The sequence below is a fragment of the Drosophila willistoni genome, chromosome 3R (genome assembly GCF_018902025.1).
Source record: "Drosophila willistoni isolate 14030-0811.24 chromosome 3R, UCI_dwil_1.1, whole genome shotgun sequence".
NCBI lineage: Eukaryota > Metazoa > Arthropoda > Insecta > Diptera > Drosophilidae > Drosophila > Drosophila willistoni.
The window spans coordinates 4,607,837-4,887,857 of record NC_061086.1 but is presented as its reverse complement, the minus strand read 5'-3'; the positions used below and the strand labels follow the sequence as shown (position 1 = coordinate 4,887,857).

General features: G+C 37.0%; 35 protein-coding genes, 2 long non-coding RNA genes and 2 pseudogenes across 54 annotated transcripts; 18 read left to right on the top strand and 21 right to left on the bottom strand.

Annotated features, from left to right (window-relative positions):
- The first annotated feature begins 46,611 nt into the window (after positions 1-46,611).
- Positions 46,612-48,367, top strand: LOC124459734 (smoothelin-like protein 1). The gene is made up of 2 exons (XM_047009337.1): positions 46,612-46,888; positions 46,941-48,367. Exons 1-2 carry the CDS (start codon positions 46,636-46,638, stop codon positions 48,302-48,304), a joined length of 1,617 nt encoding a protein of 538 aa, XP_046865293.1. The 5' UTR covers positions 46,612-46,635; the 3' UTR covers positions 48,305-48,367.
- A 223-nt stretch (positions 48,368-48,590) lies between these two features.
- LOC6651623 (V-type proton ATPase subunit e) lies at positions 48,591-48,970 on the bottom strand. Its single transcript, XM_002072863.3, has one exon. The coding sequence runs from the start codon at positions 48,920-48,922 to the stop codon at positions 48,656-48,658; it is 267 nt and encodes an 88-aa protein (XP_002072899.1). The 5' UTR covers positions 48,923-48,970; the 3' UTR covers positions 48,591-48,655.
- Positions 48,971-52,267: 3,297 nt separating this feature from the next.
- Positions 52,268-55,649, bottom strand: LOC6651622 (adenosylhomocysteinase-like 2). Its single transcript, XM_002072862.4, has 9 exons — positions 55,240-55,649; positions 55,075-55,131; positions 54,280-54,349; positions 53,554-54,220; positions 53,177-53,495; positions 52,944-53,111; positions 52,806-52,881; positions 52,630-52,750; positions 52,268-52,557 (listed from the first exon to the last, which is right to left on the bottom strand). The coding sequence occupies exons 2-9, from the start codon at positions 55,123-55,125 to the stop codon at positions 52,551-52,553; spliced, it is 1,479 nt and encodes a 492-aa protein (XP_002072898.3). The 5' UTR covers positions 55,126-55,131; positions 55,240-55,649; the 3' UTR covers positions 52,268-52,550.
- A 1,632-nt stretch (positions 55,650-57,281) lies between these two features.
- LOC124459733 lies at positions 57,282-57,714 on the bottom strand. Its single transcript, XR_006953769.1, has 2 exons — positions 57,685-57,714; positions 57,282-57,568 (listed from the first exon to the last, which is right to left on the bottom strand). It is a non-coding gene; the product is annotated as an uncharacterized LOC124459733 (long non-coding RNA).
- A 1,414-nt stretch (positions 57,715-59,128) lies between these two features.
- LOC6651621 lies at positions 59,129-64,937 on the bottom strand. Of its 2 annotated transcripts, none has more exons than XM_002072861.4 (3): positions 64,716-64,937; positions 60,242-60,282; positions 59,129-59,991 (listed from the first exon to the last, which is right to left on the bottom strand). In XM_002072861.4, the coding sequence occupies exons 2-3, from the start codon at positions 60,252-60,254 to the stop codon at positions 59,720-59,722; spliced, it is 285 nt and encodes a 94-aa protein (XP_002072897.1). In that variant the 5' UTR covers positions 60,255-60,282; positions 64,716-64,937; the 3' UTR covers positions 59,129-59,719. The 2 variants fall into 2 exon arrangements, with proteins under 2 accessions (XP_002072897.1, XP_046865839.1); XM_047009883.1 differs by lacking the exon at positions 64,716-64,937 and adding an exon at positions 60,501-60,617.
- Positions 64,372-66,042, top strand: LOC124459960. Its single transcript, XR_006953917.1, has 3 exons — positions 64,372-64,435; positions 65,540-65,946; positions 66,016-66,042. It is a non-coding gene; the product is annotated as an uncharacterized LOC124459960 (long non-coding RNA).
- Positions 66,043-68,428: 2,386 nt separating this feature from the next.
- Positions 68,429-73,314, top strand: LOC6651620 (peroxidase). 3 transcript variants are annotated; one of them, XM_023180816.1, is made up of 11 exons: positions 68,429-68,693; positions 69,553-69,661; positions 70,669-70,996; positions 71,053-71,224; positions 71,318-71,499; positions 71,556-72,133; positions 72,191-72,335; positions 72,397-72,564; positions 72,627-72,744; positions 72,801-72,963; positions 73,180-73,314. In XM_023180816.1, the coding sequence occupies exons 1-11, from the start codon at positions 68,609-68,611 to the stop codon at positions 73,211-73,213; spliced, it is 2,082 nt and encodes a 693-aa protein (XP_023036584.1). In that variant the 5' UTR covers positions 68,429-68,608; the 3' UTR covers positions 73,214-73,314. The 3 variants fall into 3 exon arrangements, with proteins under 3 accessions (XP_023036584.1, XP_023036583.1, XP_023036582.1); XM_023180815.1 differs by having other exon boundaries at positions 72,188-72,335; XM_023180814.1 differs by having other exon boundaries at positions 72,179-72,335.
- Positions 73,315-75,019: 1,705 nt separating this feature from the next.
- On the top strand, positions 75,020-78,467 carry LOC6651619 (epidermal growth factor receptor kinase substrate 8). Of its 2 annotated transcripts, none has more exons than XM_002072859.4 (6): positions 75,020-75,087; positions 75,852-76,233; positions 76,292-77,218; positions 77,273-77,651; positions 77,720-78,060; positions 78,129-78,467. In XM_002072859.4, the coding sequence occupies exons 2-6, from the start codon at positions 75,853-75,855 to the stop codon at positions 78,222-78,224; spliced, it is 2,124 nt and encodes a 707-aa protein (XP_002072895.1). In that variant the 5' UTR covers positions 75,020-75,087; position 75,852; the 3' UTR covers positions 78,225-78,467. The 2 variants fall into 2 exon arrangements, with proteins under 2 accessions (XP_002072895.1, XP_023035912.1); XM_023180144.2 differs by having other exon boundaries at positions 75,020-75,091.
- Positions 78,468-80,839: 2,372 nt separating this feature from the next.
- LOC6651445 (peroxidase) lies at positions 80,840-99,938 on the top strand. Of its 3 annotated transcripts, none has more exons than XM_047009870.1 (9): positions 80,840-80,903; positions 97,280-97,452; positions 97,511-97,735; positions 97,794-97,954; positions 98,021-98,816; positions 98,882-99,038; positions 99,103-99,472; positions 99,528-99,633; positions 99,702-99,938. In XM_047009870.1, exons 2-9 carry the CDS (start codon positions 97,280-97,282, stop codon positions 99,808-99,810), a joined length of 2,097 nt encoding a protein of 698 aa, XP_046865826.1. In that variant the 5' UTR covers positions 80,840-80,903; the 3' UTR covers positions 99,811-99,938. The 3 variants fall into 3 exon arrangements, with proteins under 3 accessions (XP_046865826.1, XP_046865828.1, XP_002072893.1); XM_047009872.1 differs by lacking the exon at positions 80,840-80,903 and adding an exon at positions 95,495-95,573; XM_002072857.3 differs by lacking the exon at positions 80,840-80,903 and adding an exon at positions 96,353-96,500.
- LOC6651618 (adenylosuccinate lyase) lies at positions 86,225-87,891 on the bottom strand. The gene is made up of 2 exons (XM_002072858.4): positions 87,732-87,891; positions 86,225-87,645 (listed from the first exon to the last, which is right to left on the bottom strand). The coding sequence occupies exons 1-2, from the start codon at positions 87,810-87,812 to the stop codon at positions 86,281-86,283; spliced, it is 1,446 nt and encodes a 481-aa protein (XP_002072894.1). The 5' UTR covers positions 87,813-87,891; the 3' UTR covers positions 86,225-86,280.
- A 3,908-nt stretch (positions 99,939-103,846) lies between the features above and the next one.
- LOC6651444 (collagen alpha-5(IV) chain) lies at positions 103,847-106,561 on the bottom strand. The gene is made up of 4 exons (XM_023180635.1): positions 106,531-106,561; positions 106,235-106,468; positions 105,792-106,178; positions 103,847-105,242 (listed from the first exon to the last, which is right to left on the bottom strand). Exons 1-4 carry the CDS (start codon positions 106,559-106,561, stop codon positions 103,867-103,869), a joined length of 2,028 nt encoding a protein of 675 aa, XP_023036403.1. The 3' UTR covers positions 103,847-103,866.
- A 2,585-nt stretch (positions 106,562-109,146) lies between these two features.
- Positions 109,147-110,688, top strand: LOC124459954 (104 kDa microneme/rhoptry antigen). The gene is made up of 2 exons (XM_047009868.1): positions 109,147-109,425; positions 109,484-110,688. The coding sequence occupies exons 1-2, from the start codon at positions 109,164-109,166 to the stop codon at positions 110,647-110,649; spliced, it is 1,428 nt and encodes a 475-aa protein (XP_046865824.1). The 5' UTR covers positions 109,147-109,163; the 3' UTR covers positions 110,650-110,688.
- A 911-nt stretch (positions 110,689-111,599) lies between these two features.
- On the bottom strand, positions 111,600-114,165 carry LOC6651443 (peroxidase). The gene is made up of 5 exons (XM_002072855.3): positions 112,815-114,165; positions 112,408-112,747; positions 112,149-112,347; positions 111,986-112,091; positions 111,600-111,911 (listed from the first exon to the last, which is right to left on the bottom strand). Exons 1-5 carry the CDS (start codon positions 114,131-114,133, stop codon positions 111,830-111,832), a joined length of 2,046 nt encoding a protein of 681 aa, XP_002072891.1. The 5' UTR covers positions 114,134-114,165; the 3' UTR covers positions 111,600-111,829.
- Positions 114,166-114,499: 334 nt separating this feature from the next.
- LOC6651442 lies at positions 114,500-118,266 on the bottom strand. Its single transcript, XM_047009866.1, has 13 exons — positions 118,090-118,266; positions 117,907-118,042; positions 117,733-117,846; positions 117,503-117,659; positions 117,416-117,439; positions 117,006-117,144; positions 116,585-116,932; positions 115,696-116,511; positions 115,471-115,636; positions 115,244-115,415; positions 115,053-115,178; positions 114,856-114,994; positions 114,500-114,788 (listed from the first exon to the last, which is right to left on the bottom strand). The coding sequence occupies exons 1-13, from the start codon at positions 118,182-118,184 to the stop codon at positions 114,551-114,553; spliced, it is 2,670 nt and encodes an 889-aa protein (XP_046865822.1). The 5' UTR covers positions 118,185-118,266; the 3' UTR covers positions 114,500-114,550.
- Positions 118,267-119,751: 1,485 nt separating this feature from the next.
- LOC6651441 (protein PAT1 homolog 1) lies at positions 119,752-125,491 on the bottom strand. The gene is made up of 5 exons (XM_023180194.2): positions 125,374-125,491; positions 124,257-125,088; positions 122,014-123,713; positions 121,701-121,946; positions 119,752-121,637 (listed from the first exon to the last, which is right to left on the bottom strand). Exons 1-5 carry the CDS (start codon positions 125,410-125,412, stop codon positions 121,359-121,361), a joined length of 3,096 nt encoding a protein of 1,031 aa, XP_023035962.1. The 5' UTR covers positions 125,413-125,491; the 3' UTR covers positions 119,752-121,358.
- A 1,225-nt stretch (positions 125,492-126,716) lies between these two features.
- LOC6651440 lies at positions 126,717-131,743 on the top strand. Of its 3 annotated transcripts, XM_023180023.2 has the most exons (10): positions 126,717-127,058; positions 127,269-127,456; positions 127,563-127,759; positions 128,332-129,308; positions 129,485-129,858; positions 129,912-130,056; positions 130,120-130,595; positions 130,654-130,848; positions 130,910-131,161; positions 131,452-131,743. In XM_023180023.2, the coding sequence occupies exons 1-10, from the start codon at positions 127,034-127,036 to the stop codon at positions 131,512-131,514; spliced, it is 2,892 nt and encodes a 963-aa protein (XP_023035791.1). In that variant the 5' UTR covers positions 126,717-127,033; the 3' UTR covers positions 131,515-131,743. The 3 variants fall into 3 exon arrangements, with proteins under 3 accessions (XP_023035791.1, XP_023035790.1, XP_023035789.1); XM_023180022.2 differs by having other exon boundaries at positions 129,521-129,858; positions 130,910-131,517; XM_023180021.2 differs by having other exon boundaries at positions 130,910-131,517.
- A 576-nt stretch (positions 131,744-132,319) lies between these two features.
- Positions 132,320-133,458, bottom strand: LOC6651439 (general transcription factor IIF subunit 2). Its single transcript, XM_002072851.4, has 2 exons — positions 132,779-133,458; positions 132,320-132,714 (listed from the first exon to the last, which is right to left on the bottom strand). Exons 1-2 carry the CDS (start codon positions 133,373-133,375, stop codon positions 132,412-132,414), a joined length of 900 nt encoding a protein of 299 aa, XP_002072887.2. The 5' UTR covers positions 133,376-133,458; the 3' UTR covers positions 132,320-132,411.
- A 679-nt stretch (positions 133,459-134,137) lies between these two features.
- LOC6651438 (alpha-1,2-mannosyltransferase ALG9) lies at positions 134,138-136,700 on the top strand. The gene is made up of 4 exons (XM_002072850.4): positions 134,138-134,386; positions 134,453-134,812; positions 134,869-135,346; positions 135,406-136,700. Exons 1-4 carry the CDS (start codon positions 134,235-134,237, stop codon positions 136,282-136,284), a joined length of 1,869 nt encoding a protein of 622 aa, XP_002072886.1. The 5' UTR covers positions 134,138-134,234; the 3' UTR covers positions 136,285-136,700.
- A 59-nt stretch (positions 136,701-136,759) lies between these two features.
- Positions 136,760-145,684, bottom strand: LOC6651437 (protocadherin Fat 1). Of its 2 annotated transcripts, none has more exons than XM_047009855.1 (5): positions 145,622-145,684; positions 140,694-140,995; positions 138,036-139,079; positions 137,242-137,965; positions 136,760-137,182 (listed from the first exon to the last, which is right to left on the bottom strand). In XM_047009855.1, exons 1-5 carry the CDS (start codon positions 145,680-145,682, stop codon positions 136,941-136,943), a joined length of 2,373 nt encoding a protein of 790 aa, XP_046865811.1. In that variant the 5' UTR covers positions 145,683-145,684; the 3' UTR covers positions 136,760-136,940. The 2 variants fall into 2 exon arrangements, with proteins under 2 accessions (XP_046865811.1, XP_046865813.1); XM_047009857.1 differs by having other exon boundaries at positions 136,760-137,170.
- Positions 145,685-148,773: 3,089 nt separating this feature from the next.
- Positions 148,774-150,632, bottom strand: LOC6650005 (nucleotide exchange factor Sil1). 3 transcript variants are annotated; one of them, XM_047009851.1, is made up of 3 exons: positions 150,457-150,632; positions 150,198-150,380; positions 148,774-150,127 (listed from the first exon to the last, which is right to left on the bottom strand). In XM_047009851.1, exons 2-3 carry the CDS (start codon positions 150,304-150,306, stop codon positions 148,977-148,979), a joined length of 1,260 nt encoding a protein of 419 aa, XP_046865807.1. In that variant the 5' UTR covers positions 150,307-150,380; positions 150,457-150,632; the 3' UTR covers positions 148,774-148,976. The 3 variants fall into 3 exon arrangements, with proteins under 3 accessions (XP_046865807.1, XP_046865809.1, XP_002072884.2); XM_047009853.1 differs by having other exon boundaries at positions 150,497-150,632; XM_002072848.4 differs by having other exon boundaries at positions 150,198-150,632.
- Positions 150,633-156,936: 6,304 nt separating this feature from the next.
- Positions 156,937-158,034, top strand: LOC6650004 (protein takeout). The gene is made up of 4 exons (XM_002072847.3): positions 156,937-157,003; positions 157,077-157,314; positions 157,384-157,629; positions 157,695-158,034. Exons 1-4 carry the CDS (start codon positions 156,937-156,939, stop codon positions 157,894-157,896), a joined length of 753 nt encoding a protein of 250 aa, XP_002072883.1. The 3' UTR covers positions 157,897-158,034.
- Positions 158,035-161,103: 3,069 nt separating this feature from the next.
- On the top strand, positions 161,104-162,208 carry LOC6650003 (protein takeout). The gene is made up of 4 exons (XM_002072846.3): positions 161,104-161,190; positions 161,252-161,489; positions 161,546-161,685; positions 161,757-162,208. Exons 1-4 carry the CDS (start codon positions 161,121-161,123, stop codon positions 162,056-162,058), a joined length of 750 nt encoding a protein of 249 aa, XP_002072882.2. The 5' UTR covers positions 161,104-161,120; the 3' UTR covers positions 162,059-162,208.
- Positions 162,209-163,482: 1,274 nt separating this feature from the next.
- On the top strand, positions 163,483-164,678 carry LOC6650002 (protein takeout). The gene is made up of 4 exons (XM_002072845.4): positions 163,483-163,666; positions 163,739-163,976; positions 164,043-164,182; positions 164,246-164,678. The coding sequence occupies exons 1-4, from the start codon at positions 163,588-163,590 to the stop codon at positions 164,551-164,553; spliced, it is 765 nt and encodes a 254-aa protein (XP_002072881.3). The 5' UTR covers positions 163,483-163,587; the 3' UTR covers positions 164,554-164,678.
- On the bottom strand, positions 164,629-166,555 carry LOC6650001 (protein bag-of-marbles). 2 transcript variants are annotated; one of them, XM_023180312.2, is made up of 4 exons: positions 166,346-166,555; positions 165,765-166,228; positions 165,325-165,695; positions 164,629-165,261 (listed from the first exon to the last, which is right to left on the bottom strand). In XM_023180312.2, the coding sequence occupies exons 2-4, from the start codon at positions 166,127-166,129 to the stop codon at positions 164,756-164,758; spliced, it is 1,242 nt and encodes a 413-aa protein (XP_023036080.1). In that variant the 5' UTR covers positions 166,130-166,228; positions 166,346-166,555; the 3' UTR covers positions 164,629-164,755. The 2 variants fall into 2 exon arrangements, with proteins under 2 accessions (XP_023036080.1, XP_002072880.1); XM_002072844.3 differs by having other exon boundaries at positions 165,765-166,224.
- Positions 166,556-167,168: 613 nt separating this feature from the next.
- LOC6650000 (ras-like protein 1) lies at positions 167,169-169,185 on the bottom strand. 2 transcript variants are annotated; one of them, XM_002072843.4, is made up of 4 exons: positions 169,112-169,185; positions 168,387-168,632; positions 168,064-168,320; positions 167,169-167,794 (listed from the first exon to the last, which is right to left on the bottom strand). In XM_002072843.4, exons 2-4 carry the CDS (start codon positions 168,523-168,525, stop codon positions 167,621-167,623), a joined length of 570 nt encoding a protein of 189 aa, XP_002072879.1. In that variant the 5' UTR covers positions 168,526-168,632; positions 169,112-169,185; the 3' UTR covers positions 167,169-167,620. The 2 variants fall into 2 exon arrangements, with proteins under 2 accessions (XP_002072879.1, XP_023035870.1); XM_023180102.2 differs by lacking the exon at positions 169,112-169,185 and adding an exon at positions 168,953-168,970.
- Positions 169,186-169,492: 307 nt separating this feature from the next.
- Positions 169,493-170,632, top strand: LOC6649999 (39S ribosomal protein L47, mitochondrial). Its single transcript, XM_002072842.4, has 4 exons — positions 169,493-169,664; positions 169,728-170,001; positions 170,054-170,331; positions 170,438-170,632. The coding sequence occupies exons 1-4, from the start codon at positions 169,561-169,563 to the stop codon at positions 170,586-170,588; spliced, it is 807 nt and encodes a 268-aa protein (XP_002072878.4). The 5' UTR covers positions 169,493-169,560; the 3' UTR covers positions 170,589-170,632.
- On the bottom strand, positions 170,625-171,997 carry LOC6649998 (serum response factor-binding protein 1). Its single transcript, XM_023180631.2, has 2 exons — positions 171,929-171,997; positions 170,625-171,855 (listed from the first exon to the last, which is right to left on the bottom strand). The coding sequence occupies exons 1-2, from the start codon at positions 171,956-171,958 to the stop codon at positions 170,629-170,631; spliced, it is 1,257 nt and encodes a 418-aa protein (XP_023036399.2). The 5' UTR covers positions 171,959-171,997; the 3' UTR covers positions 170,625-170,628.
- Positions 171,998-172,454: 457 nt separating this feature from the next.
- Positions 172,455-184,152, top strand: LOC6650460 (F-BAR domain only protein 2). 3 transcript variants are annotated; one of them, XM_002072839.4, is made up of 13 exons: positions 172,455-172,516; positions 177,929-178,228; positions 178,288-178,854; positions 178,924-179,119; positions 179,175-179,585; positions 180,698-180,985; positions 181,576-181,681; positions 181,749-182,083; positions 182,145-182,317; positions 182,385-183,082; positions 183,153-183,488; positions 183,555-183,784; positions 183,858-184,152. In XM_002072839.4, the coding sequence occupies exons 2-13, from the start codon at positions 178,199-178,201 to the stop codon at positions 183,953-183,955; spliced, it is 3,468 nt and encodes a 1,155-aa protein (XP_002072875.3). In that variant the 5' UTR covers positions 172,455-172,516; positions 177,929-178,198; the 3' UTR covers positions 183,956-184,152. The 3 variants fall into 3 exon arrangements, with proteins under 3 accessions (XP_002072875.3, XP_023036023.1, XP_023036024.1); XM_023180255.2 differs by having other exon boundaries at positions 179,175-179,810; XM_023180256.2 differs by lacking the exon at positions 180,698-180,985 and having other exon boundaries at positions 179,175-179,810.
- On the top strand, positions 172,456-177,339 carry LOC6650461 (lysine-specific demethylase 3B). The gene is made up of 2 exons (XM_002072840.3): positions 172,456-172,516; positions 174,579-177,339. Exon 2 carries the CDS (start codon positions 174,583-174,585, stop codon positions 177,250-177,252), a length of 2,670 nt encoding a protein of 889 aa, XP_002072876.1. The 5' UTR covers positions 172,456-172,516; positions 174,579-174,582; the 3' UTR covers positions 177,253-177,339.
- Positions 184,153-185,743: 1,591 nt separating the features above from the next.
- Positions 185,744-190,549, bottom strand: LOC6650459 (tensin). Its single transcript, XM_002072838.4, has 2 exons — positions 188,286-190,549; positions 185,744-186,615 (listed from the first exon to the last, which is right to left on the bottom strand). The coding sequence occupies exon 1, from the start codon at positions 190,544-190,546 to the stop codon at positions 188,357-188,359; it is 2,190 nt and encodes a 729-aa protein (XP_002072874.1). The 5' UTR covers positions 190,547-190,549; the 3' UTR covers positions 185,744-186,615; positions 188,286-188,356.
- Positions 190,550-193,843: 3,294 nt separating this feature from the next.
- On the bottom strand, positions 193,844-195,328 carry LOC26529192 (ficolin-2). Its single transcript, XM_015176961.3, has 3 exons — positions 195,294-195,328; positions 194,504-195,220; positions 193,844-194,439 (listed from the first exon to the last, which is right to left on the bottom strand). The coding sequence occupies exons 2-3, from the start codon at positions 195,217-195,219 to the stop codon at positions 194,307-194,309; spliced, it is 849 nt and encodes a 282-aa protein (XP_015032447.2). The 5' UTR covers position 195,220; positions 195,294-195,328; the 3' UTR covers positions 193,844-194,306.
- A 1,384-nt stretch (positions 195,329-196,712) lies between these two features.
- On the bottom strand, positions 196,713-199,434 carry LOC111519494 (ficolin-2-like). Of its 2 annotated transcripts, XM_047009816.1 has the most exons (3): positions 199,296-199,434; positions 197,027-198,039; positions 196,713-196,967 (listed from the first exon to the last, which is right to left on the bottom strand). In XM_047009816.1, the coding sequence occupies exons 1-3, from the start codon at positions 199,365-199,367 to the stop codon at positions 196,853-196,855; spliced, it is 1,200 nt and encodes a 399-aa protein (XP_046865772.1). In that variant the 5' UTR covers positions 199,368-199,434; the 3' UTR covers positions 196,713-196,852. The 2 variants fall into 2 exon arrangements, with proteins under 2 accessions (XP_046865772.1, XP_023036449.2); XM_023180681.2 differs by lacking the exon at positions 199,296-199,434 and having other exon boundaries at positions 197,027-198,083.
- A 5,517-nt stretch (positions 199,435-204,951) lies between these two features.
- On the top strand, positions 204,952-206,978 carry LOC6650458 (organic cation transporter-like protein). Its single transcript, XM_002072837.3, has 4 exons — positions 204,952-205,323; positions 205,382-205,640; positions 205,764-206,187; positions 206,259-206,978. Exons 1-4 carry the CDS (start codon positions 204,991-204,993, stop codon positions 206,902-206,904), a joined length of 1,662 nt encoding a protein of 553 aa, XP_002072873.1. The 5' UTR covers positions 204,952-204,990; the 3' UTR covers positions 206,905-206,978.
- A 1,301-nt stretch (positions 206,979-208,279) lies between these two features.
- LOC6650457 (organic cation transporter 1) lies at positions 208,280-210,100 on the top strand. The gene is made up of 4 exons (XM_002072836.2): positions 208,280-208,618; positions 208,678-208,933; positions 208,997-209,405; positions 209,461-210,100. The coding sequence occupies exons 1-4, from the start codon at positions 208,280-208,282 to the stop codon at positions 210,098-210,100; spliced, it is 1,644 nt and encodes a 547-aa protein (XP_002072872.2).
- A 391-nt stretch (positions 210,101-210,491) lies between these two features.
- Positions 210,492-212,321, top strand: LOC6650456 (organic cation transporter 1). The gene is made up of 5 exons (XM_002072835.3): positions 210,492-210,844; positions 210,896-211,151; positions 211,211-211,619; positions 211,682-211,881; positions 211,966-212,321. Exons 1-5 carry the CDS (start codon positions 210,500-210,502, stop codon positions 212,319-212,321), a joined length of 1,566 nt encoding a protein of 521 aa, XP_002072871.2. The 5' UTR covers positions 210,492-210,499.
- A 1,328-nt stretch (positions 212,322-213,649) lies between these two features.
- On the top strand, positions 213,650-216,102 carry LOC6650455 (solute carrier family 22 member 6). The gene is made up of 5 exons (XM_002072834.4): positions 213,650-214,042; positions 214,176-214,434; positions 214,526-214,940; positions 215,014-215,520; positions 215,579-216,102. Exons 1-5 carry the CDS (start codon positions 213,713-213,715, stop codon positions 215,775-215,777), a joined length of 1,710 nt encoding a protein of 569 aa, XP_002072870.1. The 5' UTR covers positions 213,650-213,712; the 3' UTR covers positions 215,778-216,102.
- Positions 216,103-219,052: 2,950 nt separating this feature from the next.
- Positions 219,053-249,395, bottom strand: LOC6650454 (synaptotagmin-like protein 4). 2 transcript variants are annotated; one of them, XM_023180137.2, is made up of 13 exons: positions 249,344-249,395; positions 245,532-245,659; positions 243,354-245,461; positions 243,157-243,292; positions 241,796-241,896; positions 241,545-241,704; positions 225,367-232,911; positions 221,130-221,317; positions 220,876-221,070; positions 220,553-220,807; positions 220,208-220,482; positions 219,927-220,135; positions 219,053-219,866 (listed from the first exon to the last, which is right to left on the bottom strand). In XM_023180137.2, coding segments are annotated over exons 1-13 (11,454 nt in total). In that variant the 5' UTR covers positions 249,346-249,395; the 3' UTR covers positions 219,053-219,714. The 2 variants fall into 2 exon arrangements, with proteins under 2 accessions (XP_023035905.2, XP_046865763.1); XM_047009807.1 differs by lacking the exons at positions 225,367-232,911; positions 241,545-241,704; positions 241,796-241,896; ... (2 more) ...; positions 245,532-245,659; positions 249,344-249,395 and adding an exon at positions 221,798-222,308 and having other exon boundaries at positions 219,059-219,866.
- On the bottom strand, positions 234,052-234,833 carry LOC124459944 (annotated as a pseudogene).
- On the bottom strand, positions 237,814-238,595 carry LOC124459942 (annotated as a pseudogene).
- Positions 249,396-280,021: the final 30,626 nt, after the last annotated feature.

The following is a 280,021-nucleotide window of genomic DNA, read 5'->3' as shown; positions in this document are numbered from 1 at the left end:
GTACCTTCTTGTTAAATTTATATGACTTTGAACCACATAAGTAAAGCCATCACATCATGGAAAGGGCCATTCTACCACCGCAAAAAGGTCTGTCCAAAGAATTGTCAAGGCGAAACTGATTCAAAACTATCCACTATAGGTTACTTTCTTGTTCCTCTGAACAAAAAACAAGCCATGTATATTGGAAATTAGTCAGCAATCGCAAAATATGTATATACTTATGACTAATAATAATGCTTTCAATTGCTATATATGTAGATGTGGTGTATGTATATACAAGTTTCCTTGCCTGAAACTCTTTTTTTATGTGTCGCTGTTAATCGATTGATACATTAATCTTAATAATCCTTCTCAGTGTGTGCTTTCAATTACAGAATTGTGAATCAACCCCAAATTGTTTGTTCAATGTAGATAAATTTCATTGGCCCTGTGTTTGTAAGCCGATAGATTAGGAAAATGTCATGTCAGAGCAACACAAATCAATTAGACAAATGTAAACCATCTCATTCGGGAGGTGGTGAAATGGTTCAATAGATGACTGACTTTACTGATATATGTGAAACATACAGCGTTGAAAACATATGAGTATATATGTACAATTCATACAGTGTATGTGAATATTGCTTAGACAAACAAACAATAACTCGAGCAGTCAGCTGCAAAGGGAAAACTTGCAAAAATATTTGAACTATTCCATTGAAATAACAAAAGTCACTCACCAATGGCGGCCAAACTATAGAAGAATGTTGAAAAATGAAGTTGAAACTGAACCAACAGAGAGAGAGAGAGAGAGAGAGAGAGAGAGAGAGAGAGAGAGAGAGAGAGGGAGATGAGGTACAAGCAGGGGTTGAGTTGGGGAGAAGGGAGGCCAAAAAATTGTAGTTTTCCATCCGTCATAAATAAAATGTTAAGCGCCACGGCTGAGGGAAAAACATGCACGGTCCATTAAGTTTTTGCGGATCACATAGCATAGGAACGAAGGCAACGAGTAGAAAGGTAGAAGAAGGTAGGAACTAGCTAAAGGTTCCTCGTCACCAAAGAGTCTCTACAACAACAAATTCATCAGCACAGTGAGCAGGAAAATGAAAAAGCTAATTCATTAGGAAACATTTTTGGTCTTGTTAATTATTTGTTTTTCTTTTTTTCTACTTTGGCAACCTCGACAACTGCCTTGTACACACTCACACACACACACACACACACTCTCGCTATGTGTGATGAACAAAGGTTAATCTGAGGTTAAGTGGATTTTTGCATTTGGCAAGCCTTTCTGCTCTGACGAGTAATTGCCTTTATTGTTCATATTATTTTAATTATAATTCAACGCTCATATCGCCAGCTGAGGTTTTTTTGTGTTCATTTTTTTATACATATTTTTTTGTTTTGCTTTTGTTTTTTTTCTCTCTCTCCTCTTTCTGTTTTTGCATTTTAATCTTAAGTGCTAATAAAGTTAATTGCGAAGCGATTAAGGGCCTAGAAATTGTGCATTTAGTTACTAAAGCGCAACATCGTAAACCGACTCGAACTCAGACGGCGGCACTTGGCTAAATGGCAACTGAGTAGAGGGAGTCAACGGAGTTGGAGCTGGAGACTATTAAAGGGCTCCATCGTTCGGTCACATAATTATAGGAATATCGAGTGATTATTGGTTTGATTTAGCGGTACATTCAATAGGTTTATATGCATTTTATACACCATTTGAACATAAGGGAATGTTTTATGCCTATTCAAGAAGACCTTTTTATTATATCTATGTTATTTTCTATAATAATAAGGGCTTGCCCTTAATTTATCTGGTGTTGCGGCTAATCTTATCGACTATCCAATTGTTCCAAATATGTAAATGATTTGTTTGTTTTTAGCTCATCTGCCTCTTTTAAATTAGCCTAACACTTATGTATTTGTGTGGATTAAAATACATTCCTTACATATTTTAGAAATTACAAAGTTTATCCGTCAATGTAGTTTTCTTGTCTTCATAGGTTTATTACCTATCAAAATGTCAAATTCTTTTGAAAGCAAAAGAAAATTTTATTCTTTTGATTCTTCTTTGAGGTTATCGGTAAGTCCAAAAATTTTTTAATATCCTGCTCAAATTTCTCTTGTAGTATGTAAATAGATTATTTTTTCATTTATTATTTTGACATCGAACGTGGATCTTACTCACACTTCTTGATTTACCAACTTCAATTCACAATATAATATAATCATTTCGATAAACATTTTTGAATCAATTTGTGTATTTTCAATAAGTGAATACCTAAATAGCGAATTTTGTTACCCAATAACTTACTTAATTTAGCTATGTACATACTTTTATGTACCTCCAATAAAGACAGTATTTTATTTTAATTTGTCTGGGCTTCCAATTGTTCTGCCACCCTTAGATCTGTAAAAAATATCACTTATATATGATGCAATGGGGTAAAAAGTAACTCGACTTGCTTGTAGTTTATGCCGAATTTTCGATATTACTAATTTAATTTTTAACCTCAACTTTAGCTTGATGTTAATACAAATAAGTATCTTAAAAACTAACTGACTAAAAAGTTATACAAAGTGACCTCTTCGTTCTTTTCGAAAATATAGAGTATATAAAATTTCAAATATTTGCAATATTTTTTGGAAATTCTAGTACAGTTCTACTTATCATTGTCATTATCAATAACAAAGTTATCAAATTCGATTCTCAGAAATATGATTTTTATATATAAAACCATTATATTCGATTTTTTCTTCTTCTTCTTTATAACTTGCTGCAGAAGCTGCTGTGACTGCAGTTACTGCGCTGCTTGGCCGCAGTCGTCAATGAAACTCACCATGCACACAGAAGTGAGCAAGCAACTCACCACACACGATCACGAAGCTGACCAATGGCAAACGCCGACAGCCACAGTGATCGCAAAACTGACGAGTGCGAGCGAGAGGCAAGACCAATGGCTGACACATTATGGCGGCAACAAGAAGAAGAAAAGGCAAGGCAACGAATGAATAGTGTATCTGTGTGTGTGTGTGTGTCGTGTATGAAAAAACATAAGACGAAAAAAAAATAGCGCAAAATATAAAAATCATAAAAAAATAATAATAATAATAAAAATAAAAATAAGCGCTTTTTAATTGTTCATCTCTGAGTTGTTGTATTTGTAGTATTTGCTCGATGTGACATATAACAAATCAAAAATGACTTTTGTTTTTATGCCGCCGACCCTTCTCCAGCCAAGCAAAGAGCCCCCCCCCCCCCCTCCACACACACACACACTCACCACCCCTTTATCAAGAAATACAAACGCCCACGCCTTGTGAAATTATTGCTAATATAAAAAATATTTTGTTGGCCCATAAAATCGTCTAGGCCGACAACGAGAATAGGAACGGGAATAGGAACTGCAAGTAGGTGTGACTGACTGCGTGTGTGTGTGTGTGGCAATGTGGGTGGCTGTTGTCGTTGTCTATTGATGTCTTCGTTGTATCCCCCCCCACACCAGCCATTACCATTAGCCAACACCACCCCATCACACACACTCGCACACACACGCCTCATCATCCGTTGTGCTCGCTCTCGGTTTGAATGCCAAAAACGCAAATACAATATTTTAAGGTCTAATTTTTTGACGAGTTTTTAAACGATTGTAAAACTCTTTGCGCCGCTTTTACGAGTGCGAGGGCCATTCATGTGTTTGTGTTTCGGTTTGTGTGTTGGACGAGTGAATTATGGGCCTGGCCCAAGATAGCTACACCCGCTGCTGGTGCTGCTGCTGCTTCTCACGTTGCCATTGCCGTTGCCATTGCCGTTGCCGTTGCTGTGGTTTACGGCCATTCGCCGTCGGTTGGGCCACAGTGAGTCAAAAAAAAAACAACCAGAATGACTGTCACTGTCAGTGTGTGACAAAGCCGGGCAAGAACGTACGTTAAACGTAAACTGCGTGGCGTTTATAACGTTAGTTATGACACCTCAGTTAGCCATTCATTCCGTCAGTCAGTCAGTCAGTCAGTCTGTCACTCATTCAACCTCGGCGTCGGCTCGAGCTTCCAACAGACAAACTATTAACAATGGTAAATTAATTGCAAAACAATAAAAGCCGCACTGAATATTGCATAGAAATGAGGCAGCGGCAGCGAACTATTACCATCGACATAGTCAGGTAGTCCTCGTAAAAATGCCAATTACAAAAATCACAACAAATCATAAAAAAAAGTTTTTAATTGCCCCACAGGCGCTGGCGGCATAGGCCTTTGTTATAAATATTTGGCACGGGCCATCTAGCCCATCAATCAGCCCGCCACCCAAACAGTCGGCCAGAGAAATTCAACGGTGTTTTTTTTTAGTGCCTAATGACAAATAATTGTTGAATCCATTAACTGAGAGCTCTCTATGCCGTGCTAATCATAAATGCAAGTCAATCAAATTGCTTCAATTTGGCCCAATTTTCGATTCGTGTAATCTTGATGGAACATCGTAAACTCATAAATACACTTGTTCTACTACTCCGTCTGTTTGCCTCTTCCCCATCTCTCCTCTATTACCTTCCTTGGCCCCTTGCCTGCCCCTAAACTCACACACGAACATATTGTAAAACAATTATCACCTGTTGCAAATTATTCCCATTTTATGCCCGACGCGTAATATCAGTGGCTGCTACGCTTCAACCTTCTCCAAAGTCCCCACCATTATACCGCCCTCTCTCCCCTTGCTTCATTCACTCACTCGGCCAAAGGAACTCCCTTCACTCATAAATGCTGCAGAGACATCATAAAAATGTTTGAAGCACTGCCGACACCAAACAGGAACAACAGCAACAACAACAACAACAACAACCATAAATCCCGATTATGGTTTCTGGATTTATTGCACGTGGCAACAAGCTGTCCAAAAACAAAACAAAACAACACAAAAACCAACACCGATCGAAGCACTTTTTGGTTGTTTTTTTGTTGCATTTGCATTCGCATTTGAATAGAATAAAAGTGGCCAATATATGAAATTAACAAGGTTAATAGTAATTTTGTTAGGCTCAAGAAGACACAGATTGGCCGTCATTCCATTGCACATATTGACATCTAGATTCAAGTCAACACACTCTGGACTAAGAAACAATTTTAAGTACGATCTGTGACTAAATTTTGAAATTATAACTTCTTTAAGATCATACAAAAAATAAGAATCAACTTACAAATTGTTCACAAAGCGATTCCTTCTTTCTATAACCTTGCAGAGAGTATTATTACTATTATTATTAAAATTAGTCAGATATTTTTAACGCCGTGCAGGAGACGTTTTGCACCCCACATACTATATATATTCTTGATCACTTGATCTGTGATAAAAATATAACTCGATATAGCCTGAGCGTAGTAGTTTCACGACCTCAATTAGAAAGCTAGTGGAATGAAATTTGGTATACAAGTGTTTTATTACCTGATCGAGATTAAGATGGGATATTCGTCGGATCAAACCACTATAACTTATAACTACCATTGAAACCAGCGAATGAAAACTATACTTTATTGAGAAATATCTCATTCGACATATAAAAAACTCTACTTGAAGTAGGCTTAGCAACAATTTTCTCATAGTATCGAAAAATCTTCCAAAAATATTTGGAAATCGCAACTTATTTTTTTAACGAATTAAAGTAATAAATTATATGAAATACGGCGGATCTAATGTTAGCTTCTTTCGCTTAGGATTTAAATCAAAACGTTATTTAAACTTTTATCTCAATGCCTTATAAGTAATGAGAATTCATTATAACTTTTTTTTTTGCTTTCCTAAATTTTTTAAACTTTAGAACATGGCGCATTTCTTGGTCTAAGCTTATATTCAGTTTAAGTTGTATTTAATTCAAATAATGTCTTTACTTTATAGATAATTTATTAAAGAATAAAGTATTATTAACCACGATAAACCATGTATGGAAGATATATCTCTATAAATATGTGAACACTTCATAAGTTCATGCAGTGTCAGCATTTTCTTGTATTTATCTTAAAGATATTTACTAACATGTCAGCCAGAATGATATTACCATAACGCAACGCAGAAGATATTGCATTCATTTTGTAAATAAAGATGGATCGTGTTTATAAAAACATTTCTGGCTACAACAATAAACAAAACGCCACAAACGAACTGAAAATTGAAAATGAGATTTTTCAATTTTTCTTTTGTTTTTGCTCTGTTTATTTGTTAGCACGAGCAAAATTCTTCATTGCAGTTTATTCACCTTCCACAATTGTTGAGAAAAGAATGCCAGAATTATACAAAAAAAAAAAGAAGAAAAAATGAAAAGAACAGAACAGAAAGGCAGATGATATTATTCTATACACATCAATATACAAAAACACTGGGGAGAAGGAGAGGAGTGAGGTGGGCAGAGATGAAATGACAACTGCCGCTCCCCAAATATTCACCAACAAATATTGTGAACCATTTTGTCCAAGGCGAAAACCATTCGGTTTCGGGCCGACTCCAACTGGGACGAAATAAAATGTGACACTTTTATAGGGCACTTTGGAATGCGCTGCAGGCCGCCAGTCTCCAACTACCCACACCAGTTAATACCAGACCTCGCCATGCCACAGTGCCCGTCTATGGAATAGCATAACCAGTTGATGAGGCATTTGCATACGCATGTATGCATAGATACATTCGATTTGAATGCATATGTTGAATTCATCTGTCAGATGCATCTACGTGCCGACTAACGAGTTGTCGGATGCCCGGGTCGAAATGTGAAAAAAACAAACTGCATTTTACGACAACGCCTCTTACAAAAAGTTACAAACGTTGTAGTAGACCCAACGGTCCGATAGTCGACAATGTTCGATGTTCATCCCATAGATGCGTCGACTCTGTGTACATCTTTTAAATTAGGGCATGACTTGCACGCGCAACAAATCAAAATATCGATATGTATATATTTATACAACACAAATGTAAAGTCAAACGAACCTAAACCTGAACCAAGTCAAGCCCCCCCGTCCTGCTGGACTCTATTTGCGTCCAGTTAACTCACCGAGGCCATAAAAGAAAAGCCGTCTGAAATTGCCATACCCGGGGCACGGTCTGAGATTCAAATTTTCCGTTTAGCATTCCCTCTGTCCGTCTGTCCGACTGTCCGCCTGTCTCTCTGTATTCGAAGCCCTTACACAATTCTTTTTATGATTTTATTGCATTTACGCATATTGCCGGACGATGCTCTGATGGCGATGTCGATGCTCAACTGATTTATGGAGGCGACGTTTGAACGCAAAAGAAGAACCCTTTTTTGAGACTTTCGCCCATATACAAATATGTATACAAAATGGAAAGAGGAATGGGACAGGGGCAGGGGCAGGCATATTCTGTAAGCCAAAACAAAAGAGCAAAGAGACCGTGAACAATGAAATTAGAGCAGAGCGATGAGGGTGGCAAAACAAAACAGAATAAAGGATTGTCGGATTGCCAGGACACAGAAGGCAACACTGCTTTCTACTTTTCCATTCTTGGTTTTCCCGCATGTAACGTTCCAAAAATATATTTAATTTAATTCAGTCGCTCAGAGAATGCGATGCAAGTCAAAGGTGAGGCAACTAATCAGTGCATTTAGACCCCAAGAAAATGGAATCTATAGAAAAGCAAAAACAAGATAACAGAAGTTAAAACACAAAAAAAAAAAACACCTCGCTAACTGACTAACTAAGATACCTAAGAAACCAGAACAGAAAAACAGAGGGGAACCAAAGAACTCCAACTCCGACTCCGCCGTCATGCCTATAAATCCATCCAAATAATGGATCGGATAAGAGGCGAGCATTCGGTATAAGATGGACTGTATCATCAAGTGTATAGAAGGAGAAACAGAAAGACAGACAGACACACAGACAGATCGACAGACGGTGCTATGGAGATACAGACCGGTTTTTAGCCTCTTCCTCTACAAGTCCAAAGAGTCGCCAAAAACAAGTCACAGAATGGGGAGCCAGAGTGAGCAGGCTGGTTTGTATCTCATGGATACATTTGGTTCGGTCTGCTTGAAATTGTATAAACATGTGGAAATGCTGCCGCTGCAACGGAAACGGCAAACGACAACAACGCAAAAAAAAAGAAAAAAGTAAAGGCGAATGTTTGCGTATCGAAAGTGGCTTTTAAGCAACCCCCAACTCCATATAGCCTTGAGCCATATGCCGCCATACGGCAGAGAAAAAGCACACCACCACCATTAAGAGAAGCACCACCACCACCACCAACGATTTCAGACTGAAGCCCAACCCCAAAAAGCCGCGGCCTGATCAAAAATTCCAAATACGTTTCAAATTTAATATGTACATTTATCTCGGGCCCCATTTGCAGTTACTCTGACTACACAAACACACGCTATGGCGTAGCAGGAGGTGGAGGGGGGCAAAAGGGATGAAGTAGAATGGTTCGTTTGGTAGTGCAGCCATTTGATATTTTCTTTATGGGGCTTAAATATGTATAACCCCAGAGCTGCGTACGTGTCTCTGTTGTTGTTGTTCTTGTTGTCCCTCATATTTCGACTAAAAATTCACGTCCTGCGTTATTCTATCAACACCTCGGCATTGTTGTTATAGTCGCACAAATCCCATACACCCCCCTTACCCCGCCAAATCTCCTGCCTACTCTTGTCATACCGCCCACCAATGAGCGTGGGCGGACTCTCTGCATACGAAATGAGATTTGTGGCGGCAGCAATGAAGATGAAGATGGAAATGGAGATGGAGATGGAGCTGGATATGGCGTCGGTGGGAAGAGGAATGGCTGGGATTACGCTTAAGTCGCTGCCTAAGCTCACGTGTTGACTGAGCGTATCTATATGGATAATACTTTCATACGTACATATATAAAAACGTGTGCATATATTTATTTATTCATGAGATGTCGGCAAGAGAATGAAATAAACTTTAGATATATATGTAATTATCAAGCGACGAAGCCAAGTACCTATCTACATTGTATATTCTCATCGAAATGGCATTCGTTTTTCATTATAAATATAAACTAATTATCATTTTTCCATTTAAAAAAAAAATGTACAAACTTATATAGCATCCATACCATCTACTTTGTGATTTCAAAGAAAAACATTGTTCATATTCTTAATAAACAGTTTAAATGAATCCGATAACATGTCCCAATCGACAAATACTTTAATCGGTTAAAACATAGTTAATAAGGGTTAATAATCAATTACCTATAAAAAGCATCTATTCAAAAGTTATTGATCATCAAATGTTTTATTACTGCGATTCAAAATCGCAAATTGAACAATATAATATCAAAATTAATATACAAAATGCACTTATAATTTGTGAATTTATGTTTATAATAAAATGTCACAATTAACTTTTATATAATAAGTGTTGATGTCGAAATTTGCATCACAAAAGTATGCCAACCAATTCAAAATTAAAAAGCAATTTAAATAAGTTTATGCACACGCTTAAGCGAAATTGAAAAATAAGATCAACTGCAAATCTCGAATACCTATTGATACCCTGTAAAAAGGGTTATGGAGAGTTCATGTGGGGAAAAACCAAAGCGAGTGAGTATTTTAATTACAATACAACTTACAACAATACATTCAAAGACTTTATCAATTCCAAAATATTGGAATTTTATCATAGCCTTTGAAACGATTTTACAAGTATTTTTTATCCTAAATACGTTGTGATTTATCTTTCCTTTTTTCCCTTTATTCAGTTGCAATTCCCAACTGGTTCCAGCGTTAAAGTGGTGGAATGGTCGTAGAATTCTAGAGTAGTCTGCTGATCTCTAAAAATTGACCTCCAGTCAATTTGCATTGCAGTGATATAAAATATACAAAATGATTGATTAAATTTGATAAAAAAATGGAGATTTAATTCTGATATGGCACTCACTATGATCAAACGTAACAAAACCGAAATGTATCATTGCGAATGCGAATACTTTGGAATGCCTTATCGAAAAGGATACAAATAAATAAATCTGTGTTTTGCTTTTAGGCTAACAACATTATAAGAATGTTCTCTAGTCTTAGGATAATTGGAAATAAACGCTTGAAGGTGCTTAATACATTCCCTTAACCGTTTTTATTGGCGTTTCTAAGTACATTATTTTAAAAAATGCAACAACTTTAAATTCAAACTCTACTACTACAACAACATCTTAGTTTATCCAATGAATATGCAAATGTATCTTTGCCAAATGAATCTTTTCTCATTAGCAATAAAAGAAATACTTTGTAGCTTACAAGTATGAATAAATCTTCTGTAATGATTTTTGCTACTTGAATTTAGAATTGCTAACTGTTTTAAATGTATTTTAAGAGCCACGTTAGTTACAAACTGTTTACATTTCAGTAATAAAAAGCCATTAATAGAAAAATCTTGGACTTATGACTCACTTTTGACATTGGAGAAAAACTAAACTACACAGCGTTTCGAATTCCTCCCACAGCTCGAGATACATTTGTATCTGTAGTCAGACTTTTGCGTGGGTCTAACAACAAACATAAAAGAGTATTTCATTTTCCATTCACCTTCATACAAGTCTTGACAGTTGTTGATTTCAATATTCTTATATGTACATTTTGGATTTGGTTTTTTCTGTTTCTTTTTCTTTTTGGTTTGGCAGCCATTGGCAAATCAAAGTTGACATTTTGAATGCCGCGTGTAGCTGCGGCTTTTGTTTCTCTCAAACAGGAAAAAAAATGGCAAACAAAATACAGAGAATGAAAAAAAACAGAAAAAATTATAGTTCGTGTAATGAAGTTATTACGAGTCTTAATGTTGAAATTTATGCGCGGCCATTAAAAATCGAAAGACACGTTTTTCGAATATTTTAGCTTTAGCCGCCGCCGTCGACGTCGTCGTCGTCGTCAACGTTGTCGCCGTCGGCGTCGTCGCATAAATTAGACGACGTGACTTGCTTGCGGCGTCCGATAACGAAGCGGCGGCTCCTCACCTGATCAAGAGTGAACTTCAGGTGGGAGGAGGGTGAGCGAACAACGGGCAATGGCCATCGACCATCAGCCGATATCGGCCATAACATCGACCAAAAAACAAAAAAAAAACCCAATTTACAATGCAAATTCGTTTGCTCGGACTTAATCGAAGTGAGCGAAACTGAAACTGAACAAAAGCCGCTGCAATGCACTGTCATCCAGAGGGAGCGATAATAATCGGAGTGTAATCTTGCATGGACAGAGCCAGGAGATCAGGTTGCCTGCCTTCTCACTGATCGTCCCTCTGCCGCTTGTGGTTTGCATTTGTTTTTGTTTTATTTTTGTTGTGCAATTGCCAAGCCCAAGACTAATTCTCGTGATGCGATTTGCTCAGGCTTTAAAAACTCATTCCCGGCGAACTTTGTTGCAGGTTGGCGGAACATATTAATTGCATTTTATTGGCCTGCGACCAAGTGGAGCAGGCCAAGGGAGACAGAGAGAGAGCGAACGCTAGAGGCATTGCTTTTGCGGCTGCTTGCAGTTTAATAACGCGCATTAAAATCACAGATTTATAGCTACACGCAATCGGATTTCATGACTGCGATTGTGATGGCGATGTTGGAGTCGATGTCTTGGAAAACCGCATACAAGAATTGCCAACTCAACTCGACTTCAGTTTTAGCTTTAGCTCCAGACCTATAGATATATAGGTATATATGTAGGTATATATGTTTAGACATGGCAGCTGGCAGCTGCAACAACCTGCTAGTTGGCTTTTTGTTGGCGGGTTGCAATGGGGAAAGGGGTTGTGCTTGGCATTCGGGTGGTGAGTGTAGATTGTAGAGTGGCCATTAAACAAACGGCAAGATAATTAAAATATCTTGAAAGCATTTTCCCAAAAATTCCAAACATCAGAAACAGCAACAAAACGGCGTTTTGCCAAAATTTCATTAAACATTTTAATTACCGCCATTTTGTGTAACGGTTGACTTTTGTTTTCCTCCCTCCTAAAAAACAAAAAAAAAGAACAGAAATTATTTGCATTCCGATTGCCGGAAGCAAAAACTCAAAAACCCAAGTGAAATACAATTTTCATTTTGCCTTCTGGACGAAGGAAATAGGAATGTCAGTCGGGGGTAAAAGAGGGAAAAAAGGGTTTCCAGCCCCGTCCGCTTTTCTATTTCTACGTAATCACTTCAGCACGCAAACCCCCCGTCCACCTACCACCTACCACCACCCACTAACCATCCACCCAAAAAGGACACCCATTTCGGTCGATCCCTTTGGCACGCAATTTTAAAACCAACAAGCCTCACGCGTCGTCCAACCACAGCCGCACCCCATGGGTTAGCAGGAGGGGAGAGTGGAGGACGGTTGTGTATTGCGAAATAGCCCAAGGACTTCTAGGACCTCTCCCCAACTTATCTGCACGTTTTGATTTTGTTTTCGCGCTCGGTCCTTTGATTGCGTAACTTTTCAGTTTCAGTTGGTAAAAGCCCAATCCTCCCTTGCCTGCTCCATATCTAGCCATCTCTCTTTCTCTCTCTGTCTCTCTCAGTCTATCTCTGTCTGTCGTTGTATGTATGTAGTTGCTTGCATTGTAAATACGTAATTTCCTGCCAGGCTGTTGTCTCCCTGTTCGCCCTTGGACAAGTTTGGCTTGCCACAACAGCCGTCGCACTCTAAATTTAGTTAATGAACGTTGCCGCTTTTGAGCAGGGCAGAAGCCCGAAAAAAACCAAAAACCAAAAACAAAAAAAAAAGGGAATAGGGAAAGGAACACGGACACGGACAACCCGGGCAACTGCGTGAATGGGTGGGTAAGCAAACAGACACACACACACACACACACACACACTCACACAGATAGAACAACAACAGAAATACACTCACGCACGCACATTTTTGAAAGTAAACAAAATTAGAAATGATTATGTTTGTATGTATCTCGGGGACATAAAATAAATTGGCTCCCAACTAATCCCAGGGTGCACGTGGAATATAGCACATCCAACCAAGTCACCCGGCTATGTATCAGTATTCTCTCTCCAGAGCTTAGAAATGGGGTGGGAGGGGGGCACTCGTTACTCTAATTAAAGAAGAATTTACACAAAAAAAGATAATTTGAAGTTAAATTGTGTATCGTTTAATCAAAAGGAAGATAAATTACAAGCATTTTGTCATTCTTGAGATACTTTTGGGAGCTACTTTAAGCTAGAAACATTAAATTTTGAAGGCAAAATGCGAGGATCTTGGCAATTACAAGTCTAGTAAATAAAAACGATGAGATAACTACTAAAATACTATAAGGTTTTAGGACACTTTAACTTGTTTTCTTTTAGAGAGGAATATGAAAATATACCCCTAGTAATTGGAAAACTATTTTAACCCCCTTGATGAATCCTTTTGTTGTTCAAAAAATTACTCTAAAGGGAGTCGAAATAGACTAAAAGAATTGGACATATGCATCTCAATAAGAGGTCTCGTGGCTAGGATACCATTATGTCCTGAGCCCTTTTTGATTATTAAAAAAGAGGATTTGACAATGATTCGAACATAATCAGAAATTTTACAAAACTCTGAGGTATCTTCTTTTTCTATATCAAAATTAAACTCTATTTTGTTGGTCAACACATATCCCGTGAACAGAGTTATCCGATTCTGTAAATTTTTTTTTGTTGTGGTATCTAAAAACATACATTGAAACTTTAATATAAAATTTAGACATCTTCGAAAAAGTTTTTGAAAGGTTTTTAGTTCTTTACATATTTTTTAAGGGAAGTGATTGCACAAATTAGGTTTATTTTATTATCACTAAGTAAGTAAAGCTTTAGTTTAAATTACTTAAGATAAATAGCATTCCGCTGTTAACTTATAATTATTTTTAAGTGGAAGAAATTGGGTTAAGCAAAACGTATAGAGATAAAGAAATTCTTATAATTTGATTGACTTAGAAGACAGTTGGGAGATTTATTGTTTAACATACAAGAAGAAGGCCTCTCACTTCATCTCAGTGGTACACGAATCAAAATTTGTTAGCATCTTTCTTTTAACACGTCGAAAACTTCAATCTTTTTGCAAAAAAATTTGTTTTGATTAGCTTAAAAATTTCTAAATGTTATGTTTTTTGCATCAAAAATATGACGAAAACTAAAAATACATAGTGCAATTATTTATTTTTCAAGCGATAGGAGGGAAACTTTCAGTAGAAAAGCAAAATTGTTCAGAAGTACAGAGTTCTAAGATGTGACTATCGATGGCCTCTATGGAAATCTTGGGACTCAACTCCTGGTGAAATGAGATGTATAGATTGTCCAATGTATGTAAAATTAAAACAAGGTTTGTTTCTTCATTACAAACTCTGAAATAAACAAAGAGTTCTGACGACTTTGATTAAATAACAACGATCACACTAAAATAGGAAATGTTCCAAAAAGCTTTTAGCATACAATTAAAGAATCATCTTGATTTTTGATGGTTTAAAAAGCATTGACATTTGAAATTTGTATAAAGTTAATTATTTACAGTTACATATGTATTATATCTAATTAAATATTTTTTCTTTTACAAATGTGTAAAACGAACTAATTAGACAGATAATCTTACCGACAAAATATCTTCCCCTAAACGAAAAAAAATGTCAAAATTTAATAAAATTAAAATTATCTACTTAAACATAGATAAACTTTTCTCCATTACAACTGCTCAATTATGTAACTTACCATTGACACAATGGTCTTTGGGATTTAAATTTTACAAGTTTAGAATATAAAACATTAAACGTTGAATAATAAATAAAATAATAAAATCCCATAAATGATATATACAATAAATAAACAGCAATTAAGATGTTTAATAACATTTTGTTAGACAACATTGTAAAAGAAAAACTAGGAGAAATGAATGAAGAACCAGAGGGCCGGGGCTAACTTTGACCGCGTCAAAGTTTGTATACCCTTGCAAGTTTTTTGTGTAAAAGGTCTAATGTTTGCGAAAGAACGGCTTAGGAAATAACGAACATATTGATCAAAGTCACTGTTCACCACCGATTGTTCCTATGGGAGCTATATGATATAGTCGCCCGATCTTAATCAAATTTGGCACAGTCATTAATAGTTATGCTAAACTGAGAAATATAAATTTTTATGACAATTGCTTCAAAAGTAACGAAGTAATTGACAAAAGTCACTGTTTTCGAAAGATCGTTCCTATGGGAGCTATATGATATAGTCACCCGATCTTGATCAAATTTGGCATAGTCGTTTATATGTGTAATTAACTCACCAATATTAAATTTCACGACAATAGCTCAAAAAATAACGAAGTTATTAAGAAAAGTCACTGTTCGTGACTTTGGCGTTTGTATGGGAGCTATATGATATAGTGATCCGATCCGGCTGAATCCGAGATATACAACGCCTGCAGTATATACAAGCCTACATGCAAAATTTCAGCTCTGTAGCTCTTACGGTCTAGGAGGAGTTTGCGTTGATCCAGACGGACGGACGGACGGACGGACGGACGGACGGACGGACGGACGGACGGACGGACGGACGGACGGACGGACATGGCTATTTGAACTCGTCTCGTCGTGCTGATCAAGAATATATATACTTTATATGGTCGGAGATGCTTCCTTCTATGCGTTGCACACTTCTGACCAAAATTAATATACCCTTTTTGCAAGGGTATAATAAAAACACAAATTGCAGTCAAGTGGGTAGCTATCCAGCTATGACTGGGTATGACTCATTGAAAAGTTGATAGACGTGTTACTAATGCATTTATTGCATTTGAATAGCAATTAAAAATACATTCATTTAATTCTGATCAGGAAGCTGGCTATAAACTTTTCATAAAAAGTGTTTAATTAACAGTTTACAACATTTATGATATCAAATCCCAGAGATTGGCAGGCCAAAGACATTCAATTGCATTCAAAATAGCTTTATTAATGTGATTTGAATCTCATGAATCAGAGTTACCATGACTGGGAGTTGTGGGAATTTTTACGAAATATCTAATAGATATCTAACATTAATGGATTTAACGCAAGGTGAAGGCAATTATTAAAAGCACTTTTGGAAAGAACTTCCTTTGGCAGGTAAACATTATTCTCCATTACATGTCAAAAGGAAAACCAAGATGATTTAGACTCAATAATGAAAGCAGGTGATGGCACTGCTTTGTGTGTCCCATCTGTCTGCTTGTCTTTCTGCTTATACATACATATGTACATGTATATGTATATGTCTATGTATATGTATGTACATGTCGACGGAAGTCGATATCGATGCAAATGTGGAGCAATCGCGGGAAGAGTACTCAACTTCTGCGGAACTGCCGCAATTTCCCTGAGAATTCAATTTGCCTGAAATGGAAATGTTAGCGAGCCACGCAACGAAACACAACGAGGCGAGTCGGCTAAGGCTACGCTCGAGAACTTCTTGGAAGACGAAATTCATTTTGTACATATGTACATACAAACGCTACCCATCCCCCCCCAGTCAAGAGCCCAGAACCAGCCGCAGCTACAGCCCCAGACCTATCCCCAGCCCCAGCCCCTTGTATATACATACATACATATGCTACATGCTTGGGTGACGGTGACTCCGGCTTCGTTTCCTCTTGACAATGGCTGTGTGTTCTCAGGACAGACCTAAACTCAATTTGAAAAGACAGAGCCCAAAACATGTCCCGCGGGTACACACGGAATGCCAGAGACCGAAGCACCATGGCACCGTGGCACCGAGGCAAAAGCATCCCAAACTCTTCAAACAATTGTTGGCAAAAGTGTTTAGAGATAAGAATAGAACGGGGTGTGGAGCAGCTAAAATTAGAAACGCCCCTTTTGCATTCAGTCTACTGATGAATAGCTCTGAATGTTTTTCGCTAAATAACTTTTAGAACTGGAAAGGCTTTCCCCACGTCTTGCTCCAGTAGCAAAACAAAATGGTGGAACACAATTTTTTTACTTCGATTTTTTATCATTTTTCATTTAAACTTTTAAATTGCTTTCGAGGTATTCATTATCCAACTGCAAGTCGAAACATGAAGCGGCAAACTAACTGGATATGTCTAACAAACAAATAAATTATCCTCAACAAGCGTTTTGAAAATTGTAAATGGCTATCTTAAAATGTTTAAGTCTAAACAAATACATGGACATGAACATTTTTTGAAACCCCATCAATTTCATTAACCAATAGAAACTTTAAAAAAAAAATTCTGAAAATTAAATCGATCCTCATGTGTAACTGAGAAAAATCAATCAACCGAGACTACCAATTAGCCAATAGTTTCGCCTGGTTTAATGGCCACATGCTTTTCCACAAGTTTTTCCAGACCCTTGTTAACATTCTCAACAGAAAGTGATAAATATAAAAACGATGTAGCTGCTGTTTGTGGAGTGTGCCAAATTGCTAAGAGAAAAGCAAAAAGATTGTCTGTGTATGATGTAAAATTAAACTTTTAAAAGTTAATACAAATCACAGTACCAAGTAACGAACAACACACAGTAAACTTAGCAAACAGGCCTATAATTGGATTCAAACGAGTTAATTTACGGTCTAAAATAGAAAACATACCCAAACATTCGGTCACGACTTAGGCTCAAATTTTGTTTTCATCTCTTGTAGTTATAAATTGACCATGTGTCAATTTCCTTTCACCTTTCAATTTTTAATTTACGTAGTAACGACCAAGAAACGAATAACGTGACATGTAGATGGCGCCTAAGAATGGTGTGGCGCCATCTGTTGCTTAACTCACCAAAATAGGTCTGCCATAACAGAGCACTGTTAACTGATTGTTTGGCCGTTAAAATGTTAACTCTTAAGTAATTAATCTATAACTATAGTATTATACAAATTAATCAGCTCATTAAATTGATAATTTAATTTATCTTAACAATTGTTAAACATTTTAATGTACAAAATAATGATTTTTATGTCGTTTAAGCTTTAATTTTAATATCCATTCCCTCAACATTTTTAAATACCAAATATTCTAAATATATTAATATGTATTCAAATATCAAAGAATCAAAAATAATATATTTTGGAATATGGTATTAATTCATTGCTTTACAAAAATATAATTCAAATTATATGTAAATCTTTCTTCTTGTTTTATAAAGTAAATATTTTGAAACTGATAACTGCCGATTAATCTATTTGAATTTAAATTGGTAGCTCAAACGTATTTGTTGTGGTTATAATACTAAATATTGGGCACAGCTTTAGATATCGGAGCCACGGAGAAAAAATTCCTGACTAAATTGGAAAACATAAAAAACTCATACTCCCGTATATAAAGAATCAGTTATCATTTTACGAATATTAACACATTGCAAGACTTTTTTTCTCCCAGTGTACACACACAGAAACGACTCCCAAAAACAGGTTAGCCTTAGCACAGTGGGCTCGTTTAGGAAATGAACCCTTCAAATTTATCACATTCTATATATTCCGAGTTTAAGTACATATATCTATATTTCAAACTCTTCATCGTGTCTTAGGAAGGGTAAAAATTGTATATAGTGATGTTGGGCTCTTGATATAATATGAAAATCATGACTTGATTTACCTATATGTCTTTGTTTTCAACACTGTATGCTGTATAAGTCCCACTGTACTACGTGATGCTGCGTCCCACTCGCACTCACGCATTACCATGTGTCGTACACACACCCCCTGGCCTAAAGCGAGTCGCATGATGGCTGCCGCTTTGCGTGAGATTGGCCATTATGCCACAGCCAACCACCGACAGACATCGTTTCCCTGAGCGGTTGTACGCATGTCGGTCCCGAAAAATAAACAATACACAAAATATTTGGAAAGCCCTGCCCCCTTGAAGTCAAGCCGTGCTCTTTCTCTCTCTCTCTATCTATGTGCCTGTCTCTTTCTCTTTTGTTTGATGGCAGTTGCTTAAAAACTTCGTTTTCATTGCGTTTTAATCAAGTCGTGCAACTGCAATCAGAGTTTATTACGGGCCCAGATCCAGTGGCAGGGCCAAAACACTAGTCAGCTAGGACCGTAAAAGTTAAGCGACCGCAGTGCGATTAAGAATATTTATGAAATTATTGCGGCAATTACGCCTGACATCGTCCCAAGTCCAGGGCTCAAGACGAAGGACGAAGACAAGGTGCTAGGGGAGAGAGGTGCCAAATGCGAATGCCTCACGCAACTCACAATGAATGGAATGGAATGGATGGATGGATGATGGCTGCCTGATGACTGTGACTGGCGCTAATGACTAATGACTTTAGTACCTCTCATAAATTCATTCAAGCGCGCTAACAGAACACTGGCCCGGCCTGGCCCATGCTATTAAGTGCGCCATCAACTATGGCGCTTGGCGCTCAATTGAAGAGATTCCATTATAAAAATGGGGGAGGAGGGAAAACAACAAAAAACCAAAGCAAGCCAAAGGTCCTTAGCGGGGTCCGCTTTGACTTTGAAAATGCAGTTAACACCTGATCGCCAGAAAGGGGAATGGGCAATGTGTCGTTTAACGATACCATATAGTACTTATATAGTGCTTGTAAATGGTGGCAATAGGTTTCACACTTTTCAGATGTTTTGAAAATTAATTTCCATGTTTATTGAAAACAATTTCATTGAAGACTTTAATCGAGTTTCAAATGTTTTAAACAAATTTGGCATTATTATCTAATGTTTCGTACTAAAACTATAACCAAAAACTCTATCAAAGGTTAAGTGGGTTTCTATTCAAATCTGGAATCCTGAATTTTACGTGTTCAGTTAATGTTCGTCAAAACAATAAAAAATATAGTAAATATTTACAAAAACTACATTTTTCATTATTTGTTTATTATTATCTCAAGACTATAAAAAGAAAAAATTAATATTCAAAATCTTTAGGTTCATATTCTTTGTTAAATTGAAAGAAGACAAATAAAACGTATCTTGATTCCCATTCTTTTGGTTTCGTCTCATTTTTCATTAGTAATACATACAATATGTCTCAAAATCACACAAACTCCAAACCCACTAAACCAAAAACCTACAAGTAAATTTTCAGAGTTTTAATGCAAATTCGAAGATCACTATTCCATGTGAGATTTAAGACATCAATGAGAATCGGTTAAAAACTACCATATGCAGATATAAACAGTAAAGATAATTAACAGTTACGCTTCTTTTTTAAAAATGTATTTGGACCAATTCAAACCAAATTCTTTGATTAATTTACCTTATTTGCTCAGACTGTATTTTGGTAAAGTGATCTAAACAATTTTTATACCGGTCCGAATGCGCTATATGGCTAATCAGCCATGAATTTGTTACTAGTTTTCAACCTTCAATGTAGTAAAAATCAAAATTGTCATTCCTCTTCTCAGTTGTCAATTTGCCGATTAGAATTTGAGATTTTATAGTTAATGTCTTATAAAAACAAGTTTCGTAAAGAAAGTGTTTAAAATTAATCGCTTCACAAGTTACACAGTTCAATTCGAATTCAATGAAAAAGAAAACAGTTTTCTGACTTTTCCATTTCACAGTTTTGTGTTCAACTTCCTGTCAACTACAAACTCCTATTTTTGCCTTTTATGCTCAGGGTAATTATACAATGCACTAATTCAGATTATTGGTTGCAACAACCTTGAAAAGTTAACACGTTAGTAATAATGGCCATGTGAATGGCCTTGAACGTGATCAATTATTCCCAAATGGAGAGACACGTAGAATTGAGCCAAGGATGCACACATTCGATATTATGGGAGTTGAACTTACGTGACAGTTTTATTCGCGGTTAGCTCTTTTTTGCGGTCGCAATGAGTGGAAGCCAAAGTTCCGACGGTTTACAATTTGCGGTTGGCTCCATGGGCCAAAACGGATTTGCTTGTTAAAATTTGTTGCACACACATATTTTGGTTTTATTTTCATACACTGTTAATCACTTTCATGAAGTACATATATATACTGATTTTGTGAGAATTATTCAATTATAATCACGTTTATGGGAAGGACTTGGCCTATTGCTTTCGTATACATGCATATATGTACATATATATACGTGTGGGTACCTAGAATTTTATTTGGTTTTCCACGGCGTTCAATGGGCGATTTCTGATGCAACGTCTCCGTTTTGACGTTGCGCTGCGATCCGCTCTACACTAACAAGAAGTTTATGACCAAATGCCATAAAATTCGTTGTAAAAAGTCGACGAGGCTGGAAAATGTGTTTTCCGTTTGCTGCTGCTGCTAACCCCACATTCGCTTCTCCTGTATCCCCCTTCCCTTGCTCAGTTTCGTCTTGCCCTCCTCTTGCCGTTGACTTTTTCTCCGCTGGCTCTTTGTGGTCGTGTGGTAGTTGCTCCTTCCATCTCCTTCTCTTTCCCTCGGTTTCTTTCCTCTCGTCCTCTCTGTCTCACTCTCTCATACATTCTCTCTCTCTCTCTCTCTCTCGCTATCTCTCACTCTGTCATCAATTCTCTCACCTTCTCGCTCCCACACATGCGCATGCTCTCTCTCTTCTCGCACACCCTATAAGAGCGCCTCTACAATGGGAGACCAGCAGGTCTGCTCTGCTGTGTGTTTGTATCTGTATCTGGCATTTGTATCTTCAGCTTGTATGTATCTCCCAAAAACAGAAATAACGAACAGAAGAGAAGAGAAACAAAGAAGAAAAAACTTCCCTGCTTCTCGGTATCTGTGTCTTGTCTCCCTTCTCCCCACAACCATCCACAGTTTCATTTTCGTGTTTCCCATTCTTATTCGCAGCCATTTTATTTTTATTGTTCTCTCGTTCTGTGTCCTCGTCTTTATCTCCTTTTGTCTCCTTTTTTCCCCATTTCAGATTTCCAGTTCTTTGTGCTAGATACAAGAATCAGTTTTCTGTGGCTCTCTGAATATTGAAATGTTTTGTCCCATATGTATGGACAAGGGCGAGGAATCGAACTTCTATATCCATTTACACATCAATGCTTGATATATAACTTTCTCTTGATGGCAATAGAAACGAAAAACTGAACTTTGACTTAGCGGATAAGTGAAAAGAAATGTACCTTTTAGGTATGCAAAAGCATCCATTACTAAAATTTCTCTGATTTTCGATTTTAAACAAGGATTGCCTTAAAACTTTTAATCACAATCATGTTTTTCATTTTTATATTTTCTTGATTTTACCAATACTATCAAATTCATATGTGTCTATAATAATTTGGGTAAATTAATTTTCAATAAAAACATACGAATGGAGATAAGAATCTTATATATAATTTCTGTGTTTAGAAAATAATAATGAAAACTGCGGTTTATCCCCGCTTGAGGTCAACAAATCTTACTAATTTAAAAGATATTTAATCACATTCAGCACAAAATGTGAGATAGGTTGTCTGTATAGGATTAAGTTATTATAAACAAGTGATTTATGTTTAAATATAATCATATTTTAGGTAGTTCTTAAATTAAGTTGAAGAAATGTATCCCTTGTTTGATTTTCTGTTTGATACTGAGTGCCACATCAAATTTTTATCTGAAAACTTAAAGGTCTGTAAGATTAATACAACATGAACGATGACTCGAACAACAAATGGGGCAATTTTTGGAACAAACAATTTTAAAATTAGTAAAAGTCAAGTTATAAAACTTATGAATCGAAAAGGTTTATGTTAAAACTTGTGTTTCACCTAATTTTTGTTTGCCTGGAGCTAGTATTCTAAATTTATGTTACATATAACTTTCACATTAGTGTGGAGATGTATCTCGTTATTAGAATTAATTGGAGTGGTTTAATGACAAACATTCAAAAGGATTCCAATTAAGCCGTCGTACAGCTCTTGAAACGAAACGAAACCCAAGAAATCTTTTAAGCTGCATATTCAAATACTTTCAATTTTCGTACACAGATAATTCATTTCAAACTTTTTTAAAATTATTCAAGTCTATATCTTTATGTCTAATAAAAATAAAAGCCATGTTCATTCAGTAGTGTTCATTTAATATGTTTGCCTAGTAGAAATTATGGCAATCACGTCTATTAAGTCTTGTGTGAGGAAGCCGAATAATTTTGAATTGACATTGGATGTTACACCTTTCATTGAAGAAATACAAACTACACAAACATGTCCATCAACACGCGCACGTGCGTCGAACATGCCTTCACAGGAACATTATATATACATATATATACATATACATATCTTCTATATGAAGGAATAATGGCGTAACTTTGAGACTTTTTGGGCTGCCGTCTGGGCATGATAGGCAACTTAATTTCCGTAGAATGCTAATGCAGATTCCGTGCCTCACCCACCCCTCATCAGGCTCGACACCCTAAAACCCTACACATGTAGCCGTGTAGCCCTTTGTGTGCTTTTTTGGGGGTTGCGAATTTATGTGAATTTTCCGTTCTTTTTACGAGCGTCCCTTTTGGCCGCCACGGAAGTGAAAGCTGAAACATTTGGGGCTCAACGACTCATTCCTCGTGCCCATGCCCGTCCCCGTTTCAGTCCCAGTCCCAGTCCCAAAACGAAAGCAACCTAACGCAATGCATTTGTTTGCGTATTTTACGAGCTTAATTCGTTTGCCAGCTACCCTTGACGCGTAGGAGGGTGGAAAACAACACCCACACAGAAAGAACGAGTGAGTGAAAGGGAGAGAGAGAGAGAGAGAGAGAGATCCATTATAATTTTACAAAATCCGAAAGTTAATCATACGAAATGCCCAGGCTCGGCTGTAGTAGCGGTAACGGTAATGGGAAACTGCGCATTGCGGCTCCGGCTCATGTTCTCGAGCCATAAAAATCCTGCTACAGCAGCCAACCTTCCACATCTGTAAATTTACCACGACTACGACCCGTTTCACCACCTCCTTTTTGTCTTCATCTCGATGGAAGAAGGCCATGTGGGGACTTTGCCAATGACCACCAGCAGACCACATTCGTTTAATTAACATAGAACTGCGAATCAGTTTGCATTATTTCCAAGGCAATTAAAATTGTGGCTAACGGCCAACAATTCGACTCCATGTTGTCTGCTCTAGTCGCCCAATTGTGCGAGACAGAGAGAGAGAGAGATAGCTACTGAAATGGGTGACCCCGACGATCTTTATGATTGGATTTATCTTTTTATCAATTTACGCGCATTCTGGTTAACTGGACAGTGGTCCATTTGTTTGTATGTTTGTTTGTTGGTTGGCTTGATTGTTTGTTTCAGCGCCTCATTTCGCCTTTCAATTTCAATTTAACGAGTACTTAATTTGAGCAAGTGTTTGCTTGGCTGTAAATATTTATTGCTGACCGTATGTACTCCTCCATACATACATACAACTGAATGAATGTTTGTATGTATGTGTGTATGTGCATATATGTAGGTCTGCATGTCTTCCCATTGAGCGTTTCATAAATTTATTGTTTTATTGCCATTATTATGCATTATTTTTATAGAGATAGTCGTAAATGGCTGCTGCTGCTGTTTCTGCGGCTATTGCCGTTGCTGTGGATAGATCGCCAACAGAGAACCCAACACCCATGTGTAATTAGCCAAACGCGCTTCTTGGCCAGTCTTATTAGTCATTATAGTCGACTCAGAGACAGGGTGGCCACTTGGTCCCTTCTAATTGATCACATTCCAAAGCAATAAAGCAAATTGTTATTATTACAAATTCGTGAAGGCTGTCGCTTTGACACACTTTTATATATCTATATAGTGTTTCTACACTGTAATTGTTGCCTATTGTATATTTTACCCCAACCGAAAGGAAGAGAAATGAGGGAAAGCCACTCTGCATATTTTCCGGGTGGTGGGTAATTAGTTCTTTAATATGCAACAATTAAGAAATGTCTAAATCAAAAGTTTAAATTTGAAGGGTTTATGAATTTTATCAGTGTGTGTGTTTTTATACCATACACCCATAGGGTGAAATGGTATATTAAAGTCGCCAAAATGTATGTAACAGGCAGAAGGAAGCATCTCCGACTCCACAAAGTATATATATTCTTGATCAGGATCAACAACCGAGTCGATCTAGCCATGTCCGTCTGTCCGTCCGTCTGTCCGTCTGTCCGTCCGTCCGTCTGTCCGTATGAACACCTAGATCTCGGAGACTGTAAGAGCTAGAGCCACCAAATTTGGTATGTAGACTCGTGTAGTATGTAGAGTGATCAAGTTTATTTCAAATTTTTGCCACGCCCCTTTCCGCCCCCGCAATTTAAAAAAAGCCTTTATCTCAAAAACTATTCCAGCTAGAGACACCATATTTGGTATGTATATTCGCTTAGTAAATGCACATATTTTGTATGTATTAAAATTTTGCCACGCCCTTTTCCGCCCCCGTAATTTGAAAAACTTGATTATCTCCCGTATTTTTTTACCTTATGCAATCAAATTTGGCACACTTAAATTTAATACTAATATCTAGCAAAAAACCAAATTTGATCAAAATCGGACAAAAAACAGTCGAGTTATGCATATAAACGTTTATCCATAAGGCCGGAGTTGGCCGTTGGCTGGTGGGGGCGCTAGGGTGCTCGTATGATTGAGTGAGCGAGATACTAAGATATGCTTGTAAGAAGCATGTGAAAATGCATTTGTTTAATAAATTTGAAATATTTGCTTTACTGGTGTATGGTATACCTAAGTCGGCGAGACGACTTACTTACTTCATTTTTTTATTAAATGGATAATAAAATGGCATATCAATGATAAATAATTATAATCAAGATAAAAAGACAGTATCATAAATGTCTATATTTTCTCTACACTAGTAAATATAATAAATATTATATTTAAAAGGATAACGGTTTCTTTCCATATCTCGTGGGTTTTTAAAGTTCGGCTGAAGATCTCGAAAGGCTCCGATTGGTATTTTATTTTGTATTAAGTCTAACTATTTATAGACATTTGAATCGTGTACAACAAGTCGCACAATAAGTATCAGAGATATATCAGCCTCGTTTTCTTTGAATTAGTTTACAACATTTTCAAAAAGTACATGATTAGATCCACCAAAAAGTATAAAAAGTGTTGTAAAAGTGTAATAAAATTGTAGTATATTTCAACAAAACCAATTCATATTTTTTGTTAAGTTCCCTTCTCCTTTTTCCCCTAGTCAGATTCCTGTTGAATCATTTTAAAGGACTTTTGAATAATTTCAGTACACACTTCATAGTCACTTATGTCAATACTTGTGATCGATCTGAAGAGGGTAAAGTGCATTTTTTCTTTGCTGGCTTCGCGCCAAATTTAAATATTATCCTATTTAATATATAGCCGGATATAGCCGGCGGAATCAAACACGGGTAACTGGATAATTACTTAAACGGCTAAGCCACTTAGACAACTCAACTAACTAGATCTTCTCTATTTATTTAAATACATTTTTGTTATACAGTATTCGAAAACTTCCAATCCCTTAAAACTTTTCTAAGTAATAATTTTAATGTATGAATTTATGATTCTCCCATAAATCCTCAGAGTTATTTCAATAGTTAATTCTAGATAGCTATAGACATACATAGGTATGTAAATGAGGTAATATAAGAGAAATATTTAAAAATAATTTAGTCATCAAATCTTGTTATCCTAAAAACTATAAATCTGATAAAGCCGGCTTATATCCATGGTTTGAATACATTTTCTTTCATTTCATACATTTCATTTCTTTGTAGAATTGTTGGAATTTTTAATATCAGCCACGGATGTGCAATAAATTTAAATTTGGAACTTTGGACTCAGTGCAGGATAAACCTTTTGAACCTAACTATATGACTGACAATTTTTCTTAAAATCATTATCAGACGATAAATGGTATATTTTATTTTATTTTGTTGCCCATTTTGCGATTTTGGAAAAAGTTTTCAATGTGTACGTTAAAGTCAAACACAGTATGCAGATTACCTTTGTGAAAAACTCAATTAAGTATGAAGATCATAAAGTTGCTATCAATTGAATACATAGTTTTCATTATCACCGAAATTGGTTATAACCATACTTACATTAAGAGGTTAAATTCTGAAGACGAGATAGGTCTTAACTCCAGCAATCTTATAAGATTTGTCTAACCAAAGTATAATTTGTGTTTCTGTTCCTAATAAAATATTTAATGAAGTAAGTAAGTCTTCTCGCCGACTTCGATACCATCCACCAGGTGAACAAATATTTTAAATTTTGAAACCATAATGGATGTCTATTAAATTCGCTTAAATGTCTTACTCGCTCTCGCTCACTCTCAGAAAAACAAACGAGCACTCTAGCGCCCCCACTAGCCTACGGCCAACTCCGCCCTAATGGACCGCCTAGTTTATATGTACATATATTTTCCATGTTTATAGTCCGATTGTAATGAAATTTCCAAATTTGGTGCCTATAGTCTTTGAGAAAATCAGTTTTATGTAATTTGCGGGGGCGTAAGGGAGCGTGGCAAAAATATTGAAACAAAAACTTGAACCCCGTAGGTATTACAGGAGTCTAATACCAAATTTTGTGACTCTAGCTCTAGGAGCGGACGAACGGACATGACTAGATCGACTCGGCTGTTGATCCTGATCAAGAATATATATACTTTATGGGGTCGGAATTATATTATATTTCACCCTATGGGTGTATAATATAAAAATATGAAAGAGGGAAGTATTCTTCAGAGTGCCCGGTCGGCATTTTTACTAAGTCCATCCCTGGGTTGTAAGGGAACTATATACATACATACATATATCAAGTATCATTAGTCTTATGTAATTATGGAATTCCTTTGCATAATTGCATCTAAAATATTTCTTTGTTTTAAAAACGTGTAATATTCCTCATAAACCTTTATCATTTTGTAAGTACGACATTAATTACATTAGGAATGTGTTTTAGAATGAATTAATTCAAAACGATCCCAATAAAATAGCCTTAAAAACGTGCAAATTGTTTTCGGCAATCAAATTGTTATGTTGCTTAAACTCACAAGTGAAAACTCACAAGTGGAATATTTTCTTCGACATTTTTCGAATCATTGGTTCAATTAGAGCAAATCTGTATTACGAGACCGTCGGCAATCTTTAAGTTGGTGGATCTCACTTACCTACTATTAATACTAAGTTACTGATGGTTTTTTCTCTTTATCGATTTTTAGAGCAATGCAGCGTTAGGTTTAATGCGTAGCGCCTTCATTTTTCTTGAATTGAGATTAAATTAAACATAGTCACAATACAAGCACACTGGTGATTGAAAATTATTTATGATGTTTGGTATTATATTATTGTTTTTATTGCACAATTATGTTAACTTTTTGCGGTTTGTTAGTGAGTGAGTTTTTTCTTTAATGATGATGATGACGATGATGATCGGCCGATACTTTAATTATTGCTATTGATAAATGGCCGAACTGCGAACTGCGATTGGTCCAGATTATCTCAAAGTGAGTGTGTGAGAGAGTTGATTCCACTGGTTTATGGCTGACACTCCGCGGTTTTAATTTCGACTTTATGCGGCGATGATGACGACGACAATGACGACTCGCGGTACTAAAACTCCATTGTAAAGTGGTAAATACTCGGGCGGCGCACCGTAAAAAAACGCCAAGCGCCAAAACCAGAACAACAACAATAACAGAGGTGTGTGTGTGTGTGAGGACCAGTATTCTCTGTGTGTATGTGTGTGTGTGTGTATATACAAGAGGCAATTCAAAATCACCACTTTGCGCTGTTCGGCGAGTTGAAATCTCTTTTGCTTTCGTTCCGTTCGCTCTCGCTTAGTCTCCTTCAGCTCGCTCGTGATTGTCATTTCCCCCTTATCCCCCTTTTTCCCCCTCATGTCACCACAATCTGGGCGTATTAAATTGAAAAATTCGAATTTAGCTTAAGTTATATATACCTATACATCTCACAGAGATTATTTCGAAAATCAATGAAGCTTCACAGCATTTTTAGTAAATTTTTCTTAAAGATTTCACTTTGATTCCATTAAAGTCGGAATTGGGTTAGCAAATTTGGATTACGAGCCAATCATTTACGATTCGATTTAGTCAGCTGGAAAATATTTGAGCAATTTTTAGATTGAAATTGTTGTATGGCAATTATTTTGATATTTTTTGGCAAACAAATAAAACTCCCCCCCTCTCTTTGATGATTTGATGTGAGGCATAAACTAACCCTTAGTTCGCCATCTTGAATGGACATTTTTCCGTTTGAATTGTCTGTGGATGGCAAATGGCCGTCGGCAAAAGAAAATAGAGAATGGTGGGATGGGGTGGGGGATGAATATTGGGTATAGGCTACTGTTTCAAGGGAGACGATAAACAGGATTGGAAACGGGGACAGGGACGGCGGCTGCTAATCGCCGAGCAAATGCCATACACATTTAGGAAATTGCAGTCGACATTTTGGCATTCTCGCAGTTTTGCGTGGCGTTTTCTGTTTTTCATCGTCGTTATAGTCGAAGGAGACGAAGACGCAGAAGAAGAAGGAGCGGGTAAGCGTTTTATGACTTATAAATTATCGTTGTTTTTCCTTTAGTTCTGCTGCCGACCACAGGACACCCAGAAGGGCAGGGCAAAGGATGGCCAAACGAGCGCTGGCCGCTGCTGATTGTGGAGGTTTTCTTGGGACATTAAGAGACTGACAGGCACTGACAATTTATGGCCTTTGCAGTTGCTGGCTCAGGCGGTGCCAACAGCTACAACAACAACAAGAACAACTGCTTTCATACAAGGCTTGGCACTCTTTGCCATACGCATTGCCATTCTCCTCGCCTGCCACTTGTATTTATGATATTGAATTAAAAAGTCTTGGGCTTGGTTCTATCCATCATTCGAAATTAATTTTATAATACTGGAAATGTCCTGTTATATGCACATATATATAAATGTGTGTATTTCCATTTAACTAATGAACTGAGTCATTGCTCTTATCCCTATCCCACGGGTTCCCACCAATCGTTGAGATTTGCAAAAACTGTTTGCACTGCTCGTTTCAAAGTGCCACAAGCGTTCGTTGAACGCTTCAATTGAAGCGCGACTCTTTTTGCTTGCCATTGAAAATGGAATTTCTGGGAACGTTTCAGTTCAGTTGGATCATCTAGTGCATACATCTTGCTTATTTCAATCTCGAAAATTCATTAGCTCCCAAATAAATGGAGAGAGAACTGCTCAAAGTCATTCGAAAGTGAACCAAGTAATCGGTCCTACTTATTCCTTCGATTGTCTAAAGTGAACCCAAAAAAAAACACATCTTAATGGATCTATCATCTATATCTTCTACAAAATATATAATTTAACAGTTACTAACTAAAGTAGTTTATTCTTCGTTTTAAATTTTTTGAACTAAATATTTACATACATTTAAATTTCAGGTAACTTTATTTGTGACTTCGCCTTAAATTGAATATTGAAAGCGGCCTAATCCGCCATATTCAACATTTTTTTAGCCTTGAAGTCTTCTCTTCCTATCAAACCATAAAATTTGTTATGCAAATGACATTGTTTTTTTTTTTTGATTTTGTTGTTGGTCTATAAAAAGCATAAGATTTTATTATAATTGGTTTTCTTTCGTTCGTTTGTTCGTTCGCTCGACTTTGAGCAAGTTCTAAAAGCCGTGCAATGCATTTGACATCAGCTGTCCAAAAGGAATTTTAATGTTGCCGAAAAATGTAATTTCCGCTGTCGACATTTTTGCCAAGGCCATTAAATTGATGCACAACTTCATCAGCGTAAAAGTGTCGCTGCGGGGCTCAGACGGAGATGGAGATGGAAATGGAGGAGCATGATGGAAAGACGATGACGACTATGGGGAATGGCAACAAAGACTACAAAATGGAACAGTAAATGGAGCGGAAGCGGCTCAATGCAACACCAAGAACGGGGAGTAATAGAATTAACATATATGTATACCTATCTCTAGGTATATTTATTCTCTGATATTGCGCATACGCCCTGCACGCCATGCTAGACAAAATCCAACTGCAAAGTGTAAGAAATTTATCCATGCTTATATACACGACAATGGCCAATGTCCGTGTAGTTGAGATTTGCCAAGTTTTACTATTTTGTTTAATTGGTCATTACGAGCATTTTACAGTCAGAGAGTCAGAAGTCGTCAAAAGAAGTCATCGGTTGCACCTAGTTTGGGGTCCCCTTTTCAATGCGTGTGTTCTCCGAGTTGTTGTTGGTTCCTTTTATAGAAGTCACTTTGAATTGTACTAATTTGTTGCTGCTTATTCGCACAACGAATTATTTTTGGGCGATTTCAAACTAATTGAGACATAAACTTCATTTGATGGCTGATTCCATGAAAGCGACATTAATTCGTCCAAATCAATGCAACATACATATATACGTATTATTATATTGTGGGAACCTCTCACAAATTGCGTGAGCCGGTGGCAAATTATACCGATTTGCATAACAAAGAATAGTGTAAGTAAATGAAATCGCTTTATGTAAATATCGCTCATAATAAGAGAGGGGCAATCTAAAGAAACGAAAGGTCATAAAACGTTTTTATGCAATTGGTTTATGGCCCCGGATTGAAGCAAAACAAAACAAAAAAAAACAAGCTTCAGGCAGTAGACAGTTAAGACAGAAGAAGTTCCATAAAGACACAAAAATTAGTATAGAAAACGAAAAAGACTCGCGGCTGTACCGTAAATGAATAGTTCTAAGTTCCTTCTGTTTAATTTATTTAAAATCTTTTTTAAATGTTTCCCAAAGGGCATTCTAAAATATTTAACATTCGCGATGATTGCATGAGAAGTAAGTTCTTACACTTAGAGAAGAAATTAAGTAAAAAAAACTTCAACTTTTTTTATTCAACTTAGTATGTTACTCAACTGTTTATCCTTCAATCCTGTTATACCTTCAAGTTCATTTAGATGATTTATAGGGAAAAAGAAATGTACCTTTATATTTATCATAGACAAAAAATTATTGATAATGAATAGCCTATATATAATATTTATTATTTTTGAACCCTTTTTTTATACTGCATAGAGTCAAAAATGATTGATAATCAAGGGGCTGGTAAAATAACTAGAAAAGCGGTTGAAGAAAAATATGGTTTCTTTTTTTTCCTTTCGAAAATGCTTTCCACACTAGATTAGACGTTTAAAGAAAATCGTTATGTAGATTTTAAAAATTTAACTTAAACTTATTATGCATGAATGTGCTAACTATTCCCTCTGATTGGCGATTTCAAAATATGTTAAGTTCTCCAGAAAATTCTATATTTGTAGCGAAGGCTTGTCCATATTTATATTCAGAACCAACTATGATCCTAATCAAGAGATATAATTTATGAAATTTAAAAAAAAGAAAAGTATTTTGATGTAGGGTTTTTTTTAACTTTAAATATGTACGTTCGACACTGAAGAATTGCTTCTATGTATTAAGCAAATTCTTAAATATTATAAAAAACAACAAAATATATGTCTGAACTTGTATTATCGACAGTTTTCTTTTTAGCTTTTGCATTCCAATTTCGAAAGGAATAAGATTAAGAAAAAGAAAAATGTTTCGTCTTAATTTTAGTAGCCATACATGAAGCTAAAGGGGCTCAGACGAAGGCCTAACCTGAGAGGGGGAACAGAGAACAAAGAACTGAAAGCTGTACTTATTATGCTGAGAATGAGCCGACAGATGATAAGTCGAGATACACAAAGAGACTATAATTTATGTAAATGCATCGAGACTGCCGCACCAGCATGACGCTGCTGCTCAGACTGACCATGTTGGCCCCCCGCCCAAAAAAGAAAGAAGAGAAACAGAAGAAGAAACAACCAAAATGGTGGCTTAACATGGACATGTAGCCCTATGGAGTTTAGCCGTTTGCTTTTTGGGGCGCGACTGGGTCCAAGATACTGGCATTTGTTGCCCTCGTCTGAACTGGGAAAAAAAGAGTCGAAAAAGGGGAATGGGCAACGGCAATGGCAACGGCAACCCGCGCCTTTGCGTTCAATTACAAACACATAAATTCTCGTTTCCATTTGACACATGACATCCCATAAAACTTGTTAAAAAGTACAGCAACAAAGGCAAAAGGCAAACCTCCCGGTCAGCATCAGGCTCGTCTCTGGGGCTGCAACAGAGATTGCCTTGCAGGCACAGAAGGAGAGGCAAAGAGGCTGAGAGGCTGCGGCGGTATACACAAAAATACTGTATCCAAAATGGTAAAATCTGCTACACAATCTCGTCGTCTCTGCTCGGGCCATAAAAAGACGAGGGTTCCCTTTAATTTTTTTGGTTTTTTTACGGACTTTGAATGATATCAGATTTCTTTTCATTTCGTTTCAATTCGATGTGGCTCTCGGGCTCCCAGATTGAGGTTCAGGTCCAGAGCCAGCCACAGGGAAAGAATAGGCTAAGCCGCCTCAAACACAGATAGACCATGAGAGAGAGCGAGACAGAGATAAAGTAAAATGGCGGCGGCACATTAAGTGCATGACATTTTATGAAGTCCAGCCAAAGTAGCGCTCATTATATGAATCTCATTGATCCGCCATTAAAAAAATATTTATACTATATGTAGATACTTTAAATGACTGCGGCAAACAAACAACAATGAAACATTCTCAACGTATCACACATAGTTGCCTTCTATTTTTTCTTTTTTGATGTCTCGAGGGTCTATAGCAAGTGAGTTTTGCCTCACAGTCTCACAGTTTGAAATGGATTAGTCTTATGAAAGCAATTTGAAAAAGGGATGTCGACTTAATCTTTGATTAATCATCAGCAACAATGTAAGCAAACCGACAACTAAGAGAAAATGATTGGAGGGAGAGGAAAACTTGAAATCCACTTTGTGACAGCAACTGGCATAAGCTTCTCAAATGCCATTTGATGCCATAAAAGCCAAATTGACATTTTCGTAAAGACCCGAAGTCCGTCTTTGGCAATAAATTGTCTTCTTGGCATCTCCGCATTCGTTTATTTCTACTCATTTCTTTTGGCATTTGGCAGACAAAGCCTGAACGGACATTGTAAGGAAAGAAATCTGAACAACTGGGTGGAGCTGGCAACGATGATGGCGTTGGGGTAATGGCATTCGAGCTGCAGCTTGGGTCACTTTTTCGTTTTTTGTTTTTTTTTTTTCCTTTTGTTAGTTGAAGACAGTGGCCAAACTGGCACAATTTTACGACTTTCACGTACACGCGAGTTGAATGTTTCTCAGACATTTTGGATTTACGAGCGGCGCTCTAACTTCGCTTAGATTCCACAATTGACGGAGCAGAAAAAAGGAATCGCAATACTTACAACGGTCATTACATTCGTTGAATTTCGTACGCATTCGAGTACTTTAAAATAATTCACAAAGAGACTACGAGTCTCCGACCAATCTGCATCTATAGAATAATTTAGTCAAGTCACAAAAAATGTGAAAAGCACTCGAAGCCAACTTTGTAGAACCGTCGGCAATCCATTATCAAATCATCTTTGATTTTCCATTGTTTGCAAGCAACACGAAGTCTCTGGCAACACATGTTGAACACCGCTGAGCTCAAAAGCCGCACTGATCTCCTCGCCGCCAACTATTGCAGTTCCAGGGCTAGGGAAAGGCTCTAAAATGTTGGCCTTGAAGCGGCCACACATCTGCATAATGACGGTTAAGTCTAAACTCTTTTCATATCCACCTACCCTTTTGCATGCCATTCGAAATCAGGTATCTTGACAGAGCGCCCCTTGTTCAAGGACTCGCTCTAGTTTATTCTTACGCAATGTTACGCTTCGGGTCGATTAGGATGCATCGAATGCAAGGTCAATGGCAAATCTCCAAGAAACTCTTTGCTTTCAAATTCTATTACAAAGTAAATAACATTTTTCTCCGGGACCTTGGCAAATAATTGAAAAGAAACTCAGAGCCAAATGAATTTAACACTAAGAATTGACCCAAATTAAAATGCAAAAGGAACCATAGTTGATTCCTTTTATCAACTATAAAGAATCATAAGATCTTGAACAGACAATTATTTGCTCAATTACAATTGCTTAAACATAGTAAAAATTTACTAAAATATTTAATAGCCTTTTTGAATTCTTTATTACTTATATCAAAATAAAATTTCCAATTTCAGTAAATTATTTCGGAAATTTGAATAAACGATCGATTAAAATTTGTTTGTCCAGACTTTAATTTTTTTTAAAAACATCAGTAACCATAAATGAAGGATATTTTTTTTACCAAATAAAAATAGAGACTTTATAATTAAAATTCTTTCAAAACTTAATTTTTTACCACTTTGGAAAGTTAGAAATTAATTAATAGATTGCATGCTCTTTGTAAAACTAACATAGATGTATTTTGATGGTATTGTAAAATTGTATTTTCGGCATAATTTTTTTTAAGTATGGGACGTTTTTTTTTATATTTGTAAAAATTTCTTATAGCTGTTGTAGATATTACTAATTCAAAAGAATGTAAAATTTTATTTTAATAAAAAAAAATATACAAAAAAAAAAATTAAAAAGTTTATTTAAATTTAATCATCTTGAGAGCTTAATTCTAGATTTTTTGTATCAATGTATTTCAATGTCTTTAATATGAAATTATATTCATTTGAACTGCATGTTTTTTTATTATTTTTCCTAAGATCTTATGATTCTGCAAAGAGCCACTCCTCTTGAGTAGCAAGTAGCGTTTCAAAAAGTTTTTAAAGATCTAGATTAAAATCGGGTACAGTTGCTTTCCATTTTATTAAGAAATGGTCTTATTTCATAATTTTAAAGGCACCAAGAGCATCAGGAAAGCGTGTATTGAGTTTTCTTAAACGCGTATTTAATACAACATTTGTTTTTAAGGATTTATTTGGAAATTCATTTCACAAAAAAATAGCTAGGTGTCAGTAAAAGTAGTGAAACCCTGTCAGACAACAGTATTAAATAGTCGGCGAAATATTTGCCCTTTGACTGGCATGCTTTCTAGCTTTCATGTACTCCTGGTTAACAATAAAAAAAATCATAATTATTTCAGTTGGTATAATAAATCACGCTCTGTCTGTAGTATGATTATTACAACTTTATTGATTTAATGGATCGTAACGATACGAATGATTAATAATTTATATTCATTACATTTCATGATGCTCAATTCATCCATCAACATAGTATTTTATTTAAACTGTTTACATTTTGCGCCCAACAAAAGTTCAAGGGCAAGGGGCTAGTTAGGCTAATAATTACTAATAAAATGTTTAATGAAAAAATTTTTAATCTTGAATTAAAAAAAAACTCATTTCTTTCATTGCTTACTGTTTACGAACAATTATCGCAACAATAAAAAATTGTAAATAATCTCTTTTAAGATTATATTCCGATGTTTTTATCCAGAGTAAATTTATTTTAAATGTGCCCGCCCAGCCAAAATGACCACTTCGGCTGAACCTTAGGACTTCCGGCTCAGTTTCTACTCAGACCTTAGGACTTCTGGCTCAGTTTTTACTCAGTCCTTAGCACTTCCGGCTCATTTTTTACTCAGTGGCGCTAAAACGTGAGGCGCTAGTGAGTTGGCGCTAGTGGGTTCTTTTGGCGCCACCGGATGTTACTTTAATACTTAATTTTTTTAAACACTAAATTTTAAGGCAATGAAAAAAAAATTGATTTTTGTTTCAAAATTAAGATGAATGGAAAATTAATATAAGTATATATCATAAAATATGATTTCAAATATTAAAAAAAATGGTAATAAGTTGAGTTATAAATGCTTAGATATGTCGTAAACTAAAATTAAATCTTGTAGCCCTCAGTCAAGATCTATAATATTAAATTTTCAAAATAATATAATTTAAGTTAAATTAAAAAAAATCTTCTAATTTCTCTAATTAAGAACCATTGGACGAAAACCAGAAGCCTAAATTTAGATTCAAATACAATTATGAATTATAGAAATTTCAGATTGGCACACAGATTACAAACATAAATATAATAATAGGGTATACAATTTTCGTCGACTCGTAGAATGTTTTGCTTGTCGGTGTTCAGAATTTTCTTTTATCTGGCAAGGGACGCCATTATTTTCACACAATGCCACGCCCAGAAACACGAAGCAGCAACGACAATAAAAATTCGTATCTATGAGTTCGTTTACGAGCTGCAACAATGTGTGCGCAACACATACGCACAGATACAAATACACACACAAAAGCAGACACAGATAAGATTGGTGGTGGTTGCAACGGTTGACAGAGAGAGAGAAACCCACGGGAATCGACTGAAGCGCGTGGGTTCATTTTGTGGAATTGGATTAAGCGACAGCAACTCTAAGTGCCGCCATTGCATTTGCCATTATAAATATTATTGTTGTTTGTGTGTGTGTGTGTGTGTGTGTGAGTGCATTTATGGCTGTACGTGATCTCGTTTCATAGAGCTGTTCGTGGGAATATGGCCATGCCATTTTCCTTGTCTCTACTCTCCATAAAGGATAAATGGGGGCCGGAAATGGCCTCACGCACGATGGAATAGTGCCATCGACTTAAAAAGCGATAAATGTCTGGTAAAGATAACTTTGTCCTCTTTATGGACCAACTGCAACTGATTGCGATTCTTGCTACTGCCACTGCTCTCAAGTAATTAAATTGTACTTAAACTTTTCAAATATTTTCGTCTTTAAAATACCAATTATATCCATATGCGGTGAAGAATGTAATATTTTACAATGACTGACGCTAAAACTAGCTATCGAAAATCAAGTTTTCTGTTAATGATTTAATGAATCTATATACATAACTTAAACTGAATTTCAAATAATAATTTATAAATTACACGCTGTGCTATCATTTTTTTACCGCTGTCACTTATTTTCGTATTTTAAAGGTGTAGGTAATGAACACAATTGTTTGCACAAAAATTCAAAACAAAAATGTCATTTACAATTCTAATCATTTTAAGCGTTGGATACAAGATATATCTCCCTATCAAATAATATATTCAGAACTTTTGATAGTTTTGATAGCATTTTAAAGCACCAAATCGTAAACTTATTCTCTCCTGTCGAAAGATAAACAGGCTACATCGGTTTTTAAAATGATTTTATTTTTTGTTGAATCCTTAATGTTTTTTGTTTATTTTTTGACACCTAAGAACAAAATTTATTCGTTAATGCATGATCTTTCCAATTTTCCTTTTTTCCATCTTTCAATATTGCCTTATCGTAGAGGAAAGGCCACCTACATCGGGCTCTAATTAGAAAACAACGGTATTAAATGTCACAACAAAGAAAGTTTTGAGTTGATTCAGGTTTTTTTTTAAATCTGCTAGTAAGTGACACAGTAAACTGTCAAACAGTATTATTTACATAACAAAAAGGCAATTAAACAGAATCAGAATTAATACGTAATTTATAAAGGATAACTACTTATGGATAGACGGATGCAGGCCCGACGAGAGGGGGGTGGTAAAGGTGGAATTCCCACCGGGCCCGAAGTTTTTAGCGGGGCCCGGTTTTTGATCGAAATCGGGGGTATCTTCTCGACGGCACTGGACGGATGTATATGGCGATCAAATATGTTTCAAAAGTAATTTATTTTTTTATTTTAAGAATTGAAATTATTTTAAGTATTTTGTTTTAAACGAAGTTATTTTTGGATTCCCCAGTTAAATTTTTGCGTATTCACATTATACAATAGTTTTTTTTAAGGCACACAAATTTAGAAATTCATAACTTTATGATGACTATTGAAAATTAATTCTTGTTTTTTCTACCAACCTAACTTACTCTATTTAAGACATTTTCATTGATTCAACACTGCATTTAAAATCAAAGATTTATGATTTTTTAAAACTGAAACTGAAAACAAGGCCATTGCGAGGAACTTTAACTCCTGAAGCAAAAACCAAATCGACTCTCTTGTCGTAATAATATAAACATTTAAAAATTTTTGCTTCTTGGTCAAAAGAAACTCTTTTGGTAATATAAATTTAATAATCGGAAAAGGTTTTTTATAAATACATTATTTAATAAATTGTTAAGGGATCTTTTACATATGTATATAAATTAGTAAAAAAAATAATACCTTAAGCTTAAAGCCAATAAATATAATTACGAATTTAGACAAGTTAAACACATAGCGATCTAGCAGATTTTACGGTTTGATTCAAAATTAAAATATACATTTCTACCTCATATTATAGTCCAAGTTCCATATGTAATGTCGGTTATTTTTATTTTGGACAAAATACAGTCCTTCTTATAGCTGCAAATGCCTCGTTTAAAAATTTTATAAGGAGGTTTTACTCAAGTATAATTAGATTTTATTTTACACTTTCCAAAACTATTGCTAATATTATTTTTATTTCAGTCAACTGAAAACTAGTTTTGAATTGCTTTAAAGTCCACTTCCGACAAAACAAATGTCAACGTCTAAAAATGATCCCCTAAATAAGATCTAAATTGGAATTGAAGTACATACATATATTGGCAAGCCAAAAACTTTAAAGCATTATGTTTTTTGTTCATTGACCTCGAAAAAAAAGGTTAAATAAATATCAAAGAGATTGCTATATCATCAAATTACAATAATATGTAGCTTTAAGTCATAATTCATTGCAAATTTATTAATAGAAAATCTATTTCAAATATATTCTTTAATGGTTGTTTTGTAGATTTTTCATATCAGAGTAATAATTAGCTTCATTAGTTACAAGTTCATTATTAATTAGAGAGCTGCATGAATGATAGAAAAATCAATTCGAGTTAACAACATTCAAAACCAAATAAATGAATTAAATGACTTTGAAAATCGACTTCAACTAAATGAGTGTGCGTCGTAAAAATCAGTCGCACAACATTCAAACGAAACAAAACGAATTGAATGAGTTAGAAAGTGAGTCAATGAGTTGCTATGATTCGAATGCATTCGAATTCCAATTCTGATTTTAGTATTTAGTATTTATTTGTGTTGTATATTTTTTAACTATATGTGATTACTGTACTACAAAACTAGAGTGGTTAGTGGCTCAGTGGGGACCTACTCAGACTACAATACTGTTGTTATCGGGTTCAAACCCCCTACAGAGATAGAGAAGAATTTTTTTCAACTAGGAAATCTAATTTAAAAAAAATAGATTTTACAAAATTTATCCCAAATTGTCAAATCCAAAACTGTGTCCTTAAGTTTTTGGTGTATAGCATATTTTAATTTTAATAGCCCCCATTTCGCCATTATTTTCCATACATTTTTGATAAAATAATTAGTTTTTGTTGCTTTTAAACATCCCAATAAAAATGAGTCAATTCGAATAATTCTAATGATTCGAGTGCCTTACAATTCGATGTTTTGACACTCAATTCATTGCCTTTCATTAAACAGAGTTACGTATTTTGCGAGATATGACACTCATTCATTACATTGTGTATTTGTCACTCATTTATTTGAATTCAATTCGAATGGATTCATTTGACTTTGACTTTGCTTCCATTCATGCAACTCTCTATTATTAATTAACAACTACTAAATAAAATAGAATGATTTTTGGCAGATGGAACATTTTTATATATCATTACTGTCACTTACCCGATTTTATAATGGAGACATTCTCATTTTCTCTGCCTACGATACACTCACGCACACACTGATATCACGATAGTTTTTGGAAATCGTTGAATTATGGGCACTGAGATTAATGGAAGAGCTTTGGAAGTTTCTCCACTTTTTTGGCCCAATAAATAATATAACTTAACGTTACCAATAATTGACCGATTGTCAATAAAATTGTCAAAATGGTTGCTACCAAAAACGCTTTTATCCCGATACGGGTATTTAATTGGCTATGCACATTCACTCGGGCCGAGCTGAAACGGTAATTGGGTGACAATATTTATGAAAATTGCACATTAAAATTTTCTGGCACAATAATAATAATAATCAATCAGTCAGCCAGTCAGTTGTTACTTTCGTTAGACCGTTAGTTGACGTTGCCTTTTGGCATTTGCCATTTACTCTACTGTTGTCTATTGTTATTGTTGTTGGTTTATTATCTTAACACTTTCGACAAAAGCCCGCGAACATGGAAGTTGGAGCTATGCGATGTGCGGAACGTCATCGAACTGAATGATGTGCGAGTTCTACGCTGGCCTGTGAATAGCTGTTAGTTCCAGGAATCACAGTATCATACACACCGACACCGACACCGACAACAACAACAACCACTCTGACAACGACAACGACGACGTCGAAGTCAACGCCGACGCCAAGAGTCACCAGAGTTTTAGGCATGGCAGCAGGGCCAAAGGGAAGGAACATATTGCACATGGTCTTTGCCTTCGCCTTCGCCTCCTTCGTTTCGGTTTTTGGTATCTCAGTATCGAGCTCATAAATAGTAGATAAACAAATAAATAAGCCAAAACTGTAATGTGAGAGGGGGGTTTGAAGGGAATCCATGAGAGTTATAGATATATGAGGGTTATATATCTTGGCAGGCTACTACGTCTAGGGCTCATTCACCCAAACGCATGGCATGTTCAATACACTTCGATTTTGGAATATCGACAACCCCGTGACTAAGTCTGTTGTGCGTGTGTGTGTTTTCGTTTTCTTTTCTCTTTTTGGGGTTGCTCCAGATACATAAATTCGCCTGACAAGAATTAACCACCGTCCGTGCACACTGACTCGTCGTCACGCCTGTATCTACAACATATACATAGAGATATATACGTATGTATATATACTTTTACATATTCTGTATCTGCGCAGTGCGCAATGTGCAATTCCAGTTTTATTTGAGAGACACACCACATTTTGCGGTGCCAGATACAAGAATCCTTCAAGTACAAGTCAACTTAAGGCTCCTCGTGGAATGTCGAAAATCAATCACATTCGATGGATGCATTTTATTGTGCGCAGACTCCATTTTATGGCAACGACATCCGTTCACTTATATATCTTACCATTGTCTCTATTTACCAGCTTCACAATGAAAAACTGTCAAATTATATTTTCTTGAAAATGAAAGTTAGCCATCAGAGTTGATTATAGATTATAGGTAAAAACTATTTATGATGGTGTCAATTCAGCAATGAAAGATTATATTTACCTATTTATCTACTAATGATTCATTTGCAATTTTCAATTTTAAATAAGGGCAACAGATTCCGATATAGAGATTCGTAATGCGGATTCAAAATGTCCTCCTTATTTGCGGAACTTAAACCGAGTATATTCATCCTTCAATGTCAAATTTTACCATTCAATGTTTTATGTTTATTAATTTTATTCAGATGCTTGACAACAAATATTCACAACGAGGTATTAAAGTTGTTTTATCATGAATTAAGTCCAGTAGAAAGTTTGTGAACAAATTCTTCACCTATAGCTAATAGTAAGTAGTTATATAAGTACTCTATTGCAATTTCAAGTCTTGATTAAAAGCAGTTTAACCGTTTACTGGCAAAACGGCAGTCATTATACAATTCGGTTTATAAAATTCGAGATATTCATAAGGAAACGAATAAATTGACTGAATCGAGTTCGACTGAATGAGTGAGCTGACTTAAAACTCAAAAGCTTCAAATAAAACAAACACGAATGGAATGAGTTTGAAAGAACAAAATTACCATGTTTCGAATGCATTTGAAAGTTTTAGTCTTTATTACTTGTTTATACTATATATTATCTGATTACACATCAAATAATAGAAAGTGCTTGTAAAATATAGTTTACAACTATCCTATTCTTATAATAATAATAATAATAACGAAGGGCGAACGTTGTTGTAAATTGTTGTTACATGACGTCAAAAATTGGGCAAAGAGTTCCCAATGGTTTCTTGGGTTTCTCAATGTCTTTTAGCTCTGGTACCTTCGAATTCGACTTCTCTAAACTCTTCCCTAATGAAAATATTTAAATACATCAAATTCTATATTACCCATTACTCGACATCCATAATATATATTTCCTCTTGGAAACTTGTTTTACGGTACTGACTTTTCTTTAAAATTTTTGTGAACTTGATCCAAATATTACACTTTGGCAATTGTCAAAATAGATTATTATCCGGTCCGCTATTCTATATTAATGTTGCGTCGCATTTTTTACATCTTTTCAAAAAATCCCTTGATCCGATTTAGCAGGTTCCTATGACGGCAATCTTCCTTGCCAAGCCCAAATCCATTGACATTGAATGTGCAGCAGCGTTCCGGTCCGTCTAACTAATCCCAACATGCCCCTTTTTGTCTGTGCCAACAAAGGCCGGGTGCCAGTGCCAGCCGTATTCATCTTATTTGCCCTCTTTGTTAGTTGTGGCGAGAACACTGGGCGAAAACCAAGTCCACTTGCTCTGGGACAAGTGCCGCCAGGCAGACGCAGTGTGTCAGTGCCGACGGTTCGCTGGATATTTACATTTACCTGCGAAATGTGTGGCAAGCTCTGTGTTCGTTCTGTGACCGCGAGGCACATCCATATCCACAGCCACTGGCTGCTAAGTGACTGGGCAAACAACGCGTGCTAGGTCGTACGACAAATCTGAATTACTCAAAGTTGAATTCTAATAACAAACACAAAACTCTATATTTTATGTTGGACTCGCAACCAAATGCAATTAAATAGAGTTAGATGTCGGATTAGCAAACCCCATCAGTATATGCTTATGGTAACAATTAATAAATATTAAAAAAATTATAAAAATGAAGTAAGTAAGTCGTCTCGCCGACTTGGGTATACCATACACCAGGTGAAACAAATATTTAAAATTTCGAAAACCAAATGTATGTCTATTAATTTGTTTTAACATGCCCTCATACCATATGCTATCTTGCTCACTCTACAAACACACGACCACTCTAGCGCCGCCACTAGCCAACGACCAATTCTGCCCTTATGGATCGCGTAGCAAAATACGTTCATACGTATATTTTGTATGTTTCTAGTCCGATTTTAATCAAATTTGGTAGTTTGATAGAAATAGATAAGATTTATTAGTCTGCCAAATTTGATCGCAATGGTCAAAAAATTGAAAGAGCCAATCGGTTTTTTCTAAATTATGGAGGCGGAAGTGGGCGTGGCAACATATTAAAATATATGTATTCTGCGCGCATACCAATATACATACTAAATTTGGTGACTTTAGCTTTGTTAGTTAGAAAATCAGTTTTGTTTAATTTTCGGGGGCGGAAATGGGCGTGGCAAAATTTTTAAATAGTCAATATCTGCGCGTCTATTAAGCTAGCTTACATACCAAATTTAATGTCGGTAGCTTTCATAGTTTTTAAGAAAATCAGAGTTATGTAAATTCCGGGGGCGGAAGGGGGCGTGGCAAAAATTTGAAACAAACTCGATAAGCGTACATACTACACGAGACTGCATACCAAATTTGGTGGCTCTAGCTCTTATAGTCTCCGAGATCTAGGTGTTCATACGGACGGACGGACAGACGGACGGACGGACGGACAGACGGACATGGCTAGATCGACTCGGTTGTTGATCCTGATCAAGAATATATATACTTTGTGGGGTCGGAGATGCTTCCTTCTGCCTGTTACATACATTTTGGCGACTTTAATATACCATTTCACCCTATGGGTGTATGGTATAATTAATAATATGTAAGAATTCATATTTATACGCTTGCAAAAAGGGTATATTAATTTTGGTCAAAAGTGTTCAACGCATAGAAGGAAGCATCTCCGACCATATAAAGTATATATATTCTTGATCAGCACGACGAGACGAGTTCAAATCGCCATGTCCGTCCGTCCGTCCGTCTGGATCAACGCAAACTCCTCCTAGACCGAAAGAGCTACAGAGCTGAAATTTTGCATGTAGGCTTGTATATACTGCAGGCGTTGTATATCTCGGATTCAGCCGGATCGGATCACTATATCATATAGCTAATAACTTCGTTATTCTCTGAGCTATTATCATGAAATTTAATATTGGTGAGTTAATTACACGGGTACATGTCATAACGCCCAGTGTCATAAGGCCCTTGGGCCTTGGGCGACACAATTGAAGAATATTCAATAAAATATTTAAAAAATGTAATTGTTTTGTTTTCTTATTTTTTAAAGCCCTTTAATCGTGTCATAACGCCCATAAAAAAGTGAAATAAAGTCCGGCGTGCTTTATGTCACATTTAAAAGTGTCATTGCGCCCGTGGGCTTTATGTCGCAAAATGTGTGTCATAAGGCCCAAGGGCCTTATGACACTGGGCGTTATGACATGTACCCTAATTACACATATAAACGACTATGCAAAATTTGATCAAGATCGGGTGACTATATCATATAGCTCCCATAGGAACGATCTTTCGAAAACAGTGACTTTTGTCAATAACTTCGTTACTTTTGACGCGATTGCTTTCAAATTAAACATTTGTTAGTTTAATATATCTGTTAATGACTGTGCCAAATTTGATAAGGATCGGGTAGCTATATCATATAGCTCCCATAGGAACGATCGGTGGAAAACAGTGACTTTGATCAATATCTTCGTTATTTCCTATGCTAAGATTGTAGGCCGTTCTTTCGGACACATTTGCCTTTTCAGCTTAAACGTTTTTCCACTTTGATGGCTATAGGTAAGGAAAAAGTTACCAAAAAAGTTGCAAGGGTATACAAACTTTGACGCGGTCGAAGTTAGCCCCGGCCCTCTGGTTTTTATATTGTAAGAATCCAGCAACTTATGCCCACGACCTTGAGTCTATTTGAACAATTTGTTTGCATTTACAATCTGTTTAAATTATTATGACTATTAGTAATTGACCTTATTTTGTTATATGATCCTATACATCTATAAAATTCATTATTATGTATTTCATTTTATAAATTACATATTATAAATAGTAGTGCAGTCTTAAATTTATCTTACAGTTTAATTACTTGCTCTTATGTTGCAAGTAATATTAGCAATGGTTATTAAGGCTGTGATACTTACAGATATGAATAGATTCTGTTTATTTAAGAATGAAGAAAAAACTTATAATTATTATGAGTTTATAATTATACATCACAATGAAACCAAAAAGAAGGACGCGTGAAGAATGACTTTCGTACGACCAATTTTTGAATTGCTATAAATTATTTAATATAAAAATTCGTATGATTTCGTATAACGGTTTTCTTTTAATGACGTTGGGGATAACAGAGCGGAAATCACAACGTTTTAATAAATTCAGAACTTTCTTACATACCTAAATATTTGTAGTAAAGATTCCCTGAAATTTATTTGACGTTTGAGATTGTTTTCCTTCTTTACTTAATTTATTTGAAAGAGAAAGAAATGGGTACGCTCAATCCAGTAAAATATATAATGAAGAGAAAACTTTTTTAAAATGGTTGTAATAAGTAAGGAAAAAGCGACAGTAAAAAAAAACAGACACTTATATTTAATGGGAAGCATTAACAGTATTTATTTAATATTGGTTTATTTTGTGCTCTGCTTCTTGATATTTGTAATATATTTTATAGTTTACTTTGTCTCGAAAATGTCCAAGAAATATTTGACTGCGAATTTTTTTTCAGAATATGTATTTTTTTATTAAATTTTAAGTAAGAGATTTACCGGATTTTCCGTGATGGCTCTGGTACCGACCGTCTCTTCATGAAACTGTCCTAAAACTGAATTCTTATGCTGGTTATTGCATAATTTATGGGGCAAATTCCCACTCATTTCCCAGCCCTAGTAAGAGACTTTAGGAGAACGATTTTCTATCTTCGTATATTTGACTTGTGCTAAGCTAATTGAAGGTAACTAGAATTCCTACAATATAAATTTGGGCTGGTATAGTTTCAATTGATTTCTTTGTCACGTACGTTTCTTTGTACGTTTATTTTAAATACAAAAATGTCAGTTTTTTACGAACAACTATTCGAAATACAGAAACTCCTTTGGTTTTTGCGGGCTTATCCCAACAGTAGTCCAAGGGAGCCAATCTATGCAGATTGGGAGTCAAAATACAGGGACAATGAAGATGATTCTGTGGCTTTGTGTTGTATACGAAAAATAATGCTCCTCATGAGACTGATATCTGCAGATCTTTACAAGGAAAATAACCATAGGAACGACAAACAACAGGTTTCCGAAGCAATAATGAGATGTGAGTAAGCAATGGTCATATTTATATACCAATTTACATTGTTCTTTTGCAGGCTATCAGGAGATTGGAACCTTATTTCAATTCAATGAAAATGAACTGAGCGAAGTGAATAATTTATTGAAACTAGAGAAAATATTCAATGAAGTGTCCAAATGCATCACAGAGAAGCTTATTGTAGCTGAAGATTCAACAAATGTTCCATATGCGTTTTCGCTTGAAACTAATTGTTATGACTTAAATGTGAAACCTATCCAGAAATCTAGACTATGCTGCTTGGTGTCTCTGAAGGGCAGATCTCGGCGATCAGTTAGAGCGATCACTAATAACAGAAAATTGTATAAAAAGTTAACAAAACAAAATTTGCAGCTAGCCAGGAAACTGGAAGAGGTGAAACTACAAAGAGATTTGGAATTAATAAGCCACAAACTGACGATTCTTAAGGAAAAGACTCTAGTCAGTCAGACTATGATGGCCAAGCAAAAGATTGAAGAAACTAACAGGGATCTAAACGATACAGTAGCTAATTTACAAATAGAAAACCTTCAGTTGAAACATGTCAACAATCGCAAATGTATTTGGAATGAAAAAGCTTATAGCGATAATAGAGATCCCAGTAAAACTGCAGAAGTAAAACCGAAAGAGTTGCAAAATGTTAAACCTTTCGAAGGGACCTTTGAAGAAACGCAAGCATTACATACTGAGGCAACTTCTGAGATAGTGGTAGAAACTGACGTTGTTAAATATCCCAAAAACAACGTACAAGAGTCACCAGAAATCAATGGTCCTAAATTAAAATGTTATCGCAAAAGGCGTTCTTCCAAAATACTTATTGGTAAGAGACACATGAAACAATTTGTCAATTGTTTTATGCAAGTTCTGTCCGAGCCGAATGAAAGCATTTTTCCCAAATGCTTCTTCGAGCAGCCGAAACCGTGTGTCGCCCCAAAAGCCAAGGAAAAAAATGGTAATCTACCTGATCTGAAGAAAACAATCTCGAAAAGCATTTTAGCCATTTTGAAGGAAGAAGCAAATCGCAATGCTATAGGCAAAACTTTTGGAGATAGACGAAGTCAACTACTAAAATGGTGTCAAAAGAAAGTCAAGCCTTACGGTATACCAATGTATGAGTTTTCTCTTTCCTGGACAACCGGCCATGCCCTTTGTGCCCTTATACATGCCTATCGTCCCGATATAATGGATGTCAAATATACAACTCATCCAGATCCTAAAACGTCTTTGGAACATGGTATCCGTATAGCTAAATTTTTGGGAATTCAAACTAAATTTGATATATCCGACATATATCAGTCTAAACCAAAGTTTGAGGACGTCTTTAATTATATACAGGACTTGTATTTTTGCTTGGAGTCAACTAAGCTGGATTCCCAAAACGCTAAAAGTCAAGAGACTGCATAATTTTAAGTCTGCAAAAGGTTTTGAAACTTTTGTATTTCCTTTTATTTATATAGTTTCAATAAATCTGTGGATATATTTTGAGTAAAATTTTGTATATAAAGTTTACGGTAGAGAAAGATTTAAACTTGGGAACAATCTAAATATCCAATACGACTATTACAGAATCCATTTGCAATTTCTTTTATTTATATAACCAAAACGGTTTATCAAAAGTTCTTGAAATTTCTTGACTATAAAATTTAATAGATGAAACTCAACGAATATTCAAGAATAAATTGTATATTTGTTTACTTGATATAGTAAATATAAAACTGATTTTTGATGCATGCAAATTCCTGATGCATTTGTTTATCAGGGATCATTCTCGTGGTGAATAAACGAGTTTTCCCAATAGGTCATCATGGCATAGATCACTTTTTGACTTGCTCGTGGTCCAGTTAACGGATTCAATTGCATTAGGAATGTAATTACCCAGATGAGCCAACAACATACACCTGTCAGAAGAAAGCAGCATCTGATCAGACCCTTTTCCTTGAATCTTTTAGCCGCCATCCAGCCAATCAGAATAAATAGAAGCCAGAATATGGTAAATACAAGAAAAGATATAAGTGTGCGCATTTTTGAAAAGTTTTGACTGTGTAGATAGATTTTTTCCTTTTTGACATATTTCTCCCTGGTGCATACTTTTTGCTCATGTGAGTGATGCTCTTTAAAACTGGCTCTTAGGAAACCCATCGGGTGGGATTCCAATGTCGATGTCGATGTCGATGCTTGGCCTGCCTGCCACTCATAAACTTTTATGTTTTTGCGAAAAATTTCAGCATTTTATTGCTGCGGGAGGTGGCTGCTGGAGCGCAATGGAGCGCCAAAAGTTGTAAAAAGAAAAACTGTATACATTTGCCGAGTGCCATTTTCCTATAGGGGATGGGAGCAAACCGACCATAAAACTGCCGCACGCATCCTGACTAAGCGCAAAATCCCATTTACGATAGCTGATGGAGAGCCATGTGGTGGATGCTCGTACCGTATCCTGATGATGCTGCTATGTATAAGTGCCAAGGCGCGGACTCATAAAATGGCGGCTCTGTCCCTGGTCTTAGTCTCCTAGTCCTTCCCCAGCGATTGTAATCGAGTTTTTCCAAAGTAGCAATAAATGTTTATGGCGGCATCGAATTTTCCATTTTCTCGCTATAAGTATCAGAACGGCCGTTGCCACCCTTCCAAACGAACGGAGGAACGGACGAACAGCCAAGCAATCTGGCAGTGGTCCTAGTCATTGTGTGGGGGGGATGGGTGGAGTGGCCATCTTTAATTCCATTATGAGACGGCTAAAACTATCTGCGGGGAATATCTGTAAGCCCCATCCACTTCCTTTACGGCTGAGAAGTTGTGAAGCCAGCGTAATTGGAAACAGTAGCATTATGGGCAATGGCTAGCTTATTCAAAGAGTTTCACACCTCAACTTTCCAACTGAAAATATCTCGAACGAACCTCTCTACACTGAGTGCCATAAATCACGGCTCACAGATTTCCTGAGTCGCAAGCAAATGCAAATCGAGCAACACAAACCCAAAGAAAACACAACAACAAAAATGTGTGACTTTGGCTTTGAACATCGTCGGCGGCGAGGCCCATAGAAGAAGACTCGGCCCACACCCGATTCTAGAGCACTATCTTTTCCGGTGTCAGTTGTCGGTGTTGTTTCTTTGACAGCAGATAGTCAAAACATTTTACTGCTTATCGAAGATTTATGATTACAAAAAAAAAAAATAAAAAGCAGTGTATTGTGGATGATTTCAGTTGAAATTTGGCAATTGGCAAACTGCTATCCACACGTACATATTTGAACACATTTTGTTTTTTGCAATTTGTCACAGAAGATATAAAGGATTAAAACTTAAAATCAGCCAAGAAATAAAATAATATGACTGTGTTTATCAAGGGAGAAAATTAGTGATTTAATTGTGGCTTATTGGACAGTGATAATGGATTATTAATGCATCCTCTAATATGAGATAACTTACAACTAGAAACAATTGGTCCTAGTAAGGAAAATCGACAAGTTTTACAAAATTAACAAATTCAGAAAGTTTCTGGCATAAAATTGCATACATATGGCTCACAAAAAACTATAACTAAATTGATTAAATAGTTGGCCACATTGTCAAATTGAACTTTCATTTCACATGTTTCGTATTGAGCCGATAGTGTTGAGATATGAAGGTCAAAAATGTTCGTATGTCTTCAGTTTCAATATGGTGTAACTTTTTTTAAAGTCTCGAAAACAGCGCAATGCATGAAATTAACATTATGGAAACAGATAGATGGTTAATTTAAATAAATCAGAGAGTGGGAGAAGTTTCTAGTTCTAATGAAAGGATAAATCAGATGTATTGCAATTTTTTTTTTTTTCATGGTGCTATATACACACATACTGTAGATAAAGACGAAATTGACATTATTTTTTGTAGCATCTGTCCGCGTATAATTATCTTTCATACGAAAGACCTCTCAAACAACAATACATACATAACAATACAAGTTGCATCAACTTATGGTATATGGTATTTTCATACCATATTTAACCAAAGGTCCAACTTCTTCAAAGTTCATGGTTTATGCTAGAAATTGTCAAAGAAATTTTAACAAAATTTTGTTCCCTTACATAAGGTATAGAAATATTAATTCAACTATTGTTGTTACGTGGACTAGCGTCTGAATCAAAAACATAAAATACCCAAAAACTCATTTTGTTAATTAAAAGAAAAAATTAGAACTTGGTAGCCACGTGAAAAACTATTATTTTTCCACGAGATATATTTTTTGAGATTTAAACATTTATGTTTTACACAACAAATTGTCTTAACAAAGCGTTCAAAAAAGTTAGTCTTTTGACTAAAAAATATTATAAAAACCAGAGCTCCGAGGGTAACTTTGACCGCGCCGGAGTTTGTATACCCTTGCAATTTTATTGCGTTAATCATTCCTCACCTTAAGCAGTCAAAGTGGAAAATCTTTTATTTAATAAGCCTACTGTTTGTAAAAGCATGTCCTACAATCGTACCATAGGAAATAAAGAAATTATTAATCGAAATCACTGTTTACAATGGATTGTTCCTATGGGAGCTATATGATATAGTCACCCGGTCTTGATAAAATTCAGCAGAGTCATACACGTTTTTTTAAGGAATTTCGAATTTGTTTCTAATTTTATTCGATTGTTGATTTGAAAGGTTACAACATCGCAAACTCTTTGAATACCTTTTTTTAAAAAGGATTGTTATAAAAGGCATGTCTGCTGTACATTTCTAGAACTCTTTATCTGTAGTATTGAGTATTCAGTAAGAGAAGATTAGAAGAAGAGACTTTATTAACGAACAGGAAAACGCATACTGGTACTAACCAGATATATTTAGAAGAGCATTAAGTTTTATTGATCCAGAATTTTGGTATTATCAACAACTTATCTCAACTAAAAAATAATTTGCACATTCTTTTTTTATTTATTATGCGTAAATATTTGGTAATTAAAGGTTCAAATCAGTTTCTTTACAATTAAAAAGGCAGCTCAAAAGTATACGAATGGGACAAAAATTGTAATTTTTTGCAGGATGGACAGAATCAAGGCCCAATCCACAATGTTTATAATATTGAGAGACATGTTTTTTAAGGATTTAGCATTACTCTTTTTGAAAGCTTTGCTTTAACGGAAAGAAAACAAAAAGCCGTAGGAATAGATGTTCTTATAAAAATGATTTTTCGAATTTGTTGCAACACTAATTCAATTTTAATCTGAACTCAAAACACAAAAGTGCACCCAGTGGCGCTTTTAACTATTTTGTCGTAGCGCCAAAGTGCGCAGGCGCCAGTGAGCATCGCATGTGACAAAGTATACCATTTGGCGCCACTGAGATATTAATATATACCCTTCAAAATAACAATATATTTGTTTTTGCAGGATGTTTGTCACAACTTAAATTATTAACTTTATTATTTAAGCTAATAAGTTAAGAAATGTTTAATATATAATGGAAATTAGATATATTTTTTTTAAATATTTCTACATTAAATTTTCTGTATTATATATAATAACATTAAATAAACCGATCGGAGTCGTGCCAGCCGATCTAATATTTTGACATAAACATATTTTTCATAAACATATACACTTAGGTACATAATATTTAAGAGAAAAAAAAACACACAAAACAAATTTAAAACAAAAGAAAGAACAAGCAAATACTGACTAATATCTGTGAAATGAAAATAAGACAAATTTATAGTTATTAAAAACTGTTATAATGACAATATCGTTTGTTAATTACCTATAATAATTGGCTTTAAAAGGCCCGGCCTTATTTAAGCCCATGAACTTGGCTTGCTCGTCTGACAACTCTGTGAGATGGGCATCAAAAGTGGCCAAGTGCAAACTAGCCACATATTCATCTGACAGATATCAAATTTATTAGACAAAAAAATCAAATTGTTCAAAGATACTTACCCATTTTCTTTGGCAGCAGATAGACATCGGACTTGTAACGACCTGGACTTGAGTAGAGTTCTATTAAAGCGAGTGCCTAATGAAAGAAAGTTCATTGGTTAATCCAAAGTTTAAATTGAAAACCACCAAGACTTTTACCTGAGTCGACGATGCCACAGAGACCACAAATGACGATATGGTTGAACAGGAAAGATTGACTAGTCTACCCTCGGCAAGCAGGATAATCATTTTGCCATCTGGCCAAATAATGTGATCTACCTGAGAACGTACTCGTTCCCAGACAAGCTCCGGAGTGTGTAAACTGCTCTGTAAATAAGTAGAAATAAGGTTATTCATGCAGGACTTATATATTCTCATTCCGTTGAGCTCACCACATCGATCTCGGAGCAAGAGTGTCCCATATTGCAGACAACGCAGCCGTTTTTCATCCGATTCATGTGGTCCCTAGTGACGACATTCTTATTGCCCGTGGCAGTGACGACAACATCAACATTACGTATAACCTCACTAAGACGCACCACTCGGAATCCATCCATAGAGGCCTGCAGAGCACATATCGGATCGATTTCTGTGATATAGACAATGCATCCTTGTCCTTTGAGAGATTGGGCACAGCCCTTTCCAACATCCCCGTAGCCGCAAACGACAACCTGTTTGCCTCCAAACATAATGTCCGTCGTGCGTTTCAAGCTGTCGATGAAAGATTTAGTTTGAGATCATTTCAAATTGCCCCTGTTTTCCCACTTACCTATCAAGTATGGAGTCTCGGCATGTGTAGAAGGTATCAAATTTGTTCTTTGTAACCGAATCATTGACATTTATTGCCGGCACTGTAAGTTTACCGGCCTTGGACAACATATAAAGACGATGCACACCCGTAACACTCTCCTCCACAATGCCCTTGATCGACTTGAAGTAGTCTGGATACTTCTTCAGCATCAAATGTGTGGCATCTCCGCCATCGTCCAGAATCATATTGGGCACCCAGCCATCCTTGTGTATGCAACGATCCAGACACCACCAGAACTCCTCCTCGGTCTCACCTCGCCAGGCAAAGATCGGTACGCCGGCTTCGGCCAGAGCAGCAGCCACAGCATTTTGTGTCGAATAGATATTACAAGCTGCCCAACGAACCGAGGCTCCAAGTTGAATCAAGGTCTCAATTAACACCGCCGACTGGGCATTCACATGAGTGCAGCCAACAATGTGGGCATTCTTCAAAGGTTTTTCCGCCTTGGCTCGTTTTCGCAGCATCATTATGCCAGGCATTTCGGATTCAGCAATCTCAATTTCCCGGCGACCGAACCCATTTTTTCCAATATTCTTGACACAGAAATCATAGCTACCATTGGAATTTCGCTGCTTATTGTCCTTGGGTGAGACTTCATCCTCATCGGAGCTGCCAGTGAAGCAGGCTGCAAAAAGGATAACAAAGCTTAATAGTTGTCGAGATTTGTGTTTCTGTTGGACTTACAAGAGCTGAACGAACAGGTGGAAACATCGGAAAATCGACGAGCCTCAATGCTTGGCTTTTTAACCGCAGTCTGCAAATTGAATTAAAAATAATACATTTACCAAAACTCAAATTAAATATACACATTCATTTTAGCATCCGGACAATGGTCTGCACAAATAATTGCCAAGGTGTTTATAGGATCGTACCAGTTCCAGCGAAAGCCAGATTCAGGGGAGCGCCATTGATGGACCTAATTGGCATCGTTTAGCATATCGTTGATAATTCGTTATGCCAATTGATTCCAGAAGATGTGAAGGCATCCCCTCAAAACCCGCCCATAGCCCGGCCCAAGTGTATGTAAACAGACAAATTAATAAATTCTACAAATGTGTATCTTATGCATTTGACTCTATTGCCATGTTCTACGTACCGACATCGTCGTCACTTTGAAATAAATTTCCATGTACACACATTATACTTATATTTGGTTGGTATTGTATTGGAGGTTTTTGTTATTTTTACTTCTTTTTTTTTTTGTTTTTTGACTCGCAACAGTTGCCTGTCGGGCTTTTATTTATTTACCAAGTCGTCACGTGCTAAAAATTTGTTTAATCGCCCAAGATCGACGGCAATCGCAATGCGTTTTGCGTTTATTTACCCTCACATACACCAACACCAACACCTACAAAAAAACCTCCATCATATATGTATATTTATATCAACAGACCAGAAAACCGGGATCAGTTAGCTTGGGCCGCACATTTTATACCCTTTTCAAGCCAAACTTTCCAAACTCTTGATATTTCAACTCACCTTATCAGCCAAACTCAGGTCGGCAAAGGTTGTCTCCGGCATATGACTCATTTCCAGCTGTTGACAAGAATAATATTATTTTGGAATAGACAAACAGTACTAGTTAAATTATGTATTTAAAAGCTCAGCCTCAGCTGTGATCGAGCATAACCTTCGAAAACTTACATTGAGTTTTGTGTTTTTTTATTTTTTCGAAACAGGTTCTATAGTTTTTGTTTGTTTGTTTTTCTTTCCAAAGTGTCAACCTTTTATCGTAGATTTTTGTGCTTTTATTAGCCAGATTCTATGCACTCACGAGACCGGCTCGAAGAGAGAGGGAGTTGCTTTTATTTGGAAGTGGGAGTGATTGTCACGTCAGTTCGATCGGGGAACACACAGCAGACTAAGTCTGGCTTTATGGCTGATCAATCGCACAGCGTTCGAATTCAAACGAGATCTCACGAGATCGTCTCCCAGACGACACTTGGCACTTGTATACCCCGTCTTCGTCTCTGTGTGCCTTCGGCTGGGTTATTATTATTATTCGCTTCGTGTTATGTTCAGTTCGAATACCTTTGAAATAACGTACAATACAAAATACTACGTCCGCAATTGACTGGGGCAAACAACAAACTAAAAACTGATTCACATCCACTGGTTGCTGAGAAAGAGCAGAACAGCAGAACATTGAAAAATTGATCAAATAAAAGAACACCAAAATGCTATGGAAATCTTATCGCACTCCCGCTCTCTCTCTCTCTCGAGGAGTCCTCTCTTTCTCTATCCTCATCAAGTGCTTATCAGAAGTCAAGTTGCCTGTGGGTTTATCTATCGTTTACCCGATTACCCGAATCTTTTTGACATCTGAATTCAAAAGACCCAATGGGTCTATCCATTTAAAGTTTAAGGCACTCCAGAAAACATCCGATAACTTATGTTAAGAAATAAGTTTCCTCATAATTTGACTTTATTTATTACAACTAATAGTATGCAACAACATGGACCCACAATAAATCGTGAAACAATTTATTATTTCACATAAACCATAAGCTTAATGAGTAATAAGTTCATTTTACTTCGTATTTGTATATCTATTAGAGAAGTATTACCCAGAACTTTTCACTGTTTTATAGTTTCACTCTTATCGAAGCAGTTTAAAACAAAACATACACAACATCGGGTTTTACACATATTCTTTTGTTTTTGAATTGATAGCACTTGACTTTTGTTTCGAATCCAAACAAAAAGACTTATCTTTGCATTATCATACACATAAAACACGAATGTTCAGTCATACGAGCACACGGAAGAAACTCAAATTGAAACCGCAACAAAAGAGTTCTCTTCATTGATGATAAATACCTATATGCCACCTGTTAATTTAATTAATTTTAAATAAATTCAATGTACTTGAAAATTAATAATCGCATATGTATCGAGGGGGTCAAAGCTGGAGCAACTCGTTGTCAATGCAAGCGGGATCGGTTAAGCAGCCGTTAAACCAAAAGCTTTACTTAAAGATGTACAGCAAAAAGCTCAATTGAAGCTTTCCAATGGATCGCAGATGTTTAAAATAATATATCATTTAAAGATTAAGAGGTTCTTTAATCAATGCAGTGGAACTTCCCTGTATTGAATATCTTTATAATGCAGTACATCGAAAAATAAATTGATTTTAAACAGAGATTTCGCAACTTCAGTGTTTTTTTATTCATTTATTAAAGTTTTTCTGCCACGATTATAACTAACTTTCTTTAGAGAAACTCCAAAGGAAAAAAAAAAAAAAGAAGAAGAATAAGTTTCATCATTAGAAATTTCTGGCGCGAAATCTTCAGTAATACTGAGTAAATGTTGCGCTGCTTAGAAAAGATATTGTCAAGCAGTTCAGACTTCCTTTTTGAAATATTCTTGAAAGCTGAATAGTCCATAGTCCAAAGACTATAAATTCCCCAGAGTCTAACACAAACATTTACGTATTTTATAATAATATTTTTCAAGCTGGTTGATATTGTCATTAAATCTATAAGTTCTGTCTGATTTTGAATTGATTCTTTTTAGCTCATTCCACTAGTATGTCGTATTCTATTCTTACCTTTATCTTCTTCCACGTCACTAAATAAAGAGATAATAATAAGATAGCTTAAGGCCTAGTAGCTATAGCTAGTAAGAAGATTGGCTTTAATTTACAATCACTGCCCAATCACAGTATAAATAAATAAATAAAATAATAAGATAATAACAACAGGTTGTCATACATTATTTCAACATCCGTCAAAGACTAAACTAGAGTCGATAAACCAATCGAAAGCCCACTTGAAACTATTAATTCTTTCAAGCACTCATAACTTAAATTAAGTTTAGTTGTATACGTGGCATATCCGAAACCAAAAGTTAAACTTCGAACGTTGTATTTCGGTCGGGATACAGATTCATCCACCAAATTCCATACAGGACGAAGTTCTCCAGTGGATCTTTTATGAATGGCAAATCATAAGTTGCACCTATCTGTTTCTTTCTGTTTTGTAAAATAAGAGTTATATGTATTAATGTTCATAAAAATGGCCAAAACGTCCATAAAAGGCGTCAAATTTTGTATACCCTTGCTACTTTTTTTGGTGACTCTTTCCTTACCTCTAGCTATCAAAGTGGGAAAATATTTTAAAAAGGCTAATGTTTGCGAAAGAACGGCTTACAATCTTAGCATAGGAAATAACGAAGATATTGATCAAAGTCACTGTTTTCCACCGATCGTTCCTATGGGAGCTATATGATATAGTAACCCGATATTTATCAAATTTGGCATAGTCGCTTATATGTATAATAAACTCACCAATATTACATTTTACGACAATAGCTCAGAAAATAACGAAGTTATTGAGAAAAGTCACTGTTCATGACTTTGCCGTTTGTATGATATACTGGTCCGATCCGGCTGAATCCGAGATATACAACCCCTGCAGTATATATGTACAAGCCTACATGCAAAATTTCAACGGTAGCTCCAATGCTCTAGGAGGAGTTTGCGTTTATCCAGACGGACATGCCTATATGAACTCGTTTCGTCATGCTAATCAAGAAAATATACACTTTATACGGTCCGAAATGCTTTCTTCTATGCGTCTTCTGAACAAAATGAATATACCCTTTGTTAAACCTTCCGAGACATTTGAAACATGTTGATAATTAAAAGTAAAGTTGTGAATATTCCATTTGTAACATTCGTCACGGAATGTTTGAGGGTAAATTTGAGGGTGGCCCATCAATTTTACAAATCTATTTTTAAAATTGTAAAGTCCCTGAAATATAAATCGTTCCTTTATTTTGTAATATTTCTTCTCGTTACTATGCTGGATACGATAAAAATTAAAACAATTTATGTTTATCTTAAAAGAAAGACCTGTTTAAATATATGTACCTTCTTCACAAGGCGAATAAAACTATTATTAACTTGGCTTGCCCATAGAAATTAAATGGTATTAGGTGACCAAAATTTTATTTTAACATTTGAAGGGCATCTAATTTTAAAATCTCCATGTCACTTAAAACAAATTCAATGCAAACCAAAACCATTTAAATATTTTTTAAAGATCATTTGGTTTAAAAAGAGGTAAAGATAAGGAAGGTAGATATAATAAGTTTTATTATCTGCACCCATATGTATTTATTATTAGGAATGTCGACACTTGGGAATATCAGGCGTATGAAAATTAAAAGGCATTGAAAAATATTCTAGCATTTTGTAATGAAAAATTTAATTTACCAATTTTTATTATAAATATGAAAATTTTAGTAGGGCTAAAAATTTATTAGAGAACACATTAAGCAATAAATATTATATTTTACATATATTTATGGTTCCCAAATTGAAAAATCCTTTTAAATATTAAAGTAAGCCGGTCGAAATACCTAAATATTTTAGTTTATTGTGACGTTCTTTCATTAATCCAGGGGTTGGTAATTAAAATGTTTATATACGTGCCATTCCGCCATTTTAGTCGTCATTGTCCAATGAATAGACTGCAACAAATTTAATTAGATGGCCATTTTCCATTAGCGTGACCATAAAATTAGGGAATTTAATAAAGACACCGAAATGGATAACTCGCCATCATCCATCATCCACAGGGATGCTGTGTTTGTTTGCTGTGTTTCAACCCCCTTGGCGGTGGATGATTACAGGACACAAAATGGCAAGGGACCAAGGGATGAACTGATGAATGCATTGTTGCGGGGTGTTTGAAGATTCTTAAGGTCTAATTGGTTGATTTCCAGTAATACTTTGAATGGAACACTGTAAACATGGTATATTATGTCCCAGCTACTGAGAGGTATCTTCAGACAACTCGGCATCTGTCTTTTGTTATGGTTTTTAGGCAAGAATTAAGTTTATTAAATTATAATTGTGAAACAATGGCTTCACTCAAAATAACATTCAATCAATTTTTCTTTTACAACTAGTTAAAATTGTCACTTAGCTAAAAGATAATTATCAAACATTTTCAGGTATACAAAACCAGTCGTATGTGAGCTCTAGGTCTACAACATATTTACATTGCATTTACACTCTATATGTACAATTAGAGTTATCTATCTTGTAATATTTACACATTAGTTATTCTACTTAATACCTTTAAATAGTTTAACTATTCAGACAAAGCCCGTTTTCCTATATTGAGCCAACCTTCTCCATTAGATACCATGGAAGGAAAACGGAGGCGGCCACAACAGCCACACAAGTGGCACATAGAGCTACAGTCGTGGACAGACTGGTCATTGAGAAATGATCATCGCTGTGGTCCAACTCCTCATGTGGATGCTTCTCAAACTCCAATACCTCGACATCAAATCGAAAACGAACCTTGGATCGTGGTGATTCCTTACGCCAAACTAAATGTCCAGATGACTCTCGACGTTCCAAGCTCCATTTCGGATCGTGCACTGTAAAAATTAACGACAGTAATAATTACCTATATGTATACAACCAAAAATAATTATATATTATTGTCACGCGCTTAGAAATTGACTTTAAGGTAAATTTATGGGGCGTCACTCATAACGCAAATCTTCAAAAAAAAAAAATAAACAAATTTCTCACTTAAACGAATTTTGTTTGCTTAATTAATTAGAGTACGATTGGATTATTTTATGACTCCTATTTTAGTAAGGGAAACCCTTTTTATATATTTACCTGATCCAGTCATTGTGCCCTTTTGTGGACTTCTGTTGTATCTGAAATGACAGAAAAATAGTAAACTCAATAAATTATTGAAGAAAAAATGCTACAGGTGTCGTATTCAGGTGTACTCGCAATTCGAAACGTGAGCTTGCACAATTCGCGCTATATCACCCTGAAAACCCCATCGATAGAAAGGAAGTGCGTCCAACTTGATCAGCATTCATAGCACATGCGATCAAATGAATTTATTTAGCATTAAATAGTATCTGACCCTGTTGTTGTTTATTCCGTTTGCTTGACTATGCCAATGTCTTTACAATTGACTGGAAAAATATTCTAGAACCACCTCATCAATTCTGTTTCGTCTGTTCAATATTTTAACATTTACTACGAAAACCCAAACAAAGCTGAATACTAAAATAATTTGTAAAGACATAAAGAAAAGTCAGTGGACTGGGTTGTCGGGTTGCCTTTGATCGAAAGACTTTTTCCATGGTCAGAAGTGTCCCCAAGTGTTGGTTTAATTCGATATTTGGATTCAATTAGAGATATAAATTAGGTATAAATTTCTCAAGCCATAGTGCATTTTGTTCTAGTTTTAAAATATTTCTATATTTCTCTACAACGAATAAATTTTTAGGTTTCATACAATGAATTTTTTCATAGACTGTTTTCTGTCACGCACATTAACAACACTAAATACCGAATAAAAAAAAATTATATTTAGATTAAACTGAGATTAAGAAATATTAATTGCAACATACTTTGTGGACCTTGAAGCTTTCTAAAAACTTTGAGTAAAGAATCTAATAATATCTTAAAGTTCTTTAATATCGTTTCCAATTTTAAATGATTTTGTCGGAATCGAATTTGAATTTTTTCCATTATTCTTCAATTTGTTGAGAACAATTTTAAGCATGAGTGAATTAATTCAATCCTTTTAATAATTTACAAAAAATATAATTATCAGGCACTCCGAGCAATGAAAGGAAATAACATGTGAAAGCAATCGAAATAGTATCGAACTGCAATCGAAGTCCTTTTTGAAGGACAAAAGTGTTTTGAACAGATGTAGTTTCAAAAACGATTGACATTTTACTCCAACTTGAGAACTACAAGTTCGAAAAAGGTGACGAATTGCTGTCGATTTAATGTAAAATAAATTTTATTGCATACTTTTGTCAATCTTTTAAAGACTATTTAGTATTGTGGTTAAGTACATATGTATATAGATCAGATTTGTGTTTGATTAAGAACTAAGCTTAGTGATTAATGAACTTAAATCAATAGCTGCACCTTAAGCTACAATTCCGAATTTAAAGTATTATCAATTAAAATACTAGAGGAGTGCGCATGTATGTGTGCATTGCCACCCTTTATATGTATGTAGGTGTGTTTTTACAAGTGTTGGAGCAAAATACATTTCTAAAAATACATTTTAAACATTTCTTATCGTATCAGTGAACAAAAACAACAACAACAAGAACAGCAATAGCAATAAATTACTTTGTCCATCGCCATTAGCGTAGATAGCAGACACGTTAAGATAGAATATCTAAAACATTTTAGGTAACAAATTGCAAACATTTGTGAAAAGAATGAAACATTTTCAATTGCACTTGATTAACCATTACTCATATTCCGAAATGCAAAACTGTTTCTTTGTTTTTTTACTAGTTCTGCTATAAATTGCTTTCAATTTACATATATGTATATGTAGCTAGTATGCATCTAGTATATCTTACCAAATTGAAATCTCTAGAGAGGAAGTAATCAGTGTTCGAAGGCAAGAAAACGAAAAATAAAGACACAGATGCCGCATTGACTAAAACAAAAAAACTCAATAATGATGATGTGACGTAAACCGGCATGAACAACAACAACAACAACAACAAAGAAACACCTTCAAGTTGAATGCCGGCACTTTTGCTTTGCATATTTCACAGAATAGTGAGCTACAGATACATATGTGTATCTTTTAAAATGCTCGTTTCGCGCTTTCTGCCCCTCCCATTGCCCCTTTCCGTTGCCGGCTGAAAATGTCAGGTCAGAGGGCCAGACATTTGCATTAACATTTCCACGTACTTGTGGCCTTGAAAGTGAAGAGACTACGTGCAAAATTCTATTTGGGCTTATTGTCGGATATCGAACTGCGAACTTTACACCACGTTGACTAGTCACGACTTACCTACTACTAGCTGAGTGTGTATTCTTTTAGTACTGGCTTGCGTTTAGTTTGTTTTGGTTTTTGTCTTTTCTTTTTTGCGCAAAGCGAATGTCGAATGTTAAACTGATGATGATGACGAACACTTGAATATACTCGCACTCGTATGACCAGCCGAAAGAGAAACGGCCCACGATTCAAATATGATTTGTATATACATTTTAATGTGGACTTTGAACTTTTGTACAATACATTTTATTACAAATACAGTCAGACAAATGTGCATGGTATATGTGTTCATACAGAAGTATCTTAATTAATATAATACATATATATTTTCAAGTATTGTGATTCAATTGCTTTTGTTTATGCCTTTTTGAAATGTACATATTTATAGATTTATGTGTGAATGAACATTGGGACGTTCCTCAAGGAAACATATCAAAAGAATATTAACTTAAAAGAAAAGTGAAACGTATTTACTAATACGTAGATATTTTGTCTTAGTGTTCTACATTTGTATATTTTAAAATGTATAAAAGATCAGACTGTCGAAAAATAAATTCATAAAAAATATTTCAGGTGGTATCAAAATATCGGTCAGTGTCCTGGTGTCTGATTTTATTCATAAAATCCATATAATCTCTCAGTTTTTGAGCCTTTTATCAAGCTTCTGTTTAATGTCTGCAGCTCATTTATCAGAATTGGACATTTACAACATATAGAAAATCAAACGCAAAAAAACGTTCTGACTTTTATACTTGTCAAAGTAAAGACAAAAGTCCTTATTCCCATTATTAAATGTAAATAAAACTTTTATTAGCGTGTATTTTCATTGGTCTGATTATTTGACCTACTTTAATAGACTCCATAGGCGTTGATTCTATCTCAAGTGCCTTAACCAAGGTTGGAAAACGTAAAAAAAAAAATTATTCAAAACATAAAACTTTCCGTTTCCTTTCGATTTTAACAAGAATTTCATATATTTTTTGTATTTATTTATTATACATAAATTTGCCGTTGTTAAGTCTTCTTTTAAGTACGATATGCGGTATTTTCATTTTATTTTAAAGCGAAGATTGAAAATTTCAGTTCAACAGTATTGTATTTCATTCACAATTTTTTAGAAGCCGAATATTATCCAAAGAAAATTTCTGCAATTGCACTTAAAACTTAATCGACGACAAATAAATGTTATATGCCAATTATTCTCGTGCAACTGATGATGATTTTCAATGATTTTTAAGAATAGAGTAGTAAGTAGACGTTTCTGTTATTTTTTTTGACAATGTATACATGTATACATATATATTATTCGAAATTCCGATTTTTGCTTTGAAGCACGGATAATATTGACACTCGAATAATATAAATAAATGGAAATTATATTGTTCATTGGTATTAAAATTTATTAATTAACAAAATATAGTTTCAAATAACCAACTGAATGATAAATTAATTTTCAATACATTACATAATTTTTTTCATTAATCACTTGAAATGCAATTTCATGCCATTTTGCTGTTATTTGTGGACAGGGTAAATTTTTGCTTTCAAATTACTTTTTTACTCTTTGTTTGATTTCTATTCAATTGATTTTGAAACTAGTTTGCAAAAATAGCACACCCTAAAACACTGTACTAGAATACACGCACACGCACACATATATGTATGTACATATATGTACACATAAAATGTACTCATTGTATGTATTGGTGATCTTAATTGGTTCTTTCCTATTTGTTGTTGTTGTTGCTACTGCTTATTCTGATAAGACTCTGGCAAAAGAAAGAATCAGCAAAGTCAGCGCCTGCTTTCAATCAATGAACTCACTCACACCAGCTCCCTCCCACCCCCCTTTTAAAACATCAGCTGAGTTTTCTTTAGTTTATCAACTTTTTTTTTTGTTTTTCGTTACAGTGAATACACATATGGAATGACAGTAGATAAGGTCACGAGGAATCATTTGGTTTAGGGATTCTCCACTGTCAATTAACAGGGTGACAGTGGGCCCACAACAAATCAACTAAAATTCATTGGAGGTAAGCACGCGCCATGACCAAAATAATGATAACAGACTAAAGGTCTTTCATTTAATCAATATTTGTTGTACATGTGTCCATGCCTGATATGGTGATTCTACGACTAAGTATGCTAATCATTGACGGTGTCACCCCATTTAGTGGGAAAAACAGAAAGAAAAAACAAATTGGTTTTCCTTGGATTTGTTATTGCTAAAATTGCATTGCACACACAAACACACACACACTCAGACACATATTTGTTGAAAAAAGTAAACGCTTTTCGTGTTTCTGTTGTTACCGCTTTGATTTGAAAACTCGTCAGCATTGGCGGCCAAACAGCTGGCACTGGCTCACAGGCACACATACAACCACGCACAGACGCATTAACGCGAGGGGAGAGCTATCCAAATGTGGGCGGGTGGGGCGTATCGCGTCTCCAATCCGATCTATTCAAAGCTATAGTACGTTTCGTATACACAACGTTCACGCGAACGAACTATCGAGGTCTAAGCATGAAACCAGACTGCCACTACCTCACTACTGTCGGGGCTCACTACAGCCCCAGCTCTAGCCCCCCAAACAGTAGCACTGCACAGTGGTTCGAGAGCCCATTAAAAATAATGTATACAAAAGCTTTCTTTGCTAAGCAACTGAAAGGGCTTTACATCGAATAAAATTAATTGGCATTACAGCTGACTCTTAGACTTATTGGCCTTTTGTTTAACTTCTTTCCCTTTGTATAAACAACTGAATCAGTGTCAAAAGTAAACATTAAAGTTAATCAAACACACTAGATTGGAGGCTCGCCTCGTAACTATGGAGCTTTTTACACACACACACACACACTCATAAACTCATACACTTTAATAGTTATTTTGTTTCCATCCTCATGCAGTCTCGTTCATGTAACTTATCACAAAACAAGTCTGGAATATTACAATTACTTAACATATTATTAGGCATTTAAATTTATGGCGTAAAGTTATGCACACTGAATTTTTGTGCAAAACGTTTTTATATCATAATTTTGACAAGTCTTGACTACTTTAATTTTAATCACATCAAATTCATGAGAAATAAACTAAAGCTGCAATATCGTTTAATTATTTTATACCCCTGCAGTGTGCCAGATAAACATATCTTTGTAACGCAACAAAGGAGACATTTATAAAGTAATATGTATGTATATGTACGTAGGTATATTTTTGAAATTAAATTTGGTGTTTAAGCTTTTTATTGCCTGATTAAAATACAACATGACAATTGGTCTTAAAATTGGTAGAAACCTTTGATTGCAGAGGATAATTTGCTGATAAATATCAAATAAGGTGGAAATATAGAACAATTCTTAAGAATAATAAATGGATCTCCAGGCAAAAACCCCATGATGATGCACTGGCCATTAAACTGCTGGACACCCACTTGACCTGTCATTTAGAACAGAGATGGACTTGTGATTCCACCCGCATTTCATGGTTACCTCGGACAATATTTGCCTATTATCCACTTAGGATACATTTCCAATAAAGGTAACTATACAAAAAATTATATAAATTTATTATTTTCATTTACCTAACAACGACTTGTTTTAATTTTAGTTAGATGTAACGCACAGAAGGGAGCATCTGCATTAAGAGCATACATATATATTTTTGATCAGCACGACGAGGGGAATTCATTTACCCAGGGTCCTGCATTGCTCCAGCTTGAGTTTTTTGCCCGTTCTTTGTAAGAAATTCGACTTTTTAGAGAAATTGCATTTTTTCGCTATTCTCTGTACTTTTTTTACGAGTAATGGGTGGGTATGCATCCAGCCGTTTTTTCGAGAAAGCCCTGGGGCACTAGCAGAGCAGATCTTTCAGTTTAAAAAGAGTCAGGACATGACTCTGATGTTGTAAAATATTCGCTGGTTTCATTTTGAATTTGTTTAACTGCATTTCAATTTTAAGAGATGCACCGAATACGTTTTCAAGGAATAACCATTTATTCATTTATGTACATATAATCGTTTCCTAAAATAGTTTTGGTGCACGAAGGTCGTCTTCGCTATCAAGAAATAATCTTACAATTAGCAGTATGACTAAATGTTTTGTTTATTTTTTCCCGAGAATTTTCATTTTATTTATTTTTATTTTTTTGATTGATTTCGTGTGGTTTTCCCTCTTCTTTGCAACTTTCATACGGTGTGTTTTCCGTTTTGTTTTTGCTTTGGATAAAGATTTAGGCGACCTTCATGATGACGATGAGTCGGATGCAATGTCATAAACCGCATCAGATCCTTTTGATTTGCTAATTGATTTATGTACCATTATAATTGTGTCCTCGTGTCATGTATGTATATTATTGAAACTATTTATGCTAAATTTTTGTCATTTTCCAGCTCTATTTCTGTTTCTCTCACATGAATTTAGGTCTGGATCTCGTCTTTTTTAATTATGTCATTTTTGACAAAGGGCAACATACTTCTTCGTTATTCTACATAGGTGGTCTATTTATTATTGGTGAGGCTGGTGATCCCGTAGGCATTCTTTTTTATATTTTAAATATTTATTTTCTTGTATTAATGTATTATTTCCATGAATGTTAATTTATTATTTTATAATAAATTTTAAAATATTTGAATACGTCTTTTTTTGAGGTAAATAATAAATAAGAAAAGCCCAGTAAACAAATTATAATTGTTTTCATTTGATTGAGAGATTTTATTTTTTGTTTTTCTTCTTATCAAATTGTGTCCTTGCTAACTTGGTCTAAGCACGTATTTAAGGTTCGTGTCTGCACTTACTGCATATCTCTAAAAATCCCTTTATTTTACTCGCACCCTTAGGACTATTACTCGCACCCTTAGCACTATTACTCACACCCTTAGCACTATTACTCGCACCCTTAGGACTATTACTCGCACCCTTAGCACTATTACTCGCACCTTGCTCGTTACTCATAGGGAGGAGTAACTCACAATATTTAAAATAGGGGGTCTGAAAATAGTGAAAAAAATAGTGGGAGCCCGGCTCCGAGTATTTGACCCACTATTTTTTTCCGATGTTTAGGCGGGGTTATTTGCCTTTTTGAATTTATTAGTATTATCATTTAGTAAAGGTTCCAAATGTAAAACAATATACCTAACTATTTTTTACAGATATTTATCTGAAATGGGCTCCACTTTATTACATTCAAGACCAATGAACAACATTTGGATAGTTGTAAATTATAATTGATAATTAGAAGGAATTTTATTTTAGCGAGTAGTAAAAAAGTAAAATAAAATAAGGATTGAGATGGGAGTAAATTCGTCCCAATTGAGATGGGAGTAAATTGAAAATTATAAAAGGGAGAAAACACAATCAAAAACAAATCTACGATGGCAAACCTCGAATTTAATGTGGAGAGCACCGAAATGTACAATGTACACAAGAACATCTATTATAATAAATTGTGTCCAGAACATGTCCTGCATTTAAATTGTATGGGTCCTTGCCAATTTTAAAGTTTTTGTGGCTTATTAATTCGCATAAGCCCATCACACTGGGCAATTTTATGATTTTAATAAGAGCGTGTAATAATGTAAAAGGAAAGTGGATAAGTATACAGAGATCTTTCTACTCCGCAAAAACTTATAACCTTGTTACGAAAACTGTGATAAGTAATTTATAGATTAGAATGTCAGAAGTGCAGCTCAAGAGACGTTAATTTTGAAATTTTATATCACCAATATTTATATTTATGTTTATGTTTATATTTTTGATGAATTTTTCTAACCTATTTGTGTCCTATTGTTAGCGTGGAGTCGCACTTATATAATGTGTTTGTTTTGTTTTTTGTTAAACGTGACACATGCGAGAATACGAGTGTAAATGTAAATGAATACGCATTCGGATTCACACTCCAATCCGATGATGATGCTATTGTTATTGTGTTTATGATAATGACTGCTCAGCTTCGGGCTTTCGGACTTGATGGCCCGATTTCGTTGAGATTTGCATGTTCTGGCTCTGGCTCAGTTGTTTGTGAGTTGTTGTGAGCCGCTCATCTGTTTTCAGTTGATCGGAGAAGCAACCAAGCGTCGATTTGGGAGGGGAATCACTTCCTTATCAGTCGTACACTACGTGACTGAGTTCTTTCTTTGGGTGCCTGACTTTTGTTTGTTTCCTCAGAGGAATCATTCATTTTCGTGGAACAAAGAACTGTCAAATGTGGAATATTATATGTATTGGCCTGCTGGCTGGCCTAATCCCCCAGCCAAGCTTCAGCACCACTCCATTCGAGTTTCCAGAAGGTAAGTATATATACATAGAACGTATTGTAGAGTGTCCAAAATGTATTACTAGTCCATTTGATTGTGATTAAGTAGTTCAATTAGTATATTGTAAAGTTCAAGTGCACGAGGCCAATTAAATATTACCTAAAGGAAACCTTTGATAGAGACGACAAACGTGTCATCAGCCATTTATTTGTTTACGGATTCGAATTTAATTAAGAAAATACCCCAAGCTTTCGATTGTTTTTAAGACTCTTGAACAATTTTTATTATTTTTGCTATTATTATCAATGTTGCAATCTAAATTCCGATTTGTAATTTCGCTGAAATTTCAAATAAAGGTATTTGTTGGTATAGACAGAAGCTTTCTATATTTAATGCATTCTATTGAAAAGTTAAATTATTTATCGAGTTAAGTTATTAAGTCTTATTTGCATCGCCAAATCATTTTCATTAGTTTCATTTTGTAAAATTTACTATAGATCATCAAGAAAGTTCACAAAATAGTTAATTTCTCACTCAAGTCTTTTCTGTTTTTTTTTGTCACAATTAATTTTAAATTGAAATGATTAAATAAACGATCATTTATTCAACTAGATAAAAGACTTTTATAAACTCTTGCTTAAGTGAATTGTTGACAGTCATTCATTAGTGGAATATTCCGAGGCATACAAATTAGCTACGGCTGTTGTCCGATTCATACGGTAGACTTAGCCACAGTCACAGTAAGGTGGATTATATATTAAGTATAAAGAAAATTTTAAACTATTTCAAACTTAAAATTTCACTTTTTATTAATAAAACTTCTAAAGTTTAAAAGGATTTCATAAGATTTTCTTATAAATTATAAAATTTGAATTTTGATATATTTTCCTAGCCAGCCATGTTTTTAGTCCCAATGTTAAGAGAATCTTAGACGGTCTTTCATTGAATCAATGGCAAGGATTTGTAAATTCTGGACTAGATTCTATCAACAGACAAAAAAGGTATGTATGATTAAATAGATAAATAGATAGATAGATTAAATAATAATTTATAACGTTCAGATTCGATATTGTATTCAGATGTAGAACTGTAAATGTTGTCTTCACAGCGTGTCGCCGTTTTTAATACAAGTGTATTTGGCTTTCAAGCTGGCCAAATATTTATATCGGTTTTGCTTAAATATTACATAATATAATCCTCCCCCTCTTTGTTCATAGTTTTTTGATCTAAACCAAAAACAACAATCCTGCCAATCGGTCAGATAAGAGTTATAGTTGTCTAATATGAATAGAATTCCGCACAGATAGTAATATTATAAATTTAACTTTTAACTTTAAGACAAACAAAAGTCGAGAAAACCCTTACTTTGGCTGCACCGAAGTTTATAATGCGTGTCAAACAAATTGCTTTGAATAAGTTTTGGTTTTTGTGTTTTGTATCGACGAGTCGATATAGACTCGACGTTTTACGCTGATCAAGAATATATAAATACAGTTTTTGAAGTCGAAGATGTCTTCTTTTCTGAGCTAGGAATATCTGACTTAACTGATTATACCCTCTACTTTTAAATATTCTAAATTTAATTTTAAAAAATTTGGGGATTGGGTCAATGATTCATTTTATTTCTGACTTGAAGCCCAAATACAATTTCGTGTCTTCATAATTACTGTCAACCAAAAATGGACACCATTCCTGATGTTGTCATTTCATAAGAACGATAAGTTTGTTGAAACCAAGTTGTTTTCCATATATGACTTTGAAGTATGTAATTGCATTCGTTCTTTTATTGCTTTTGTGAATAAAACGTGTTGTTTGTACTTTTTTTTGGTTTTTTTTTGGATCCATTTACAAGGAAGTCGTACATTCTTACGAGTTTCTGACAAATATGCAATTATGATATTAACAAAAACTTGAAAGTAATTATTTGAGCTCTCATTATGAGTGCGATCCCACACGTCTGTTAAGCCACATTTTGAAAAGTCACTACACATTTTGTTGATTGTTTTAGACTGGAGGAAAATCTGGTAAACTCTGCAATCACGGTCCAAAACGGCAGCGTCTCCCATGCCCAATTGTTGGACACACTACCTAATAAGAAATCCAATGAGGACAGCGATGTGGCTCTGAAAATTCTCAAATCCAGCCTTTTCGTATATAACTCCCAGTGTGCTCCAAATGCAATAAGTGGCGAAGAGTGTCGTCGGTATTTGGAAACGAAGCCATTGCCGCCAGGAAGCCTCAAGGGGCAGTGTGAGAACTTGTTGCAGAGCCGTCGTGACGGTCATTACGCTTTTCGAAGATTGCTCGATCGTCACTACAAGAATGGATTCCATAAGGTGAGAGATGGGAAGAAATAATTCAGTTGCTAAATTTTAACAGAACTACTCTTTAGATGTATGATGACGACGACTTGCCTGGAGCTTGGCCCATTAGTATGGCATTGTATGAACATGTGCCTGGAAGTGTCCCGCCGGAAGATCAAAACGAAAGCCCCAACCTTTGCCTTGTTCAATGGGCACAATTCATTGAGCATGACCTCAGCAAACCAGTCTCACAATCAATGAGTAAGTTTTGCGTTGTGTAAGCCAAACAAAAAGTCATTTCTACTCCATCCGACAATGAGGTGTTTAAATTATACAATTACTTATCTTACACAGCCATCGGATCACCAATAGAGTGTTGTAATAGTGACCAAAATAAGCTACAGCCCAGATACCATCATCCCGTATGTGCGCCAATTTTATCCAAACAAATTGGGAAATTTGGTAGGCCAAATTGTCTTAACTATGTGAGAAGTGCCTTGGCAGTGGATAATTGTAATTTCGGAGCCGCCGAGCAGGTGAGTGTGATAAGTGAATCTCATCAAATGATAATATTCCTCTTTTTAAATTTCAGCTTAATCAAGCCACTGGATATTTGGATCTGTCCCAGTTATATGGCTTTACCATAGCGGCGGAAAGAAAAATGCGTTCCTTCAAATATGGCTTACTAAAGGCCAGATCGAATGGCTCCCATCTTAATGATTTGCTGCCAATGACCGCAGATATCGATAACGATGGACAGAAACATACCTTTTGCACCTGGACTGATAGCGGCAATTCAACATGCTTTGCTGCAGGCGATTCACGTGTCAATAGCAATCCATACTCAATTCTCATATACACGGTCTTTATGAGGAATCATAATCGAATTGCTGCAGAGCTGCGTGCCCGAAATAATGGCTGGAGTGACGAACAGCTCTTCCAAACGGCCAAGGCCATCAATGTGGATATTTATCGACGTGTTGTTATGGATGAGTGGTTGCCAGAAGTTCTGGGTGAGCGTCTTGCCAACGCAGTGAGGGCGGCCCCGCCATTATCCACTCGACAACGGCCACCTGAAGTGTCCAATGAGTTTGCTGTGGCTGCCATTCGTTTCTATTACTCAATGCTCCCCAACGCAGTGCTCAATGTAGCTACTGAAAATGATAATGAGTAGGTTTTTCCCCGGAATCATTAGCTTATCATAATGGCATTTAGTTTTCCCAGTAGTGTTCAGCCACAAACGAATCTATTCGTACTTGAGGATGAAATTTATAAGCCCCAATTGCAATACACTGCCCAAAAACTCGATGAAATACTGCAAAGCCTTCTCAATCAAAGAGCGATGAAAATGGATGCCTCGTATGTGGGTTCTGTAAGTTACTGTGAAAATATTTCCCTCAGGTCGATTCTATAGCTTATACTGTCCATTACAGATTACTTGGCCTGAGAATTCAAAGCCTGGACATGCCGATACGTTGGCTTTTGATATTCAAAGAGGAAGAGATCATGGTCTGCAGCCATATTACAAGTATCTGGAAGTTTGCAGCAATCTAACTCAAGTTACAAGTTGGAATGATTTGGCAGCAGTTATTCCCAAAAACGTACGAGTTGAACAAAAGACCTAACGATGCATTTTTGAATTCCATTTATCTTTTAATTTTAGGTTTTAGTTAAACTGCAAAATGTCTATCAGAGCTGGAGTGATGTGGATCTTATTGTGGGCGGCATTGCTGAGCACACTGTTGAAGGAACGATTGGACCTACCTTTAGTTGCATTCTATGTAAGATAAAAAAGGGCTTTCCCAAGATCATGAAAATAATTCCATGCTTTCTTTAGCTGAACAATTTGCCAAAATACATCAACGCCATCAGCTAGACAGAACCACATTGTACTCCTCACTTCTGGACTCTTATCGCCATATAGATGGCACGAAACTCTTGTGCTTAAATTCGGAACTTAAGTCTGTGCCAAAGAACATCTTCAAGTTACCAACGAAAGGGTAAGTTGATAAACGGAACGAGAAACGGAAGTCACGCGTCTCTGGTTTCTTTCGACATTTACTCACCTGTCCCCGTCCTCGTCAAGTGACAGCGTCATGACAAAGTGTACAATTTGATTTACTTTTAAGATTATCTTAAGCATTTCTTCGATAAGCAAACAGCAATTACAAAAGAGAACTAATAATTGTTTGCTTTTCTTTGTTATTTTATTTCAGAAATCGCCTTGTTGGTTGTGACGGTGTCGTATAATTATTTTACCAAGCGCCTTCTGATATGTGAAGAACACAATTAATGTTTTTAGATTAAGTTCCAAATACCAAAAAATAAATTCGAGAATTTTAACAATATAACTCTCAAATAAACCAGAGGGCCGGGGCTAACTTTGACCGCGTCACGAAAAGTCACAGTTCGTGACTTTGGCATTTGTATGGGAGCTATATGATATAGTGGTCCGATCCGGCTGAATCCGAGATATACAACTCCTGCAGTATACACGAGCCTACATGCAAAATTTCAAGCTCTAACGGTCTAGGAGGAGTTTGCGTTGATCCAGACGGACGGACAGAGAATATATATACTTTATATATATTCTATGAGTTGCACACTTCTGACCAAAATTAATATATCCTTTTTGCAAGGGTATAAAAACAAAGGAACTGGGGGATATTTGAGTTTGTAAATAAACGACTCTCTTCGACAGTTTTCAACTACCTTTGAGAAAGTGCAGTTAATGTTTATAAATAGTTTGTATCCTTACACTTTTTCAATGACAGACTTCTATCTACCAAATTTGTAGTCACTCCACTGGAAGACTCATTAACCAATATTTAATATATAGATGTTGTTTGAGTATATACTAACATGTTGCCTTTAATTCCCAAATATTTCCCAAATTTGCTATATTCATCCACCGATGTAGTTCCTTAAAAAAGAGGCTTTCTTATATATTATTTCAATCATAATTTACTATATTCCTTCATTTGTTAAGGCTTTTATGACAGCCTAAAGATAATATACATATAATTAATTTGAAAACTGTCAAACAGCAAACAAAAAAAGCATATGATTAAATTTTAAACAAAGTAAAAAAAGTTTTCGTTGACAACAATTTTATTTGCAAATTTATGCAAATGTGGCAAAGTTTTTATTAAAATCACGCTTCGATTATTTGTTTTAAAATATTTCCTAACTATTATAGTTATCTGTTATGTCCAAACAAATAAAAGGACAGTTTTGTTTTCTGATTTTTCTGGAATTTATGTTTATCAGTAAGATAACCAAAGATAGCCAAAGTTTATCAGAAAACATAAATTACTAAAAAAAAATAAACTTAGTGATTCCCTTTTAAAAACCCTTCTTTTAGTTGAATTTTTGTAAAATTCCATGGTAGATGCATTTCTATCAATATTTTGCCAAGAAATTGTCCGATTTTATACAATTCTCTCTACCCCATATTGGGCATTATAAATCCATTATAAAAGAAATAAAATTTTTATGGCTAATAAAATCAGAAATTTGTTTATAATTTATGTCTATATTTGTGTCTGGTCAGTAAGTCCTACAAAATGAATCCTATGTCTGTTGGACTTTCAACGTTATCCTTGACTTTGTCCTGTTGCTGAGCCTCTGAACCAATCACCTCGAATAGACAGTTAATGCTGGGGTCTGTTCCTGGCAAAAGAATAAATTGAAGCTAATTTCGCCTCTGTTATTACTGCATTATGTACATCGAGATACGGAATATATACAAATATATGTACAAATGTATGTAATACTATGTATGTATATACCGTATATCAATTCAAAGCGAACTGATAAGATTGCCAATGCTGCCGATACAATACGAAAACAATGCGAGATAAAACAAACTTTTGCTTTTGGACTATTTGCGACCAGATAACATTCAACTGAAACAATTTGAGGCAATCAATTAATAGAGGGCCAGGGAAAGGGACACCATAGAGCGGTGGGTGGTGGGTGGTGGGCAATGGGTTGCGCCAGCTGATATCGCTCCACCATTCGGCTCTGTCATTGCCAGTTATAGTTTGAATTCGATTCGCGTCAGGTCGACCGTGTGATTGCATCGCAAGATCAGAGTACGGAATCGAGTATAGGAAGAAGAAGTAGGTAATGGTAACTTGATTACTCATCACCCAACTAACACCCCAACAGTTTGCCATGTATTACCTCGTAAATTAAGATTCAAGTGATAAAAACTAGAGTTATTCTTTCGTGTTTTTAGTTGGTATCAGCTAAATAATTGCATGTGATGTCATTTGTCAGATTGATTTCTTAATAATGCTTTATACAATATTTCTATTTTTTTGTTTGTTTGGGCATATAACATTAATTGGACTATAATCATTGGCTAAAAATATAATGATTTTCAAATTTCTTGGGTCTTTATGTAATAGTGCGCGGCCTGTTCAATGAAAGATTGCTTCATGGGCCAAGAATTTCCTGGCCAAGTGTGATAACTGACAAACATATAAAAGGCAAAAGCAGTGCTTAATTTTCCTTATCTAATCTAGCCCAGGGTAGCTACTATACAACTTTAACCACATACATACATCTCACAGGTGGAATGATTCCATATAAATATATATATACCTATATATGCAGATATGTATTCCTTTTACATGAGTGTGAATGACTTTTTACCACATACAAATATTTTCTAATAGCTTGGGGGAATTGCTTTGATTTTACATTTCATTAATTTACTTTGAGCTCATGAGACCGGACAATGGTTAAACCAGGCCTCAGAACTTTAAAACATTTCCGAAATGTTTCGGTAATGCTTAGGTAAAATTTTAGCCCCATCATAGGATGATTCGTTGTCTTTTTGCAAATTCCTTATCACTAATAAAAATGTGCTTTTTTATAGCATGCCACGAAACGGCTATGAGAATGGAGTTGTCTCCAATGGAGGCTATGATGAAGTCAAGCCAACTTATGCCCTGGAACACTTGGCCACGTTTAAGCTGAAAAATGAGTCCGAGGCCAGACAGCCCAAGGAGAAGATGAAATTGTTGATAGAGCTTGACAAGACTGGTGGAATTTGGCCACACAAAATGTACATGAGCTTCAATGGCCAATGGCTGGTCATGCTCGACGCCGACATGAAGGAGATTGAGAATTTTCCCGGCAGTCTAGTGACAGAGCCAACAGCTTTTATAAGTGAAGATGCAAATGAGACTTATAACAATATTCTTATATTCTCCGTTCCTGGCATTTCCTTGGGCAATACTGAAATGCACATTTTTCAGGTAAGACCTTGACCTCAATTTATTCCTTCAATTGCATTCTAAGTTCATTGTGTTGTAGGTTGCCGATGTTAGTTCAGTACATTTGGTTGAAGATTTGAGGCAACTAAGCACAGGAGTACCTGTCACAACGGATCGTAACAAGACACCCATTCATTTGCCAAAACCCGATCGATCCAACAATCAACAGGCCAAGGATCAATATGGAATCGCGGCAGCTGCAGCGGGAATCGCTGCTGAGAAAAATGCCCAGGATCGTGAGCAAACTGATCGCGATGTTCAGGTGCTCAATCATTGTTTCGAGGATGTCGAACGTTTTATAGCCCGTCTGCATTATGCTGCAGCAGCTCTCAACGAGTTGGAGTCCAGGAAGGAGCAGCATAATCCGCATGGCGAAGGACTACTAGTGCTTCGTTCGCGTCCTCCAATCGAGAGCGAATTCCACGACATATTTGCCAAAATCAAACTAGCCCTAAACTACTCGGTGAAGCTGCAAAATCATTTCACTAAGAGCTCCGATCCTGTGCACAATATCTTTGTGTCGTTGCAGAGCATTGTCAATGTCTGCAATGATGTCTACGAAGGCGCCCAGTTGCCGGAAAGTGTAGTCAATCCCTTGCTGCGCCGAGAGACTGTTGCGTTCCTTAATGGCACCCTCGACTCGAATGAGAAACAATTGTGGCAAAGCTTGGGCCCCAACTGGACCGTACCCAAGGATCAATTCAAAGACCACAAGGGCTCGTATCATCCCATTTTCTATGATGATTGGTCTCCAGACTGGATTGTCGATGAGGAGGTACAGTATCTGGCTCCAGCATTGAAGAAATCGCCAACTCCCATTACCACTCCGGTGCCCCCAAGCCCAGGTGGCAATCGCACCTGGCTTGCTCGTTTACAGAGTCGCAATGTAAAGATTGCCGAGGTGATTTTCAACAAATCTGGATCCAATGAGAAGGAACTTAATGTAACAAAAGGCGAATACTTGGAGGTAATTTAATTAGATTAGATACTGAGTTTAAATCTAAACAAACATCCTTGACAGGTCATTGACGATTCCCGAAACTGGTGGAAGGCTCGGAATTCGTATGGCAACATCGGTTATGTACCAAATACTGTACTAACACCTTACAACTTTGAGATCGGGGCCCGCGACACTGACTCATTGGCCTCAGTGTCGTTCAAGGATAATGCCGAGTCGCCGGAAGCAAATCCTGCTGCCTATCGCAACACAATGGCTCTATATGCTCCCGCGGATCGTGAATCCCAGCAACCGATATCGGCTGTCAAAAACGTACCCAGATCCTATTCCATGCCCGCTGGCGTACCCATACCCCCTCCAATGCCACCACCAGGCGACAGTCAGCCGCCCACTCCAAGTGGCACACTTAAACGTAATATGGCTGCTAATGGTGCCCTGGCAGGTAATTCATGATCACTTTTAACTACTTTCCTCGAGCTATTAATCACTTGAACACCATCTCCTTGGCAGCTATGCGAGCCCGCAACGACTGCGATGCCGACGATGAAGCCTACTATCTGCAGGACCATGTCAATGATGAGCTACGCGGCATGCTGCAACAGCGTCAACAACGCAAGGACCTCGAAATTTTGAAGACACCCGAAATATTCATCACCCAGAATTCCAAGCCCCGTGAGGTGGAAGAATGGCTGCGAGGCAAGGGGTTCTCGGATAACATCATCAAGCGCCTCCACACGCTAAGTGGCGAGGAAATCTTTGCCCTTAGTCCCCATACAATTGAAAGCTATTTCGGTCAACGCGAGAGTCGTCGTCTCATTTCACAAATTGTGCTGCAAAAGAACTTTTGCGAGGTGAGTGCAGCATGTGAAACTCGTTTTGGCATAGATCTAACTATTCACACATTTATTTCCCATTGCAGTACAAGACAATTCGCTCGTCGGAGCTGTCGGCCAAATTGGCTAGAGCTCGACTAAAGGCTGACCAGGCAAACGGTGATCCCAATGAGGTTTTCTAATCTTTTGACTGTCTATCTGTCGAAAGTGGTCTTTTTCGTTTCCGTGTAAGTTCTGGTTGTAATTATGCCATAAGCTGTTCCCGTTGCTCTGACACCCATTCATGTCTTTGCATAGACAATCGTTGAATCGTGTTTGCCCCCCTCCATTTATTTATTTATACTTACTTTGAAAGCCATATGTTATTTCTTTTTGTGCAATGTACATACAAACAAAATAAAATCAAAACAAAAAAAACCCATAAACTCTCATATCTCGAATACTCATTATGTGAGTTTCCTTGTATTTAATAAGCAGAAATCATTTATTATAATACTTGTAATACCTTGTAGATAACGGGTTAAGTGATTAGAGACTGGTCTAATTCAATTCAACTAACACTCGCTCAGTCTCACCAAGAGGCTTGTCGACTAAACTCCTAAACGATCTATCTCAATGTTTTATTGTAGAATTTATATTTGGAATTTATTGTCGATCGCTGAATGACTCTAATTTTTTGTTTTCAGCACACACAAAAGGCTCAATAGCATACATACATATAGATACATATAAATTTTGAAATACTTACATACTTATATTTAGTCATAAGTAATCATACAGTAATGGCCATAAGTATTTGGACTTACAATTTGTTTGCCTTGGAGTGATATGAAAGCTTTGATACCGTAATTAAAAATAAAGATCATACTATTAGCACGTTGGGGGAGGATGAAATCACATTTAGATTATAAATTAAAACGTATCTAGTATCCAATATCTATTATCGTAGTATCCAAAATATCTGGGTAGTGTGTTCTAAATTCGAAAATCAAATTTTTTGTTTCCAAAAAATGTTCCAAAAACATTGTTTCTCATAGTCTCAGCCTATGACAAAACCTTTTTTCTTAAAGGCAAAAATATCGAACTATCTATCCTTAAGCAAATTATAGATCAGACAAGACCAAAGAAAAGAAATTGATCTCAAAACTTAGAAACCAAAAATCTATTATTTTCAATTCGGCAGAGCAAATTGAATGCAACCCTTTTTCTTAATTATGATCATTCTTATATATACATTTTTTATATCATTATTTACCATCAAAAAGCAGAGTATCAGAAAGAGGTATAAAAGTGAGAAATATATTTAAGAATAAATACTTTTTGCTTTTCATATAAAACTTGTATATGAATGATTGAATGTACAATACATTTTGTAGACTGTGATCGGCATTTTGGACAGCATTTCGAGTTTGTCCAGTCCAGGCAGGGGACATAACTCTGTTTGAACAATTTTGCTTTTATTTCAATTTTTGTCAATTAGAATGGGTTAATTTTTGCAATTAAATACGCGTTTATTGCCAAAATGCGTTAACCTGGTCAACGAACAAAACGTTTAATTTAATCAGTGAAAAAACAAGTCAGCTGGGAATAAGTATAACCAATGTAGCTAGCATATTAAATCTGTAGGCTTGAGCTACATTTCAAAGTATGAATTTTGTTCTCAGTTTTGCAAGTATTGAAAAAATAACAACAATTGTAATGAAAGTGAAATTCATAGACTATGGTCGACTATAAGTCTGTGAAATCAATAAATGTTTAATTAATGAAAACAATTAACCATAACAGCGGTCACGCAGACGCATACAGATATTTTGTAACATTTTCGAAAGAAAAACTTTCTAGGTCACAGCTGGCATTTTGTCACATTCCCCACCCCTTCACATACATGTACACATATACATTTGTCACTAAAGGCAGGGAGTTGAAAAAGATCAGAGGTTGCATGAATGCCCAGTAGCAAGTACCTAAATATGTATGTATCGTTGTACACACATGGCAAAGAGACATACTCACAGATACATTGTATACTGTGTCTCTATATATGATGTGTCTGCGAGTATCTATCCACTTAACAATAACATAAAAGCAATAGCGTTAAGCACATATTGGCAAACATTAGATATGCGAATCCTATCCAAAAACGACAAATGTCTAACATAAATTACATAAAGCATAAAAAAACCTGCGAGTGAGCATTTTCAATAGCGCGCGGTTTGCGCACTGCCACAAGCATATAAATTAGAGCAAAAAAAAAGAGCTAAAACCAAAAAAACTAAGCAAACTTCTTTGATTTAAACACTAACTCAAAAAGTAACTCTGTTGCAGCTCTGCGACTGCGACTGCGACTGCCTTCGCCTTCGCCTACGTCACTCCAGTGCGCTCCAGCTCCAGCTCTCAACCTCAACTGGCTCAGACCGCTGGTTTTTGCTTTTTTTTGCTGCTGCTGTTGCTGCTGCTGTTGATGCGGATTCGTTATAAAAGACCAAAATACCGCGGCAGCCCAGTTAGTTCGCCTTGGGCTTTTCACAGATAACTTAGCAGCCAATCCGACAGTTAGTCCAGATCCAGTCCATTCAGTGGACTTGTGGGCAGGCTTTCGATTTTGTGATCTAGTGCCACTAACTAATTAAGCTGTGAATTTCGTTTTCAAACGCGTTAAAAAAAACCAACATAAATTCATATAATTTGCTCACCTTAGCGTGGAATTTGCGATTGCGCATTCAAAACAAGTGAATTGAAAAATTTTGTGTTTGAACAATAAAAAGTGAAAGACATATACATACATTATTCTCCTGAATAAATAGCCGCGTAATAACTAACTAGCAAGAATCCCAAAATAGAGAAAGGATACAAAGGCTAACGTAAGCAAACTAAACTATGTATAAGTATTTCAGAACTTAAAGTGACTTAGCTACTGACTTCCGTTTGGGTTTAGTCCTTTTAAATAAATGTTGAAAAATCATCCTTGGTTTCTTTTTATCCACTCCGTTTTTAAATGGAAAGACCAAGCTGTCAGCATCTAAAAAATTGGCAGTTAACCCGTTTTTAAACCTTTTCAAATAGCAAACTTAGACAACTTCACATATTCAAAAATATATAATATATCGTAATTGTTTATAGTTTTGAAAAAAAAACTTGCAAGTGCGAAAATCAAGGTTCTTTTTTTACCTTTAGTAAATTAGTTTTATTAGCTTCCAAATTACTTAAAAGAATAATTTCCGTTGAATTTGTTGTTTTATTGAAGTTAATTTTTTTTCAATATTGCTGAATAGGTAAACAATTCAAGCAACATATATATTTTATTTGTTACAAATTTAAATTGACTTTTTTACACCCTAATATGTTTGAATAGAAGTTTCTCTCTAAGTCCCAGTTATTAAGTAACACAAATCTCAAATAAGTAACATGGCTGAAATGGTCCAGACATAAGTTCAATTTGCATGCAGAAGCGAAGAAAAGAAATTAATTTAACTAGCTCAGTCAATTAGAAAATAAATAATTTTAAAAAAAAAACCATTCTAAAATTAAGGGATAAAAACACAACCGAGAACTTTGAGAAGTATCCTCCATTTCGTTTTAAAATATTTTGATTCATGAAAAATGTTAATATTTTCATTTTTTTTATTTTTTGAAATGGTTCAGACATTTTGCAAACTACAAGAGAAATATATAAATGAAAACAAAAACAAAAACTCAACTCATAAATACAATAAACTTGGCCCACAAGAAGCTCACAAGTTTTCTTACATATATGTATGTATGCACATAGTATATATTTGCCATGTCCGAAACGGAATTTCTTGCATGCAATTGTTATTCATATAAAATTGTATAAATTTTAGAATTAACCAATTACTACACTAGATTACATGGTTGAAAACTAAGTATTTTTTTGGTGGGAAGAAAACGGAAATTATATTATAAATAGATAAAGATCCATCTTGGTTGTAACTTGTTTCTGTCTACTTTTATATGACACACTCAATGGGGACAGTACGTTAATTTGGGAATATGTATTTTCTAAAACATTTTAATACTACTTAGTCGTTTGCAAAGTGTCTAGAAAGACTTTACTGAAAGAGCATATATTTAAAATGTAGAATATCATAAACGAACAACTACAAGAAATAGAAGTAAATACATAATTATATTTATTTCATGTCAAAATGCTATTTCAGTTTAACTTAGCGTCTAAATAATATGATCTTTCAATTGTAAATGTAGATATATTTCGAAAGCAAATCATTTCGAGCATTTTGAGTAGAGCAGAAAAAGTTTTGAAAGTTTTGGTTGAAAAAGCTTTAGGTACATTTTTAAACTAGCCCTGAATCAATTGATAAAGGGCAAGGTATACATTGTAAAACGAATAAAAATAAAAACAAAGTTTGCGCAGTTTAATTTACCTTTCAATTTGAGGGCAAAATTTGCTAGCTATGTTAAGAAATGGGGTAATTCAATATTTTGGGTACTATTATTACCTTTTTTATAATTAACATACATAGCTTAAGACAACGAACTTGATTAAGCTAATTTAAATTAGACCAACATTAAGTGCAGTAATTAACAACTTAATATTTACCGGTTTTCTTTTGGGCCACTACTTCAAATTGCGTATTTAAATACAAATAAAAGTCAAATGTTTGTTAAAGACCTCCTCTAACTGTCTCGGTCTGTCTGTCGGTCTGTCTGGCTATGTTTCTCAAAGACCGACCCGCAGCACCAACAATTGTGTTGAAAATTAAAAATTGTTTTCATTATACTCGTAAGTAAGGCAATTATTTTAAGATTTCAAAGCAAATGACCTTCATGAACAGTTGTATTCGCTTTTTCTGTTAATTTGCTGGCCGTTATACTTACATTTGTGTATAAAGCAAGTCGGTCGGTTGGTCGGTTGGTCGCTTGGTCGTCTGATGGCAAGTTACGGTGATCCGTGGTAGAGACTTCGCTACCAATGCAAACCACATGGGTAACCTTCTCACCTCATCGGTCTGAATATGTAGATGTGTGCCTGTACCTGAACTTGTACCCCTGCCCACTTGAATTTGAATGGTTTACTTTGGCATGCGGTCAGCAGTTTACGCCATTTAATTGGACACGCCCCCTATCCTAAGATCAACTCAACATTGATGTCAGATACAAATCAAGAGTCGACACCACCAGCAGCAGTGAGCTGTGAGATCATAAATTATATAGTCGACATAATCGAGTGGAATGAGATATGTGGCAGGTGGTTTTCAGTCTTCAATAGAACCTCGAACGATCGGCAATCGATTTGCCTTCAAGAGTGGGGCAACTAAGCCGCGTTGTTGGCTGTTTTCCCCCCGGTTGGTTTACTTTCTCTCTCACTTGGAATCTTAAGCCAGTTATGCAAACGCAATGGCTAATAGCAACGCACACACACACACGTTTATATCATAAATCCAGTCATACAATTTTACTATCCAATAGTTTGATGACTTGCCATTCACCATTCAGCTTTAAAATTTCAGTTTTACTGTTTGCACTTGTACTCCAAAATAAACCCCCAGCCCAGCTTTATGATCTTTCCGGCTCAAATGGTCCATGTTCATGGAGTCTATATGTAAATGCCTCTAGACAATCATATCTTTACATCCGTATAGCTGAACTCACTCAATCACACATAAAATTAATTTATTATACATATTACTTGTAACTAAAAAGAAACTAAAACTTAATTAGAGCAAAGCCGTCTGAAGTCACGATACATCAGGGAAGTTCACACAACAATTGCAAATTTGAGGTTTTTGGGAAACAAATACCAGTGGGATGTAATTGCAATTACCCAGGAATAATGCCAAATGCCAAAAATTAATTTGCATATAATTGAGAATAATTACTGGTTTCCAATTATATAAACTGAATCTATAAGGACTGCGAATATCTGATGATAATCAATTCGATTCGACACTTGCATATATCTCAGATTCGTTAAATTAGACGTTAATTATTTTTGGCCAACTTCGTGTCTGGTGATTGCCAAGATTGGTTGGTGGGTGGGTGGATAGGGGCTGACAACATGCGATTATCGGAAAAGAGGCGTTTCTAACAAATTGCCCAAGAACTTCGCTAAAAATGCAATTAATTAGTATAAATTGCCTGAGCTCATGAATTAATTACATAATCAATTAGCTAAATAGTTTAGTAAGTAAATAAAGAGGTGGAAAAGCGAAAATAGGTAGAAATAAGTTTGCGTGAGCCAAGTGTTTCTTCAAATTCTTTGAATACATTGAAATTGTCTTCACATGCAATCGAGTTGCAATGAACTGACATGATTTACTGGCAATGTCTCTTCATAACTATATGTATTTCGCTTTGGCAACAGGAAGAAAGCGATGGCCATGATACAGAGCATGTCCAACCAGTTTCTACAATTTCACTCACTGTCATCCACAGCCACTCGCAACGATTTCAAAGTCAAGGTCTAACAGACCACAAACGTACCGAATCTTAATCAAAGCTGAATCCAAAAACAAACAATCAATGGCCAAAGAGTTGCCATAATTGGTGTCGATTACAGCACCAGTTGTGCCTGTTAGTTTTTCCAAGTAACACTTTCAGGTTTCCTCGATGACGATCGAAAACTGATCTCGTCCATCTGAAAATCTGCCTGAGATCAAGGTCGAAACAACCGATGTGTGCAGATTATTCCTGCAGAAGCGAATATAACAGCAAATAAGAGACAAACAAACAAAAGATACTCATTATTTGTCGCTGCGTGTCTTTGCCACTTCCGTTGCCATTGCAATACCCAGTTGGCTCTTTGGGATTTGTTTTGTTGGATTTGCTCTGGTTGGCATTGTCATTGTCGTGACGAATCCGGACGCAGCCAATTGCATTAAGATCATCATCACTTTGATACTTAAAGTTTAATTGTCTGCACTGGAAAAACATGTGAGTTTGTTGTTGTCAATATTCAACGTCACCGTAAACCAGGTAGCATATCATAAAAAAGAAAACCATTGTCTTTTACATGAGCACTGAATGTGTAATTCGTGTTAATTAGACAACCTCCAGTTTATGTACATCATGTAGTGGTTAATAAATTACTTGGAGATGTTTTTTCCACTAAATTCATTATTATATAATGCTTGGATCATAAACCACAAGTAATAGAGATTACTTGATTACCGAAAGACACTTTGCATCAAAAGACAATGGTAAAATTTGGGAGAAGTAAGTAAAAATTGTTGTCCAATCTTTCCATTGGATTCTATAATAGACCGTTCTGGAATATATATGGGGGTACAAAGAGTTAAAAATTGTACATTTATTTTGTTAATCATATCTTTTCCTTAAATATATCTGCAGAGTGATCTATTATAACTTCACTTTGAGGGCTCCACTACGTATACGTGATAAATTTTATGTATCCCATAAGTGTTCCCAATGTTGGAATTTTCAACATGTGCAGCTTAAAATACAACATTATAAATAAACCAGTGTCAGGTACAGCATTTGAATTATATATTTAAGACTATTAGATTCACTTAGAAATGCTTCTAACTGGCAGTTAAATAGCTTAAATTGCACTTTTTGTAAACAAAAATTGATGTCATACTAAAGATTATCCAAAAGGAATGCTGATTGATTTCAATTATTTATGCAAACAGGTTTTCAATTGAAACTTCTTGCTGCTCCAAATTGAATGACAATTTTAACCAAATAGACTCATTAACAATGCATTTCCGAAACGAAGCAATTAATAGCAAACAATGTCAGCAATAAATTCAAATTCTAATTCGGTATGCAACATTTTTCAGAAGCTCCGCTCGGACATGCAATAAAAGTCATGTTATATAATTAAAAGTAAGGCAAAAGAACTGTTTTGGGATTGTCATGGAACAGCATTGGGAGTCGTGATATGTCAGTCGGGGGCTGAGATTGGTTGGCGAAAGGCAATAACAATGTGTACCGCCGCCTTGGGGCAAGAGCGTCAATCCGATAGCCAAGTTTATTGTGACTGTGTGGTTTCTAATTGTAAATAGGAAAAAAACAAAAAAAAAATCAGTGGGGGCCTCAGCTGGCAAAGATCTCGACCCCCAACGATTGCAGCGATAACCGCAAAAGTAAACATTGCATTGGCATTGGTTGCTGCTGTTGCTGGTTCTGTTGTTTTCCCAGATAGACTCTCAAAACTGATTAGAATTGATTTTATTTCACATTTTGTATTTGATTTGAGTTCATTTATTGAACGATAAAAAAATAAAAGTCTAGCTTTCAAATGCTAAGTTGAACATTCTGGACACTCTTGAGGGCATCCGCATAGCGGGCAAGCACTGGATTCACTTCGTCGGCAATAAATTCGACCACCTGGTCACTGGCCCGGCCAGTAAAGGTGCGAGCATCTAAGATGTCGTCCAACTGATCCAGAATGGGTGCGAAGTAGGGATCTTTGCGAACGCGTTCTACCAGATCATTATCCTTGCCATGCTGCTTCACTTGGGCTCCCGCCTCTTGGGACAGCACACGAATCTTCTCGTGACAAACTTGACGATCACCACCAGCCTTCACCATGGCCATAATTATGTTCTCCGTCGACATGAATGGCAACTCTTGGGCGATATGCCTTTCAATTACTTTTGGGTAGACCACCAGACCCTGTGAAATGTTGAGCAAGGTGAGCAAGGATGCGTCGGCAGACAAAAAGGCCTCGGATAGCGTTAACCTCCGGTTAGCAGAGTCGTCAAGAGTCCGCTCCAGCCATTGGGTCGCATGTGTATTGGCAGCATTGCTAAAAAGCGAAATAAGGTGACGTGCCAGAGCACAGCAGCGTTCCGAACGCATGGGATTCCGTTTGTAGGGCATGGCCGATGATCCAATTTGTGTGGTCTCGAAGGGCTCCTCCAACTCCTTGCGCGAGGCCAAAATACGCAAATCGGAACACATCTTGTGTACGGTGGTACCCAAACTGGCCAACGCAGAGACAATCTCGACATCCACTTTGCGAGAGTATGTCTGTCCGGTTACAGCATAGGGTTTGCTGAATCCAGCCAGTTCCGTTACCAGTTTATCCAATTGCTTCACTTTCTCCCCATCGCCATTGAAAAGTTGCAAAAAGGATGCTTGCGTGCCGGTTGTTCCTTTGACACCACGGAAGCGCAAATCCTCCAGGCAACGTCTCAGGGCTCGTTCATCCATTAGAAGATCCTGAATCCACAGGCAGGCCCGCTTTCCCACTGTAGTCAACTGTGCTGGCTGCAAGTGGGTGAATCCCAATGTTGGCTGTCCTCTGTAAGTCTCTGCGAATTGCTTTAAACTCGAAATTAAAGCCGCCACACGAGGCAGCAGCAGCTGCAGTGCATCTCGCAGAACAATCAGATCTGTGTTATCGCCCACATAACATGAAGTGGCCCCCAAATGGATAACTGGCGCACCAATCGGACATTGCTTGGCATAGACATGCACATGGGCCATCACATCGTGCCGGGTGAGCCGCTCCTCTGCCGCTGCCGCATCGAAATCGATATTGTTGATTTCCTTCTCCAGCTCTGCAATCTGCGCTTCACTTATCTCCAGGCCCAGCGATCTCTCCGCCTTAGCCAGCCATACCCACAACCTACGCCAAGTGGAGAATTTGTGCATCTGGAAAACGAGAGATTTGTGGTCCAGGAATTGAACTGTGTTTTGCGGTGGAAATCTAAGCCGGTCTAAAAGGCGGCTACACTTACATCACTGAAGAGGAACTGCATCTCTTTGCTTGCATATCGTGTGCTCAGCGGCGACTTATACCCTTCGTAATTGCTTGCCATTTTGCCAATTTATATTCCGCTTTCCGCTAATCACCTGTTGCTGCTGGAATTAAAATGAAAATTCTTAATTTACAACTCGAACCTCGTGAGTACAACTCGAACATGTCTGCGCACACCAGTGTTGCCAGAAATTTAGAGTCACATAAGCTAGATTTAAGGAAAAAATAAGCTAGAATAAGCTAAATATTTAAAAAATATCAAAGAAACTAACATCGGCTATGTCGAAGTTTATATACCCTTGCAGTCCTTTGTTTTCTGCAACTCAATTCATCAATATACAAACAAAACAATTTTACTCTCTATTTTACAATTTGTTCTTCTTCCCTCATTCCCAAAGCAAAGCAACGCACGCATACACTTACAGTTTATGTAGCGTTGCGTCTGTGTGTGTATGCATGTACTCTGTTGATGACGAAAGACGTAGTAGACAGCAAGCAGCGCTGCCGGCAGAGCTGGGAGCAGAGCCGATTATTATATTGACTGTAACTTGTGTCATATTTATCCGATCACATTTTGGGATCTGGGGTTTTATATCCAATATTATCACATATGTAAATTTCATAGCATACTCTAATTTTTATGAAAATGTTTCTTCTAGAGCTATATGATATAGTGGTCTGATCCTGATGGGTTTTCCCGGGTAATAAAAAACCCGGAAAAAAATTTCAGCCCGATAGCTCTTAAGACGGCTGAGTAAAACGCATACGCACAGACGGACGGACAGACGGACATGGCTATATCAACTCAGCTTCTCATGCTGATCAAGAATATATATACTTTATGAAGTCGGAAACGTCTCCTTCTGTGCGTTACAAACATCTGGACAATTTTATAATACCCTCTGCAAGGGTATAAAAAATCTTTATGTAGAAATTTTTCTAAAGCCGTAATAAGCTTTTTGAATTTTGAAATAAGCTATATTTTAAGATATAAGCATTTTAACTACTTTCCAATCTATTTCATTTTGAAATAATCCAGATCTAGCTTAAAATAAGCCAAAATGGCAACACTGGCGCACACACGCACAAAATACCAAAAAACAAGTGTTGGGTAACCATCGTACAAATTGCGTTTAACAACTCTCATTTTTTGAATTCAAATTTCAAAATGAAAATGAATCTTGAAATGCATCTATGTATAACTTCACAACGACTACACCGATTAATGTTGGTCTTGAATTATTTGTGGTATTCCAGGAAAGATTTAAAAATTGATTTCTATATACTCCCATGATCGGTTTGTATTTTATCAGAGGTATACATTCATCTCCGTGATGCTGTAAATGATGATGACATACATATTTACATATGTAAGTAAGATAAGGATCAGAGTACCAGATGGGCAGCTCATTAATTAGGAACGAAGCCAGTTAACGTTTCGATCTATTATATGGATATGGATGGATTAAATGAAGGGAACGCGGCTTGTCCACCGATGACAACACTAACTGAACTAAATTATATACTCAATAATAGTTATTTGTGAGTATTTAAAGGGATTCAAGAATGGTTTAAAATCACTATTTTGTTTACTTGATGGCAGACAGCGGTTGAATGTACAACTTCACCAATTTCAAAGAATGGGTGGTGAGAGTGAATAATGTGAAAACAAATCAAGTTTGTTAAATTTCTAAGCTATTTGTTAAATTCATTTAGGTACATGAAGTTTTGACTTTTAGGACAAATATTAGACTCTATTGTAAAAATAAACAGTTCTACAAATTTTGGTAATGAAGGTAAAGTTGTTCTTTCAACTTAAAAACGAATCCTAATGATCACTTTTGAATTCGCTTGGAATTTGCTAAAAATATATCTGCAAAAGCAAAACAACACGGTGGTGTATGCTAGTTTATAATAATTGTGGTTTGTTCTAGTTTTAAAATACAAGTAGACAAGCTGGCGGTCAAGTACATTATATGTCGCCTAAAATTTGAGAAACAAGTTCTGCTATTTTCATAACTAATAAGTTTGAATCCATTGCTCAATGTACGCACATAAAAATAAACCACAGCAATTTACATCCGTCCAACTTTTTAAGAAAACGCTTGCAATTACAAAGTATTACTTGAATCTTAGAGAACTGGTTTACCAATTTTGGCACATGACACTTAAGAATCAATTAGTGAATCGTAACTGGCAAATCTAAATTACATTGGCAATGTGTGAAAATATACAAATCTTGAAGTCAACATTTTTTAAGGTTTGACTTCTAAATTGCTGCCAAATTCGCACCCAAAAAGAAATCGATTAGATTGTAAGTCAAATCGAGTTTAAGTTGTCCAACAAGTTCAGCAAAATGTTATGCCTGACTCATGTGACTTCCTTTAGTAACTTGGAACCGGCATCGGCCCACACCTTGCTGAAACCACATGACTTTTGGACGTCAGGAGACTAGTAGACAACGCAACACATTGGGAGCAAATCGATATACATAAAAAGCATCATTGAGTTGCATAAATTTTAATCACAAAAAGTACATATATTTTGTAATTAACGTACAGATCTCAGAAGTCGATAGTCGATCGAAATTGCGACATATATTTTTTGGGAAACCTCAAAAATACCAGAGCAAACAAGACAAGCTGCTTTGATGGCTTCTCATCTACAATTTAAGGTGCTTGGCGCTTTGGACACTTTCATTTTAAATGGCCATTTCAATTAGTATTAGTATGAATTCGATTTGTGTGCACACCACGTCGCAGTTTTTTCATGCCTTTACCTTTTGCCGCTGCATTGGCATCAGCATCGAATTGCAATAATGTTGTATATACCTGAATTCGTTATCTTATATGGCAAGTGGTTGGGACCAGTCTGCCAATAAATCAATCATTTTGTCATCCATTTCTTTTCCATCTATCGTGGACTATTTTACACTTTAATGATCACCAAATGCTTTTGGATATGAATTCGTTTTTAATTAGATGTCGTTAAAGTTGTAAAAAATTTGCTCGCATTTTCCCAATATGTCCATTACGCTGACCAAATCTAACCGGTCTTCCCTAGGGTAAATACTTTATTACTAGACAGTTGTGTATTATATTGATTTACAAATATATTACAAGAATGCCGAAACGCATGTAAACTCAATCATTGCCCAGATGCCCACAGGCACTCCACCTTATACTGAAATGCAAGAGACATTTCTTAAATATTTTAAATAGTAATAATATTAATGCAAAAACTTGTTTTAATATAACATCTGCCCAATAAAGCAACAAATTACAAATTTATTGAAATTATTCCATTTTTATTTCTTCTTTGCCTAATATTTGGCATAAACCTTCTCCCTTAATAATTATTTATAAGTTCACAAGCTGGAAAAAAACAAATTTCAAATACATTTAGTTGTCATTGAATTAAAAACAGTGAAAAAATTAAACTATCTTTAAGCTTTATTGTAAAATTTGCCACACCTTAATGTAAAATGGCGGTTTTAACTATTTTTTTAGTTTCTCAGCAATGGCTGAACATTAAGTGTTTTCATTTTTAAGATCGAAAACAATCTTAAAGAACTAAAATTTTTACTTACATTATATACATAGTTTATACATTCTTGATTTTCGAAAGATGTCTTTTATTTTGGCTATTTCAACATGTTGTTTTTAATAGTCACAAGTTTATTTATTATGTTGAGAATAAAATTGATTTTTTCACGGTTATGTGATTTTGACTTTCACAGTCTAACGCGTATTGAGCAATCTATATATACATATACATACATACATATCAATTGAATTTTTAAAATTTAAATTTTTTATTAATTTTGCTTTCAGCAAAGTCGATTGTTATCAGTGGTTTTCTTTGTTCTATTTATTGTTGGATTGCCATCTAAGGAATTGGGCACAACGTTGATACGTTGTTTATACTGAACTAGTTAATATACATATGTACACACAAATAAGAAAAAAAAACTATATTCATACTTACATAAAAAAAAAACTGATATTTTGGTAGGTATACTTCAACACGGTAATCAACCGCAAGACACAACTCAGTTTTTTTTTCTTTCAATGGAATTTCCTTAGTTTTTTTCTCTTTTTTCACTTAGCATTTCAACGTTTTGTTAGCATTCTGCATATTTTAAATGAAAAAATGAAAGAAATGAACACATCTTTCGTTGTGACGTAGTTGCAATACTCTATTAAATGGTAGACTATATGATAAATCGATTTGTTTTGAGTTCATAACAAAATTTAATATTCAAGTGCTGGCAAATCCTTTAAAAAGTATTATTTTAAATTAACACCATTTTTTGAGAAATAACTTTAGTTAAAAAATTTACATTTTAAATATGTGGAGTTTTAAATAGATTAAGTTGAAATAATTTTACATCAAAATTTTGACAGAATTGATTGAAATTATATGGTTTGCGTTCAAGTCATTCAATGAAAACTTAACAATCAGGCTGTAATCTCACGTGCTTTTCTTTAAAATAGACAATACACCCGTCAAGAAAATGTATTCAGCAAATTTTGAGTCATCTACGACTCACCGATATGTTCAGAATTTTCGAATAACACCATTTAAAGGTTCATCTATCAGTACTATTTCCTTCCACTGTCTTGCAATCATAGAAAAAGGAAAAGAAATACCATTTGAACGCTATTTGGAGAAGTACAATAACATCGAGCAGATGCCTAGTAACCATAAAGTGGTTTGGCCCTCAAGTAAAAATACTTTACTATGCATGGCTATGGTTATTGGATACATTTATGAAAGAACGGAAGTAAGATGAATAAGGAAAATGCTTTAAGCGCCGGTGTTAATCACATCTACTAAGAGATCAAAAAGTCACAAGGCTGATGGCACTATTGGAATGTGGACTTAAGAGGAAAATAAAGGACTTCAAAACTTTAATAAAATAAAATAAAATAATTTAAATTTATATTGATTTATCCGTTTCTATGTGACAGATGTGAAAGCCAGATGTCGGTTAATAACATTGGAATTGTAAAGAAAGTAAACTCCAAACAATTACAACACTGCGCCAAAGGTTTTGCAAAGATATGTTGATAAGACTGGCATCTCGACGGTGATCGATATATTTTTTCCAATAACCAATGGAAAGATGGAAAGACGAAATAGACAACTAAGTCGCAAGCTTTCAAGTGAAAGAAATTGATAAAAGCCGAAGGCTTGAACCTTCTAGACTAGTAGCAGTAGCAACAAACTAGTGGGACCAATAGCATCCACGCAAATAATAAAGGGCAGACAGGATTCTCTCTCATTGTGAAAAACTAAAGTAAACACAATAAATCCAATCCGATGATCCACAACGATCGTTGATCAATTTGATCACAGATCTTTAACGTTAAATTTTGACATGCACATCAAAATATTAGAGTCGGCGCAGTCATGACATGTTGATAGGACTGGCAGCTCAATTGTTATCAATATATGTACATTTTTCTCTGACTAATGTGGAGAAGTTTTAGGTTAACAAACGAAGTAATTGGCAATCGTGCAAACGAAAAATTGCCGAAATTGTTCTGTCACTAGTGAAAAGCTGAAGAAACCACAATTATATTTCTTACTATGCATTACTATTGGTTATTGCATACATTTTTGAAAACATACATTTTTATAAAATATCAAAGAAGCTAACTTCGGCTATGACGAAGTCCTTGGCAATAATATCTTTTCATTTTGAAATTTCTTTCCCTGCAACTCAATTCATCAATACACAAACAAAACATTATTTCTCTTTTTACTAAAATTATTTCTTCTTCTTCCATAGTTCCCTAAGCAAAGCACGGCACGCATACACATACATTTCATGTAGCGTTGCGTCTGTGTGTGTATGTATGTGCTCTGTTGATTTGATGATGACGTACTAGTCCGCAAGCAGCGTTGCCGGCAGCGTTTGAACCGATTTATATTGACTGTAACTTGTATTTATCCGATCGAATTGAAATTTTGAGAAATTTTTGTTTTATATCCAATATTATCACATTAGTAAATTTAATGGGGATACTCCAATTTTTATGAAAATGTTTCTTCTAGAGCTATATGATATAGTGGTCCGATCCTGATAATTTTCATACTTGATCTGCTCTAGATAATAAAAAGCACAGGAAAAAAATGTCAGCCCAATAGCTTTTAAGATGGCTGAGTAAAACGCCCAACTATCTATCTCTCTTTCTTTTGATGCAAAACGCCGTTAAGTAGGTAAAAGGGACAAAAATTCGCCAACAGGCAAGCAATCAGAAGACGTAGTAGGTAAAAAATATTTAAATCTTGAAATAGTTTTTATTGAAAAAAACCCTTTTACCAAAAGAAAGAGAGGGAGATAGTTGGGCTGTTGAAAACACCTCTTTAAGAAAAAAACACCTTTTTTGCAGGGCAACGAAGTCTATCTATTTTTAATCCGATGATGAATAATATCTCATTCGGTTGTTCGGGAAATTTAATTCACTATCTTTCATAGTTCAAGTGTAGTTATACTTTAGTGTGTGTTAGTGGCGTAAAGTGACGTCAAGCAGAGAGACCAAAAAAATACATACAAAATTGAATTTTTTAATTGGCTCAAAAATGGACCCTGGGGCCAAATTGAAAATTTGTAGTTTATCTTAGTTTTACTAGATCTAAAACTTGTTCTTTGAGTCCAAAGGTGTACGATCAATTTTACAAATTTTGAAAATGTGTCTTTTTTTTCCCGGGTCCGAACTTGGGGGCTTTTTATCAAAACCCATTTAAAAAAAAACCATTAGAGATATGGCCACGAAATTTACAGAACATCATCTTAATAGAATAACCAATTGAACGTTATAAATTAACATATCAAAACTTTTCACCAACATTAAGTAACAATCGAATAAAATCAGAATTTAAGGTAAAAAAAAATGAAATTTTTTGCCGCCTGTATGTAGTTCAAAAAATTATTTTTTTTATATATTTCAACCTATTTAAGTCGAAAAAAATTAGGAAAATATTAGAATAAAAAATTAATGAACTTTAATTTGTTTATTAGTTTGGGCTTAGCACTTTCAAAATAAATTTCAAAATTAATTAAATGAGAATCCGGTCTGCGTACTGGCCAGTCTATAATAAGAACAAGCCAGTTTAAATACTAAGGTTCTGTGAATTTTACTGTGTTTTTTGGAGCACTATGCTACTGGTAAAAGAATGTATCATGTCTTAATCTTAAGCACCTCTAATTTTAAAAAAGTTTAATTTGTTGTTCGTGGCGTACTATTGAAGGTTTTTTTTCATGAATATCCAAATTCAATAATATAATATTAAAAATTGTATTTAATTGATCATGATGCATAAACACGCATATATATTAACATACACAAACATAAATAACACAAACAATTGAAATGCGATCAGCCACTTATGTATGTATGTGTGGCCTGACCAGCAACGTGGCATTTTATGCGCTTGGCTTAAATATATGGCCTTAGCATATACATACATACATATGTATGTACAAATATGTATATGTATGTATATATGTACATGGATACTACGCTCTCCCGCTCTGTCGCTGCTCTTAGCGACAGAATTTTATATTCATAATGTATTTAGACTAAACCTACTTCATAATTTGAAATAAAGAATCATTCGATATCAAACCTCGAAACAAAGCAGAAGCTCATATTAGTATTATTATAAAAAATTAAAAAAAAACTATTCACCACAAAATGTTTAAATTTTTAGAGAGGAATTATTAACTTAAAGACGTGAATTTTTTTGATTTTCATTACTTCTGCGACGTTTTACAACATTCTTCCTCTTTTATTGCTAACCATTCGGGAAAGTAATAAATACATATAAAGTTTGCTTAATACATAAAGTTAAAATTAGATTGTTTTAATTTCGTTGTAGGCGATATTTATATTATAAATTTAGTTAATTGTTTGCAACGCAGAAAAAGAGACATTGCCGATCCGATATATATACATATTCTTGATCTGTGTGAATCAACTTCACGATACTGAAATGAAACTGGGTTTTTAACCTTTTTATTGCCAAATTGAGATTAAGTTTGACAATTCGTCGGATCTAATCACTATATGTATATATACATAGTTGCCATAGAAACTATTAATCGTTATGTGTCAATTTGTTTTTGAAAAATGAAACTTATTCAAGGAAATTTATTTAAGCAATTAATGATTTTGAAAGGGCTTCGCATTACAAGGGTGCTTGAGCTTCGGCGCAGCTTTTATTTTGTTGATGTAATTTCTGATCGATATCAATTTTGTTTACAATTCGCCATTGCTCATTAGTCATAACCAGATGAATGGTAGTGACCCTGACATGTTGTGTATTTCTACTGTAAGAATTTGCTATTCCTAATCGTGATTGCTATTTCATTTTAATTGAAATAGTTCGACTAGACTAGACATCGTTTCTTGACCACGTTTGATTAATCTGTTGGCCCGCTTTAGTACTGAACCCTAGAAAGTGTTGCGGTACAGTATGGGACTTATATATAAGTTTATATACAGCAAAAAACAAGAAAAAGAAAAAGACTCATGGCACTTTGACACGAATTTGAATTCGAGTCCGTGTTGCTGTTCGGTCCATTGTTCTGCGAATCATAGCCACAATTAAAACATCGACACAGTTGGCAGACATAGCGAGACTTGGACGGATTGGATTTGCATGCAGCTGGCATTTTTGTGCACAGAGGCAAAGGTCTGAACCAAGTTGGGAATGGTGGCACTCAGTTTTGCGGAAGGTGGGTGGGGGAGCGACTTTTTTGGGGCGGTACTGGGAGCCTAGAGGCTGAGCCATTATGTAAACTCGGCTATTAATGCCGTTGTCGATTCAGTCTGTTTACATAAGTAGCTTGCAAATTGGTCGAATGCCTCCTATGAGATACAACATTTCACGCTTACATTGTAGTCGCTGAGCATGTACATACATACATTGTTTATGAATTAATTTTATTGTGTTCGGAGGTTTTTCGATTTCAAGTCTTGTGACTAAATTCTGTCAGCCTTAGACTGTGCAATAAATATGTTTAAAGCGAAATGTCGCAATAAATAATAATGAATGCACACCAAAATGGTGATGAAACCAGTTGTGACCATAACAAAATTGTAGAAGTTGGAGTTTTAGTTGAAGTCAGATCCAGATCGATCGTCGAACGTTGCCGTTTCCCTGCAAGAGTCTGTAAAACGTTCCACTTGTAGTTCATGTTTGTTGCCGGATTATGCACATACATACATGAAATGTGTCCACAAGAGCTTGCCAACATGCCAACAACTTCACTCCACTTCTCTGACCACGATTATGTAGTCAGTCTGGTCGGTTTAATGGTGCCAAAGCCAAATGTCTGGCATATGCATTTAGATGTGGATTTCTAGGCCAGTGGAGGATAACAAAAAACAAACAAAAAACCTGTAAAAATGCAGTACTGGAGTACCTCTCTGTGTTACCATATAAAGAATTTTGCACATTTTACCAGCTTTAATCAGTTTAAGCACCTTTTTCGCTGTTGTTTTTTGTTTTTAGATGGGCTGCCTACGAGACATCCTCCTACTAGGAATTCTTGGCCTCATCAATAATGCAGTTGGTGTTAAAATTTCCACCGGATATCATATTGTTCACAACGAACCGCATCAACCTTATTCTGGCTATCATGGGTTTCAATATTTAAGTGGCGCTCCTTCTCAGTACATCATTGGGTAATTCTCCAGCCCACCTTACAACTATTTTAGCTAATCTTTTCCATCTATTTTATAGGAATAGTCTATCCCATGGAGCACCGGCTAGTTCACCTGCTATCCAAAATCCGTTCACACAACCAGCTGCTGGCCCTGCACCATCGGCATATGGACACAGTTTTCCCACACCTGGCCAAGTGACATGTGCAAATCCACCTGCCATATGTGAGAAATCCGCATATCGAACTCTAGATGGCTCCTGCAATCACCTGGAGCGTCCTGGTCTTGGTGTGGCAAACACAAAGTGAGACACTTAAACATTTCATTTGGTTTTGTTTAGTTAGCAACTAAATTCTTTATAGATATGGACGACTTTTGACACCCAAATATGCCGATGGATTATCGGCACCGCCGCGTTCCATCAGTGGAGATGAATTGCCCAGCGCTCGCTTAGTTTCTTTGGTAGCCTTTGGCGAGCAGGATGTTCCCGATCCGGAGTTCACACTTCACAACATGCAATGGGGTAACATTGCGGCGAAATGTGGGGTCAATAGAAGTTCATTTTATTCTCTTTTTCTGTTTACTTTAGGACAAATTATGACTCACGATATGAGCATGACGGCCGGAGCTACCCAATCGAAAAAGCATCCCACGCGCTGCTGCACTGATGATGGACGACTGATTGGACTGGACACAGCTCATAAGACATGCTTTGCAATTATTGTGCCACCTCACGATCCAGCTTATGCCCAAGTCGGCACCGAATGCCTCAATTTTGTGCGCACCCTAACAGATCGCGACTCTAGATGTCAATATGCTGGAGGGCCGGCCGAGCAACTTACCGTGGTCACCTCATATTTGGATCTCTCATTAGTATATGGCAATTCGATTCAGCAAAACAGCGATATCCGAGAGTTCCAAGGAGGTCGCATGATAGTGGAGGAACGTAATGGAGGAAAATGGTTGCCATTATCACGTAATGTGACCGGAGATTGCGACGCGATTGACAGCAGTGAAGTCTGTTACCGAGCTGGAGATGTGCGTGTTAATCAGAATCCTGGTCTAGCCATTCTGCAGACAGTCCTATTGCGGGAACACAATCGAATAGCTGATGGTTTGGCTGCATTGAACCCGCACTATGATGACCGCACTTTGTTCCAGGAGGCACGCAAGATCAATATTGCACAGTATCAGCAAATTAACTACTACGAATGGCTGCCCATTTTCTTGGGGGCAGAGAATATGCTGAAGAATCGTTTGATCTACAAAGCCCCAGGTGGCAGTTATGTTAACGACTTTGATCCCAATATTGATCCATCTGTATTAAATGAACATGCAACGGCTGCCTTTAGATATTTCCATTCTCAGATCGAGGGCAGATTAGAGTATGCAAACTTAATTTTTGATGGCCTACATAGTCTTATATTATTTGGTAACCGTTTATTTACAGCCTTTTGTCTGAATTGCGTCAAGTTCTTGGCTCACTAACACTCAGTGATTGGTTCAATCGTCCTGGTATTATTGAAGTTGGTGACAACTTTGATTCCCTTACCCGTGGTCATGCCACGCAACCAGAAGAATTGACTGATATCAACTTTGATAGACAAGTATGGATTTGTTTATATTAAAAATGTTTTAAGCCTTTTAATGATTTACAACTATCTCGTACAGATCAAGCATTTCTTGTTTAGACGAAACATGCCATTCGGTTCCGACTTGCGATCTCTGGATATTCAACGAAACCGCGATCATGGACTTGCATCCTATAATGACATGAGAGAATTCTGTGGCCTGCGCAGAGCCCATTCTTGGGAGGATTTCGGTGACCTGATTAGCCCTCCAATAATTGAAAAGCTGAAATCACTTTATGCTAGCCACGAAGATGTGGACCTAACTGTCGGCGGTTCCCTAGAGGCTCACGTGGCTGGATCATTAGCGGGTCCCACTTTCCTGTGCATTTTAACGGAACAGTTCTACAGAACTCGTGTGGGAGATCGATTCTTCTTCGAAAATGGCGACAAACTCACCGGTTTCACTCCAGGTTAAATGGAATCCCATTCTTAATTGCAAGTGATATTAATGTTTTTGACTTACAGATCAATTGACAGAGTTACGTAAGGCTAGTATGGCACGATTGCTCTGCGATAATGGCAACAGCATTTCCTCAATGCAACCTCAGGCATTTAAAACGGTTTCTGCATCGTAAGTATAGAATAGATTGTTGATGAAAATCGTTGATAGAGAGTTGATAAAATATTTATATTTCTTAGAAACCCAATTGTGCCATGCTCACATATCCCGCAAGTTGATCTTACAAAGTGGATTGATCAAAAGCCATATACTTCTGCAGATCCATCAATACATTATGTAAAGAAGTGATCCAGTTTCATGGCGAAATCGGATTTGTCATTAACTAGTTGAAAATATAATAACTTTTAGCATAATCGTATAAACAATGTAAAAGCGGTACCCATGTATTATATCATCCATAATGTACATAAATAAAACCTTCCATATAACTCCTTTTTTCTACAATACAATGACTCAACTTTCTGAAAAAGCAACTAGATTAAAATGCTAAAACAAGCTAAGACTCTAAATTGTCCACCCACGTGTATTGGATCAGATATCAACAGATATATTTTACGTTAAATCGACTACTATAGAAGTCCCAAAACATAAAAAAACTGTACAAACTAGAATCCGATTGAATCCAGAACAGATGTAATGACGAAGAAAGATTAGTCAGTACGTTTTCCAAAAGTTATTTTATTCTAAAAGTTGAACACATTCTTAGTCTATGGATACACATATATGTATTATAGGGAGAGTAATAGTATACACATTCATACATATACAAGGGATAATAACGTAGAGTTAATAATGTAAAGTTATTTTAAGGGTTAGTAAATTTTAAAGTATATGTATTATTAGTAGAAAGATGTTTTTCTTTTGGTTCATCTGGTCAGACAAATTTTTTTTCTCTTTTTGTTTATTCTTGTCACCTGTTATCCCTATATTATTGTTTTCACGTATTTCTCTTACTATTTATGGTCCTGAATAGTTACTTTCTAGTTTATGATCTGTGGCATTTAATTACATAATTACACACACACACACACACACATTATAAAGAGGGTGAATTATATCTATCCTGTTTTTTTTGCCAAATACTAATTCGTTGGGGCAATACGTCCCAGTCATTTGTATCGACTGTATCGATTGTATCGATATTTGCTTATGCTTAATTTCTGTGTTCTGTTTCAATGTCCGGTATGAACGTTTTTATTGGACCGTGTTTTAGAACTGTTATCTTTTATCTGATATTGGTATAGCAACTAGATATTTTAAAAGGACACAAATTATTGTGACTGAACATTTGTTAGCATTTTCAGATCTACATAGGTAGTAGTGTCGATTATTACTTTATCAAAAGTATGTACTATTCGGTGTGTCTGTATTCGTTATAGTTAAAGTTGTTGACATCTGACATTTTTGCAGCTGACCAGGAACTTGGCTATCAGTTCGTTTATGTCATGGAATTTGCCGTGCTTCATAATATTTTTGACTTGATTATTTACACAATTGTTAGTCAGGGCATGTGTAGCAATTGAAAGTGTATACTTTTTCGCTACTTCAACAGTGATACCATCATGTATAAAGGCCTTCCAGAGATTTGGTAAGCTGTTCTACCTCTTGGGCGTACTGGCTTGCTGTCTTATTTCTCTGTGGCAGATTATGCAATTTGGCAGAAATGGTGGCAACAGATTCTGTTGTTACGTTTTGAGTAAGGCGTTTAATTATGGCTTCTATTGTTTCGTCAGTGGTTATTAAATTTCTAGCGTAGCCTTTAAGTTTTGTTTTGATTAGGCACACTGCCAATTTTTCATGGGCAGTGAATCTACCAAATTCAGTGCGTCAACGAACCTCTGAAGGCTTTCAGCTTTGCCGTCAAACTCCCAGAGTTTGAGGCTAGCATCAAAAAATCTGTAACCGTTTGTGCCATGTTTGTATTTTGATATATTTAATTTTTCGGGTTGTTTGAGATTAATTGGGTTTGTTGGAAATATTCTGAACTTACTCGTGGCTCTTACTGATCTATTGGCGATCTAGATTCATAAGACATTATCTCAGTTGGGTCATCCAGTATTACTGAAGCTTCCAAATTTGGTATTTGTTTGAAAGCAGTGTTATGGCTTTTGAGTACACTTATTGCCCTTGTTCTGTAGTCCTGATAGAACGCGTTTAATACCTGTTTTATGCCCCGCTTTGTTCTAATAGAGCAGTGTCTATTGATCTGCAAATGGTTTGTTATTGCTTTGGAATGATTGGCTACTGATTATTGGGATGGCATTTACAAGAGTTTGGCTAAAATTTCATCACATGTAACCATATTTTTGTTTATGTATTGTTTTTAGTCTGTTTCTATGATGTCATTATCAAGGACCTCAATGATCTCTACGGTATGTTTAATGTGATTGTTTAGACCTCTTTTCTTTTGAACAACTAGGAACATTAAATCCCGTGTGAAGAAGGTCCTTGAGGTTTAATCATGTGGGAAGAAGCTCCTGGAGAAGCTTCCTGTGACGTACTTTCCTCTCCTGGATTTCCTTTTGAATTTCTTTCTGTGTGGTCCCTCGTTTCGACACACCTCAAATACTTTTTTTTAGTAGAGCAGCAATTAGAGCACATCTAGATCCTCTTCTTGGCCCAATTGAAGTCAAACCGGCAAGGTCATTTACCACAGGCGGTTGTTTTTGGGACTTGTGGTTTGTTGTGCGTTTGTTCATTTATTGTTGTGCTTCGTTCATTAGTTTCGTTGAGATTAGTGACTTTGTTCACTTCTAAAAACCTCAATTAATTCACTTAATATCGTCGGTTTTCTGGAGTTAATTTAATAGAAATAATTATCCAATTTGGTCATCTCCTTTGTATTTCTTAATTGGCCACAGACGTCTATTTTTTTTTTTTTTTTTTTTGAATTTGCTTTTTATTTTCGTTTTGCACAACATAAAAAAATCTTTTTGTTACTAGTCCGAAGATAGTCCCTAGTTTGAAATTCAAGAAAAGATTATTTAGACTGGCACGACCGTACTGTTTGAATAGGTTTCGAAAAGTGATTTTATTAAAAGAGTTTGAACCGTTCTTAATCTATGGATACAAGAAAAATTGATAGTAAATACACACATATTTACATACGTATGTACATATGTATGTATATTTGGGCACTTGATGGCCAAAGTGATGGCTCAGCGTTCTCACGGTGGCTTAGCTCGTGCTACGCGTATGCACAAGTACATTGTACATATGTACATATGTATATATGTATGTATATATATATGTAAGATGTGTGCTGGGTTGCTGGTCGTTTTTGTAGCCCTGGCGAATAAGAGAAGAGGCAGAAAGTTGGCGAGAGTCGAGAAGTAGCATCGTCGGTGAAAAGTTGTCTGCGAGTGAAGCCGAAAGTCGTCGGTAAAAATAAGTAGAAAAATCAAGTCGCTTTAAAACGTTGTATTTAATTAAGCCTAATTTCTGAACCCTATTGAGCTAATATGTTTTTGTAAACTGATATAGCATTAAAACTCTCTATTTGTTTTTATACAAATAAAACCATTACATTCCATTACATATGTATATATATTTATATATGTATGTACATATGTATATATTTATATATGTATATTTATATATGTATGTATGTATATAAATATATATATACATATGTATGTATATAAGTTGATACTCTTGTATCATTGTGCATACTTATAATTGTTTGTATTTGCAACAAAGTGTTACAAGTTGAACTATTTGTATTAAGTGTATTTATATACACGACACAGGATGTTCAAATTAATTTTTTTGCCATTGACTTTAGTAGGCGAGTGATATTTTGGGATAAAATACCTCTTACATTAGCTTCGAAAACACTTAAACAAAAGTTTAACTTACCCATATACTTTATGGGGTCATCTGACTAATTTAACACAAAATTATTGGGCTAGGTTTGCCTAGATTTGGTTAAAAGGTTATTAATGTTATTCGTATTTAAAAATATTTATGTGGGCTCAACTAATTGATCACATTTATTTACAACGATTTTGCTTAATATTTCAATCAAAAATTCTAAAAATCTAAAAATCATCTAAAGAAATATAAAAAGTTTCTAATAGTACAAATTTACTGAAAGATTTAACAAGTTTCTTAAACCAGAATTTCGGTATACATACATAGTTGCGTAATCAAAAAGTTGTATATCATGCAATTTTTGTAATCCAAAATATTAATAGGAACTGTATTAGACATTGGTATTATCTACCGCCAGAGCTATCTTTTTGCACTCGTGGTATGGACGAGACATTCCACTAAGAAATTGAACGTAATACGGAACTTTTTAACGATATTAATAAAAAACAGCTTTGCAAATTTCGTGTCTTTTTATTGTCTCAATTGTGTGTCAATAGCATATATGTGAAATGGATTCCGAGGCGTGCCTATGGCCAAAATAAGTGGTCGATTGTTGCTTCGCTCCTCAACCCCATAGCTCTCCATAGTTGGTGTAACTATATCCTCAATAGCATTGTCGGTGTCATTTTGGTCGTCTGTTACCGGTTCCTTTTCCGACTCTGCCTCTTCGTATTCGTCGACCTCCAGATTATTATTCTCAGAGATTACGTTCTCGACATCAGGCAAATCTCCTTCCACGGGATCTAAGCCAATTTCATCAAGCGCATTTTCGATGTTCTCTATCTCGGATTCCACTTCAGCTGGTTCGGGAAAGAAGTTTTCTTCATTTTCGTTTTGTTCCAAGGAATTCTCGTCAAAAAGGTCATCAACTAAATCTATCTCAACATCTGGATCATCTCGTGGACTTGTGCCTTTTTCATTATGATGGCCTTCACCGTGAGGCTTATCGTGAGGCTTATCGTGAGGCTTTTCGTGAGGCTTATCGTGAGGTTTTGCGTGAGGCTTATCGTGAGGTTTTGCGTGAGGCTTATCGTGAGGCTTTTCGTGATGTCCGTCGCCATGGTGCCCACTCGAGTGCGGTTTTTCACCATGATGTCCTTCGCCATGTTGTCCACTCCAGTGCGGTTTTTCACCATGATGCCCGTCGCCATGGTGTCCACTCCAGTGCGGTTTTTCACCATGATGTCCTTCGCCATGTTGTCCACTCCAGTGCGGTTTTTCACCATGATGTCCTTCGCCATGTTGTCCACTCCAGTGCGGCTTTTCACCATGATGTCCGTCGCCATGGTGTCCACTCCAGTGCGGTTTTTCACCATGATGTCCGTCGCCATGGTGTCCACTCCAGTGAGGATTTTCGCCGTGGTTGTGATGACCTCCTCCGCTGTTGTGTCCTCCATTGTTGGATCCTCCGCCGCCGGGGAAAGGGCCACCCGGATAGCCACCCGGATAACCGCCGCCCGGAAAACCTCCTCCCGGAAAACCTCCTCCCGGATAACCTCCCGGATAGCCACCGCCGGGATAACCGCCGCCTGGATAACCGCCGCCTGGATAACCGCCGCCCGGATAACCCGGATAATTGCCGCCTGGATATCCGTGGCCTGGATGATCGCCGCCAGGATACCCATGCCCAGGATAACCGTGGCCTGGATAGCCGTGCCCGCCTTTGTGATCTCCTCCCTTGTGATGTCCTCCTTTATGGTTTCCTCCTTTGTTATGATGATGATCCCCTTTTGAAGGCCATGGCAGAGGGAAGGGTATGGGGATCCATGGAATTTGCGGTGGATACGGAGGAGGCGGTGGCGGTGGCGGCGGATACGGTGGCCGTGGATCTGAAGGACCAGGAGGTCCTAAAAAAATGTAAAATTTATTGATTTAATCTTTAAAACCACAGGAATCGTCCAACTTCAGCCGAAGTTTGTACATTTTTGCACATTTTTATATCTCTCTTGGCTTAATAAACATCGCTGGGAACGATGAAATCTGTACACAATCTTAAGCTCGACGAATAATATAACGGTAATGTCGTCCAATCTTGACAAAACTTGGCATAGCTAAAGATGTTACAGATATTATTGCACAACAAGTTTTCAATTTGCTTGAAAAAGGAAGATCACTGATGGAAGATCTTTAATGAGTAGATGGGAATGGGATCGGTTTCTATTTGTGAAATACTCTACAAGCCAAGAAAGGGAAAGAGTACAATTCTCAATGTCATTCAGTTTGGAAAACAGCCGAACCCTTTGAAGTTAGTATATTTTCCATTTCTAAATTCTTTGATTGTCAAAAAAGATGTATTCCAAAAGGTTAGGATGGAGAAATAAAAGACCTACAAAAATGTTGCCTCTGCCGTTTAAACTTGTCAAGCAGAATAATGATTGAGATTGAATAATTCTTACCTGGAGGTCCAGGTGGCCCTGGTTGACCCTTAGATTCATGATGATGATGTCCCTTGTGCGAGGGAGGACCCGGGATAGGAACAGGATATATAACAGGAGGAAACGGGGGAAAAATTGGGGCAGGAAAGGGTACTCCAGGGGAAGGATGATGATGATGATGGTGATGATCCTTGGGAGGTGGTGGACTTGGTGGAGGCGGTGGACTTGGTGGTGGGTGTGGGTGTGGGTGGTGATGATGATGGTGAGGTGGTGGTGGAGGTGGAACAGGAGCCGGTATGCCGGGTGGACCTGGCAATCCAGGAGGTCCAGGCAATCCTGGATAACCCTTATCACCTTTGTCTCCCTTTTCACCTTTCTCACCCTTCTCACCATTTCGTCCCGGTTCGCCTGAAAAATATATTTTCACTTAGTTCCTGCAACAATTGCTGAAAATATTCGATTACCTGGAAGCCCTGGCAATCCTGGTGGCCCTGGAGGGCAGTTGCAATGCTGTATTGGTGGTGGGGGTGGTTGATGTGGATAATAATGATGAGGTGGTGGTGCTGGGATCTTATATATAACCTTTTGTGGGGGCGCCGGAGCTGGCGCTGGCGTTTGAATCGTTGCCACAAATCTTCCCGTTTCCTGTTCAGCCTTTTTGCCCTGTGCTCTGCCGCTGAGACTGACTACTGTCAGACCTTATAGACGAAAATTAGCCATTATTTAGGATAAAGATAAATGGATTTGCTTTATCGCTTACTCAGACAGAAAATCACTATGGGCAGCTTCATGGTGAAAACGCATCTGATGCCTTTCTTTCGATACTCAATGACATTTATACCAAAAGACGAGACTGCTGGAGAACGATATGCTTTTGAATATTTTAAATAAATCACTTTCAATAATCTACATTCTGGAAAACCGTTATATCATGACCATTGAGAAATCTTGGCAAATCTTATACAAATAAAATCCAAAATTCAACTTGGTCAAAATGATGTTATCTCTCGTTATTATTATTATAACTTATGGAAATCAATGCTAATTCAAAAACTGGACCGTCCATTGACGTATTTGCAATGGCATGTAAAGGGGGTATTCTTTTTGGCCAATGCCACATGATTGTTAGTCGACAGCCAAGAAAGTCCACAAAGAATCAATAAAACATCTTTTTTGTTTTCTAATTGGTTATTTCTATTAACATTTTAACACTTTGAGTCGCGCGCCAAACATCTGATTAACCCGAATAAGCGCCAAGAATGAATACAAAAGACCTCAAAGTCAACGAAAGTGTAAAGGGTCTTTACACTGACATATTATGTAATCATTTGCTTTTAGAAATATTATAATTTGTCTAGTTCAAAATGCATATTGACCCCTTTATTATCGATTGAACTTTCCCAAGCTATGACTAAGCGAAGATATTGTTGATACTTTTTATCGTTTTTCGCATATTGAACCAATGGTTGACCCCTCAAGAAAAAAATAGTTTAAATTAAAAATATTAAAACAAGTTGACTGTTACTGTTGCTCTAACATAAGCAAATAATAATAAATAAATGAAAATCGTCGCTATTTAATCCAGAAAATAGTAGCGAAAGATATATGATGCATACATACATATGTATATAGTTGTCACAGGCACAATCATAATGCAAAATAATTTATTTACAAGTTTTTAGGTAATTTTCGATGTTCAGTAATATATTTTTGGATGTAAGCGCAAAGATTAAGATCAATTTATTTCAGACTGTTAAGTGAATAATTAGCGTTATGATCAGAAACCGTTAAATTTAGTAGTGTTAGCCTTAACGACTAATTTGAATGAACAAGTATACTGAGCCAGTTTTTACTTACTTATTGAATCACTTATTCAGTCAGCTTACTGACTCACTTGTTTATTCTGTACTAACTTTATTGTTTATTTTTGGGGACTCTGATCTGTTTCTATACTCCTTTTGAATGGGATGAATGTAAGTAGTCGACACTTTTTAATGATCAAAGCATCTTTGATCAGAGATAAAGCTTAACAGTTCATATTGTCAATTCAATTATCATAAAATTAAGAATTAATTTAATCAGATATGGCTTTTAGCTTATTTTAATTAGATAAATCATTTTCATAAAAAAAACAAGGAAAAAATCATTGGTATAAACTAAACTACTAGATCAATGAATAACTGAGTCATTGAATCAGTGAGTTACGAAGCCAGTGAATTACTGAATGAACAAGTAAGTGAGTCAAAAAGGAGCATGTTTAGTGAACCTGTTCACTCACTTACTAAAGGGAGAAGATCAATTTTGTTCACTCACTCACCTAACACGAGTGAGTAGATAGAATCCATAAATAGATATCTATTTGCAATGGAGCTACAACAAGTTTACAGGGTATCATTGCAATTGGCTTAGCAAATAAGGAAAGAGCTGATGGTCGATACTATAGAAATATATTTGTTGTATTTGAAATTCTATTCTATTCAAAAAAATGCAACTTTTGTACATATTTTTGGCTTGTAAATTAGTCTGATTCTGATGAAAATAGATAGGCGTATGCGAATACTTATGCATTATTCTCTCTTTCAATTCTATTCATGACTTAGGTAAGAGTTTACTATATGGGTTGTGTTTCTTATGTATCTTAATGTAAAGTAGCCAGCATTCGTCAAAAATAGAACTAATTAATTATACAAAGAATCAGATCAATGCTATAAAAGTCTCGTAAAAAGTTTTTTTTTACTTGTGTTAGAATTACTTGTATAGTAAGTTGAACAGTTTAACAGTCATTTATATGGATTTATGTAAATGGGATTTTGGTTGAAACTGTTCGCTTTCTTATTCGCCATTTAAGCTGTGTTCTATTGTTTAATTTAGAAGAAAAGAATGCCAACAATGGCATGCTAAATGAGCGAAAAAGTGAAATCAAAAAGAGGCCAAAATGTGAACAGAAATCAAAAGTGTCTTGAGTTAAAGCTCTTTGAAAGTTAATCAAAACAAGTAAATACATTCAATTCAATGACCTTGCGCCCTTTAATCCTAGTCAAATTGATAGCCAATGTCAAACACATGCGGCTTTGATTTAAACAGGCATAAAATTACATCATCGAGACTTATATTGGCCTACATCGATTAAGATCCGAGCAGAGCGATTAGAGAAATTTCTGGGAGGAGTTTAAGCTAACTGAGATCAGCGATTTGAATTTTAAGTGTTTCGAATTAACCTATTATTCGTACCGTTTGAAGATTAACACAGTTTCTGGTATATAAGAGCTGTTCTCGATGGCACCGGCCTACACTCGTCATCAGGGATCATTAACATTAACATGAAGCTGCTCTCTGTTCTACTGCTGGCAGGCAAGTCAACGACCTGCTTTTAAAATTATTCTTTATCCATTAATGATATCCGTTGTTCTAACTTTAGTGCTGTGGCCGCTTGTTTATTGTAGCGATTCGTGGCTCTTGAATGCTCGCTTTGTGGGTCTGCAGAGGGAGACAACTCCGGCCCCAAAACCGAAACCTAAACAAAAAGGACTCTCGACCGGAAATAGCGGTTATTATGGCTATAGTTATTTACGAGTGCCACCGCCGCCGCCATCGTTGTACTATACGCCAAAATGCAATTGTTTGCCTGGACCGCCAGGTCCTCCTGGGCCTCCTGGTAAGAGTTTACAGTCTCAGTCATTTGAAAGATGATGTGATATATAATATATTATCAGGTGAACCTGGTAGAAATGGCAAGCAGGGTGAGAAAGGAGAAAGGGGCGATAAAGGAGAACGCGGAAGAAATGGCTATTCCGGTCAAATTGGGCCGATTGGACCGCCTGGTTTGAGAGGAGAACCTTATCCGTATCACAGATATCCGGTTCCAACGTATATTATTTTACCTTCAAACGCAAATCCTGCTGCGCCAAAACCGGAGACCCCAAAACCGGAAACTCCAAAACCGGAAACCCCGAAACCGGACACTGGAAACTCAAACCCAGATACTCCCAAACGGAGAAGACCTCAGACCCATATTCTTCGTTCAAGTTTGAAGTCTAGAGAAGAATCATCTGGAAGTCAGAAATATGGAAACAAAGGTCTCAACAATCGCCGCAAAGTATCACAAAAAAGGCCACTAAATAAAAGAATAATTCAGCAAAATGCGACTAAAACAAAGACAAAACTCAACAAAGCACCAGCGGCAAATGATAAACGTGGGCCTTCTGTAAAAGTGAATCAAAAAGTGAAAATTAAAAACGAAGATATGAATACAAAGACCGTCGATTTGAACGCAACTAAGTTTAACTTAAAGCCAATTATTGAACAAAATGAGCAAAATGGAAAAGGTAATACGACTTATAATACCCACACACGCTTAACAAATTCGCCATCAGAAGAGATGATAATAACATTAAAGCAGAAAGAGGCCCAAGATATTATTCAACCCTTAATATCTGAACAACAGGCTGATTCCAATGAATCAAAACACGAAACTAACCTAACAGTGGCTGAGATCTCACAATTACAGGAGCAAGTAAAACTATTGTTATCATTGGATAAACAAAAAGTCCCAGATAATAAGCTCGGACTGCAAAGTTCTGAAGTTGACAAAAAGGAAAATGAAATCACAACAAGCACCGAAGTTTCAGCCACGAGTAGCATCGTAGTAACGACTGAAAACTCGCCCAGAGATGACATCAGTACGCTGTCGGACAATGATGATGCCACGACATTGTCGCCAGCAATTCCAGATGATACCACTGTCATTCAAGATTTTGATGTGACAACTGAAAACAAACGAGAAATTTTGACTGAAACCACCAAGTTTAATGATTACATTCCAAACACTACGACAGAGTCGGAATCAAATGAAACCACAACAACTACAACTATTCTATGACATTGTAAATCAATAAAGTTACATTTATGTAATTCCGTATTCGCCATCTGGAATGTTTTCTTGTTTATCATATCAATTAGAGAGTGTTCAATTATTGGCGTAGATGCTAAATTTTAGGTTATAATATAAGGTTCAATTGATGGTATAATACTTAATTAAATATCCAAGAGTCAGGTAAGCCACCGCAAGCCAATTTGTTTGATTATGGTAATACACCTTTACCTTACTAAATGATATAGCTTCAAACGAATTAATCAAAAGAAAACCATCAAATTATAATTTATACATTTTCTTCCTATTACACATCCAATTTATTTCAACACGCATAGGACTAAATAGAATTTAAGATACCAGGCAGGAGGAACCGTTTTCGAGGTGATCTACCCAAGTAAATTTGGTGTCTACGTTTTTGCAAAAATTAACAAATCGGGAGATTTTGCGAAATATTTGTTTGCAAATTGCTATGCCGGCTCGAGGTCAAGATTTTCTTTATTGCAATCTATCCTAAATGGTCAATAAACAAATATTTATCATATAAAATCAGAAACTTATTAGTTCGATATATGTACATCTACACATGTTTGATATACATTATCGCCAGAAGTCGTTGAATTGTATTCAAATCTTGAAAACTAATATAAAAATTAAATCAGTGACTTAAGATTTTGAATAATATTTAACATTAAAGTCTTAAAAAATACGGGTTTTCCTTTGGAAGGAATTATACGATGGATATTTAGAAGGGCAGTTTTTTCCTAAATTTCTTTAGGTCTTGACCCTATTTGAATTGAAAGTAATTTTTAGGTAAAAACTTTTGGCTCATTTACATCCGTAATTAAATCTAAAATAAAAATTTAATAGGTAAGAAGCTTTTAACACTTAACTTTCCTTCACCGCGTACTTAACAATCCTCATATATCCTAGTTTCTGTCGATACAAAAAAGGGAGCATTACTTTGTGTGTCTCATATTCATGGTCTTTATATATTTATTTCCCTTTACAAAGAACCACCATGTTATAATGGCCTAAATGCAATTCAGTAAAATGTAATAATAATTTATTTAATTTATAACAAAATGTTTAATTTTATTTCTTTTTTAAACGATATATTTCCTCACTTAGTACTTAGTAAAAGAACTTTATATACTCTTGAAATAACTTGCAATTATTTAGAGATCTGTTAGTTCATAATTTGAGCCCTAAAATCTTGCCATTTGCTAAGATCTACCTGGGGTATATCATTGCAGTTAAGCAAAGAGTTGCTGAAACAAAAAAGAAGAGATGGATGGAATTTAAAAATCAAGCAGAGTTAAGTTTTATAAACATCTACACTTACCGGCCATTCGGGAATACAAATACATTAGCCTGAATATAATGTAAGTAGTGGGCATTGCTACAGAATAGACCAGCCAAACTAGCCTTACGAATTTCCGCCAATTGAGCTGCGTATAAAAATACTTCTTAGCACTAAGAAGTTGGTTAAGAAATCAAACACTTACTGCGCGAGAATCCACTGAGATGATTGTCACGCTCAAAGAAGAAACGATCGCTGCGACGTGAATTCAACAATTGTTTGCCCACAATACACAACATAGTTGGACCGTAAAGAGCCTCCGGAGCATGGAATTCCAGTGAACCACCCACGGTTAGTTCGACGTCATCGGGTGAGGCGTACAATTTACGCAACAATGAGATTTTCTGTATGGCCGAAAACTTTTACTGTAAGTTGGCACAAAAAATATGAGTAAAAAACTTTACCTCGCCAGAAATCTCAGCAGCAAAATCCTCCCAATAGTTGGCGCGACGCAGACCACAGAATTCTCGGACATCGTTGTAGGAAGCCAAACCAAAATCACGACCACGCTGGATATCAAAGGATTTCAGATCGGCACCGTACTCTTGGAACTCCTTACGATTAAAATAGTGTTTAATCTCCACATCGACATTGGCATCGGAACGTTTTTGCAATTGAGTAGCCAGACCGCGTATTAGAGCATCAAAGTTATCGCTGGAAGACAATAATTGGATGGTCTCTGGACGTTCAAAATAGTCACTAAGGCGCAGGGTTTGATTCGAGCTACGATTGGGGGCAACAAGTCTGCAAATAAGCATAATGTAATGATTGGATCTCAAGTGATTAGTGATATACGTGTGTTTGAACGTACGAGAACCATCCTGGAATCTGTGTGTGGGAGTAACGAAAAGCTGCAGCCGAAAACTCAGCATACGCACTGGGATTAACACTCTCATCATAATCATTTACGAACTCATTCGATTCCTCCGGATAGATGAGTCCATTTAATTGCGCGTAGTCGCGTCCTAGGAACAGTGGGACCCAATCGTAGTAGGTAATCTTTTGAAACTGTGCAATATTAATTTTCCGTGCCTCTTGATACAATCTCTCGTCATTGTAGGCCGGATTGAGAAGTGCCAACTGCTCGGCCAATCGATTGTGTTCGCGCAACAGAATCGTATGCAGCAATGCAATTGTTGGGGTGAAGCGATTGCGCCTGTCTGGCATACTATAACATTCACTCTTGCTGCCGCATTCGCCATTCTCATTGTGACTCACTGGTACCCAGTGTTGGCCATTAACATAACTTGTGCGAAGCAGTCCGCCCTTGAATAGGCGCACACGTCGATTCTGGGCCGGAGAATTACCGTACAAAGAAGAGAGATCCAAATACGAGGTCACCACTGAAAGTTTTTCGGAATATGGCAAGTCGCTCTTGGGACAAATGGCATCAGCGTCTGATATGGCACGGGCGAAACTTAGGCATGATTTGCCCGTGTTGTACGCAATCGGACCTCCACGAGGCAGGGCAATGGGCTTACACTGTGGATGCTGGGGCTCGGCACAACAATCTTTGGGAGCTCCCTTGGTTGTCAGCTGGCTGATGTCGTGGGCAACGAATTGACCCCATTGCATAGCCGCCATAGTGCGATAACTATCCGTCTTTGTTGTCTCTCCGTACAACGATAATGAGATTAGACGGGCATTGGGCACTGCCTGAACGTGCTGGTCAACGTATCTGGGTGGAAGCAGTCGTCTATATCTGTTTATTGCGATGCCAAATTCCGGATAGAGTAAATTGTTGCAGGAACCATCTATGCTGCGATAATGTAAATTCAGGGAATCATTAAGACAATTTTGTGGCGGTAAGCCACATTTAATAGGCTCCGATGGCTGCTTCTCAATGCTTGGAAGATCCAGCCAGCCGCTGGTCACAGAGCTGGGATTTACATTATATTTTGGCAGGAAGTCCTTTAGAAACACATCCAAATTTGGCTCATTTACACTTGGTCGCACTTCCAGCTGAAAGGGTTGAGCATTCCTTCTTTCTCTGTCCGAGTGATCTGTATCCAAATTGAAGCCTTCATTTCCGTGACCATATGGGCAGCTGGATAGTAATGCACTTTGCTCTGAAACCACATAGCTGAACAGTTGCAGAAATACACCGAGCACCAGAATATGGAGTCCCATGTTTAACCACGAATAAAACAATAATGCTGACCACCTACGGCGCGACATCATCATTTATAACGATCGTTTCAGTTAAAGATACATTAACTGTTTGGCACGATCTAAATGGCAAGAGACCGTGTCGAAATTCTTGCTAAGATCGTTATGATTGAAGAACGTGCATCCGATTCGTAATCTGCGAGCATAATTCCCAACATTTGCGTTAAAAGAGAGAGAGTACGCGCATCTATGCAGAAATAGCATAAACAAACAGAGGTTAAATGAAACGTGTTTCCATTGCTTAAACAACTTTCGCGTTATCTGCTGTGTGGTGGCGTCTTTTCATTGAAAATTCATATAATCAGTATATCAGTACGATAGAAGCGCTAAATAGTTTCAATAATATGTATTTTCTTATTAATTTGAATATCTTTTTAATTATGATTCATTGCTTTCAATCTTATATAGATAATCTCGCACACTCTGAGGCATAAGGTAGTGTAAATTAATAATTTGCTTCCATTTGCTATAGTTTGTAGATTGTTTCATACAAAATTCAAAAAGATCTTCATCATCAACGAATAACTTCAAATTCTCTTCCTGCCTGTTTAATATAGATTGTGAACTTTCCAGAAGCTTGGTCAAATAAGTTGGTTCTATTTCCGAAGAAATATCTCTGAAAAAAAATATATACTTATAGATATTACACATTTCGCAAATTGTTAAATTTTCGTTCAACTAACATATTTTCAGCGCAATGTTCCATTATGATTTGAATAATATCAAATATTTTTGTACAAATATCTGTTTCGTACAAATAGGAAACTTCCATGTAAATGTAAACCAAACTGAGCAAGACTTCACTAGCATGTTGAACAAATCCTAAGGGAAATAGAAAGGGTCTTGTTAATTCCACTACAATAATTAGATGATTATTTACCTTTTATAGCTAGAAACTTTGCCAACTTAAGGGCACCACGTAAAGGTAAGTCATGTCCTTCTGTAAAATGCTTGCTCAGAAATATATTGTAAGTGCCATACATTAAAGCCAGGTCATGTTCATTATCTGAAATATTATTAAAAACAAATGTAATTGTATGGCATTAATTTGTTACTTGTTTTTGTTTATACCTTGATGTTGCTTTGCCTTTTTTAATATCTCAGACTCAAGATACGAAATATACACAATTTTTTGGTCCAATAGATCATCATAATGCGCACCACATTCCAAACAGCTGTCATTAGCTGGAGAAATTACATTTTCGTTTTCACAAACACCACAAAATAACCCAAGACTAGGATGCTGAAAAATAATTTTTAAGAGGACAAATGCACTAACTATTTATTAAGCTACTCACTTCAGCCCTTAAACAATTTCTTCTTATAAACTTGTCGCCATCGAATAATTCTATTGATAAACTATTGCAGAAGTTCTGATGAGGTGGCCTTAATCCCATAGAAAGCTCTGTTCCAGCATTAACTTTCTTAGTTGTGACTCCGATATATATATCAGAAGCGCAAGATCTGAAAAAAAACCATAATTTATAATCAATTTTACACCTTTGTTATAGGCCTAATTTTACCTGATTTCAACATTTTCCTCTTTGCTAACATTTTGAAATGCATCGAAAGATGCACATAACGATAATTTCTCCTGATGTAAAAATTTTGTTGCATTATTTGGAGAAAAGTACTCATCTAGAAACTGATAAAAATATTTTGCAATGTCGATCATTTTTTCATAACGCTTTGAATTATTTAATTCAATATCGTTTAGGGTCGTATGAGCAATGTTAATCAAAATAGAAGCTGAATCAATTTTTTGGTTCTGTAGACATAAATTAATAAGCTTGTTCATATATTCAGATAATGGACTCCTGTTCTGATATCTGTTTTTAGTCGTAATATATCGTTTTTGCAGGTCACGTTTTAAAAACATGTTTAAACTATCTGCAATTTCGGCAGTAGAATTAATTTTGTAATAGTGAAATGCGTTGATTCTCATGCGTTCAGCCCTTTCACATGACGATAGCTGTTCTTGGTCTTTATCCTGTAATTCGGAAGTCAAACGAGAATTCACCGGGCATAACAATTTCTCTCTTTGGCATTTTAATGTGATATGAGCGTTCAAACGCAATAGAAGTGCTGCCATCACATTTATCATGTCAAATTTTGTTAGCTTTATTAGGCCAAAATATGTTTTGATTATCTCTGTATCGTTATAGACAAAGACCGCTAGACGAAATGCTGTGCCAACCATTTGCTGCCACTTCTCGGACTTTATTTGATCATAGTCAGGTTCGAGTGTCAAAAATTTGTAAATGATGATGTCTGAGCGACAATCATCTCTGGCAGACTCAACAAAGAACTTCCATGCAACCAGAGGATCCGTTATCATTCTGTTCATGAAAAAAATGAAATGAAAGGATTTAAAGTGCTTGCTGCTAATACTAATTATGTATAAGTACATACCCGCCATCTAACAAAAAAAAGAATAATACATCTGCCAAATACTTAGCAGTCTGAACAAATAAACGGAATAGCAAATTCGCTTCAAGCATTTGTATTATGCCAACTTTATAGCCGTAACATTCATCTTTGTGATCTTCGTAATCGAGTTCCAGACATACTTTCGAACAATAGGTTCTGTATCGACAATTTGGGCAGGTGTAAAGCTGTTCCTGAAGGACTCCACACAGTTCACAGTTTAGGAAAGGCGCACTGAACTGAAAATACTTAGGTCTTTCTGCCGCAACGATTTCCCCTTTTTCGATTGACTGGTTAGCAATAATTTTTTCTTGTTGTCCAACTTTTACGTTACTGTATAAAACAAAAAAGAACGTTAAACAATTGAAAAAACATTGTGGTTTTAAGTATTCGCATTATCACTCACAAACACTTTGAATTTTTGGCCAATTCATTTTCAGGATTCCCCTTTCCGTGAATATTTTTAGTGGTAAAACGAAAATTCTTCGAGTCATAGTTGATTACTTTTTCGAATCTTCTCAAAAGTAACAGAAACGCAAATAATTCTGAAATAAATGTGATGGTTTAAGCATCATACGGACTATACGCTATGAATAGATACATATGTAGTTAAATATTGGAGAAACGGAATATTGGCATAGGTAACAAATTGGCAAACAGGGCGATCCCCAAGGATCGAGAAAGAGCATTCGGTCTTTAGGACAAAGAAAGCGACCTTCGTTTTTCTTTAAGACACCACGATACACATAGAAGCGATTTATACTTTATAAGCAAAGGGAATTCTGTTTTATTGATACTAGAGCCTTTGTTAATTACCACTTTTTTCAAGAATGGAGGAATCTAGAATGAAAAAAATGGATATTTAAAACTTAGCTTTTTGGCAAATCTTAGTATTAGTATTACCCATAGCATTCACACGATGTAAAACTTCTTTCGCTGAATAAAGTTCCCTCAAATTAAAAAATGACAAGCACAGCAAAATCTCTGCCAAAAGAATTTCCTCAGGAGACTTGTGACTGGAGTCCAAGCTTCTATACCATATTAAGTCATTGCTTGCCAGCTAAATCATTGCAGAAAATATGGATACACATACATATGTGGCATTTGCATTATCAATAACATTCATTGCTTACTCTATATTTTTGCCTTTGAACAAAGTAGATGCCGCGTGCCAAGAGTGCTCCAGGAAAAACTGGCCCATTGTCGCAGGGAACTCTATAGATCAGTTTATTTAAAAGTGCCAGGCCCTAGATTTAGTGCTTTGACAAGTTACTTAATGTATTCGACCAACGTTCACTTAGTCCTACCTTATTTCTTATATCCAGATCGCTTGATTTGATTTGTTCAATGGCCAAGTCCAGTATATCATTGGATTTTAATAAGAAATTTTTGGAAAATGCTTCAGACTCCTTCTTAATGACCTTGATCAGAAGCTCCGAGTCACTGAAAAAAAATATGTGAATATGTACGAAAAGCCTGTACAAACTTACATCACATTGCGAGGACACATAACTTCCAGCATTGTTTCATATTCTGATCGGCCACAGTACCAGCCTGTAAGCGAATACAAAGCAAATTTGTACATTTTGATCAAATAATATGAAATATTTATGTTTTTTTTTTTTAAATTATGGAGCACAAAGAGTTGCCACTTAAGATCTCTTCGATAAACGACAACACATTGTCGATGTTCGATAACTGCGATCGATAAATGATAACTTATCAATGACACCGGTAATTTTTAATTCAAATTAAGAGCACGAAATAGATCATTGCTTTCATTATACTAGTCTACTAAAATAGATAAACCATCGCAAAAAGGAGGTCTTTACCAATAATCAGAAGTCGAAAAACACCTTTCACCCGAACCGTATTGTCTAGTACAGGGTTAATACTTCACAAAATAGAATAGAGTTGTATTGACCTTTAAAATGATACTTGTTATGTGTAAATCACCTGCAAACTTTAGATGCTGCAACTACAAAATTATGCCATTTCATAGTTTCATTATTTCATTAGATTAACACTGAAAAAAGTGCTGCAGATTGTTTAGGCCACAAATGAAACCAGAGGGCCAGGGCTAACTTCGAAACGTCAAACTTTGTATACCCTTGCAACTTTTTTGGTAACTCTTCCTTACCTATAGCCATCAAAGTGGAAAAACGTTTTATTTAAACAGCCTAATGTTTGCGAAAGAAAGGCCTACAATCTTAGCATAGGAAATAACGAAGTTATTGATCAAAATCACTGTTTTCCACCGATCGTTCCTAGGGGAGCCATATGATATAGTCACCCGATTTTGATCAAACTTAGCACAGTCGTTTATGGGTGGAATAAACTCACCAATATTATATTTTACCACAATAGCTCAGAAAATAACGTTAGTTATTGAGAAAAGTTACTGTTCGCGACTTGTCGTTTGTATGAGAGCTATAGATGTCCGATCCGGCAGAATCCTGATATATACAACCGCTGCAGTATATACAAGCCTTCATGCCAAATTTAAACTTTGTAGCTCCAACGGTCTAGGAGGAGTTTCCGTTGATCGTGACAGACGGGCATGGCTATTTGTACTCGTCTCGTTGTGCTCATCAAGAATACATATACCTAAGTAAAATGGCTATATGTGAAAGCCATTAAAAAGTTTTTTTATTAGCGCATTGTCCTGTTGAAAAGTCCAATCTTCACCATTCGACTGGATACAAAACATACATTTCCTTTAGCACTAAATGCCGCCCATATCATTATAGATCCACCTCCATGATTTCGCTTACAACATGTGACTCTTGTGTGACGTGGATCCCTCCAATATTTATGATGACCGTCAGGACCGTTAAAATTAAATCCTAAAACTTACGTTTTTCATAAAAACTTTATGGCGTTTAGATAAGCGGGGTTTACCGACTTTGTTTTGGTATGTGAGATCTAAATTATTGATAATGCTTCGTTTGATTTAATTAACGTATGCGATTTCTAATTCGTTCTTCTTTTTTTTGTTCATCCTTTGTATATATAGTAATAATTAAACAAATGTTTTTTTCTTTTTGACCAAATGTGGCTGTCAAATAAATGTCATGAAATGTTGTAACAATAAATATCACTACCACCATCAATAAAATTTTGCTTACCCTTTTAACTATAAAGAACTTTTGTCTGTGAAATTTTATGCTTTATTTATTAAACTCTCGGAAATCATATAAATTTTATATCTGTGTTTAATATTCATCAAACATATTTGAAATATAGAAAATATTGAAGTGTTTGCATGTTGTACAGATACATCTACCATAATTATTGCATAGCATTTATCTTCTTAAATAGGTATTCTATTTTCAATGTTTTACTTTGTGTGTGTGTGTCTGTTTTTTTTTTATATTTTTTCTCCCAATTTTATCGTTTCGATTCCAAAAAGCGTACTTTTCAAGTAGTATATATGTTAATACGAATTTATATAAATACAATTATTATAAAGCACATGAAAATAAAATATTTATCGAAAAAAACAACATATAACACACAAGAAGTTAGACAACTTTCAAGAGGGAAAATTATAAGAGACCAGAAAATAAGCATAAAAAGAAAAGATACAATAAAATTAAACCCCTTTCGACAGCGGAATTTACAACAAATATTTATCCGTTAGTTGTTTTTCAAAATATATAGATAAATAGGGGACAAGATGAATGAATTCAAGTACAATTTTTGTCTTACAAAAGTCAAAATTTATCACAATTTTGAACATTGATTTTGTTTTTTGTTATTTTTTTTGTTTTGTTATCTAGTAAACAAATAAATAATGAATGTGCTTGTCTCACAATGCAAATAACATTTATGCTGAATGTCTTCGTCGTGATGAACGCTTTTGATTCAAATAAACCCTATATCATCACTTTAATTTCAATGAAACATTTTACGACCGATATTTACAGATCCAGCAAATTAATTACGTAGTTAGCTATTTTCTATGCTTGTATTTCTGTATCCATGCATCGACTTAATTATGTATATAAACGATATATATGTTTTGCAAAGATGATGAATGCCTGTATGCGTTTTAGGTGCTTTAAAAATGTCTAAACTTAAGTAAACTCTATGCAATTTCCATTGTAATGCTAACAATTAAAATCATATATACGTATACATATAAAAAAAAAAAAAAGGAATTGTAATGAAACAGGGAGGTCGCTCAATTCTATATAAATCTCTATCAAAAGAAAATGCTGGACAAGTTTTCCTTATCAATTACAAAAATGATATATGTACAATGAGCAAAACTTATCATGCCATTAAAAAGAAATTCTTGTTGTTTCTTTTCGTAAAGTGCATATTAATTTGGATAAAAGAAGTATTTTAATTTAACAATTTGTGTTTTTTTCTTTTGCTTTCAAAACCTAGTTATGTATATATAATTCATGAGTACATTTATCAAGTGACTTCAAAATCTACTCCTAGCGAGAGAGATTTCGATATACCCTGATGTTTGCAATCTTTTTTGCTTATTACGACGTGTAGAACGTGTTAAAGTAAACACAGAAATGCATATGTAAGTAATTGATACATAATTCTTACACACAATACATATGCATATACATTGGATCGAATGAACAAAGCGAACTTAGAGTTTTGTTTTTTTGTTTGTTTTGTTTTTGCTTATATAAAAATCGTACAAATTTCGTTAACATACAAAATTGCGCGCGCGAAAAATGAAGACACGATAATAAAAACAAAAAATAAAAACCCCAAAACATACTTCCGTAACTTAATCGATCTGATGTTTGGCCTCGGTTATTAAGGCCAATAGGGCATCTAATTTTAAATCTTTAAATCGCGCAAAATGATCCATTAGCGGTTGGATTGCATCCGATTCAATGGCTGCTGAAATGGTCTGATTTTGTATGGTGCGATTCAAGCAGGATGCAACCTGGGCCAGAAATTCTCGCCACTTTTGTTTATTCTCCTCACCAAATGTTGCATCACTGCCAGACACGTAAATGGCTTGTGCACGTAGAATTAAAGCAACCAGCGACAGTATGCCAAACTATAGGGAGAATACAAATTTATAAAGCGCTAGTTAAAGCAAATTAAATGGCTTTGAACTTACGCGGCTACAAAAGATGCCAGTCAACTTCTTGTCATTGAGTGTCACAGCTGACGAAAGAGTAACCAGCGTTTCGAAATTGGCATCGCCAATGTGTTTCTTAAACTCAGGATAAAGAGCATAGACTATTCCCTCGATATCGTCTCTGTCCTTCTTAACGACATTTTGTAGAGAACAGAATATACCGCTCCAGACAGTCCAGCATACACTCTGACCCGAAATGAATGGCATAATCCGGCGTAAGAGTATCTGAAAAAATGTTTAAGTCCATCTGTAGAATCATCCAAATGTGGACAAGCAGAACCAAAGACCTTACCTTGCCCTTTCTCACATTCATCATGGCGAGAACTTTATCGAATGTTAAGCCCGCCTTTAATTTATTCACCAGCACAGCACTTGGCTCGATTTCATAGTTAAATTTGTTTTTAAGCTGCGGATTCATGGACTGCGGATTCGCAGCCTCGGCGGCACGTTCTTCTGGTGTCTTGTGGGCCATCTCAAGTTGTTCTAGTGCGGCAATGCGTTCGGCTTCCTTCTTCTTTTTCAACACTATAGTCGCCATAACATCTGGATTCTCCAGGTCCTCCAGTTTCAATAGATACCGATAAAGTGTCTCAATGTGCAGCAAAATGTGACGCGATTTACGCATGCTGCTCGGTGTCACCTCACAGCCAGTTCCAGTGCCCGGTAGCAATGGAGTATCTGCATTGGACTTAACATTGGCAGCATTTGTGGTTCTTGATGTGGTCGATCCGGACGATGCGGTACTACCATCTGCCGTTGCATCACTGCCCATAATATCGGCATCAATTATTTTCCTTGGAGCTGTCACACTGCCATATTGCAGTTTGCCCAGGGAATTCTCAAATTTCAATGGGGAGAAAATGTAATTGGGTATATTATTGGTATTACCGCCCACACCACTGCCACTCCCACTATTCGAACCGCCGCCAGTTGAGTGATTGCCACTAGTATTTTCAGAATTGCGACGCTCACGATGCCCATGGCCATTGCGTGATCCATTCTTGTTGCCCAACTGAACAAGAATCAACTGAGCATGGCCCCTGGGCTGGGTCAATGGATGATTCAATTGATTATCCTTGTGCGCCTGACTATGACGCACTTGACCATTTTGCTCGGCCTTGCGCTCCCTGTACACAGTGTAGTAGTAGTCATCAATGTAAGGGGTGTCCGTATTCAATTGGGACAATTGAATTCCGATCAGCCAATGTTTGTCGCGTGTACTCATAAGGTTGGCGTATTCATCGTAATCATTCTGGGGAAGATTACCATTTGCTCCCAAGCCTACGACGCCGCTCGGGTCATTGCGACGATTGATAAGCTGCTGTTGCTGGAGCTGCAATTGAAGCTGTTGCTGTTGCTGCAGCTTCTGGCGATCACTCATCACGGATCCGGCACGATTTTGTTGTTGCTGCTGTTGCTGTTGGCGTGATACTACAGCATTATGCTGAAGCAGTGGATGATTCTGTTGGATTTCCTGCACAAGTCGCATATTAAACATGTTGTACATTGAGTTGGGCGGCTGATTGAGCAGATTGTTTGGGTGCATTTGTTGGGGCGGGATGCGAGGCTGTTGTTGTTGCTGTTGTTGCATAAAAGCCTGCGCCGCTGCCGCTGGATGCATGCCAGAGGCTCGCATTGCATTAAAGCTGGGATGCATGGCAAAGTTGTTGAGTGCTGTGGGCAGATGATGTGGATTTGGCAGTGGTCGCTGATTGACACCAAGCGGAAAGTGCTGCTGGAGTAGTGGATGATGTTGTGGCAGATTTGCCGACATATTTGGTGGATATATAAATCCAGGCGGCGCTCGATTTCCAGGCATTCCGTTTAACTGCTGTTGCTGCTGCGATTGTGGTGTTGGCATTAGGCCAGGACCAGGACCAGGACCTGGCATAGGACCAGGTCCCATTTGTCCCGATCCCGGTAAAGGTTGGAACCCCATGTTCGCCCTTGGTGGAGATGTCTGTTGTTGACCAGCTAGGAATCCAGGGGGAGCTGCAACGTATATATATATTAAGAACATATAAGAACTACAATGCTACGAAAAATAAAGTGAATTTGAAGTTTAAGTGTGTAAGTTTATCTCAAAGTATTAAATCAAATATCGGATTTCGAGCTGTAGAACCATTACAGAAAATTTAAACGAACTGTGGCCCTAAAAGTCTACTTGATATCGTTTTTTATTCCACGAAATGGTTATTATGATGTTATGATGTAATAATTAAATGGAAACAGCTCAAAAAAGAAACGTCTGACTTTAAATCAAAGCAAGCGAGGTAAACATTCACTTTCCAGGTAAAACTTGTTTGTTTCAAATTGATCTTCCTTAGACTTCATAAAGATATCTTTATCTATCAACTCGAAATCTAAGTTAAATCTTGAAATAAAGTTCTAATTGAAAATATGGATTATTAAACCATAAATGAAAAGAAGGATTGGGAAACAGTTGACAGATTGACATTCTCCGAAGTGATAATTACGATTGAGCGGATATGTACTCTAAGTGTTTTTTTTTTGGCTGTTTTTTGTGCTTCTTACCTTTGTGCTGTTGCAGTTGTGGCTGTTGTTGCTGTGGTGGTAGTTGCTGCTGCTGCTGTTGCATATGTTGGGGTAAAGTTGGTGTGGCCGAATGATGCCTATTGGCCAGGTTAAAGTCATCAAAGATCTTACGATCTGAGATTTGCTGTTGTTGTTGTGGTTGCTGCTGCTGTTGTTGTTGTTGTTTCTGTATTGCTTGTTGTATGATCAAGTTGCGTTCAATATCCTCTAGTGTTGAGATTTTAGGAACAGCCGGATGTTGCATTTGCTGTACTCGGACATTGGCATTGGGCTCTGGCATCGGTTTTATTTGTGGCTTAAACGCACTACGTAAATTATCCCGGAACAATGGTTCCGCCCACACAGCAGCATCCAAGTTGACTCGATTACCCACGCTGGCATTGGTATCGCTATCACCAAACGAGGACATGTCAACGTCGTCCAGCTTCATTGTCGACAAGTTGAGCTCTAAGTCATCGGAGCCACCTACATTACGTGGACCGCCAAAGTGCGAGTTGTAAGACAGATTAAATTGTCCCGCCGGCGCCGCTGGTGTGGAGCTGCTTGAGGATGTGGGAGCCGATGAATTCAGGTGGGCATGTTGTTGCCGAAAGTTCAAATCCCCGTTGCCTCCGTGCTCAATAAGATTACCAACTTCTAATCCGTCTCCATCAAGGCGCCTTCTGCGAATTTTCTCGCCACTCCCCCCAAGCCGCACAAGCGATTCGTGGGCTTCCTCCCAATCGCCATTTATGGCAGACCCAAATGTTTCATCGTTCAAGGCATCGTACTCTTCCTCGACCATAGGACCGCCGTCGCCGCCATCGTCATCCTGTGCAACAGAAAGAAGAAAAAATCGAACATGTTGGTTGACTCTTGAATCTCTCTGAAAAAATATTGGTTTCGATGCTTTAGCCGTCGAAGTGGCTCTGGGTCAATGCCATTTCATAAGGGGGCACAGAAAATTAATGGAATCGGTTGAAAAAGCTGAGCTAGATCTTTTTGTCTCCAAATTGGCTTGCAACACGCACAAGTCAATATCAACTGCCGGTCTCAAAGTAGGCATTCTCCAGTTTGTCTTATATATAATTCAGCTCTAGCTAATATTGGGGCTTACCGGTATTGTCGAATCGAATCCGAAAAACGAGTCGTCCATCGTCAAAAAAGAAAAGCGATTCTCTTAAAAAAAATTATCATGACTTTCAAGTGACAAGTTGTCACCAGAGTTGCCACAATTCCATTTGACAACTCTGCTAGTATCGATACTCTTTCTCGATACCTTGTATCGAGTAAATACAAATATTTCCAATAGAGATGGGCATGGGCCGTGCCGTGACTTAAAAAAATTTCTATGCTTGTGCCGGGCCTCAAATAAGGAGGCCCATGCCCATCTCTAATATAGAATTATAGAATTAGGGAATATTCGGCTGATCCGATCAGATTCAATTTTTGGGATCCAAGGTTTTATATCCAATACTATCATATTAGTAAATTTCATGGGGATACTCAAATTTTTATGAAAATGTTTCTTCTATTTGCTATGCTTTATACTTTATCTCACCCGGGTTATAAGTAGCTCAAATTTCAAGTTTCATCCCAATATCTCTTAAGATGGCTGAGTAAAGCGCATACGCACAGACGGACATGGCTATATCAACTCAGCTTCTGCATGCTAATCAAGAATATACATATATACTTTATGGGGTTGGAAATGTCTCCATCTTTGCGTTACAAACATCTAACCAATTTTAAAATACCCTCTGCAAGGGTATAATGAGCTTACCTGCCTATCGATCCTTGTATTCTCCGATATCCTTGACCACAAAGTTGTCCTTTTGATTTTTTTCCTTTTATCACCGGCGCCAAATTTACTTTTTAACTTCACTTAATGAATTCATGAAATTCTTTGAAAATTGTTTTTACAAAAAACCCTCCATTTCTAACGGCGAAATCATGCCCTCGTGACCCGGGGGACAAACACGTTCGGCACCTCTTATGCGTGTAAGCCAAACGGCTGCCGAAATCCCCACACCAAAAAATCAAGAATGTAGGGGTTGATTTAGTGAGTAAATTATTTTTAATGTTACCTACATAGCGTAGCTTATATATAAATAACAAAAAAAGAAAGGTAAAAACAAATGATTACTGCCAGTTCACATGCTCTTCGTTGTAACTCCTTACACACGACCTAAAAAGTACTGTGCCGCACTAAAGTAGAAAACATTTTGGGTTAAATATATAATACTTTATCCAAAACCAAGGTGAACTATTCTACATTTACCAAGTCATGCCAAAAAGAAATGCTTATTGGGTTATGGAATAGAATGCGAGACGCTCATGTTCGTTGGGTTGCAATTAATCGATTTCTATTCGATATGTCTTCAGTTGCGCGCAGAGAGAGAGAAACATAATACATATATATAATTGAGTTGGAATATACATATATATATATATATATATATGTATGTAAAATGTATAAACACCAATAAGATTCGCGCCAAATTCCCTAAATATAACTAAAAATCAAAAACAATTCAATAATTTCTATTAAACGGACAACGCCTAAGATTATTAATGCATCTAGCGCTTCTTTGGGCAACGCCACCACCATTTTGTTTTGGACGGAACGAAAAATATTAAACGCCTCGTGCTCTGTGACTGTATATGTGTTTATGTGTGCGTGTGTATTTATATGTAAAACCATGAACATTTTCCTGTTTAACTATTTATTAAATAAAATCAAAATAACAATTTATCAAATATATTGAAACCAAAACATGGACTCAGCTGAAGATGAAGCAGGTAAGCAAAAAAAAGCCCAAAATACAAAAACACAGCAGCAGCCCCCGGCGTTGGAATTTGTAGTTGATTAAGTCAGCGTCTATTTTCATAACAACAACGACAGAAAAAAAGAAAGACAAACAAATTTTGATTTATGCGACGAATAATAAGAGAATTGTTTTAATTCATTGTATTTGTTGTTGTTGATTTTTTTAACTCTTTACTAAACAGCGCCATCTTCAGAGATCCATTTGAGGAAACTGCTGCTGGAGATAGCGAACAATCGGCCAGGGACAAATGTCGCCAAATCCATACAAAGTTATGATGAGCAACCAGATTTAGCGACATTGGTATTGCTGCTGGAAGAGGTATCCAAAAATACCGATTACTCCACTGATCTGCGGCTCTCTCTTGTCTATGTAAGTTGTATACGTACATATACATACATATGTACATAAAAGGGTATTTATATGAATTCCAATTTGATAAACTTGTTTTTTGCTTTTCCATTTCCATTTCCCACAGTATTTGAATGAATTCCTGCGACATTGCTCCCCTCAGAACAAAAAAGTTTCCCGTCGTTCTGCTATAGTGAATGCAGGCAGTGTCCTGCAATATTGTGGCAAAATCTATGGAGATCGTGTGGAGTATATGTACCAAGTGGTGGAGCATCAAATTGAATCTCTGCTTTCATCGGAGAAAGAGACTCAAAACGAAAATGGGTGAGTGGAGAAACGGGAGAGGAGTTGAAAGAGGAAGTTATGTAGATGACATGTGCTCAACGCCAAGTGACGCGCCATGCTGTCTGTATGTCAAAATATCTGTTGTTCTGTTATTGCTTATCACCATTTCTTTTTCATTATTGTTTTCCCTTATCATAAAAGCCGGCTTAACTCGACGTAGTGCTCTGCCCTCTTCCACCTCCACATCTCTCCTTTGCACAACTCTGAATTTCTTTCATTGATCGCCAAGATACCCCTTGATTTGGCATACAGTAAATGGGGTATATACTTGATAACTTAATATTTTTGTGTTGTCAAATTTGACTTACAGTTAATAAGAACATAGTTTGGTAAATGATAATAATTTAAATACTATTTAAACAATTGCCAGCCAATTGTTAATCCATTCTTTTTAAGTCAAAGTTAGTTTTCATATAATATGCAGTTATAGAGGGTGTCAGCAGGTCGACTTTTCTCGATGTGGTTTAATATTTGTTTGCAAATAAACAGTTTAAATTTTTATGCCTCTCTCTTTTTCTGTCTCGTTTCTCTGTCGCGCTCGCTCTATACAGCAAAGAGGGCGATAAAGCAGTTTCTCCCCCCGAAGCAGCTCCGCAACGAAAACGACGCACCAAGAAGCTAACCCAAAAGGAAGTGGATCCCTATATGCTGAATGTGGAACCAAGGAAATTTAAGAAAATGTCCGAAGAGAAACGTTTCAGTACGGCGGGATTTGTGAAATGCTCACGCAATCGGACAATCGAATATCTTTATCAGGATCATACACCGCCAAATCTGTGGCGCCATGCTCCAATCGTCGATCCGCAAAATCCATTTGAGATCGATGAGAAAAAACATTATAAATTATTTTCGTATCATGTGGAACACCGTTATAATACTCTCCTGCCGGATATACCCTTCGAGCGATTGAATCTTATCAAAGAATATGTCGATTCGAATCAGGTGAACACATCAGAAATGCTAAATGAACATATGACCACAAAGGACTATCTGGATGAATATATTGCATTGGAGAATCAGATGTTAGCCTCACGTTACGGAGCCAAGGCAAGGACGAGAACAACAAATAGACTGGAGAAACGTTTGCTAGAGCAATACGAGGATGAAGGCGCATCGCAGGATAAAAGACCGCGGCTGGACATCGATGAAACAGCGGCGGCGGCGGCAGCGGCAGCGGATGATGGCGGCATAGATGAGGCTGAGCCGATGGAATTGGATGAGTGCGGAGAGGAGTTGAGCAAACAAATCTCTGTGGACTCTGGAATATCTATAGACGCTAGTCAATTGGAAAATTCCATTTTTAATGCCAGCCAAACGGATGCACCACCTTTTAGCAGCACTTTGGCCAACAATGAGTCCAGCATTTTAGATGGCAGTCAGATAGATCTACCGTCCAGAGACTTGTCCACCTCCGACGCCGATGTTAGTGAAGAAAAACAGGTTTCCCACTCCGAGGGGCAGCTTGATTCCGGTATTGGCATGGAGGAAATTAGTGATTTGCATTCTTTTTCGCGTATCTGCGCAACAGGTAAACTAAAAATGCATTTCTCCATTTAAATTGGATTCAATGCGCCAAGTAGTTGTCATCATTATGGGTTAAGTTATTTTGTTAATCCTTGTGCCGTAGAATTTGAAACTCACATTGGTTTTTTATTTTCACTTTTTATTTTTTATGTTGTAAACAACAAACAAATCCTATGGCAGGACGGTCTTTTGATGACGAGGGTGTTGTACTTTCAGATTTAGAGGATCAAAGGATTGGCTCATTGTCGCCCAAAGTGATGGTAAGGGATATACTGCCGGGGGTGCCCAATAAGGATACGATGAGTGTCCATCTAGATGCCGAAATGTTGGCCCTAAGCGGAGTGGACGATAGCGAAGTGCCCCCAAAAGTCATAGAAGAGGGAAATACAGCAGCTGTAGAACCCGAACCTCAACCAGCATGCAAAGAAAATCCGAAACTCTGTTTAGATGTTTGCTATGAAATCAAACTAAATATACTCAATATACCGCAGAAACGATTGCGTGGCACTTGTCTCTTTAAGTTGCCCAAGACATTTGATTTGTTTAAACAATCGGTGAGTAGAATCGATAATAATGAAAGATAAATTTTAATATTTTACATTTAAAGCGTTTGCCTAGCCGACGTGAAGGGGAGACCAAATCGGGAAAAGTTAAGAAAATATCACTCCAAGCCAACACAGGAGAATCTCCTACACCTGAAGATGAAGTTGTATCGAAAACACCTCTTAGCTTGGAGTTTGATCAGGATCAAAGTATGTAGACCCACGAAACGATATTGAAACCATGGCTGAAGTGAAGCTTTTTTTGTATTTTAGATTTTCTGGGTTTTCGACGGCTTACCTATGATTCGGGATTTGACTTTGAGGAGATCCGAGCTGAATCTGCAGTTGAGGAGAAGCCGCCTGCTCTGTTAATGGAAACCCTTGAAACTGAAGCAAATAAAACAATCGATGAGAGCATTGCCATTGTTGATGAAACATGTGAGGCCGATATTAGCGTTCAATTGCCACCCGCTTGTGAAGAACTACCTAATGGACAGTTGAATGAGACAACTGCATCGGCATCGGAAGACATACCACCATTGCCATCAGAGGTAGAAGAAGAAGAAGAAGAAGCGTTGCCAGAGACAATAGCGGACAATAATAATGATGAAGATGCTAACATTGACGCTAATGATGCTCATAATCATAATGACGAACCTATGCCCAGTGCTCGATTGGCAGACGACATCTCAAAGAATCCAGATATGATAGATTTAAATGATCCAATTGAGGTGGATAACAGTGAGGCGGTAAGTACGAAAAATGTTCTCCTATTTACATTAACATTAATTCAATCATTTGTTTTAGATCCAAGAATGGCACAGACGACTGGCACCCGCCCTGGAGGCGGCTCATGCAAGGCAAAATTTTGACATTCAAGCTCTAGGCACTGAAATTTTAAATGTGTGTCAAGCTGAAAATGGTGAAGCGTCTATGGCGAAAGTTATGGAGGATAAGGATCCAACAACGCTTTGCCGCTATATGCTTGCCTCGCTGCTGCTGGTAAATATAATACAATAGGGATTAATATAATCTTTTAAATGATTAATTAATCTTATTACAGACTAACCATGGAAATGTCTCATTAGACTTTGGTCAAAGGAATAAATCAAAGCCCATGGAACTGGACAAGTTCAATATGAAGCTATTGTCCACCCATCGGCAGAAGTTGCATCCCGAGGATGATGTGGGCAACGTTCAATTAGTAAAGGCAAAAACAATTGATAAACGGAATTGCTCGAAGTTGCCTCCAGCCAGTGTACGGGCCAAGCGGAAATCAACAGAGTTGCCTGTTCCAGTGATATGTGCTAAAACGGTGCGATTGATACAACCCATACCCAAGTCTAGTCAGAGTCCAGAGGATACTGATTCTGGCATATCATCGCTGCCTTCCTCTCAAATGTCCACATCGACGTTTAGGAGTAGCCAGCTGTAGTTTACCCCCAACCACCCACCCACTTCCCTTAATCTGTGTTTTGTAGTGTCATTTTCATCGTTTTGAGAGTCTTCTAGTGTGCAATGTCCAGTGTAAAATTTGTTTGGCATATTCGCATTGGTTTTTAAATGGAATTTCTAACATGAATTTCTCTTAATATTTTTTCGCAGTTAAAGAGTCTGCCGCATCCGATATACTTTTCACAGGTGTACTGCAAAATTAAGAGGCTATAGCTATGCCCTAGACATAAAATTATCTCATGCCCATTTATAATCAGAATTTTCATATTTCATTGACGATAATTTTTTTTTTTTTTACATTTTTACATGACTGTACAAAATAATCGTAATTTTATAATTATGCATCGCTTTAAATTTTATTATTTAAGAACGTCTTGACCATTTTAAAGTTAAGTAGAATAGTAAAAACCTCACATATTGAAACAGTATTATTTAAGCTCAATTTCCATGGATTTGTTTAATTCATTTGTTTTCTTTATTATTTAAGTTTTTTTTTCATTTTGAAATTAATTTTTTTTTTATTTTTGTTTACGATTCTCCATTCTATATTTTTCTTTATCTTGAAGCATAATTTTTTTTTCATATTCTTTTGATTCTCGATCTAAATTTTCATTAATTTTTATTTTTTTGATTATTTTTAATAGTTTTTTTTCTTTAGTTTCAGTTTTATTTTCCTATTTTTTGCATGTAAAAAATCAAAACACAGAGTTTGCCATTTTTCATTTTACAAACAAGTCAAAAATATCTTTGGAAGTAAATATGAGCTGATAGTACTGATTATCAAGTACCTGATCTCGATAATTAGTATACAAAATTGACCGAACAAACTTTTTTTTTTTTTTGTATCATTAAGGCTAGCATATAGGAGTATACGGAGAATGTCGTGTGTAATATGGAAATCATGTGTAATTTACATAAATATGTATACCTGAAGAGAAAAGAAATAAAAGTTTATTTACAATTGTGCAACTGGAAATTAAATAAGAATTTGCAAGCCAATTGGAAAAAAGGTGATGAATAAAATGCAGATCAATAAAATCCTTTAATTGTTATTATAACCAATGTAAGTATAAAAAACAATAGTAATTTATGAATGGAGGAATGCTATTATTAGTCCGAATCGCTGCCGGATTTATGTTCCTCGCCGTCTTCTTCCTTTTTCTCTTCAGTCTTGTAATGGCGATATTCTTTTTTCAATTCCCACATATTCTTGTGCGGATTTTTCATATTGTAATCGCAGACATCCTTGAGAATCTCCTTTAAATAGCTTATAGGCTGATTTGTGATCTTGACCAGATCTTTTATATTATAATATTGATGCTTTTCGAATGCATTGAAGAGCATATCCATTACAGCATTCTTGTCATCACGCGCCTTTTTGCCTTCTGCCTTCTTGCGCTCACGGTACTCAATCTGAAAAGTAATGCAAAATTTTAAATAGAGAGTATTCAAAGAATCTTGGGAATAAGTTCCATACATTGTGGGCATGATCCTTGACAGGTTTGTAGTTTTGCACAATCTTATCGATGGGCTGCACCCGCCGCTGTGGCTCGGATGCCTTTCTTATGGACTCCAATTTCAATTTCATGTAACAGGTATCTGCTATGGGACGACACTCCAACTTCTGCACTATCCGACCTTCCATATACAATTTTTCGTTGTCTGTCGGTGCGGCTGACACTTGTGAGGCACTTGTACTATTTTCTGTGCTGTTGCCACCAGCAGCCGCGGCTGCAGCAGCAGCAGCTGCAGCCGCTTCAGCAGGCGCCATGTGGGAGAAAACGCCAAGCGTTTGCTTCGTCACCTGGGACACGTCTAGAACGTGTTCGGTGGGTATTTTCTCTTCAGGATCGAGGGCTAGAACAGCGGGTGTTAGCGACAGCGACACTTGGGCCTTTTGTCCCGGTGTCTTGCTTATACGCAGTTTCCCCACATCCATGTTGGATGGAGCTTTCTCCCATTTCTGGGCTATGTATTTCGGTACTTTGACCAGCCAAACACCACGGCCGGCATTGGACAGATCTAGATCTTTGTCAATGATTTGCACTTTATCCTTAATATCATCTTTAGACATTTTTAAACTATTTAATTATTTCATCAAAAACAGAACAGATAGAGATGGGAGTTTGGTTCGCAAGCGTTACTCACGAACTGGAGACGTTTAAGCCAGTGAACATTCATCGAAATATAATATGTTATTTTATATTTATTATATGTTCGATTTGTATGTTTTATTAACACTGCATGCAAATGTCTAATATATGTACATAATATTAAATTGGGTGAGAAACAGAATGAGTATGAGTAAGTGAGTTATCTCACGCTACACTCAGTCACAACACGTTGAAACGAAATGAATGAGTCGAATGAGTTGACAGATCTCGAATGTATTCGAATGACAAAGCGTTTGTTGTTGTTATTTTTGTTTTGTGCTTACAGAAACCTACATGCAGTCAAGGTAAAAAGTCAACATACAACTCCATAATTCAGCTTTTTGCAATAAAAATGTAAAATGTAGGTAAGTATGTAATAATTTGGAGGACAGAAAGTTAACTCTATGCGAGAAAAAAAATTTCAAACAATTTTAAACAATTGAAGTTATTGTTATTCTTATTATTCTACATACACCGAAATCCCTCCTCTTAATAATATTTAGGGATGTGTTTCGTCCTTTTCTGCCTACTGGTTTTGTTTTCTGAAGGAATTTTGTAAGGTACTCTGAAGAGACATTAAGTGATATTATTATATTTATCATAGTAATTCATTATTTTTTAATTTACCGGCTATCGATATTTTGCCGATACGTTATCGGTTCCCAACTGGAATACAGAAACAGCTGATCAATTAGTAGGGCTGCAAGCTCAATTCCACGCTGGCTGGAAAACAAAATTTATAAATATTAAAGCAAAAAAAAATAATTTATATCTTTGAAAATGGCTCCGCCGGCAGCTCGTCAGCGTTATATTGCGAACAAGGCGGATAATCAGATACTGACCAAGAAGCCACCGAAACGTCTAAGTCTAAATGGCAAAGACAAAATTGCCGGCAGCGCAGCCGGCACTAAAAAGGAGAAGGATAAAAAGCGGTAAGAGTTTATACCGGCTCCAGAATCTCGAGGAAGTTCTTAATAAATCATCTGTTTTGCTTGCAGTAAAACGACCACAGCCCCACCTGAGAAGGGTAATGGAAGTCCCATCATGCCCAGCGTTCACACTGCCTTTAAAACGTTTGTGAGCGCTCGTCTTTGCAGTGCTATTTGGGCTTATATTGCCGATTGCGACGAGACTTTTAATTATTGGGAACCGCTTCACTACATCATCAATGGCCATGGCCTCCAGACCTGGGAATATAGTCCACAATTTGGCCTACGCTCGTACACTTATTTACTCTTGCAGGGTGTTCCCGGCTATTTCTATCAGAAGATATTCAATCCAAGTCCAATATTGATATTCTATATGGTACGTTGTATGCTAGGATTCGCTTGTGCAGTGATGGAACGGTTTATGTACAAGTAAGTAAACTGATTGAAGTTGGGTAAACTCTTTCTCAATTTGATAATAATTACAGATCCATTTGCCAGGAGTTTGGCATACACATCGGACGTCTCTGGTTAATATTCCAGCTATTCAGTGTCGGCATGTTTGTATCCAGTACTGCCCTCTTGCCATCATCGTTCTCCATGTACTTTGGCTGCTCGGCATTGGCAGCCTGGTGGCAGCAACACTATAGCCTGTCAATTTTTTTCACTGCCATATCTGCATTACTCGGTTGGCCATTTGCTGCTCTTATTGGTGTGCCAATGGTATTAGAAATGTTGCTTAGACAGCGAGATTGGAGAACTTTTGTCCAATGGTCCCTGATATCGGGTTTAACAATTTCCTTACCAATGATTGGCATCGACACAAGTTATTTTGGCAAATTGACATTTGCTCCCTTGAACATTGTTTGGTATAATGTCTTTACTAGTCATGGGCCAAATATATTTGGCACTGAACCGCTCAGTTATTACTTAATTAATGGATTCCTTAATTTCAATATCATTTGGGTAAGTTGCATATCAAAAAAAGTATTATGATTAATTTATGATTATATTTTTCTTTGCAGCTTTTAGCACTTCAACTGCCGATCATGCTGGTCATGGATTATCTTATAGTGCCCGCCAAATCAAAGTCTACTTTAAATTTTCCCCACTACATCTCCTTGGCCCCATTTTATCTGTGGCTTTTAGTATTCTTTGCCCAACCGCATAAGGAGGAGCGTTTTCTGTTCCCCGTTTATCCTCTTATCTCTCTGTGCGGTGCCATTACCGTCGATGTCTATCAACGAATATTCTTTCGCATCAAGTCGCTCGCTTTCAAAATCAAATCGAGTGTCCATTATTTGGATCAAAGTATGTTCATAGCCATTCTGGTAATGGTCTTGAGTACGGTTCTGGGTCTATCTCGTGTCTTTTCGCTTTATCGCAACTATCATGCACCCATGGACCTAATGTTGGAATTGAATCAATTTAAGGTCACACCTCAGTACAATCCCAATATGATTTATAACGTTTGCATTGGCAAAGATTGGCATCGTTATCCCGGCAGTTTCTTTTTCCCCGCTCGTAACTTTCGTTTACGTTTCCTGAAATCAGAATTTAAGGGCATGTTGCCGGCTTACTATGCCGATGGGGCAAATGCCACACAGATTGTTCATCCATATTTTAACGATATGAATCAAGAGAACGAATTCATGTACTTTGATTATAATCAATGTCATTTCCTAATCGATTTCGATCACGGCCAGTATACCGAATTGGAGCCAAATTATGCCAAACGATCCAAAGACTGGACAATTATGAAAAGTTTGCCATTCCTTATACCAGAAAAGTCGCATCAACTATTTCGTGCCTTCTATGTGCCATTCCTAACCGACAATCACATTCAGTATGGCGATTTTAATTTACTCAAACGAAAGACAAAACGAAATGGTAATGGCAGTTAGAATTCCTCTTGAAAGAAAGTCAAGAATTCAAATCGATCAGCCAATATATTCGATTGGACGTTAAATCTTTTTCATTGATCAGATAGCAAATTTTCTATGAAAATTTTGTGAATTTACCAAGGCCGAAATGATGTTCTATTTGCACTTTTATTGCTAACAATTCTATAATATATTTCACGTAATTATCAGAAAAGATACTACAACTAATTTATGTTTCCTCCCTCCTATCACTCTGTCCTAATCTGTGAGTCCACCGAGTTTCCTAATTATTTTGTATTAATTTTATCACAGTCATTTGTCAATGCCAAAGTTTTGTACTCAAAAAAAAAAACAAAAAAAAATCGATGAGATAAGCTGAATTCAATTAGATTTTAAGTGCCCAAATTAAAATGCAAACAACGAAATTCTTAATTTAATAATTATTTGGATTTGGATTGTTTTTCTTTTTATCGATTAATTAATTAATAACTGGGAAGCAAAAACTTTACAATTGGAACACACTCCCTTTCGCTTAGGACTAATTGTTTAAATTGTGTGCGGTGAATTTGTTTACAAGGCTAGATATAATATTTGGTCTACTACATGTACATACATAGGATTATAGCTAACTCTAAACTGACTTAGCAGCAAATATTTACAAGTTCCTCCAAAGGCGTCTAAAAGTAGACCGTCAAATTGTTCTCAGAGGAGCCCATGGCATCGGTGGCAGAGAGAAGATTCGAGCCCGGATTGACTGTGCTATTGGTGGCAGCTCCATTGGTGGCTATGGTAGCCACCTTTCGATTATTGTTCTCTGTCGTTGGTGTCGTTGCTGTTTGCAGGGAATCATGCTCGATCTCATCCTCCTCATAGAGCTGCCCATTCGCTGAGGCACGCGAAACAATGCCTGGCAAAAAGACTATTTATAGTGAATGCTTTGAGTACTGGGGGGAATATGAGGGATTAGGATCAACTTACTGCGCACTGTGGCCGCATAGCTCTCCCGTTGCCGTTCACGCTCTCTTTCTCTTTCCCGTTCTCTCTCCAGCAGTGCCACGGATCCGCCTAACGCCATGCTGCTGCTGGCACCACTGGCCACATGATGTAGGCCATTATTCATGGGATTGGCCATAGTTATGTTGCCACCTCCACTGCCTCCTCCATGTTTCATATGCAGCACTGAGACACCGCCACTGGACACGGCTCCATTCTGACCAGACAGCTTCTCGTGGGTCACCAAATTGGCAGAAGAGACACTACTATGGGCCTGACTATGAACCCGATTCCGTCCCAGACTAGGGCTACCTTTGCCCTTATTATTCGAACGGACAATATAGCAACTGAGGGCCAAGATAATGAGCAGAAAGAGGCCCACAATCATGCCAAACATGCCCAGCATGCTGCTACTGTTCCAGGCTGATTGGGCCAAACTCAGACCCTCCATGGTCACGCTCACTGGCACCGAAGTGCTGCGCGGTGGCACTCCCGTATCCGTGGCAATGGCTATCAGATGAACCGTCGACTCATTCAGATTCTGCATTTGCTCGGGTCTCATGTAGATGTTTCCCGTGGCATCAATCTCAAAGAGACCCGCATGTTGACCGCGCAAAGATAGCTCGAGCTTGTCATTTCGATCCCCATCCGCCGCCTCCACTTTGCCAATGAGAACCCCCTCAAAGGAATCTGTACGAGATTGCAGTGACTAATAAAAATAAAAAATACAAATTCAATCAATTGATTGCCTTATGGAAGGTTACGTGATTAGAACTCACACTCTTGGGCACCATAAACTCGTAGTGTGTCTCCCGGAAACGTGGCTCCCAATCATTGACATCGATTACCTCCAGAGTTAGCTCTGCTGTGGTATTCGTCATACCATCAGTGGCCTGCACTTGGAACTCGTGCTTGGTCATCTTCTCATAGTCCAGGGGTTTGGCCAGCACCAACTCACCCAATGATCCCACATTGAAGAACTGTGAATTGATGGGATCTGGTATGGTGTACTTCAAATGTTTGCCCGGTTTATTGGTGGGCAGAGCCAATATACGATTCCCCACCGCCGTATCCTCCCTAATGCGCATCACAAAACGTTTTTGGACAAACGAGAGAGTGCTCAGCTCGGAATGGGTGCCCGGTCGCGTCAATTGCACCGTGGTCAGAGCATAACGATCTGGATTATCTATTTGAGTGGCCTTGACCACCAAGGTGGCGCCATGTGCCACATCGGCATAGCCAATGGGCGTTAATAGAGTTATCACTCCGCTATGTGGATGGATGCGAAAATATTTGGCATCCTGCGATTGCACAATTGTATATTGTATGGGCGCACAGATGCCCTCATCCTGATCCACCGCCTTGAGCGGTTCGGGACGCATACGTAACTCCCCGGGTCGTCCATCGTTGGGCAATTCAGCACTATACGATTCCCGCTGGAATTTCGGATTTTGATCGTCGGCATCGGTTATGACTATGCGAAGTAATGTATCCGAGTGTTTGGGTGGTGTACCCTGATCCTGGGCCCTCAACTGGACAGTGAAATTCTGCAATTGTTCATAGTCCAGTCCCTTCTTTAGAACCAAGGTGCCTTCCAGGGGATTGAGGAATTGCACAAATTCTGCATATGGACCGGGTAATACTTGATACTCCACCGTCGAGAAGGGACCCGGCTGGTCGGCATCTTCAGCCCGTGCACCCTGTAATATCCGAGTTCCGGGTACAGTAACCTCTGATAGTGTCAGTGTATACGGTGTTCCAATCCATTGAGGGGCATTATCATTCACATCCGTCACACGCACATTGACGGGAATGACGAAGCTCTGAAAGAAAGGCAACAAAATGATTCAGTCAGAGCACACAACGATCTCAAAGATGTACAGACACCAAAGTGTTTATACTCTGTTAAAGTTCAACTCCTTTAAATACGTTTAGCTACACTTTCTAAGGGTAAAAAATCGCAAGTGCTTGATTATATGGTCACTGACCTCCATAGAAGAGTTCAAAGCCCAAGACCTCAAACCAACGTCTGCATATATTTGCATGTTTTGAGTTAGGGAGCTAGCTCCAACCCCCAAGACCCCAAAAGCCCACTCCAATCTGCACCCCCAGACGGAAGCTTTAATGGCTAATTTATGGCCACTAAGCTGGGGCTTACCACAAGGCGGTAGAAGTTTAGCTGCGAGTATGTGTGGTAACATTTTGTTGATTCTAAAATTGAAATGGGCGTTCTGTCTGATTGTCTCTAGCGCAAAGTTTTCAATTGTTTATAGAGTAGTACAAACACTTGCATAGGCACATACCCACATAGGTAAGCAGGATAGGTATCCCTGCGGCAACTTAAAGAACTCGAAATTTAACAAGAACACGCACTTGTAAGCCAACGTCCAGTACGTTGGAGGAGGAGTTAAACCAGGGAGCAATATAGGTTAATTGGTTGGCTATTATTACACACGAAATGTGCTTCTGCAGGTGCAGAATGCGGTTTGAGAAAAAAAACACTTAATTCCAAGAAATGGCGGCCAATATAGGCCAATGACCAAAACGAAAGAAATGGTGGTAGACCAACTGAACTCCCCAAATTGTGGTCAATGGGATTCGCTTTTAATTATTCTACAACCCCAAAAATAGTTTACCAACTCTTAGGTTGATTGGAAAGTGTTTGCTCCCCAAAGTATGCTTCGATTTTTGGTTTGTTTTTTTCATTGAAAAATCAAAATCAGAAAGAAACTTTTGTAAGACCACACAAAATATCTTTCGAGAGGCAAAACTCCTTTTTTTGTGAGATTTGTGTAAATACGAAATCTTGGTTTGAAAGACTTTCATCCGATTTCATTATTATACCATGCACCCGTTAGGTGAACTGGTAAATTAAAGTCGTCAAAATAAAGTTAACGGGCAGAAACAAACTGTTCCGACCCCATAAAGTATCACTCTCAATAATCGAGTCGATCTAGTCAACTAGAAGGCCCCTGCGCCTGTAAGAGTGAGCGAGATATCATATGCTTGCAATCAAGCATATTATATAAATTTAATATCAATATAATTGGTCGAATAATTTTCAAACAATTATTTCTCATGGTGCATGGTATGCCGAAGTCGGCGAGACGATTTATTTATTTTATTTGTTATGAATTCGATATAATAGAGCTAATCCTACATAACAATATATTAAAAATTTTCTTAAAGTCAATAAAGAATTCGAATTCGCAATTTTCGATTCAGTGCTAAAAATTTGTCGGCTTTAATGCCGTTTTACAAAATTAGTTTATATTAATACAAAAAGAGTTTTGCTTTTAAAAGGAATATGTCCTGGATTGTGGTCTAGGAGTTTCTGGAGTTCGTTGGTCATGAATCAACTTTCCCTAAGTCTGTGCTAACTCTTGAATCAAGTTTGTGCATATTTGTTAATGTTCCATAATTTACTATGTACTTACTGGATCTGTTGAATGCCTTCGTATGCATATGACATTCACATATATTGATGATGGCCCTTTAATTCCTTCCTTATCCAGCTCAACTGACAGAGCCAATTCTTTAGTGCCTGCTATTATCTCTACTGGGGCATTTTTCTCTCTCAACGAGAGATTTATATCACCAGTGTCCGCATTTGGATTGCCATTAATGCGTAATTTGCCAACAATGGAACCCACAGCTAGATCTTCCGTGGCCAAAAAACTTTCCGCTGAACCGCCACCTTCGAGATAACATCTCGAATCCAGGATAGCCCCAAAAGCAGCTGCAATGAAATAAGAAAAATATATATGCAAAAATTAATGTGAAATTTAGGTTAGAGATTCTCCGCGCAGTCACTCCCTTTCAGGTATAAGCAATTTGCGAATTAAAAGTAAATTGCAACAAGTGAAGGAAGCCACCAGCACAACCACCTGCACCACACAGAGAGTGGTCCGGTCCAGTTGTCCGTTGGGTTAGACATGTTTACTCGTAGTTTGTTTCCGCTCTACTAAGCTTCCGTTTTTCTTTCACTCTTCTTTTTTTTGTTTTTGTTTTTTTTTAGGTTTTTGGTTTGTTTTCTGTTTTGTTTGTTGCTGCTGCTGCAATTTCAGGCCGACCAACCGGCTAGTATTCCATTTAAAAGTAAACTTGGCCTGGCCAAAACTGCATGAATCATGGTGGAAAGACGATGCACTGCAGCTGATTTGCGTTTCCGGACAAGCACCGATACATGGTTAATTGTGTTAGTGTGCAAAAGCCATGGCCATTGTTAATTTAGCGGATTAACTCTCAAAGCAAATTGGTTTAACTTTATAGTAGAAAGTAAAGTTAAACACACATAAATAGTATGGGTAAAAAAAAAGTTGGCTTTAAAGGTAAATTCCTATAACGCAAGCAAATTTGGGTTAAAAAAATGTATATTCTAATTTAATTCTTGAAGTTTAAATTGATTTGCAACGTTGGAAATAATTTGTCTTCTGAAAAACAATCAACTAACTAATTTAATTTTGCAAAAAAAAGTAAAAACTATTCTTAACGAATAATTAAGAGTTATCTCATTGTTAGAAATAAAAAAATTGTAAATTTTACAAGTTAAAATGACATTTAGTGACCCTTGAAAAAAAATACTATTTAACAGTGACCATAAAAGATATATCCTTTATTTCTGAAGCAGATTTATTTCTGTTTTTCGCAATAAACAACTTTTAGTGATTAGAAAACTTTGATTTTTTTTTTCAAGTAAACGAGGTCAAAATTTGGCACTAAAAACGAGTAAGAAGGAATTATGGTATAAAGTATATAAAAGTATAACATTAATATTCTGAACTTATCCCACGGGTAGTATCCAAATTAAATTGGGTTATGAGTGTTTTAACTTCAATGTCTTATTACTCAATTTCAAAAGAAATGATTTCAAAAACTTTCAGTCAAATAAATTCGCTAATCATGTGTAATCCGATTTGTTTTAATTGATACACAAATTAAAATTATATTTGGATTAAACTCTATGCTATTTAACCCAAAATTTTGCAATAGCTGAGGTAATAATTCTGCATTTTTTTTTTTTTCAAAACGAACTACTATATCACTACTATGGACTCTAATAGAAAAAATGTATTAGAAAACAATGTTCTTATGCAAAAAATTATGTCAAAAATTACAGGGTGTTTATTAAATCGAGAGGGTTTAGCTGATTAAATACATAATGAGCAACAGCAACAATCTTAGTCGTGTTGTGGCTTATGTTACAGAGCCATTGGATTTCTATTTTGAATATGCCTTGGAAAATCAGCTTTAAATATTAAAGGGTAAATTTTGGGCAATCAACTTCAGAGGCTCCAAGCTAAAATATATGATCGATCAACAAAAAATATCTTTTGAAGGGCTGCAGGCTCCGATTAGAATCAACAGAAACCAAAAAGGTCCATAAACTTATTCAAATAAATTATTGAAAATGAATAGAATGAAGTTTAATTCATTGATAAACGGAAATACGAGTGTTTACTCCGATTAATTCAAGTTTTCACTTTAAGTAATTCAACAGAATATAAAAGAATGCAAGAATGCAAATGCATTTGGGAAATGTTTATTTAAACAACTTTGAAAATTGTGTTCTTTTTACATTGCCGATTAGAAATTGAGAGCTTAAATACGAATGCACATGGCAAGAATTAGATTAGTTTTTGCTGCGAACTTTTGTTATCTACATATGTATTTATGATGTATTTATGATAATTAATTTGTTTTTCTTGTGTGTGTGTGTGTTTTTTTTTGTATAAGAAATTCTTGACTTGCATAATATCTAGTTTTGTTGCTTGATAACTATGTAAATGTCTTACAAATTAACAAACTGTAGCATGGGAACATGACATAACACCTTTTTGGTAATTACATTTGCCGCATTTGGCCCATTAAAATGTTCCGGTTAAATTCAGAAAACTAAAAAGACAACAAAAACAAGTTCTAAATGCATGTATTACGTTCTGGTAAGCGGTTTCAATTGAAAGAGAGACAAAATACTTATTATTAGACTTGACTTGGTGACCCTCAGATGTCACAGTCACAACGATGGGGGAATTTCTCTTTAGGCCAGCGAAGACTAACTGAGCCAGATGTACATAAGTGAAATCTTCTTCTGTTTAGCGATTTCAAGATCTTTATGGAAAGTGGGTTAATTATTGTGACATTGGGCAATGCATATGAGATGAAAAAATGATGATATGCAAACATATGTATATAAAAGAAGTAGACTTTCATTGACAGTTAAAAAAAAACATTTAAAACATTTTTTAGTTTTTATAACTAAAAGATTCCTGATTAATCACGTACATTTATGCCAGGAAACTTTCTTTAGAAAAATGGAAAGTCTTGACTGTAATTGTTGTTCATTGACTTTATGACAAATTCGTGACTTGAGATAAAAGATTGCCAAAAATTACATAAAATCATTATGATTCAAACTAATTAGTAAGTGTTTATGTAAAACCAAACCCACCCCACCCCCCCTCCCCCCAAAAAAAAAAAAAATACAAGCATAAGCAACTAATTAAAGTCTTTTTAAAAAACAAAGCGACTAACAAAAACTCATCCATAAGGTTCAACTATCTCAAGCGGAAATCCGCGAAAGTACAACACATACCAACTTACTATATCTCTCTATATACGTACTGAATTGTGGTTGATATTAAAATCGAGAGTAAAGAAAAAGGCTATTACATAAATATGTTATTTTTTCTCAAAAGGGTGTAAATGTATCAACAAATGAAAGTGAGTTTGGTGACCTGAACAAATTTGCCAAGCGATGGAGACACACACCCACACACACACCGCACATGTGCTTAAAGAAAAGTTTTTAAAAACACAAAAGTTTTCATTGGGTTTGGGTTTGGTAAAGAAAAAAAAACACACACAACATATTCGTTCAGCTTGATGATTTTCATCACAAAATTCCTCCTCCACTTTGGTTTGGTCTTTGGGTCTATGCCAGTGACTTTGAGGGTTTTGGTTTTTCAGTGTGCTGCAACTTGATGATGATGATGAGGAAGACTATAATGAAGAAGCCAAAAGCCTTAGTTAGAGTCGAAGTTCTGTCTGGTTAAACATCATAAGCATCGCAGATTTTGCAATCAATTTCAGTGTTTTAGTTTTTCTGGCACAGGTCAAGAAGAAGATCATAATAATAATATAATAGAAAGAAGAACAATCTGAAAACCAGTTAGAGAATGCTTTAAACTGTGACAAAGTCATTTCAAAATTTAACCAAATTGACCGAGAAAAAGTACAAATTGAGGCATATGTATATACATATATATATACGATTATAATCACTGAAGTATGACAATGTAATGAACCCAAATTAATGTAGAAACTAGAGCAACTATGTAAATAACTTTAAGAATTTGTTGCTTCAATCGTAAGCAATCCAATATGTCAGCAAACTCCCTTCCCCCTTCCTTTAACACGGCATTTTCAGTAAGTCACGTAAATAGTTTTATCTGCTATAAATCGTTGGACCAGAACCATAATGACGTTTACATCTGCATTGTGTGTGTGTTTAGTCTTGGAATTTCACTATTTTTCAGTTTTTACTTTTACAAAGACTCAGCCAGTGGGAGGAGGTTTACATGCGGCTAATTACTTTGTTTGCTGTCATCAAGTTGTCAAGAGAGTATGTACAAAAAGGGCGGAAGAGTTAAGGAATTCTTCGTACTTGAAAAGGAAATATTGATACATGCAAATAGAAAAAAATTAAAATATTTCTCCCCTTCAACTTTGAGCAGAACTTTAAAATTTTAAAAAGATTTTAAATAAAAAAAATCATTCCCTTTTAATAACATTTGTTTTACTTTATTCTATCCAATTTTGTATGCCAGGTTTGCCTTAATTCCCAGTGGAAAAGCAAGAAAAATAATTCTCTATTTTATATTTGAGCGAATAAATAAAATCCAAGGATTTTTTTTATATCATTATTATAAAACTTTACGTCAATCCAAGTTTTTAATGATTATAGTCCCGGGGCTTATAATGAATACTACTGCTTTTTGAGATTGTTTTTTAGTATCCAAAAATCTATTTTTATTTTTTCTTTAATATTATATATATTTCTTGATAGTTGAAAAAAAAAGTAAGTTAATTAGTTTTGGGGCCAATTAAAGGTCTGAATTTTACTTATAAGTAAGTACTTTTTTCTCGATAAAAAGAAACAAATTGAATCAAATTTTTCGTTGAATAATACATACAATGATAGGAATAAAAATTTAAAAAAGTAATTTGTGCAATTAAGGTATTTAACTCTTCAATACTTCAAGTTGCCTCTTGGAACTAATTCCTTACAAAGATTATATAAAATATACTTAAGTGTATATACAAGATGTTATTGAATTAACAGTTAAATTAATTTTGAACTTACCTTTTTTAAGCCAACACAATGCACAGATGATAAAGCATTTCCAATGAAGTTTTAACCACATTTTGTCTGGTGATTTCTATATAGGTACATATATACTTTTTATTTCAAACACTTTTTTAATCAATTTTTCTTTAGATGTCTTGATGTTTGAATATTACACATAATTTTCTGTAGGTTTTCTGTAGTTTTGAAACTGTTTTTTTCAGAATTTATATAAATCCGTACTTGTTGGTTACTTCTTTTTGTAAACTTTCCGTTTTCATTTTTACTGCCATAAATCAAATGTTTCGTTTCATATCACTGATGTGCCACAAAACGAGGCAGCGGCTTCTTCTCTGATTCTCTCACATGCAATTTATGTGCAACTTTTTCTTCTTTTGTTTTGCCTTGTTCTGTAATTGACCGGATAACTTTAAAATGGGTAATATTACACACCTAAAAGGGGGTGGGGTAGAGTGGGGTTGGGAGAAGTACCACTAGATATATTATTACAAGATTATTAGATAGAGACAAAACGCTTTAGCATAGAAACCAAAGCAACTGGAACATTAGCCGACCTACCACCTCACCTCTTAACCGAGAAAAAACAAAAAACGACAACAATCGAAGTTGAAGAGACAAAAACTTCTTTCTTCAGTTTGTTCTTGCGGCACAAATGTCGCACACATGTCACCTTCTTAGGTCGCAGTTGTTGTTCTTGATGGTTGCCACATTGCCTTAGTTGGCAAAATGTTGGCGGCATTTCACTAACAACAACAAACGAGAGTAGTTTTTTGTTTCCTTGGTTCCGCCAAAGCTAAAGCATTCGATAGCATTATTACCCGCCACTTTCCAAGGAGTCGCTACCAAAGAGCATTTCCTTCTGTCGAGGATTTATGGCATGCCATGGGGTGGCACTTATAAGAGGTGTGTGTGTGTGTGCGTGTTTGCGAAAGGTGTGAGGACGAGACATACAAACATTTGCATAAAAACCCTGCATACCCTGCTTGGCCACTACTGGCCAATGGCCGAAATGAAAACACCATTTGACCGGAAGCTCGCGGAAACTCACAAAAAAGTCATTCACCTGTGTAAAAACTATACGTTTTTTTGTTGTTGTGCTTAGTTTTCCAATAATTTCTTTTGTATAGACAATGAATATGTTTGTTGCTAGCAGGAAAGAGTTTAAAGCGAGGAAGTAAGGTGAAACTGGCAGGGGCATAATACAAATTCTCATAGGATACTATCGGACTATATAGACTTCTATATAAATCTGTTCAACACGTGAAATCGTTTTATTTAATACTTCACAATGGTTTTTAACACTTTTTACTGCAGTAAATATTAAGTTTATAAGGGTTTTGAAACATTTCGTCAAAGTAACTTTTTAACTTGAAAAACGTTCAAAGTGGTTTTAGGAATTCAGACTGCCGAAAAGTTTTTTTTTTATTAATATCAATAGTCTTTTAATATTCAATACTTCACAAAGGCTTTCAAATCCTTTTATTGAAGTAAATATCCAGTTTTTAACGAGTTTTAATTTAAATTTCATCAAAGTAACTTCTTACTTCAAAAACTTACAAAATTGTTTACATTATTTAGACTACAGATGGATTATACTTTTATCTACGATATTTCTCGAAACACACAAGTTATAATAATTTTGGTTAATTTTTTAATTAACTTAATCATTTTTTGTTTTTAAGGTTTTAAAAAATGTTTGGTTTTACATTTGGTATTGATATTTGCTTTCATTCACATTAAATTATTTTACACACTTGATAAAATTTGCTTTAATTCCGCATTTTATTTTGAAATTCTAATTTTTTTTGTCAGAGGTGTTCCGAGTTTATCATGTTACCAATGGACGATTCAAACACAGACTAAACTGATTTTCCATAATGTTGCAAAGACCAGGCCAGGGAATGCCCCCTGACAACGAAGCGATGAGACTCCATGAGCAACAACAGCAACAGCCTGTAAAGCCGGTGTGCGTTCGGTCTTATGCTCAAAACAAAAACCAAAAACAAAAAGTGGTGGATGTGGAAGACTCTCTGTTGGCTTGTGGATATATGACGTCGTCGTCGTCGTAGTCGGAGTCGTCGTTGGCCATCGTCTGACTGTGTGTGTTGAAAATGTTTCCACATCACTCGTCAAGCGTTTCGATTTAAAACACAAAAAAACCTCTTTATAAAGCAGAAACCAACAACAACATAAAGAAAGACATAAAAAAACGGAAAGCAGATACTAGTGACTACCATGACGACTATATGGCCAGAGCGCACGCGCCCCAGCTTTGATATGAAAAGCTTGAAAGAAAAACAGGGAATAGTCTCTCTTACCCGTTCATGGGCCAATAAAAGAAGTCTAGACTAGATTCTTTTACTCAATTTTTGGGTTATTTGTCATGAAGGGAAACGGTTGAAATGTACATATGTATGTATGTATGCATATATAGTTGATTCTAGTTCCTAACCTGTGTGCTTTAGGTTCCGCTCCACTGAGCCGGCTTTTTTCAATTTATCAACCTTCCCTGTTTACCAAAGTTCTCTCTTCCTCTCTGTTTACATATTGCCATTTCTCCTTGACTACCGATTGAGCGTTCAAGGCGCCAGTGCCCGAGTTCCTGTTCCTTCCCGATGGTTGTGCCCACTTGTCGTTCCATGACTCAGTGACATTGCATTTGCATGCATGCCGTTAATTGCTGTAATTTGAGACTGGACGACGACGCTACATAATTGCACTCCCTTCTGTTACCCTTCTTAAGCTAGGGTATATTAGAATAGTTGGTCAGTTCATTGAGGTTCAAACTATCCACTTTGTTATCTTTATAGTCTAAAGAGACTTAGAGAAAACCATTCATACAGTTACTTAGTGGTTTACCTTCTTATTGTAGGGTATCTTCAAGTCGACAATCGCACTTTAGTTTAAAAAGTTTCTCCAAAGAAGGTTTGTAAGTAGTTTGAGTTTGCTTTTCCTGTCCAGTACAGTTTCTCATGTTTCCTTTCAAGTAGTTTTTAGGACATGCTTTCAATTTGTTGTTGTTTTCCTTTTTTTGGCCTACCTTATGACCCGCAAGTGGTCGATTTTGATTATGATTACGTCTTGCTTTATTGGGCCTTAAAATAAAGTTCTTGCTTACCCAATTTCATGAAGCAAATATCAGATATACATATAGGTAAATAACAAGGTTTATTTTAACATTTACGAGGATTTGTGCATCACAAGTACTTGGCAATTAACTTATAGTTTAAATAATGTTTGACATATTTTGGCTTTAAGTTGAATTAAATAACATAATTTAACTTGTAAACTAAAAATTGACTAAAAACTTTCACTGTCTCTCTCTCTCTCTGTGTATTCGTTTCGTTGTTGTCTAAAGTTCGGTATGTTTGGCGGCTTTGTTGAAAAGCTTTTCACAGATTTTAGTTAGTATTTGGGATAATTCTAAACGATATTCATCTTTGCTGTGTACATATCTATTACGAATTGTAAGCAAAGCATGACGTAGGCCAGAACTCTCGGACCAAAGAGGATGACAGATGTTTTCTGTAGTATCCAGAGTCATGGACAACTGTTCCACTATCTCCGGCTGTTCTATTAAATGTAGAAAGTCCTTGGTTAAAACATTGTCCATAGTAGAACAATAGCCATGAGTTTCCAACCAAGATTCAAACTCTAGGAGGACATACTGCGCCATGGCAGAGGTTCCATCCGGTACTTCTTGGCTGCCAGCTGACTCCAACACGGAACGTTTCTCCTGAACCAAGTCACTGATTATGGTTATCACTTTTGCCTTGGTTCTCAGCTCGACTTGGGAACTACGTAAGACCCTAATCAGAGCCTGCGTGCCTGATGTGGATAGGATACGCTGCTGGGCCAAAGGAAATTTACGTAGCAGTGATCCAAAAGCATGTAAAGCTGCCGACAATTCTCCGCTATTAGTCGAGCTCATTAAAATTTGGGCCAGGTGTGAGCCAAAATTCTTCTCGAATACTTTAATCTGCGCCTTGGGATTGTTGCTGGTGACAGAGCCCAGCACTCGCATGGCCGATATACGCAATGGCACATTCGTCTCGTTCACCACAATGGGCAGCAGGACATCATCCAAGCCGGCTTTGTCTATAAAGACTAAAGCATTGTCGATTTGATGCAATAGATATTCCAAGTTCTCCAACGTGTCCATCTTGAGTTTCAATTCTGATTCAATGGGAGTTTTACTAAAATTTCTGTATTGCTTAAGGAGTTCAACAATTAGTTCTCCATCAGTGCGGAAATTCTTTTGAAACTCATTGTAGGCCTTCTTTAGTTCGGCATAGTTCTGTTTCTTCTGTTGCTTTTGTTCCTTCACTTTTCGCAAGGATTCTTCAATAATGTCCGGCTTGTAATCCAGGCCAAGTGACTCGTTCTCATCTTCTCTTTTTTCCTGCAACGAAGTGCCACGTTCATTCTCATCAATTAACTTTGCCTCCTTTAATCCTGTCTGCAAATTAATTCGCACATGCAAACCCTTTGGAATGGCTTGTCCTGAGAGATAGGCATAGAACAGACGGTGGCATAATATTACCAATAGAACACGTATTCCAAATGTACTTACCTTTGGCTATAATCTGCCATTCGTTAGTGGCAATAAATTCTCCAGTTATATTTTCTGTTGCTCCTGCCGACGCCAGCAGTAAGGCTACAACGATTATCCTGATCATCATTCTATCCTTTTTTTATAAAGTCAACTAATTGCTTTGATGTTATTTCACAGAATAAAGTTGTTATTTCGCCAGATCTTTCAAAAATGAAAAGTGGTAAGAAACTATGATGTGGCTTAAATTGTATAAATTCATTCTACTGCTTAAAATTACATGTTGATTGTGGTATGTTTGACAATTGAGGGATCAAAACCTTGATTAGACTTAAAACTAATTTATAGGAGTATTAACACTAGTTTAGTTGAACTATTTTATAATTTATTTATTTAAAATTTTGCCCATTCGCCCTAAAATTTTGTCCATTCGCCGTAAAATTTTGCCCTCTCGCCGTAACTCACGAATGTTTTACTCACGAACAAGTTCCCGCGTCTTACTCACGAACAGTGATGTCAAACAGTAAAAAAAAAGAAATAAGAAAACAGCTTAAAAAAAGCTGAGTCTGCGAGAAAAAAAGTGGAAAAAAGGCTGATTTTTATATATTGTTTTTTCATCTCAGATTGAATGTATTATCCAATAATACTATATTGTCAATATCTTCCTTATCGTTCGAAAAATATTATCTCTATTTTATTGAAGTTCGACAGCTGTTTGGTAGTCAAAACAGCATTTGTTTTGACGGTGCAGTCCATGCCTAAAATTTTAAGTTTCGTATTTTGGATTTAACAAAATTTACTTGGCTAAAGACCCTTTTAACTTCGAAATTTGACTAAGGCAGTGACAGCATTTGCAGACCAACTGAAGCCAATTCATTTAACCGGTCGTTTCGCCCAGAATCCCGGTATTTTAGTATTTCTTTCCAGAACTTCATAGTGACGTCTGCATTTTCCCATTGTACTAAGCTTATTTTATTGTCCTGACGTTCAATTTGAGCAGTATAATATACTCCAGTATTGGAGTGATGATCTTTTTTATTTTCAAAATGTTTTCAATGGAAAAGGCATCAATCTGTTTTAATATTTTAAAATTTTCCGGCAACCTGAAAAAAATATTTCAATTGTTTTTAAATTTTTCCCGCAATCGCATCGAGTACGCAAACAGCCAGATCTGGCTGGAAAAGAGCTGAAATGACATCAGTGCTCACGAACTCGAACTAGTTCGCGCGTTCTCACGATAAACATTATCCACACAGAGTAATTATCGATACTTTTAAAAATTTGAATTTCCAGATATCGATACTTTGCGGTATTGTTCGTGCTAGACGTTACTTATTTAAGACCAGCTTACATAAATATATATTATTTCATTACATACTATACCTATTAATGAATAGATAATCTTGTCCTAGCATTAATATGCAAGTTGTTCTTTTAAGATCCATTTTATATATATAATTTATAGGGGAGAGGGCCCAGTTGTGACTCAGGCCCAGTTGTGACATTCTCAAATATTTTTGAAATGCGGTATTGAATGACAGTTTGAGCCCTGTAAATCATGTTTGTTAGACGTTCTGCAGTTTTTGGACAGACCCCAACCTTAATAATCGTATTGTATATACGCGTACCAAACATCGTGTTGAAAATCTTGCGAAAAAGTTGTTTTCCATTTTTTTCAAAGTACCAAAATTTTGTGAAATCAACAGTGAAAAGGTGAGTGCAATGCATCAAAGTATTGTATTTGCCGTATATTTTGTGATTCTATAAAAATTTATGTGATTATGTAGTGTATATAAAAAATATAGATATAAACTTTAAACTATAAAAAGGCTATGACCGGTTATGACTCAGCTGGGATGCCCAGTTATGTCCCATTTTTTTTTGCACTCGGATTATGTAAAATTATCAAATTCCAACATTTTTGTTGTTGTTTAACAACAAGGAAAGGAAATTTACATATTGAGACCAGTTTGTCCAAGAATATTCTGGAAGATCTCGATCGGAAGTGCGCTAATATGCAAGCAAGTTATTTCGCTTGCAAAAACTGCGAAAGTGACATGGACGACGAGGGCTTAAAATCGTTCTCATTTATGGCCATTTTCTTTTGGGTTTTTCATTGTTTTTGGCTTTGAAGCCCTTCAAAATAAGTAAACCATTAAATCACAACAATTCGTGTGACATTCCTTTCATATTTTCTTATTTTCAGTGAATTTCTTAAGTTGAGTCATAACTGGGCCACTTTTTTTTAAAGTTAAAAAAAGTTATCCAAATTAAATCTGTTCCAAAATTTTTTGAGTAACTCAAATAAACATACATTCTTTGGAAAAAAGCTGCGTTTGGTTAATATTTAAATGTTAAACTTCTTAATTTTTCATTTTCCCGAACTGAAGAAAAAATTTCGAGGTTTTTCAAACCCCGGGTCTCCCCTACTAAATAAGCAGGAATAGTTAAACTCACGAATGTATAGATTCTATACTGATACTATAGAATTGGAATGAATGAATGAATTACAATTAATTGGAAATTTTTATCTAAATAAAAGCAGTTTTTGGTTTTTTTTGGAAATTTTTATCTAAATAAAAACAGTCTTTGGTTAGTTTCCCAAAGCTAATAATATTTTGATGTTAATATTTGTTGTCTCAGCTTCAGACAGCTTTTACAACGAATTTGAGCTGTATAAATTGAGTCAATGGATGCAGACGCTTCAGCCTACGCCTGGAGGTGTTGACGGCCAAATTGTTGTCTAAGGGATTCGGATGAGCTTCGAGGTGGTTTCTATAGCGCGTTTATTTGCGAGGGACAACATGCTGGACCCTCTAAGCATCCAGTCCAGCATTTTGAGTTTTCTGGTACATTTGCTTATTGTTTTTTGAACATATTTTTCTGTCTATCGTGACGCCCAAATATGTGGCATTGCTTGCAGTCGGAATTGTTTCATGTTAGTGCAGGGCAGGTTAATCTTCTGAGGGCAAATGTGGTTTGAATTGACTTGTGGGTCGGATGCACTGGAGAGAATGGCCGTGTCATCAGCATACGTCGCTATCATCATTCCGTTGGTTGTGGACTCGGTAGGAGTTGGGATATCGCCTGTGAACAGTGTGTATGAAACAGAGCCGAGTACGCTACCTTGTGGAACTCCTGCGCAGATGGGTTTTAAGGATGCGAATGCGTCTCTAACAATCACATTAATTTTTTTTCTCGAAGATATGATTCAAAAAGATCATAAAACGGTGGTGGTAAAACTTCTCGTATGCTTTGAAGTAGTCCAGAGAGCCTTACTCGGCTTGTATGGCCTTTGTACTCAAAATGCTTGTTTAACGTCTAAAAAGACAGCAGAGCAATATTTATTTTCTTCGAAAGCGCTAAGGACATGATGAGCAACCCTGTTTACTTGTTAAGGCGTACCATGTTGACTCCTGAAGCCAAATTGGTGATATGGGATGGCTTCTTGGGTACCCAGGTGTGCCAGTACTCTACCAGGAAGTATTCTTTCGAATACTTTGCACAGCACAGGAAGCAGGCTAATTGGCCGGTGGAACCAATTTCGCCCTCATTGCCAGGTTTATCATGACAATCACATCACGCTTCTAGACCGCTGAAAAGTGCCGAATGTGTAATATTTCATTGCACAGGACCACAAAAAAGTCAATAGCTTTGTCTTGTCTATGTCTGCTTGGTCTGCAGTAAGGGCTGGGGAAAACTGCTGCTCTAGATGCCCCGCAAAAGCCTCAGCCTGATCCGTGTCTTCCAGGTCTTCTTATTGTTAGATATATGTATGTATGTACATAATATGTAAGTAGAATTTGGTTTTCTTCCTATTCCAATATGTATGTAAATGTAACATAGCTAAAAAGGTTCACAGACCGGAACTCCAAACAATTTGTAAATTACCAAATCAAATATTACTTTATTACGAAATATAAAACCTTATGTTACTTTCTCAAAGAAATTTCGCTTTTGAATTCCCATGAGATTAAAGCGTAATTTTCTTGCCCACTATTGGAAATATTTAAAATTGGTTACCAAAATCATTCCCCACGTGAATTTCCACAGCATTACAAAAACATGTTTTGTCCTCAACACACATATATGTGTGTATGTATTTCTGCCTAGTCATTTTTTACGTCACTCAATTTTTTTTTTAAATATATACATAATGAATTGATAATACTATATGCAAATGATTCCCATAGAATCGTCTGCCTCTATCATAATTAAAAACGACGCGTGTTCGCGATTGATTTTTCGGGAATTCTGTCTTGTAAACCCCGCAATCTCGTCTAAGAATTTGCTTTGTAAACAAAATTTAAATCAAATTAATATATTCTATGTGAAGTCATCTCTGGCGCCAATTGGTTGGCCAAATAAACAAAGTGCAGGCGATTTCATTTTTTTGAATATTAGAAATATGCTAATTACCGAAAAATCCAGCGATGACGAATGCCAGCAAATGTTGTGATTTGCTTTTGCTTTTGGTTTTGTGTTTGCACATCGCATGCCACTATATGTATGTAGTTGGTCATTAAATTGACAAACTGACTGGTTTTCTATTATTTTTTTTCTTTTGGGGTGGCGGGTACAAGTTTTGCGCTTTTTTTTTTGGCTTGGAGAATATCAATTTGAAACCAGTTTATCGCCCCCTATTGCTTATAATGTCTAATTGGTCTATGTTTCAAATTGAGTTGTTGCCAAAAAGAAAAAGAAAAAACGAAACGAAAACGAAAATCAAAAGTCAACCCGAAAACGTTTTTGTTTGTTCTCTGACGTGACGTGAAAATTATGCAAAACGGAAATTCTTTAAGCAAAATGATTAAATAGCTAATCACCTTGAGAGTTGGATGGACACGCGTTCACTCGTTCATAGAACTATCCGAAATTGATTTAATGTATTTTATTCGAAAATGCGACACTGTGACAACTTAATAAAATCGCAAATAAAATTAAACATTATTTCAAAAACGTTTTTTAAACGCATATGACTAGTTTGTAAATTGTTCATTCCACCTAACCGGAAGACTTTCGCTTGATATAATTTAAATTATGGTTAAAACAATTGAAAAAAGTAAAGTATCTACATTTTAGTGACTAAATGATGCTCCTGAACTTTTGGAATTCTATCAAACTTTTGATATTGCATAATAAAATCAATTATAGAACACATATTGGAAGCCCAAAAAGGGTGATTTTTGAAACTTTTTCGACGGAGAACTATTAAATATTGGTCATTGGAGGCTTATTTTTTTGAAAAGTACACATATTTAATTACGTGTTTAATTATACGCTTACAAAAAGGGTATATTAATTTTGGCCAGAAGTGTGCAACGCATAGAAGGAAGCATCTCCGACCATATAAAGTATATATATTCTTGATCAGCACGATAAGAGATTAAAGTAAAGTAAACACAATTCCAGGTGTAAGTCAGTTGTTGTTTGGAATTTCTTTGATTGATATCACAACTTATATTAATACTTATTATAAAAAACTGTTGCAATAAATTGATTCTAGTTCAAAAGACTAAAAATTTACTACCTTTACTTATTATCCCAATTTTTGAAATCTATATTTTTTCATGTTCACAAAATATTATTTCGATTATATTAATATAGAAATATTTATACTACTTGAGGTGTGTTCAATTCAGAGTTTACGAGTTATCATATTCGTGTTTAATTTATATACAATGTACGTAAGGAATATTTAAAACTATAATCTAAAAATTCAATAATGTATTATTACAGGATTATATACATTTCATACGAATTTTGTTTAAAATACCCAGAAAAGAAGAGGTACGATTATCGCACCTGATCTGCCATTTAACACTTGCAATTAATTCATATTTATTATAGAAATGGAAAAAAAAAATCACTTTTGTTGCTGCTGCTGATCTCAAAACAAATATTAGACAATAATATTTTATAATGGTAATTCACAAAAAGAAAAAAGAAAAATTGTGTTTGCACTTCATAAAATGCCTTGGACAAAGGCATAAAAAAAAATAATTTGCCTGGTTAATGATCAAATGAAATCTTGTCTTATTGTTCCAAGCGAGACTTTTAGATCTATAAAAAGCACAAAAAAGAAATATGAATTCTATTTGTATGTACACATCAATATACTATATATGTATGTACATATGAGTATATCAAAGAGAAACTAAAATAAAGAAAAATATATAGCAAAGTCAAAGAGTTGCCCGAAAATAAAAAAAAAAACTGGCTCTCTGGCCGGGCATTAAAATTTATAGAATCACTTTTGATTTTTGTTGTTCGATCGATGTTTTTGTTGTTGTTATTGTGGTTGTGAAACCGGGCACCTGTTAATAATATTAATTAAAAATATTGTTGTCATTGTCGCCAGAGGGGGAAGACTTAAAGCTTGAAGCGTCGAACTGCGAATTCTTAATATTTATGGTAGCCTATCCAATTTTTTATATGGCAAATGATGATGAGGACAGAACAAAAGAGCAACAACAACAGACAAAGACACAGACAAGAGCAACAGGCAAGACAAGTTAAGAATGAATAAACTATGATAAGTATCTTGTCTCTGGTCTATACCATTGGAGTCTCTCTCTCTCCCTTCCTCTCTCTGTTTGTCTCGAAAAAAAGTTTATAAATGGTTGCGTCTGTCCCGAGCCAATTTACAGTTTAGCATTGAACTTGGTCGGGAGTTCGCCAAAAAAAAAGAAACCAAGAACTAGTCAGGAATATATAGCTTATTTAAAGGCGTCGCGATTTCATAGTTTCGTTGTGAATCATGTTGCTCCTACAATTGTGTTCTATAGCCTTGCTAGTGTGTCTTGGCCATGCTGCCTCGAATTTTCGTGAGTTTAGAAACAGAATGCGAAACGTTAGAGACACTGAGTTTTAATTTCTGTTATCCTTGTATCCTTGCAGCCGCTGAGTTACCCCGTTGTCATTACGGCGATACAAACTGCATCATTAATGTATCGCATACATTAGTCCGACAATATGCTCGGACAGGATATCCTCCGGCTGCTTTTCCTCAAGTGGAACCATTTTTAGTGAAACGTTTCGATATATCCGATGGACGCAGTGGTTCGTTGAGTCTTAAACTCAATTTCAAAGATGTCAATGTGGAAGGATTGTCTGGTGTGAAATTCGACAGGGCTGTGTAAGTAGTAGTACTTGGTCTTAACTTGGTCCAGACCACTCAACTGATTGAGTCCCTTTGTTGCTTCAGTGGTTTTGGTGTCAATCCAGCCAGCAGTAAATTCGAAATGTATGGCTCGTTCCCAAAAATCATCTTACGCGGTAAATACAATGCCGATGGACGTATTTTGATTCTACCCATTCGCGGTGACGGAGATGCCGATATCACTCTCTTCAATCCCAAATTCTCAGTCAAGTTCAAGCCGGGCACCCAAGACCGTAATGGTCGCACTTTCCTATCCGTAGACAAACTCAAAGTGTTGGTCGAACCCCAAAGGTACGTAAAAGAGAGAGAGAAATGTTTTTTTCACATTTAGTAAACCTTTTTCGAAATCCTTATAGAATGAATATCAAATTGGAAAATCTCTTCAATGGAGATCAGGCTCTGGGCACAAATTTAAATCAATTCTTGAATGAAAATTGGGCCGATGTTTGGAGTGAGCTGCAGCCATCGGTGCATGTGGCCATAGCTGAGATTATGAAGAGCATTCTCTCTACTCTATTCAAGCGTTTTGCCTACGAGGATCTCTTCCTGGAGAACTAAATGCAAATGCAATTATCTACACCTAGTTTTTAGCCTTTAAGTGTACGAGTATTTCTTTTCGCCTCATTCTTCGAACCCATGGACTGCTTGCTTCTAAGTTAAGTTAAATAATAAAATAAAAATCGAAAAAAAAACAAACAACTTTGAATTTACTTATGTATGTATGCTGGCTTAGTATTTCCGCATACTATTCTACCAATCCACATTGTTTTAATTGGGCCTCTCACGTGAGCGAAACGAGTCTTATTTGCATGACAAAACATTCAGTTTTCTACTATAGCCAATTTAAACTGTACTCTCCACTATAAGGTGGCCACCTTCAGCTTTGCAATGCCATTTCGAGAGACCTCGAGTGCGAGTCAAGTTCAAGTGTATACAACGGTGTATACAACCTGTTAACCTTGAGATATTGCACAAAAATTTTCCAAGTAATCTACACAAGTCAATCAACTGTATGTACCTACAAACATTCCTCCTTTTTTTCGTTTTTGTTTTTGGTTTTTTAAATCAAGTTTAACTTGTCAATATAAAATTTGTGTTGTTGTGTGTTGCCTTCATTTATTATCATATTCCTTGAAATTATATGTGATTGAAACAAAAAGGAGGCTTGGTAGCATTTTATAGGCCGACTAAGTGGACGCTTGTACATACATACATACATACGTATGAAGGGCCTGATCTTTTATTTGTATATATGTATGTACATATGTATAAAGTGAATTGTCACGATGAATTTGTTGAGTCAAAAACTTGTTCTCACTCTATATTTTTTCTCTGGAGTGGGAGTGGAGTTTTTTTTTATGCTTGTAAAAAAATAGATAGTTTATGGTATTAAGGGGTCATAACCAGAAATACACTTTTGAAGTTTAGTTATAAAACTACATGTTCTAGTTCGTATATATATTTTTGAATGACAGCCTTATAAAGGCAACTAATTGTAGGAATAAGCAGCTTAGTTAAATCTGTAAATGTGTTTTGCTCAACATATTACAAACTCGCTGTCACACTAGCTTAAAGTGATTTTAAAATTAAACTAGGTATTTCTGAATGTATTTACTATGCAATGACTAGGATATTCTCTGTGTCTCGTATATGACGTCATTGCCAATTATATATGAATAAAAATTTATGCACATTTATATACATACCCATAGTTAGGTAACCATAGCAAAATACGCAAAAGAAATCAATCCCGCGCTCCAGAAAGAAAGTATATAACTCCTTTTCCCCTTTGGAGTTATTAAGTTACATTTTGTTGGTCCTTCTATCCAAGGAATGTTCAAAGACTACATTTCTTTCTTCAAATCAGGGAAGTACTAACGTTTAGACAAAAAAAAATGATTCGTTAATCCCCCATCCTGTCCCCGATGGAACTCTCCTTTTTAGTATTGCTTAATAGTGGGAACACGCCACACAAGTCGGTGTTCCAATTCGAGAACAACAGTAAAATAGTATGTGAGGAGGTCTCCACTAAGCCAACGACTAGGTTTGATTCAATAATAATAGCTTTACTGTGATTAGTTTGTATTTCCCCAAAAAGCTGAGATTTTTTTCAGAATTTCCTGAATCCCTCCTCCCTTTTGAAGCTCAGTTAATAAATGTTCTCAAATTTGTTTCGACCGAGTTCTACATATTATAGCTATCCGTTCGGTCCGTTTTGTACAAATTTGAAGCGTGCATTAGATTAGAGTATACAGAGACACTAGATTATATACGTTGTATACATATAGATTGGTATATGTACATATATATAGTATTGCATTAATACATTCATAAAACAAATAACTCTATGAACCCTAAAGTCATATACATTTAATGTGAAACGTGTGCACTAAAACATAGTTCCTGGTTTTTGTTAGTCATACAAAAATAAATTAAATAGAGTTCAACTCCAATCCAATTTGAACTCGAACTCGTGCTGCTGTGGGTTAGCACTTGTCCGAATTATAGCCAAAAGTCGTTCGACTCCGAATCTTGAAGACCTCCTCTTGAAAAATGTCTCACTACAAGTAATTGAAATTCTTACTTTAACTAATTCGAAAGTTATGTAGTCTTTTTGTTGATTAATTCTAATAAATTTCATTTTGCCTTTAATTATTAATTTGCCTGGAGTTTACTAAATAAATAATAGAAAAATAAATCACTTTTATTTTTAATTTTTTTGATTTCACCCTAAAAACCGAATTCGACTATGGCCTTTAATATGCCTTCTGCAAGGATAAAAAAGCATGGTTTTAGCATGTGTGGATCTATGGCTGTAAAATGGGGATAACTTTGCTCCTTAACGTATGCAATAGACTGGAAAAGTTTCCATTGTTTTTGAGATGTTTGCAACTTAAATATTGTCTTGCTTTCTGAATTATTTTTTAGCCACATTAGAAAGGCATTAGAAATTGGCATTATATATTTTAAAAAGCGAGTCCTCGAACTGCTTAATGCACCCTTTGGACAGCAAAGTTTCCCTCCCTGTCCTTATAACTTTCTTATTTTTTGTATTTATTATAGTTTAAATGTAGTCGCAAAATATGATAAAAATGTCCAATATTTTCTTTGATAGAAACCCTTTTTTCAATGATACTTCCTATTAATTGACATAAATGCTTTGATTGAGATCTAGTTTTAAAGGGCAAAAAACATGCAATCACTTTAAAGCCAATTAACCTTTCATATTTACTGTAAATAGGCTTTAATAGGTAAACAGATTTAAATATAATGAAAACAACTGGATTATTTTTTGTATTATTCGTTGTCTTAAAAGTCTTTAAAATGTAGCATGCTAATGATAATCCTAAAGTAATCAATATGAATTTAATGTGGCAAAAGGTAAACAATTGTTAAGCCCTTAATATACAAGGGTTTAACTTATAAAAGATTTACAACTATTAATTAGAATATAGGTACTACAAAACGTATGATCTGACACTCCATAATATGCAAATGTTAATTAATTTCGCTAAGTATTACTACAGATACTAACCTAGGTCAAATGAGACTAATGCAGATGCATATTATTGCATTCGATGTGGATCTGTCACACTTAAACTGGTTTTATGCCTGAGATTGTTGACTAACAGAGTTTTGTAATCAAGAATACATAGAGTATAGAGTTCACTTACTCTAGCCGATTTGTTTGTCATTGCACAGTCCAATTATCTTGGCTAGTATAAATAGCTAACTAAAATTGTAGGCAAGTGTTAGTTCTGACTAAGTTGGCTTAAGTTAACATGTTGCCTCGCTTTATTTGCCTTCCTATTTTGACGCTTGTGCTCTGCCAAGCCGTTCACGCCAAATTCCGTAAGTTCGGAGTCCTGTGACATTAAAGGATAATTCTTATATTTCAATTACAACTCCTTAGCCGATGATCCGAAAGCCTGTAAATATGGCGATGCTGCTTGCATGGTTAAATTCATGAACAATCTTATTAAAGAGAAGGGCATTCAAGGCGATGACGACTTGAATCTACTGAAACTCGATCCTTTTCCCGTGGCCAAAATGAATATTAAACAGGGTGGCGATAGTCCAGTAAATATAGATCTAACGTTTACAAACAATGACATAATTGGTCTAAGCAATCTTAAATTTAAAAAAGCCAAGTAAGTTTTTAAGAATGAAGAAAGTATTCTTCTAATTTTCCTCTTGCCACTTGCAGAGGTTTTGGCAAGGATCTGGCCAAGAAACATGAATTGCTCTTTCATGCCCCAAGTCTTCGCTTAGAGGGTCCCTATGACATCAAGGGCCAGGTTCTAGTCTTACCCATAAGCGGATCGGGAAAGAGTAACATTACTCTAGGTAAGAACAAAAGACAACCTAATCCTTTAAAACAAATTGAAATGGTAACATCTGTCTTCTTTGAATTTCAGTAAAGCCGGATTTTATAGCCAGTTTTGTGGGCAAACCTGTTGTTAAGGATGGCCAGACTTATATGGAAGCCACCAATTTTAAGCTCAACACCAAAGCAGAACGATTATGGTATTTCTTTGGCAATCTATTCAATGGTGACAAGGCTCTCGGTGATAATATGAATGCTTTCCTCAATGACAATTGGCATGCAATTTTTCTAGAATGCCAAGAATCAGTCCAAGCTGCCTTTTCTGAAGTATTCCAGAATATTATCACCACCGTGTTTTCCAAATATCCGTATGAAAAATTCTTTTCCGATTAATGAGTTTCGCTCTCATGTAATATTAATAGGCTGCCCATTTTTCTGTTCTATGGTGTCAATATATGCATGCCTATAGGTGTATTTATATAATTATTTTGTTTTTATTATAGATCCACTTAAGTCCATTAAAAAATGGATATGTTCAGTTGAGTCGTCACGTCTTTCTTACTTTGTATCTCATATAATAGCAATCATTCTAATGACAGCAATAAGTCGAACAAAACAAAATCAAATTGAGGGGATAATAACCATTACAAAACAAAACCAGATCTAGCTGTGTTTTCTATACTCTTGTCAATATTAAAAACACTGCGGTACGTAATCTTAGGTATCTTATGAGAAGTATTTGCTCAAAAATATTGCTAAAAGGATTTCAGCATGCTAAAGCGTTTCCGCAAGATCTGCTCTGAAAAACCCAAATATATCTAATTTTCCTGAAATTTCAGAAGAAAAAAGAAACATCATCCAAAATTTGTGAACAAAATTTCAAACATTTCCCAGAAAGTTATAAGGAAAAACATCAAGTTTCTTATGATCATCAAATGGCCTGACGGTCATTTGCTTGGAATACTAAATTTTCTGTAGTTTTGCTTCGCTTCGCTTTTTCGTGTAATTAGTGTTTCCCTCTTAACTCTATGAACTTATCTTGTCATGCTGATATATGTATATGGTTGAAGTTGATTTAGCAGGCACCTTTTGCCCCCAATCTCATAATATTTTTTAGTCTAGTATACTAAACGCATAGAAAAAAATTTCGTTTTATATACTAGATTCTAGAGGCTAAAAGTATTATAATTAAGTGAAAAGCTACTTGAACTTGAACCCCCTTCCCGTGGCAACAGTATGGGGGATTGATATAAAACTTAAAATGTTAGAAATTGACAACATCTTTCAGCCTGAAAGTATGTGGTTACAAGTATTTTTTTTATTGCTACCAAGATCATTTTATCACACAATTAACCCACTTTATTGAACTCCTGCCATGGTTGGACAATTCTCCAATGTTTGCCCAATTAAAGGATGTCAAAATATAAATCTTAATCAACATTATCATTGACCTCGAAATGTCAGAGTCAAGATCAGAAAGTGTACGATTGTATGAATGAAATGTGTGTCTCAATAAATTTGCATAATAATGTGATATGTCCCGAGACCAGGGCAAAACTCAAACGTGATTTGAAAAGTCATTGGCATGTACACTTAGAACTGGAAGACGGCGCGACAATAAACTAAAGATCAAGTTCACATTGGGAATGCAATAAAGGGAGTCATAATATATTGTTCATTTCACTTTACATCACTTGCAACTGGAAATGATTCAGATATTTGTACGTACATATATACTAACTTATTTCAGTAAGCAAGTCAAAGTCGAATTCACTTGTTCAAGACGCAAATTCACACATAAGTACAATTAAATTCCCACCCCGAAAAAATCCCTATAAAAGTGGGCTCATCTCGAAGCAAATGCACCAGTTGCTAATTGAAATCATCAGTGAAAGGAACTCCCACGAAAAAAGTTGTTTAAAATGATAACAAAGCCAGCCCTGATCTTGCTTATAATTGGATGTTTCTATATCCCAGCCAATGGACACAATTCTGAACTACGTGGGTGAACTGAGTCAAGTTTGTGTTACAAGTCTTTTGTTTATTTGTTGGAGTTTGTCGTTTACATTGTAGCCGGGGGCCTAGAAAGATGTTCCGTCATGGATGACCAATGTGTTGCCAAAGGAGTGAGACATGTTTTAAAAAATTATGCAAAGTCAGGAATTAAGGATTTAGGACTCGTTCCTTTGGATCCACTGCATATTAAGAAGATGAATATGGGCAAGAATGCGAATAGTCCTGTAAGCATCGATCTTAAATTCCATGAAGTCGATTTGGTGGGTCTACAAAATGCGAACATAAAGAGTGTTTCGTAAGTTATTTCTCATCATTTAGAAACGAGTAAGTTAAACTAACATTAATTAACAATATTTTAAAGCGGTTTCTCACGTGATCTGACAAAACCCATTGAGTTGGTTATGGAAGTTCCCGAAATAGCTTTTCAAGGTCCTTATGCTGTCGAGGGAAGGGTCTTAATATTGCCAATAGTTGGCAAGGGTTCATCCAAAATCGTGCTAAGTAAAAGCAAACACTAATTAATCAATTCTTCAAATGAATTCATGTCTATATTTCCTTCTTTAGCGAATTGCCAAATAGTTGGCAAACTGAAATTTAAGGCCGTTTCCAAGGATGAGCATCATACGTTTGCCGATTTGATAGATGTTAAATTATTAATCAATCCTGCACATGTCTCTTATAAACTGGATGGTCTTTTTAATGGTGATAAGGCCTTAAGTGACAACATGCACGTCCTCATCAATGAAAACTGGCAGGATATCTACAATGAGCTCAGAGGGAGCATAAGCGAAGCTTTGTCGTTAATTATAAAAGCAGTGCTAAATAGAGTTTTTAATAAGTTGCCACTTGAAGAACTATTTTTGGACGTTTAGCTCATCGATTGTTAGTTAGATCAATTTTACAGTTAAAGGAAACAAAAACAATTAATTGTATTTCAAATACTTCGCTTAGAACTATAAAATCAAAAATGCAGGAAATACATATATACGATAAACAATCAAAACTAAAATGAAACATTTAATTTCAGAAGATTTATTCTTCTCTTCATTTAAATTTGTATGAATGATTTTCTCATCAACCTCTATATTTCCATGGCTGATGAGCACGAAGATTATGTTTGGGCGGCGATGATGGAGCCTCAAACAGAATCTCTTCATATGCAATCCAATCCTTGTGAGTCAAGTCGTCAGCAAGTGGCTCAGCAATTGCTGATGCTGCTGGTTGATTGGCGGATGGTTCACAGATTGCCAATATTTCAGGTGGGAAGTATAGTTCCGGTGTGTGAAGCAAGGCATTTAGGAAGTCATCATGCTCCGCTGCACATTCAATGACATTCTTCAATTGATACTGCTCAGCAATAAGCAACTCTTCGGCTGTCAGCTGACGTTTCACAGCAGCCTGAGCCTCAGCAGCAGCCACAAGCAAAGCCCTTTCGTTGTTGGCTTGAAGACTTTCAGTCATTGCCTTGGAATAACGATACTGAAGATCCATTTCCCAGTTAAAAGCATGTATCCATAGGTGTGCAGTCTTAAGATATTCTCGCATGTTGTGGAGTAGACGCTCCAATTGTTGAGCATTGGCTATGGAAAGATGGACAATATTTGTTAATGGACTAATAGATTTTCTCTTTTCAAATGTCTTACCCTTGGTGGTGGTGTGTGCAAATTCCCAACTTCTATGACGTAATTCAATACCCGAAAAACGTTTAATTGGTATCAAACAAGACATCGCCTTATTCAGCATATTATCGCATTCTGTGTACTTGTTGTAATCAAAGTGACGATTAGCCTCCAATATGCGACGTTGACTGTTCAGAAAACGATCCAATTTGGTGGACAACACGAAAATCTGATGACGCAGATTCAAAGTCTTCGGCATGGTACATTTCCTTGGCATATCGAATAGATAATCCGAAGGTAAAAAGTTTTCCTGGGTGCATGCTAGATTATTATTCATAATTTCATGCAAAGATTGAAATAGATCCAATAAACGGAAAACATCATTGCGTTCTTGGCTTGATAATAAAAATAAACAAAGAAAAACGATTAATTGTTAATTATTAAATGCTCGAAAGCATACTCACCAATCTCCATTAATGCCGATCAATTGTTCTAAAGTCTGGCCCTGATTCCACATGTTTTCTTCGCGCAGTTGTTGTTGCTTTTGGCGCGAAATGAGAGACTTGCCGGCGCCGCCGCCGCCATTATGCGACCTTGACTTTTTGCGGCTCGAGCCGGCCAGCACTTTTACCACCGATGGATGCCCACGCACCGAATTTTCTTTGGCATCCAAGCGTAGAGCATTGACATTTTTCTCAAGATCCATAAGTACAGCTGCATCAAAAGCGACTTCAACTTTATTATCGCCACCATCCAACATATTGTCAATTTCGGAGTATAATTCGTTCAAATTATTATCCAATTGCAAATCTTCATCCACTGAAGCCATTTTCACTTTTTTTCTTTCTTCGGTTACAAAATAATTCTCGGAAAACACCTGCGTTTTGATCAATTTCTTGGAAATAAAAGCGGGCGCCGCGCTGTCTGGCTTGATGATCAGTGTTGCCAAAAAAAAACAGTGTTGTAATAAAGCTCAGAAACCAAAGATCAGTGTGACCAAAGATCATGGAGTTACACTACACTTTCTTCAACACAAATTGCTTACCTCTCTAATTCGAATCCTGGCCACGCTCTTGCACAAAGAACGAAAAACTTAACACCACTGATCGGTGCACCAACTAAATCAAGAAAATTTTGAACGAATAACCCTGTTCTCTGCGACAATTTGGTGGTCGGTGTCCGTGCGGCCAAGGGAGTTTTCGTCTATAGTAAGTAACAACCCTTTTATTAATTCAGCAAAGTGAAAAACGAAGATTTTCAAAAGTTTGAAATAGTACACACAATTGATTTTATTTCTTTCCCCATTCTTCATCATTCCTGTTTTTCGTTCGTTTTTGTTTTTTTTTTATGTTTTTGTGATATGGCAAAAATGAAAACAAAATGAAAAATTAAATATTACATTGATAGTAATTAATGCTCGTATGTTTTGTGTAATGTATAAAAAGCTTAAAGCAAAAGCATATGGCGATTTCGATTTGTAAGTCGTCTATATAGCAACAACAAATCGAAATTGGCAACTATATGCCCAAAAATATAATATTTGTGTGTGTATTTATAATTGGCTGCTTTTAAAATATTTATTTCTCATATAAATGATAAAATTAAATCCGGGACAAGGAATGAAAATCAATATATTTCATTACTTCTTCACATACAATATTTTTCTTGGATTTGTAGCACCAAAAATTGTCTGTTTGCTTTGTGTGTGAAAAATGAAAATTTTGTGCGAATATTTATTGAAAATACTAATGGAATTATTTTCAAATAAAAAAAGTTCATTTCGTTTTCTTGATGTTTTGGTATTGTTTGTTTAGCACATAACAAACACAATATTAAAAAAGTTTAGTGCTGATTAAAACAAAATATGATTAAATAGCAGCTGAACCAAGGCAGTTACAAAATGTTGTATTCTTAGTATGCATGTAGAAAGATACATATATAAAAATGAATTTTCGTTTTTTCGTCTCGTTTGTTTTGTTAATACTCTTAAATAGGGGCGCGATGCAGCCTTCTTCTTTACTCAAATGTCACGCACAATAAACAAATTTTGCACAAATTAAAATAATAGTAAATAGTAATGAACATTTTGACATAAAAATTAAAAACTTTAGATGCTTACAAATTATTACACTTTCCTTTTTTTCTCTTTTGCAACAAACGGACAACATGCCATTAATTTGATTGGATTTTTCGTTCCGAAAAGTAGTTTTTGTCGATTATTGAAAAAATTGAATTTAAAAGAGAAAAAAATCATAATAATAATCGTAATATATATGTGTATATATAAGAAACCCAATTAAAAAAGTTGCATTAGTCCATCTTAGAGCATTTTGCATTTAAATCTACGATTCGGCTTATTGAGTTTACGTCCCTTCCGTCCTTTGTTGTCCTTATCCTTGCGTATTTCGCGCACCAATGTGTAAAATGCATCATCAACGCCCATGCGCGTCTTGGCGGATGTCTCAATGTATGGAATGCCATATTGTTTGGCCACCTTAATTGGAAAAACAAAGAGATATTACAAATATTGTTGCGATTTCGTTAAGTATAAACTCATGCGTATAACTACAATCACAATCTATCTGCTTTCTATGAAAATATAAGTCCGAGACGGGTTTGTTCTCCTCATCGATATAACTGATTGCTTCTGTCTTCATCTAGTCTTACTACTTATAAAAGTATGTACATATATATCGAAGCGATCGCTAGCTTATTAATCTATGCATATATTCCAAGACAAGACTCAATAATAGTTGGTATTACCTCTCTTGCCTGTTCGTTTTGCACATTCCACGAGGGCAGATCACATTTATTGCCCACAAGCACCATTGGCACCTCTTCGGCATCTTTGACACGTTTGATCTGTTCGCGATATGTGCCAATGTCTTCGAATGATTTTGCACTATTCACAGCGAAAACTAAGAGGAATCCCTCGCCAGTGCGCATATATTGATCACGCATGGCAGAGTATTCTTCTTGTCCGGCGGTATCCAAAATGTCCAGAAGGCAGGTTTCACCATCTACCAAGAATATAAGTTTTCTTCAGAAATATTGTACAACAGATGGATGAGAGTACGGATCCTTACCAATAACCACTTGCTTTCGATACGAGTCCTCAATTGTGGGATCATATTCATCAACAAAATGATTTTGAATTAACTGAATTGTTAATGCCGATTTGCCAACGCCACCGGCACCAACAACAACTAGTTTGTATTCCGTCATTTTGACTGTCTTCTCTTCCTCTTCCTTTCTTTGTGCGTCCTGCCCTCTCTCTCTCTCTCTCTTTCTTTGTAGCTTCCTCTCTGTGTCCGTCACAGCAGTTGCAGTATCTTAAAGTAGAATTAATTAAAAATGATTAAAATGAATTAAAAGAGTGTAATTAGTTAGATACTGAGTCACACACACAAAACAACCAGCGACACAAGAGAAGAGCGCATAAGAAACGAACACAAAAAAAAAAATAAGAAAAAAGAGATCAATGACTCAATTGCAAAAGAGAGACCAGAACCAGACCCATTGTAGTGATAAATCAATGGAATCATTAGCAATGAACTTGACAATTTAAATGGAAAAGAAATCATTGAGCTATACATAACGAGATAAACAAATGTTATGTTTCCCCATTTATCAAGGATAGTTAATACCTTACTTTTTTGCAATAGGCAGAAATAATAATGAATGTGTTTTCAATTCTTTTTTCTCTCTCTCTCTCTCTGGCGTTCGCTCTCGCGTATTTGTGTAGCTCCTCCTTGTTTTAGTGCTACTCTGCGTCTCGGTATCAACGCTGTTGCGTTGGTGCTTTTATTACCTTAGCTTAATGTAAAACAATTACACAATATTTTTTTTCTTTGTTTGTGTTATTAACAGTGCGTATTTGTTTGTTGTTGTTGCACTTAAAATTTATTCGTAATTTTAATTTTAATTTGTCGCCATTTTGGCTGTAGAGTGACCAATGCATAAAATGCTACAAAATACCAAGCAATACATTCTACCGGCTGTCGATAACAATAACTTATCGATGACCGGTTAATTATCCACAAATTTAAAAATCTGAGACCAAACAGTTTAGCTTATCAAATATTATTATTATTTTATATTCCCTTAATAAAATTGTACAATTTAAGACTCTAATACAGTTGGACAACAAACCGATATTTGTTACAGTTACATAAATAGCGAAATCACAGGCATATGTTAAAGCCCTTTTTTAATATAGATTGGTCCCACTGGCCGCCGGCCAAATAAAAATAAAAGAAAATGTCTTCGACTTTAATAAAATGTTTAAATTTTGTGAAAAATGTGAGAACAACAGCATTTCGAGGCTTAGTTTCCACAACTCAAACGCCAGCGATGGCATGGAGGCAAGTTTAAGCTGTGCTTGAAGCCCCAAACCCCAAGAAACTCAAATATTTTTTATATAATAGCGCCTCGGCTACGCTTCAACCCTGCATGAGGGAAATACATTCTAGCTTTGTGCGTCCAGTTTTGATGCAATTTTTCGATGAACCCAAGCATTGGAACGAGAATGAGGTCAAAGTGGGTAGAGCCTGGCGGTTGGATGAACTGCGCATCAAGTCAAATAAAGAGCTGCATCAGCTTTGGTTTATACTGCTCAAGGAACGCAATATGCTGATGACCATGGAGCACGAGTGCAATGATAAAATGGAAATCTTTCCAAGTCCAGAGCGCATTGATAAGGTAATTAAGTCAGCAATTTGTGTAGTATATTTAATTGTATGTTAATTGTTAGGTGAAAATCTCTATGGAGAATTTGGAGACGGTGGTAAGAGAGCGAAACAAGGCTTATCATTTGCTGGAAACGGGGGAAACCGGAGAACGTCCTCGTCGAGAGGTTACCAATGCCTTTGGCCTACGTGGTTATTACAAATCCTGTGAGCACGTTCTGCCCGCCTTCATGAATACCAAATGGATTAAATCACGGCAATTGACCCATGGCGGACGAGCAGTACACAAATTCCTACTTAAATATCGTGAAAAACTTTACAATGCCAAACGCAAGTCTAAAAAGTGGGTTAACAATGATAATGGAAGTCGGCTTCCAAGTGCCAATTTTCCATTTACAATTCTAATTTAATGAGCTTGTTTTAATTACGCCTTATCCTATCCTTTTCAGTCGGTCTCGCAATGAAGTTATGATGATATTGCGTCGGAATCCCAACTTTGACTTGTCTGTTTTGCGTCGCCAGTTCCCCGATGTAGATGTGGATAAACTGGTTAATGAGGACAAAACACGTGGACATTATGTGCCCAAAGTAGACGTTTAAGAACCTAAAAAAGTCAATGGAAATAAAACCAATTTGTTTGTTAATCATCGAATTTAATTTTAGTCCCTTGGAACTCGGCAATTTTGGGTTTCCATTTTTGTTTTGCTATCCACGAGGGATGCATACCCTCAGTGCTGACACTGGGTGCAGAATCTGCTGCTGCTGCTGGACTGAGAGTAGAAGCAGTAGCTGTAACCGTGGCTTCTCCATCATCATTAAATTTAATTTTCTTGCCCTCCCCTTGAGTTGCGGCTGGTCGTTCATATGAGTTTTCATATTTTTGCTTGCGCCAACTATTGGCAGCAGGCACTGGAGTTGGACCTTGACGCGGAGCTTTCTCATCCTCTTCACCATCGGAATTGTCAATAGCTGTCGATAAATATGGCTGCCCAGATTGTGTGATAAAGAATGGGTCAATAACATGGGTGGGACGATCTTTGACTGGCTTCTTCATAGGCTTTTCTTTGAGTTTTGTTGGTTTTTGTTTAGTGGCTTCATTCGCTTTAGTTTCGGGCTTTGTTGATTTTGGCTTTATTGCCGCCTCCGGTTTAGGGTCTGGCTTAAGCTTTTCTTTTTGTTTTGTTAGCTTTTTCTGGTTGGATTCATTAACTTGATTTGGCTTCGTCTTTAGTTCTTCCTTAAGTGTTTTTTCTTTTTCCTTGATTGGTGCCTTCGATGCAGTGTCTTGCGGGATAGATGTCTGTGCGGGCTCGATTTTCTTGATATTGACGTGTTCCTCCTGCTCCTTCTTTACAATCTCTTCTCCGTCTTGAAGCCTTTGTTGATTTTCTTTGAGCCACTCCTCACGTTTTTTGTCATTTGCCTTGATTTCTTTAAGTTCTTTTCGTTTTCGTTTCTTCTCCTCAGTGCGCTTGAATTTTGCCTGCCGTTTGCTTACCTCTAGTATTTCCTCACGCCACTTAACCTTTTCTTTATCGTTGCTCAATTTTAGTTCCTGCCGAAAGTTATTCAACAGTTGGCTCATAATTTTGTTCTCCTCCAACATGGCCATGGCCAATTCCTTGGGGCTCGAGCGTCCATTGGTAAGTACTGCTTTAGTATTGCCGCCACTTTTGGCTAACACCTGCCGCATTAATTCCACAGGTTTTTGGGTCTTCAACTCCGTTATACATTCCGTATATTTTCGTGTCCGATCCTTATCCTTTGGCGTTTCCGCCGTTTTTGTTTTGGTCTTCCGCAGTTTCTGGATTAGCTTAGAAATGGTCTGAACACGTGCTTTTAAAATGAGTTTTTTGTTGGTTATCACCTGTAAAAGAGTGTGGAAATGACATTATACTTGACATTATATTTTTACAGTTTCCTTCAAATTTAATATTTACCAAATTATTTAATTTCAATTTGTCCAGCATGTTTTAAGCTAGAGCTGGGAAACTATCGATGGCACTATCGAGGTATCGAATATTTACGTTTCTGAGCCACCATCGATATTTTTTATCCTGAACTATCGATAGTGAACAAATATATCGCGATGGGTTTTTTCACATCACTTACATACATATTATAATTTTTGTTACTTTTGATATTAAGTATGAAAAAACTGTTTGCAATAAAGCAATATAGTACGTTATTTTTACCAAAGTACTATAATTTTTGTTAGTCTTCATATATACATTAGAAAATGAAACATTTTTATTTTTGAATTCAAATGAAAATAACCGAAATACTTCGATAGTATCGATATATCGAATTTTTTTTGTTAAAAAACGCGTGAGTAAACCGCTCGAACTTGTGAGTAACCCGTTTGCAAGCACTGTTCAATTTGTTTATACGGTCACACATCAGCCTTTGCAGTAGGCTGAAAAATCGAATTTTTATATAAATTTATTTAGTTTTTCCACCCGACAAAGGTGTTAATTAAGTGTTTGCTATTCGAAAGTACTCCCCCCCACGTCATACAGTGAACCAGTGTAAGTTTTATTTGTGGGTGAAAACTCGTATTGATATCAATTAAAACACTTTGTGCCATGGGAACGCCAGTTTTGCCATAGCTGCATATAAGTATGTATGTATGCGAGTCAGTGTATGTGCGTGTGTGTGTGTGTACAGAAATTTAAATTGATAAAAATTCAACAAAGAATACCCAAGCTAAATAGCAATATCTGTTTTACAATATGTGGTTTTGCTTTCTACTAAAAACAACCAATTATAAATTCCACAAATATTTGCAACTATAATAAATTCTCGATGAAAAAAGAACAGGACGAGTCGAAGGAGGGGGCAACGTTCATTGACAAAACAAAACCGAAACTAGAGCGATGTAGTAATATCCAAGCCAGTGTTGTCGTGTTAGAAATGAATGTGGAGTAGGAGTGGGAGTCGTAATAGAAGTAGAAAATGCAGTGAAACTAACAAACAAAAGTGGAGTAGCTGGAGAAGGGGTATCTTAAAGCCATTTCTTAGATATTTTTAGTAGGTGGGAGCACTTTAATTTAATTGAAAGGTCATCGAAAAATTGATTGATTAAATGAAAAAGCAAACCACTGGCTGCCATTTTCCGTCTTTAGTGAGACTTCTTTTTTTACTGTTGTTTAGTATTGCTTTTTGCCGGGCCCTTGCCTACGCCCAAAGTTCATTTTCTCTTTTCCTCTCTCCGTCTCTCTATAGCTTTATTTCTGTCGTTTGGTCGTGCAAGGTTAAATAGTTGTTTTCCCTTTAATTTACTTAAGACTGACATTTTGGTTTCCTCCCCTCTTCGTCCCCTACACTCGTTTAAAACATTATATTTCATTCCCTTCCTCGACACTTGTTGCACTTTTTGCCTCATTTGCCTTCTTTTTATCTCTTAATTATCACATTTTCTCTTAAAAAAACAACAAAAAAAAGTACGTATATATACATACATATATATTTGTTATCGCCTTTTCCGCATTGTGTTATATGAGTTTGTTGTTAGGTTTATCCAGTGGTTCCCTGCGATTTTTTTCTTTCTTACCATCAAACAAAATCGATTGCTTATTACATTTGTATTCTCAAAAAATAAACTACGAAATGCAAATCCAAAAACGCCCATAATAATGTATGTTTAAATATTTAGTATATTTTTGTTATCTTTCAATTTGGGTAATTTGGTTTTAAGCGAACAATTTTATGTAAGATTATTAAACAAATTAAGTAAATATCAACATTTGTTGGAGTAAATTTACTTTAATGAAGGTGAAAAGAAATTGATGGACAACTATTAATCATGAAAGGATATGTATTAGAGTCCTCAAAAAAAGGTTTCCAATCTCAGGAGCCTTAAATTTTATAGGTTCTCTATAGTATGGAAAGTTCTGAACGGTCCGGTTTGTTAAAAAATATAATTGATTGTCCAGTATGTATTTTAGATTTCGTATTACTATTTAACTAATGCTATCAGACAAAATGAATTACTATTGGAATAAAATGGTTCTGAAGGATAGAAATGTGTGAGAAGTATCTTATGGGTCCAATTCTGATTAATTAGATCAACTGGTTGGTTGTAGATTTTAGGGAGTGAAATCGTTAAATTTATAGGGAAATTCAGTCTCATTTCTTCCCCCGAGAATCAGCAGTTGATTAAATTCTATTAATTCTCTGCTACATACTTTAATTAATTTTAATACTATTTATAACAATTTTTCTCTGTGCCCAGGTAATGTGGAGGCAGTGAGTAGTTGTGCTGTTTCTAAATAAAAATCAATCATTACATTAAAAGCTCCAAAAAAAAGGAAAACTAACGAATAGTATGAAGAAATGCGCCAACGAAAGTTGTCAGCCACATTACCAGAAAATTTTGCTAATCATTTTTTTTTAGTTTCGCTTTTAACAAAATCGGTGTTTTATATATAAATAGTGCAACAAGTCTTGGAAAAGATATATGCATAACAATGGAGCCGGAAGCAGCAGAAATACTCACTCTTGCAAAAAGCATTACCGAAAGTACAGAAAAGAACGGAAAAAGAAATGGAGGATATATGAAAATAAATATTTGCATCTTTTCTTCTTCAGAAAAATGGAATTACCAACGCAAGCGCAGCAAGAAATGCTGCAGGCTTCTGAATTTAAACTGAAACGATCGCTAGATTCTGGACAATTGTCTGTATTACGTCCGGAACCGAAATCCATTATAGAAATTCACATCTCGAATGATGACGTAAAGAGGCCCTGCTTAGAGACACAGGTTTCAGAATCAGAGAATTCTCTAGAAGATCATCAAATCATCCATAATCTGCCTCAAGAGGCAGAAAGTGTGCCTAATGAACAAGATGAACATGAAGAAAATGGTAAAGGGGAACCAATACAGGCGACAAGTGAAGTGACTTTAGTTCTGACTGCCGAAGAGCTGAGATTAGATAAAGAATATCGTAAAAGTTGTTTGACCTTTCGTCAGCATTTGCCCTGCTTCAAACTGCAACCACCACCAGCACAAGAATCTAGTGAAGATGATAACACTGCGGTCATTGAACCCATACCCAAATGTCGGGAATGTCGCAGGCGGAGCTTGGCCACAGCCAGCAGTGATGTCTATTGCCGATTCTATGAGTTTCGTCGCTTGCAATATAATGAGAAGGGTCATTTGATTGTGGTTGGATTTCCGAATCCGTATAGCGAACCATCAGCCGTAGATTTGGCCATTTGGCAACCAGATGAACAGACGGAACCAACCAGCGGCTTCATGGATATTCAAGTCTGTCGTTATATCCTTTTACATGCTGGCGATCAATTTTGTTATTTGTGGCGTCAAGAGGCGGAGGCATTGAAGTTGCACGAAAATCCGGATGGAACAATTGCTTGGAAGAAGGCCGTACAGGGTATACGTGAGATTTGCGATGTTTGTGACACGACATTATTCAATTACCACTGGACGTGCAGGAGTTGTGGATTTGGTGTATGCCTCGATTGTTTCAAAGATCGTAAAGAGGGCCAACCACGAGTCGGGGCAAGGCGCAAGAATGCTGGAGGTGGGCAAAAGGGTTGCGATGAGTATCACTGGCTAGTGTGCACCCATCCAAGTGGTGGACCCAACCAGCAGCATGTTCTGGCCGACTTAATGCTCACTCAGATAATTGCTGGCGATGCTCTTAATGTCTTGGGTCGACTAATGCACGAAGTGCGGACGTTGTGGCAAGTGCCACAGGTTTGTGGCTGCTTATTAAGTAAACAAGAGATTAAAGATTCACAATTGGATGATCTCATACAAGATATGATCAAAGAGTCGCAACTGAAGCAGCATACAAGCTTGTCATCATTGGCCAGCGAGCAGAAGTTGCATCAGCAACAGAAATTGGAGGAATTGCATTCAAAGAAACTGGAGTTTGCACGAGAACGTGGCATAGATTATGTCCCTGGGCGGGTTTGGACCAAGGAAACTCTGGGAAAAGATCCGATAACTAGTGCATTTGATAATTTCAAACATATTGACTTTTTGCGCAAGGGTTTGGCTGGTCTCAGAAGGTTTCTACCGCCGCGAGCCATGACTTTGGCCCACTCCACCCAATTGGCTCCGGGTGTGCCACATGAATGGCTATGTGATGGCAAATTGTTACGTCTCACAGATGCCATGCATCCGGATAATCGCGTTCTCTTTCAAGAAGTTTGGAAATGTGGTCAACCTGTCATGATCTCAGAAGTGGCGCGTTCATTGAATCTTTCTCTGTGGCATCCTCAGGCATTCTGTGCGGATTTCGGTGAAAAGCCAAATGATCTCATTAATTGCCTGAGTGGCAATTTGGTACCCAATCAGCCGATGAAACATTTCTGGGAGGGATTCCAGTGTATGAATAAACGCCTGCTCGATGCCAATGGAAAACCTATGCTATTGAAATTGAAAGATTGGCCACCCGGTGATGATTTCGCTGAGATATTGCCAACGCGATTCGCAGATCTCATGAAGGGTTTGCCAATGCCGGAATATACCCTAAGATCGGGTAATTTGAATATTGCCAGTTGTTTGCCCAAAATGTTTGTGCCTCCCGATTTGGGGCCAAAGATGTATAATGCCTATGGATCGGCTCTGCACCCTGATAAGGGGACAACAAACTTACATTTGGATATATCCGATGCTGTTAACATAATGGTTTATGTTGGCATTCCCCAAGATGCCGATAACAAACCCCAATTGGCCGCCACACAAAAGGCCATTGCTCTGGGTGGTTGCGATTATATCACCAGAGCGAGATGTCAAACTTCCGACGTTCTGCCAGGTGCCCTCTGGCATATATTTCCCGCTCGGGATGCCGATAAAATTCGCGATCTACTCAATCGGGTTACTTTGGAGAAGGGCTATCGACTTGAACCAGACCACGATCCCATACACGATCAGAATTGGTATCTAGATGATAAGTTAAGGGCACGCCTATTCACAGAATACGGTGTTGAGGGTCATCCCATTGTCCAGTGTTTGGGTGATGCTGTTTTTATACCCGCCGGTGCACCCCATCAAGTACAGAATCTTCACAATTGCATTAAGGTTGCCGAGGATTTTGTGTCACCCGAGAATATAACACATTGTTATCATTTAACCCACGAGTTTCGTCGTCTCTCCCATTCTCATACCAATCATGAGGATAAATTACAGATCAAAAATATTATCTATCATGCCATCAAGGATTGTTGCACCATTCTGACACGGGCCCTGGACGAGCGCATTGACTTGGAAATGACCAAGCTTAAAGAAGATTAATTTCAACATAACATATCTTACGAAACTTTGTACTTATGCAACAATTTAATTAAACTTTAATAAAACACACGAATACTTATAAAGCTATTTTCTTTTTAAAAATATACATTTCGAGCCAGCTAGTGTTTGGTAGGTAAAGATTTGTGGCCAACGATGTGGCAAGAATACAATGAGGTTGCCTGCAACGCCGCCAGGTTAACATATGATGTGCATCTTGTCCTTGGCTACTATGTTTGCAAACCGGTTCCTTCCAGTGCATTTTCGAAATGATGGACATTAATTTGCTCTCAGGTAGCTAATGCAATAGTGACTTCAACCAGTAAGAAAACATAATTGGCTTCTCAGTATAAGAATATGTATCTTATATTTGCTTGAACGCAAAATCCTTGCAATGTTCCTTTTGTAGATTAACGACTTAAAAATAAACAAAGTCATTTGTGTACTTCATTTTCGTTAAATTCCAGGTCTTAGGAATTTCTGTTAAAAACTTATTTGGACTAAGAAACATTGTGTGTGCGGTGCAAAGTGTTGACCCTCTAACCCATAGAATATTCTTCCCCCCTTTTTTCTCTCGCATTGCCCCATTCTACGTACATAGACTAACTTTTTGAGCTGGTAGGGCTTGATTATTTAATTGAAATCAACGTCAATTTATTCTTGGCTTTTTTATTCTCAGTTACAGACAATCAAGTGAATATAAATATATAGTAAATGCTAATGCATGCTGAATCAGATGCTGAAACTGATGATGAGGAGTGTAGCCAACAGAAATAGCACCAGCATTGCATTGTTGTGCTGCACATGAGTGCAGAAGAGCAATCGAGGAGAAGAGTGGAGGAAACAGAAGTCAAGAGTCAATTAAGAGAAGCCTTCAAGAAGACTGCAGCCATCATAGGGGAAGCGAAAGCATTTTTCTTTAACTTTTTATAATAACATAACAAGCAAAATGACGGTGGATTTCAATGATTACTTTTGGGTAAGTTTATAATTGAGTTAGTATTCTTTTTTCTAATTAAAAAATATCTTTATTTTTAGGGGGAGAAGAACAATGGTTTTGATGTTTTATATCATAATATGAAATTCGGTCTGGTTGCCAGCAAAGAGTTATCCGAGTTCTTACGTGAAAAGTCCAACATTGAGGAGCAGAATTCAAAAATGATGTCAAAATTGGCCCATAAGGCCAGTACGGGTACACTGAATAGTACTTTTGCACCCGTTTGGACCATTTTACGTACCTCGGCGGAAAAACTTTCCACTCTCCACATGCAGATGGTACAGAAGTTGAGTGAATTGGTCAAGGATGTTGCCAAATATGCTGATGAATTGCATAAAAAGCATAAATCTGTCAAAGAGGATGAGTCACAGACTCTTGAGTGTGTTCAGGCCATACAAACATCGACGGTGGCAGTGCAAAAGTTAAGAGATCTCTATGCTAGCAAAGTACAAGAGCTGGAGAAGTTGCGTAAGGATAATGGTTCACATAAGGATGCCGAGAAATTGGAAAGTAAATTAAAAAAAATGCAAGAAGACTATAAATCTTTAATGGATAAGCACAATCCCATTAAAAACGAATTCGAACGGCGCATGACGCAAACCTGCAAGGTAACACTACTTTATTCATTTCTTATAATGCTGAATTATTTATTAAAAATGTGATATAATGTTTTAAAGCGTTTCCAAGAGATCGAAGAAGTGCATTTGCGGCAGATGAAAGAGTTTCTTTCAACATACTTGGAAATGGTGCAAAATAATCATGATATGGTGGGACAGGTGCATTCCGATTTTAAGCGTCAATTTGTTGACATGTCTGTTGATAAACTTCTCGAGCAATTTGTGCTTAACAAGTACACGGGTCTGGAGAAGCCAGGTGAGACTGGAATATGCAAATTGTATTGTCTCTGGATTAATTTATTGTTTCTTAGAAATGCCTGAATTGGAGTTTATTGCTCTCTCAGCTGGAGCACGACTACAGCAGTCTCAGGTATCGGCCAATGCGTCCAATTCGAATTCAGCCACCAGTATTCAGGCAGCCATTCGATCCGGCAGTACATCAGCTGGCGGAGGAATGGGAGCAACAGGTGTAACATCAGTCTCAATGGATCAGCGTGGAGATGCCTTGGCGAGTATCTCTTTGGGCAGTGGAAGTGCGGCAAGTGGCAGCATACCGTATGCAGATGATGCCATTATTGGGGCTCCTGGCATCTCACCACGTCCCACATCGCCGGATATGTTGGGAGCCAATGCTCAACAATCGACCGGATCGAAGGGAGGCTTGCGTAACTGGTTGTGGTCCGGCAATAAGCAACAGCAGCAGCAATCGGCGGCAAATTTCGGTATGACTGGGATCAACAGCACCACCAATACAACCACTTCCACCAACAACAATACCACCATTACAGCAACAACAATTGCCACTAATTCAGCAAACCCAACAACAGCAATCAACAGCAATAGCCACAGTTCAAACACCAATAACACAACAACAACAACTGGCACGAATAGTCTCACAACAAACATCACCAAAAATTCCCCCAACTCCGAGGAAAATACTACTCAAGGTTTATTCTCCTTTTTTTTTATTTCCGTATTTATTTATGTTTTATGTCTTTTTCATTTTTGTTTTATGTTTTTATGCTTGATTTATACTCTTATTATTTTGAATCTTTATACTATATGTATCTTTAACAAATTGTGTCCAATTTATCAACTTCTTCGTGATATATCTTTTTAGAAGTATTTTTAGCTGTGTTTGAGTTGAGCATAATATGGGAAAATCCTCAAGAAAGGAAGAAAAGTTGGTTTAATAGGACAATAAACCGACTTAAAACCGGTTATATTTAACATTTATTCAATATTCGTTTAGGAAATATTCTACATCATAACAAAGATTATAAAGAAAGAGTGAAAGTAAATTTACGAAACAGTAAGCTGATTAATTTGTATATACATAGCCATTTTACCATATCCTTCGAGTTTATTTCCATTTTAAGCCAACTCAAGACAGTAATTATCTCATTTTTGCCATCAGTGTAATTTTTCTTCACACATTTGTGTATATAGTATGTATATATATATTTTTTCTTTTTATTTTTCTTATTTATAATTCTTTATTAATTGTCTTGATTTTTTTTTTATTATTTATTTAAATTAACGCCATAGTCAGTAAATACTCAAACACCAGCCACACAAACACACACACAGACAGACAAAATCTGAACTAAATTTCATTTAACAAACCGCAAAGAGACTGCACTAAATTAACTATATATATACTTATATGTAATATACCTTGCTTATACGTGCATTCATATATCCTGCTTCATTCATTCATATACAAATCCGTATCCATCCATTATCAATTCATTTACCTTCCGTTATCAATATCAGAATATATTCACTGCACTTGTTTCAAACTAATTTTGTTAAATTAAAAATAAAACTTTAGATCAGCAGCAACCACAACAGCAACAACAACCACAGCCGGCAGATGCCTTAACACCAACTGCAAATTTAGTTGGTGGTAAAAAGCAATTGAATGCAACGACTAGTGATCAGCAATTATCGAAATCATTAAATGAGCAAGATCATTTTCAACAGCATCAGAAACAACAACAGAATGCAGCGACAACAGCAGCCACAGTATCATCATCATCATCATCAGCAGCAGCAACAACAACAACAACGTCCAGACGTACAACGTCACTTTTAAATATATTTACATCAAACTCTCAGGGTAAATGATTTAAAGAAAACTTAAATCAAATCGATTCTCCTGTCTACTGATTTCTGGACACCCCGATTCTCCTACCACATCCAACCACCACCACCACCAACACCTTACCCCCTCCTACAACCCAGTTGTGTTTTATATTTTCTACCCCCCACTAATTTTGCATGTTTAAGTTAAATTATGTATAAATATTTCTTTGCACGCCCCTTTTCCATTTTTTTTTCATAATTAATTAAACACATATGTATTCATTTTGTTGCATCACTTATATATATACCTATTTAATGTACATTTGGCGGTGTTTGAGTTCTTTTGACTAAGAAGTATTTTACAATATGAATGTATATACGTATGTTTATTAAAGATTTATGCAATCAAAAAATCATTGCTATTCTTCAGATTACGCACTTCAACATTTAAAAATGTTCAATTTAGATATTCAATTTTTCTTTAATTCATTTATTTCTTGAAATTTTCCTCTTAAAGGTTAAGGTGCGTAGCTTAGTTTGTTTTAGAATAAATTTAGTCGTCTTTGTGCCAAGTTATTACCTTTAAGTTTTGTTAATATAAATGCTTTTTGAATGCTTTTGTAGTTTCCGGCATTTTGCGTAGTCGCCGGGATAAAACAAAAACTAAAAAATCCAAGAAAACGAAAGACAATGAAGCTTCAGAGAACATACAAGAAGAACGTTTGACCAGGTAATGAAAGAAATTAGATTGCCTCAGATTTCTGTTGTAATTGCAAATAATTTGCTTCTACTTGTAGCATGGAGCGAGGAAATAACACTTTGCTGGACTTTGAAGATCATGGACGCAGCATGACGACTCAAAATTCCAGTGGCAGCAGTGCAGGCGGTGGTTTAGCTGCTTTATCGGCCACTTCAGCTCAGGGAAGTGTTGATTCAGCTGGTGCTAGCAGTATGGGGGGCAGTGGAGGTGTAGCAGTTGGAATCGGAGGTGCGCCCAATCTCCAGTCAACTGCATCAGCTACTCCAGTTACAGGTTTAAGCGGTGCCGGTCCCGGTGGCTACGAGGTAGACGAGGAAGGCTTCAGCATTCAACCGGCAAAGGAAATTGCCTGGGAAGAGGGCCATGATAAATGTAAGTTGCCTTAAGACATCAAATTGCTGTGAAATTCATATAATTTGGGAGAATTTTTTAGCTGGCAGTTTCTATTCCGATTCGGATACTGATTCGGACAATGATAAGCAGGAGCGACGCATACATGTCAAGATAAAGCCCTTGAATAATGGCCAAGCCCCCATGTCGGCTAGTGTAGATGAGTTGCGGGCAACTGTAGGCAATCTCTCGATATCACCAACCGGCATATTTTCGGTAAGATTTTTGTGGAACCAAGATGTTTCATTCAGTGGGAATTAATAAACTTGTTTTTGCATTACAGCATCACAGCCAGCAATTGCAGAGTTCCCGTGGAACAGGCGGCGGAGCAGCACCAGCATCTCGCCAACAATCACCAGAGATATCGAATGCTTCAACCCCCACGGCCAGTGTACATCCTTATGCTCCGCTTCAAAGTCCCACACTGTCCAATAATAACAATGTGAATAATGTGAATCACAGTCGCTACGATGCGTTCTGCGAGTTGGGCGAGAAAACCCGATCAACACCAACTTCTGGCGGAAGTATAGCCATTCCACGTCCACCATCACGACCCTCGGACATGATTGCCATTGGTCAGGCAGCGAACACAAGCACGGCACCGGGCCGTGGTCGTATGTCGCCGAATCCTGTGCAGCAGCAAACAAGCGTTATGAATCGTGCCGAGAGCATTGGCAGCCTCGAATTCCGTACAGCAATCGGTGGTGGGGTGGGCTCCTCACGAGGTCCTTCCCCATTGACAATTGGAATTTCGGACACAATACCCCTGGCGGTGGCATTCCATGAGATTATACATGCCTATTTCCGTGGCAGCGATGAGTCGCGTTGTCAAGTCAAGGTATCCGGTGATATGACTTTATCATTCCCAGCCGGCATTGTCGGCCTCTTAGCCCATAATCCCAATCCAGCAAGGCTGGGTTTTCGCATTAAGAATGTTCAGAATTTGGAGAATTTGGTACCCAATGGCAAGCTAGTGCAAATGTATGTAATCAATAGAAAAAAGATCAAGAACTGCATTTTATACTCCTTTTTCCCTTGTTTGCCCTCGCAGAGATCGTCTACAGTCGAGTGGACTGAGCACTATGCTGGAATTTAATATGCAAGCCTTGACGGCATTGTTACGCAGTCAGGCGGAAAATAATCCAAATGCCCCATATTTTAATGTGGACATACTCAAGTATCAGGTGCGCACGAAGCCCGGAGCCAGTTCGTGTCCCTTTCAGTTGGTTAGCTATTGGAAATGTGAGAGCAGCTATACTGCTCTAAAAGTGGACTACAAGTACAATAATCATGCCATGGCCAGTGCCTCGCCTTTGTTGAATGTGACACTCTCCGTGCCAGTCAACGGATCTGTACGCAATGTGCAATCCAAGCCCCATTCCGCCTGGTAGGGAAAAATCTTTCTATAACTTTAAAAGTTTTTATCATTTGTCATTGCCTCTGTGTTTTTTAGGTTGGGCGAATCGAATCGTTTAATGTGGAATTTTACGGATATATCACAAAATTCACAGGATGGCGGTGTGGGCACTTTACGTGCTCGTCTCGAACTAAACGATGGTCCATCCACACCAGCTCTATTGGCCACACAATTCAATTGTGAGGGCACCACACTCTCTGGCATAGAGTTTGAGCTACAGGGCAGTGGATATCGTTTGTCATTGGTGAAGCGACGTTTTATTTCCGGTAAGTTTTTATACGGAGAAGGGCAAAATAATCGAAAAACTAAACACATTTTCTCTCTTTTTGACCTTTTTAGGCAAATATGTGTGCGAAGGGGATGGCATTCGAAGCGGTGCCACACCCACACCGCCATCTGTGGGCTCAACAAGTCCGTATTCGGCGAAATCAAATTAGGTTTTTGTCCTCCCCCATTCTATCTATCCATCACCCTCAAACCTCCTTCAGAGAAAATGGCAAGGCAATATGAATATGAATATGGCAATAGGCTCGTGAAAAACTCTAGAGAAAATTTTTTGTAACTAAGATTAAAAAAAAAAAAAAACAAAGTAAAAAAAATATATGGAAAATATTAGCATTCGCATATATCAATACCTAGATATTGTAATACTTTGCACTTTTTCTGAGAGCTTTTCAAATCTATTTGTTTATCCGTTTACCTTAATTTTTTTGTATTTGTTTTCACCTGTAATGTTGATTTAAAGGATCTACCTGCATTGTCCTGGGAGGTATTATTTGTTATAAAAATATATATGTATTTATATGTATGTATACGTATTTCAAGTATCGAAATGTATTTATTATGTTTAATATTAAAAACAATTATGAATGTAAATCAAATGGAAAACGAATTGAAATACTTTATGTAGTAGCTATGTAGATATATATATATATTTATATATATACATATATACCACACACATACACAACACACACACACATAGCGAACGTTGATTTTATGTTCAAATTTTGTACCACACAACCAAATAAAAAAGAAAGAAAGAAAAACAACAAATAAATGTAAGATATATGAAAAAATTTACTAAAACAATTTGTACAATCTTCGAATCGTCGACTTTTCGTCACAAGGCAATAATCACGGGCTGCTGTCTGCCCGCCCCCCATTCCATCTATTGCTCAATTAATTAACAAATTTAGCCAAAAAGAACAAACATGACAAACAGGTTTTGTTTGCTTTTAGTTTTCGATTTCGGTTTCGTTTCGATTTCTTTTTCTTAACGAAATTAGCACCAGAGAAAGAGCACCGACAGAAACAGGAAAAACCCAAAATAAAATCAACAAAATAAGAATTCTCAAAAATGGTTGACAAACACGAAAAAATGTTCAATCAATTAAAAAATGTTTCGATGGCAATGCCGAAATCGACCCTATCTTCTCCCACTTTACTCGCATTAATCTCATAAAATACATTCTTTGTTTTCGTTTGTAAAAATATTGTAAAAAGAATTTAAACAGCTGTCGTTAATATGTCTACTTACGCTGCTGCTGCGATGGCGCTGAATGACGTCATTTTTTTTGGCATAAATATATTCAGTTTGAAGGTCACGAGACGCATTTTCATTTCACTTGGCAAGCAACTTAAACACTTAAAGGCTCTTTCATTGTTGAGCCAAATACAAATACAAATTGCATTAATTCATAAATTGCACCAATTGAATCAAAGTGTAAAAAATATATACGTTTTTATGGAAATTCTGGTCTGGGGCTTGTCAACTGCCCATAAACGATAGCGATGCCTACATATATACAACATTTGTGTGTATATGGGTAGAGTATATATATACATTCATATATAAAGTAGTTGTCAGACGATAAGATTAAATTACAAAACAAAACAATTGTTATGCATACTAATTGTTTAACTAAAATTAAAGGCAAGCACATTTACATGCTCAGATGTAGACATACATACATACACACATGTATATAAGTTTTGTTTGTTTATACATATTTGCAAACTGGAGCGTTAGATAAGAAATTATAACCAGATGTTGACGATTTGCAAGTCATTTAGAACAGAAACTTATCCAGAATCAAGCAATGAGGATTCGTTTCAAAGCTCCGTTAAAATCGAGGGACTCAAACAATAGAGGTCACTTCCAAAAGCCATTTCCAAGCCTTTTTGATAAATGAAATTCTCTTTTTCATAAATTAATTTTGTTGCATGTTTATTAACATCGTTTGCCATTTTTTATTTTTGTTTTATTTATAGTGACTGAAATTAGTAGAGCTTATAGCTAATACAAAGATACATATATAAATTATAAAATTTGTTTCGTTTTGAACGCGTTTTTCATCGAACTTATTTAACAGCTGGTGCTTGTGTATTAAAAAAACAACTTTCTAAGTTAACATTAATTGTACGTAGTTTCACAAAAAAAGTATATTAGTTATATATTAGATATATTAGGTTCATTGTGTGAGTGTGTGTCTCAGTGGCGGGTCTGGAAATTTGAAATGGGTGAAATTTCCCACTAAAGTAGACAGACAGAGAATTTAATTTAAAAAACAAACAAAGAGTTTTGGTTTGTTTTGTAGTCGAAAAGTTCTATATTTATTTCTGACTTCACTGAATTTTTTGGAAGCCTATTGCCTACTTTAGGGAGCGATTTGCCCTCATATCACATACCCAGATTTGCCCTTTAATGTGCGTGTGTGTGTTTGTGGTTTCTTTGTAGCGCACCCTGTAAGCCATTTAAGAAAGTTGCCATTTCAACTTTAACCTTATTATTGCTAATATCATAATTAAGTTTATCATATGTAACATATAAACAAAAAATGATTCGTTTTCCATTCATTTTGCAAGACAAAGCGCCACTGTACGTTTAGTTATTCGAAGTTGATAGACAGTTGGATACAGATGTATGTATCTGTAGGTACATATGTATATATTGTATAGTACGTTATCTGTGAGTTTATACTTTTTATTTTCGTGCATTCTGTTTCGCTCTAAATAAACTAATTGTATAGCTGACATCAATTATTGTTATTATATTTCGGCTGGTTATACGTTCTGTTAAGTGCCACACAATTTCCTGAAACGACATTGGGAGAGAGAAAAAATTTATGAAATACAAAATGCAACAGCAATTATTTCAACAAGGTCATAAATTCCATTTCCACTACCAATGGAAATTCCTTTCAATTGATGAAGTTGCTTAATTGCAGATCCAATGATCACATAAGCCGGTAAGGGTTTCAATTGAAAGCAATGCAGTTTAAGACGTTTACGCGAACAGCTAATACCCTTTAAAATACTCAAAGATCGAAACACTATGCTAAACTAGACTAGATTATAGTTTTGATTATTTTGCTTTTAAATTCTTTCACCATTCTGTCTATGAGCTCATTCCTTTGATATCTGCGCAATCGTCCTACATCTACGTAAGACGAATTTATTTTAGCAATTGTTCAAATCGATTTCTATAAACACTTCACACATATGTTTATCTATTCGCATATTTCTTTTTATAGTTTTTCGTGTGAATCAAAATGTTGTGAGATTCCAAAAAGTTACTTTACATCCAAAATTACCTTGAAATTCTTTAACCCCTGGTGATCTAAACTAAAGTTGAACGATCTGGCAAATGAAACAACTTATCTTAGGTAGCTATATGCCTCATATACATGTACGTATGTATGTACGCATGCCTATATATTTACTTTTTTTTGCCTCACATCATGCTTAGAATTGATAAAAACGCAAGGAAACAAAAGTATAGAACTGCCTCTTATCAGTGGGGGCGACCTCAACACATGACCGTGAAGTGACCAAATTAATCAATTCGAAATGAAAGCAAAACGATATAATGACTACAATAGCGTTAGCTATGCCCTATACATATAGATGTTTGTATATAGGTGTGGTCTTATAAAAATATTGCTAACAGAAGCCTTTTACTTGCCGATAGGAAGTCTAGCTAACTTCATCAAAAATAGCAGAAAAAACTGACTCATGACAGAAACTTCCGTTGTGGAAAAAAAATGAAAAGTGTGAGATATTTGGTGTGGGTGGTAAAGGTATATACAAACATATGTCTATATATGTATATATATGGATACGTTTAGAGAGAGTATATGGAAACCGTTAAATAAACAAACAGCCAAAGGCATAATGTAAAACAAACAAAACGATCGACGATGGTCTGGCCTCGGGGAAGGTCCAAAGAATATTGAAATGTTTTTAATAGTTTCTTTTTTCGTCGTTATGACGTTCGGACATAACGCTATATTTGCCTTTACAGTGATGCCTACGTAAGTAAGATCTTTTCTATAAGAAAGAAACTAACTCACTATTATTAGATGCTAATGCTTTTTTCTTTCAATTACTGGTTCGTTTCTGATCAAAGTTGTTTGGTGAATGCCATTTCTACATATTCCTGTCTATGGCAAACGATTTTTTTGGGATGGTTTATAGAGACGGTTTAGCTTAGGTTATCTGGCATTTGAAAAGGCTTAAATTTGTTTAAAGCGAAGAATACTTATGTTGCATACTTTAATGGGAAAAGTTCGCCCATTTCGCCCAAAGGCAGATCAGACTAGTTTCAATTGTAATTTCTGTGACCTTAATTTAAATATCACCGAATTCTCACTGTAGTTGGCCATTTAATCAGCTCCTAGCAAGGACGCTTCGACACACCCATGGCAATAAACATTTTTTATGGCCCGTCCGCCACCCCACCCTTACGCTCACCAAACATTTTACCTTTTCATTTGCATTATGGTTTGGTCTGTCCATTTTAGTTCTGGTCCTGCACTTTTTGGCGTTTTATGTCTCTATAGAACATAGTTCTTTAGCTTTTCGGTGGGCAGCGTTCGATTAGCAAATGAGACAATTGCCGCTGCTGGCTGACTGACCGAAAGATCACAGAATACATGACATTGATTATCCTTGGAACTGTGCGAGCGACGTGCCACAAAGGCGAAAATCGTTTTCTTCTCGCTCTGAGCCTTGGAGGCATCTTCACCCGATGGTGGCGATGACCACATTCGATTTTCCGGATCGATAGCACAGTGTGAGATGATATCGGCTGTGTAATGCTTGCGGAAGAACTTTTTACGCGTGTTATCGGTCAATGTGATGCCCTGGGAGGTAACTTTGAAATGAACCTCAGTGGCTGGATGCAGAGGTGTTTGGGCATACATTTGCCGGATGGCCTTACGTATCGCTTCGTTGCCGGTTAACGACTCTGTGTCGCAGGAGTATAGCCACAGGACATTGCAGGCAGCTCCATGGGCTAGCAAATGCTCCTGCGCTGGCGTTTTGGCTAACGGACTTGGAACAATATCCTCTTCGGGCAAACGGAGTAGGCAAGGCAATGCCAATTGATTGATGGAATGCTCGAAAACCAAAGCCGAAAGTGATGTGAAGACGGGTTCGTTGGCACAACCCTTTAAGCGGACCCCACGTTGTGTGGGTTCGATAAGGAAGTGACGCACTAGCTCCTGGGAACCAGCTGGAGGCTGAGAGACACGTACAACCAGGCCATAGGCATTCTTATAGGTTGTCGAATCGCGTACTAAGAAAGTGCCCGGCTGGGCTGATGCCAATAAGGCAATGGCATCTTCACGCGAGAGATTGGCCTTATACCAGAATTTGGCCGAACTGCGAGCAAAGCGTACAGAATCGGCGGCCACTTCCATGGGTGGCTCTTGGGGAGAGCCAAGTGGGGTGGACTGTCGTTGATTTTGTCTTGATGTTGTCTGATAGATCGACTCCAAGCCCAAATGTTGCTGTTGCGGTGTTGTGCCCCCAAATGGTGTGCGCGGTGTGACCGGAAAGGCTGGAGTCTCTGGTCTACTTGTGGGACTAGGCGTTGTTGTCTGGCCATTGGTATTTGGGTTACGCTTGCTACTGGTGGCATAGATGGGCGACGATGGTGATGCGGATAAATCGCGACGAGTGCGCGTAAGTGTCTCCAAGTTGCTACTGTTGCTCTGACCATAAGTCGACGAGGCTGGTTCCACATGAAGTTGCTGTTGGCTGTTGATGCTGCTGCTGTTGATTTTGCTGCTGCTGCTGTTAATTGTGTGATAATTGCGTTCCTCTAGTGTGGATGCAATGTGTCGTCTATTGATCACACCATCTGGAACATCCTGATCCTCCACGAATTGTATGGTCCGTGTTTGATATGGAGCATATGTGGGTGCTGGCGCTGATTTACGTTCATTATTTCCATAATCCAAATCATCCAAATTCAAATTGAATTCGAAATCATAATTATATTTGCTTTTACCCCCCAGAGATGAGGTATTCCGATAATATCCATTACCATTTCCATTGCCATTGGTAGTATAGAGGGTATTTGTATAATATTGCCTTTGTGGTGGTATGGGTGGTTCACGCTTCTGCTGGCGTCCCACTCCCTCACTACCCCTATACTCGTTGAAGACCTTTTCGCGTCTCTCCCGTAGCAATTGTTCGAAATCATCTCGCAGTGGCGTCTGCTGTGGCGACGAAGCTGACGTCGCAGACGACGCCGACGATGGAAGACCAGATCTATAATGATATGTGTTGGCTATGGTATTTGTATTTGTGGAATTTGTTGTGTTTGTTCCATTTCCCAGAGTTTTGCGCACTAGCAAAGGGCTCGTCAATCGCGGTTGGGGCTTGATCATATCGTTTATATTACCATTATTGCTATTATTATTATCATTTTTATAATTATAATTATTCGTTGTCGTTGTTGTTGTTGTACCGAAATCAAAATCTAAAAAGCAATCCGCTTGCGTCGGTGTTGGCGTTTTGCGCAATGGTGTTGAAGTTTTGGCGATTCCATAGCTAAATGGCAACGAATTCTCGCGGGCATGATAAGGTATGCCGTTTCCACTTCCATTTCCATTCCCAATCGTATTATAGTTTTTATAGTAATTATTATTATTATTGTTGTTGTTGTTGGCGTTGCCGTTGTATTGGTATTTATTAACAGCACCAATAGCACTAGTATCTTCGTACGGCGACCGCATAGTTTCGCGAATTCAAAAAGACTGAGTGGAAATAATTTCTGTTGAGCGCCGCTAGAGAACTTCAGACGAAAACACAGCAACAGATACAGATACAATGAAGTAAGTAAGTCTTCTCGCCGACTTAGGTATACCATGTATCAGTGAAACAAATATATTATAAATATATATTTAAATGCATTTATGTATTTATATACATACATAACATATAGGAATATACATACCAAATATGTATAGCGATATATGTTTCCACTGTGAGCGTGGAAGGGGGCGTGGCAATGATTTGAAATAAACTTGATCACTTTGCATACTACACAAGTCCATATTTATAGTCTCTGAGATCTAGGTGTTCATACGGACGGACAAACGGATAGGGCTAGTTCGACTCGGCTGCTGATCAAGAATATATATACTTTATGGAGTCGGAAAAGCTTTCTTCTGCCTATTACACACATTTTGGCGACTTTAATATACCATTTCATTCTATTGGTGCATGGTATAACAACACTAACAGAAAGACAACACCAACTCATACATAGATACAGATACAGATACTAAAAGTGTAAATTCAGCGTTGGCGTTCATTCGCTCTCCTCACGCTCACACCAACACACACTCTCTGTGGCTCTCACTCTTTTGTGCTTTGTTGGCCATAAACAAATCTGAATACAGTGGACTGAAAATTTTCATACAAAAAAACATTTTTAAGGGGTTATGTGAAATTAAATACTTCTCGTTTGGAAAATATAATTTCAAATTTTAAACTGTTTCCAATGTTGTTACAAAAGATACGCCTTTTTTAAGTTTCCGTAGCAGGTTAACATTGTGCAAAAACTCATAAGTTTATGTATTTGCTAAGTTGGCCCACTGTGGCCTCCCCACTCAAAATACACATGCATGCTAGCACATGAACACACACACAGCAATATTTAGCTAAGGTGTTGAGTGAGGTAGCTCCCAAGCTGGTAGAGCGGCAGAGGAATTGAGCGAGAGAGAGCGTACAATTTGCGGTGATGTCATTCCTTAACGCGCAAGCTAATCAAAACAAGCAATGAAAAGTAGATACAAGATCGGCAGTTTCACTCATTTCTGTATAAGCTTCTTCTCTCTCTCTTGCCATCTATCTACATATCTCCCTATGGTTCTCTTTCAGTGTTTGTTGTAAGTTGTAAACAAACGTTCCGAAAGTTCTGATCAATTGGCCTAAGCTCACCCCTCTTTGTCTCTTTACCAACCACCCACTCCATATGTTGTATCAGAAGCCTCGCACGTTTTATTTTTGCTTCAATTGAATAATGTGATGTGGGGCCATCTGGTTTGATTTTAGAGTGCTGAATGAGTATGAATGAGTCTTTGTTTGTTCGAAATCAAAAATGCAATGATCAGGATTTTGAATTGAATTCAAATCTTTTTTCATCTTGTGTATCAATAAATTGCGGTCTACTTGTTGTTTAGGCTCAGGTTGCATTTTGTATTACTATTGAACTTTTGTGGCAAAGTCAGATACAGATATACAGACACAGACATACATAGGCAACTCTTAGATAGTGGTCGCACCTTTCTTTTGATTTCTCAACAAACATTTCTGTTGTAGAAAGTGGAGAAAATTGTCAGCATACCTTTTGTGGGTAAACAAGCGAGAGCAACAGCAAAATGAACTTAAAACCAGCTACATAACAACATTTTTGTGACGTCAGAGAAACATACGAATAAAGAGAGATACATACATATAGCAAAGATGTTTGCTACTTCAAATTCTTTAACAAATTATGCAAAAATAAATGAAAAATATGTGATTTGTTGCCAACATAGATCCAGCCAGTTTTGTGGGTGGTTTGAGGTCATAGTCAGTGTTACAACTATCCACCCACGACAAGCTTACTACACATATACACACACACACTCAAACACACAGAGAGTCACACCAACACGAATATAAACAAGTTGCTGTTTCTCTCTCTATCTCTCTGTTTTCTGGCTCTTCTCACTCATAGTTGGCAACTCGTTTACCTTTTTTTGCACCGCTTTGGGCATCTGCTGGCATTGTTGTTGCTGCATAAAAATCTCTCACAACTGATTAAAAATATAAATTTATTTTTGGAAAAATGCCAATCAATAACCATATGTTCGCATATCATCAATTTGTGGCCAGAAACCATTCATCTAACGCCTGTTGAAATATACAAAACTGATCTTTAACGTGTCTAAATGCATTTGAGTGCATTTTTTTGCGGTTAGCCTTAACGTTTTAGTGGTTTTTCATGTATAAAGCAAATAAAGTGACATTTCCCTTTTAGCATATGCGTATATAATCTTGACCTTAAGATTTTGTTTCGCCTAGTCTATGAGAAAATTTTGTTTAATATGGAGTTGAATACACTTATAATAAGTAAGCTGGTAGCCATTTTAGACTTTTAGATATAAAGATAATAAAACTTATTGTCATCAAAGTGTAATGTTGCTAGCGAATAATATTGCCAACTAATAATGTATGTGGCTTGAATATTGTTGCCAAACGCCTTCAAATTATAAAAGTGTTGCATATTGTTGGGCGCATTCTTATAAAAGATAGATAAAAAGAGCACCAACAAATTTGACTGTTTCGCACTTTACTTTGCAACTACACGAACATTTATGCTTATCACAATGTTTTTTTTTTGTAAGTGTCATAATATTTGTGTTGTAAAATTATGTAATTTTTCATTTATTCAGTAAAAGTTACTTAACTAACAATAAGTCAGAACTACTTTACCTAGTTTTAAGTCAGCAGGGCCGTTTACATTACATTGTTCAACAAAATAAATAAAACCGAACCGCAACATAACCATTGAGTAACAAACCCGAATTTGGATTTTTGTAAGTTAGTTCGAATTTTTGTTCCTTTCATATTCAAATAATGTTTTTATACGAATATTGTTTTCTGCTTCATTTAGTTGGAAAAACCAACTAGTTTTTACATTGAATGTATAATATGGCCACTAGCCATCGCAACTTTATAGTCTTTAGCGAAGGTGGCTAGTACAATAGCAATACAGACAACCAACAAGAATAAATCAGTTCAATCCAGAGGGCCGGGCTAATTGCGACCGCGTCAAAGTTTGTATGCCCTTGCCAGTTTTTAAAAGTACTTAAATTGACTTAAATTAAAACTAAAATATTCAAGAATATTTAAAAAGAAAAGTTTGCTAAATTTAAAAGACCAATAAAAAAATGGTCTGGGGCAATTGGAACAAGCTAATATTTGTCGCACAGTGTTTTTACTATTAAAAACAAGGAATAAAAAAGTCCAAGTAAAAAAGGTTTATTTAAAAATATAAGTTTATAACTTTATAGAAGTGTATCATTTGATTTTTTTTAGTAGGAGATTATTATTATTATAAATACAATTTAAATTTTCAACGATTTTGTGGCTTTTAGCCCAAAAAAGAATCACAGGCAATAGGTGATTCATTGCAAATTGTTTTGTTACTTTTTATCTTATACCCTTGCCGAAAGAGAGTCTTATCACTCATATGCGTGTGTCAGGCAACTGCAGCTGATTATAAGTATTATTAACAAACGAGTATTCTTGATCAAAAGTAATTTTAACAGTCACTTCAAAGAATTAAATTTTTGTGTCAAGATCATTCGTTGATCAGGCTAGGGTATTGAGATAATGGTGCAAAAGAGTTATTTCCGTTTCTGTTAACTGCAAATTCTATAAAAATTTGCGGTCGTTTGGTTAGAGGTAGGTTTTGGTTTTTTGTATAAGATAATCCTTTATCTAAATATGATTAAGTTGTTGTGGTTTTGGACGAATTAGCATTTGAATTGTTTTAATAGGAGTCCATCCATTCCAGCTCATGCTAGATAACTCACTAGATCTTTCATTTTTGGAATAAAGAGCAAGTGGATTTCTAAACATAAAAAATAATTTAGTTTAAATTAATAGAAAAACAAATAAGAATTTTGATTACTTACGGCCCTTTGCATGACTTAAACCACCATGCCCCCTTGTATGCTTCAGCACAATTTTTAACATCCTCATCGTTGTCTTGATCGTAGGTCGTAAATTTTTGATTTAAATTGTATTCCGTCATAAGGTCATCACTGCCAGTGCCTGAAAAGCGTCCCAATGATTCGAGTGTGTAACTTTTCTTATCGTCTCCTATTTTAAAATTGTCATAGCGTACTGCGCCATTTATACCATCGAAATATTTAAACGTCACGTAAAGCTCAACCGGCTGAGACTTGGTAATGCGATGCAGATGATCGAGACCAATGAAAAACTCTCCGTTTAAATTACCGAAACCCATGCGAAATTCATTCCAGTTTCTGGTAAAATTTTCACTGCCATCAAAACGATTTAAAATGACCATCCAATTACCGCCGGCGATATCATTATTGCATCGTGCAGTTATTGAAGAAATTTCGTCTATTTGGATATCGTGAATACCCGTGGAAAGATTGCTACAACTAATAACGAAATGGTTTTCATCTGATGTAGAAGCACCGAAGAAACACGCCCATAGAAGGACTAAAAGCAATAAAACAGCACTGATGATGCCACTAATCAAATAAATTAGCGTTTTTGTTCCAGAATTTTTAGTCACAGTGAGTGCATTATCTCCACCGGCCTCGACCATCAGCCTGGAGTGCTGACCTTCTTTATCCAATTGGTTGTTGGTGGACGACATGCTGCGGTATAATAATTTGTATAACGTAAAAGAAGGTTTTAATCAAATTTTTGTTTCTATATGTATATACGAACCGCTTGCTTAAAATTTGTCGATAGCCGCGTCGCGATTGCTATCGAATATACAGTGAAGGATGGAAGTAAACGTACACTTTATAAATGTGTATGTATTGAGTGCCTTCGGAACACCTCAATAAAAGATAAAGATGTAACTATGTCTTGTTTAAGATAGAATTAGAGAATAGAGAAAACAATTCAAAATTTAAACTGTGAAAGTGATTGGCTTAAAGCATTAAAAGTAAAGAAAAAAGTCTAATCACACTGTAAATCTTCCTCTTACAATTAGTAAATTTAAAAAGAAAAAACATGCAAAAGACAACCAAGACTAGTGCACAGGAACTAAAGAAATGTGCGTTTCTCTGTACATTGACCCTTTAAAACCTTTGGGGAGGTTTTGTGCCTGTTTAGAGAAAGCTGATGGGTCGTTATGGTATAGACATTCCTTAAGCAACATAAGGCGTTGTGTTTCTTTATTTTCTGTCCCCAAACTGTACCACAACTCTAATAGTTTAATCTTTATTGTTTCACGGAATATGTTACAGTGCTTGGATAAGAGGGGGTCAACTTGCTTTACACAATACTTGAACGGGTTGCAATATAGTCTTCTGGAAAATCGCGGTTGTATATTAACTTTATTCCTTTACGAAATTTATTTAAGAAATCAAATTCTGCCTAATTTTAACCAAATTGCTTATACACAATATGCAAAATAGGAAACGTGTAAACAAGCATAATATAAATTGTGTATACAGAATGCATTGTTATAAAAGAAATCAATAGTTACCATCAAATAATTATATTTTTCCAAAACATTGCTCTTGCCATTTGATTCAGTAACAGCCCTATGAAAAGGGTGATACATTTCTCAAAGAGCTCTAAATCCATTAAACTTTTAATTCCAATTTTATAAAGAAATATACAACTACTTTCCCTTACACGACTGTGCGTTTTGAGATAACGTTTGGGTGAGAGCTGAGTCCTCGAGCTTCCAAAAAATTACCCTTAGCTTGCTCATTTGAATGTTTTAATCATGTTATTTAATTGTTTATGCGATAAAACTATAAACATAATATAACACACTTTTCTGGGTACAAAAATGTTAGTTTTAGTGATAAAAGAAAAATATATTTTCACTTAGTCATTAAATAATGTCGAGTATATCAAAAATAAATACCCAATTTTTGGGTCAAAATAAGTTAATAGGAATATGTTTTCTTTTTTTCTTTTTGCTTTTAAAATCATTGCAGATATTATGTAACATAAATGTAATCACATTTTTATAAGGCACAGAAATGCAGTGGATTTCGTTCGGCACTTAAAGTCACTACGAGTATTCTTGATAAACAAGTTCATTGACATTCAAATGCTCTGCAATGGAGTTTCATTGCTATCTTAAAACGATTTGCAATAGTATATTAATAAATAGACATATTCTTCATTATATGAATGTAAATATATGTAATTGCCAGCATATAGAAAATTCGGATTCTTTGATTTATATTTTTTTGTTTATCATGTCCTATATAAAATGGGTGTCCAGCTAGGCAAGAAATTGGATAGCTTTAATTGAATAATTATTGTTTTGGACGAATTAGCATTAGAATTGATCGAATAGGATTAAATCCATTCCAGCTCATACTCGATAATTCGCTGGATCTTGCATTGCGTGAATATTGTGCAAGAGGATTTCTAGAAAATAGAAAAAACAAAGAAATATAGTAAACAAGATAAGAATTCAGTTTACTTACGGTCCCCTGCAGAACCCAAACCACCAAGCACCCTTGAATGTTTGGGCACAATTTCTATAATCTTTATTGTTGTCCTTGTCGTAGGTCGTGAATTTTTGATTTAAATTGTTACTCGTCATGAGATCATCTATGTTAGAGCCATAAAAGGCACCCAATGACTTAAGAACATAACCAGTATTCTCGTTGCCTATTCTGAAATTATCATAGCGAGCAAAACCTTTTATACCATCGAAATATTTATATTCCACATAAAGTTCAAACTGCTGAGAGTTGGTAATGCGATGAAGATGATCGAGACCAATGAAAAACTCTCCGTTTAAATTACCGAAACCCATGCGAAATTCATTCCAGCTTCTGGTAAAATTTTCACTGCCATCAAAACGATTTAAAATGACCATCCAATTACCGCCGGCGATATCATTATTGCATCGTGCAGTTATTGAAGAAATTTCGTCTATTTCAATATCGTGAATACCCGTGGAAAGATTGTTACAATAAGTGAATTTGTCAAATTTTTTAGGTTTTACTTGAAATTCATGTAGAGCTTTATTCTTTACATCTAACTGACTTTTTAAATCCTCTATTTTTTGTTTATTACTAGATAACGAGATATTCAACCTTTCGTTTCTACTCTTTAAAGTTTTAATTTCTTTCTCGAGCTGATCTATCTTGATCTGTCTTTTCAAACTTTCACCGCAGTTTATGTCGTATTTTTGTTGTAATCGTAATTCAGTTTTCTCTATTTCGGAATTCCATTGTTGGTCAACATATCTTTCAATTTTCGAAATATTTTCCCTTAGAGTCTGAACAGTTGCATTGAGTTGACCAATAGACTCGCCCAATTCATTATTATGTATTGAGAAATTTTCGTTTTGTTTTTTTAAAATTTGCAATTCGTATTTTCTGCTTCGATTCTTTTGTTTTGTTGGGGGCGTCAGTTCAGCTGGTTTCTTTTGGCCATTTTCCAACGGCCTAATTTTGGCACAACAGGTGGCAGCTTTCACATCAGAACACTAAAAATATAGGATAGAATATAAATATTTTATTTCTTCTTGGCTATTACAGTTTTCTGTAGCGTTAATTTTAACTAAATGACATGAGCAATCGAAATTGGCAAATAATGATTACGCAATATGCATTTTTATACCATACACCCATAGGGTGAAATGGTATATTAAAGTCGCCAAAATGTATGTAACAGGCAGAAGGAAGCATCTCGGACCCCACAAAGTATATATATTCTTGATCAGGATCAAAAACCGAGTCGATCTAGCCATGTCCGTCTGTCCATCCGTCCGTCCGTCTGTCCGTCCGTCCGTCCGTCCGTATGAACACCTAGATCTCGGAGACTATAAGAGCTAGAGCCACCAAATTTGGTATGCAGTCTCGTGTAGTATGTACGCTTATCGAGTTTGTTTCAAATATTTGCCACGCCCCCTTCCGCCCCCAGAATTTACATAAAACTGTTTTTCTTAAAAAGTATAGCAGATAGAAACATCAATTTTGGTTTATATACTCGTTTAGTTAGCGCGCAGAAAATAATTGTTCCAACTTTTTGCCACGCCCCCTTCCGCCCCCGGAATTTACATAACTCTGATTTTCTTAAAAACTATGAAAGCTACCGACATTAAATTTGGTATGTAAGTTAGCTTAATAGACGCGCAGATATTGACTATTTAAAAATTTTGCCACGTCCATTTCCGCCCCCGCAAATTAAACAAAACTGATTTTCTCGAAAACTAACAAAGCTAAAGTCACCAAATTTAGTATGTATATTGGCTTAGTATGCGCGCAGAATACATATATTTTAAAATGTTGCCACGCCCACCTCCGCCTCCATAATTTAGAAAAAACCGATTAGCTCTTGCAATTTTTTTACCATCGCGATCAAATTTGGCAGACTAATAAATCTTATCTATTTCTATCAAACTACCAAATTTGATTGAAATCGGACTAGAAACATACAAAATATACGTATGAACGTATTTTGCTACGCGATCCATAAGGGCAGAATTGGCCGTTGGCTAGTGGCGGCGCTAGAGTGCTTTTGTGTTTGTAGAGTGAGCGAGATAGCAAATGGTATGAGGCATGTTAAAATAATTTAGTAGACATACATTTGGTTTTCGAAATTTTAAATATTTGTTTCACCTGGTGTATGGTATACCCAAGTCGGCGAGACGACTTACTTACTTCATTTCTCCAATGTTTGCATACATACACATATACATACATACAAAAGTCCATATATGTAACATATATGTACACTTACAATATTCTCTCCATTGTTTACTGCAATAACGTGTCCAATTATTATTAAGAAAACAAACTTGACAGGATGCATTTCTGTTTTTTCCAAACATTCATGGATTATTATCGATTCTCGATAACGACAGAACCGTTCACGAAGACAAAAGTATAGATAAACTGAAAAGTTCTTTATTTGGACAGTGACCGAGTCATGTGCCTATTGAAGTGAATACACCCCCTTATATATAGGAAACATTGAGCAACACATACATATACGGGGGTTTTTAAACACTTGCAGATGGTATTATAAAATTGGTCACATGTCTGTAGCGCACAGAAGAATGAGAAGCTGAGTCGATATAGCCATGCCCATCCGTCGGTTGCACAGGCAAATCACGTTTACGTCATCTTAACAGCTATTGGGATGAAACTTGATATTTGAGCTACTTCTAACCCGGGATTGGACCACTATATCACATAGTTAAAGAAAAATAGGTGAAGAAATTGGAGTATCCCTACGAAATGTACTTATCAGATAGTTTTTTATATAAATCATCAGATCTCGAATCAGATCGGATAAATAGAATACAAATATGGTCTGCTCAAACGCTGCCTGCAGCGCCGCACAGCAGCCAACTACGTCACTGCTCGAATCATTAGAGCACACGCATACTCACACAGAATGAATTGAGTTACAGAAAAAGTTTGGAACATGTAAAAATATTACCCAATGAAATATTTACAATTTACTTAAATGGCCAAGAAGCAGCGTTGGTAAGAAAATGATAATAGATTCGGCTTGGCCACCACTCCACATACATTTAGCTCCTAATACATAGGATTCGAAACGGAATTCAGAATATTTCCGTATTTTCCGTTACTAAAAGAATTGGTTCTGCTGATAATGAGGCGATTGTTATCGTGGCAAAACCCTTGCCGGACCATGCGAAGAAGGACAGTCAACCAGGACAGGAAATGGACCACTATAATGGAGGCAGAACACCGCATTTACTCCAAAGAAGATGGCTTAGGAAGAAGCCAGAAGAATTAGCTTGGAGGAGTGGCATATAAGATGAGAAAACGTTTCCAATCTCAGGTTATTGTTTTATCAACGCGTAAAGGCCAAGTTACCTTTCGTGTGCAATATTGTTGTGACCTCGCAGTGCCAAAAAGAAGTACTAGCATTAGATTATCAAAAAAATAGAATTATTAATTAAAAATAGAATTATACATATTCTTTACGTCATATTCGTCGTCATCAGTCTTCGTATTCATTCTATAATTTACTTAATTTATAATATAAGCAAATTATGTATAAGCATAATTTAAATTAGGAACTTCAATGGTACGTTTCACTGATAAAGAAATTACTTAGTCAGAGCTTGATGAATTTACTCGTGTCGGTCCAAATATTTAGGAACAAAAAACTTATCGCTTTTTCTCGGGTTTTCGACACTTCGTAAATTTATAAATAGAAACAATTAAAAGTGAATTTAAAACTCTATTAAAATTTTTCTTTCACTTAAATGATCAATGGATGTGTAGTATTTGGACTCATTCCGTTCACTTATCGTACCATTAATGGAATTTATAACTTCTTTTAACTGATATCATAAGGAATCCCGTATGAATATCGACTTGAAGTCATTAGGGCCTTTATTTTATAATTATATTATATATATTATAATACATTTTGGCACAATTCTTTTGATTCATTATTTAGTTTAAAAATCCTTCAAGGAGGCACTAATGCGATTTATGTATATGTAATGCTGAAGGTTCTACATCAGTTGTCCTTTACAGTCCTTGAAATTAAATTTTAAAATTTATGGCAACAGAGTTATATTCTTGGTAATGACCCTGTTCTCGTTCCTTATCCGAAGAAATGAAGGCCTCGAATTTTTCTTTGGCCGATTTCGATTTCCTGTATTATTTTCAGCGGCAGTGGCAGAATCCGTAGCAATTTTTTACTCTGAATATATTACAATTTCTACCTGTGTGCAAGTCCTTCACAAGATTAGTTCATTCTTCTACATGTGTGCAATAGAATGTTTTTATGTGTCATAAGATATGCATTCTTTTTTGCAGTGACTTGATCTGGCCTCATATTATTAGGGACCGTTTGACCTCATTAAACTGTGGGTTTTGGTCCACTTCAGTCTCATTCGCAGTAACTTAATTATCATATACAATTGGACGTGATTGAGCACAGACAATTCAAGCGTTGTATACGTTGAGTGGGACACTGCACTTGAACCGAAGTATAAATGACATCTGGAAGAGGATTACAAATTTAAATAGGGTCAGTTGTTGGGCCACCATTTCAACTTACTTCTCCATGTCGGGAGTGTCGTGGAACACCAATTGTGTCTGCCCCTTTGTGCAAATGGCTGAATGTGCACCTTGGCCGAATATTTACTCTATGGTTTATAAGGAGCAACCAAATAGGTCAGGGATACCAGAACAACCAAAATAATAACAATGAAAAAACTATTTAAAAGCGGAGATTTTTTAGAAATTACCGTGTCCACAACAGGTGGGTCATTTTCCAACATTAATCTACTAGTCTAATGTAAATAAATAAATAATAATATATAAACATATGTTTTCGCCCGAGCCATAAAAAATTGGCCCTCTCGCCGCAATTTCATGCCCTCTCGCCGTAAGAGCAAATTTTCTTTCACCATTAGGACTGTTACTCGCACCCTTAGCACTGTTACTCGCACCCTTAGCACTGTTAGTCGCACCCTTAGGACTTTTACTCTCATCATGGCAGCAGCTGCTTTATCTAGCTTTTCTGTTTTTCCATTTCCATTTTAGTTTAATAGACTGCAGTTAAAACTTGACTGCATGCAATTTTTAATGCCTAATGGATGTGCAAATTTTCGCCAACTGTCGAAAAAAAAACAAAACAAAGGGAGAATTTAAGCCAAAACAAACAACTTAGACAATTTTAGATAGTGAGTGTGAAGAAGCTAACTTCGGTTATGCCGTTCAGCGCTGCCGGCAGCGCTTGAACCGAAGTATGTACACATATTGACTGTAACTTGTGATCTATTTATCCGATCGGATTGAAATTTTTGGGATCTGATGTTTTATATCCAATACCATCACATTAGTATCTTAGTATTAGTATTTCATGGGGATACTCCAATTTTTATGAAAATAAATAAATATAATAAATATAAAATTTCCTCTAGAGCTATTTGATATAGTGGTCCGATCCTGATAATTTCCATACTTGATCTGCTCCAGATAATAATAAGCACAAAAAGAAAATTTTAAGATGGCTGAGTAAAACGCATACGCACGGACGAACAGACGGACATGGCTATATCGACTCAGCTTCTCATGATGATCAAGAATATATATACTTTATGGGGTCGGAAACGTCTCCTTCTGTGCGTTACAAACATTTGACCAATTTTATAATACCCTCTGCAAAGATATAAAAATGAAGTAAGTAAGTCGTCTCGCCGACTTACATATACATAAGTACCATACACCAGCAAAACAAATATTTTAAATATATAATAACAAATGCATTTTCGTATTTTTAAAAAAATCTGTTCACATGCTTTTTACAAGCATATCATATATCACTCAAGCATACGAGCACCCTAGCGCCCCCACCAGCCAACGGTCAACTCCGGCCATATGGAAAAACGTTTATATAAATAACTTGCCTATTTTTAGTCCATTTTTGATCAAATTTGATATTTTGCTGGATATTAGTATCAAATTTAAGTGCGCTAAGTTTGATTGCACCCTAAGGTAGAAAATTACGGTAGATAATCGAGTTTTGTCAAATTACGACGGCGAAAAGGGGCGTGGCAAAATCTTTACACATACAAAATGTGCGCATTTACTAAACAAATATATATGCAGTGTAGAGGGCGTGGCAAAAATTTGAAACAAACTCGATAACTGTACATACTACACGAAACTACATACCAAATTTGGTGACTCTAGCACTTATAGTCTCCGAGATCTATGTGTTCATACGGACGGACGGACATTGCTAGATCGTCACGGCTGTTGATGCTTATGAAGAATATATATACTTTATGGGGTCGGAAAAGCTTCATTCTGCCTGTTACATACATTTTAAAGACTTTAATATACCATTTCACCCTATGGGTGTATGGTATAAAAAGCAGAATCGTCTGAAATTCAAATTTAAATCGGCGTTAGATTCAGAATAAATGTAATTATGGTCTCGAGTTCAATCATAATTGAATTTTGTTGTGTTCATCACTGCCAATAATTAGATTTTAGTTGGTTATAGTGCGATCGGAATAATAGAAACACAATAGAACAACAATAGAAACTCAACAATGAAACAACAATGATGTTTGTAATTTAAAGTTAACTCAACTATAATTTGCCTCAAAAAACTATGGCGGTAAGTTAAGAAGGCTTGAAGTAACTACTTATCATAAGGAACAGACTTGTTTTTTTTCGTGTGCCACATATCCACCGAATTTACGTGAATTTAATATTCAATATTTCAAATGTTTTTAGATGCAAACACAGTATTTTTGGTTTTTTATTTTATCATTAAAGTTAATTTGAGTTTACAATGAATGCGTGTGTTGATTAGATAGCTTGGCTATAAACCAGATATACAAATTTGATGAAAAGATATTTTCCTTGGTGTTCCAGATGGTTAATTATATGTGAGATATGTTTTCCTTTGTTTATGTTATAAAATAGCCGTTATTTATCATTGGAGTTTACTTATTATACCCTTGCAAAAAGGGTATATTAATTTTGTGTGCAACGCATAGAAGGAAGCATCTCCGACCACATAAAGTATATATATTCTTGATCAGCACGACGAGTCGAGTTCAAATAGCTATGTCCGTCCGTCCGTCTGGATCGACGCGTTATCCTCCTAGACCGTGAGAGCTCAAGAGCTGAAATTTTGCATGTAGGCTTGTATATACTACAGGGGTTGTATGTCTCGGATTCCGCCGGATCGGACCACTATTTCTTCCGTACAAACGGCAAAGTCACGAACAGTGACTTTTCTCAATAACTTCGTTATTTTCTGAGCTATTGTCGTGAAATTAAATATTTAATATTACGATAGCAAACGATTGTGTTGAATTTGATCAAGATCGGGTGACTATATCATATAGCCACATAGGACCGATCGGTCGAAAACAGTGACTTTGGTCAATAACTCCGTTACTTTCGAAGCAATTGTTATAAAACTGTATATTTCTCAGTTTAGCATACCTATTAATGACTGTGCCAAATTTGATTAAGATCGGGCGACTATATCATATAGCTCCTATAGGAACAATCGGTGGTGAACAGTGACTTTGATCAATAACTTCGTTATTTCCTAAGCCGTTGTTCTTTCGCAGACATTAGACCTTTTTACACAAAAAACTTGCAAGGGTATAAAAATTTTGACGCGGTCAAAGTTAGCCCCGGCCCTCTGGTTTCAAATTTTCCACCGTTTTAAAAAGTAGGGAACAAATCAAATAACTGGAAATTATCACTTATGGCGTTATTCTTCCGACGCGTGAAATTATGAATTTTTAATGTCACAAACACACATAGAAATAATAAGAGACTTTTGAAATAATAAAGATTAGATTTGCAACAGTCTCTGGTGTTGATTTTGCCAAAATTCTGCGCTCTTTAGTGTTTACGAGCAATTGTAGTTGGCATTGTGTGTTCGGGAGTGGAAAAGAGTAGACGCCATGGACTTTGATGAGATATTGGCCAAATGTGGGGACAATCATCGCGACCAATACTTGCTGCTAGCACTCTACGGCTACATAACATTTGTCACTTCTAGGCATTATTACTCGCAGAGTATGATCGGCTTTATTCCCGATCATTGGTGTTATCATGAGCATCTGGAGAATCGTACATTTGATGAAATCAAAGCCATATACTCGCAATTTGAGAATCCTTCGTGTACACGCCTCGATGCCATCGATCTAGTTAGCGGCAATGTGACAATAAGTGATAAGAAATGTGATCGCTGGATCTATGACTACGATTTTGATTTCGTCAGCATCAATGCCGAGGTGAGATTCCAAATAATATTGATTGTCTCTACTACACTCTCTATCTTTTCATATGTAGTTTAATTGGGTCTGTGACGCAGCTCTCAAGGGAAGAGTGGGACAGAGTCTCTTCTTTGTGGGTTCCATGTTTGGGACATTTTTCTTCGGGTTATTGGGCGACCGAATTGGACGCATTAAAACATTAATATTGGCCAATTGGTGTGGTTTCTTGGGTGATTTCGCCACAATATTTGCCCAGGATCTGACTACATACTCAGCAAGTCGCTTTGTTTCTGGATTAGCTTCTGAAGCAAATTTATATCTTATGTTTTTACTGGGTAGGTAATTGTTAATCAAAATTTTCTACATTGTCTCTAACTTGGAAAATACTTCGAAGAATTGAAAACAGTTTCAGAACCTTGTGTAGCGCATTAGAATAGATTTAACTTTTCTTCCTTTAGTTCTCGAATACATCTCCCCATTGCTACGAGATACGGGCCTCAACACAGTCTTAGGTATATTCTACTGTCTGGGAATGATAAGTGCATCTTGGCAGGCAAGGTTTGTGGGTGACTGGCGGAGCTATATGATGTGGACGGCTTTTCCCTCTCTGCTGGTGACAATTTTGTATGTCCTGATCCAGGAGAGTGCCCAATGGCTAATTACTCGGAATGACATCGATGGAGCAATCGTGAGATTGCAAAGAGTGGCCGAATTCAATAGGCGACAAGTCAGTGAAGAGGATTTTGATAATTTTCGAAAACATTGCTCACTAACTTCGGGGGATACTGAATCCAAAGAGGTTGTACATAAACAGGCAGGCTTATTCGATGCACTTAAGACACCTCGTTTACGGAAAACAGCAATTGAAGTCATTATTATTTAGTAAGTCTGTGAATTCTTTATGATGCAAGAAAATGTGTAATTAATTTACTCCTCTTTCGTGGTCCATGCAGTATGATCGTAACACTTTGTTACAACACGATAGCTCGTAATGTGGAGGGCGTCGGGATTTCACCTTTCATCATGTTCACGCTGAATGCTTTAACTCTGCCACCGTCAGGCCTAGTGCAGGCTCAACTTCAAAAACGATTCGGACGCAAATTCACCCTTGTGAGTTCCATGGTAGTCCTTAAAATATTCGCAGTTGTCTATGGAACAGTTCTTAGCATTTGGAAGCAACCCAATATCATATTGTTGGTGTGTTTGCTGCTGACCTCTCGGTTTGGTATTTCCGTGGCCACCGGAGCCACCATGCAATTCTCCACCGAACTGATACCTACCTGTGTCAGATCACAAGTATTGGCCGTAGCTACCATTGCTGGAGCAGCAGCCTCCTTCCTTTCGCCGTACATACAATATTTGGATACTTACATTCAGGCTGGACCGGCAATTATACTTTTCGTGCTCTTCATTGTCTGCACATGGCTCGGTTTGCGTTTACCTGAGACGTCGAACAAAAAGCTACCCATATCCCTGGCTGATGGGGAGCAGTTTGGCGCAGGAGAGAAAATGTTTGACTTCTTGAGGAGGAGGAGGAGCAAAAAGGCTGACAAAGTCGATGAAAATGTCGAAACACAAGAGAAATTAATGCCCGAATAATAACAAAAGCAATTTCAAAAAGTGTGCCCAATACCCTCTATAACATAAGATTCTGATTGTGGTTCAGATTTGATATAAACACAGAATTTTTGGTTCATTGTTTGTATATGGATTTTTATCAAAAAGTTAATTTAAGTTTATGTTGAAGCGCGTGTTGATTAGATACCTTGACTAAAAACCACATTTCTGTGGGGAAATCTGTCACTAGCAGAGGCAGGACTATGTATGTATACACATACGTACATATGTATCTGATAACTGAGAAATTTAATACTTTTTATCAACTTAAATTGATGTAAATTTTAGGGCAGATATTTGCACAAATCAATTGTGTAAAAACATAAATATAAATTATGTAGACTCTTTTCAAGTGCTTTGCAATAATTAATCCCATTAAATAACTTCGAAACGAATTATCAAAAGACCTTGATGAAATTGTAACAATGTTTTATATGCAAAACCAAGTGTTTTACGAGTGATTAAAAATGATTAAAACTTGACTTTTTGGGGAGTACCAAAAAAGTAGATAAAGTTGTTGAGAGTCCCGAGAAACAGGAGAACGAAAAAACAATGAATTGTGCAATTTATTTCCGTACAAATGCGTGCTAAGTATTTAGGGTTTGTTATTTGATTACGGATTTTGCCATTAAATTAGATAACTAGATTAGATAACTTGGCTTTAAACGTACTATGTTTGGCAAAATCCTTCGTGGACTCAGAGATTCTTTTTAGTCACTTAAGTTTATTGTTTCGTCTAGACATATGTTTTCGAAGAAATTTCTTTTTATTTTAACATTTAAAGCCTAACATTTCTAAGAAAATCCATAGAGATGCAAAATACGTGTTTCCAGAATGGTTTATCCAAAAAGTATTCAACACAAACAAACATGGTTCTAATACGAATACGAGCAGTTATGGACGGTCAAATTGAAAAAAAAAATCTGCATCGATACATGATACATAATTAAGAATAGGCTTTACAAATTGTCAGTTATTTCAGTGGGGGAATGGACCGACTAGGCGACCCATCTAAATCAGTCCTTGTGCGCAGTGCACATACATTATTCACTTGTAATCATCGCATGGGTCTTAATTAATAATTAACTGCATCTAGATTTTTGACTACACGGATTCCGATTTTTGCTAAATAATATTTGATTCCTATATTATAAGTAATAAAAATCATAAATAAATAGAAGAACTTTCCAACCTGACTATCTTTATTATTCTCAACATACATATGAGACGAAGAATATAAAGATTAGATGTGAAATTTATTTCGCTAGAAGCTACCAAAACAACACTCCGGACTATAGAGGAGAACAAATAGTCAACATTGTGCGGCTGGCAGTGACGATGAGCAGATGCCATGGCAATGGATGTGGATTTCGAAGAGATATTGTCCAAGTGTGGAAACAGTCATCGCTACCAATATATGCTATTGGCACTCTACGGCTACATAGTGTTTATCTTTTCGAGGCATATCTTCGCCCAGAATGTGATTGGTTTCATACCCGATCACTGGTGCTATCACGAAGAGCTGGAGAATAGTACATTTGAGGAAATCAAAGCCATGTACTCGCAATTCGAGAGTCCTTCGTGTACACGGCTCGATGCCATCGATCTAGTTAGCGGCAATGTGACAATAAGTGATAAGAAATGTGATCGCTGGATATATGACTACGATTTCGATTTCGTTAGCATTAATGCCGAGGTGAGTTTTCCAATTAATGTGGATTATCACTCTTAGACTCTCTATATCTCTATTTGTAGTTCAATTGGGTGTGTGACGAAGCTCTCAAGGGAAGAGTGGGACAGAGTCTCTTCTTTGTGGGTTCCATGTTTGGGACATTTTTCTTTGGGTTATTGGGCGACCGAATTGGACGTATTAGGCCACTTATTTTGGTGTACTCGTGTGGCTTCTTGGGTGATTTCGCGACAATATTTGCCAAGGATCTGACTACATACTCAATAAGTCGTTTTGTTTCCGGCTTAGCGGCCGGAAGTGGCTACTTAATGTTTATACTCGGTATTAGGTTAAAGAATTTCGTTATAATGCTATTTTTGATTAAATTATTTACAATTTTTTTAGTTCTGGAATATATCTCGTCATCGCTACGCAATAAAACACTCACCATTATACAAAGCTTATGTTACTCCCTAGGATTGATAAGTGCATGCTTGCAAGCTATTTATACGGGCCACTGGCGCATTTGCATGGCCTGGTCGGCATTCCCCCTTTTGCTGGTTACTCTATTTTATTTCCTGGTACAGGAAAGTGCTCAGTGGCTTATTACCCGCAACGATATCGATGGAGCAGTCATGAGACTGCAGAGAGTGGCCGAATTCAATAGACGTCAAGTCAGTGAAGAGGACTTCGAGAGTTTCCGTCGACATTGTGTGGGGTTCAGTAAAGAATTCAGAGAAAAGCAGACAACACTCGTAGATGCTCTTCATATACCACGTCTCCGAAAAACCATTATAAAAGTTGTGATTTTTCTGTAAGTCTTGGGCATACCTTTCGATTTTAATTATCTTTATTCTCCTGTTATACAGAACGACAACCACAGTTTGCAACATCGCCCTGTACCGCAATGTGGAGGGTGTCGGAATCTCGCCTTTCATTATGTTATCTCTAAATGCGTTAACTATGCCACCCTCCGGGTTTATTCAGGCTCAGCTTCAGAAACGATTCGGTCCAAAATTCACACTTTTCAGTGCTTTACTTGCAATAGGAATATTTACCGCTGTCCATGGAATATTCTTATCGATCTGGAAGCAACCAAGTATCACTTTGTTGGTTATTATGGTAATGGCCTTTAACTTTGGCGTATCAGTCGTCGCTCGTGCCAATATGCAGTTCTGTGCTGAGCTTATACCCACCTGTGTACGGTCACAGGTGATATCATTTGCTAGTGTCAGTGGAGCAGCAGCATCTAGCTTAACGCCCTACATACTACACTTAGAGATCTACCTAAGAGCGGCTCCATCGATTTTTCTTTGCCTATTAACACTTTTCAGTGCTTGGATCTGTTTGCTTTTACCGGAAACATTCAAGAAGAAGCTTCCCATATCGCTGGCCGATGGAGAGGAATTTGGAGTAGGAGAGCGCATGTTTTCATTTTTAAAGGGAAACAAAAAGGACGCCAGGGACGGTAGAAGTGCTGAGACACAGGAGAATCTGATGCCCAAATAAATTCGTCTTTAGTTTGATTTTTATGTTTCATTCTGTTTCATCTTATCAAAGTCGATACAGGCAGGAGAAACTACGTTTTAAAAATATTTTTAACGCTTAAGTAGTTTAAAAAATGTCGAAGATAAAAGTTTCTTTTATAATTTGGATATTTCGTGCTTCTCAAGAGTTTTTTAAAATATGATCTCCGCGTTAAATGTTTGGCGTTTTAAAATCTACATCGTTTAATACTATAAATAAATACAAAAAGAATTATAATCTTCATACATGCGTAAGGAAAGAGAAATATAAAGATTAGATTGTTCTTTTGCAGTGTTAAAATGTAGAATAACACTCTTTTAAACTGTTCAGGAAAAATAATTACTGCCATTGTGAGTCTGCAAGTGACGAAGAGCAGACGCCATGGCAGTGGAATTGGACTTTGATAGGATATTGGCGAAGTGCGGCAATAATCATCGCTACCAATATCTATTGTTGGTATGCACTGCCCTCATATTGGCTCTAACTTCAAGGCATATTTTCTCCCAAAACGTAATTGGTTTCGTACCCGATCATTGGTGCTATCACGAAGAGCTGGAGAATCGAACATTTGAGGAAATCAAATCCATATACTCGCAATTCGAGAGTCCTTCGTGTACACGGCTCGATGCCATCGATCTAGTTAGCGGCAATGTGACAATAAGTGATAAGAAATGTGATCGCTGGATATATGACTACGATTTCGATTTCGTTAGCATTAATGCCGAGGTGAGTTTTCCAATTAATGTGAACTATCACTCTCTAGCTCTCTATTTGTAGTTTAATTGGGTGTGTGACGCAGCTCTCAAGGGAAGAGTGGGACAGAGTCTCTTCTTTGTGGGTTCCATGTTTGGGACATTTTTCTTTGGGTTATTGGGCGACCGAATTGGACGTATTAAGCCACTTATTATAGCATATTCATGTGGCTTTTTGGGTGATTTCGCCACTATATTTGCCCAGAATCTAACTGCGTACTCAATAACTCGCTTCGTTTCCGGCTTAGGTTCGGGAAGTACATATCTTATGTACATACTAAGTACGTCATTAAAAGGTTAGATCTTAATTCAATAAAAAGATATGTGATTTTTTTTCTAGCTCTAGAATATATTTCACAATCGCTGCGTCATAAAGGCCTAACCATTGTGACTGGCTTATTTTTCTCCTTGGGATTGATAAGTGCATCCTTGCAGGCTATTTATGTTGGCCACTGGCGCGTCTACATGGCTTGGTCGGCTTTCCCCCTTTTGCTGGTTAGTCTCTTTTATTTCCTACTACAGGAAAGTGCTCAATGGCTTATTACCCAAAACGACATCGATGGAGCAATCATGAGACTGCAAAGAGTGGCAAAATTCAACAGGCGTCAAGTTAGTGAAGAGGATTTTGAGAGTTTCCGCCGACATTGTGCCGAGACCTCCAAAGAGTTCGCAGAAAAGCAAACAACGCTCACGGATGCTCTAAATACACAACGTCTAAGAAAAACCATTATTCAAGTCGTGAGTTTTTTGTAAGTTTTTCGATTTCAAATGGAATCCAAAAATAATAAAGGAACATCTCTTCCTCTTTCAGCATGATCACAACAGTTCTTAATGTCACCATGGCTCGCAATGTGGAGGGCGTCGGAATCTCGCCCATAATCTTGTTGTCTCTAAATGCACTAGCTCTGCCATCATCGGCATTGGTGCAGGCTCACCTTCAACAACGATTGGGTCCCAAAGTCACAATTTTGATTGTTTTGCTTACCACTGGGATTCTGACACTGGTCCATGGTGTAGTGTTATCGATCTGGAAGCAACCAAGCGTCATGTTGTTGGTTGTCCTATTATGGTTTTTTAACTTTGGCTGTTCAACAGTGTCTCGTGCCAATGTTCAGTTCTGTTCAGAGCTAATACCCACCTGTGTACGGTCGCAGGTGCTATCGTTGGCTCATATTGCTGGAGCAGCTGCATCTATCTTATCGCCTTACATAATTCATTTAGACATCTACTTAAGAGCAGCTCCTTCGATAATACTGTGCCTATTTATATTCAGCAGTGCTTGGATCTGTTTGCATTTGCCGGAGACGTTCAACAAAAAGTTACCCATATCGCTGGCCGATGGAGAGGAGTTTGGTGTAGGAGAGCGCATGTTTGATTTCCTGAGAAGGACCAAAAAAGTCGATGAAGTTAGTGAGAGTCCCGAGACTCAACAAAAACTAATGGCCAAATAAGCCTAACACCATGAAAAAATACCTATTTTCCAAAGTTGTGAACCCAAAATTTAAGTATGAATCTAAGCCCAGTAGTTGTTATTTTTCTTAGTTAATCGCTTGTCATAAAATTTAACTAAAATGTGGCTTATAATAAACCATTGCGTTGATTAGATAAGAACTACATAAATTTTCGAAAATCTCTCGAAAATAGTTTCCTACTTATTCTTTAATGAACTCGTTATTTAAAGACAAAGAAAAGAGAGACAGAAAAGGAGAAAAAGAGAGGATGAATTTTCAGCCTTGTCTATCCAATGAAGACCTTAATAAAAACAAGTTGATATTCAACCCGTTGTCTGAAAGTAAAGATTAAGCTTAAGATCTGCTTTAAAACTAGTTGAAAATCACAAACAAATAAAGCAATTACAGAAACGCAAAACTTATAACTACAAAAAATGCCCAACATTTTTTTTATTTTTGATTCAATTAAAAATTATAGTTCTGCTTTTTTTAAATGTTCGAAAAAAAGCTCCCGACCAAGACGACCCACTTAATATTTCTTTTCTGATTTGATTCTAGAATATTTAGTTCTACCAAGTTGGTGGAACCAAGTATAATTTCACAAGAGACAATACTATTAAATCTATGTATGTATATAACATCATAATAACTCTTGTATCTTTGTTTTAAGTTTAGTTTATGGTCCTATGAAGTGATAATTTAATTCTTTCAACAGACGGCACCGAATTCTGATATAAAAACTATTGTTTATAGTCCCTTCAAAAAACCACCTCGTCATGGTTAAATTTTTTGCGTTGGTGAAAATAAAGATAACCCGCAGCCTTCAAATATCAAAATAGAATTCTAAATAAACATAATTGAGAGTTAGACGGAGTGTCTAGAGTTGGTCACCCTCTTCGGACGCCTCTGATACCACCAGCATTTCTATCAAGTGCATTCAACTCATAATGCAATAGATTTCTAAGACGATAGACGGAATACTTTTTTCTGTATTTCATTCACATTTCAGAGGTCACAGATGCTGCTTAATTTTTTTTTTTATCCAATTGAATGTCTGTGTGACTCTCTTTGCGGCATTTCAGACACACACCGGCGTTTGCTTAGATTAAAATGAATGAGCGAATCCATCCACTCGAATAATAATAATAATAAAAAAACATGAAATTTGCTTCTCCTCAATCCGACACACACGCCATACAAAATAAGCGATAAGACTCACTAGAGACTCGTCTACAGTGAGTCAATCTTATCTAGACTAGACCAAGAGAAAAAGTTTTTATTTATTTTTTGTTTTTTTTTTTAGCAAATTTCAGTTGTATTCCTCGAGCCGGGAGACTCAGTCTCTATTGAATCTCAACGTGGGCACAACGCACAAATTCGAATATTTTGTCATGGACTTTGACAAGATTTTGGAAAAATGCGGAAATGCTGGTCGCTATCAGTATCTGATGTTGTTGTTGCTTGGCTATATAGCATTTACGACAACAGTGCATTATTATTCACAGAATATTATAGGATTCGTTCCGCAACATTGGTGCTATCATCAGGATTTGGCGAATCGAAGTCACGAGGAGATTGCAGCCATCTATAAACCATTTGGCAAAGATGCCTCCTGCATACGACTCGACTCGATAGAGGGGACAAATGTGACAGTTAGTGAGAAGGCCTGTGAAAAATGGATATACAAGTATGATTATGGATTTCGTAGCATGAATGCAGAGGTTTGTATTTAGCAAAGGAAACTAGTTCGTGCCATAAATAATTCCTTACGTGACAATATCGACAAAAAAAAGCCGAATAACCCAGAATCCTCTGTTTCAAGTCAAGGTTTTTTACTATGTGATTATTTTTTAGTTAAATTGGGTATGTGAAGATGCGTACAAGGCACGTATTGGACAATCGCTTTTCTTTTTGGGATCTCTGGTGGGTACATTTACATTTGGAATCCTAGGCGACAAGATCGGACGAGTACGTGCCGTGATTTTGGCCAATCAGTGTGGTTTCGTTGGTGACTTTTTAACCACCTATGCCACTAATCTAGTGCAATTTGCCATTTTTCGTTGCATTTCGGGATTGGCGGCCACTTCAAATTATTATCTGATGTTTATTCTGGGTAAGCAATGCGGTATCTTATTTTTTTCATCTCTATTTTATCATATTCATATTCTTATTATTATTATTTTTTTGTTTTGTTTTTTGAGCAGTGCTCGAGTACTTGGCCCCCAAGCTACGTAATTTGGCTCTTAGTGGAACACTGGGTTTCTGCTTCTGTCTGGGCGCTCTAGTGGCTCCATGGTTAAGTGTTTTAGCTGGAAATTGGCGCATCTATTTGACATTCTCGGCCCTGTTGCAACTGGTGGTGGGTCTCTTCTATTTCGTGGTACAAGAGAGTGCCCAATGGCTGATAACGCGCAGCAATGTGGAAGGAGCCATTGCCCGTTTGAAGCATATTGCCCATTTTAATGGACGTCAAGTATCGCCCATTGATTTTGAAGCATTTCGCAATCGTTGCATAGGAAAACGAAAGCCATCCCATCAAAAGGAGCGTTCTGTAAGAATATTTGATCTATTACGTACTCCACAATTGCGTAAAACTTCGCTACTGGTGATACTTACCTTGTGAGTATGAAAATATGATGTGGCTTATTGTTAGTTGAATGTTTTGTCAATATTTGTTTATATTTTCTTTCAGTATGCTGACCTCTTTGAGCTTCAATACAATTTCACGTAATGTTGAGGGGTTGGGCCTATCACCTTTTGTGGTATTTTCTTTATTTGCTGTGGTTGTGCCACCATCGGGAATCATTCAAGGTCTACTACAAAGTCGTGTGGGACGCAAGGCTACGGCGTTTCTGGCCATGGTCACCACTGGTCTGCTGTCCTTGGCCTTGGGCGTGGCTCTATCCCAGGAGGGAGCTCAGCATAATGTGACACTATTGCTGGCATTTGCTTTGCCCATGCGTTTGGGCATATCAATGTGTTACACCGTGACCTCTCAGTTCTCGTCGGAGTTGTTGCCCACCTGTGTGAGGTCTCGTGGCATGGCGGCTGTTCATTTGTCGGCAGCAGCTGCCTCGTTTATATCCCCGTATCTAATTCACTTGGGCACCAAATTGGCAGCGGCACCATCTCTAATTCTTTCTGTTGTACTGCTAACTGCGGCCTTAGGCACACTCATGTTGCCAGAGACGAATAACAGGTAAAACATATCGTAGTTAAGACTTAAACTTTTCCTAACATAAATTTTTCCTTTGCAGAAAACTTCCCATAACATTAGAGGATGGCGAAGCCTTTGGTAAAGGTGAATCCATGTGTGCATTCGATTGCTGTCGTCCTCGTGATGATGATGATGATGATGATGATGGGGCTAAGGTAGCCTTAGAGGAACTTAAGCTAACTGGGATCAATGGAACAACATCAAAGACTGAAACTGATTTAAATGATGAAGAAGTTTAGTTAAAGGATTTTCGACACACTTTTTGTTCCGAAACTTGACAATAGATGGTGAAATTTATTTTATTTGATTGATTTCCATTTCACAATTTGCAACACAATTTTTTACTTAAAGAGTGTGTGTGTGTGTGTGTGTGTTTGTGTGGTTTGTGTGTGTGCCTTAGTTTTTACACTGCATTTTGTATTGAGCCAAATAGTTGTTCATTTCCTTAGTATTGTTGATTTTGTTTGTATTAAGTACTTACTTATAAGTAAAAATACATAATGTATATAAGGTATATTGTTTATAAACCTCATGTATTTGTTGTTAGTATAGTTTTAAATGCCACAAACATAACGGCTTTAACATGCATTTTTCTTTGTTTTTATTTCCCAATTTCATGTCTATAACAATAGGTGTGTGTGTGTGTGTGTCTGAAAAATGGTTGCCAAATTGGGGAAAAAATTGATTGCGGCTCATAAAATCTACGACTAAAGCTAAGGAAGTATCCACTGGTTTAAGAACTTCACTTAACCGAAATAATGGGTATACATAAATATATATATATATATATATATATATATATATATAGAATCGAATAACACTAAGCATGAAGGCAACCAATTATCTACTTTTTTGTATATATCTGTGTGTGTCTGTGTGTGTGCTTGTTGGTGTGTATGTATATTCTATAAAATCTTTTCTACAGTAACGCAACATATACTTATTTGTATGTATGTTTGTATGATCCATGTATAGTGGAATAGACCAAAAAATTTGTTCTTCTTAAGTGATTGTTGATTCAGTTGATTGTTCAAAACATTCAAAGTGGATGACAAGTTTTGGTATTTGTTTTTCCTTTATTGCAAAAATTTATGATTGGCCTTTAAAAAGTTTTCTTACAGATGGCATACTGTGCGTATACGTTATTGCTGGCTAATAATAATAATCAAGTTTTTTTTAACTAGCGTTTCTGTTAAAAATGTTAATCACGTGTAAACCTTACCTGGAATTTTACTTTCCATTAAAAGACTTGTTAACCTATAATTAGTCATACTCGGTGTATGCCAGGTAAACTAATGACATTTAGGCAAGGCCAAAGGGAAAATATTTTAAACCAGGTCACGAACGCAGACCAATATTAATATTTCAACATTTTTTAATTCAGATACCGAGCTTTAAGTCAACCACGTCTCCTGCTCAATAAGTCACTGCATTCGAGAAAACACTGGAATGATTTTGAAAATAATTTATAAAATCTTGTCCACCTTGGTCGGCCTACGTTTTTTCGAAATTTACTGAACTCCGCCTAACCACTCAAGATTAAAAAATTTGGAGTTTTCGGTCTACTCTAATATACAGGCACATATGTATATATTTTGTGTATAGTTTGTGTATATCATAAAGTTTAACACTTCTAATGAAACATTTTCTCTCAATTTTTGGATTCCCCAATCATTTTTTGGGTTTTTTCTTCTTAACTTAAGGCTATGAGCAATTCTTGCAATTGCTATCAAATACAATGGGTACATAAATATTTCTTGATATTTTTGGTTGTAATTTTAATTTGCAAACACTTGTGTTTCTGTATATGTATGCAAATACGTTTTGCGTGTTGAAAAACTTTTCATATAACATTCCACCCTTTCCCATATTCTTGACTTAAGTCTAATGTATACGAACAACTAAATTTCTCTCATTCTTTTCGTATTTTTGTTTTGTTTTGTAAAGATATTTATATTATTTGTAAGTTAGTTTTTGTTTTTTTTTTATCGAGGATACGAGTAGGTAATCCACATACTAGTTTACAATAGTTGATTCAGTTGAATTCAAAATGCACACGTACATACATAAGTATACATTCATAGTAAAAAAGGTCAAAAAAGATGTCTGTCGCCTGCGTTGCTCTCTTCTTAATTAAGAGATTAGGTTAGTTCAAGGTTTTAGTTTAAGGTTCATTTATTATTTATATGTATATTTAGTAGCACCATGTCAGTGAGTTGAGTAAGTAAGATGTCCATTGTTAAAACACAATTTCCAGTTTTGTAGAGATCGAGTTAGTTTTAGAGTTAAGTAGAAAAATATATATACATATATTTATATGTATATATTAAGTAAGTTAGTTAGTTAGTTAGTAGGTACACCATGAAACATTAGAGACGAAAAATAATTTGTTATGTATGTATGTATATATTATGTACATATATATCATCTGCAAGTGCGATAAGATTCTCAACTAATTTATGGCTAGATTAGATTTAGATTTCGATTGACTTGGTGATCAATCGTTACTATAACATTTTCGTACTACATTTTTTGTTATTGTATTTTCTAATTCTTATTGTTAGTATTTTGTATTATGTTTGCAACTAAATACCATTGATTTGTTTATAAATTTTCTTTGCAATATTTGCTGCTTATTGTTTGACGTTTGGTTTTGTGTGTTTGGTTTTGGTTGCTCAAGAGAAAGTTCTTTCTATACATATATGTTCAACCACATTAATCTGGTCTTCAATATATGGTGTGTGTGTGTGTGCGTGTGCGTGTGTGGAGTGTGTGTGTCTGATGTGTTTCGAAAACAACGACGAGTATAAAAGACAAGCGGTATTTAGGCAACGAGTGATTCAGCAATTGTCATATATAAAAAAACACATTCTCTATAAATTTGTTAAGTATTTCCATTCAACAATGCATTTTATGTTTTAATATATATAAACTTACACCAAAAGCATTCATAAGATTCGTTATTTTTTATATATATTTTTCTTTTTGTTTTTTACTTATATTTTTCTATGTCATTTCACAATAAAAAAAAGGTAACAAAACTAAAAAAACATTTTAAAGAGCTGCCTCAGGAGAATCAAAGTAAATTTGTTTAGGGTGTATAGCAGGTGTGTGTATATTTATCGAGTACCTTCAATATATATCTAAGTATATATACTAATTTCACAGGACATTGTCCTTTTTTTGTAAAGAGTTTCAAGGGGCGCATAATATAAATAGACTTTATGGTGGCGGTTTTTTTTTGGGTGGGTTTTTTATTTGATGGTTTACTAAGCTTAGCTGATTTTTGCACAATGCTTGCGATATGCTTGAAGTCTGTGTCGATATATCGATATATATCTATGGTATGTAGTTTACTTTTTAGAATACCATTCGCTTAGAAGCTAGAAAACTGAAGAGAAAATCAAACCAAATAAAAGAGACAATAACTGAATGTTGGAACATTTTTCACAAAACAAAAGAAATTGTTTGCCATTTTATGTATGTATATTATAATTATTATTATTAATATATTAATTTTGAATGTATTTGTTAAATATAGGGAACTTATTTATGGATTAACTAAGTTTTAGTTTCACAATATTTTTTGTTTTTTTCTTTTTTGTCTTTGTAATTGTAATCGTAATTTAATGCATACAATATGCAAATTGCCTTGTCCTCTCAAAGAGGAGAGGATTAATAATACATTTACGCAATAATTTCTTGTTTTTTTTTTAAATTTTTTTTAAATTAATATCTTAACTCTTTTTATGTTTTATTCTCGTCATTATCTATCAGATAGTCGAGGTTTATTCTCACTTTTACAATTAGTGCGATATAAATTTGATAACATTTTGTTTTGTAATTAATTTTTCGTATTTTGTTTCGTGGCCATATTTCGACCTTATTCGAGTATTTCCAAATAAAAATAGAAAGAAAAAACAAATCATTCTACACAGTTTTGTGTGTGTGTGTGTGTGTATCGCGTGCAACAACAACAAACAATACAAGAAGAGTATCAATTATCGATCTAATCAGAGTTATCTGTGCCTGTGTGCAACGCATTTTATACACTCAATTTCAAATTATCTCAGAATTAATACAATACAATACAAGGTTTGTCTCTGTGTGTGTGCCAAACTCGTTTGCAACTAGACAATAACTCTTTTATGTGCAAAATCATCTACATTGGGATCTCTATGGCAACGTGGTTCGAGTGCCATCCAAACTGGAACGTAAAACGAGACTGCCCTCCACCCAAAAATTCGGACGATCTAGCATATTCTGCCAAAGTGACAGCTCTTTGCCCGTGGCATCCATCCAATCCACTTGACGTCCAAAACTTCGACCTAAAGAAGAAATCAGTTTAGTTATAATCAAAACCGAAATGTATTTGTCATTGCTCTTACCTGTGCCCAAGGAGAAACGTATGCCACCGATAAACTCATTACTGGCCAAACGATCATGATCCCACACAGTCAACTCTAGAGCACGTTCTGACAAATCCTCAAGTGAAACATCCTCATAGACAAATGTATAATTCCATGTGGGATGCAGAGTACGTTTCACCACAGGTGTCTTTTGTTTTGAGCTGCGTGTACGATCCGGCAACAGATAACTATAGGAAAAGAGAGTACAAGATTTAACTTTAAGATAAAGGATTATAATAAGGATATAATATTAGGCTTACCTCTTACAAAAGGCATCGCAGGTGCCATTAGTCTTGATGGGACTTAAGTGCTTGGCTTCTTTTACCAGCACATGCAATTGTCCGCCCTTCGCACTGCGATCGGATTTGGATGCCACTGACTTAATGCTGCCACCGAATTTACGTAAATTGGATGAACTGCCTGTCAGAGATGAGCCTCGTGAGAATATTGAAGACTTTAAGTTCTCAGGGGGAATGTATTTCAGACCCACAACAATATCTCCGCGATAGGTGGCCACCTCATCAAAGGGTTCACTCTAAAAAAATCAATAGAATGGAATTTGAAGTTGTGCCTATCTGGCAGAGTAGTTTTCTAGGGTAACTTACGCGTTCCTGCAACAGATACCACTGCGATTGGGGATTGTCAAAGAGACGTCCCTGCAAATTAACACTAACTTCGCCCAGGAAATCATTACGTCCAAACATATCCGAATGCCAGACACTTAGCCACAAGGTGCGTGACTCAAGACTGGAAATGGGTGTGTGGAAGCGTAATGTTTCATCGAAAACTGGATTCAGTGTATGCTTCTTGACTTTGGTTTTTCTTTTGCCAGCCTTGGATTTATCGGGCAGCAAATACACCTGGAGAACAACGAAAGTTACTTAGCATTTTAAAAAACTTCATGTAGAAGAAAGCAATATATGTATACCTTCACGTAGGGATCACTCCGATTACGCTTGGAATCGACAGCAGCTAAATCTTTGCAGCGTACCACATGAATTTCCAAGGCTCCCAACTTGTAATTATATTGCATGGCAAATTCCACCTGACCCTTGACCACAACTGTGCCATAGCGACCTTCACCAGCACCAGAATAAACGCTGGCCATCGACTCGGAACGTACCTATAATAAAAAGAATTAAATTAGTGTTAATAGTTTGTTAAACATAAAAAAGAACTTACTCCCAGTGAGCTGAGACTGCTGCGGTTCTGATGCATGGCCACCAGACGATCAATATCCTCCTCTGACTGGGTTGGCCATGTCTCACTCGAGGCACGCGACTGTATGGGGCTGGAGGTAACATCATTGGCAGTCCGTTGTCCAATTACCGGTGAACGAGTTAACTCTTCAGCAGCCACCTTGGCTTCCTCTGCAAAGATATAAAAACAAAAAAGTTAATCAAAACAAGGTATGGGTAAAGTATCAATCCCCCTCTAATTTCTATTTGTGTTATCATCTTAATTTAAGAAGCGCAAGATGCAAGGTGCAAAGAAGCATTCGTTTGGTAGCATTCATTGCCTACCTTGCACCTTGGCCTCTGTCTCCTGAAAAGTAACATGAAGTGGTGTACGGCGATGAAAAGTCAGCGACCATCTCACAGTTGATGGCGGAGCAGTAGCAGCAACAGCTGCAACAGTCCCAGGTGGATCCTCTTCGAGAGTCTCTAGAAATCTATCCGAATTGGAACGTAAACTGTCATCCCAGGTCCAGGCACGTGATGCAGGTCTTTGATGATGTTGTTGTTGTTGTTGTTGTTGTTGTCGTTGCTGTTGTTGCTGCTGCTGCTGCTGCTTCGCCTCTCTGTCTGGATGGAATTCTTTTTCATTTTGTGTTTCTTCGATTTGCTCACGTTGTTTACTAGCCACAGCCTCGCGTTGTTTCATCTCCAAGATGTAGGCAGCAACTTTGGCATCAATATCATCATCTTCCTCCTCGGAATCATAGTGATAACCATGACGGGATTTGCCGTTTCCACGACAACAACAGCAGATTCTTGTTTTCGATTTATTGCCAGCCTTGGGCCAACGATGACGACGATGGCGCCTTCGCCACCAGCAAAAGCCAAAGAGGCTAGGCCATTTGCTGCGTTTGCTTTTAGATTGATCGACTAATGAACGATTGTTGCGCATGCGATTGAGTGCCGCATATTGGATTTTGCCAGCGGAACTGGATGGAACCGAATTGCCACCAGATGGCGATGACTTTACTTTGCCATACTGATGCACACGAACAATGGTAATGGCTGGAGTAGCAGTAGCAACTGTTGCCGTCGACGCAGTTGTTGATAATTGTTGTTGTTGTTTAGATGGCACGAAAACATTATAGCCATTGGCATCTTTATGCATTTGCTTAACTCCGCGTTGCGAGCCAATTAAACGAGACACTTTTTTCATTTCACAATTGAAGATGGCTTGAGGATGAGGCATTAATTGATGTCGCACTATTTTGCTGTCATTCACAAGAAGATGTGGTTGTTGTTGTCGTCGTAGGCAACTTTCGTATCATGTTTTGGGGTTTTCTTTTTTTGTTTTTGATTTCACACACAGTGGGACACACATGAAAATCCCACCACAACTATTTAATAATAATTTAGTTTAGTTTTTTTTTCCAAGATTTTGTAATTGATAAGGGCACATTTTTCGCTGATATATGATAAGCAATCTTTGTGACAAAAAATGTTCACCACGCACCTAATCAAACTGCTTAATCGGCGTCTTGAGTCTTATCTAGTTAAGATAAACAAATATTTCTATAAAATTGACAAGCATTGCAATTAAGCAAAATAATAATTGAACTGTAAGTTCAATGAGGAAATTGCAGACCCTGAACTTGTCGAGAACCTTGAGAGGCATACAATTAGATATACATATATGTATGTATGAAATAAAGGTGTGAAATGAGCAGAGTAAACAAATCTAAATGTGGGTCATATAACACCTAAAAGCGTAGAGAATTGACTTATAATTTGGATAATGCAATTAAAAAAAAAAAATACGAGATTCATTAAAAATGTTTAACATTTTGCTTTTTTGCTGAAGGGCATTAAAAAACATGTTTCGTTGCTCTCTGTCTCTCTTAAGCTCTTGATTTTTAAGCATTTCATTGGACTGATGCTGAAATTTAAAATTTCTTTTTATGCAGTCACGATTTGTGGACAAATATTTTCATTTTCATTTGAATTTTACGTTTTGTTTATGGCACTTCTATACTCGTAAAAAACCTCAAGCAGATGGAAGGTGGGTATATGACGGAGGGGCTGGGTCGATGGCAACGTGAGTGCCAGACAGAAAACCAATCTAAAACCGAAAATACGTTTACTAAACACTTTCACTTGCTTAACGCGTTCCGTTCCGATCCGTTGCTATTGCATTAAGCGTAACTCGATAACTGAATAAGACACACAGAGCCTGGGTTCCATTTCTTTTAAGAATCTTTTCTTTGATTAAATTATATTTAAATATTGAACTTTAAGGTCAGCGCAATGAAATTGTACAAATTAACAAAACCTATGTAAAAGAACTTATTCTTCATGCGAGGGTTGCCGCTAACGAAAGTCTTGTCAATCGACTAATAGATCAAATGAGTGATGGATCAACCCTCTCGAGACAAAAGGTCAATTAAATTAGATGTTGATGCTTTTGAGTCTAGGCGCCAGGCAAGTAAGGGTACATTGGGTACAGGGTGTTGCCTTATTCACAGGGTGCCTACTCTTTTCACTTTGTCTTTGGCATTTCCGTCATGGCATGCCGGACAGTTGTTTATAATTATATGTTCGTTCGATTTGCATAATTATCTATAGTTTGCATTGTTATTGCATGCATCAGTGATTAGCTAATGCTTAAAAACAGCTGCAACGGATGAGCATGCAACATTTCCGCACTGCAACAAGGAACAGTATTGACAAACAAAATCTCGATAACTAATTTTGGCCCAGTGGCAATACTTTTAAACATATGAATTGTTTTATGCCAAAATGTTCATACATGTGTACATGCAAACATATAGGAAACAAAGATGCGAAAACACTTTATCAATGTCAAGAGCTTAAATGCCATTGTACTCGACAAAATAAAATTTGGTTCAATAATTGCTCGATTGACAAATACTGGTGGTTTGGTGGTACTGATGACTGGAGTCATTGACCAACCATTTAATTGTCTCTTTTTGGTCAAATTGCAGCTGTATTTGAACAATCAAAAAAAACAAAAACAGAAATAAAACTGTAATGGAAAATGGAGCGACAGGAAATTTATATAAACTCTGTGATACAGTCTAACAATTAATTAAATTGAAAATATTTTAATTTACGGGCGATTCAATTTAAACTAAATTTGTGCTGAAATATTTATGACTTCTTTGGATTTCTATATATCTAATCGGATAATTATGTTTTCCCAGTTTATATTGGGTTAGTTTCTATATTTTAATTGATTTGATTTAAGAATAACTTTGATAAGATATATTACCAATATGAAGATGTTTTTGAAAAATATTTAAACATTCAATTTCAAAACCATTTGAAATTCAAGCACGGATCTAAATAACATATAGACGTATATATAACTGCCCCATTAACAATTACTAAAACTGTTTTGTAGTTTGCTTCATATCGTCATAGATCAATGCACCCCAAATTGCCTTTGTATTGGGTTTTCTACCGATTTCAACAGTTTTTTTTTGCTTTTTCAATGAGTAAAAACTTCTCATATATATTGGGTTTATTTATTTTTTATATTTTCAGAGTTTTGTTGATTTTTTAATAATTGAATTGGAAAGTATTGTACCTACTATTTACATCAATGACAATTACTTTAAATATTTGTTTTTTGGTGTATTATTCTAGACAAAGTTCATGGGCCTCGGCTGTGTGATATACGATTTTAGTTTGAAGTTTCACATTGCATTTGTTTTTGTTTTTGCTCTAACCACTTTTCGTATTTCGTAGTTAACTAATAAACGAGCAGAACCATAAAGCAATAACAACAGCAGAAAAAAAAGAAACGCCCCCGCGAAGCGGAACTGGCATCTCCACATCAAAAGTTGACGTAGTGCGAAAAGCGCTTTGGAGCCAACAAGTAAGAGAGAGAGCTTAATATGGATACAGTTAATTGACCTTGATTGAGTTTATTTTGGCCAAAGCCGTCAGAATATGTGCGTGCGCGTGTGTGTGCGACTCTAACGGCCGCAACATTATTAGGCGTTAGAGTTAACATCATCATCATCAACATTGAGCCGGAATTTCGGACAAATGTCTTTGGCAACATGTAAAATGGGTGCGACATAGTCGCAAAATACTATGCGACAAATATTTTGGAATCCTTGGAATCCTTAAGGAATTCGCGACTCACAAGGTGCGGTCTTGCCACATCCTTAGAAAGGGTTAAAGATATTTGGTTATTGATTCTTTTGTTAACTCACCCGCTGACATATTTAAACGTTTCCGAGCATCTCGTTTGGAGTAAAGGAACTGAAAACCTGTGCCAAGTTTTTTGCTCGATGAACTGCTGCCACTGCCATTTAGATTACTGCCATTGGCGGCCGCTGCTCGGGCTGCTAATCCTGGCGAGCGATAACGGGCACTCTTGGCACTGCCAGGAACAGCTGCTGCTCCTGATGCTGCTGTAGCTGGAACGCTGCTAGACGAGGAAGGTGTGTAGTTGAGAGCACTTTGCGACTTGGTTTTCGGTGTACTAGTCATGCCCACCCCCACCGATGAGGTGGGCAAACGTGGCAGGGAATTGGTACTAGACACTTGACCACCAGTCAGACTACGAGGCAGAGTAGAGCGTGTGCCACCGAATTGATTGCGGTTTCCCTCGTCACTGGAGTCAGTCTCGTAGATGGCATCCGGAACACTGGAACGTCGCACATCCTTGGCCGAGTCGCCGCAAGAGCTTGTCGATGAGAGCCAAGATTTGGCCGGTGAGGCCTCTAATTGATGGTGGTGGGCATCGCCGCCTCCAATACTACCACAGGAACGAACACGATCCAATTGCTCGCGACTGAGACTCTGCTGATGCTGACTAAACAGGAGATCGCCTGCAGATCGGCGCTTTGCCACAGCCAAAGCGGACGCAGACGACGAATTGTCCCTGTCCAATTGACTCAGCTGGCTGAGTCTTGTTCTGCTATCGCCATTAGCCAGTAATGCCGATTCAAAACTGCCGCGCCACGAGAAGCGCTCATAGTCACTGGCCACGCCGCATTCCTCGCCGGCGTTATCGGTTCCCACATGGTGGTGAACTGCAGCTGCAGGATGAGGCTGATTGTGTGTGCCGGGAGTGCCATCCAAGAGGAGATCATGTGATCTGCTTCGTAGCTTCAGTTGCTTAACGGGCATGGCCCGGAGTTGTTCCTCCACCTCGTCTTCTTCATCCTCGGTGGTGGTAGCCGAGATCTTGGCCTGCAATCGCCGATGATGACGCTGGCTGTTGGTCGCCGAGGGTGAAGGAGTGGGAGTCTCACTGCCACTGCTCACCTCATGCATAAGAGCAACCAGACGTGTGCCTATATGTTGCATTACCTTGGCAAACAGTTTGGGTGAACGCTCTGCGCCATCTGTGGACAATTGGTCTTCCTCCTTTGGCTTCTCTGGATGGGATTCACTGTCCGGTGGTTTCTCGGTTGTAGTGGTAGCTGCACCTATGGCCACCTTGCTGAAAGAGGCCACAAGTTTCTGATAGACTAGGGCTGTATCTCCATTTAAAGTTTGCACCTCATCCAAGAGGCCACCATCGCCACGATCTCCTTCTTCGTCTACTTCGAATTTATTGATGATCTGCTGACAGCTGGCAGAGATTTGTGCCTTTAACTGGCCCTTATGGTCAGCTCCTTCATGATCTAGATCGGAACTTGTATAATCCGACGAATCGTATGAATCTGACCATGTATCCTCGCTGCTGAGATACTCCACGATCTCGCGTACCTGTTCATCATTAATACCCGGCACCGTCTTCATTAGCCGAGTCAATTCATTCTCAAAGTAGGCCAACTGGGCTGGACGAGATTTAGCCAGACGACGCACTGAATTCGGCGTACTCTGACTCTGATTCGGGGTTGTGGGCTTGCTCTGTTGGGCATTGGCCGTGGCCACGATCAGAGTCTTGAAGAATTGACGCATTTTATTCATCATTAGATTCGTCTCCTCGTCAGAGCTCCAGTTGTTGAAGCTATCTTTACGCACCAGGTTCGAATTGCTGTTGACGACGGGTGGAAGTGTCACCCGGCGCGCCACCGAGGCCGAGGTACTGGGCAATTCCAATTTGGGCAGGCTGAGAGGAGGCAGTGGCTCACGATCTTCACTGATTTGTTCGAGTGCTGGTAATGGGGATTTGGGTGGATCACATTCTGGTGTTTTGAGAAGATCATCGTTGCTGCCCACAAATCCACTGTCCCGGCTATGATGATGCTGTTGCTGTTTCTTGGCCTGAGCCTGGCTAGCGCTGCCCATGGAGCCAGGTGTGGGAGTGCGGCATTCAGCAGTTCCTCCCGGCTCATTCGTTCCCATCTCATGCATTTTTTTCTCATCCAGAGAGTCGTGTCGTTTGCGCAATTGTTTCTTTCGTTTGATGGTATCCGATGAGGAACCATCAGAGGCTCCAGCATTAGCCAAATGTATGACAGTGTCATCACAGCCCGCCTCTGACTCGGATGTATCCTCTACGGGGAGAGATCCTGGTGCTGTCATTGAGGCATCTAAAGTATCGGTTTCGGGTAGCAACAAATTATCCAATGATGAGTTATGGCTACGTGGAGTACCTCGTGCGCGTACCAAACGTTTACGGCGTTGACTGGGACTTGGATGACCCTCGCTATCACTGCCCACACTTCCGCCACTCTCATCGCTTTCCACCTGCTTATCGCCACCACTAAATCCCATGAAACCGGACAGGAAATACTTTTCCAGGCGTGATGAGGCCAAGTCTGCGGCACTATTGCCACCATCCTGAAGTTGATCCTCATGTGGTAGCGAGTCTACACTTTCTGAGCATTCAGAACTCACCTCGGAGGCGGTATCATCGCCCCGTGTATCAATGGAACTCATTACTTTACCATCGCCCAAGCCGAAGAAGAAATACTTTTCCAACTCAGAGGCACTGAGCCGATGATGATGCTGGAGGGTTCGTTGTCGTCGCCTCTCGGCCAAGTCTCCTTCGTCACACTCCTCGTCAACATCTTCGTTATCCGCACGCATGGAGGCCACCTCGCTCTCCTCACAACTTTCCTCGACTATGGTGTGCAGGGTGAAGTCAATTGCCGAACGGTGATAACCACGCAATTCCTCCTCTCTGTCCATATAAGAATTTCGTCTGCTCATCTCTCCATCACCATCTTCCGAGTCTGTGGCCGTTGGTGTTGTTGTACTGACATCTTCTTCTTCATCATTGTCGCCATGATGGCTTAATTCTTCAACCCAAGAATCATCATCGGCCAGGCCATCATCCAGAGATTGCTTTGGAGTCGCTGGTTGCTGTTGTTGTTGTTCTTGGTGGTGGTGCTGCTGGTGCTCACTTAATGAATCCACACTATACGAATCGCGCGATGATTCGCGATCGCTTGTCACGAGTCCGTAGCCATCGTCGAGACCGATTCCGAGACCGAAACCGAGGCCGAGGCCTTCTGTGGCGCGAAATGAGTCATTAGCAAAGTTCTGGCCAATTTGGTTGCTGCCAGAGTTATTATTGTTGCTTGTTGTTGCCATTTCATAATCGTTATTGTTGTTGCTGTTGTTGTTGCTGGATGTTGTTGTTTTTGCTGCTGCTGCTGCTACTGCACTTTCATTGTCTTTGGTAATCATGACCAAACTGCGATATTTGGCTGAAAGTGAATTTTTTGCCGGACTTGTTATTATTGTATCGCCGATTGCAGCTGCTATCGTTGGCTTTGTTGTTGTTGTTGCAGCTGCTGTTGCTGTAATCGTTTCTGCTGTTGTGGGACTACTGTTGCTGCTGCTGCTGCTGCTACTTGACAATTCTTTGTGGCTGCCAAATATTTTGTCGTATTCGTTTTCACAACTTTCAAACACACGCGACGAGTTTTTTACATTCACATTCACTACGTCACTGCTGCTGCTGCTGCTGCGTTGGCCAACAACAATAACATTGCCGCTATTTGTCTTTTGTGCTGCGACTGCGAAAGCGTCATTATGGCCCGACTTACTGTTGTTGCTATTACCATTGTTGCCTTTATTGTTGTTGTTGTTGTATTCGTTTTGTGAGCGATCGTTCGCCTTCTCAACCGCAACGTTTAACATTTCATTTTCGACTGCTTTCCGCAACGACTCCGACTCCGATTCCGACTTCGAATCCGAAAGCGATTCCCAAACAGACTTCACATCGGCTGCGCTATCGGCTTGGGCAACAACAATAGCAACAGGTAGCCGAAGTTGCTTACTCTCTGCCAGAGCTACCTGCTGTTGCTGCTGCTGCTGCTGCTCTTCAGGTGCTATACTCGCTATGTCAGGGGACAGCACAAGCAGCGAATCCAACGAGTAATTTTCGGCGTCGGCGTCGACGTTTATTTTGCATGCTTGGCTGCATGTGCTGCTATCTGCCTCTCTCTCTTCGGACGCCTTTACCTTCTTGCCTACCTCCTCCCTCACATGTACCCTCATCCTCTGGGTTTGCACAGCTGTTTGCTCTTCTTCCATTGCTTTTTTCACATTACTTGTTTTTGTTGCCGCTGCTTTATTATCGCTGTTTGCTTTTACCTGCTGTCGCTGCTGCTGCTGCCGTTGTTGGCAGGTAAATCCAAATGCTTCTTCTTCTTCTTCATTTCGTTTTGCTGTTTCGTTTGCTGTTTTGCTTTCGTCATTAGAATTAACAATTCCAATATTTTTCTGGGAAGGGCCCGTCGTCGTTGCCGCTTGTGCATTTGCATTTACACCCGGTTCACGGGAATCCTCACCCTGTCTTACATTGCATTCGAGTGGCTTCTCTTCAGCTAGTTTCAAGGGGGTGGCAGCCACAGCAATGCCCGATGTATCCGTTTCGGCCATCTCACATGGCAATATGTGATGATCCTCATTGATTTCGGCTACACCACGTCGCAGACGTTGCAATTTAATTTCCAACTGTGAATTTTGTTTATGCAGCTCCAACAATCTATTGACATCATTCGAAATGCTATGCAATTCATCAACCAATTCAAGATTCAATTCCACTTGCTCTCGCTCTAATTGCGGCTGAAACGCTGGATCGTTGTCTGGCAGAGATCGCATGCCATGTAGCACTATGCCACCTCCTCCATTGGCATCGTCGTCGGTGCGTCCGCCTACAACAACAATGCAGTTGGCAAGCTCATCGCTTGAGTTGGCAATTCGGCGTTCACTTTCATCATCTTCATCATCATCATCTACGACGTCGTCGTCGTCTGCATTATGTTGATCTCCACGTGGTTGGTTTTCATCTTCTTTTTCGGCGGCTGCATCTTCCAATGCTTTCACATAGTTCAACACAATGCCACAATCCGTACGTTCTGTATCGGTATCATTATCCGAAGAGTCCTCTAGATTTGCCTCAGAAGAGGATAGTGAATCCCCCTCAGTGGAGGAACTTCGTCTGGCATGGCCAGCCTGGCGATTAACAACAAATACTTTGTTAAATCGTCGCCGCTTGGGCCGGCGATCGGCCACTGTTCCCGTGTCATCCGAGTCGCACGACTCTGAACTGGAACTGGAATCACTGCTGCTGCTGCTGCTTGACTTCTCCTCTTCCTCCTCGTCGTCGTCTGTGGTACTATGATGCATTATGTCCAGTTGGGCTTGCATAGCCTCAGCCACATCATAGCTACGCTCTGTCAATTTGCGTGGGCTCTCAGCCTGTTCTTCTTCGTGATTGCTACCGCTGCTGCTGCTGCTCACCTCATCGGCACTGTTGGCCACATAGCCGCAGCTTTCGCTTTGCAAATAACCCAATGCTAATCCTGATGAGGGTGATGGTGACGCCTTCGCCTTCGCCTCCGCATCGGCATCAGTGTCGGACATCTTGGTGTTTGTTGTTGGTGATTTATTTTTAAGTCGCTTGGAGGACAAATTCTTGGCAATAGACGACAATGACAATTGATCTAACACATTGGGTGACTGCTCTCTAGGCGCGGCGGCAACAAACTCAGCATTTTCAGCATTTTCAACAACAACAGCATTTTCGACTGCAAGTTGGTCCCGCAAACGAGTTACCGCAGCAACTCTAGTTGCTGCTGGTACTTGATTTTTATGTATATTCGTTTCGTCTGCTGCTTCCACTTCTTCGTCGTTGTTGTTGTTGTGGCTGTTGTTGGTACTGGCCAGGTAGGTTTGTGTTGTTGCCGTTTGTTGCTCAGTTTCGCATAGATTTTGACTTTGCCATTTATTTAGCCCTCTCGTAGTTGCCGCCTCTGCGGTTCTTGTTGTTGCTATTTCTACTATTTCGTTCTCTCTTGTTGCATTTGCCTTATCACTAACAGTCACAACATGTGTCAATTTCGACTCTCTATTAGAGTCGCAAGTTTTATCATAAACATTACACAATCTATAAGTTGTGGGCGTTACGTTGTTGTTGTCGGTTTCAGTCTCAATGTCGCTATTTTCAACCGGCAGACTCGTTTGTTGCTGCTCACTCGACGGCATGCGCGACGCTACTAAACTTGTTGGCTTTGGCTTGAAAGCAGCATTGCTGGCCATTTGCTGTTGCCTCTGTTGTTGCTGTTGTTGCTGTTGTTGCTGCTGTTGAGCTGTTCGCGTCGGGCATAGACAACCGGCCAGTGTTTCCAGACTACGTCCCGTTCCTGTGCCATAGCCCGATGTGGCCGATGACGACGATGATGACGATGTGGAGACTGTCGAGCACAGCGATTGCGTCATTAAAGAGCCAAGAGAGGCGCTTAATTCCGGCGCTGAGGACTTAAATCCACCCAACTGGCGTAGCAATGGCCTGGCCAACGGAGGCGGTGTGGTTGGCAATTGTTGATAGCTTTTGCTAGTTGCCGGCGGCGTTGCATCAAACATGTTGCTTCTGGCGGCAGCAAATTGTTGTGAGTAGGCGGCCACCATGGCGGCAGCGGCTGCAGCAGCCGCTTGTTGTTGCTGCTGCTGTTGTTGCGGTGAATTAGCAGCGGCTGCTGCATGCCATAGTTGCTGCAGCGAAGCGGCTAGCTGTTCATCCTGCTCTAGCAATGGACCAGTAATTGGAGGACATTCCAATTGCCAGTTTTGATAGGCTGCCATGGGCACCGGTATTGGCACAGGCACCGGAATGGGTACATACTGAGGCTGCGGTTGGATTGGCGTCGTTGCATTGCAGATGCAACGACTCGGCGAATGATGATGATGATGGTGATGATGGCTCTTTAGGAACCGAGATTTAAGTCGGGCCTTCATGCTCAGCGGAAATGGTGGAGGCGGCACTGGCGGTGGTGGCGTTTGGTCCGAGCTGGTTTGGGAGCTACTCTCGGTATGTAGGAGCATCTCCTCATCCGTTCCGGTGCCAGTGTCGCTTTCTCGTATCTTGGAGCAATAATTGCGAAATTGCTGCTGACGACGATGAATCTGTGGGGAATCGCTATCGCTCGACCTACGACGCACACGGGGCGGTGGTGTAGGCGTGGGCGTGGCTGTGCTGGTGTAGGCAATCATTGTTGTTGTCGTCGTTGTTGTTGTGGCCGCCGCAATCATCGATGGCTCAAAGTAGTCCCAATCGCAATCCTCAACATTACTGACAATGCTGTGGCAATGTCGAGTAGAGCAAGAGGAATCTGAATCATCCTCGTTCTCCTCGTCGTCTTCCTCCTCTTCCTCGCGGCAAGATGACGATGAGTCGGAATTGAGAAACACAAGTTTAAACTCGTCTGCTTCGACGCTATATTGCGACTGCTGCTGTCCATATTGTCCATTCGAGGGTGTACACCTGAAGTCGAATTCTGATGACGATGAGGTTTCCATGGCATCGCCACTGGTATCAACGGAAGTGGCAGTTGGCAGCTGCAACACTGTGGAAGTAGCGGGGTGGATTTTGTTTTCTGTTTTAGACAATATCGTCACAATTTCTATCAAATTGACCAACACCACAGAGTTAAAAACACAAAAATACTGGTATACATCAGGTGAAATACCGGTTACACAGGGTAGGTAAATGCACCACCATAGCACCACCAAACCAACCACCACCAACCATCAACCAAGCGTTTTGTTAATTATGGAAAACACGTGCATTTATTTGTTAGTAGATAAGTATTACCAATTAAATTGGGAGGTGGCCATTAGTCATTAATAATATTAATCAAATCTATTTTAAATTTAGTAGCTTAAAAGTAACAGTTTTACACATTTGCATTGGCAATGGGCCCTTTCACCATTAAAAACAAAGCAAATTCTACAAGTATTTAAAGAAAGCACAGAAATATACATATATCTGACTTGTTCAATCACTTTAGGACAAATATCTTTTATTGGTTATATGTATTTCGAGTGACCTTTAAAATTTTTTTTATATTTGCAAATTTGGTAGCTGGCTGAAGGTCAAATTTTATTACTATGACTATCTGAAAGTAGTCGAACTTTATTGGAGAAAATAAATAAGAAAACAGAACACATTTTGTCTTGTCTTTTGGATATTAAACTTGACCTCGAATAGGTTACCAAATTCGAATGGACTCTTAATGTTTCAACTTGCCAGATTTATAGATCGAAAAATTTCAACTTATTTTCAGTTGTCAACTTAATATTTTATTAAGGTTCTTTTGGGCTACATTCAGTGTGAGAAAAGTAGAAGTTATCCTAGAGCAAGGCCTTTAATTAAAACTTATATGCCACAAAATGCCACAAAATATTTTTTAATTGTGCCAAAAAGAATCTCTCTTTACTGCAGCAAAATTTAAGAAAACTTCAACTTAATGAAAAATACTTTAATTACAAAGTATTCTTTATTAAAAAGCAGAATTGTTGCACCAATTCCAAAAACATGCCTATTACAAATTACAATTACAATTTGAAGCGTTTGGATTCAACACAGACAAGGCTTCATCCCTTTCTTGCTGCACGATCTTCCATTTCTTGTTGTTAATTACCACCGGAAACCAAAAAAAAAAAAATTTTTAGGCGTGTTGTAACTGCCATCGGAAAATATGCGGTATGCCATTCCACCAGTCGTGCATATAATCACAAGCAGCTTTTGCAGCAGACATGGCAGATGACATTTTCCGAGCTGCAATTACAGATGCAACTCGTTTTTGAACAGTCTCAACGAATGGACCGCGCAGATAATTCTCATCGTTGATGGCATCAGACACCAATTTTTGGGTCCCTTTTATAAAAATTGACCCTGATCAGCGTCTGAGTACTTCATGGACGAATGATTACCCCATACTATAATATTGCTTACACTAGACACAAAAATTCATAATTTCAAAGCTATTTGCGAGGTGGCACGGTTTCGATCAAGCCGCGTCATGGCAGAAAAGTTTTCTCTTGGTATTGATGGGGTATAGTTGACACAGACAAATGCATTTGTGTTGGTTGGATTTCCAACAACAATCACTTTGACATCTTTCTTTGCTACTTTATCCAAAACCTGACCCTGCTCTTTATATATCTTAACGTTAGTGGAAAGCACATCTTTACGTTCTATTCCCTCTTTGCGGGGCATAGCACCAACCAGAAAAGCAGCTGAAGCATCCTTAAATCCCACATTGGGATCTGTTGTAGGTAAAATGTTGCACAATAACGGTAATGCTCAATCGTTTAATTCCATCACAACACCTTCCAAAACTCCGGCCATCGATTGTATGTCCAATAAGTGCAGGATAAGCGGTTGATCCTTGCCAAATACTTCACCCCGAGCGATCATGCAGAGCAATGAGTAAGCTATTTGCGCAACAGCTCCAGTTACCATAATTCGGATTGGTTTCGCCATATTTTGTTAGATGTATTTATTATACCCTTGCAAAAAGGGTATATTAATTTTGGTCAAAAGTGTGCAACGCATGGAAGGAAGCATCTCCGACCATATAAAGTATATCTATTCTTGATCAGCACGACGAGACGAGTTCAAATAGCCATGTCCGTCCGTCCGTCCGTCCGTCCGTCCGTCTGGATCAACGCAAACTCCTCCTAGACCGCTGGAGCTACAGAGCTGAAATTTTGCATGTAGGCTTGTATATACTGCAGGCGTTGTATATCTCGGATTCAGCCGGATCGGATCACTATATCATATAGCTCCCATACAAATGACAAAGTCACGAACAGTGAAATTTAATTACAATTGCGACTGTACCATTTATTATACCCTTGCAAAAAGGGTATATTAATTTTGGTCAAAAGTGTGCAACGCATAGAAGGAAGCATTTCCGAGCATATAAAGTATATATATTCTTGATCAGCACGACGAGACGAGTTCAAATAGCCATGTCCGTCCGTCCGTCTGGATCAACGCAAACTCCTCCTCGACCGTTGGAGCTACAGAGCTGTAATTTTGCATGTAGGCTTGTATATACTGCAGGCGTTGTATATCTCGGATTCACTATATCACTATATCATATAGCTCCCATACAAATGGCAAAGTCACGAACAGTGACTTTTCTTAATAACTTCGTTATTTTCTGAGCTATTGTCGTGAAATTTAATATTGGTGAGTTAATTACACATATAAACGACTATGCCAAATTTGATCAAGATCGGGTGACTATATCATATAGCTCCCATAGGAACGATCTTTCGAAAACAGTGACTTTTGTCAATAACTTCGTTACTTTTGACGCGATTGCTTTCAAATTAAACATTTGATAGTTTAATATATCTGTTAATGGCTGTGCCAAATTTGATAAGGATCGGGTAACTATATCATATAGCTCCCATAGGAACGATCGGTGGAAAACAGTGACTTTGATCAATATCTTCGTTATTTCCTATGCAGAAGAAAAACTAAGATTGTAGGCCGTTCTTTCGGACACATTAGTCCTTTTAGCTTAAACGTTTTTCCACTTTGATGGCTATAGGTAAGAAAAAAGTTACCAAAAAAGTTGCAAGGGTATACAAACTTTGACGCGGTCGAAGTTAGCCCCGGCCCTCTGGTTTTTATTTTGTTGCTGTCGTACAGTGCTATTAAGGGTGACTGTAAAATTAATAATACTTTTAGGTTTTCAAAAAATGGAATGAAATTGGTTTCAAGCCTTTTCAAATTTCAATTTAAAATAATAAACTAACCAATAGACATTAGACAGTTTTAACCCCTTCAGTACATAAGCTCGACGTTACGTAGCATCCTTTGTTTTTTGGGCAAACAATAAAGGTACATACTGGTGCATGTGCACATAAGGGAAATCGCTTTGCAGCCGCTAAACAAACAAACATTTGAGTTTCGTCACCGACTTGAAAATTGCTCTTTCAGCCAGCACTTTAAACCATACAAACACCACAAACACACACATAGATGCACACACGCTCAAAAACGTGGAGAAAATGGTATGCGAGATGAGATTAACGGCAATATTTTCGACAGCCCACTCTGCCGCCCACACGCACACACACAAACACACAGGTGGCACAAAGGAAAAGAAAAGCTTTGGTTGGCTTTGCTTTTTGCCTGTGGGCAACCATGCTGACATTTCAGTACGAGGCGGGACGAGCGGGCGGACTACAAGTCTAGATGCTCAATACAATCCTAATACTCGTACAATCCTTGCCATGTGGTTGACGTCGGTCACAAACAACAACAGCAACAACAAGAACAACAGAAAAACCCCCACACAGAAAAACTGGCAAATTAAAACATAACAAAAGCCGCTGGAGAAGGTGTCCCCCAAAGAAGCAGAAAGAGGAAAATCATCGTTCTCGTTTGACGCTGGAAAATGCGTGTGTGTGGGCGTCAGGTGAAATACCGGTTACACAGGGTAGGTAAATGCACCACCATAGCACCACCAAACCAACCACCACCAACCATCAACCAAGCGTTTTGTTAATTATGGAAAACACGTGCATTTATTTGTTAGTAGATAAGTATTACCAATTAAATTGGGAGGTGGCCATTAGTCATTAATAATATTAATCAAATCTATTTTAAATTTAGTAGCTTAAAAGTAACAGTTTTACACATTTGCATTGGCAATGGGCCCTTTCACCATTAAAAACAAAGCAAATTCTACAAGTATTTAAAGAAAGCACAGAAATATACATATATCTGACTTGTTCAATCACTTTAGGACAAATATCTTTTATTGGTTATATGTATTTCGAGTGACCTTTAAAATTTTTTTTATATTTGCAAATTTGGTAGCTGGCTGAAGGTCAAATTTTATTACTATGACTATCTGAAAGTAGTCGAACTTTATTGGAGAAAATAAATAAGAAAACAGAACACATTTTGTCTTGTCTTTTGGATATTAAACTTGACCTCGAATAGGTTACCAAATTCGAATGGACTCTTAATGTTTCAACTTGCCAGATTTATAGATCGAAAAATTTCAACTTATTTTCAGTTGTCAACTTAATATTTTATTAAGGTTCTTTTGGGCTACATTCAGTGTGAGAAAAGTAGAAGTTATCCTAGAGCAAGGCCTTTAATTAAAACTTATATGCCACAAAATGCCACAAAATATTTTTTAATTGTGCCAAAAAGAATCTCTCTTTACTGCAGCAAAATTTAAGAAAACTTCAACTTAATGAAAAATACTTTAATTACAAAGTATTCTTTATTAAAAAGCAGAATTGTTGCACCAATTCCAAAAACATGCCTATTACAAATTACAATTACAATTTGAAGCGTTTGGATTCAACACAGACAAGGCTTCATCCCTTTCTTGCTGCACGATCTTCCATTTCTTGTTGTTAATTACCACCGGAAACCAAAAAAAAAAAAATTTTTAGGCGTGTTGTAACTGCCATCGGAAAATATGCGGTATGCCATTCCACCAGTCGTGCATATAATCACAAGCAGCTTTTGCAGCAGACATGGCAGATGACATTTTCCGAGCTGCAATTACAGATGCAACTCGTTTTTGAACAGTCTCAACGAATGGACCGCGCAGATAATTCTCATCGTTGATGGCATCAGACACCAATTTTTGGGTCCCTTTTATAAAAATTGACCCTGATCAGCGTCTGAGTACTTCATGGACGAATGATTACCCCATACTATAATATTGCTTACACTAGACACAAAAATTCATAATTTCAAAGCTATTTGCGAGGTGGCACGGTTTCGATCAAGCCGCGTCATGGCAGAAAAGTTTTCTCTTGGTATTGATGGGGTATAGTTGACACAGACAAATGCATTTGTGTTGGTTGGATTTCCAACAACAATCACTTTGACATCTTTCTTTGCTACTTTATCCAAAACCTGACCCTGCTCTTTATATATCTTAACGTTAGTGGAAAGCACATCTTTACGTTCTATTCCCTCTTTGCGGGGCATAGCACCAACCAGAAAAGCAGCTGAAGCATCCTTAAATCCCACATTGGGATCTGTTGTAGGTAAAATGTTGCACAATAACGGTAATGCTCAATCGTTTAATTCCATCACAACACCTTCCAAAACTCCGGCCATCGATTGTATGTCCAATAAGTGCAGGATAAGCGGTTGATCCTTGCCAAATACTTCACCCCGAGCGATCATGCAGAGCAATGAGTAAGCTATTTGCGCAACAGCTCCAGTTACCATAATTCGGATTGGTTTCGCCATATTTTGTTAGATGTATTTATTATACCCTTGCAAAAAGGGTATATTAATTTTGGTCAAAAGTGTGCAACGCATGGAAGGAAGCATCTCCGACCATATAAAGTATATCTATTCTTGATCAGCACGACGAGACGAGTTCAAATAGCCATGTCCGTCCGTCCGTCCGTCCGTCCGTCCGTCTGGATCAACGCAAACTCCTCCTAGACCGCTGGAGCTACAGAGCTGAAATTTTGCATGTAGGCTTGTATATACTGCAGGCGTTGTATATCTCGGATTCAGCCGGATCGGATCACTATATCATATAGCTCCCATACAAATGACAAAGTCACGAACAGTGAAATTTAATTACAATTGCGACTGTACCATTTATTATACCCTTGCAAAAAGGGTATATTAATTTTGGTCAAAAGTGTGCAACGCATAGAAGGAAGCATTTCCGAGCATATAAAGTATATATATTCTTGATCAGCACGACGAGACGAGTTCAAATAGCCATGTCCGTCCGTCCGTCTGGATCAACGCAAACTCCTCCTCGACCGTTGGAGCTACAGAGCTGTAATTTTGCATGTAGGCTTGTATATACTGCAGGCGTTGTATATCTCGGATTCACTATATCACTATATCATATAGCTCCCATACAAATGGCAAAGTCACGAACAGTGACTTTTCTTAATAACTTCGTTATTTTCTGAGCTATTGTCGTGAAATTTAATATTGGTGAGTTAATTACACATATAAACGACTATGCCAAATTTGATCAAGATCGGGTGACTATATCATATAGCTCCCATAGGAACGATCTTTCGAAAACAGTGACTTTTGTCAATAACTTCGTTACTTTTGACGCGATTGCTTTCAAATTAAACATTTGATAGTTTAATATATCTGTTAATGGCTGTGCCAAATTTGATAAGGATCGGGTAACTATATCATATAGCTCCCATAGGAACGATCGGTGGAAAACAGTGACTTTGATCAATATCTTCGTTATTTCCTATGCAGAAGAAAAACTAAGATTGTAGGCCGTTCTTTCGGACACATTAGTCCTTTTAGCTTAAACGTTTTTCCACTTTGATGGCTATAGGTAAGAAAAAAGTTACCAAAAAAGTTGCAAGGGTATACAAACTTTGACGCGGTCGAAGTTAGCCCCGGCCCTCTGGTTTTTATTTTGTTGCTGTCGTACAGTGCTATTAAGGGTGACTGTAAAATTAATAATACTTTTAGGTTTTCAAAAAATGGAATGAAATTGGTTTCAAGCCTTTTCAAATTTCAATTTAAAATAATAAACTAACCAATAGACATTAGACAGTTTTAACCCCTTCAGTACATAAGCTCGACGTTACGTAGCATCCTTTGTTTTTTGGGCAAACAATAAAGGTACATACTGGTGCATGTGCACATAAGGGAAATCGCTTTGCAGCCGCTAAACAAACAAACATTTGAGTTTCGTCACCGACTTGAAAATTGCTCTTTCAGCCAGCACTTTAAACCATACAAACACCACAAACACACACATAGATGCACACACGCTCAAAAACGTGGAGAAAATGGTATGCGAGATGAGATTAACGGCAATATTTTCGACAGCCCACTCTGCCGCCCACACGCACACACACAAACACATAGGTGGCACAAAGGAAAAGAAAAGCTTTGGTTGGCTTTGCTTTTTGCCTGTGGGCAACCATGCTGACATTTCAGTACGAGGCGGGACGAGCGGGCGGACTACAAGTCTAGATGCTCAATACAATCCTAATACTCGTACAATCCTTGCCATGTGGTTGACGTCGGTCACAAACAACAACAGCAACAACAAGAACAACAGAAAAACCCCCACACAGAAAAACTGGCAAATTAAAACATAACAAAAGCCGCTGGAGAAGGTGTCCCCCAAAGAAGCAGAAAGAGGAAAATCATCGTTCTCGTTTGACGCTGGAAAATGCGTGTGTGTGGGCGTTAAACAATTCTACTATGTATATGCCCAGCCATTTGTGGGAAGAACAGAAACAGAAACAGAAAAGAAATCCACAATGTTAAATGTAAAATGCAAAATATACCCACAGCCAAGGGCCATCATTCTTGTGTTTAAATCGTTTGAACCATAAAGTTAGGGTCTTGAATTTGTTTACCTCGCTTGCTTGTGGCAATGTCTTTGGTCTTAAATAAATTTTTTTCTTGCATACTTCTAGGCAGTTGTGACAAAAAATTGTGTGACAGTTGTCTTAAATCTGTTGCATAACTTTAAGGGGCAATATCGTTTCAGCGCTATCTTTAGTATTTTTTATTTATTTTTTTTCTATTAGTCAAAAAATTTATTACTAATTTAATTTCAATATTAATTGCTGAATTCAAAGTTGTTTTAATTCACGTCTCGCAAAGTTCGTTTGACATGGGCAAGTATCTACTAGAATCTTCTTATTTCGCTTTTTACTTATTGTTAAACAAAAAAATTTTCAACAATGCAAAAAAAGACGAAAGGCAAACAGGAAAATTTGCCTAAAATGCGTGGACATGCACACCACAGTAAGAGAGAGATAGATAAATGGACAGAGACAAAAAGAGTAAATCTGAGTCTATAGGTAGGTGAGTTAACTTAAGAAATTTGTATCGATTTAAATGAATATAAATTTAGAAACACTAGGGTGATAATTATCGATCTTGATATAGCGGTATTCCCTACTTGTATCTTTTACTTTTGCTTTTTACTTACATATATACATATGTCTAAATGTAGGAGTAATCTGAACATAATGACCTGGCAAAGCCATCTGCGGATGCCGTCCGCAGGGAGCTTGTTAATTAATTGAGCGAAATTAGATGAAAAGTGAAACCCCATACAAAGAGTTTGTTAGTCACCATCACCAACACCAAGTTATATAATTACTTTCCCACACACAGAGACACACACACATACAGAATTGTGTATTACATGTATACAGAATAATTAGCACTCACCTTCTTCCTCGGCAGCCTTCTCCTTTTCCTTGCGACGCTGCATCACGACCTTTTTGAAGACCACAGCGGCAGCTTCCACTGCATTCTGTAGCTCTTGTTCGCCCAACGTGCTCGTGTGGGCGGCTGAAGCGGAGGCTGTGGCAGAGGAGCCATTGTTGTCCTTTGTGGTAGCAAAAAAAAAAAAAGGAAAACGCAAAGAAAGTTGAGCAGTTAAGCCTACTGGCTCTTAAAAACTTTGCTCAGGCACTCACCGATGCGGCGTTGTTGGCTTCATCTTTGTTGGCAGATGACTCATGGGATTTGCCATTGGCCGGCTGCTGCTGCTGCTTTTGTTCGCCCTCACTGGTGGCTACTGTGGCGACAGGAAGTGGCGTTTTTTTCAGACGCATGGCTAAATCAGAGTTTCTATGCATAAGCTGCTGATGGAAGGAGTATATGTGCTGGGGCGTGCTACCTGTGGGGGCGGTTAATAATGGGAATGGGGTGCCAAGCGTTCATTCATCAATTGTGTGCCAAAAAATAAGACAAGCTGAAGCTAAAGCTATAAGGTTTCTACCAGGGACCGCAAAATACTTTTATACAATAATTTAATTTAGACTACAACAAAAAAAAACACTAGATATCCGGACTATCTTCGGCCATGCCGATGTTTGTATAACCTTGCAAGTGACTAAGTACTCCTTCAAAGTGACAAAATTATAAACCTTTTATGTAAAAGCCTAATAACCTTTAAAGAGCGGCCAATAATTTAAAACCGTAGTAAGGAAGCCCACGTATCAAATATCAGTATGATAGTTTAGCTGACTATTTAGCTAATCAATTTCTGCACAGCCTTTAATGAATGAGTTAAACGAACAAATCTTAAATTTAATGACCGAATGTTCTATGATATAATTGTTCGATTTGAGACAGTCATTAATCCTTCGTATGAATAAATACTCGTCAACTTTCAACAAATCGTTCCAATGATATAGTGGATTATTCAGGCCTGCAGTTAGAAATGTTTAGGAGCAGTTTTGATTGGACCAGACAGACAAATATATATATTTATATCTAAGTATGGCTATATAATCTCGTCTCGTTGTCTCTATTAAAAACATAGGTTGCATAGTCAAGTACGCTTCGCTCTAGTATTGCAAGGGTATGGAAATTAATATATTTATGTACTAAAAAAGTTATCTATGTATATATAAAATTATTGATTGTTCATTTTTTGTGTAAAATATTTTTTCAGTTCTACTGTATGTTTTGTAAATAAACTAAGCAAATATTTATAAATGCATGCATAAATTTAAGCTAAACAAAAATTTTTAGTTTGTTTTACATATTAGTTGCAATGTTTTTGTAACAAAAGCTTTTTATTATTCACAATTAACTAAAAATTTAATCGATTTATATATCATGAACAAAATAAATGAGAACCAATATTACTTTGGAAATGATTGACTACTAAATGAAAGCTATATAGCGTACTAGCTTTAATTCTATGGATTAAGTATTATAATTAATACGGCCCCTGGGTTCTACAAATACGTAAATTCTCTATATAAGTTTGTATATAAGTGCTCTAATTCTTCAATAACAACTTTAAGCAGAAACTACTAATACTTACCATCAGTGGAACCAATCTCTGGACGACTACCGCGACGAGGGATTTGACTGTTTTTCGGCGGGAATCGCGTCTTATCGAGAATATCAGCCAAAGGTCTAGGACTGGGAATTTTAGAGGTTTCCGTTTTCTTTGGTGGCTATAAAAAGAATTCAAAACAATTATTTTTTTCAGTCAGTTAAAATTAAATTAAATCCAACCTGTGTGTCCTTTTCGGGATGCGAGAATGAGCGTCGAGTAACCGGTTTGGGCGTGGTCTTTGCCCCCGAGTCCTCAGAGACAGAACGCATTTGCTCTGGCTTGCGACGTTCCGCTGAATGATTGTCTATGCCGGCTACTGCTACAGTTTCTCCTGGCATAGCTCCACCCAAGCCTCTGCCCCCATCGTGGTCAGCTCCACTTATGTTGGCCAGTTGAGCGTATTCTTCCTGTTGCATTTGCAATTCCCTTGACTGCCGTCGCCGCATACGATTATGCATGAGTGGAGTCCGTGGCAGGGCGGCACCACCATAGGCACCACCATGGGAGCCATAGTTGGCTATGGCGCCCATTCCAGCACCTCCGCTTCCACCAATTCCACCGCCAACCACATAGCCCGTCTCAGACAACACGTTTTCGGCACTATAGATGGGACGCTGTGGTGTCGGCTTATAGGTGCCATCTTCTGATTCATTATTGTATAAAATACGAGGCTCACTGCTGTATCCCGTATTGTAGTTTTTCTCGTACTGCAACTCATCCGATTCGAGAAAACTTGTGGTGCTGTCGCCAAAGTAGTCCACATACTCCGGCTGGTTCTCTCCTTCTTCGCTGACATCGGGAAACTGATGAAATTGCTGTTTCGCCTCGCCAAAGGTACGAGAACCACCATGCTCCTCCTTGAGGCAGTCCTGACGCACTAGTCGACTGGGTGAACGACTGGAAGATCTTTGCATATTTGGTATTTCCGGCAGTAGACGGCGATTCTCGACAACCGCTTTGCTATTGGAGTACTCCTCATTGCTGTGGCTGCGCACCTTGATCATCTTCGAGTGTGGATCCCGGGAGTGGTGTATATTCACACTCTGACTGCTCGAATATTGTTCGCCGGTGGCACTGGCTACGCTTCCGCCGCTGCCCATGTCGGTTGCTCCCACAGTGGGCACATTCTGTTGCGACAGAAACTGTCGGGGATTCTGAACACTGGGGAAGAGGAAATTTTGCTTGGCTCGCGGCGAAATTGGCATAAACTTTCCAGGCGGAGTTGAGTGTACGGTCAGTGTGTTGCCACTATTGAATGCTTCTGGATTTGGCAAAGTTTGCTGACGCATAAATTCCGGCGAACGACGAAATTGCGGCGAAGTCTGACGCTTGGGTGGGGATGTGGGTAACAATTTGACATGCTGCTCCGGATTGGGCAGTGTTGCTTGTCGCGTCATACGGGGCTTGCCTGGAACTTGTCCCTGTGGATAGTCCATCTCATCGCTGGCCATACTTGAGGCCTGTGATTCGTAGTTAAGAGCTGGAGCCGGAGCACTGGAACCCGTTCCAGGGACAGGCTGCTGCTGCACTGGTAAATTGGCTGTACTAGGCAGAAGCTTGGCTGTGCGATGGTAGTTGCTGGGTGGCTCCGGAAAGGATGTCTGACGCATGAAGGGCGGATAGCGATGTTGCTCACCTGGCGATCGCTCCGGTGAACGACTATAGACTCGATTCGGGGAGGTGGACATGTAAATTGTGGGCGTCGGCTGTGCCGGCAGCGTGGATTGTCGCCGCACCTGCAGCCTATGATGTGTGGGAGTGACCTCCAGCTGTGGTTGCTGTTGGCTTGTAGGTAGCGTCTGCTGCTGCTGTTGTTGTTGCTGCTGTTGCTGCTGCTGCTGCATGAAATTGTCACAGTCTCCCGCCGTTCCCCCTCCTCCAGCCACTGTATTCATGTGTATAATGTCGTCACTGTTATAGGCGCTGGGATAGAGAGGACTCTTTTGCATCTGATGCGGGGACGTGGGTGCTGTTAGATTAACCGAATTATAGTTGGCCAAATTCGCACCGCTGCCACTGAGATTCGGATCGTTATTCAATGTACTGGGCAATGTCGATTGACGTAACACACGTCGCCCTAATTGCCATTTACTGCTGGTTGTGGGCGTGGCAGTGCCACTATTATAATTCATGCCATGCACTTGGCGCGGCTGTTGGGGTAACTGATGTTGATGTAGAGTGGGATAACTACCCGCTGTCTGAGAGTCAATTAAATGTTTCTGTTGTGGATATAAATTATCAGCCACCAATTGCTGTGAGTTTGAATTATTCGGATCGTCCTCGGGATCTATGGATATATAAATATAAATATATTTAAAAATATTTTTTTTCCCTTTCGATTTTCGTTCACTTCTTACTTGATATAGTCCAAGAACGTTGTATGCTCTTTCTTAGCACATCACTCGTGGCCAAATGATCCACAGCACTGCAAGAGCCCAAGGAATAGGCGTCTTTTAGCCACTCGCCGCTGGCTTTTTGTATCTCCCTGCAAGAGCAACAACATTGCCATTTAAAAAACCAAAAAACTTCACCAAACATTGCCAAAAAAGAAGAAAAAAAAAAAACAAAATTGAACGTCTGTCCGTGTCGGAGTTAGTTTCCCGACTGACTGACTGCCAGCAGCTCAATGAACAATGGATGGAAAAGCAAAACAACATTAACACCAACACATACACACACACTAGCACGCACACACACCTTGATCGCGGGTGTGTGTGTGTGTGTGCGAATGCAATTTATACGAATCACGGCAACATAGATGAGCCTATACAAAACTGACCACTCTAGAGGACACTTGATAAATAAACATTTGAAATATGTATATAGATTAGAAATGGATTCACCAAAATTTAAAACTTAGAGCTTCAATTTAAGGACAAAATATTGTTAAGTTTCATTATGGATTCCCATTAAAAAATGTGACGTGACTCTTGGTTCAAAAGGTGCAGCCTCTCTAGGAATCATTTACTAGAAGGCGTTGAATTCCAATCAAAGACAGCAGCCAGCAAAAACGATGCACGCCTTCTGTTGACACCATTTGGGGCTGGGTCTCACCATCATAATAATCATTGGCAGCTGCAACAGCAGCCAAATGGCCAAACTTGGTGTGCGTCATCAGCGTTGACAGCTTTTGGTAAAGCGTTAAAATTGCAAGCACCTGTAGGCGACCTGCTTTTTGGATTCTTTCTTGATCAATTTACATAATTGTTTACACACACTCACGTACTTATTATTGCCCTGTCGAGAGAGAGAGAGAGAGATTCAACTGACAGCCTGGGCCAAGATTTAATTAGCCAAGTGTCTACTTTCTGGCCTTGCTGAGCTGTTTCATACATAAATAATTTTTTTATTTTTATTTTCGGGGTTTGGCAATTAACACTGAACTTTTTGGCGTGTGTGGGTCGCCCAGTATCAACACGTTGCCAAATTCAGGTAGTACCTAGTTTAGGTTACTTAGTAACCATGGTGACACAGGGCGGATGTGTAATATTCACGTGCATACTGAAATATATTATATTACTAGACCAATGCAAAACTGTCTCATTTCACAGCTGAACTTGTTGCAATATAATACTCTGTCTTAATAGACTTTCAATGAGTTCAACGTACTTGAAGAATCAGTTATATAAGTATTGGTGTATTAATTACTAAGTATTTGCCAAGTAAATGAGTCAATGATTGTCATTTGTAAACATTTTATTTAATTTTTATTGCAATGAGGCAAAAATTATAATGTTATGGACTAGAACATTGGGCCAAAGCCCATGAATCTAAAGTTTTTTAATCATTACATTATGAATATTTACGATAATCGCGTAAACAATTAATTTACCAGAATCAAATGCTAAGAGTAAATAAATTGAACATACATTTTAACTAGTTTGATCTGCTTTAGTATGCTGAATTCCATTGGGTTAGAGTGTAGCAACTAAAAATAGTTCACACTTCACTTAGCGCAGAGCTAATATTCTGAAATTTCAAAGCTGCCTCAAAATTGCACAATTCCACTTGAGACTTCGCACTCTCTTTGACAACATTTCCAAGAAATTGAAGTCGAAGCCAAGTTCAATATCAAGTGCAGTATAAATTACGTTGGTTATGATATTGCCTGGAACTCCCGTTCAAGCTAGTAACTTCTCGTTACTAAAGGTTGAAAAATTAAAGCCATTTTGGAATTTTCTCTTAGCTGCAGCAACAACATCTGCAATGACATTGTATGCAAAGCCTTTCAAAAAGACAAAACCCAGACAGATGACAAAAATGTTGTGATAGAAGCATATCGTTCATTTTATGACATTGAGTACACAAAATGGGAATTAGCCATCACCAGGTCACAGAGGAGTTCCAAAATTCAATTTGCTCGCTATTCTATTTTTGTGCGGCAAAACAGAGGGCCAATCATAATAACGCATGCATTTAGGTGTATGTATGTATATACAAAGTGACTGAAAGCCCAGAGGCAGTGCAACATAAATGTCAGGTCGACATCATGCTCCAACAGATCCAACAAAGGGCAAACAATTTGCCATGAAATATTCAATGCCGCACATCACATCAGCTAACATTTTGTAACGGAAGCTCCTTAGGCCTTTTGATGTATGAATATATGATAATAAACCAAATATTGAATAGAACTTGCCATATATATGTTTTACATATGTACACATATTGTTGTTTAATTAACTACATAAAAAGTGCAAATCCATCAAACCGAACTATGTCTGTATAAAAGTTTATACAATTCAATTAGTTGCTATCTTTTGTTTTATTTCGTATATTAAATTTCATTTTAATAGTTTGAAATTTTTGGTTGCATTGTTATTTTATGTCAAGAGTTGCAACATTTACTTTGGCATCTTTTTTTCCCATCAAAATGTGTTTGTCTGCTGAAATTTCAGACTTTGCTTTCAACATGAATCTCCATTTTTTAAAGATATTTCTTTGTTGCCAAAAATGAAATTAATTTAAAAGCTTTGACATGGCAGAACATTCAGCGTTTCGGATATCATTTTTGGTTTCCCAAAAAGCCACAAACAAGAAAAAAACGAAAATTAGATTGCAACATTGAAAAATGCAACGTTTGCAACAAAACGAGTATAATACGCTATAACAAAAGAAAGGGAGTATGCGACATTAAGTTTATGATAACCAAGAGTAAAAAAAGAAATTTGGGGAACATCTTCTAAGAAAGTAATTAAGTATTTTCATAAACAAGATTATATGGTGAATGAATACAAATTAAAAGCTTTACTTCAAATTTTCTACAGCTAATTCAGACGAATATTTTTGAAAAATTATGAATTACAAGAAAAAGGATCTGGAAATACAAAAGTGCCTTGAAATATAACGGCTCATATGAAAATAAAAACGTTGCAATATTTTAGGAATTTTGCAAAATATATTGGCATATATGTACATAACTGTTAAGATATTAACATCTTGGTCAATGGTCAATGTTCAAAAAGTAATTATATACTACGATTTTTTTCGATTTTTTTATGCAAGTATAATTAAAGAGTGTTCAGAATTTGCCTAACGATTTGTTCATCAAACCATTGATAAAAACAAACAATACAATCTCGTTGCCTAGTCCTTGAACTTAAGGACCGCCAAGTTCTAAATGTAAGGTTTGACTATATTGGCAGAGTGTTAAAATGAGAACTTGGCTTTGAGAACTAATACAAAAAATATAGGGAAACTCGGGTAACCTCTCTACTATTCTTCTAAATAAAATTTTCATATAAAATTACGAAGTTAACTGAAACGTAGCTAATAGATGAAGTGCGCTTGATCTTTATATAAAGTTTTTTATTGTATTCTTAAAAATAAAGTCTGAAAGCAATTTCCGGACAAAGTGTTTTGCATATTTACGAAAAACCATAAGAAATTGAATGTGAGGAAAAACGAATGACTATGTTTTCTTACAATTTTCATTTAGGTAAATATCGTGGAAAAACTAGCAGACATGCAACACTAACACACACACATAGTTGCACGCACACACACACACACAATGAGAGAAAGAGAGATAGAGAGAAGAACACAGAGTGACACAAAGTTGCAGTTAGTTAGTTTCTTTTGTTACAGACACATAGACACATCGACACATCATGAGTGGGTGTAAAAAGTGTGTTGTGAGAACGAGAGAGAGAGAGAGAGAGAGACTTACATTTGCTTGTGGCATACCACACACACCCAATCCGTGGTGCGTGAGGTGAACTCACGACAGGCTTTGCACACGCGCAACTTACATACACGGCAGGGGGCAAATCGTCGCAAAAAACCCAATTCGGTGGTGCAGCGAGCGCAATGACGACTCGAATCGTTGTGTAGGTTATGGTTGTTGTGTTCAGCGAGCTGATGTTGTTGTTGTTCTTGTTGTTGTTGTTGTTGATGTTGCTGCATAGTATGCTGTAGTTGTTGTTGTTGTTGTTGTTGTTGTTGATGTGACGACTGTGATGATGGTTGTTGTTGTTGTGAGCCATCTAGTGGCTGCGCTCCACCACCAATGACCTTTGCCGCACCCTTACGCCTCAGAGAATACAATTCAGCGCGCAAGAGCCTGTCATTTAGTTAGTTTTTGTTTGTTTTTGTTATTGTTATTGTTATTGTGGTAGTAGTTGTTGTTGTTGTTTATGGGTGGTTTTTTTATATTTTTGGTGGGTGACGGGGAGGGGCGAAGGTGGGTAGACATATAACATAATTACATGACAGGCGCATAGACATTTTAATTAGATTGTTAGGTTGATAGGAAAAAACAAACAATTTGCAAAAAGTTAATATGGTTAGAGGCGAGAAACAGCAAATAGTGATAGTTAGAAGCATATGTATGTGTTTGTAGTGTATGTGTGTGTGTGTGTGTAGTGTGTAGTGTATGTGTGTGTGTCATATTGGTCATGAAAGAGACGAAGAAAAAAAGAGCACACAAAAAGTTGTCATTAGTTGATTTAGTAGCAATTTAATCGATTTCGAATGTAAAACATGAATTTTTTCTTTATTAAATTTTAGTGCGAATTGTGTGTTTGTTTTTTAGCCAATTTGAGAGTGCAAATTAAATATAAACTTAATTATAGTGAATAAAAGCAGGTATAAATATATATATAATGTTTAGTTTAAGTTTTGCATGATTGGATTTTAAGTATCTATTTGTATTTGCATATATTTGACGTAAGACAAAGATGAGAGAAACCCACAGGTTAATTAATATATGTAGGTATATCTACTCAAAAGCACAACTGTCCATCAGGTAATTCAATTAAAATTTCATTCAACAACATCCTTTTAGAGAAACAATGCCTTGGGATGCAAAAAATTATGCAAATGTCGAATGTTTAATTAAATCGGTAATCAAATGTGTGAGTTCACCGGTCAAGGAAATTAAGCAGTTGGGGAAAACGTTGGTAGTAGTAAATAGTGAAAGCCTACTCTGCCTGTGGGGTGTCCCTTTTTTTGTGGCTGGGTCGGTTGGTGGGTCAGCTGTTTAATATTAACGCGCTGTTGGCAGGCGAGAGTCATAAAACAAGCGGCTAAGCCGAATTGCTAATATAATACAAAACAAACACACAACACGAGAGACTGTCTGTGTGTGTGTGTGTAGGAGTCTGGGTGTGTGTGTTTGTGTTTGTGTGGTTAAGACATGTGTCAGTGAAAGAGTCACGCAGAGCACATAAAAAAAATCCAAACAGGATTTTTGTTTCTGTGTAAATTATGTCAGCAGCACCCAAAGGCAGCAGCGGCAACAACAATTTTTTTAATTATATTTTTATCTGCATTTGAGCATCGAAACGAAGTTGAAGAAGGAATCTAGTGATGAAAACTCTTACCGAAACACACACCACACACACACGCACATACAGAAATTTAACAAGCAAGGCGTCAACAAGCCGTAGTATTCGAGTACGGGCTGTTGCATACTTTTATGGGCCAAACACTCATACACACAGTCAGAGAGAGAGAGAGAGGTGAAAGGGAGATTGAACAAGGTCTCATATGAGTCCAACCCCAACATCAGCTAGGGAACAAGTTTTATTAGCTTGGTTAACGCATAAGGTAAACTAGAAAGAGAGGCAAGAACACGCAGACCCAAACCTCAAAGTCTAGAACCTATATACACTGAAGGAAATGCCATAAATTTCGTGAAAAAAAGGTTTAGAAATTCATCTGAAATATTTGAATATCGTAAGTATGTGATAATAAATTGCTTACTTTTATTTGGCAGCATTTATATTCAATTTTCATTGAATTGAAAAGGGAAACGTGTCAGCAAATGTTCGTAGTTATGGGCACTTAAAAAAGATGGATGACCTAGAACAGAATATGTAACTAACACAACTTACGCCCAAGAAAAATTAGTTTAATTTAAATCAAAAACAGTCTTCTCAGTCTAAGAAATGCATAGAAAAAAGGGTGGATCCCATGGTTAGCCCTTTTTTTTCATTTCCCGAGACTATTTTCATTTATGAGATTCGTTTTAGATACGATTTCTTTTCTCTCTATATTCTTTTTGAAGCTATGAAAGATTTTTGGCATTCAATTGATAAAAATTCTATAATAGTCCAAACCGAAATTCCCTTCAAAAACATTTTCAACAGAGTAAATATTGTTTTCCTGCTGTGTAGCTTTAGTTTTAATGCTCCATCTGTTAGCATGTTGGCATCACATATAAAACTTGAACACTTCCACTGTGTGTGTGTGTATGTGTGTATGGGTTGTGTGTAGTTGTTCGGTAACGTTATGAATTAATAATCATAATAAGCCATTGCAGAGCAACAGCTAAAGCAATAGCAACATCAGCAACAACAACAACTCCTACAACAATCGAGTAGCAACAAAAAATAAACAAAAAAGTGCTAAACTAAATAGTCATAAATTCATAGTGACCATGAAAACGGTGAAAATGCCAAGCCAAGCTAAGCTAAACCCAAGTTGACAGTTTTTATTTGCCTTGTGGGGCTTTTTCTCCAAATCCTCGTCACATAATTAGCAGCAGCGCAAGAGAAAGGAAATGTTTGTTGGTCAGTTTTTTTTTGTTTTTGGAAATGATTAAAAGCCCCAAAAACTTGGCCTAAACAAATAGCTTTACGCATGCTTCTGATTACCCTATATGGTTTATGCAAATAACCAACTAATTAAGCTGATGTAAATCAGCTGCGATCTGGGGTTTGGTTGGGGGTGACCTTTTTGTTTTGAGGCGTGTGACCTTTACACCAAAACGAACACCTGGCACCCACAACACACACACACACACACCTAGAAACACACAAAGTGATGATAAGACACAAAGGCCTTTTGTCCCATTAAAGTAGCAGCAACTAAAGCTGAAAATCTGCCGTCGACCAATATAGAAAATAAGCAAAATATATTTACTTAAAATTGAAATGTGCCATAATTCTAACCACAGCAGACGATAGAGGACATCCTTGGCTCTGTCTCTGACTCCTAAACAGATGGACGGACGTTCGCTGGCAGCTTTTTCCATTAGATTTACGATTCTAATCATATCTGTCTCTTTCACACTCTGCGGAGATGGCAAAATATAAATAATTACCACGCTAAATATGATTTGTTGAGAGTTGATGTAAAGTCCGGATGCTGGAGACAAGGACAATGCCCAATTGTGTAAGAGAGAGAGAGAGCGGCAGAGAGATGGTTTCTACCCACCACCAACCCCCCTACCAGAAGATGGTCTTGCTTCTCGCGTTTCCGTTTCAAATTAAAACTTTTCTTTTTTTGATGGAATAAAAAAATGATGTACAGAAAACATTGAGAGTCCTTCCAAGTGTGAGGCGGGTTAGCGGCGTCGGCGGCAGCTTTAATTTTATCATGGCTGGTCACCGGAAATGGCCAGCCATTTGCTCACTTTTTTTTCTTTTATTATGCAAGGCAGGACAAAATGGCGTCACTCCCGTGCGAGTGTGTGCTTGAAAATGTTATTAGTTTTAATTAATTTTAAATGCCCCACTCAAACATGTAAGGGTAAAAGTAAAAAAAAAGGAATTCGGCCACGCAACCACGCAACCCCAGACCCATTGCATGTGGCAACATTTTGCAATATTTATGCACAATTTGGCACTCTATGCAGTTAGTCAATTTGGCAGAGTATACGCTTCCTTGTTGACATCTGAAAGGTTTCGTGTTTAAACTTAATTAAAATGCCATTTTGTTGTATGTAAACAAGTCGTATACTTAATGTGAACGCCAATACAAACTGATTGTCCATTTCTATGTATAAAGTAAACGAAATGCGTGGGAAATTCAATTGAAATACTTTAATAAGGTGTATTTTCATGTCATTTAAACTTCGATTTGACAATGATAGCCCCGGTAAAGACCAGATGAGGGTCTACAATGATATTTGCATAATTATCCACACAGATTACAAACACACCCACACAGCCAATCGGTGACCCCTTTTCTTTCTGTCTCTGTTCACTTGGGAGATATTGCTCCAGCTCCAACTTCAGCTCGTGCTGCGTCCATTGACACCGAGACAAAGGCGAGACTGTGTCGCATATGCAAAAGCTTTATATCTGTATTGGGCCATGACTAAAAATTAATGGTTCTGGCCCTTTTCCCTTTTGTCTGTGAGTGTGTGTGTGTGTGTGTGTGTGTGTGTTATAAAAGGGTTTACATTAGCTTACGGGTCATAATACATTGTCCTTACTCAGCTTAAGTGGGACCCATCTGTAGATGAATGATAAGAACAATGTGTTAAGGGCCAAGCCACAGGAAGAGAAGCCAGCTAAAAGGCACAATAACGCCGCCATCTTAGGCTCAACATAATTGGGACTAATAATGAATAATAATTTATTAATTTATTAATTTATTAAGCAATGAGCATGTGTGAATGGATTATTGAATGAAATCGGTACGCATGAATGAATACGCATTACGTATACGCCAGGTGTGCAGCAAATTTAATTTAAATAAGAATTTATGTTGATTCTGAATGCAGACAAACAGTCCACAAGTAAATTATTCCTTACAATTTTTGTTTCGACTGCCCACATAACAATCGATTTTTCTTGTCGGCCAAAATCCAAATTTTTGCATATATTCATAAATAAATAGGTATTTTACTCAATGCGCCCAAGGAATATACATAAAATGAAATAAAAATTGAGTGGCAACAGGCGAGCATAAATTTTTTGTGTCATAACAGAAAAATTTTGATAGCCAGCCGCCCCAACAAAGATAAAGTGGCAACGGGGCACTGCCACGACCATGTGCTATATATCTCATAGCCAACACACAACAATATACTTATTTATTTGTAACAAAAAGATGGCCCTGAGATCACAGGCAGATAGAGAGATTCAGCTGGCTTACCCGCTGGGCCTAAACTGGGCTGGACGGCAGCAAGGTCGTTACATTTGTCACATTTCTGACAGTTACCAAACAGCAATAGCAACAGCAACAGCGATTGCAAAATGGCAACTAGAAAATTTGTGCTACTTGCAAAGAAAGTGAAACATGGACAGACGCCAGAGCAATTGCAGAGAAACGAGACGAAGAGGTGGAACACTTGGAGCTAGGGTACACCTGATGTTGCCTAAACTAAATTTATGTTCGCGTTTCTTTTTCCGCTCTTTTCGCTGTCATTGTCAAGTGCTGACATTTGTCTCTCGCTTTTGGCCAAGTTGAGCCACCACCAACCGTTCCCAGTAAATCTACTTTCCTAATGGGCCATAAATTGTACAGCATTTATTACTTAATAAAGGTAGAACAGGGCCTAAATCGCAAAACCAAAAACTCTATAGCGAAATTAAAACGAAACAAGTTTCTCAATGTCCCAATTCTATTTGTTTAATTGTATTGAATTTTCCGTTTTTCTTATATTGACGAAAACTGTCTAAACATATCAATTGAAATATATCTTTAAATACACAGTTTTAGTCAAATTTTAAGGAGGCCGCAATCTTAACAGATCAACAGTGAATATATGTACCTTCATTTTTAGTTTTAAGCATCTTAAAAGCTTAAACTTATTCAGTTCTTATACATAAAATTTAAGCACTTGGATATCTGCCTAGATTTCTTATGAGCATCGTAAATTATTAATGAAAAATGGAAGCACATCTTCAGGCGTGTTAATATTCATATTCAATACTCGTGTTAATTATTTCTCAAACATATGATATATTTTTATAAACATGGAACTCAGATTTATAGAAAGTTTAATTTGTAATCGAAAAGTTGTAAGTAATCGAAACGAGGTATTATTTTACTTACTTTACTCAATATATATTATAATATTTTATTGCTTTTCTCTTAGAGATTTCCATCTGAATCTTATTGCAATCTATTGACTAAAAGTTTGATTTCCTAGCAAGTTTTAATTATTTTAATTGCCTTTCATTCACATAATTATTTGGCTGCGTTTTTGTTTCCTTAACGACAGTTAAATTTTAAAAATTTTGGTGCCAATAAAACCTAAAGATTTAAAAAACAAAATAGGGACAAATTTTCTACACAAAAGTAGCCATTTTTACTCTTCTTTTATGCAGTATAAATCTCGTCTTGTCTATCTTTGGCAAACTTTTAGCCAAAATTGAAAAACTTATTGAGAACAGAAAAGCCAGCTTTCGTTTGGTGTAAAGGGCTTATAAGGGTGGCCTTTGGATTTCATTTTCTTGAATTTGATTTAGATGTTGTCTTTGTTGCTGTTGTTGTTGCTGCTATTGCTTTTTATAACGCTTAACTTAGCCATTCGTGCGTTAAATTATAGTCAAAAGTGTTTCTTTGCTTGACTTTCTGTGATTTTGCTCTTGCGCCAAATCAAACAAATCGCCAATTTGTACTTTCATTTACTTTTTTCCTGTGTGTTTGTGTGAGCAACAGAGAGGGGAAATCGTCGTTGTACCGGAAATCGCACGGCCATTTTGAGCACCAACTAAATAACAGTTAATCGACGCATCGCTTGTCAGCATTGTGAATTGTCATCGTAGCCCGTATCCAGCCAACCATCTAACCAACCATCCATCCATCAGACCTTCTGTCCAGAAGTCCCGGCGTCCATTCGTCCATCAACGTTGCCGTCGTCGTCATCGTCCGTTGTTGTTATTATTCTTGTGCTTCCCTTATTGTTGACCATTGTCTGTTTGTCCGTTTTGTTCGTTATGTCTGTTTTTCCGTCTGTCTGTTTGTTTGGTTTGTTTATTTATTTACTTTGCCTTTACTTCGCTTTACGCGCCCTTTTTGCAATAGGTATAGTAGGTACTTCTCTTTTTGACGATTGCTTTTTTATTATTGTCATTTTGGGTGCTTTAATTGGCCTGACAGTTGTCTGGGACAGAGACACCTTTTTGGGATTGAATTATGACAAAAGGGAGACTTGAGAGAATCGAGGGCGTGATATGGTAATTGATGTTCCAGAAATTCCTAATTGGTTATCGCATTACCAATTTTGAGGTCATTGAAAATGTTCTTACATTTAAAATTGAAAATTTCTCTAATCATAAATTGTTGTACAGGACACGTGCTTGGTCAGTGTCCCCTTTCTTGTGAATTTCGAGCAATTTGATACTTGTTGACAGATTTCAGTTAAGGCTATGAAATTGATATTTTTTGTTTTGTTATTTGTGGGAATCCGTAACGAAAGACAATAGACCAGTTGACCACATGCCACATTGCTATTATCCGTACTTTGATCATTATCCTAATGAAATGAAGTCATCAATCAAATACTGGACACTTTCCCAAAAGCCAAAACAACTGGCCTAGCATATTAATCAAGAATATCACCTCAATATTGATAATAGTCTTGTTGTGTATTGAGGTGGGAAAAGAGGGGAGAGGAGAGGCAGCTGGGCGACAAAATACAATTTCGGTTTCTTACAATAAGCAATCAAGCTGGCATGTATGTATGTATTTCCCTACCCCCTCCCCATATACTTTTTGCATTGAAACTAAGTAATAAATGATTTGGTATACAATACTCGTAGACATATTCTGCCATATTTTGACTACAAAACACAAAACACCCAAAAGCCCAGTGGCAGGATATTGGGGTAAAATTTTAGTATTTTCATTTATGCATGTTATTTTTGGTTGCATGTGTGAAAAAAGTGTATTGTGAGCCATATTTTGTTATTAATATTTGATAAGTCCCACATGTAAACTAAGAGAAATCAATACCAGGTTGTACACACTCGCCCTGGTGGCACTCACAAACTTGCCCTGAATTGAATCCTGGTAGTGAATATTTGAGGTCAGCACGTGCCGTTAGAAATATAACCGCACTCCCCCTGGAATGTCAGGACAACAGTTTTCTCTTTTTGTTGGCTTTTTTGTTTTAAAGGTTTCCCACAAAAAAAACTTTATTTTCTGGTCAGACTTGAAAATATTTCATTGAACCTTTCGCCCGGGCGGGCGACTGCCGACACTTTAACGGTGTCAGTGTGTTAATATTCAAATCGAAGTCGTTGCAAATCAAACGGCCTCCGGGCTAAATAGAAAGGAAAAATCACCAAAAGAAATATAAGGACCCTCTACCAGTCAGGTCCCTGCCTAGGGCATTGACATGAAAGTCACGTAACTTGACTTAAGTTTAGAATTTTGTTTCCAAGAATTCAACTTATTGACAGACGCGCCAAAAGTTATGAAAACATTAGCAAAAAAATGGAAACGAAACGCAAAAGAAGGGAAAATAGATGTAATATGGCCTAAAAGCAAAACGAGAGAGCAAAAAAAAGGGTCCCTCGGTCTACTACTGCGAAAAATGAAACAAAATTGCGAAACACTTAGTCAAATGAAGCTGCTGCTCCGTCTCCGGCTCCGGCTGCGACTGCGACCCAACGCATTTTCCGGACGAGAGCTTCAGAAAATTTGCCTCCACCCTCTTGAGTAATGATAAATTTATGGCCTTAAAGGAGACAGAGAAGAGTTCTTGGACTCTCGAACTGGACCGCACGAGCTGCAAGAGGCTGCTTTAAACGCTTGACTAACTGCCTCACAAACACACACAAAGAATGAGAGAGACAGAGAGAGAGAAAAAGAGGAGCAAAAAATTGCGCCAAAAATAGTTCAACTCATCTCCCTTCCATCTTCGTTAACGTTATACCGGCCATTGTAATAGGACGATGAAGACCCTTTTGGCAAACAACAATTGAAACTTTATTTTCCAACTTTGTCGGTTCACCTTGACAGTGTGAACACAATGAGTGTGAATTTTGTCATGCTGTAAGCGACCTTTTTCTCTTATATTTTTTCGCATTTAATATGTTCTTGTTTTTGCCACAAATCAAGAAACAGTCGACAGTCGCAGACATACGACGGGCCACGTCTAACTCTAACCGTAAATAAAGTTGGCCGGCCCGACTCGACTCGACTCTCGATGTGGTACGTGCCGCCGTTGCCGCCAACGACAAATTTGTACGTGCGTAAATTGGTAGCCCAGGCGAAAAGGTTGTTGACTTATGGCCATACTTGTAGATGCCTCACTCACTTAAATTTTTTTATTTCCATTTTTTTTGCTTCTTTTTTTTTTGGCCAAGTGCCTTTGGCCGGCATTTCCTTTTGGCCTGAGGCGCGTGACAATGTTCAATTAATTGTCTGCACTTCAGAATTTTAAGTAATTGAAGGCTGGTACACAAAACTCACACGCTAACTAGCCAACAATTGCGTTTAATTATGTAATGACCAAGACGATTTATGACATAGATCATGCGAATTGAACAGCGCACAATAACAACAACAACAACAACAACAACTTGAAAATGTATTTACATTTTCACGCTTTTCTTGCTTTTTTTGTTTGTGTGAGACCCCAAATGGAAGTTAGTTGTCCAAAAATACTTTACTGAGCCTAATGAATAAGAAATGAGTTTTGGGGCGAAAATGTAACAGATGGCAACCATATTAAAGAATAAATTCCTTCACTAAAATGGGGGGAAAATGGGCCACAAATTAAATTTTCAAGTCATTCAATAGGAAAAAGAAAGGCTTCGATTCCATTGACCAATAAGTTGTTTCAAATTTTGTTTGACCAAGGCCAAGAATACCAAAGAGAGTATACTTATATATTCTCGAATAGTTTTCCTCATGTGTGCTAGAGTTGGGGGACGTTTTGGTGAAGAATTTCTTTGCCATTTTCCATTTGCCCAGTTTTATGTCGCCAATTTGGTCTTTGGCTATAAAATTTATGACAAAAACTTAATTCAATTTTAGCCATGTGTCAATCAACAGCTGCATTTAAGTGGAAAATTATGTGCAGCCGGTAGAAGTACCCGACCCAAAAACACAAAACACTTTTCAGCATGGGCGTAGTTTGATTGGTTTTACATTTCGTTGAAAATAAATAACCACCTTTTCATGGGGCTGGCCAACTATGGTTTTGTTATAGTTGAAATTAAATTTCAAAATATTTTCATATACTATTAATTTGTTATACACGTGTAAGCATTTATGATTATAATTATTATTATTTTTCATTCATTTCTGCATAAGTTATTCAGATTAATAAAAAGTCAAAGTAACAATTTGCAATTTTGATAATTAAAATATTCAATTGTTTGTTACAGCAAAACTCATTTCATAATTGAATTCATGGTAAATGATTTTCATTTCATTAATATTTATTTGTTGTTTTATTTTGTGAAAACTTCAAGGCTGTCTCCACAGAAAGAGAAGGCAACAGAGAGAGATAGAGAACAGGCAACATCATCTTCTTTAATCAAATGGAACTTGATTAATTCTGTCAATGCTTAAGTTTGCCATTTATGTGCCACTAAATTATCTTTGTTCTTGGCGCCTGTCAGCCATAATTGAGCATTGAAATTGCACCTGTTGAGGTGCTTCTTGTTGACATGCCAAGACACTGCTGTCGACCTCCTTCTGTCACTGGCAGCCTAACAGAATATGCTCCAGTCCCTTACAAACGGCATTGAATTGGATACACATACCTATATGAATGTATGTAACTTGCGTTGAGCATTAAAAATTGATTGAAAGAAACAGTGAAGGGAAACATATTTTCTTCCCACATGTATCAAAAGTGCGTATTGTGTGTGTATCAGTTTTATTTTCCATTTGGAAATGCCACAAAATTGTTGTTTAGCAGCGGCGTAGCGGAAAAATAAAAAACCAAGCAACAATTTGCCAAGAACAAAAAGTGAAAGCAAGAAACCACAAGGAAACAAAACTCTGAACTTTTCAATGTTTCCTCCCGCCATCAATTTGCATTTTTTGTGCGTGTGTGTGTGTGCGTGTGTGTGTGTGTGTGGATGACGAATGTGCGTTCGATTGGCATGACATTGCCATTACCCATACGCCATGTGGCCACCGCAATGAAACGAAATGGGGAAAAACGAGTCGTTGACGTTGGGGCATAACCAAACCCAACCACCGGTAATTGGAAAATCATCCATTACAAGCAGCTAATGGAAACCCAGTAAAATTTTGTCGCTAAATTCGATTAAGTCTGTAAGCGTTTTTGGGGGCTTTGATATCAACAAAAACGCTGCACGAGCCAACTAAGTATTAATATTTACTATCTCTCTGGGCAGTTGCTGTTGTTGTTTGGGCCCAGGCCAAATATTTACGTTTGGCCTTTTTGTGTGTGTCTGTGTGTTTGTGTGGTTTGAAAGTCTCTCTTTCGCATAATTATGTAATTAACTTTTGATGCGACCCCCTCCTGACAGGACGGCAGCTGGCGGCTTGACTTTTTTTCCATTATCAGTAAACGGGATTTAATTAAAATTCATCTAAATACAAATCAGAATCAAATAAGCAAACATTGGATTTGTATATCAAAGACAAATCAACTGAAAGAAATGACTTTGATATTATATAACAGAGTGTGTAAAAGACATTTTTAAGAATTGAGCCTTAGCAATAGACAGGCTCACAGTTAGAGCGATGTCTATTCGTAATACTCAGTATATTAATTATTCGACTTGTTACTTTTGCGGTTTGTCTTTTAACCACAAAATGCACTTTAATATTAGTACTTGCCTCTCTTGACTAGTTTATAACTTCTTCAGTTCGATTATCAAAAAATGACAATTTTCACCTCTGGCCATTGCCAATAATCAAACAGCATGAACCTGAACTTGAACCAAGACTTTGTTTGTGTGTGTGTGTGTGTGCGTATTGGAAAGAGTTTTATGAAAATGTGTATAAAAATAAAATGCACTTAGAACTTTGCCCCAAGTTTGCTTTTGCTTGCCAGTTACAGATGCAAGTATACATTTTTTCTTATTGCGATAACATTTTTCCATATTGATTGGCAAATAGAAAATAGAGAAAGAGAAACATGGCCCGGGCTGTCGAGAGGAGAAGAGAAAGTTTTATGGGATTTAAAAATTAAATCAAAGCCAAAGTAAATATATATAGCCACATACATACATATATAATGGAAATCAAATACAATAATCTTCATGTCATGTTCAATAAAAGTTTACAAAAGATGACAGAACTAAGCCGCAGGTAAAGTATTGTATTCCATCATCATGCCAGCAGGGATTTGGTTTACAACCCACATGCCGAAGCTTAGATTTTTGCAGGATGCGGGGCATAAAGGACATGAGAAGCCTCAGAGTTATGGCATGAACGAAGAATGGAAAATGCATTTTACCATTGTTGCCATTGGAAGGGACTGAACTACTGTAGAATGCATATATATTGGAAGGTTTCAATAAGTCAATGACGGGCTGTCATCCTACCTGAACAGCAGGAGAATTGGGAATCAAATATTTACTATAATTGGCATTGGCGTATAACATGCGATTGCCTACGATGGTTTATTGAACCTTAAATAATAATCAGTGTCAGGTTTACTCAATTCTGTGTAGTTTTGGTAAACCCAAAACAATTAGAGATACATACACAAAGTAATCCACCTGTCAATGGTTCAATGAACTGAATTCGCTTAGTTAGAGGGAGACCCAAAATACATACATGTAAGTGGCAACCAAAAGCACTTAGTATAAAATAAATTTTTAGCGTAAAGGGCCCATAAATTGATTTATTATAGGGACGATGACCTGGCTAACGTTTTATTTATCTATTTCTATAGATTTTTATGCTGTCTCATAGGAATGGAAACGATAACTTTCCCCAACTCTCCCATCCCCCCATAGCTCAACTAATTGCTTAAAAAAAAAGTAAAGAAGCTTCAAAGTAATGTGCAATAATGAGCATCATGTAATGCCAGACGCGTTCAATTCAAAGAGATAGTTGCCAGCTGCAACAAATAGACATGGGGCCAACTGCAACATTTAGCGACAACAAATTAACATTTTTTACACAAAAAGGGGAAAAAAACTATCATGACATGTGCTGGCACTTTTGGGAAAATTACGTACGTACATATTTCAAATGCAGGCACAAAACTTTACGCGTAATTACGGATCAACAGCAAACGAAATAAAATAAATATGTACAAAAAGGCAAACAAAAAAGAAATATTATAAAAGAGAGAAATAAAACAAACCGCTGGCAAATCGCATTCGTTGCGCAGTTGACAGTTATAAAATGGAAAGGTTATCTAAATTGTTGTGGAACAAACTAAAAAAGCAAACAAACAAACACACGAACACACAACAAGCATGCAGCAGCCGCAAATGCATTGCCCGGCAGCAAATGAAAGTGGCTGCCATTAGTTGATGTTGCTGTTGCTACTGGCCACGGAGGGCCACAGTGAGACTTCTGTCTTAGACATTGACTGATGGTATGGCAGACCACTGTGTGGCACGCAGAGCTTAAGCACTACGCTGACCAGGCAACTATGATGACAATGATGATGGCCACGACGAGGATAGGACGAGGACCAGAAGATGATGTTGCCACTGATACTAATGTTTGACCACTGCAAAAAACAATGTTGATGATGGCCATGATGATGCCGATGACAGGGCAGCATTTAACAAGTGGCTTGCAATTGGATAACTAAATATTACCCATTAAGTGTATGGAAAAAGAAATTAGAATAGAAGGATAGACTAGTTTTAAATAGAAAATTATGAAAATGATCATCGACAGTGCTTGTAATTGCTTATATTAATCAAATGATTTAATTGTATTGAAAAACGACTTTCGGTTAATTTAATCGTCAATCGACTAATAGCTTAAATAAACAGGCGTTTATATACAACATTAGACCCGCTCTCTAAAAACATGTATTTTCCAAGATTCTGCGATCTCAGTTTCAGCTGTAAAGTTTTAAAAAAGGACATAGACTAAAATATTAAAACTATTAAACGCTATTTAACCCTTGCACAGAAGTGTCCTGAAAGGTCCATTGATACTTCTCAAATGGGGGACGAACTCAACTGTTTACGATTTGGATTGTCGATATTGTTTCTCAAGACATGTTTCCAGTAATTTAAGTAAAGAAAAGCACGATCTCGTTCCTTTCAAAAGAGTAAACACCACACACTTAATTCTTAAACAAATTACAACTTTTTTGTCCTAGTAAGTGTCTTTAATAAGTGTTCTTGCTTTAAAATGACATTTGAATTACACATTAATTAGTGAAGTATTAAAAGTTGAACGAATTTAAAAAAAATCATTTTATTAATCGACTACTTTCGTGAATAATAATCACGCATCTTCGATTAATCATATGACTCTATAATCGATTATTGATTTTTATTTGCCATTTAAATTAAAATTCGTAAGTAACCCCCTTTTACTAAAAATATCTTTACCATATTAGCTTATAAAGTCCAAAATACTTTATCTTAAAAGCAAATCTATATTTCCGTGCCTTAAATCAATTTAAATTCAAAAAGTAAGCACCTTAACAAATTTAGTAGATTTACAAATGATTATCTAGCTGGATACACTTGCTCTTAAATTTAATGATTTTCTGGAAATGGGTTGATACAAATAAGATTGTCATTTCTCGATCTCACATTTCCAATGTGACTTTAAGTTGAATTTAAGCCATTTCAATAAGCCAATTCAGAATGAAGAGAGACTCTCTCCATTTCTTGGTTGAAATATGCTAATCTGATAGCCACAAAAACAAAAAAAGGAAATACGAAACCTTGGTCGATTCACATTTTAAGTGCTCTCTCACACACTGGCAGGGATTTGCCTTTTGGCTGTGGCTTCTGCTGTTTATTTTGTATGCTAGCAGGGATTTTTTATGTTTGAAGGCGAGAGGTCAGTGCAGGGATAGAAAGAGAAACAGAGAGAGAGAGAGAGAGAGAGAGAGAGAGAGAGAGCGAGAGGGATGGAGAGTTGAAATTCTATGGAATTTCACAGTTTTCACATATTAAATTTGAGTTTTTCTACTTTTAGTATTCCCTCTGAAGCTTGTGCCTGTGTTGACAGACTCTGATGAGCAGGGAATGGTCCCCCGCTAACCCTTCCTACTACCACCATCTCTATGGATCTTACTTTCTGTGTTGTTGCATGCATAAATGAAATTCACTTTTACCCAAGACCAAGCCGAAAGCCTACACTTTTACAGCAGGTCAGGTTTTTCGCCAAAATGTTTATAGGTAGGAGAAGCAAGCTTCAACGGGAATGCGTTGCGAACTGGTTTGCTTTAGCCATGTTGCAGCTGGAAAAATTTGTTTACAATAATACTGTTTGCAATATCCGACAGAGTGCACTTTGGGTGTGCGTGTGTGGACTTTTACTTTCAATTTACGAATCTCGGATATAAGATGGGGTGTGGACACTCATTAGCCAGCTTTCAGCTGAAATTCCCTTGGTTGGCATTAAATTCGTAGCACTAATAGGAAACCAAGAAGTCTCTGCCCATGCCAATGTTTGGTTGGGTTGTCTTTTTCGTTATTTTTTTTTGCCAAACTATGCTTTTGACGGCCTGATAAACTTTCTCTGCGAATAACTTTGCCCAACACATAAAATAAGAGGCCAGAGCCCAGTTAAAGATGCTGCTTCTCTGGGATTTTGGCTACTCATAAGAAACTTTTTGTTTCAACTTTTGCTATGTATGTTTTTTTTTGGCAACTACAAGTGGCAAAGTCTTGAGCAAGATTTTGAAGTATGCTTGAGTATGCTGTCTTCAAACATGTCTTCCACCTTCGAGAGTCTACGGTTTGCTATTTTTTTTTGCCAGCATTAATACGATTTTGGCAGTTCATTGTAGGAAAAGTGGGAAGAAATTGGCATGGAAATGTGTTTGCATTTGAATGAAATTGGAAAATAGAGAGCTGCAAAAGTTGAGTAATTTGAGCTCAGTTAGTTTCGCCTTTTGCTGGTCAGCATGGTAGATACGTGCCACAGCAATCATTGGGGCGGCAAACTGGCCCAAACAGCCAGAAGAGGTAGGAGACGGCAATGATACTACAACAATGTAGTCCGAAAAAGGGAACAATGCAAGACAACAACAAGTCAACCAGTCCACCAGCTAACCAACCAGTCAAGAGCCGAACGGAGAACAAAGCAATAAAAGGCCCGAGAAGTGGGTTGTTATTATGGGGAGACTAGCTTCACGGCAAGCCAAAGCCAAGCCAAGCCAAGCCAAGGCAAGTCAAAGCCATGTCATGCTGCAGAATGGTAAGGGAAATCGGAAAATGGGAAAATGTCTGGCAAATGTAGAGGAAATGCATCGTTTGCTGGTTGCAACCAATGCGCATATGCTTGACACGGAAAATACACACAATGTCGTTGCATACTAATGTCGAAGCCGAAAAGACAAGAGGAAATAAACTTCATACACACATGCATGCATACATACATACATACAAACATATAAATGTTAATAAAAATTACTTTCTTGCCTTTCAAAACGACATTCAACTCACCCAACCCGCAGTCAATCTCAACAAACGAAAAAGAAAAAACTAAAGCAAACCAAAAACCACAAACAAACCCACACACATATAATAAACGAAGTGAGCCCACGTTAGAAACTAGCCAAGTTAATACTCATACATATGTATCTCTGCAGTAGCTGAGATTTTAGAGCATCATCATCATCATGAATGCAAGTGGGCGTTGCATGTAAAATTAGCCTGCAATTATAGTAAGATAATATGAGCTTTAGGACGATTCCATCGAACTAGCTTTATTTGTTTGGCTTTATTTTGATGGATTATAATACATTGTTTTTGTTTTGTTTGTAGTCAGGCGGAGTGCGCTTCAAAGTCAAAGCGAAACCAGTTTAAGCCCATTCAATTGCTATAAATAAATTGTGTTTTAGAATGCATAACGACTAAATAAAACACTATCTTTAACTACATTATTGACTTTGTGTATTTTTGTTCTTATTGACTGTGAAATAGCTTTCTAACTGACTTACTGCCTTTTAGACTAATCTGAAATCAATTTGGTAAAACTTTTAAGTAAAAGTAAATGCCACAAACTTTGTCAGCAAACTCAGCACAAAACTATTTTTGACCTCTCAATGTTGAGTGAATTATAGAAATCTATCTAATGGATAACTTCTCAAATTATTTATGCCAGAATGTGGCGAAGAATTAAAAATTGCTTAAATTATAATTGCCATTTGGAACTATTTTTGCTTATGCATCAAAAAAGGAATTGATAAGCTTTTTTGTAACTTTTTTTCTGGGCACGTTTGTATAAACTATTAAACCTTTTCGTAAAGTCAATATGCCCCAAATATTGTATCAAAACAATTGACATGATAAATGCAATTTAAGCTTATTTGTAGACAGATATATATTCCCCTCAACATTCGGTCAGCTGCTATATAAACAATTCAATAATATACAAAAATTTTAGACAGTTGTTGTTGCTGCTGCTGTTGCTGACTTACGTTTTCAGCCAATAGCCACAAACGACAACAACAACGAATAACAAAAAAATAAAGCCCACCACATTTGGACAGTCGAAAACAATAACAAGTCAACAATAACAGTTAAGCTTGATGGGCGTGCGCTATAGGAAGGAGGGGATGGCCGATAGGGGGTTACCACTTCAAGGCAGCTGATGCCAAGTAGCAGCAATAACATCTCACAACCCAAAAGATGACTATTGGTCGACAATTGCAAAATAACAATAACAATAAGAACAATAAATATTCGCAAAGTTGGCACTCGGTCAACGAGTTGGCTGCGTTTCCGTTGACCGATTTCTGAATCATCGAAATACTTTTGCCTGATTGAGATCAGCCTCATTTTGTCGCCGTTGGTTCACAGAGATTTTAGTTTTCCGTCAACATTCTCAACAAAAAAAAAAATTACAAAAAGTTCTCAGCTAATTTTGGCCATAGACAAAGCCAAAAGTTGTCGGCATCTATTGACGAACTTGTTGGGGACAGAATTTAGTTTGTTCAACTTGTTTTTTTTTCTGCTAGCTCAATTGCGCTTTTTTAATGTGATTTAACCAATTTGGCAATTGTCGAAATCAGAGAGCGTTAATTTGTCTATAATTATTCCAGCTATGCTGGAGCAATGATTTAGAATTTAATTACTGGCCAAAACTGGCTGAAATGTTGATACTTTTTTTGCTGGGAATTTCTAACATATTTTGGGTCGACTTTCTCAGGGTCTAAGTAAGTCAATTTTATTATTATTCCGTGTCATATTTTTTTTTTTAAATCTAATAACTTTTGAAATACTCCTAAAATTAACTAATTACAAAGCCAACATAGTTAAGGATTTTTAATAATTTTTCTAAATTTTTACATTTTCTAAATTTTTACACAATTTTGAATTCATCTTAATTAATGCCACGAAAGTTAATTTGGTTTTTATTTTCTGACATTAAACACCTTTTCCCTGGACTTAATTCAGCATTCACTTGCTTTCATCCTCATCTCATCATCATATTCTCATCATTTGAGAAGATGAAGATGTCGACGATGATGATGATGATGATGATGGTGAAGATGTTGATGGTGATGGTCTCGTTAAATTACAGTTAACCTAATTTGCATTTGACTTGATTAAAGTCGACGTTTTGCGAGCCAAAGCTAAAGTTTTATCTCTGCCTAGACATCTGACCAAATGTCAAACCCTCAAAACAGATTCCAAAATTGAGACTAGGCTATCATCTGTCAAGCAATTTTTGTTATTTTGCAGCATCTGTTTTCGTTTTGATTAAAATGCAAATACATACGTCAAACAAATAATAAGCATAGAGGGCAAAAATATTGTTATTAAGCTTAATAACTGACACTATTTGATTTTTTGCATTAATTATAATAAATTAAACTAGAAAGAAAATCTACAAAAAAGGCAAATAAATATGAACCGGAAGCAGATTCAACACCCAGTGAAGTTTCTATACTCTTATATGTATGTATATGTCATAATCAAAAGTCATTCGTTTAGGCAACTTTCAAGTCTTCATATTATATATAATTCATAAACGTTAATCGATCCAACAAGATCTCTTAGACTTACATATATCTAAAACTCACCACTAGTAATAGTTTTTGTAACTAAGATGTTAACATTCTAAACTGAATACCCATTGTACTCTGAGCGAGAGCATTAACGAGCACCCCGGGTTAAAACTTGTTCAACGGAAACGGAGAAATGAAAAAAACGTGCCAAAAGGAACTTGGTGAAATGATAATGATAAATGTATAAAGCCGACAAGGGTGGGCGTTACTTGGGGGTCAGGCGCCAACCGAATGAATATTTATGAATGATTAATGAAAGACAGACTGAACAAAGGGAAAGCGAGGGGGGGAAAGCTTCAATTTCCTCACCGTATGCCCATTGCACTAAAACGTGCCACACTTTATAGACACACACACACAAACTTACTTTGGGTACGGCACATTGACCAAATATTTAGATCTAAAGCCCCATAAATGAATCCAGAATATAACGTAGCCATGTTTAATGTTTACTTTTCTTTTTTTGCTTCATTCTTCAGATAAGCGCTTGAAAGTTAGCTCATTTTGGTCTTATCGCATGCGCGATGACAAAAGACCCGAAACAGAATGAAAATGATCATCAACCTGGCACTTAAAATGTAGTTTGTACCCGCTGGAATAAAAAAAAAACGTTGAAAAAAAAGCATTTTCATGTCGCTTGTCAGTCAAGAGTCACATTTGTGTATGTATGTACTTGTGTACAGCAATGTGCTAATTAAATTCAACCAGCCCCTCCACCTTTTTAGTCAGTCGAAAAAATAATATAAAAACATGATAATAGTACATAAAGTGATAGAGCAAATACTTGTTCAGGTATTAAGCTTTTCGCATGCAATTAAGTAAATAATTGGAGACTGAGTTTATTGAAAGTAATGCAAATACTAACAAAAAAATAAACAAACAAACATTGATCTAGGTCTTGTCGAACTAACTAAGCACATCTATTTAATTTAAAATCTTAGGCCGAAATCTATTTTAGCCAGCCAAAACAAATGTGAGCCAAGTTCCGTTTTTAGAGGAATCTGAGGACCTAGATTTATGACCTCTTTATTTTTAAACTATTTGCGAACTACAACTAAATGCATCGTGGAGAAATGTTTTCATACTTCAAAAATTAAATTCAAACTTGCAATAGAACATCTTCTTTACCCACAACTCTATTTCAGATTCGAGGGTCAAGGGAAGTTCGGTTTCTATTCCATTGAAAAAAAGAACTCTTTGTCTGAGATGAGAATTTTTTTGGTTTTTATCTTACTTCATTTATTATAGTTACTATTTATGGGCTTGGGAAACGCCCTCAAAACGCTTCACACCTACAAAATGAATAGTTATAAGAGACGACTTCAATTGTTTTCTGTGTAAGGTATTAGTCATCTTGAGATATGGTTGCAATGGAATCTATAGCCAGTCATAACAATCATGCATTCTCACAAATCAAGTGGCAAAATGAGCCAATTTCGAGAATTATTTTGCATATAGCCACAGTGAAAACAACCTTTATTATAGTTGGCGGAGAATAACAAAAACATTTCAAATCTGAGACGTGCATAAGAACTAAGCTGAACTTAAAGCTGGCATGCCAAGTTCAAGAAGAAAAAAAAGCAAACAAGACAAGTTGAAAACAACAAAAAAAAAAACACACAGTTACACAGAAGACACATATAGATATATGTAGGTATATATGTATGTCGATACAAATATACATATGTATATGTAGTCACAAGGCACATAAAAGTATAAAAGTCGTCTTAAGTATCTGCCAGAAATGAACCCGAAGGTTCGTATGGCATCTGCGGTAGGGGTGAGGTGGAGGTAGAAGGAGATGAAGGTGGCAGTGGAGTTGTTGTGTGGTAGTGGGAGTGCATCAGAGGCGCGTGAGCTGTGTATATAATATGGGTCTTTAACTCGAGTCAAACGAACAGATACAAATGCAGACAAAGACACACACACACACACACACACAAGAGAGAAACAAATACAAGTATTGCGGAGGGAAAGATGAAAGTATATACATACAAGTATATATAAATGTTCCACCTTGACGGTGACGATGACGATGTTCGCTGGTTCGTTCGTTCTTTTGTTCCCCTACTGGGCTTGGCCATAATTAAATTTACAAACCGTTAAAATAATCCCCGGAGCCGGCAGTCAGTCATTTTCTTCTGGGCAATCATTAAGTTGCATATTGCAAGAATACTACAACAATCACTTAGCCTAGGTACTTGCATGCACATCGTTCGTTGTTCTATTTCTTTTTACCTTTGGAGTTTGAGATACTTTTGTATCTACTTATGGGGTTGGCGCAGTTAGTTGCTCTTTGTAAATTGATTTGGTAAACTTGGCAAGGAAATTTCCAATTTCGCCAATTTCGTTTTGGATGTGTTCGTTGTTTGGGGTCGGTCGTTGGCTGCTGTTTCTGCTATTTTGCATATCTATATTAACCGAATCACGATTACGCTTACGCCTCGCGTTGCGTGCGGTATCTGTCAGATACTATTCGAATTTAAGTATATACGTTTGATATGAAAAAAAGACAGACACACAAAATCGAAATACTCCTAGTGTGTGGCACAGGTAGAAATATACGAATCTTAAACCGGCAATCTCATCGCACTCTCAGACACACAAACACACAAGCACACACACTCTGTGTAAGAGGGACAGAGATGGGAATAGATATATGTATAAAGCCGAATGGCTCTTAATATTATTATACGTATGCGACGGCGACGGCGGCGACGTTCGCTCGACTCAAGATACGTTCGTTGACTGAAGTCGACTCTGGCATTGTTTCTGGTCTGGCCGTCGATCGTTGAGATAGGATTGAAAGCAACAAGTTGAACAGCAATTGAAGAGAGTTGTATAAACTGGGCCCAAAATCTGGCTCTCTTGCCTCTCAGCTGGTCGCTGGTTGAATTGCCAGAACTGACAGTAGCTACCTGTTGCGGCGCCCTTCTCACATTATCATTAGCCAGAATGTGCGACGTTGGGTGTAGAACGCGTCGCGGCGACGTTGTTTGCCCGTTGCCTGCTATCATTTTAATTACGTATGAGAAAACGGAGTCGTCGTCTCACATTGTGTTCCTGGTCGTGCAAAGGTTTTCTTTCGCGTGAAATTTGCTAATTTCTAAACCGACATTCTAAGCGCATTATTTTTTTATGGAAAACCATACCGAATTGCCGCCTAAAGCATATTAACATAGTGAGAAAGTTTGCTACGAGGTCTAAAAAAATGTGGAAAATTAAATTTTTCGATCTATGATCAATTCATAATTCAAGTTGAATTATAGAAACAATCCAAGGTGGACAACGAAATTTACGAGTTTTTAATACTTTTTTTTTACATTTTTCAGCTGTCACCCAAGTTGTTCATCTGCGAAGTGTTGGGAAAATTTTAATTAGTCATCAAGCCGAAAAAATTCGACCTCGAAAATAACTGAATTTTATCTTTGTTTAAGGACAGGACACTTCCATATCGCGACTACTAGAGCAAAATCGAATCAGATATAGAAATTATTCTATCTTTTATAAATATGTACGTTTGTTTAACTATTTCTAAATACATTTCGAATTTATTACATATCAAAAAGTAAAATTACTCGTGAAGTCAGTAATAAGAGTATTTACATTTACTAAACGTTTGATAATTGATCCAGAACTTTAATTGTGCTGATCGAACAAACGTTTTGTACTTACTTCTAAAGTTTAGAGCACAATATTTGAAAAGTTAAAATATTCTGAGCTAAATAATCTTTTTCTAAATATTTTTGGTTCTAATCTTAGCATTTTAAAGCAAAAGTATTTAATTTTCTTACTTTTTTTAATGTACGAACTATATCAAGTGGGTGAACGGTCCCAGGAGATGCATTATATGTTGTGGTTCAATCATGAAAGTACCTCTTGATAGTCGTTGCAATGTATACCCGATCAGGAAATACTTTTTTCTAGGCGTTATAACCATTAGATTAGGTCTCTCTTTAACGTTTAAAATATGTCACGTTTAAATTGAGGTCGTTTAGATAAGGAAATACCATAAACACTTCATTTATACATTTCTCTTGTATTTAAAATAAAATTTGAGTAGCCTAAAATTGTTGAAGAAAATCTAAGATATTACTTAAGTCAAGAAATCTCTAGAAATCTCTTTAGAAATAATGCAGAGTATACAAATAGTCAACCGATTTAGTAGTTTGTAGTTTGTTTGCCTGGGAATAAATTTATGGGGTGTGGATTTTCACAAGGCTTAAGGAATTTAAAGTGCAGTTAAATATGTATGTACAACAACGAATAGAACATGAAATTGTTGCCGCTCTTGATGGTCAGACAACATGCATCTATGTATGTACGAGTATGTGTAGCCTAGAGTAGTTCGTCTGACAAATAACATAATTGTTAAATGACATTTTATAAGTAAATTTAATTACCATTTGCCATGCATAAGCATTTTGAGAATATACAGAGAACAATGCAGAATTACCCTAAGGCATTTGCTTGTGTTATTATAATTTGTGTTGTGGCCACAAGTGGCAAAATATTTATCATGTCGATGGCATTAATTAAACCTGCCGCTAGCCCTGGCAACCAGCCTGGAATCGACCAACCAACCAACCAGCCAGCGAATAGCAACATTTCCAGAGTATAATTTGCATACGAATTGCAGCAGCTGCTTTGATTCGCACTATGCGAATATGTTAATTATATGATGTATGCTTTTAGGCGCATTGAGCTTAACTGGAATCAGAAGAGAGCACAGTGAGAAACAAAACTTAAATCTGATGTCAATCTCTGTAACTGTCTGTGTGTGTGTGCTCGACAATGGGAGGTGAAAGAGATATTTGGGACCACTCCGTGTCCGCTCAAGCTGGCTAATGAGCCGACCTCAAGCACTCAACGTGGGCGTTAAGCGGACCAATTAAAGTGGATGATGACAAAAAGCATAAAGAGCAAACAACAAAAAACAAAAAGCCAACAACGAAAAGGAAAGATGTAGGCAAAAAAGTAATAAACGTGGCATGGCGACGAGTTGCCAAAGCCCCTACTGTGGTAGTTACAGCTGACTGGGCAAAAGTTTGTAGTTCATTTTGTTGGCTCCCTCTGACTTAAACTGGGTGAGAGACAGAATGACATCGTGTGTCAGAGATGAGTGGGGGGATGGAAAGTGGGGACAGGGGGGCACGGTAGCCCGTGTAGCCTAGCAGCAAAATTATAATTAAAAGTAATCAACAACATTTGCAAGTGAAATGTGCAAAGCAAAAGCAACAGAAACAGGAACAACTTTCCATCAAACAGATGAAAGATGTAGTGTGTTTCGTTCTCTCTCTTCGCCTCACTTTGCCATAATAAACTGGCACCTCATCTAAAAACAAACCCAAACTTAACCAAACCAAACCAAACCGAGACGGAAAATAAACTTCACTCAAAAGACAAAAGAATGCTACAAAACATTTCAAATAAACATTTTAATTAAGTTTAGCACTGCTCTTTGGCAGCCAATCTTGTACAAATGTGTGTTCCATTAGCTATTTTAATTTACTTAAGCAAGTTTGTATTAACATTACCAGAACATCAATAAGAGGCAGGTGAGTGAATGTTTGTATCTTCCTCTCGGTGTGAGTGTGTGCATGTGTGCGTGTGTGAACGGAAATGAGGGAAATTCTATTTGAAAGCAGCCATTGAGGCACAGTGAGCTCAGATCAATTAGTGATCTTTATGTTTTCATCTATTGCACTTGGGTGAAGATTGCATTGGATAATTATTGGACACCACATAAAATGACAAAGTACAATCTGTTTGGAAATGCCACAAATATTAATTTTACTAAAATCAGAAAAAGCGTAAATTTTATCTTTTATCTAGTTCTAAAATAGGTGATTTACCATAAATTTTTATATAGTTAAATTTTTGCACCATTCCATTGAATGAACTCCTGGAAGAAGAAAATACTTTAATAAGATTTACAGCCCATTTAGGGAGACCATTCAGAAATTCTTCTTGCAATAAAATACACATAAATCAGCACTGTGCATTTTGCACATTTGGTTTACTCCACTTGAAATGAATTTTTGTGAATTTTCTTTACGTTTATACCTACATTTTCGATTGTGCTCACGGTACACATTCATCTTTAAGCTCATTAAGTCCATGTGCAAAAACTAGCAAATAGCATAGAAAACGTTCACTTGGGCAATTTCTGCAATTGGGCGGGGGAGGGAAGTGTAAAAGTTATCAGGATACCTGCAGCTGGCTGCTGCTGTTATTCCTATTGGATGGAAAAAAGGGAAATGAAAGAATAAATGGAAACTTGCGAACACATAGACACGTAAGTGTGTAAGAGGCTAGCTACACATTCTTTCCATCTTCAATTTGTATGATATCAATGCACTAATGGCAACATTTCGCACACATGTGTGCACCTCTTGACGATGATATCAAAATGTTGTCGAAAGATTTGCACGTTAATTGCCAGTGTCTGGCGTTGCTAAGGGTTTCGTATAAAGATGTCGTACTTGGCCACATTTCGCAACCGCCGCAGGGCTTGATTTTCAGTGTAATTAGCAAATATGCTAGACCAATTAGTATGGATTATTTTGCCTTGATTTCAAATGACAGTGAAAAGAGCTTGAAAAATAAATACATTTCCATTTCTAAGTGCTTAGCTTTATTTACTCATTAAAGAAATGGGTTTTCGAAAATGATTTCTTTTACTATGATGAAATTGCGCCATTCGTAATTGCCCTTCCGATTTATCAACACAATTCAATTGACGACAATTGTAATGTGGATGGGGTATCCATTATTAAAAGTTTTCCTCGACTTAATGCCAATATACAAACAATACACAATCACGTTTGACACTCTATCCCTCTCTACCCCGGCTACCCAGGACCAGCCAAGCCTTCTAAATGAATGGCCGGTGTCGTTATGAGGGCATCATTTGATGTCACAATGATGATGGAGATGAAGGATACGCTTCATATACATATACATACACATCACATCACATGTATATGTATCGGTTACCCGTTGACGAACAGCCATTTCCTTTATTCGATTAGACGCCGCCCCGGCTCAGATCCGCTCCGCTCCGTGGTGCCATTTCCAATGGTGTTTTTCAATTTAGCTATTTCCGTTACGTCGGTGGCCAAAACATGATTAAGCAATCACAGACGGCCAAAGGCGAACGACGACACACTTCAACTAAGTAAAAGAGCAGCAAAATAAAAAGTAAATGCCAAATGCCTGGAATTTATGGCCACATTATTTTAACTGACCAACCAACTTAATAGAATCATTTATGTGTTGGTGGCTTGCGAGGGCAAATTTATGTGAAGAATTTGATAACTTCATTTGACTACGAGTCTTGGAGCCAATTCCCTGGAGTTTATTTCAAACGGTATTTTCTGATTGGCATCGTGAGTTAATTAACTACATTTCCAGGAAAAAAAAACAGCGATGAAAGTTCGTGGAATTCACATTTAATTTCTAGTCAGTTAAATAGCGGAAATTTGCCCTCTAAAGTATGCAATAGACAATCGAAGAATTCACTTTTTACAAACTATAACGAAATTTAACAGAACAATGTTTTTCACACTTACTACTTCATCTACAGATGAAAATTATTTTTAATAGACGTTACTTTTGATATTAGCTACTAAGCTAACAAATTTTCATCTGTCAAACAGTCGTATACGTAATATTTAATACAAGTATGATGTAAAGTGCTATTTTTAATGGAGATCATTTAAATTCTTTGATGTGAGTAACAAGAGTTAAATAGCTGTTGACTTTTTATATGCACACTAGGACAACGCATGTATATGTACTTATTCGACAGCTCTCGCTCTATTCGCTCAATGAAACTTTTGTAGCCATTTATTCCGATTGCTTATTGATGAGCTGCCATTAATTCAAAGTGCATCATCGCGATTGCATTTGGAAAAGTGCCTAAATTAAGCACCACTCAAATTACAAGCAATAAGAAAGCAAATTAATTAATTATGCAGCCGGATGCCAGACGACAAACTCAAATCGATTGATTTGACGCCATAAATCAAACATTGACCTAATCAAACAAGTAACCGATATGGAAAGGATAAGAAGAAGATTGTTTTTAAATTTCTACATTTATGTTTAGGTTATCAATAAGCCAGGAATTTACTTAGTTAGACTAGCATAAAAGGCAATTATTTATCAATTGGACCCATTTTATATAATCAGTCTGTTTAAGTTCAGAGAGTTTAAATAAAACGAAAATTCAGATTAAGGAGAGAGATATTGAGGGAGATCGATTACGAGAGAATGGGGGAATGGGAGAATGCTGAGTCACTCTCCCATGTATATAAGAAACAGGAGAAGGATATGTAGCATCAGTTATTGTGGGGCCCAAAAGTTTATAGGTTGAGTTTTCTGTTGAAAAATATGCAAAAGTATCTGTAAGTTGTTGGGCCGCCTTGTTTATGGTATATATTGAACGGTGTATTTTGTATTGTATTCTCAAATCAATATGTCCTTTTCATTATATTGATTTAGGTATAGAATGACACCTTACCCCCCCTAACTGTAAGCTTATAAGCCCAAGCTACTCTGTCATTCAAAACAAAAAAAAAAAAAACAAAAAAAAGGCAGGAAAGTGAGGAAAAAACAAATAATACTTGTCTAAAAAGGAAAAGCGTGTAGGTGAAGAATTGTCACGCGAATGGAGCGAGGGGAGAAAAGTGTACTACTTTCAATAAAGTTGATTTCAATTTTGTGGCAGCAAAACCAGCGTGACAATCGAAAACGCTTTCCTCGGATGCCCAAGCGGCGGACTAAGAAGAGTTTCCCTTTTTTGGCAATACTGAAATTTGGGCAGTCGCATAAAGAATCAAGTTTGTCAGCTGGATTTCGAACGAAGAAAAAGCCATATCAAATTTAACGCTTCTGGCAGAGAAACAAAATGACTAACTGAATCTGCGGGACTTGCGTCAGGTGTGGCAAGTGTGTGTAGCAGCAGCATCTTGTGTTTTTCATATGGTCATAAATTTATGCGGTTTGGTACGTGACCTGAGAGCTAGCCAAATTCACTTTAAATTCGGCAAAAACAAACTAAAAAACTTTCATTGAGTGCAGTCAATAGAAAGGTTGTTTCAAGTGCATTAGCATTTCTTTTTGCAAGTTGCAATAGAGTGGCGAGATTCTCAGTGCATTGTCTGAAACGAAATCTATTTTGACACATTTAATTAACAAAAATAAACAGCAAAAAGGCGAGAGAGAAAAATACAACTCGGGTCTCGGGTTGGTCGACTCTTTGCTGGGAGTTTTAATTAAACTTGCCTGCTAAGCTAAGCTAAATCAAACAGAATGAAGAGGCAGCGAGTGAGAGAGATAGAGAGAAAGAAAGTTGGCAAGTCGGCGAGTTGGAAATTTGTAATAAAGTAACTAAGAGTATCGAATAGATAAGTCAATTTACTAAGCTTACAGCTACATACATACATATATAAAAATGCTATTTTTATTTTGTAAAAGCACCAGGAAATGCAAAAGAAGCATATTTTCAGAGCATTTTGCTATATATATAAAAATATGCTTCATTCACGTTTCACTAGTTGGAATGACTTGTCATTCATACTAAACAGTTAAACATTCCAAATTGTATTTCAAATAATTATGGGGTAATTATAAATTGAATGTTGCTACTCACATTATTCTAGTTGCATCACGTTGCCTAACCGATTCATCTCTGTTGAGCACTTCGATTATCATTTTACGTTCACTCTCGGACAAATTCTCCAGGACCTGGGAGGTGGCCACTGCCAATTCAGGACCCAAAGCATCGATTGTATCGCCAGGTATGCGTTCCGTGGTTGTATCGAAACCAGTGCCAGATGCAGGACCCACACCCCCCGTCATGTTGGCTGTCATGCTGCTCATATTCAGATTCATGCCCATACCCAGGCCTCCGCCAACGCCAGCAGCTACACCCCCCACATGCCCCATGCCGCCCACCCCAATCATCATACCCATGCCCATGTTCATGCCCATGCCCATGCCCATTCCCATGCCAATGTTACCACCCATGGCTGATGAAGCAGCTCCTGTGGACATTGTGGTGGTTGTCGTATTGCTGCTGCCGTACTGCATCATGCTGTTGCTGTTGGGTTCACGTTCTCCAGCAGCAGCAGAAGTGGCAGCCACTGCGGCTGCCACCCGATGCTGTTGCTGTTGCTGATGCTGTTTGTTGTTGGCGGTCTGTGTGGGCGTGGGCGGTAGGCGGGCACTGCGTCCACTTGACATGCTACACCGATTTTACTTTTCAACTACTATTTTTGCTTTTTCGGTACACTGTGTTACGTTTGTTATGCGTGTTTATTTGTTTGTTTGTTTGCTCGGTTTGTTTCTATATGTTTTGGTTTCTTTGTATGCAAAATGGCAGATTGGCTTCAATTGAGAATCACGAATTTCCTTATATTTTTGGCCTTGTTCCTTGCTACTGTTTCTGTTGCTGTAGCTGGCGGTGTTTGTTGCTGTTGGTTTTATGATTTGGTTTTAATTTCAGGCTTTGCAACAGAAATGTGCTTCATTTTGGATTGAAAAATCAATATCTGAAAACGTAAAAACATTTTTCTAATTAAAAAAAAGTTTATGCGAAGAACTAGTTAATAAAATTTTTTAGTATTTATACTAAACTCAATTGCATTGCATTCTAGGGTTAAGCCAAGGTTAACTTAAATTACTATGTTTCTAAATATACTTATGTGATGGATTTTGTGTATCAATATATTTTACCCACACATACATACGAAATTTACTTATTTATTCAATAAATAATTGATTGAAAAATACTTTTTATGCTTCAATGAATTGCTAAAAACATTACCAACTACATTTCAATATGACTGTAATACCCTTTTGATACTGTCATTCAATGTTATTAAATTTCATTTAATTATCTTCTTTGCCCACTCACACCCAGTCATGTGCATATAGCATCTGTAGGATCAACAAAAAAAGTGAATTTTAATGCTTTAAAATGATTAATTGAATTTCCAAACGGTTTACAATATGATGGGTAAGGTTTGTAGCGGTTAAATTGCTCGTGGTATCTTTAAATACAAAGTACACATTCATTCATAGTTTAGTTACGCGAGCCAATATCAGCCCAGAACCCCCCAGAACCACCCACCCCCACACCACACCCCCAAAACATACAACTGTCGATATCAATGCCAACAGAGTAGTGACTAGTAGGTACATACATATATGTGATTTATGTGTGTTGATAATATGGTATTCATGGTATTGGTGGTTATGGTGGTTGGCCTGGTGGTCCTGGTGGTAGCGTCGCACTACGCTAATGTTTGAGTTTCCATTAAAAGCGAATTACAATGTCAAACAAAGTCCATGGCCATAAAATCATAGAGGGATATGTGAAAGCATTGAACACTGGCAAATTCTGTGACAGGCAACCAAATTGAAATACAATAACAGAAACTGACGTGTATTTAAAAGCAAATTAATGGTACAATTGTCAAATTTAAGTCAATTGTGTATTTAATGTGATAACCAATATTATAGAGGCGGAATTAACCAAAATCCCCA

What these genes read in the sequence shown, in the direction of transcription:
- LOC124459734 (XM_047009337.1), top strand. Translation starts at nt 46,636, where the DNA reads ATGTCAGTTTTTTACGAACAACTATTCGAAATACAGAAACTCCTTTGG. An exon ending in TTCCGAAGCAATAATGAGAT is followed by an intron (nt 46,889 to 46,940) that starts GTGAGTAAGCAA and finishes GTTCTTTTGCAG; the next exon opens with GCTATCAGGAGATTGGAACC.
- LOC6651623 (XM_002072863.3), bottom strand. Translation starts at nt 48,922, where the DNA reads ATGCGCACACTTATATCTTTTCTTGTATTTACCATATTCTGGCTTCTA.
- LOC6651622 (XM_002072862.4), bottom strand. Translation starts at nt 55,125, where the DNA reads ATGAGTCATATGCCGGAGACAACCTTTGCCGACCTGAGTTTGGCTGAT. An exon ending in CGAGACTCCATACTTGATAG is followed by an intron (nt 53,496 to 53,553) that starts GTAAGTGGGAAA and finishes TTTCATCGACAG; the next exon opens with CTTGAAACGCACGACGGACA. An exon ending in CTGTGGCATCGTCGACTCAG is followed by an intron (nt 52,882 to 52,943) that starts GTAAAAGTCTTG and finishes TTCTTTCATTAG; the next exon opens with GCACTCGCTTTAATAGAACT.
- LOC6651620 (XM_023180814.1), top strand. Translation starts at nt 68,609, where the DNA reads ATGTGGAATATTATATGTATTGGCCTGCTGGCTGGCCTAATCCCCCAG. An exon ending in ATTTCGGAGCCGCCGAGCAG is followed by an intron (nt 71,500 to 71,555) that starts GTGAGTGTGATA and finishes TTTAAATTTCAG; the next exon opens with CTTAATCAAGCCACTGGATA. An exon ending in CAGCAGTTATTCCCAAAAAC is followed by an intron (nt 72,565 to 72,626) that starts GTACGAGTTGAA and finishes TTTTAATTTTAG; the next exon opens with GTTTTAGTTAAACTGCAAAA.
- LOC6651619 (XM_002072859.4), top strand. Translation starts at nt 75,853, where the DNA reads ATGCCACGAAACGGCTATGAGAATGGAGTTGTCTCCAATGGAGGCTAT. An exon ending in CAAAAGGCGAATACTTGGAG is followed by an intron (nt 77,219 to 77,272) that starts GTAATTTAATTA and finishes CATCCTTGACAG; the next exon opens with GTCATTGACGATTCCCGAAA. An exon ending in TGCTAATGGTGCCCTGGCAG is followed by an intron (nt 77,652 to 77,719) that starts GTAATTCATGAT and finishes TCTCCTTGGCAG; the next exon opens with CTATGCGAGCCCGCAACGAC.
- LOC6651618 (XM_002072858.4), bottom strand. Translation starts at nt 87,812, where the DNA reads ATGGCAAGCAATTACGAAGGGTATAAGTCGCCGCTGAGCACACGATAT. An exon ending in TGCAGTTCCTCTTCAGTGAT is followed by an intron (nt 87,646 to 87,731) that starts GTAAGTGTAGCC and finishes CTCGTTTTCCAG; the next exon opens with ATGCACAAATTCTCCACTTG.
- LOC6651445 (XM_047009870.1), top strand. Translation starts at nt 97,280, where the DNA reads ATGGGCTGCCTACGAGACATCCTCCTACTAGGAATTCTTGGCCTCATC. An exon ending in ACTTCACAACATGCAATGGG is followed by an intron (nt 97,955 to 98,020) that starts GTAACATTGCGG and finishes TGTTTACTTTAG; the next exon opens with GACAAATTATGACTCACGAT. An exon ending in ACTCACCGGTTTCACTCCAG is followed by an intron (nt 99,473 to 99,527) that starts GTTAAATGGAAT and finishes TTTGACTTACAG; the next exon opens with ATCAATTGACAGAGTTACGT.
- LOC6651444 (XM_023180635.1), bottom strand. Translation starts at nt 106,561, where the DNA reads ATGAAGCTGCCCATAGTGATTTTCTGTCTGA. An exon ending in AGGATTGCCAGGGCTTCCAG is followed by an intron (nt 106,179 to 106,234) that starts GTAATCGAATAT and finishes TATATTTTTCAG; the next exon opens with GCGAACCGGGACGAAATGGT. An exon ending in AGGGCCACCTGGACCTCCAG is followed by an intron (nt 105,243 to 105,791) that starts GTAAGAATTATT and finishes ACATTTTTTTAG; the next exon opens with GACCTCCTGGTCCTTCAGAT.
- LOC124459954 (XM_047009868.1), top strand. Translation starts at nt 109,164, where the DNA reads ATGATATCCGTTGTTCTAACTTTAGTGCTGTGGCCGCTTGTTTATTGT. An exon ending in AGGTCCTCCTGGGCCTCCTG is followed by an intron (nt 109,426 to 109,483) that starts GTAAGAGTTTAC and finishes ATATATTATCAG; the next exon opens with GTGAACCTGGTAGAAATGGC.
- LOC6651443 (XM_002072855.3), bottom strand. Translation starts at nt 114,133, where the DNA reads ATGGGACTCCATATTCTGGTGCTCGGTGTATTTCTGCAACTGTTCAGC. An exon ending in TCTCAGTGGATTCTCGCGCA is followed by an intron (nt 112,092 to 112,148) that starts GTAAGTGTTTGA and finishes TTTTATACGCAG; the next exon opens with CTCAATTGGCGGAAATTCGT. An exon ending in TTTGTATTCCCGAATGGCCG is followed by an intron (nt 111,912 to 111,985) that starts GTAAGTGTAGAT and finishes TTTTTGTTTCAG; the next exon opens with CAACTCTTTGCTTAACTGCA.
- LOC6651442 (XM_047009866.1), bottom strand. Translation starts at nt 118,184, where the DNA reads ATGTACAAATTTGCTTTGTATTCGCTTACAGGCTGGTACTGTGGCCGA. An exon ending in ATGTGTCCTCGCAATGTGAT is followed by an intron (nt 118,043 to 118,089) that starts GTAAGTTTGTAC and finishes ATTTTTTTTCAG; the next exon opens with TGACTCGGAGCTTCTGATCA. An exon ending in ATCTGGATATAAGAAATAAG is followed by an intron (nt 117,847 to 117,906) that starts GTAGGACTAAGT and finishes CACTAAATCTAG; the next exon opens with GGCCTGGCACTTTTAAATAA.
- LOC6651441 (XM_023180194.2), bottom strand. Translation starts at nt 125,412, where the DNA reads ATGGACGACTCGTTTTTCGGATTCGATTCGACAATACCG. An exon ending in ACAACTGCAACAGCACAAAG is followed by an intron (nt 123,714 to 124,256) that starts GTAAGAAGCACA and finishes TATACGTTGCAG; the next exon opens with CTCCCCCTGGATTCCTAGCT. An exon ending in TGAATGTGAGAAAGGGCAAG is followed by an intron (nt 121,947 to 122,013) that starts GTAAGGTCTTTG and finishes ACATTTTTTCAG; the next exon opens with ATACTCTTACGCCGGATTAT.
- LOC6651440 (XM_023180021.2), top strand. Translation starts at nt 127,034, where the DNA reads ATGGACTCAGCTGAAGATGAAGCAG. An exon ending in TGCGGCTCTCTCTTGTCTAT is followed by an intron (nt 127,457 to 127,562) that starts GTAAGTTGTATA and finishes CATTTCCCACAG; the next exon opens with TATTTGAATGAATTCCTGCG. An exon ending in TGCTTGCCTCGCTGCTGCTG is followed by an intron (nt 130,849 to 130,909) that starts GTAAATATAATA and finishes ATCTTATTACAG; the next exon opens with ACTAACCATGGAAATGTCTC.
- LOC6651439 (XM_002072851.4), bottom strand. Translation starts at nt 133,375, where the DNA reads ATGTCTAAAGATGATATTAAGGATAAAGTGCAAATCATTGACAAAGAT. An exon ending in TCAAGGATCATGCCCACAAT is followed by an intron (nt 132,715 to 132,778) that starts GTATGGAACTTA and finishes ATTACTTTTCAG; the next exon opens with ATTGAGTACCGTGAGCGCAA.
- LOC6651438 (XM_002072850.4), top strand. Translation starts at nt 134,235, where the DNA reads ATGGCTCCGCCGGCAGCTCGTCAGCGTTATATTGCGAACAAGGCGGAT. An exon ending in AAGGAGAAGGATAAAAAGCG is followed by an intron (nt 134,387 to 134,452) that starts GTAAGAGTTTAT and finishes TTTTGCTTGCAG; the next exon opens with TAAAACGACCACAGCCCCAC. An exon ending in TTAATTTCAATATCATTTGG is followed by an intron (nt 135,347 to 135,405) that starts GTAAGTTGCATA and finishes TTTTCTTTGCAG; the next exon opens with CTTTTAGCACTTCAACTGCC.
- LOC6651437 (XM_047009855.1), bottom strand. Translation starts at nt 145,682, where the DNA reads ATGTGGTTAAAACTTCATTGGAAATGCTTTATCATCTGTGCATTGTGT. An exon ending in GAAGGCATTCAACAGATCCA is followed by an intron (nt 139,080 to 140,693) that starts GTAAGTACATAG and finishes CCTTTCTTTCAG; the next exon opens with AGCTTCGTCATTCCCGTCAA. An exon ending in CTATGCGGCCACAGTGCGCA is followed by an intron (nt 137,183 to 137,241) that starts GTAAGTTGATCC and finishes CACTATAAATAG; the next exon opens with TCTTTTTGCCAGGCATTGTT.
- LOC6650005 (XM_002072848.4), bottom strand. Translation starts at nt 150,306, where the DNA reads ATGATGATCAGGATAATCGTTGTAGCCTTACTGCTGGCGTCGGCAGGA. An exon ending in ATGGCAGATTATAGCCAAAG is followed by an intron (nt 150,128 to 150,197) that starts GTAAGTACATTT and finishes CCTATCTCTCAG; the next exon opens with GACAAGCCATTCCAAAGGGT.
- LOC6650004 (XM_002072847.3), top strand. Translation starts at nt 156,937, where the DNA reads ATGTTGCTCCTACAATTGTGTTCTATAGCCTTGCTAGTGTGTCTTGGC. An exon ending in CCATGCTGCCTCGAATTTTC is followed by an intron (nt 157,004 to 157,076) that starts GTGAGTTTAGAA and finishes GTATCCTTGCAG; the next exon opens with CCGCTGAGTTACCCCGTTGT. An exon ending in GTGTTGGTCGAACCCCAAAG is followed by an intron (nt 157,630 to 157,694) that starts GTACGTAAAAGA and finishes AAATCCTTATAG; the next exon opens with AATGAATATCAAATTGGAAA.
- LOC6650003 (XM_002072846.3), top strand. Translation starts at nt 161,121, where the DNA reads ATGTTGCCTCGCTTTATTTGCCTTCCTATTTTGACGCTTGTGCTCTGC. An exon ending in CTTAAATTTAAAAAAGCCAA is followed by an intron (nt 161,490 to 161,545) that starts GTAAGTTTTTAA and finishes TGCCACTTGCAG; the next exon opens with AGGTTTTGGCAAGGATCTGG. An exon ending in AAAGAGTAACATTACTCTAG is followed by an intron (nt 161,686 to 161,756) that starts GTAAGAACAAAA and finishes TTTGAATTTCAG; the next exon opens with TAAAGCCGGATTTTATAGCC.
- LOC6650002 (XM_002072845.4), top strand. Translation starts at nt 163,588, where the DNA reads ATGATAACAAAGCCAGCCCTGATCTTGCTTATAATTGGATGTTTCTAT. An exon ending in TGGACACAATTCTGAACTAC is followed by an intron (nt 163,667 to 163,738) that starts GTGGGTGAACTG and finishes TTTACATTGTAG; the next exon opens with CCGGGGGCCTAGAAAGATGT. An exon ending in GCGAACATAAAGAGTGTTTC is followed by an intron (nt 163,977 to 164,042) that starts GTAAGTTATTTC and finishes AATATTTTAAAG; the next exon opens with CGGTTTCTCACGTGATCTGA.
- LOC6650001 (XM_023180312.2), bottom strand. Translation starts at nt 166,129, where the DNA reads ATGGCTTCAGTGGATGAAGATTTGCAATTGGATAATAATTTGAACGAA. An exon ending in ATCGGCATTAATGGAGATTG is followed by an intron (nt 165,696 to 165,764) that starts GTGAGTATGCTT and finishes TTTATTATCAAG; the next exon opens with CCAAGAACGCAATGATGTTT. An exon ending in TGCACACACCACCACCAAGG is followed by an intron (nt 165,262 to 165,324) that starts GTAAGACATTTG and finishes ATCTTTCCATAG; the next exon opens with CCAATGCTCAACAATTGGAG.
- LOC6650000 (XM_002072843.4), bottom strand. Translation starts at nt 168,525, where the DNA reads ATGACGGAATACAAACTAGTTGTTGTTGGTGCCGGTGGCGTTGGCAAA. An exon ending in TCGAAAGCAAGTGGTTATTG is followed by an intron (nt 168,321 to 168,386) that starts GTAAGGATCCGT and finishes TATTCTTGGTAG; the next exon opens with ATGGTGAAACCTGCCTTCTG. An exon ending in AAAACGAACAGGCAAGAGAG is followed by an intron (nt 167,795 to 168,063) that starts GTAATACCAACT and finishes TTTCCAATTAAG; the next exon opens with GTGGCCAAACAATATGGCAT.
- LOC6649999 (XM_002072842.4), top strand. Translation starts at nt 169,561, where the DNA reads ATGTCTTCGACTTTAATAAAATGTTTAAATTTTGTGAAAAATGTGAGA. An exon ending in GTCCAGAGCGCATTGATAAG is followed by an intron (nt 170,002 to 170,053) that starts GTAATTAAGTCA and finishes GTTAATTGTTAG; the next exon opens with GTGAAAATCTCTATGGAGAA. An exon ending in GCCAAACGCAAGTCTAAAAA is followed by an intron (nt 170,332 to 170,437) that starts GTGGGTTAACAA and finishes TATCCTTTTCAG; the next exon opens with TCGGTCTCGCAATGAAGTTA.
- LOC6649998 (XM_023180631.2), bottom strand. Translation starts at nt 171,958, where the DNA reads ATGCTGGACAAATTGAAATTAAATAATTTG. An exon ending in AATTGAAATTAAATAATTTG is followed by an intron (nt 171,856 to 171,928) that starts GTAAATATTAAA and finishes ACTCTTTTACAG; the next exon opens with GTGATAACCAACAAAAAACT.
- LOC6650461 (XM_002072840.3), top strand. Translation starts at nt 174,583, where the DNA reads ATGGAATTACCAACGCAAGCGCAGCAAGAAATGCTGCAGGCTTCTGAA.
- LOC6650460 (XM_023180255.2), top strand. Translation starts at nt 178,199, where the DNA reads ATGACGGTGGATTTCAATGATTACTTTTGG. An exon ending in ATTTCAATGATTACTTTTGG is followed by an intron (nt 178,229 to 178,287) that starts GTAAGTTTATAA and finishes CTTTATTTTTAG; the next exon opens with GGGGAGAAGAACAATGGTTT. An exon ending in AATGGCAAGCTAGTGCAAAT is followed by an intron (nt 183,083 to 183,152) that starts GTATGTAATCAA and finishes TTGCCCTCGCAG; the next exon opens with AGATCGTCTACAGTCGAGTG.
- LOC6650459 (XM_002072838.4), bottom strand. Translation starts at nt 190,546, where the DNA reads ATGCGGTCGCCGTACGAAGATACTAGTGCTATTGGTGCTGTTAATAAA.
- LOC26529192 (XM_015176961.3), bottom strand. Translation starts at nt 195,219, where the DNA reads ATGTCGTCCACCAACAACCAATTGGATAAAGAAGGTCAGCACTCCAGG. An exon ending in TTTAAGTCATGCAAAGGGCC is followed by an intron (nt 194,440 to 194,503) that starts GTAAGTAATCAA and finishes TTTTATGTTTAG; the next exon opens with AAATCCACTTGCTCTTTATT.
- LOC111519494 (XM_047009816.1), bottom strand. Translation starts at nt 199,367, where the DNA reads ATGCATCCTGTCAAGTTTGTTTTCTTAATAATAATTGGACACGTTATT. An exon ending in TAAACAATGGAGAGAATATT is followed by an intron (nt 198,040 to 199,295) that starts GTAAGTGTACAT and finishes CTATATTTTTAG; the next exon opens with TGTTCTGATGTGAAAGCTGC. An exon ending in TTTGGGTTCTGCAGGGGACC is followed by an intron (nt 196,968 to 197,026) that starts GTAAGTAAACTG and finishes TCTATTTTCTAG; the next exon opens with AAATCCTCTTGCACAATATT.
- LOC6650458 (XM_002072837.3), top strand. Translation starts at nt 204,991, where the DNA reads ATGGACTTTGATGAGATATTGGCCAAATGTGGGGACAATCATCGCGAC. An exon ending in TCGTCAGCATCAATGCCGAG is followed by an intron (nt 205,324 to 205,381) that starts GTGAGATTCCAA and finishes TTTCATATGTAG; the next exon opens with TTTAATTGGGTCTGTGACGC. An exon ending in ATATCTTATGTTTTTACTGG is followed by an intron (nt 205,641 to 205,763) that starts GTAGGTAATTGT and finishes TTCTTCCTTTAG; the next exon opens with TTCTCGAATACATCTCCCCA.
- LOC6650457 (XM_002072836.2), top strand. Translation starts at nt 208,280, where the DNA reads ATGGATGTGGATTTCGAAGAGATATTGTCCAAGTGTGGAAACAGTCAT. An exon ending in CTACTTAATGTTTATACTCG is followed by an intron (nt 208,934 to 208,996) that starts GTATTAGGTTAA and finishes CAATTTTTTTAG; the next exon opens with TTCTGGAATATATCTCGTCA. An exon ending in ATAAAAGTTGTGATTTTTCT is followed by an intron (nt 209,406 to 209,460) that starts GTAAGTCTTGGG and finishes CCTGTTATACAG; the next exon opens with AACGACAACCACAGTTTGCA.
- LOC6650456 (XM_002072835.3), top strand. Translation starts at nt 210,500, where the DNA reads ATGGCAGTGGAATTGGACTTTGATAGGATATTGGCGAAGTGCGGCAAT. An exon ending in ATTCAAGTCGTGAGTTTTTT is followed by an intron (nt 211,620 to 211,681) that starts GTAAGTTTTTCG and finishes TTCCTCTTTCAG; the next exon opens with CATGATCACAACAGTTCTTA. An exon ending in GATTCTGACACTGGTCCATG is followed by an intron (nt 211,882 to 211,965) that starts GTGTAGTGTTAT and finishes GCTGTTCAACAG; the next exon opens with TGTCTCGTGCCAATGTTCAG.
- LOC6650455 (XM_002072834.4), top strand. Translation starts at nt 213,713, where the DNA reads ATGGACTTTGACAAGATTTTGGAAAAATGCGGAAATGCTGGTCGCTAT. An exon ending in CTACTGGTGATACTTACCTT is followed by an intron (nt 214,941 to 215,013) that starts GTGAGTATGAAA and finishes ATTTTCTTTCAG; the next exon opens with TATGCTGACCTCTTTGAGCT. An exon ending in TTGCCAGAGACGAATAACAG is followed by an intron (nt 215,521 to 215,578) that starts GTAAAACATATC and finishes TTTCCTTTGCAG; the next exon opens with AAAACTTCCCATAACATTAG.
- LOC6650454 (XM_023180137.2), bottom strand. An exon ending in AAGCCAACAACGCCGCATCG is followed by an intron (nt 241,705 to 241,795) that starts GTGAGTGCCTGA and finishes GCTACCACAAAG; the next exon opens with GACAACAATGGCTCCTCTGC. An exon ending in GCAGTCTCAGCTCACTGGGA is followed by an intron (nt 221,071 to 221,129) that starts GTAAGTTCTTTT and finishes TTTTTATTATAG; the next exon opens with GTACGTTCCGAGTCGATGGC.